The sequence below is a fragment of the Bombyx mandarina genome, chromosome 28 (assembly GCF_030267445.1).
Source record: "Bombyx mandarina strain Sakado chromosome 28, ASM3026744v2".
In the NCBI taxonomy this organism is placed as follows: Eukaryota; Metazoa; Arthropoda; class Insecta; order Lepidoptera; family Bombycidae; genus Bombyx; species Bombyx mandarina.
The window spans coordinates 8105565-8376904 of record NC_143233.1 but is presented as its reverse complement, the minus strand read 5'-3'; the positions used below and the strand labels follow the sequence as shown (position 1 = coordinate 8376904).

Genomic DNA, 271340 nt, shown 5'->3' with positions numbered 1-271340 from the left:
AGAATGAGACAGAAATATACATACTATTTAATACAGCGCCATCGGTGAGATTTTTTAATACTAACGTGTGTATGAAAGCTCTTGTAGTGAATTTTAATTTAGGATTATACGTGAAATTAAAATATCAATTCACAGAGGGCGCTACCTTACAATTATTTACTAATGACAAAATTTTACATATACTTAAGACGTTTAGGATAATTGTATTTTAATTTTGGAAGGTTTCACTACACACCACGTGTGAATTGCACACATTTTGGTTTTTTTTAAATTGTGCGTTAATAATACATTAAATCAATAAATAAAACATTACACACACTACCATGTATTCGACACACACACATATAAATATATACTCTTTATTTACTGTCAAACTTTTGTTATTGCTTAAAGTCTGTGGTCAAATTGAGAATAGGTTAATATTGTTTATCTTTAATATTATTTGTCTATAGTGTAGTGTTGGTAAAATATGTGATTATAAAATTATAATAGTCTTTGACCATAGAATCATAATAATGTCCAAATTTATAATTTCAATTAATTATAGTCGAATCTCGACTACTGCGGGACCACTAGTAATATTAGATTTATATTGAAGAATCTATTGATGTATCTTCATTATCTAAATTGTGTTGAAGTCTTTTCTGCTACAGACGTCCAAGTCGGACACAAAAGCCCGGGATTCTAGGTTTATAATTGGATGAGCTTGTGGTCTGAAGGATAAGACGACTGGGGTACAAGTATCGAGTGATTCAACTGTACTGGTGTTCGAATATTGCACGACAATACCAATAGCTTACAGGAAATAAATTACCAATTACGTGTTTGCGATTTTCTTCGATGAACTATCAAGGATCCTTTAGTAAAAACTAAAACAGATTTTTTTTAATTGCCCTTGTAGGCAGATGAGTATATGGCCTACCTAATGAGGAGTGGTTACCGTCGCCCATGGACTTCAGCAATACCAGGGGCAGAGCCAAGCCGCTTGCTACCGTTAAGTGGCGTTAAGTCTGAAGTCATCGTGGCCTAAAGGATAAGACGTCCGGTGCATTCGTATGTAGCGATGCACCGGTGTTCGAATCCCGCAGGCGGGTATAAATTTTTCTGATGAAATACGTACTTAACAAATGTTCATGATTGACTTCCACGGTGAAGGAATAACATCGTGTAATAAAAATCAAACCCGCACAATTATAATTTGCGTTATCACTGGTGGTAGGACCTCTTGGGAGTCTGCACGGGTAGGTACCACCACCCCGCCTATTTCCGCCATGAACCAGTAATGCGTTTCGGTTCGAAGGGTGGGGTAGCCGTTGTAACTATACTGAGACCTTAGAACTTATATCTCGAGGTGGTGGGCGCATTTACGTTGTAGATGTCTATGGGCTCCAGTAACCACTTAACACCAGGTGGGCTGTGAGCTCATCCATCCAACTAAACAATAAAAAAAAAACGTATTAGTTGAACTACGTTTGCCTCATGAAAAAAAACCTGTAATAATAAATGGCGGTACAGCCAGAAACAATGTCGGAAATATTCACGGATCAATAATGAGCTCTCAAGATTTTGCAAATACAAAAATGCATCGGAGTGCAACAATCAAGCTATTATTTTCTTAATCCTAACAGAATTGAACATAAAACCGTTATCTTCGTCACCATTTACACAAAATTAACCTCCATCTTTTTCATTGACATGGATATACGGCACTGAATAAATGCTTCAATGAAACTAATAGGCGTTGTCACAATATGACATGATTTGGCTCATAGTTTTACCACAGCATACCTGAGGTCTATTCGCTCTGGGAATGTTAAGTTTGGTAAATCAGAACCCGAATTATTAACAAATTTGTTCTGGATCTCTCATCAGGAGGATTATACATGACGAATTTTGCTGGCTGGTTCTATGGTGTTTTTAAAATTATGACGTCAGCGTCGCTGACGCCATTCTCTTCATAATTATCATTGCCTTCCATAGTGACAGTAATTAAGACGCACTTTTCCAATGAATTCCATTTATTATATTTCGAGTGTACAACGATAAAAATAGAAAGTTCCGCCTCAATCGGCTGCTCGAGTCGGAATGTCTTGAGGTTTTTTTTTTCTACCCATGCTGATAGCCTTGAGAGGCTATTTCAGCGCAACCTTAACTAGTGGGTGAGCTCACGGGGCACAAACCTGACGACGTTGCTAATACGAAACCTAGCAAGAGCCGTGCTTCGCAGAATCTACAACCGGATCGGAAACGCAACCCACTGAGAAGATCCGGCGAGAAACTCAGTGGGCTGTGTCTGAGGGTTAATTTACTCGTCGAGCCATTCGGCGCAAGCGACGGGTTCGACGAGAACGATGACCGATATTTGAGGTACCTAAAAGCACCGTTATTGGTTCGGGAGGATCCGAAATGACGTGTTTGGGGCGACGTCGACTGCTTTCCATTCTGTCCGCAGGATCGGGAGTCTTGAGGGACAATAGTCTAGTAAAAAACTGGGGTAGCTTAGTCATGAATTCTCTTGAATATCGTCTCAAACAGTTGTTGACATGCGTAACTTTAATTAAACAGTTAACTTTAACTATTTTTAGTTGATCAAAAAGTTACGTTGCGCCGACATGCACGTGACCTGTTTAAGGGAAGTGCTTGAAAGATGGCGGGGAATCTTCACAGAGAACCAGAAGGGGTGCGAAACGTAAACAATTTAAAAATCTCACAACTGGCACCTCACGCGTATACTCAAGTCGATCGCCTGCAATTTCATTATTCTTGCTCAATAATATCTAAACAAAGTTCGGCTCCTTTTACGGTGTGATATTTTTTATAAGTAGGCAGTTTTTATAAGTCTGAAATTGTAGTAATAAAAGGAAGTATAACTAAAGAGTGATAGAATTTTTCGGCGAAAGCCAAAACTAAGTACAAGGTTTAAAATCTTACAAAACCCGAAAACGATAACAATGAAAGCGCGATGAAACCTTAAAATACTTTCTTTACTCAATACAAAATTACGCATTGTTACACAACGATTTTCGGCAAGATCCACCAACATTGGTTCAAAACTGAAGACCTACAAAAACACTTTTACGCACGAACATTGATCAAACATGTCCAACATTCGGAAAGGTTCTGCCCTGTCAAAGCGTCAATTGTGATTCATTCTGTACCACGATAACAATCTTTGTATAAAATATGGCCAGAGAGTGGCGCGTTGCATACAAATGTATTACTGCCCGTCAACCATGCTTCATATATTCCGAGCTCATAGCTACGACGTCAATAGGTTTTGGGGTTTGCAAACGAGCGATTGTCAGTAAAAAACAAAAACTAATTATGTGGTGTCGTGGGACACCAGGTAGGAACGAAGTTCCTTCGGCTTATGTAGAATCGACACAATTTGCAAAAAAAAAAACGTGCTCAATTTTATGTTGGTTTTCTTGATTTTTCTCTTAAATTTTGCTGATTAGTTTTTATTTAAGTACAGGAAAGTATTTAGGAAACTCAGTATTTTAGGAAATAATAAATAACGTAAAATAAAAATAAAATCGTAATTCAAATTATCAATTAAAATAACAAAATATGTCTCTTTATTTTTGTTTGACAACATAAAATTACATAGAAATAGAAATAATTATAAAATAGAGAGAGAAGGGATGAGAGAACGAAAAGAAAGAGGGAGAAAGAGAAAGGTATTATACACTACTCGCTTGTGTATACGACTGTCGCGCCTGCGCACGTCTCATTTAACGGTTTTATTCCACGCACTTTTTTTAACGGTTTTATTCCACGCACTTTTTTCCACGGATTTTTTCTTACGGTTTTACTATCACATTTTTTTCAGTTCGGTCGCGCAGCAAAATTCCTATCCCCTCCAAACCTGCCGTAAGGAACTTCGTTCCAAAAATATTTGGTCGAGAAAAATAAAAATGCAATATGCCTAAATGTAAAACATCTCATTAATAGTTGTGTTAAAATAGAGAGAGAGGGAGAGAGAGAGTATTCTTTATTGTAAACCAATACACAATTGCGATACATTAAATACAAAAAAATACAATTGGCTGTTTTATCGCTAAGAGCGATCTCTTCCAGAAAACCATCAGGTGGACAAGAATCATTTGGAAACGAATTACGCGCGGTGTAGCAATCCAGTGAAATATATACATATACATACACACACACATACATATATAGGCATATACACATACATATACATACACATTGACTTACATATATCCGTAAATATACATACAAATACACAATGTAATATAATTATAATTATTAAAAATTAATAAAAAATATTAAAAATACTGCGAACTTTAAGAGTAATGTAATGAAAATAAAGAATAGCATTGTCTTCGGTTTCCACGAGTCGTAGATATAATTGAGTGCACTTTTATGGGCTTATTTCGCGTTTTTTTTGGCATTCTAATCAATATAGCATTATTTCTGTACGTTATTGCCTTTGTAGGCACACGATCGTATGGCCCACCAGATGGTGAGTGGTTATGTTACCGTCGCCCATAAACATAGCAATGCATAGGGGACAGCCAAGCCGCTGCCTATTGTTAAACCTAAGCTATGTTTCTTATATTCCGTTTTTTTCAACTAATTTATAAAATAGATACAATTTTTAGAGGGTCCTTCTACTAAGCTTACATCGTAGATGAGCTGTATCTTGGTGTGAAATGTAATATAGCACTTATGACAGACAGTTCCAACTATTAACATAATATATTGTCGCTCTATAAATTTATGTATTACTAGCCGTACTCGCCCGCTTCGCTGGGCATTTAAAATTAACATTATTATTTATTGTCATTATTATTAGGGAGTCCAACACTCATATAAATATTAACCTATCCATTAAGTACATGTTCCACCAATCCTCCCCTGCGGCCCGGATTCAACTCCCTCCCCCGAGGACACAGTCGAATCCATAAACATCATCACGGATCACATCTCTTCCGCGATCATAAGATCCTCAAAAGAAGTCGATGTGGAGGATAGCTTCCACCGCATCAGACTGTCCCCCGAACTTAGGAACCTCCTAAGAGTTAGAAACGCGGCAATCCGGGCCTACGATCAACTTCCCACGCACTCAAACCGGATTCGGATGCGTCGTCTACAGCGGGATGTAAAATCTCGCCTAAGCGACGCCCGAAATGAGAATTGGGATAGTTACTTAGAAGGACTCGCGCCCTCTCATCAAGCATACTGGCGACTAGCAAGGACTCTCAAGTCCGAAACTACCGCTACTATGCCTCCTCTCGTACGCCCTTCAGGCCAACCACCGGCTTTCGATGACGATGACAAGGCAGAGTTGCTGGCCGATGCACTGCAAGAGCAGTGCACCACCAGCACTCAATACGCGGACCCCGAACACACCGAGGCAGTCGACAGGGAGGTCGAGCGCAGAGCTTCCCTGCCACCCTCGGACGCGTTACCCCCCATTACCTCTGACGAAGTTAGAGAAGTAATAGACAACCTTCAACCTAAGAAGGCACCCGGCTCCGACGGCATCCGCAACCGCGCGTTAAAACTCCTACCAGTCCAACTGATAACAATGTTGGCTACCATCTTAAATGCTGCTATGACGCACTGCATCTTTCCGGCGGTATGGAAAGAAGCAGACGTTATCGGTATACACAAGCCGGGCAAACCGAATAATGAAACCGCTAGTTACCGACCGATTAGTCTCCTCCCAGCGATAGGCAAAATTTACGAACGGCTCCTTCGGAAACGCCTCTGGGACTTCGTTACCGCGAACAAAATTCTAATAGACGAGCAGTTTGGATTCCGCGCCAAACACTCGTGCGTACAACAAGTGCACCGCCTCACGGAGCACATCTTAATAGGGCTAAATAGGCGTAAACAAATCCCGACCGGCGCCCTCTTCTTCGATGTAGCGAAGGCGTTCGACAAAGTCTGGCACAACGGTTTGATCTACAAACTGTACAACATGGGAGTGCCAGACAGACTCGTGCTCATCATACGAGACTTCTTGTCGAACCGTTCGTTTCGATATCGAGTAGAGGGAACTCGTTCTCGTCCCCGTCATCTGACTGCCGGAGTCCCGCAAGGCTCCGCACTCTCCCCGTTACTATTTAGTTTGTATATCAACGATATACCCCGGTCTCCGGAGACCCATCTAGCGCTCTTCGCCGATGACACGGCTATCTACTACTCGTGTAGGAAGATGTCGTTGCTTCATCGGCGACTCCAAACCGCAGTAACCACCATGGGACAGTGGTTCCGGAAGTGGCGAATAGACATTAACCCCACGAAAAGCACAGCGGTGCTATTCAAAAGGGGTCGCCCTCCGAATACCACTTCGAGCACCCCACTCCCCAGTAGGCGCGTAAACACCTCCGCCGTTAGCCCCATCACTCTCTTTGACCAGCCCATACCGTGGGCCCCGAAGGTCAAATACCTAGGCGTCACCCTCGACAGAGGGATGACATTCCGTCCCCACGTAAAAACGGTACGCGATCGCGCCGCGTTTATACTAGGACGACTCTACCCAATGCTTTGTAGACGAAGCAAACTGTCCCTCCGTAACAAGGTAACCCTCTACAAAACTTGCATACGCCCCGTCATGACGTATGCAAGCGTAGTGTTCGCTCACGCGGCCCGCACCAACTTGAAACCCCTTCAGGTAATACAATCCCGATTCTGCAGGATAGCCGTCGGAGCACCATGGTTCCAGAGGAACGTGGACCTCCACGATGACCTGGAGCTCGACCCCGTCAGTAAGTATCTACAGTCGGCATCGCTGCGCCACTTTGAGAAGGCGGCACGACATGAGAACCCTCTTGTCGTGGCCGCCGGAAACTACATACCCGATCCTGTAGACCGTTTGGTAAACCGTCGACGTCGCCCAAAGCACGTCATCACGGATCCTCCTGATCCACTAACGGTGCTTTTAGGCAATACAAGCACCGGTCACCGTCCTCGCCGAACCCGTCGCTTGCGACGAAGGGCTCGACGAGCGAATTAACCCACAGACACAGCCCACTGAGTTTCTCGCCGGATCTTCTCAGTGGGTCGCGCTTCCGATCCGGTGGTAGATTCTGCGAAGCACTGCTCTTGCTAGGGCGGTGTTAGCAATTCTCCGGTTTGAGCCCCGCGAGCTCACCTACACAAGCTAGGGTAAGCTGAAATAGCCTCTCAAGGCTATCAGCATAGGTAGGAAAAAAAAAAAAAAAAAAAAAAAAAGTACATGTTCCCCCTCCCGACTAGGCGCGTCAATACCCCCGCCCCCGCCGTTCGCCCGATCACGATGTTCGACCAGCCCATACCGTGGGCCCCGAAGGTCAAATATTTAGGCGTCACCCTCGACAGTAGGATGACATTCCGCCCCCACATCAAGACGGTACGCGATCGTGCCGCCTTCATTCTAGGACGTCTCTACCCGATGATATGTAGGCGAAGTAAAATGTCCCTTAGAAATAAGGTGACACTCTACAAAACTTGCATACGCCCCGTCATGACCTATGCAAGTGTAGTGTTCGCTCACGCGGCCCGCACTCACTTAAAGTCATTCCAAATTATTCAATCCCGTTTTTGCAGGATAGCCGTCGGAGCCCCGTGGTTCGTCAGGAACGTCGACCTCCATGACGACCTGGACTTAGAGTCCACCAGTAAGTATATGCAGTCGGCGTCGATGCGCCACTTCGATAAAGCGGCACGACACGAGAACCCTCTCATCGTGGCCGCCGGTAACTACATTCCCGATCCTGCGGACAGAATGGAAAGCAGTCGACGTCGCCCAAAACACGTCATCTCGGATCCTCCCGATCCACTAACGGTGCTTCTAGGTACTTCAAGCACCGGTCACCGTTCTCGTCGAACCCGTCGCTTGCGACGAAGGGCTCGACGAGTAAATTAACTCTCAGACACAGCCCACTGAGTTTCTCGCCGGATCTTCTCAGTGGGTCGCGTTTCCGATCCGGTGGTAGATTCTGCGAAGCACGACTCTTGCTAGGGTTCGTGTTAGCAACGTCATCAGGTTTGAACCCCGTGAGCTCACCTACAAAAGTTAGGGTTACGCTGATATAGCCTCTCAAGGCTCTCAGCTTAGGTAGGAAAAAAAAAAAAAAAAAAAGTACATGTATTTTCCACATGGATACCAAGATTCAAGTGTATCGTATGCACGGTTCAGTAGTTATAACGGAACATCCGTAAAAACCGCTGTAGATTTATATTATATTAGCTTAGATACGCAGATATTTTTACTAAACTACTACATTTATATGGTTTCTATTGATTCAAATTGTATGTAGATTGTCGTTTTCAATGTACTCTTGTCGACTTACTCAATGTAGTGATTTACTAAAAAATAATAATAATTATGAAGAGTCTCTAATTTTCGAATAACCATTATAGAGCGCGAAATGAATCCGGCGTAATATTTTGGCTACTGTTGCATTTATGGTATTAGGCATTTATTATGGGGCCGGTTCTTCTCCGCGTTACCCCCTCCACGGTTTGCACTAGTGTTGGCCGCACACACGACTAGTGATGTGCCGCCACACATTAAACGCAAGTCTGTGCGCCCCGACAGGGTCTAACAAAGCAATCAGCGTCGATTACGGACGAGATCGGTTTTTCGAACGACAATAACAATATCCAGCGTAAAACCCAGTCGCATTCGTTCTGTCAGTGTCATAACATGTGTCAATGATGTGGTGGAGAATCCTAACGTTCTGCCTTCTAGTGACTCTAGTTTTGTTCGTAGTCCTAACCTGCATCCACGGCAGACCAGTCATCAACCTCTTCTTCCATCGATGCTGTGCTGAAGACATAGAAAATGATCAAGCAATAATGGAGAATTTTGGTGATAATTTCTTGAGAGAACGTTTGGTGGCCGCAAGTGCTTTTGATGGAGACGAAACATTAATCCCGGATGATGGCTCCGAAGATCTCGTTGCTGATCTGATGAAGATGACGGATGTACACGATCCGAAGTTTCGCGTGCTCGGCGACATTGACATTTTTGAGACAACAACGGAGCAAAGCTGAGATGGGGTGGCAACACTGCACGATAATTTTGGACAACTATAAAGGGCTTCTTTATTTATTGAACGTTGCTCTTGGTTCTTTGAAGATATCTTAAGTGTCAGCCCTTTTTAGTTAGAGATAATGTGTCTGGTGTTAAGTTTTACTATCAATCTAAACGCCACATAAACCCCGCCCCCCCCACCGTACCTCTAACTTGTTATGCTTAAGTAACTATGAAGGACCAAGGGTCAATCGAAGATATCGTAATTACGTAAACAATAATATTGCCTAGTTCTGCGAAGATCAACAACAAAGTTATGACTCAATAATTACGCAGTACGTAAATAGACGGCGGAACGAAGAGTGAAGATGTTTCCAGAAATCAAGTTTCGGCGTTTGAAGCAAATCCCCAAAAGCAAATAAAAAAAGATGTGTGATGTCCTGGGACACCGGATAGGAACGAAGTTCCTTATTATAAAAAATTCAGAGGTGTCAAGGGACACCCGGATGGAACGAAGTTGGAAGTGAAGGAATTGTAATTTTTTTTTTAAGTTATAATAATAAATTACGGCATTATGAAGAAGAAAAAAACAATACTATGAACTAAATTACTATTGTTGAAACGCTATCTCGAGAAACTGTACTCATTACGCGGACCAATCGGATACGAGCAATGTCACGCGATAAGCGCCTACATGTTGATTGGTCAGAATGACGGATCTAAAAAGTGTCGTGACAACTTTTCGTAAGAATTTTTTCCGTCTAGCCCCCTTTCACAACGCGCGATAAGGAACTTCGTTCCAAAAATATTAATTTAAAGTTCTATTCGAGGTATAAAGAAAATAAAATTCGACGTTTCGCAACAGCCCACGGTCATTCGGTAACGTGCGAACTTATTGTGGTACACTTCATTCACGGTTGTTTGCATAAGGGTTAGTGTATTGCGCACACGAACGCTCTGAGATCGTGGTCAATGAATGATAAAAAATATGTTATTTTTTGTACGTTATTACAAAGTTAAGTCCTACACTGTGTGCATTACTAATAAAAATCTTACGTTACGGACGTTTTTTCACGGTTAGGGCACCCCTCCCCATAGTCCCATAAGGAACATCGTTCCAAAAAAATTAATCACGTAAACGTTGAAATCCACGAAAACTTTATTAGAAAAAGAAACTTCAGACGAGATAACTCCGGAAATTAATCTTTGTACCCGGAATAATAATTTCCTCTACAAATTATAGGAAGTAATTTTCTTGGTGTATTATGAAATCGTATGGTTAAGTAGCGTCTGGTTTATTTCACTCGTGAGATAGTAACGGTTTCTGGTTTCAAGCCACACGTGTCAAGGTACCCGTATTAGTGCTGTGATATCTATGGGTTCTGCAACTGCTAAAAGTTTGATGACCCGGGGTTGCTCACTGCGAGAGGTGACGCTGGCCCACAGCCGCATCTACCTCGCTTTCAGTTTTAAATTGACTTTATAAGGCTGTAGTTACAATTAAAAAAGTAACTTAACCAATCATTAGGGCGTTACCAAAAACTCGTTTGATTGTAACATTGATCCTCCTTTTTTCGTCGATAATCCTCAAAGCTAAGGGTCGCGGTCTCCCTTGATGACTTTCACATGGACTCTGCGCCAGCCTTGCTTATCCTCGGCTGCAGGGGTTATTAAATACTAGATGATGACCGAGCTTTGCTGGGTTTTGTTTTTATAATGCCATCTTGTTGTGTCTTTAAAGCGGTTAGTCGCCCTCAATTAAGAAAAATGGTATTATTATTCGCAAATAGATGTCGGGAAGAGTTGATTATTGAAAACACGAATAAAACAACATTTTCTGAAAATAAATCGATCTCGATATATCGCCCCCGAAATCCCCTGTATACTAAATTTTATGAAAATCGTTGGAGCCGTTTCCGAGATTCAGATTATATTTATATTAATATACAAGAATTTCTCGTTTAAAGGTATAAGATAAGATTGTTAAAATTTAGTGTTTTCATTCATTAACAACATTGTCAGCCCACATATTGTATAAAATAAAACACGACACGATTTTTAATACGTAATTAAAAGTTTAAGTTTTTTTTCATTAACATTTTTTTTTGATTGAAGGATTACTGGTGGCCCTGAGGCCTTTCCAGTTTCACCAGGACAGGTGGGCGAGCAAAGGCTCAGCCAGGAGGGGTGGGATTTGCTAACAGCTGCCCGAGCGCCTCCGAAGGAGACCTAACAACTCAAGCGCAGCTGCTTCGCGAATGAATCTACTACCGGATTGGAACCGCGACTCGCTGAGAAGATCCGGCGAGAAACTCAGCGAGCTGATGCATGGGTTAGGTTGCACGTCGAACTCTTTGTCGAGTTCGACGAGTACTGTTACCAGAGTCTCTAAGCCTGCTCCTAGTGTTAGAGCTGAAGGCGTCTAATACAAAGGTTATTGGATCTGATGTATCCGTAAGGACGTGTAATTAATCTGTAGAGCGGCGAACCTAATAGATCCAAGACGCTGAAATGTTTAATACGCCACTGGGGTTCTGGTGACTATTTAATATCACGTAAGCTGTAAGTCGGTCTATCTAGAGTAATGAAGAAAAATTGTATTTTTAGACACAATTTTCAGTCGTTTCAAACTTTGTAGAATGGCGTTTCCGACGCGACAATGTGACAATGCAATCGAGGCTTTACCGTTCGGTTTTAAGGTCGGAAGTGGTATATACAATGTGATGGTTCTAAGCTCCAGTTGCCTTTTTAGTTACAGTTGGCACTTTCCATGTTAGGAAACATAAAAAAAGAGTGCGTGTGCTTATGCACGCGCGTAAGAAGCTATACTTAATTTTTTTATTTTTTTAAATATAATGATTAATAATAAATATTTAACGTTAATAATTTAATAATATTTAGTATGAATTATATTAAATAATAATTTTGTCATTTATATTACTAAATAATACATACGGATAGTTAACCTCAATTGTATTGGTGCACTTGTGGGCAACTTTATTTCTGTTAATTTAGTGTCACGGTGCGCGCGCATCGTAAAATTTCACTCTCATAAAATTTTTCATAACGCGCCTAAAGAAGTATAACTTCAAAAGTTCGTTGTTAATTGTTGCCTCACACTAAAATTGACATTTATATTTTGTTATCAGTTTGAATGAGATATTTCGCTTTCTCCCGGGACAAGAGTTGCGTATGTCTGCGTGCACTGTCATGCCGGTCCTATATCAACGCCATGCTGTAATATTTATATGCGAGGGTAGATGAAAAATTCATTCTGCTTAGGATCTACGTAAAATTCGTTTTAGTGAACGCGTTTTTAGTCGTCGCGGCCTAAAGGATAAGACGTCCGGTGCATTCGTATCTAGCGATGCAACGGTGTTCGAATCCCGCAGGCGGGTACCAATTTTTCTAATGAAATACGTACTCAACAAATGTTCACGATTGACTTCCACGGTGAAGGAATAACATCGTGTAATAAAATCAAACCCGCAAAATTATAATTTGCGTAATTACTGGTGCTAGGACCTCTTGTGAGTTCGCGCGGGTACTCGTAGGTACCACCGCCCTGCCTATTTCTGCCGTGAAGCAGTAACGCGTTTCGGTTTAAAGGGTGGGGTAGCCGTTGTAACTATACTGAGACCTGAGAACTTCTATCTCAAGGCGGGTAGCGCATTTACGTTGTAGATGTCTATGGGCTTCAGTAACCATTTAACACCAGGTGGGCTGTGAGCTCGTCCACACATCTAAACAATATTTTTTTTTAGGATAGTTGCAAATATGTCGCTTAAATACAATACCGCTTAGTATAACTTGAGCTTAGTTTAAATTGTTTATATGAAAACGGGTGTTTCTAGTCGGACGAAATATATTGTTTTTTTTGAAGGAAATATATTGTTGTGTTTTGTATTTTGTAACTGAATTTCAGTGTACATCGATGGTTCATATATCTTATACGTAAATGCAGAATTAGGATGGAATAAAATAAAAATGATTCATTTGAATGTAGTTTTTATTGTTTTTACACCCAATAATTACAATCAACAATTAATTGACAACTCTTTTTATCTTCACTTGTTCAATCAACTTCGCCATTTTTCTTTTTTAATTTGTTTCTCCCTCTCTTACTATTACCTCTCACTCCCACCTTAGTACTATTTTTTTTTATTGCTTAGATGGGTGGACGAGCTCACAGCCCATCTCGTGTTAAGTGGTTACTCGAGCCCATGGACATCTACAACGTAAATGCGCCACCCACCTTGAGATATAAGTTCTAAGGTCTCAGTATAGTTACAACGGCTGCCTCACCCTTCAAACCGAAACGCATTACTGCTTCACGGCAGAAATAGGCAGGGTGGTGGTACCTACCCGCGCGGACTCACAAGAGGTCCTACCACCAGTCTATTTTCCTCATTCATTTGATATCGAGTGTAAGGCTATTCGGTTTAAATGTCATTTCACATCGCTTAATACTTCCGCCATCGGAGCAGAGTTCGCCATATTATCTGGAACCGCTGCGTTCATCCACAGTGCGTTTCCAGAGATATTTTTTGCCACGCACCATCCGGCTATGGAATGAGCTCCCCTCCACGGTGTTTCCCGAGCGCTATGACATGTCCTTCTTCAAATGAGGCTTGCGGAGAGTACTTAATGGTAGACAGCGGCTTGGCTCTGCCCCTGGCATTGCTGACGTCCATGAGCGACGGTGACCACTTGTCATCAGGTGGTATGCTCGTCTGCCTACAAAGGTAATACGTGACAAAAAACGATCTCTGGAAACGCACTGTGGATGAACGCAGTGGCCCCAGGTTGTATGGATCATCTCAGACAATTCCTCAGGGCACTCCCCATGGAACATACGGTACAAAATGCAGAAAGAAGTGAAGTCCCTCCGCAGACCCAGAGGTTCAAAACGATCTCTACATATGAATAGTATGATTGCTCTAATGAGCATCAGTTAAAAACGATTGAACACTGATATATTGAAGGGTTCCTCAGAAGGAAAATACTTTTTCGTACTATCCGATGCGACCTCTTGAATGCTAATTAGCGTAAGATCACATATAGTAATCGTTTTTACCTTACGTAAGTAATATTATTATGTCATACTAGCTGAGTCCCGCGATGTTACCCGCGGTTATTGTCGTACCACGGGTGACGCCGCGGGCGAAGCTAAAAAAAGTAGCCTTAGTTACTCCTTATATCATCAGCTACCTATCAGTGAAAGTCCCGTCAAAATCGGTCCAGCCGTTCCAGAGATTAGCCGGAACAAACAGACAGACAGACAAAAATAGTAAAAAATGTTATTTTTTGTGTATGTACCGTATATATTATTATATATTCATTTGCATGTAGTAAAAAGCGGTTATTTCAATATTACAAACAGATACTCGATTTTTATTTATATGTATAGATGACTGGCTAATAAACGGGAATGTTGTATACAAAATCATACCAATACAAGAACTAGAATGTCGTGATACGTGTCATATAAATATCGCCTTTCAGTTTACGACGTAGAGTTGATTTTAATGTGACAACATTTTTTTTATTGCTACAGTGGGTCGAGGAGTTCACAGTCCAGCTGGTGTTTAGTGTTCACCCGAGCCCATAGACATCTACAATGTAAATGCCGGCACCCACCTTGGGAGAGAGAGAGAGAGAAAGAAAACATTTTATTGCACACCAAAACACAAATTACATTCAAAAAACAGTCAAAAAGCAGATACATTTGTACAATAGGCGGTCTTATCGCTAAAAGCGATCTCTTCCAGACAACCGTTTAATTTACAGAAATTCTGAAAAATATAAAAATATAGCAGGTATGTTGCGGTGTACTAAAGACAATACATTATTATAGAAAATAATATATACATACAAAAAACAGATATATACCGTTTACATATAATATGAAATATATAGCTAACTGATTTATATACCAATATACATACTTAAATACAATACATAGTAATATACTTACACACACATAATAAATCAACAGTATGGAAATGATAAATGATAATGATGCAAACAAACAGCACTAAGCAGATAAGTAGTGTTTCTTCACCATTCTTTTAAAGCTTGAGACATGAATTCTAAGGCTCAGTTTTTACAGTGCAACGGCGGCCTCAGGCAACAGGGTGTGTCCACACACATCTGGACATATAGAAAGATTAAGGAGGAGACCAAACTCCGATGGCTAGGTGGCGTAGAGCACGAACTCAACGTTACTTATATTACTGGTAGTAGAACCTCTTGTGAGTCCGCGCGGGTAGGTACCACCGCCCTGCCGTGAAGTAGTAATGCGTTTCGGTTTGAAGGGTAGGGCAGCAGTTGTAATTATATATATATTTTTTTTTTTTTTTCCTACCAACGCTGAGAGCCTTGAGAGGCTATATCAGCGTAACCCTAACTTTTGTAGGTGAGCTCACGGGGCTCAAACCTGATGACGTTGCTAACACGAACCCTAGCAAGAGTCGTGCTTCGCAGAATCTACCACCGGATCGGAAACGCGACCCACTGAGAAGATCCGGCGAGAAACTCAGTGGGCTGTGTCTGAGAGTTAATTTACTCGTCGAGCCCTTCGTCGCAAGCGACGGGTTCGACGAGAACGGTGACCGGTGCTTGAAGTACCTAGAAGCACCGTTAGTGGATCGGGAGGATCCGAGATGACATGTTTTGGGCGACGTCGACTGCTTTCCATTCTGTCCGCAGGATCGGGAATGTAGTTACCGGCGGCCACGATGAGAGGGTTCTCGTGTCGTGCCGCTTTATCGAAGTGGCGCATCGACGCCGACTGCATATACTTACTGGTGGACTCTAAGTCCAGGTCGTCATGGAGGTCGACGTTCCTGACGAACCACGGGGCTCCGACGGCTATCCTGCAAAAACGGGATTGAATAATTTGGAATGACTTTAAGTGAGTGCGGGCCGCGTGAGCAAACACTACACTTGCATAGGTCATGACGGGGCGTATGCAAGTTTTGTAGAGTGTCACCTTATTTCTAAGGGACATTTTACTTCGCCTACATATCATCGGGTAGAGACGTCCTAGAATGAAGGCGGCACGATCGCGTACCGTCTTGATGTGGGGGCGGAATGTCATCCTACTGTCGAGGGTGACGCCTAAGTATTTGACCTTCGGGGCCCACGGTATGGGCTGGTCGAACATCGTGATCGGGCGAACGGCGGGGGCGGGGGTATTGACGCGCCTAGTCGGGAGGGGGATGCTCAGCGTGGTGTTCGGAGGGCGACCCCTTTTGAAGAGCACCGCTGTGCTTTTCGTGGGGTTGATGTCGATGCGCCACTTCCGGAACCACTGTCCCATGGTGGTAGCTGCGGTCTGAAGTCGTCGATGAAGCAACGCCTTCTTCCTACACGAGTAGTAGATGGCGGTGTCATCGGCGAAGAGCGCCAGATGGGTCTCCGGAGACCGGGGTATATCGTTGATATACAAACTAAATAGTAACGGGGAGAGGGCGGAGCCTTGCGGGACTCCGGCTGTGACGTGACGGGGCCGGGAACGCGTTCCCTCGACTCGATATCGGAACGAACGGTTCGACAAGTAGTCTCGTATGATGAGCACGAGTCTGTCTGGCACTCCCATGTTATACAGTTTGTATATCAAACCGTTGTGCCAGACTTTGTCGAACGCCTTCGCTATATCGAAGAAGAGGGCTCCTGTCGGAATGGGTTTCCGCCTGTTCAGCCCTAGTAATATGTGCTCCGTGAGGCGGTGCACTTGATGGACGCACGAGTGTCTGGCGCGGAATCCAAACTGCTCGTCTATAAGAATTTTATTCGCGGATACGAAGTCCCAGAGGCGTTTACGAAGGAGCCGTTCGTATAGTTTGCCTATCGCCGGGAGGAGACTGATGGGGCGGTAACTCGCGGTTTCGTTCTTCGGTTTGCCCGGCTTGTGTATGCCGATAACGTCCGCTTCTTTCCACGCCGCGGGAAAGATGCAGTTCGTCATAGCAGCATTTAATATGGTGGCCAACATCGTTATCAGTTGGGCTGGTAACAATTTGAGCGCGCGGTTGCGGATGCCGTCGGAGCCGGGAGCTTTCCGTGGTTGTAGGCTATCGATCGCCTCCTTAACCTCGGAAGTGGTAATGGGGGGTAACGCGTCTGAGGGCGGCAGGGAAGCTCTGCGCTCGACCTCCCTGTCGACTGCCTCGGTGTGTTCGGGGTCCGCATGTTGAGTGCTGGTGGTGCACTGCTCTTGCAGTGCATCGGCCAGCAACTCTGCCTTGTCATCGTCATCGTAAGCCGGTGGTTGGCCTGAGGGGCGTACGAGAGGCGGCATAGTGACGATAGTTTCGGACTTGAGGGTCCTAGCTAGTCGCCAGTATGCTTGGTGAGTGGGCGCGAGTTCTTTTAAATAACTATCCCAGTTTTCGTTTCGGGCGTCGCTCAAGCGGGATTTGACCTCCCGCTGTAAGCGACGCATCCGAGTCCGGTTTGAATCCGTGGGATATCGATCGTAGGCCCAGATTGCCGCGTTCCTAACTCTTACGAGGTCCCTAAGATCGGGGGAAAGTCTGATGCGGTGGAAGCTATCCTCCACATCGACTTGCTTTGAAGATCTTGTGATCGCCGTCGAGACGTGATCAGTGAAGATGTTTATGGATTCGACGGTGTCCTCGGGGGATGGGGTTGAATCCGGGCCGCAAGGGAGGATTGGTGGAGCGGTGTCAGCTAAGCACGTGCCCAGCTTCTTCCAATCCACCATGGTCCTCGTATCTGGTTCGCGGTTGAGGGGGCGACCGAGCTGCATGACGACAGGTCGGTGGTCTGAGTCGAGTTCTGACATTGCCTCGATGGAGCGCAAGCGCAGAGTTACGTTCCTCAGCAGTGCCAGATCTATTGTGCTCGGACGACGCGCGGCGTTGTACGGATAGCACGTGGGGGTCGGGGGGTTGTATATTTCGAATGTGAGGTCGTCTATGAACGCGTCGAGACGCCTACCGTTCACATTCGTGCGATGGCAGTTCCACCTAGTGTGGTGGCAATTTAGATCGCCTGCCAGAATGACCGCGTCCCCCATACCGAGGAGCAGTGTCTCGAGGTCACTGCTCAGGAGGGGTTTGTCAGGAGGGAGATAAACGGATGCGATGACGATCGGCTGGTGTCCCGTCAGCGCGATGCGGCACACTGACGCCTCGATATGTAAGAGCGAGGGAGTATCGAGAGGGACGCAGTGCAGGGCCCTCCTATAGTAAATGACAGTCCCGCCCTTGCGGGTGGAGAGTCTGTCATTCCTAACCATGACGTAATTCGCGACTTTGGGGTCGCGACGCGAGGGCTTTAGGAAGGTCTCCTGCACCAGAAGGATGTCGATGAGATTGTCACGTAGAAACTCATAAACCTGGTCGCGCTGACGCGCGAGTCCGTTAGCATTGTAGAATGCTAACTTCAAGGAATGGGGTTTTAATCTCGCGTTGCACGCCATCGATTACCGGTGATTAAACCAGCGTGCGCTGGACGGACTCGATGACGTCCATATATTCGAAGGTCGCGTATAGGCGGTCGTCGGCCGTGACCGCTCTGCGCATGGCGTCGGCGAATGAACGCATGCGATCGATGTTTATCGCGGCGATGTAGTCGCGAATAATCGAAAAGTCGTTTGAGTGCGCGGGGCCGGGGCGAGGCGGGGGACCGGGCGCGGGGGCGGGGGTGGGGCGCGGCGCGAGTAGAGGTTGCGGCGCGTACCGCGGTTGGGGTGCCGGTGTCATTCCTGCCTTCGTGAACGGCAACGGTTTCGCCTACGCGGAGACGGTGGGCACCGGAGCCGGTACGAAAGCCGGTTTCGGCGCGCGGGGCGCCGAAGTCTTTGGGCCAGCGGTTTTGGGGGGCGCGTTTGCCGGGCGCTTCCGTGGAGCCTTGGGGCATCCACGGTAGTTGGCCGTGTGTCCCTGCTTGCGGCAGAGTACACAGCTCGGTGGCTCCGTCGCTGTCTCCTTTACGCGCGAGCAGTCGGTGGTCGCGTGATCGTCTAGACATTTCACGCAACGCGGTCGCGCGTTGCAGTTACGCGCGGAGTGGCCATAGAGCTGGCAACGATGGCACTGCCCGGGAGTGCCGCGTTTGTAGGGGGCCTCTACGGTGACCCCCGATAAGCCGCACACGGTGCGGAGACATGAGGCAATTTTCTTGCCCTCCGGTGTGGGTTCGAGTGCTACGAGCACCATGTCGTACGCGAATTTGTCGCGCCCGCTGTGCATCCGGTGCACACTTATGACGGGGTAGGACTGACCTACCAGGTCATTTTTAATTTGCTCGACGTCGAGCTCTTTTGGGACTCCGCGTACTACGACGCGGAGTTCGCGCTCCTCCTGGAGCGCATAGGTGTGATAACCTATGCGTTCCTTGCGGAGGTATGCTGTCAAAGACCTATGGTCGTCGGATGACTCTATTTTGATTTGTATTCCATGCGGGATATTCCTCGCATGGACTACATTTATCTTGTTGGCCTTAAGGGCCAGGGATACGCGATCCCAAGAAGACTTTTCCCGCAGGATGACCGGCGGCGGCGCGGGAACTTTTCGGACGGGCGCGGCGACGGGGTTGCGCGGCGAGGGGAGTCCGGGGTTATGACGGTCTTAGGCCGCGAGGCGTTCGCGGCCTTGGGTTGCTTGGGCGCCGTGGGCGGATCCACAGCGCGGGCGCGTTTTTTGCCGCGCGCGACGGTTTTGAACCCATCCGAGGGTCCGGGTTCCGGGCTGGCGGCCGACTCGAACTCCATCTCCGACTCGGAGTCGGAGCCGGAACTCGATGCCGCGCAAGACGCGATCGACGCGGGCGCGGGGGTGGGGGGCGACATCGGCGAGTCACGGAGTGCCGGCGCGGGAGGCGATAGCGGCGAGTCGCGGATGATAATCGCGGCGGCGGCGGACGAACCATCGGGGTTCGATTCTAGCGTGGCCTTGTAGGCCTCAAAGCGGGACATAATGTCCGGGCGTATTAGTTGCACGAACTGCGCGAATAGCGCGCTGTTCGTGTTCATTGTTGGTTTTTTGCCCGGGGGGGGCGTCCCCGGGACTTAAAGCAACTCGCCGAAAGGCGAGTCCCCTGAGTGGGAGTTTAAACCCCCTGCGCTGTACTTGCCAGCAGTGATTTGCAGGGGGGGGATGCCTATGCCGTGAAAACGGCAGTCAGCTGGGATTGGGGTGGAGAGTTTGGGAAGGTGGGGCCCCACTGGGTTGTGAGTGCCACAACAAGCGGTGATCGCAGTGGGGGTTAGTCTCGAAAGAGACTGTTTTTTAAAGTGAATAGATAAATAAAAATAAAAATGACAATGAATTGGATGTTTTGGTGATAATATGAAACTGTCGTTTTCGATTGCAGAACTACGAACTCGAAATACGCTTTACTGATTCAAGGTCGCGATGCCAGCGACAGAGCGTCCGGAATGCAAAACAAAGTCGCGATCAAAGCGACAACGACGATGTCGTGCAAACCAAACACACAATCGCGACAGCAGCGACAATTTCTCAGGAAAACGCGTCCGGGCTCAACTGCGTTGCGTTTTTTTTTTTTTTTTTTAAATCCTAAGCTGATAGCCTTGAGAGGTTATGTCAGCGTAACCCTAACTTTAGTAGGTGAGCTCACGGGGCTCAAACCTGACGATGTTGCTAACACGAACCCTAGCAAGAGTCGTGCTTCGCAGAATCTACCACCGGATCGGAAACGCGACCCACTGAGAAGATCCGGCGAGAAACTCAGTGGGCTGTGTCTGAGAGTTAATTTACTCGTCGAGCCCTTCGTCGCAAGCGACGGGTTCGACGAGAACGGTGACCGGTGCTTGAAGTACCTAAAAGCACCGTTAGTGGATCGGGAGGATCCGAGATGACGTGTTTTGGGCGACGTCGACTGCTTTCCATTCTGTCCGCAGGATCGGGAATGTAGTTACCGGCGGCCACGATGAGAGGGTTCTCGTGTCGTGCCGCTTTATCGAAGTGGCGCATGGACGCCGACTGTATATACTTACTGATGGACTCTAAGTCCAGGTCGTCATGGAGGTTGACGTTCCTGACGAACCACGGGGCTCCGACGGCTATCCTGCAAAAACGGGATTGAATAATTTGAAATGATTTTAGGTGTAGATTATAGGCGGGCCGCGTGAGCGAACACTACACTTGCATAGGTCATGACGGGCAGCGTTGCGATCGGAACTGAATGTAATTATACTGAGACCTTAGAACTTATATCTCAAGGTGTGTGATACATTTACTTTGTAAATGTGTATGGACTCCAGTAACCACTTAACACCAGGTGGGCTGTGAGCTTGTCCACCCACCTAAGCAATAAAAAAAATGTTATCGGTGTCAGGAACTGTGGAAGAAGAAATCCCTGAACAGAGCAGTCTGGAGAGACATACTGGACCGGGCTACGCCCACCCTGGGCTGTAAGGCCTAAGATGATGACACATATCTGTAGGATTGGTAAGAACGGAACGTATGAAAAGAGTGTGAAACAGAGCGTTAAGATGTGAGTGAGAGAAAATGGAAAGAAAGGGGGAAGAGAATGACAGAGAATTGGAAGATGGCGAAGACGGTTGAAAATTGAGCAAGACGTGTGTAAGTGTTAATTATTAATTATTATTATAATAGAAGATTTTGGAACAGTGGAAGTTTTATTTTATGCGCTGCGATCTCTATTCCACATATCTGAAAACGCAGTGCTCTAGCCGTCGCTTTGTACGATTTTATAATTATTGAAAATGAAGTAAAAGCAATCTATTGGAACGTACTGCGATTCAATGATTTTTTTTTCCCTACCTTATTATTCATCTAAGGAACTATTCCAATTACACACGGACCGGTAACTGAGCTAACGGGCTCAACTTGAAACAATTTGATAACACTAGTCCTAGCAAGAGCGGTGCTTCGCTGAATTTACCACCGGATCGGAATCATGATCCACTGAGAAGATCCGGCGAGACACGGGTTACTATCATTATATTTAAGACAGGTTTGGGATATCGAGAAAGGAAAGTTCCAACACCGAGCGGTGGTATTGCTCGGTAGACCGACGGACTGAGTGTTTTTTTTTTCCTTCCTAAGCTGATAGCCTGAAAAAGCCTGGAAACGCGACCCACTGAGAAGATCCAGCGAGAAACTCAGTGGGCTGTGTCTATGGGTTAATTCGCTCGTCGAGCCCTTCGTCACAGGCGACGGGTTCGGCGAGGACGGTGACCGGTGCTTGTGGTATCTAAAAGCACCGTTATTGAATCGGGAGGATCCGTAATGTCGTGTTTTGGGCGACGTCAAGTCCGAGTGTTGTTGTTCGGAACTTGTATATATGCAAGCTTATCTGAAAATGTCGTAAGCGAGATTCAGGCGTCTGTCAAATATTTTATGTTCTGTGATGGCTACCCGCTACAGCACAACGCACAATTCGCGATTTTGAGGCAGCCGTTAAGGTAATTCAAATTTCGACCTCATATCGCAGTTTGGGTTTGTCCGTCTACTTAACAGTCTAATCATTTGACATAAAATAACACAAAAATTTAACAATAATAAATAATAGTTTAGAAAAACTAAAAAAATACGCTTTTATAGAAAATCCGACTAAAAAATAGAAAATAAATTTTAATAAATATGAAATAAAAATAGTGTAAGAAAATAATGATTTTATTGTAAAATAAAGCGTGGGGTGCTTTTTAGGACATTATCAAAATAACCCTTCTACTCATATCTGTTCATAAAATATTTATAACTACTGATACCATTGCAGCCCGCGCTTTTTTTACATACATACCACTGAAGCTTAATAAAAAGAAAATCGCCTTTAACAGATAAAACAGTAGTCGTAGTCATTCAAATATACATTATTAAGCCTTCGTCAAACAGAACGCGTTTTTAGCGTCGCGTTCTTAACGTCGCGCTCTTTTCATGTCACACCAATTGACTAGATGAGTCTAACGCTCCTTGACGCAACGCATTCGCCAAATCATAGTGCCTTTCGATAGCAGTGTGAAAATTTAAAAGTATTAAGAAATCGAGTGATTCAGATGTGGCATTGTATAAGCATGGGTATTTTCTAACTATTTATACCATTTTTTCGAGCATTCTCTAGTATTTTAATACACATTCACTCGGACGCTAAAATAAAATTTGTAAAAAATTATAACGCCTGACGTCAAAGCGTCCTAACGCCGCGACGTAGCGCTGCGTACTTATAGCGCTACACGTCCTTACGGATCCATCAGATCCAATAACCTTTGCACTAGACGCCTTCAGCTCTAGGAGCAGGCTTAGGGACCTCGGTAACCGTACTCGTCGAACTCGAAAAAGAGTTCGCCGTGCAACCTAACCCATGAATCAGCTCGCTGAGTTTCTCGCCGGATCTTCTCAGCGGGTCGCGATTCCGATCCGGTAGTAGATTCATTCGCGAAGCAGCTACTCTTGAGTTGTTAGGTCTCCTTCGGAGGCGCTCGGGTAGTTGTTAGCAAATCCCACCCCTCCTGGCTGAGCCTTTGCTCGCCCACCTGTCCTGGTGAAACTGGAAAAGCCTCCGGGCCACCAGTAATCCTTCAATCATAAAAAAAAAAAAAACTTATAGCGCTGGGGCTCTGTTTGACGGTATGTTACTATATTAGTCCAACACATCTCGTCGTCATTGCGCGGCGTCAGTTTAGCGCTCTGACGCGCGCTAATTACGCGTTCTGTTTGACGAAGGCTTTAAGGTTAACTAAAAACTACTGCTCAGATCTTGATAAGATTTAAACGGGATATGACATGACGAGAACCACTTTTCAATTAAAAAATACTTTATTTGAGAACCTCCTCTTTTTTGAAATCGGTGAAAAAAACTAATTTTCCACTTTGAGTTACACTTTCAATTCTGTAAGATGAAAACATAAAAGGTCTTCACTAAAAGTATTACATTATATTGCACGTTTGTAACTAAGCGTGCTCGATCCCTTTAACTATTTCGTACACTTTCGAACACTAATATCGGACCATAATTTTTTTTTTTTTTTACCAATAAAATAAGTTCAGGGCTTATTCTTGGGCTGACAACCTCGCATCTTCTACTTTAAGCCAGGCGTAGTTCTAGGCTTCAGTTGTATTGGAATACAGGCTGTTACCTATCGCATGTTTCAAATAGTTAGATTAGCGGTAGAAGCAAATAGGGACATCGGGAAGTCGTCGTGACGGAAAGCATAAAGCGCCATTGTACTCGTATCGAGTGATGTGGCTAGGCCAGTATTCATAGGTAGGTACCAATTTTTCTAAGGAAATAATAATATGTTCAAGCTTCTACGCTAAACCAATGATGAAAAATAAATAAAAAATAAATATCATGATCGTCTTAGGCCTTATAGTCCAAGGTGGGCATTAGCCTGCTCCAGTATGACTCTCCAGACTGCTCTGTTTAGAGCTTTCTCTTTCTAGTTCTTGATACCGATAACTTTGATGTCGTACTCTAAGCCATCTAGCCATCGGAGTTTGGGACTACCACGATTTCTGCGGCCCTCTGGCTTGCCATGTAGCAGTTGTCTTGGCATTCTGGTCTCCTCCGTTCGAACTACATGTCCTGTCCATCGTGGGCGTCCAGTTTTTATAGTTTTATGATAAAGATCTTTGTAAATACCATACAACTCGTGAACCAATGACAACGTGTTACATAAATTAAATATGCTAGGCTTCTAAATTTGCGTAACCGCTGGTGGTACGATGTATTGACAGGCCGAACAGCTAGGTACTACCATCTAGCTTATTTCTGCCGCGAACCAGTCTGGAGTTCCCATTTGAAGGATATGTGACAATTCACACAGTATAAGCGAGCGAGAAAAAAAAAGCAAAAAAATTACGACGTGACGTTCCTCAAAGATAGGGAATCATTCGCGCGGCCATATGATTCTATCAACAAGGAAAAGCGGTTCATCTTTTCTCGGACCAGACTTCCCATTCTCCTTGGAATCCTTGCAATATGAACACATAGAGTTGGTTAAGCATATTAATGATTTCTAATAAGGTATTAATTTTTAATTCAATGAGGCAACAGAACTAAATACTTTAATTAAATTTTGTAAATTTTGTGGGTAGTTAGAATATATTTAAGCAATACACAATGAACATTAAAAAATAGTCAACAAGCTACATGATACCTATATACTAATATAACTAATATATAATACCAACCTAAAAATAAAACTAATAGTAAAAAATCTACCCCAAATAGCTAGTGGGTAGTTTGGAATAATCTTGGATATCCGCTGATTCTTTTCAGCGGTGAAACTGCATTGGTAAAGTTATGTCAGAGTCGAAATCAACGGTAAAGCTATGAGAAATTAAAAAAAAAAAATATAAATACCTTGAATTAAACTGTAATAGATTTTGATATTTTCCGTGGCTTTTGAGAGTTGTAGATAAAAATTATTGTCATGATACTAAGATACTTCTTTGTTTTCTGTCGCTATGAAGACTGTGATGTCTTCATGTTCTTCATACCCGTATAAGACAGTGTATGAGTTGGCGTAGCATGACCACTTTTTCCATTCAAGATTATCATACTTCATCTCTGCAGTGACACTCTTCTCTCCTCTCTCTCTCTCTCTCCTCTTCTCTCTCCTCTTTCACACAGTCCATCCAAGTCTGTTTTAGGACGCACCCTCCTACTCATGAAGACTGTGAAGTATGCGTTCGAAGTAATTAATCCGAAAATAATAAACACGAGATTGAACCTTAAAAGTAATTTTAATGATTACTAAGGTATCTGAGAAAGTTGTCTTTTAAGCTTTTGAAATAAACTTCATCGAGTCGTGTTACTAAATCAAATGGATTTACGTTTGCCTTTAAATATTATGAAATGCTTTCGTTAATCTGAGCTTTTATAAGTTCATAAATGTAATCAATGTAATATACAAACTTTTTCGATTAACTTGAGACGTAATAATTAATTTGGAAATGTATTAAATGTAAATTTGATTGAATGAATATAAATTGTATATTGAATCTTGAATACCGTTAACGTAATAAGCAATGTCTGATTGAGTATCGGGTTTGCGGTCTGGATTTAATTTAGTAGTTGCCGGCGACTAAAACGGTTAAAATTGAGTGTCTGTCTGTCTGTCGTGTTAGTATCAATCAACGTGCCGATTTCTAGCATGCAGCGACTATGCTAGGGTAAGAAAGATGGGGGAGGCATATAATTGTGGTCTCTTTATCGGCTCCGTGGTTAATATAAAGTGTGCAGAGACTTTATCCGCTTATTTATTTATATAGATGAAGATAAACGAACGAGGTCTCACTGAACTGGTGTTATTATTAGCTAGACAGAGAGTCCCAATGAATTCGGAACTTGTATTGATTGTTTATATTCGTGACTAGCGACCCGCCCTCGCTTCGCTTCGGAAACATTAAATTTTATTATTGATAGTTGAGGCCCGCGATGTTACCCGCGGTCATTGTCGTACCGCGGGTGAAGCTGCGGAGCGAAGCTAGTCTAAAAAAAGTAGCCTACTCCTTATATCATCAGCTACCTATCAGTGAAAGTCTCGTCGAAATCGGTCCAGCCGTTCCAGAGATTAGCCGGAACAAACAGACAGACAGACAAAAAATGTAAAAAATGCTATTTTGGCGTATGTACCGTATATATATTCATATCCATGTAGTAAAAAGAGGCTATTTCAATATTACAAACAAACACTCCAATTTTATTTATACGTATAGATTATGCTATAAATGTGATTAGGCATAATTCAGATATTTGCTGGATTTCTTCTATACTTAAGAGTATATGATATATATCTCATATATAAGCAGCTATAAGTAGCTGTCGACAAAAAAAATATATATATATAAATTGTTAACCTATTACTTTGCACTGCACTGTACGTCTACAAAATGTTTACTGTAGAAAGTTTTGCACTCGGACGACGCCAACTAACAACTGAGATGCTGCACAATTCGGTTGAAATTGTTGCTGAAAAGTGCAACTGTATACTTGAAGTCGGATTGTCTCGGAACATTGTTGAACTTGTAGCTTAATTTAGAACATACGACGTACATTCTAGAACAATATTCGATGTTACATGCATAATACGTTGTGAGCGTGACGCCTAGCAAGGATAAAAAATTAAAAAAGTAGTAAAAGAAACAGAATAGTGGTAGCTGGTGGTGTGGGCACGGAATACGTTGTACTACTAGTATGGTGTTACGCCAGTAAGAGTAAAGCCATCTATCGCCGAATAGTCGAACGAATATCGAAGAATCTAGTAGCATCTAGAACGCTCGAGAAGTACAACGCCATCTATTGTCAAATAGCGGAAACATACAATACTCGACTTTTGTGGAATATTTTCGACGATTCTAAGGATTTCGTCTCGACTATAAAAGCGTTGTAGAGATGGCACGCAATCAGTCAGGAATCGGAACTACTCGAAGCGAAACAGTAAACGTATCACCTGAAGCGAAGCGGAAGAAGCGAATTGAAAATTTTAAAATGTTTTTGAGCTGTTCTAAATGCTAGAACAGTTTTTAATTTGTACTTCGGTAGATTTTTATTTATCCCGAACCCCAGCGCGTAACAATATTTTTTAGGGCAGATGCTTCGAGAATCCTTATCTTCGGACTTATGCTTTGGGCTATGCTGCACCAGAGTAGCCAGTATGGTGGCTTATAAGGAACTAAGTTATATGTTCCGTGCTCCCAACACCAGCTGCTTCCATGTGGCTTCACGCGGAAGAGCCTCGTTTGTATTCTAAATAATTCCGTTATCACAGACCATATTTAAATACTATTGAGAGAGCTCCCAGAAATTCTTTGAGACATCCTTTCCACTTTAAAAAGCATTACGCTTAACTACAATTCGATTTCAGAGATCTCTTCTGCCACGTACCATCCTGCCAGAAGATCCTATCTATTTTCTTCTTCAAATGAACGGTTAAGGCGGTAGCGATAGCTTAGCGGTAGTTGTAACTTTTGATATCCATGAGCATCGGTAGTCTCTTACCCCCGGTAGACCATAAGCTTGTCGGCTTCCTAAGGTAATAAAAACTTCGATACTCACTGTTGATAATGAAATCATTCGCTCCTACACATTAAACATTCTGTTGTCAATCCATTAGAGGCCTGTCATTGACCGTCCCAGCCGCACGGTTTCGCATCGCTACTGACACGGCATTCGATGCTGTGGTATTTTAACCGACAGGTAGATACGACAATACTGTTCGCTACTCCCATAAGAAGAATAGGAGCATTATGAAAATTGGTTATTAGGGTCATTGTTACTTTTTAGGGTTATCCGATAGGGTTGGCTCTGAAACCTCATGTTTCAGGTGGGCCGCGTTTCGACGAATTATGAGTAGCTAGAATAATTACCTAATGTAGTGTGAGTAATCGGATATTAAAGACAGAGTATTTTCTTTGATTTTCGCGAGTATACATACTGTTACGCGCTGGGGTTCGGAATAAATAAATGTTACACCAAAGTTCAACTTAAAACTGTATTTATCACTTAGAACACACACAGAATACTTTAAAATTCTCAGTTTGCTTCTTTCGCTTCGCTTCAGGTGATCCGTTCGCTGCTTCGCTTCGAGTAGTTTCGATTACTAACTGACTGCGCGCCATCTCTGCAACGCTTTTATAGTCGATACGACATACCTAAAATTGTCAAGAACATTCCTCACAATTCGAGTACCTTCGATGTGTTTCCGCTATTTGATAATAGATGGCATTGTACTTCTCGAGCGTTCTAGATGTTACTAGATCCTTCGATATTCGTTCGGCTATTCGGCGATAGATGGCGTTACTCTTACCAGCGTAAAAATACGTACACTGTAATAGGTATGCTTTTACGATTTAATTTCCCGTTTATTACTGGAGTAAGTCGTAGTTGGCGTAATATTGTAATGTCGTCGAATAGCAACTTAGCCGTTGGTGACTACGAAAACTGTAATAGTTTCAAAACATCGGTAATAATATGACGACACTAAAAAAACACTAGATTAGAACATAAAGAGTAGTGTCATGTCAATAAAAACCAAATAATGCTTTGAAAATAATTCGAATAGTGAATGCGACGTCCTTTCCGCGAGTGAACCTCAATAAAGCTGATGGCGTGTGTGATGATCTATTCATCCCTGTAAGCAATCTCATTGGATCAATCGAACACGCGTTCCTCCCGTTTGCCTTGACAAAAACTTGTACTGTTTAATTTGAACGCGTTACATTGCTGATTCAATTTTACACTTGACTGATCGTTTTGATCTGTAATTAAATCGCGAGCGAAACGAACAGTGGCGCTGTCGAACAGAGAGAGAGTGAGAGAGAGAGAGAGTGCTCTTGTAATCCTCTAATTGACTCAAGTTACTGGATTGCGCTACTGACAGCACGCGTTGAGAAAATCTAATCATCATTTCATCATTAATCATTTACCGCATCACGCATTCAAGGGGCTCTGCCCCTGGCATTGCTGGGGTCCATGGGCGACGGTAACCACTCACCATCAGGTGGGCAGGATGCTCGTCTGCCTACAAGGTGCTAGGACCTCTTGTGGGTCCGCGCGGGTAGGTACCACCACCCTGCCTACTTCTGCCGTGAAGCAGTAATGCGTTTCGGTTTGAAGGGCGGGGCAGCCGTTGTAACTATAGTTTTATTATTTAATAATATGTGCTATAGCTGAGACTTTAGAACTCATATCTCAAGGTGGGTGGCGCATTTACGTCGTAGATGTTTATGGGCTTCAGAAACCACTTAAAACCAGGTGGGCTGTGAGCTCGTCCACCCGTCTAAGCAATAAAAATTTTTTTTTCTCCAAATGTGAGTCCGCACGAGTAGGTAACACCACCCTGCCTATTTCTGTCGTGAAGCAGTAATGCGTTTCGGTTTGAAGGGCGGGGCAGCCGTTGTACTGTTACACGTGAGACCTCGTGTCTCTCATAACTCATGTCTCAAGGTGGGTGGCGGCATTTACGTTGTAGATGTCTATGGGCTCCGGTAACCACTCAACACCAGGTGGGCCGTGAGCTCGTCCATCCGTCTAAGCAATAAAAATAAAATAAATATTTATCTTCATTATTAACAAAACATTAACGATGCGATCATTAAAAAATAATTTCAAAGGTAACCAATAATTTGGCACTCGGCAAACGAACATTGATGACGGAAGATAACTATTATTTACATTTTAACAACTATGAAACTGTTCCGTGTTTGTCTGCAAAATATACATAATATCCCTCCTCTCTGAGTCGCATACCTTATGTCTGAGGGTCGTGACCGTCTCCTCCCATTATCCTTCCCTGGATGATTCGCCATCTGCCTCTGTGTTATATGTTTAGATTTTACTGGTGGTAGGACCTCTTGTGAGTCCGCGCGGATGCGTATCACCACCCCGCGTATTTGTGCCGTGAAGCAGCAATGCGTTTCGGTTTGTAGGGCGGAGCAGCCGTTGTAACTATACTGAGACCTTAGAACTCATGTCTCAAAGTGGGTGCCGGCATTTACGTTGTAGATGTCTATGGGCTCCAGTAACCACTTAACACCAGGTGGGCTGTGAGCTCGTCCACCCATCTAAGCAATAAAAAATGTTTTCTCCAACCATTGCCATCTCCTAGCATCCGTAACTAACGCCAAATGATTTAGAAGTATCTATTGAGAACCTACATCCTTTTTTGAATTCGGTTAATAAAATAAAGCGCTTAAATAACAGACAAACAAACAAACGGACACAAGCAATCGCACCTCAAACAAGTAAATTTTAATAATGGTCGGGCTTCGATTAAATACGCAGTAAACAATAGGTACAGACCCCGCGGGATTTGAACGCCATACCTAAACGTGAAATTATATGTTCGCTTCGATTTATTACACCTGGTTCACGCTTTACAAACGTTTTCAACCCACAGACCCAGCTTTGAGTCCCGTGAGCTCACCGCACAGTCCTTGGTTCGTCTGCGTCCATTAAAGCTGAACTTTAAGTTTTCAATGTACGGTAATAACTTTTAGAACCCTTCGGAGACAAAAGCTGCTACTGATTGATTTTTTTTTTTTGACGTGACAACGTCTTATAATTCGATGGAGCCGGCTGCACGCACGAAAAAACATGACGCATGCGGCGTTACCTCGTTCTGAGGCGATGCATCCGCGTGGACAGCTGCTATACAATAATACAATTCAAAGCACATTCATACTTGTAAAAAAACTATGTACATTGTAAAAACCAAAAAATTGACATAATTGTATTTATGCGTACAAATAAATGTAACTTGATCAGTTCAATAGTGATTTCCATTTACCTCCTTCTCTATATCCATACAAAATATCTATCAAACAAATAAAATAAAAATTTTCTTTTGAAAAATAAAACCATTCCATCTGTATTTTTTCTTATGACGTTGTCATGTTCAACTATCGTTAGTAAACCGACTTTACAGACAACCGATTTTTATTTTTTATAGCTTAGATGGGTGGACGAGCTCACAGCCCACCTGATGTTAAGTGGTTACTGGAGCCCATAGACATCCACAACGTAAATGTGCCATCCACCTTGAGATACAAGTTCTAAGGTCTCAAGTATAGTAACGACGGCTGCCCCACCCTTCAAACCGAAACACATTACTGCTTCACGGTAGAAATAGGCGGGGTGGTGGTACCCACCCGCGCGGACTCACAAGAGGTCCTACCACCAGTAATTACTTAACAGAAGTTGGACCGTGAACGCGTTACCTTAAGCGATGAATATGTGACATCGTGGTCAGATTTGGTAGTTTTCTTGCCTAGAGGCATCAACGAGTATATCGTCCACCAGGTGTTAAGTTATTACCGAAGCTTAAGAATTACAAACCCACCCACCTTGAGACATGAGGTTATGGCTTTCAAGAACCATGAGTCGCCCTGCTGCTTTTGCGGTACCTACACCAGACCCTGAACTCATCGATTTGTGCTTGAAGAATAAGCATCTAGAAGAAGCCTTGACGGGTTTGAATATGGCACTTAAATGTCTGACTCTCGTCGCCATTCTAAGTGAAAAGGCTTAATTTAATCAAAATCAAGAACATCATCAGGACCCAAGGCAAAAAAAAAGTATTAAGATAAACAACTAAACTGGGTGGATATCGATTTCAGATTACATCTTCGAGAATACGATCTTATGTTCGTTCGCGGTACACGGAAATCACATTTCTATTCTTTGAACGTTAAAGCCTAAAGTTCCTTCGGCGGCATCGAAAGCATTCAACCGTTGGCAGTTTTCTTCGTCCAGAAAGGATATTTTGGAGACAGTTTATGACCGATTTAGCTATCTCTCCGCGTAGGGATAGAACGATGGTATCCATTCGCCAGAAACAAGATATTACGGTAATATTTTTCAATATAAAAGTGCGGGTGTATTGAGTCAATCTCTGTAGGCTTCTGGCCAAGCTGGTACGTCTAATGTGATATCTATATATTAATACGTGAAGCAAAAACTTTGTACTCCTTCTTACGAAAATTGCGCGGACGGAGGAGTATGAAATTTCCCACACTTATAGATAATTTAGAGAAGGAGGGCACAATGCTAATCTTTTTTTAAAATAATGCATAAAAGATACATTAAATCAATAAAGAAAACATTACACACACTGCCATGTATGTTAATATTGTTTATCTTTAATATTATTTGTCTATAATGTAGTCTTGGCGAAATCTGTGATTATAGAACTATAATAGTTTTTGACAATATAACCATAATAATGCTAAAAATTATGATTTCAATTAATTATAGTCCAATTTCGACTACTGCGGGACCTCTAGTCTATACTAATATACAAAATCTACAGTGGTTTTTACGGATGTTCCGTTATAACTACTGAGCCGTGCATCCGATTGACTTGAAACTTGGTATCCATGTAGAAAATACATGTACTTATAGATATTCATATGAGTGTTGGACTCCCTAATAATAATGAAAATAAATAATAATGTTAATTCTAAATGCCCAGCGAAGCGTGCGAGTACGGCTAGTTACTTAATAAGATTATAAAAACGAAAGTTTTTCAGGATCAATAAATGTTTGTCTGTCACGGAAAAAAACTATTGCGCGGATTTTCATAAAACAGTCTAATGTAGAAACATCAGAATACCACATAATGTATATCACATATTTTGATAAACGAAGTGGTGGTGCCGAGCGGGTAGTTTCAAGAAATCGATATTTTTTATTGCTTACATAGGTGGACGAGCTCACAGCCCACCTGGTGTTAAGTGGTTACTGGAACCCATAGACATCTACAACGTAAATGCGCCACCCACCTTGAGATATAAGTTCTAAGGTCTCAGGTATAGTTACAACGGCTGCCCCACCCTTCAAACCGAAACGCATTACTGCTTCACGGCAGAAATAGGCAGGGTGGTGGTACCTACCCGTGCTTACTCACAAGAGGTCCTACTACCAGTAATTACGCAAATTATAATTTTGCGGGTTTGATTTTTATTACACGATGTTATTCCTTCACCGTGGAAATCAATCGTGAACATTTGTTAAGTGCGTATTTCATTAGAAAAATTGGTACCCGCCTGCGGGATTCGAACACCGGTGCATCGCTACATACGAATACACCGGACGCCTTATTCTTTAGGCCACGACCACTTCGATTTACGACGATGGCTAATCTTAATTTAGATTAATAAAAAGTCAATGTATAGTATTGAAGGCGTCACGAAAGGCGCCATTCCTAGCCCGATAACACAAAAGTAGCTAGAAATTAATTAAACAACGCTTAAAGTTCTCGGTACCGCATTGATCGTCGCTAACAGCCATGGGAGCGCGGAGGGCTGCGGTATGCGCTATTCTTAGAACAAATTTTAATCATTGAATGCCATATAGTGCAACCCGCTTCTACGGAATCGCGATTTGATAGTTACAAAGGCGATTGCCGAGTGCTTGATGTACAAATAGTAATGTGGAGTTTGGAGGAATCGACATAGGGAAGATCTTTATTGAGGGAAATGGCTCGGTAGTCTACCGAATGATAACCTTCGGCGCTTTTATATTTTACTAGAGGTCCCGCATTAGGTAGTCGAAATTCGACTATAATTAATTGGAATTGTAAGTCTGTACACTATTATGATTGTATTTTATACTTCTATAATCACAAATTTCGCCAAGAATACACTATAAAAATATTAACAAAGACAAACAAAATTTATTCTGTTCTCAATTTGACAACAAACGTCAAGAACAAAAGTTTGACAATAAATAGTATGCATGCGTGTGTGCGTCAAATACATGGTATGTAGTGTGTGTAATGTCTTCTTTATTGATTTAATGTATCTTTTATGCTTTATTTTAAAAAAATATTAGCATTGTGCACTCCTTCTCTATATTCTCTATAGCTGTAGAAAATTTCATACTCCTCCATCCGCACAATTTTCGTAAAAAGGGATACAAAGTTTTTGCTTCACGTATTAATATATAGATGTAAACCTTAAAAAATGTCATTAGCGCGATTCAGTTATCTCTCAAATATATACTCTTCCATGATGAATGTTGTATTTGCTTTATAATAGCTCATCGCTACACATCTATAAATTCTATAATACAATGGGAGCACGTCCTGATTTTGCCAAGTTACCCACTAACCTAACTCAATTAGGGCAATGAAATATTAAAATACTCTACAGTAAAATGCTTTAATCTTATTTTGATCAAAATAATGATCGATATAGCGACTTTTATTGTGCGATCTTATTACGCAGTTTGAATTTAGTGGCGATAGTGTAAAAGTTAATAATACCTTGCACGATTTACACTCCGCGCCTATTTCTGCCGTGAAGCAGTAATGCGTTTCGGCTTGAAGGGTGGGGCAGCCGTTGTAACTATACTGAGACCTTAAAACTTATATCTCAAGGTGGGTGGCGCATTTACGTTTGTAAATGTCTATGGGCTCCAGTAACCACTTAACACCAGGTAGGCTGTGAGTTCGTCCACCCGTCTAAGCAATAAAAAAAAAGCGTGCGCTCGAATTGAATAGTGTGCATTGATCTTATAACGCAGTTTGAATTTAGTGGCGATAGTATTAAAGTTGATAATAACTTGCACGATTCACATTCCACTTAAAAACGAATATTAAACACACAACAGCGCCGAGACAGAATAATACGAGGACAACGAAAATACGAAAATTTCTGTGACAAAAAAAAAAAAAAACAATGGAAACAAAAGTTTTTAATGGAACAAATTGAAACGTCTCGAAAGACGTTGAAACAAATCCGGCCCTTAACAAGGAACTGAATTTTACGCAATGCAACACCGTTCAAGCTTCTACTTTTGGGTTTTTGACTGGAAATAATCACGCTTCATATACCTCGAAGAGTTTTTTACATTCCGCCTCGCTCGGCCGAGACTTTCTTAGTTCACGAAAGCGAGGTTACGAAGGTCATTTCCAAAAGGTGCGGGGAAATGAATAATTCAATTCAATAGCTGATTGTAGTTAAGGCAGTTTTCAATAATGATTACTGGACGTACTGTTTCAAAACTAAAGTGAATATGAGTCGACTATTATCAAAGCCGGCAATGTGACTTTTGGACAATTATTGGTAAATCAGAAAAAAAGAATTATTGACTTTGTATTCCATTGGCAGTCACAAAACTCTTCTAAACGACATCTTAGATAAATAACAGGTTAAGTATTAACCTTTATTTAATGCAGGTTTTGAACCGTATTCTTTGAAGGAGACGATTATATTCAAATCAATCTGTATTGACATATCAATAACATTTTTTTGTCCAAATGCACAGATTGCCACCTTTGATAATAGACGACTCATATAGCTGAATATCAAACGGACTCCCACTGCATTACTCCAAGCTACCATTGATGTCATCGTCACATACTTCGCTGGGCATTTAAAATTAACATTATTATTTCTCACCCTCACAAAAATTCTCATCATTAACGCCCCCGCAACTGATGTAGGGAGTCCAACACTCATATAAATATTAGTCTATCCATTAAGTACATGTATTTTCTACATGGATAACAAGTTTCATGTCAATCGGATGCGCGGTTCGGTAGTTATAACGGAACATCCGTAAAAATCACTGTAGATTTATTTAGTAGTATAGATGTTAGAATCGAAAAATTGCGCGTATAAAAACTAGAAAATTTAATATTTATTATTGCAGAATAGTTCAACCATTCGGTTAGTCATCGATTTCAATGACGAAAAGTGTACCTTCACAAATAAAACCAACGATGACGGTGTCTGTAGGTTTTTCAACATTTTGGAGGCGAACGGAAATAGCCGTATCTTGGAACTAGGCGTAAGGGCCTTAAGTTGCGAATCTGGTTGCCTTGTTGACCGCGAAAACCCTCTTACCCGGTTTCTGATCTGGGGTAGATCGGTCTGGGGAATTGTTTAGCGTATACGGCCCTAAATACCGTAATTGGGCCCGCGATCTACTCCCAATAACTGCAGACCGTCCAGTTCTATATATATACGCGCCCCCTGGACGCGCGGATTTCGTAGAAGGTACGGACCCCAGTTGAAAAAAATAATAATTAAAGTGTCTTACATTTTGGTTGAGCGACCCAATTTACTTTTTACCTGATCAGATCAGAGAGGTCACACCATGAATGCCCATCTATAAACATGAGGTTCGACCTCAATTGTTATTGCATGACAGCTGCTTCACCCATTACCATTGAGCTCATGACATATGGTTTGCAAATGATGCTAGATTGGTTGTAGTTTATTACCAATTAGGACTGATTTTATCTCCGGGCATGAAACGCCTCAGTCCCTCACTAAAATTAGCCACTAGCGTCATTTTGAATGAGTTAAAATAAACGATCCCTCGGGAAATCCCCTCACTATGGCCAAGATAAAGCCCCGGCAGGTGACTTAAGTGTAAAGTTTTAACGAACTCTGGGCCGTGTTCTTTAGAAGCATTTTTTAGTGTTAACAAGAGAAAGCACCGTAATTCTGAACTTTTTAAGAGCAAAAGAAAACTAGGTCAGAAGAAAAAAAAGGATTACTTATTAAAAGTATTTTTAAACTGGATTATAAGTTTAGATATGGGGTTAGGGAGAGAGGGTAGAAACGAGGTGCGCATATAGAATTTTCTTTTGTATCATTCATGAACGATACTAGAGAAATTTGTGGTTTGTGTTCAATAATTTGTTTTTTTTATTTTTTAGTGCTTAGATGGCTGGACGAGCTCACGGCCCATCTGGTGTTAAGTGGTTACTGGAGCCCATAGACATCTACAATGCGTAAATGCGCCACCCACCTTGAGATATCAGTTCTAAGGTCTCAAGTATAGTTACAACGGCTGCCCCACCCTTCAAACCGAAACGCATTACTGCTTCACGGCAGAAATAGGCAGAGTGGCGGTACCCACCCGCGCGGACACACAATAGGTCCTACCACCAGTAATACATTTATCAAGGTGCTTTCGATTACGAATGAGTGTGTATTGAATGCTTATTGTATTCATTTCTAGCACATTCGAAATTTGTCTTAATTTTTCTACGTGAAAATCGTGTAACCATAACGTGTATAGGAAATTGGAAGATTGCGTGTTCAAATCGCGTCGTGTTAAAAATTTGTAATGAACCTCAAAGGGACAATTTTGTAACGAAAGGGTGTTGTTCCCGCTGGACTAATGTTTCAAATTTTACTGTCCGCAGCCCTGTATATGTAAGAATAACTGCGCGTTGATTCAACATCGTTTTTGGATGATTGCTACTTTCTATTCTATCAGCCCACAGGCCTCCACCTGCCTGCATAAAGTAGATCTCCGTGAACCTCAATAGGTCGTCGGTCCATCTTGTGGAAGGCTTACCTTCGTTACCTCTTCCGGCACGCGGTCGTCACTCAAGCGAACTGAATTTAGGCTGTTTATTAAATTAAGAAGGCGCTGAGTGAAATGAAGTACGCATAACGTTGTCTCATTATAATATTATGTGAGGAGTGTTAATTTAGGTTTTTGATAATTAATGTCAAACAATAAGAACATATCGAGGGGTGAAAAGCTATTTAATTTAGGTGACATTTCGCTTAATACGCAACATTTATCTTTATAATTAAAGGTGCTTCTTATTTAGTACTAACAACCCGCCCTCGCTTCGCTTCGGAAACATTAAATTTTATTATTGATAGCTGAGTCCCGCGATGTTACCCGCGATTATTGTCGTACCGCGGGTGACGCCGCGGGGCAAAGCTAGTCTTTTTTTATTTTCTTTTTTTTTATTGCTTAGATGGGTGGACGAGCTCACAGCCCACCTGGTGTTAAGTGGTTACTGGAGCCCATAGACATCTACAACGTAAATGCGCCACCCACCTTGAGATATAAGTTCTAAGGTCTCAGTATAGTTACAACGGCTGCCCCACCCTTCAAACCGAAACGCATTACTGCTTCACGGCAGAAATAGGCGGGGCGGTGGTACCTACCCGTGCGGACTCACAAGAGGTCCTACCACCAGTAAAAAAAGTAGCCTAAGTTACTCCTTATATCATCAGTTACCTGTCAGTGATAGTCCCGTCAAAATCGGTTCAGCCGTTCCCGAGATTAGCCGGAACAAACAGCTAGACAGACAGACAGACAAAAATTGTAAAAGATGTTATTTTCGTGTATGTACCGTATATACTTATATATTCATATGCATGTAGTAAAAAGCGGTTATTTCAATATTACAAACAGACACTCCAATTTTATTTATATGTATAGATTGATTTCAACTGTTCGATGTTTTTAACTTGAACTTCAATTAAGTATACTCCAATCAAATAGCTGAAGAATAATTAGAATAATAATAATTAATAAGAATAATAGCGACGGTAACCACTTACCATCAGGTGGGCCGTGAGCTCGTCTGCCAACAAAGGCAATAAAAAAATAAAAAAAGTTCTTTTGTTAGGATATTTTTTCCAAATTTTAAACTTTAAATTCTGTAACATTGCAAAAATGTCGCTTAAGTCAGGTAGCTTTTCACCCCTCGATTTGTTTTATTTCATTATTACTAGATGTTGACTGAGCTTTGCTCGGTTTTTTTTTGATAACGCCATCTTGTTGTTTCTTTAAAGCGGTTAGTTGCCCTCAATTAAAAAATAGCATAATTATTCGCCAATAGATGTCGGGAAGAGTTGATTATTGAAAACATGAATAAAACAACATTTTCTGAAAAAAAATCGTAGCTAGATCGATTTATCGCCCCCGAAACCCCCTGTATACTAAATTTTATGAAAATCGTTGGAGCCGTTTCCGAGATTCAGATTATATATATATATATAAACAAGAAATGCTCGTTTAAAGGTATAAGATTTTTAATTAAACAACGATTCCTTTTAAACACAGCTTGGAAATGCACGTGGTGTTTACTTTAAATGCCGTAGTGGGAAGTCGATTAAATAATAAAGCGGTTTGTGGCAAAACGATCCCTGGTTAAATTTTAAATGGCTCCCCTGTGAAGTTGCAAAAATTACGCTTAAAATCAAATAGTTTTTCACTCCTCGACATAAGGAATAGTGAAAGTGACATTTTGGAACGAAGTTCCTTATGGGACGATGCGGAGAAGTACCCTAACCGGGAACAAACGTCCGTAACGTAAGATTTTTATTAGTAATGCACACAGTGTACGACTTAGCTTTGTAATAACGTACAAAATAGCATATTTTTTTATCATTCATTGACCACGATCTCAGAGCGTTCGTTTGCGCAATACACTAACTCTTATGGAAACAACCGTGAATGAAGTGTACCACAATAAGTTCGCACGTTACCGAATGACCGTGGGTTGTTGCGAATATTCCAGCTTTATTTTCTTTATACCTCGTTTTTTTTTCGTTTTTTTTTTTTATTGCTTAGATGGGTGGACGAGCTCACAGCCCACCTGATGTTAAGTGGTTACTGGAGCCCATAGACATCAACAACGTAAATGCGCCACCCGCCTTGAGATATAAGTTCTAAGGTCTCAGTATAGTTACAACGGCTGCCCCACCCTTCGAACCGAAACGCATTACTGCTTCACGGCAGAAATAGGCGGGGTGGTGGTACCTACCCGTGCGGACTCACATTAGGTCCTACCACCAGTAGTAAGATTAAGAGTAATTAAGAGTGCTAATCGAATTTGGACTTTTTTTATGACCCTTGTAGGCAGACGAGCGTACAGCCCACCTGATGGTGAGTGGTTACCGTCCCCCATGGACTTCAGCAATTCCAAGCCGCTACCTGCGATTGGTGTTCCTAAAATTTAAATTACCGCAAAAGTGAGACTACGAAATTGGCCAGCTTCGTTCTAGAGTCAAATAATTTTAAATCGTGTCCGAAAGTTATTTAGCAGTACTCAAACTCCAAAGAAAACATTTGGAACTTAAACATTCGCTGCTGCTGTAAGAGAAACTCGGTAACACTTTATCCCGGTCTCGCGATGGTATCTCTGTAAAGGTATGGTCCGTTATTGAGCGTGGAAATTTAAGCGGTAAAGCTATTGTATAGCATTTTTTATCAACTTATGCAATTATAATTAGATAATAAAATAAGACCACGCCATATTTATAAACATTAACAAAAGCAAAACATTGACTGTTCTGTTGACAGAGAGATGGGCAGACTTTTCATGATGCGCATGCAGTGCGACGTTACGCTGCGCGCTTATTTACAAACACTACACAAGCGCAATGTGTGAATGTGTTGAACGCTAGCTACATGCTAGGCGGAATGGGGGGGTGTTAGGTTTATTTATTTATTTATTTAATAAGTTGCACCAACAAAGTGATCATCAATACAAAACATTGACAAATTGACAAAAGTTCATGGCAGATGTCACCTCAATTATAGGTGCAATCGACAGTGCATTAACATCAAAAATAAATAAAAAATATGACGGCGTTAACGATATTTATGTTATATAGCACGTGCAATAGGAGTGACTCACACAAGCCAGGTGCGCCGGCCGTGTCGTTCCACTCGTAAACAACAGCTGCAACAGAAGTGACTCATAAGCCAGCTGCGCCGGCTAGTATAAAAAGGCGGAACGTGCCTTGAAATGAACATTCGTTCGACTGCGTTTGCCCGGTGCACTTACTATATCGTTGTTACGTTGTGTGATTCAGTGACTGTTGTACGTACTGGTTAAAGTTGGACAAGTGTTAAAGTGAATTGTTAAGATAACATATTGTTGATTAAATCAAGGAATCAAGAAGTGACTTCGTTTTACTTGGTGTTCAGCAAGATAATGTCTACCCTTAAGCTTACATCAGAAGTGAGATCAGGACTCTACTCTCACTGGCGTGACGTGTTTGAACATGTTCGAAGTACAGCAAAAAAAAAACATGATGCAGATCAGAATACTAGTAGTGGTACGCCACAAGAGCGTGAATGCAGCATACGTAAGTCGTGTAATAACGTCTCTGTTACCTCGATGGAAGATCTGAGCCACGAAGAAATCGTCACATCTTACGTTCTGGCTCATGTTGCCCAGTTTGACTGTCGACTTCATCACATGGCATTTACTAACGGAAATACAACACGTAACAAGCTATTGCAAGAAATTAAGGCAAGTGCAAATCTCAAGTGAAACTTCGATCGCAATAATGGATCTGTCATGACGAGTGGGTAGTTCCGACACGAATCGTTTTTAAGCCAATGACTACTGCTAGAGTTACATGGCACTAGTACAGTAAACCAGGACATGAGACTGTGAATTGTCGCTGAAATTTTAGAATCTACTCGATTCAATACCAATAACACTACACGTTCGATGACTTCGGGCTCCAGCAAGCAAGCAAGCAAACAAGAAAGCAAGCAAGTTTCCGTGGGGAAGAAAAATTGACACATCTGAAGTCGTCGTGACCTGTAAGATAAGACGTCCGGTGCGTTCGTGTCTGGCGATGCGGCGGTGTTCGGGTTCCGCTGGCGGATGCAGGTTTTTCCGGTGAAGTGCGTGCTTGTGCGTGCTTGACAAGTGTTCGCGGTTGGCTTCCTCAGTGTGGGAGTAACATCGTGTAAGAGAGGTGGAACCCGTAAAATTGTAGTTTGCGTGGTGGCTGGTAAGATTTGTTGCGGTAAGAAGTTTGCATGGTGGTAAAATGTCTTGTGAGTCTGCACAGGTAGCCGGAGGTGAGACTTCCGCGGTCGCGGCCCACCCAGTCCGCGAGAACCGGGCAGATCGCCTCGACGGTACGGAGGCCGGCCGACGGGTCTGCCAAACGACGAGACCACGCCTCCAGCACGGACTGCCGATATTGGAGCCCCCGCGCTCCGGCTGCACTTGCGCTAGGGCGCGCCGCCTCGTAGTAGACTGTGAGGTATCATTGAATAACTCTGACTGCGATCGCGCGCTGCCGGCGTCGCAGCGCGGCGACGTTCTCGTGGGTAAGGACGTGGCACCAGACGGGTGCTCCGTATAGTGCCATCGACCACACGGGTACCATCACCCTGCCTATTTCTACCGTGAAGCAGTGGTGTATTTCGGTTTGAAGGGTGGGGCAGCGGTTGTAACTATACTGAGACCTTAGAACTTCTATCTCAAGGTGTGTGGTGCGTTTACGCTGTGGATGTCTATGGGTTCCAGTAACCACTTAACACAAGGTGGGCTGTGAGCTCGTCCACACATTAATACGAAGATCATAATCAAACGAAATTAGATACGAAGTTTAAAGGGCCGTTTAAAGTAGTTGAAGTATTGGATGGTGTCGATTTAATTTTGACTCTCACACATTCGCTTAAGGCTCGAGCTGCTACTTGCCTCACAAAAATACAGCCTGGTAAGATATCCTGGTCTACTATTAAAGAGATGCTGACAAAATTATCTAATGATGCAAGACCACTTCGACCTGGTTATTAAATTTGAAATGGAAAGCAAAAAGGGACCAGCTGAAGCCGGTATCCGGCTATGGCAACTTATAAAGAAGATTCCCGACGCTAATGTGCCAGAACAAATAGCCACCGGATTTGTTATATCAATACTGTCGCAGTGTGATGAAAGAATCCGTCGGGAATTGAACTCTGTCGTTATTACCACAAAAAATCGTCTATTTCACACATTACGTGGCTTTACCCTCAAAAGAAAAAACGAAGATCCTGATAAAGAACCAAAACGCTCTCGAAGTTTTTTTCCGTGGAAGCTGCCATTGCTGCGGAAAACCTGGGCATCGTGCCGAAGGGTGTTGCGACAGATACTGCTCTCAAACTTTTTTCGATATTCCAGCAAAACCTGAACAACCTCCTCATCCGTGGGCGCCCGGCTCTCGCCTGCAAGTTAGCTGTTACGTGTGCGGTGATGCGAGTCATGTAGCTTCTGGGTGTTCCATGCGCTACAAGAAGAAAAACGACACTGCTCCAGGTGCTGTGGCAGGTGCAACCAGAGACGTCAACGTGTGTTCCAGAGCTTCAGTGTGTTACAGATAAGTGGTTTTGGCTTCCCCTTTATGTTCCATTGAGGGTCAGAATGTAGTCTTATAAAACAAAGCCATAGTAATTTATTCAATGGTAAGAGGTTTCATGAACAAGTCACTCTTTGATCTGAAAGTAACTCGGACCAATCATGGCAAGAGCAGTTAGGGGATATTCAACTCGCCCTTAATAGTACACGTTGTCAAGTAACAGGGTTTACTCCAATAGAATAGATGTTTACCGTTCAGGGTAGTTCACTTGAAATATCTAAAGTTTCAACAGAGTGATAATCCCTTGGTTTAGTCGAGGCAAAGCTAAAGTCAAACTTTTTTCCGCTGGGGATTTTGTTTTCGTAAGTTGACCGAAAATGTAAAGGTCCCTTCAACATTACTGCAGTTATGGAAAACGATAGGTATAAATTGAGACATGTAAATAGTTCTAATAGAGTGTACAAATTTCCCCATGAAAACTTACGTGAAATACCTCGAAGCCCGTCAGGCCTACTAGAAATTTCTGAAAATTATAGTGACGATGACGTGACGGCGTACACAGATGGGTTAATTAATCTTGTTCATGAAACTGATCTTAATGATGACGACTCTATCACTGACAATAGAAGCGACATTTTTGTCCGCAAATAGCGATACAGCAAACATAGTCTGTGGGTAGTGATACAATGTCTGTAAGCTCAGGCACCTCAGGTGCAGGTGTTGGAAATGTAGAAAACGATGGTCGGTCTCGCACTATTTCTGAAGAAATTCCGTATAAATGTTCTGGTTTAAGAAATGTTTTAACAAACGCTACCGTACACGCAGATTAAAAAAAAAAAAAAGAGAATTGTATGTGGCTAGAGAGATGTTAATCCGGACTAGCAAAAAAAAAAAAAAAGAGAAAAAAAAAAAAAAAAAAGTGCGAAGTCATTGAAGGGTCTGTCCGGTTCAATGGCTTGGCTATAGGGATTTTCATCCAGATTAGCCACAACAATTAGCTACAGGGATTGCGATTCGGTCTAGCATTATCCGGTCCAGTTCGAAAAACTGAAGGGATAACAATTCCGGTCTAAGTTAAAAGGGACATACTTACATACCTGAAGAGTTTTAAATGAACTGGCCCAGGTATGTAAGCAGTCTGAAGGTTATTTATAGCCAGTATAGGATTTTCTGAAGAATTATGCGAACCGAACCGTACTAGATTGTTAATATCATAGACCATGTTTTAAGTTGCATCCATTAATGTCAGGATGAACGAACACGTTTGTTGTTCACAGACATACCATAAGAATGCGCGCACGAGGACGAGCGCACGTCAGTATGGCCGTGACGGCGTTAACGATATTTATGTTATATAGCACGTGCAATAGGAGTGACTCACACAAGCCAGGTGCGCCGGCCGTGTCGTTCCACTCGTAAACAACAGCTGCAACAGAAGTGACTCATAAGCCAGCTGCGCCGGCTAGTATAAAAAGGCGGAACGTGCCTTGAAATGAACATTCGTTCGACTGCGTTTGCCCGGTGCACTTACTATATCGTTGTTACGTTGTGTGATTCAGTGACTGTTGTACGTACTGGTTAAAGTTGGACAAGTGTTAAAGTGAATTGTTAAGATAACATATTGTTGATTAAATCAAGGAATCAAGAAGTGACTTCGTTTTACTTGGTGTTCAGCAAGATAATGTCTACCCTTAAGCTTACAAATATATAAGGTTTTATTTTCGTTACGGAATTTCTGCCGCGTGTTGCTTATCCATGTTTTAGTTAAAACTATCTATCTAATGCGACTGTGTGTGTTCTCCCATCCAATATGCATGACGACTACCTACACAATTCATGATCGCAAAATGTAAATGACTGCAAAAGTGACACCATGGAATTGGCCAGGTTCTTTTATGGTCCAATTCTATGGTGCATCGCCAGTCGATAATATTAAAACTTATTAAGTCATAAAACGCTATCACACGTACCCGAACCGATCAGTGCAAATGTCCACAGTTTCGAAGTTAGTATTATCTTGGTTTTGCGTCTAGATTTGCACGGTTAGTTTGTTTCTTGATAGCGTTCAACCAGTCGACTAGGCTTATATTGATTTTGTAATTCCTAGTTTAGCTATAGTCCATATGAAAACATTGGAGTTCAGTCGAAGATCTTTGACTCTAATCATTACGCGTTAAGATTTATGGTTCGATTTCGCGTGGAAATTCCCAGCATAGCCCTACCAAATGCTCTTTGAGCGACTTTGAACTTACTGATAAGTATTTAACAGAACACTCAATTCGCTAACCCGCATGCCAAGCGTGGCTATTAAGCAACCACCCCGAAATTTCGCTGATAATATACTTGGCTTTTTAATTGACTTCTAATTATTATGTGATCTTCATGACGACAAAAAAGAATTGTTTCATCTGATACAAATGACTCGGTGGTGAAATAGTTAGCGCCTCTGATTATTACGCCAAGGGTCGTGGATTCGATTTCCACATCGGACACACATTGTGTGATGAACAGATTTGTTTGCACTTTATCTGGCTGCTTATTTATTATCCATATATATAACCTGTATGTATGTCAGTGTCTAGTACCGATAAAACAGAGAATCCTAATTTGGAGTCGGATTATGGTGCGTGTAATTTTAAAAATAAAGGTGCGTGTAAAAGAGCGATGGGTAAAGTGGATGGAAGAGGATTCAGAGGTCGGAGCCAAAAAAGATGGAGTGACCAAGTGTCCGAGCATCTGGATACAAGACGTCCGAACCTCGCATGAGACAGAACCCATGAAAAGGTAACGGGGGGAGAGTGAAGCGTTTAGTGCGGAGCACATCTCTCCCATCACCCTCCCCCTCGGGACGCCGGACCGGCGGTCGTCGGCGCCACGACCACCAGCCCTCTCGGTCGATCCGACGACCCTAGAACGCTTTCCTTGAACAGCTACCACATCCCTAGAATTATCGAGAATATTCCACACATATCTAGTATTTTGTTTCCGCTATCTGACAATAGATGGCGTTGTACTTCTAGAGCGTTCTAGGCGCTGCTAGATCTTTCGATATTCGTTCGACTATTCGGCGATAGAGATGGCGTCACTCTTACCGGTGTAACAATATTAAAAAATGAGATTCGAAAACTCTTTTCGTTGGCACTTAGCGATTGTGGCATAATCACGTCCAGCCCGAAATGCATTCAGCGTAGGTAGGTACATCCGAAACGAAATTCAAATTTCTGGTCACGCCTGACCCGACGTCGGTCGACGGAGCCCGGTTATGACCGGGTTTCTAAATCCGAACCAGATTTCACTTTTCGGGGATGGGCATTGCAAATTTTTTGAATTATATATAAAGCTTCCTGGTTCTAGCTATCGTCTTGCTGAGGTATCAAAGAACTGATATATAACTACTCGTAATACTCCCAAGCGAACTATCTAAACTGTTTTAATAAAACTTCTAGTGTAGATAAGCACATTTAATCTCTCCGTTTTTAGTACTAACAAATTCTGATGCTTAAATTATGCTGTGGTAATGAATTTATTGATGCCTTCACTGCAGAACAGGCTCATAGCGTCCCGCCGCGGTACTTTCAGCTGGTTTGGACGAAGAAAACTATGTCCTATCTGAAAACGTTGTTTCCAGAGGGCTATGACATGTCCTTCTTTAAACTAGGCTTGTGGAGAGTATGGTGTTAACGGTAGGCAGCGGCTTGGCTCGGCCCCGGCATTGCTGACGTCCATGAGCGACGGTAACCACTTAACACTAGGTGGGCCGTGAGCTCGTTCATCAATCTAAGCAATAAATAAAAAAATTGGACCCGCCGCCACACCAGATGACTTTGCTTGCCGCAGCCAAGGTGTTAACAAATTTATATTATCCAGTTACTATAATTAATACTTAACAAAAAAACAATTTTTTTGTGTCCACAGCATAATATACCAATCTAGATGCATTAACAAAAACTCATTAAATTAAGCACTTTAACGTCGTCCGTAATCTGGAGAACTGTGAAATATTCGAAAGGCTGAAAGTAATAAACGCGAGAGTAAGCTGTCAAATTAGTTTCATTTTTGTCTAAAACTCATAAAAACCTTAGCAAATACTATAATTTGCCGTAAGACAATTCCGTACAGTTTGACTTGTCGATTTTTCTCAGGCACTTCGCAACTTTACGCTTAAATTGGATTGATTTCCGCTTTTTTCCCCCGACCTATAAGGCCTAATACTTTCCCTTGCCTAAGTAGCTATACCAGCCACGCCTGGAAGGGTAGGTGAGCTTACGGGCGCAACCTGAGAGAATTTTTTTCATCGTGGCCTAACAGATAAGACGTCCGGTGCATTAGTGTTGAGCGATGCACCGGTGTTCGAACCTCAGACGGGTACCAATTTTTCTAATGAAATACGTACCCAACAAAGGTTTACGATTGATTTCCACGGTGAAGGAATAACATCGTGTAATAAAAAAAAAACTCGCAAAATTATAATTTGCGTAATTACTGGTGGTAGGACCTCTTGTGAGTCCGCGCGGGTGGGTACCACCACCCTGCCTATTTCTGCCGTGAAGCAGTAATGCGTTTCGTTTCGTTTTGAAGGGTGGGGCAGCCGTTGTAACTATACTTGAGACCTTAGAACTTATATCTCAAGGTGGGTGGCGCACTTACGTTGTGGATGTCTATGGGCTCCAGTAACCACTTAACACCAGGTGGGCTGTAAGCTCGTCCACCCATCTAAGAAAAAAGAAAAAAAAAATGCTAACTCTAGCCCTAGCAAGAGCCGTGCTTCGCAGAATCTACCACCGGATCGGAAACGCGACCCACTGAGAAGATCCGGCGAGAAACTCAGTGGGCTGTGTCTATGGGTTAGTTCGATTAGTTAGATTGTAAGAAAAAAAAAAAAAAAAAAAAAAAAAAAAACCGTAGCCAAGGACAGCAGCCGGCGCCGGGGTGCCACCTCCGCGGGCATCAATCCGTCGCTTACATCAAGCTCATCGTATTATGTATATGTATATATTTTTGTCGATGTGGAGTGCGCCGAACGCGCATACGAACCCTCTTCCCATTCCCCCCTGCATCAACTCACCCCTGCCCTATGTGGTAGGGAGCTTCTGCCCGGGCAGTGGGGTTCGCCCCGAGGCCCGTTCCGTGCCCCCGTAAGGGGGTACGACGACCCTTCTTCTCTCTCTCTCTCGAACTCTTCATGGTAGTCGTCGAGTTCGACGAGGACGGTGACCGGTGCTTGAGGGGCCTAAAAGCGCCGAGACTGAATCCGGGGGATCCGACAAGATATGTTTCGGGCGATGGCCACTTTGCGTTGCCCCGTCGCGGTCCGATAAGGGTTTCCGCGTTAAATTAGTATCTTTAGAATTTAATGGTCCAGTATTTAGCGCCTCTGACTATTACGCCGAGGGTCGTGGGTTCGATTCCCGCATAGGGCAAACATTCGTGTAATACACAGATTTGTTTGCTCTTTGTCTGAGTGAATATCTATACTAATATATAAATCTACAGTGGTTTTTACGGATGTTCCGTTATAACTACTGAACCATGCATCCGATTGACTTGAAACTTGGTATCCATGTAGAAAATACATGTACATAATGGATAGGCTAATATTTATATGAGTATTGGACTCCCTACACCAGTTGCGGGGGCGTTAATGATGAGAATCTTTGTGGGGGTGCGAAATAATAATGTTAATTTTACAAGCCCAGCGAAGCGGACGGCTACAGCTAATTATCTATATATCTATATCCTTCTCCTCCTATATATATATTTAAACGTATATAAGTATTATGTCAGTCTCTGGTACCCATGAAACAGGGAATCCTAACTTAGGACCGTGCGTGATTTGTTCCCAGCAATTTATTTATTTTAATAATTACTAGCTGACCCGGCAGACTTCGTAGTGCCTCAATCGATAAACAAAAGACCTAAGCTGTTATATAAAACAAACAAAAGGAATCCATCCGACGGGGGACACATCAAAGGAAAAACAAAATTGTTATTTTTATTTAATTCCGAGCATTTTCATATTTATTTACCTTTTAAACCTTTTCTGGACTTCCACAAATAATTCAAGACCAAAATCAGCCAAATCGGTCTAGCCGCTCTCGAGTTTTAGCGAGACTAACGAACAGCAACTTATTTTTATATATAAAGAAGATAAAGAAGATAATTTTCATTTCTGAGTATGATGTCAACAAAATATATACTATGCTGCTTTAAACAATATTATTTGATGTTATGCTTAAAATCTTAATTTGTAATGTTATGGTACAAAATTTACATCCGAAATGGAATCTAATCTTAAAATACATAAAGTCTAATTTACACATTCCCGTGACTTAATTAAATGCGGCTACAGTCGAATTTAGTCCGGATTTATTTGATGGATTTGGTTAGTTAAATTTTACCGAAGGGATTACCTTTGAACCCTATTAAAGAGCTATTCGCTTCGAAGTCAAGTTAAACATGTTGATGGTGATTTTGTGTCGAAGTGTGTTTGATTCTGTTTTTTATGTGTTTATTTCTGATTGTGTGTAAGTACTACGTATCACGTGTTAAGGAATCAAGTCGTGTGGTTAAAATGAAACCAGGAATATATATATACGACTAGTGGCCCGCTCCGGTTCCGCTCGGGTCTTTAAAAAGAATTTCAACGATATTTGACGTTGTTTTATTTTTTTTAATAAAAGAACCTCTGTTGCGGCATAACTATAATAGTTAGACATATGCTGTCGTGACACTTTTTGTAAATAATAATGTGTTCTACTAAGTCGTAGTACATCATTTTATTCTATCGTCAATAGTTTTCGCAGGGCATGCGACGTAAAGAATATTTTAGGTAATTTTTTTACACCTTGGGCTACATTATTTTAGTTTTTAAAATTTATTATAGCCTATGTCACTCGGGAATAGCGTAGCTTCCAAACAGTGAAATAATTTTTCAAATCGGTTCAGTAGTTTCGGATCCTATTCAATACAAACAAACAAACAAATCTTTCCTCTTTATAATATTAAGTATAGATTGTTTGTGATGGCAGTGGCAGGGTGCATTGCTCTTAGAACAGATGGTCGTTGGATCCGAATAGTTCTCCAGTGGCGACTGCGTATCGGAAGGCGTAGTGTGGGCAGGCGTCCCACAAGGTCTGTCTACAAATTGGGGTTCACGGGAAGCTGATGGATGCAAGCAGGACCGGTCGTTGTGGCTAGGCTTTAGGAAGGTCTATGATCAGCAGTGGACGTCTGTGGGCTGAAGGATGCTTCACGGATAGGTGGATAGTAGGTTTGTTTGTCCCCCTGTAAAAGTCGGCTGGTTGCAATATCACGGTATAAAACTTAGAAAACTCTAGGCCCATTTTTTTGCGAATCCCTTACTAGCCTTTGACGGGAGCCACGAGGAAATTTCATATTGCCTACCATAAGCACCGGTCACCGACCTCGTCGGACTCGTCGCTTGCGACAAAGGGCCCGACGAGCGAATTAACCCATAGACACAGCCCACTGAGTTTCTCGCCGGGTCTTCTCAGTGGGTCGCGTTTCCGATCCGGTGGTAGATTCTGCGAAGCACTGTTCTTGCTAGGGTCAGTATTAGCATCACTCCGGTTTGAGCCCCGTGAGCTCACCTACTAGTTAAGGTTACGCTGAAATAGCCTCTCAAGGCTATCAGCTTAAGTAAGGAAAAAAAATCATATTGCCAATTGTGTGTGCCAAGTGTTATGAATCGACATCCGTAACACAGCTAAAAAATATTTAAGCAATTTTAATTTATCGAAATAGTCGCTGACTCATAATAACATTTATTTATATCGAATGTAAGTATAATTCCGTCTGATCATTCAATGACGTCACAATTCGCATATGGAAATTGTATACAAGACATACCGATGATAGATCACCCTTCGCTCGATTTAAACAATGAAATGATTTATTATATGGGTCCGCGTGTGTCACCTGTATGTGAAGATCGAATAAAGTTTGTGACCGCCCTATTAACTTGCCCAATGAAGATAACATTATTACGATTATTGAGTGAAGATGAAAGGTAGATCGGCCGGTTAAGTCTCGGGCTGAATCAACTAACATTTATTATTTGTGACGGAGAGCTGATTTTTTATTGCAGCTCACCTTTTGGCTAGGCTTGTGATGATCCATAGATCGTAATCACAACGTGAGTACCACGTACCTTAGCTATGCTTAGAACATCTCAAGATGGGTGGCGCATGTACGTTGTAGATGTCTATGGGCTCCAGTAACCCCTTAACACCAGGCGGGCTGTGAGCTCGTCCACCCATCCAAAAATAAATAATAATAAAAAATAACTTTAATTTTAGACGCTTCGAATTCCACAGTTTTGAGGTCACAGCCGATAGATCGGGTGCTATAAAACAAGAACAATATTCGTAAATAAAAATATACAAAACTAGATTTTAATTATTGAATTTTATTAGTTTCAAAATTTTAAAACGTCGTCTTTTAATAATTGACATTTAAAACCATATCGTACACGAATAAGCCGAAATTAATTAATTCTTTCCAACGCGATGGAGTCTCTAAAATAATTTCGTCTTTTTTTTTATTTCGCAAGAAAACTTAAATTTGAAATGTTTAACTCGTATGAAGGCTTCGTCAAACAGAACGCGTAATTAGCGCGCGTCAGAGCGCTAAACTAACGCCGCGCTACGACGCCGAGATGTGTTGTACTACTATCCACAGATTCGGTAGAATCTGGCGCCAAGTTCCGTTCAAAAATCCCGTTGTAAACGGAGCGCCAGACTACCGACTGTGTTTACTGTGAGCAGAACAGTTTTTTGAGGTTGCGAAATTTTATTTAATTCTACGGTACTTCTGGTTCCTAAATTGTATATTATATCAATCACTCACAACTTTATTTTACTGATATTAACTAGTTATATCAATTACAACAATTAATCTACTTGAAATTATTAATTTTATCACCACAAACTATGGCTCGCTCAAAAATTTCGATCCTGACTTTTTTCGATGTTAAAAGTGACATGCCACAGACTATAAATATTCGAGAATGGTAATCTACGGCCGCCAGGGTGCGCTGGAATTATTCCTATTTGTAATGGATTTTATGACCTGGTAACTGAGACCTTTAAGTCATGTCTTATTTTAATTTATATTCATATTTTTATGAAAAATTATATTATGGAGTGAAATGAAATGTGATATTATGGAGTGAAATGAAATGAAGATGATTAATTTGAGACATTAATCAAATGGGATGAAATGAAATGAGATGAGATGATATGGAATGAAATATAATCTCAGTAAAATGGTGGTGGTCATTTACTAAGATCTCAGTGGACTTTTTGGAGGAAACCGAGAACAGCGGCTTTGTTTCATTTTCCCACATTTGTGCACTTTCACAGATATTAAACAGTTAATAAACCACTATTATTACACATTTAAACCCGAAGAAACACTAAATAGACAAATTAAAACAAATCACACAACTTCACACCTCGCGTTCCCGCCAAAAAGTCATTATTCCTACATAAACTGTAGCTTCAAGGGGATAGTTTGCAGTTCTTATTGAACGGTTTATACATTAAATAACGTTAATGTTGTTACTGTTAGTATTTTAGTTTAAGTACTGCCGAAGCAAGTACTGTTGTTACTGTTGGAGAAACAATTTTGTTTTGTAATGTAATACCGAAATACTTTACGAGATGGCGTTACAAAAAATCCCTTCCCAAAACTATAAAACCGTTGTGATTGTCTACGAATAATAAATAATATAATAACTAATATTTATTCGTAGGTGATTGTTTAAGATGCTATGAATATTTCCGTTTTGATTTCATCAAAATAACTTGAACTTTACTACTGAATTCCGAAGAAAATTCTAATTAAGGCTGAGTTAAGTTCAGCTTTTTATTTAAGCCTCTTACTGTAGTTTTTAAATTACATTTATGCGGATTGATGTTTCAAGGCTTTCAGATTTAATTTTAAATTCTGAAATAATTAAGAACAGCGTCATCTACCCTTTACATTTGAAACAAAATTTAATTCGGTTTAAATTTGTAAAAGTTGATGTTGATTATTATTACACTGTAACGCAGCGTTCCGTTTCGCGGGGCAACAGCAGCCAAAGGGAATGTGACTCAGGTCCGTGCCGCGACGACCCACCCCGCGCTACCCGCGCCCGCGCATCTGTTGCATCATTCGCATTTCGCACCCCCAATTATTAGTGCGCGCCAAACTTTGAAGCGGAATACACGCGTCCCCGGTCGATACCGGAACTGACAACCCGAGAGTCTCATGCCAGTCGGGCACCTAACATTAAAACACTAATTAATTGAGCGTTTCATTAGCTTTTAAGCTGAGTGACTATTTATAATTTATTTTTATTAAGTAATAAATGAGCAAAAAATAATACTTAACAAAAAGATATGAAATCCGAACAAAAACAGTTTCACTGTAAAAAATTGCGCCAAGTCCACGTTTATAAAACTCATCTCAATAACATTTGCACTTTACAAAAAAAAGAAGACTTCAATAGCTTTCATTCTCTACAAAAATATATGAAATACAAAAAAATACCAAGAAACCGTCATAAAGATGAAAAAATTAAAATTTTTTTGTTGAAAATTGAAAAATAAAAAAATTAAAATTTTATCGTACTTGGCGCGCGTCATTGAGTACCCCAAAATTTTTCGGAAGAATTTCAACCCGAGAAAAAAACCATTTTGCTTTAATATACAGTGAAAGCTCAAAAAGTTACCCAGGTTGTCTTTTTCGCTCTTGTTAGCGTTTTATGAGAAATTGAGACAGAACTACGGTAATTTTCAACAGCTCTCACTATATACCTATGGGCTATTATATGCCAAATCGACCACTTTTGCGTTCGACCCCTTTAGATTCAGCTGAAACTTTATTATTCTTTTCTACCCTTTGAAAAACATCTTTGAGAATTTTTTCAAATGTTTTGAAGCCAACGTATACATACGTATCGACTCGTAAGTAGCTTGTATTTGTATAAGCGAACACGAGAGGGTGTTTAGTTCAAATCATAAAAGATGAGTGGGAAATGAAAAAAATTCAAATAACATACGTATGAGATGTCGATTTTACTTAACTTTTGTAAAACTTATTATGAAATAATAATTCATTAATTACATTTATGCATTTCATAGGTTGACCTACTTATAAATTTCTAAACATTGAAAGGATGTTCATTTATCCTGAAAAATTTGGGGTACTCAATGACGCGCGCCAAGTACGATAGAATTTTTATTTTTTTATTTTTAAATTTTCAACAAAATAATTTTAATTTTTTCATCTTTATGACGGTTTCTTGGTATTTTTTTGTATTTCACATATTTTTGTAGAGAATGAAAGCTATTGAAGTCTTCTTTTTTTTGTAAAGTGCAAATGTTATTGAGATGAGTTTTATAAACGTGGACTTGGCGCAATTTTTTACAGTGATGGTAACATACCGTCACACAGAGCCTCAGCGCTATAAGTACGCTCCATAGATTATACACTTAATATATTCGAGACAGCGCTCTGTCGCGGCGTTAGGACGCTTTGATGTCAGGCGTTGTAATTTTTTACAAATTTTATTTTAGCGTCCGAGTGAATGTGTATTAAAATACTAGATAATGCCCGAAAAAATGATATAAATAGTTAGAAAATACCCATGCTTTTACAATGCCACATCTGAATCACTCGATTTCTTAATACTTTTAAATTTTCACACTGCTATCGAAAGGCACTATGATTTGGCGAATGCGTTGCGTCAAGGAGCGTTAGACTCATCTAGTCAATTGGTGTGACATGAAAAGAGCGCGACGTTAAGTACGCGGTGCTAAGTACGCGTTCTGTTTGAGGAAGCCTTTACGTTGCAAAACAAACGTAAAACGGGTCTTTAATTAAAAGAACAAGCGCTAAGGCTAGGGGACTCACTCACAAAACTACGAAATTTAGATTAGAAAACTTCTTTGACTACGATATCTTCTGAAGGGCAAAAATTGTTTTTTCAACATGTTGAAACGTTTAACAGAACATTTAAGGTTTAAAAGTTTAAAAATTAATTTTATAAAATTCCGCACATTAAATACGTATATGCACACTGATTATTTTTTATTGAGAGTAGACATAATAGCTATCGCATGGCCAGTTATAAAATGAAAAACAAAAATAAAAAAGAAAACTATTGCCGACCGCACCGCGCGCGTTGTACACGCACACGCCGCTTGTTTTTGACGTGATAACGTCTTATCACCCACGAAAAAACATGACTCATGCGGCGTTACCTCGCTCTGAGGCGTTCCATTTAAGGCTTGAAGTGCAAGCGAGAGCGCGCAACGAGCGACAAAGAGGCACAATCGGCCTCCGCGTTCGACAGCGTTCGACATCTATCTCTCTCCAACTTGAGTGAGCGATGCATCCGCGTGGACAGCTGCTATACAATAATACATTTACATGTTTTCGCCAAGTATGAAGTTCAGTGAAAAGTGAATGTGGTGTCATTGTCCATACAAAATATCTATCAAACAAATAAAATTACAATTTTCTTTTGAAAAATGAAACCATTTCACCAGTGTTTTCTTATGACGTTGTCACGTTCAACTATCGTCAGTAAGCCGACTTTATAGACAACCGATTTTTTATTTATTGAGAGTAGACATAATACCTATCGCATGGCCCGTTACAAAAAAAAAACAAAAATGAAAAAAGAAGACTATCGCCGACCGCACTGCACGCGTTGTACACGCACACGCCGCTTGTTTTTTCACTTAAATATTTTTATGGACTTTTATTACTTTTCTATTAACTTAAAAACTCGTTGTCACCGAGCATCGATGCCACAACACTCGGCAACGACAAGTCGTTTTCTATTTTTGCGACGAGGACATGGCGCCACCCCTCCCATGCGGGGCCGGCAACGAGCGCGTGCTCTGCCGTGTCCAAGTTGCAACCACAATGGTGGCACTTTGCCGTCGGCTCGGCTGTGATCCGGTGCAGGAACTCACCGAAACAACCATGCCCACTGAGCACCAATCCACAAGGACCGGGCAAATCGCCTCGACGGTGCTACCACCAGCCGAAGAATCAGCCAGCCGTTTGGACCATGACTCCAGGACGGACCGCCGAGATTGGGCCGTCCGCGCTCTGACCACACTAAGGTTGGGACGCGCCACGCCCCGGGAACGAAGGTCAGCCCGCCACTGATAGTCAGCGGCGAGCGCCTCCGCCTCCAGGACCCAAGGCGGCGTCCCAGCCAGTAAACACGCCTCAGTTTGGGCTAGCAGATGATTCTGAAAATTTGGTAGCGATAGGATTTACCCGACTTTGAAGCCAAATAAAAAGCGGCAAGCAAAGCGGGCCGATAGCCTCAATAGCCTATTAATTCGTTGTCCCACACATAGTTCTAGTTATGTTCGTAACTCTTTCGTCGTGCAATCTGTTCTGCTATGGAATGCGCTTCCTCTCGAGATCAGGACTATTACTAACCGCTGCACGTTCAAGTTAAGGGTTCGGCGAATGCTGTTGGAAAAGTTAGCGGAATCGTCATGAACTTATTAAGATTAAGTTATTTTTTTGTTAAGGAAATTTATTAACATATTCCTTTTAATACTGTATAAACTATTATATGTATGTATGTGTGTATATATGTATGTATGTATGTATGTATGTATATGTATATGTATATGTGATTTTGTATATATGTTGATATACTTTTTTTTGTATGTATTCGTAACCTAATTTAAATTTCATTGCACCTACCACTATTTACTCTGCACTACCTTTGGTTGACTGGTAGAGAATGCCTTAGGCATTAAGTCCGCCAATGTAAATTTTACATGAAGTGTAATAAATAAATAAATAAATTTCACTGTCATTGCAGTTTTCGTGGTGAATTATTCGAAAGGTTAAGGACAATTAAAACGCGAGGTTAAAGCGTTGGAACTATGGTTCTTAATTACATCAACGATTCGCGATTATCGAAGCAAATAATGAGGTCGCCTCGAAACAATTCGATAGCTTAAATAAACAAATAATTAACAGGTAACAAATCACGCACGGTTATTCGGCCCCAAATTAGGAGGATTACCTGTGTTATAGGTACCAGAGATTGACATACATACTTACATATGTTTAACTATACAAATTTATAAATAAATAATAGCTTAAAAAACTAACAAAGTACGCTTTTATAGAAAATCCAACTAAAAAATAGAAAATAAATTTGAATTAAAAAAAAGCGTGGGGTGCCTGTTATCAGTAGTGTATACTAATATTATAAAGAGGAAAGATTTGTTTGTTTGTTTGTTTCGAATAGGCTCCGAGACTACTGGACCGATTTGAAAAATTATTTTTCCATTAGAAGCCGACATTGTCCCTGATGAACATAGGCTACTTTTTTTAAATTTTTTTTTATTTTATTTTTTTGGTTTCATGTGTGTTTTAATGTTTCCGAAGCGAAGCGAGGGCGGGTGGCTAGTTATAAATATTTTATGAATGAAGATATCAGTAAAAGGGTTATTTTGATAATATCCTGAAAAGCCCCCCTCGCTTTTTTTTACAAAAAAGATGTGGTGTCGTGGGACACCAGGTAGGAACGAAGTTCCTTCGGCTAACGACACAATTTACAAAAAAAACAGCAAGAAAGATAACCTAGAAAACCTTACAAAGATTTTAGTATGTACACACAATATTAACCAATGTAAAATATTTTATATTTATAAATAAACGAATTTTCTTACGGTTTTACTATCACATTTTGTTCAGTTCGGTCGCGCAGCAAAATCCCTATCTCCTCCAAGCCTGCCGTAAGGAACTTCGTTTCAATAAAATAATTTTTTCTTACACTATTTTAATTCAAATTTATTAAAATTTATTTTATATTTTTTCGTTGGTTTTTTATAAAAGCGTATTTTGTTAGTTTTTTAAAATATCATTTATTTTTAATTTTTTGGTTGAATTTCAATTTTTTCAATTTTTTTTTTAAATATTGAATTGTCATCGGTCCTTAATAATTATACCAAATTTCGAGTTAATCCGACGTTTTGAAGGGGGTCAAAATCATGTTCAAAGATTCCGTTACAAACATGCATACGTCGAAGCTAATAAAAGCGCATTAATAAACACCCAGACTTAGACCCAGCAATCTCAGCAATCAGCAATGCGAAAGTCGTCGTGGCCTAAAGGATTAGACGTCCGGTGCATTCGTATCTAGCGATGCACCGGTGTTCGAATCCCGCAGGCGGGTACCAATTTTTCTAATGAAATACGTACTCAACAAATGTTCACGATTGACTGCCACGGTGAAGGAATAAGATCGTGTAATAAAAACCAAACCCGCAAAATTATAATTTGCGCAATCACTGGTGGTAGGACCTCTTGGGAGTCCGCACGGTTAGGTATCACCACCCCGCCTATTTCCGCCGTGAAGCAGTAATGCGTTTCGGTTCGAAGGGTGGGGTAGCCGTTGTAACTATACTGAGACCTTAGAACTTATATCTCGAGGTGGGTGGCGCATTTACGTTGTAGATGTCTATGGGCTCCAGTAACCACTTAACACCAGGTGGGCTGTGAGCTCGTCCATACAACTAAGCAATAAATAAATAAAAAACTTGTATGTAGGGAATATTTGCCCCATGTGAGAATCGAGCCCACGACCGTTGACACTACAGTCAGGGTCGCTAATTCCTGCATCACCGAATCAGTCGTTTGATAGAAATATTTTTAATCACCGTGAAAGTTTCAGCTAACAATGCCTTAATTTTGGGATTGTCAACAAAACTTCTTCGCAACTTTTGTTTTGTTGTAAGCTTAGCGAGGACATATTAATTCGAATAACTTTTATATTATAATGGTATGTATTCAAAACTTTTCGAATTTCTACGAGTAATCCTCATGTTTGCCCTTGCTGTCTATTAATTAAGACGTTTCTCAAAGTTTTTTTATTCAAATACTTTATTATAAACTAGTGGACCCGGCGAACTTTGTTCCGCCACACGGTTTATTTCAAACACATCAACCGGTTAACTTCAAAATTCTACTATAATTAACCTTAGAATATATTACGTTTAGCTGTCAGTTGTGTTTTGTTATTCCATATCAGTTGCGTTTTGTTATACCACGTTTTATGTCGCGTCCGACGGGAACGTGAAAAAAAGTATTCTATGTCCTTCTCCTGGTTTTAAGCTCCCTCCTCACCAATTTTCAGCCAAATCAGTTCAGCTGTTCCTGAGTTATAAATAGTGTAACTAACACGACTTTCTTTTATATATATAGATGTGCTAAATATATGAAAAACATTTTTGGTGATAATTTGGGGTATTGGAAATCGGAATCTTGCATATGTCTGTAGTGAAGCTGGTGTATGGTTAGAAGTGATGGATAACCTTTATGTAATCCCATTGAACATCGACTAGGTATTTCAAGGTGGGTCGCGGCGTTTATTTTGATATGTATATGATTATCTTTTATTTAATGCCAGAAGAATATTACACCGTTAGTCAATTAGAAAAAAAATCTCTTAAAAAATTAGAACTTAACCCCCTTAAGACAAAGATTCAATTCGACTGTACTATGCCAGAAAAACTAAACCCGAAAGAGAAAGGAAACTCAATCGTATAAGCGCACAAGCATTGAAGACAAACAATGATAAGGACAAACAAATATATTATTTTAAAAGAAGAATTTTTAGGTTCGTGGATGAATAACAATATTTCTATTTACCTATTAATTAGAAAATATGGTTAAGTGTATAACCTAGAACTTCTGCCTTCTTATCATTCGTCGGTTAAGAGTTTTCTGAACGTCCACGAGCAATTAACAAAAAAAATTGGTTATCTATAAAATCGGGTTACGAACGATAGTATTACACGTGATAACCTTAGTAGCAGAACTATTCGAACTGCTAGCTCTGACGTCACGCGAGAAGAGAGATAAATGTGTCACGAGCTATAGCTTGGGCCGATCTTGCCTCTCTATCTTGTGTTCCGCGCTCTCGCTTGCACGCTCAGACGGAACGTGACACTCTTTCGTTGCGTGCAGCCGCTGATCATCGATTTATAAGACGTCATCACGTCAATAAACCAAACAGTTTGGGAGCCACTGCCCAACTTTCGTATTACGAAACTCAAATGTTTGAGTTCGACCAATTGCAAAGCTTAAACGCGGCTTCCGCTGTAGCCGGGGATTTCCCTTCCCAACTTTTTATTAGTGGGAGGGAAACTTCGATCCAACGCCACGAGGAGGGCTTGTGTTTCACTTGTAAGCTAGGCAGTGGGATCGTGTACAAATTGGAGGTCATATTATGAAGCTTGTTGGATATCATGTGCTTCGGTAGAGCTTAACGTCGTAAGGAGGGTATCGACCTTTTCATCGTAATGTCCATGGATTCTCGTAACAATATAGCATTAGAATATAATAAAACATGTATGCGTTCGCATTTCAAATTGCTTAATAGACATAAACTTAATCTGCAGTTAATTTCTTTATGTCGATATTGTAATTTTTTTTTACGTAGATGCATTAAGGTCGCCGGGGTCCATGGAGACGTAAATGCCGCCACCTATCTTGGAACATGAGCTGGTTTTAATTGCATAATATTAATAACTGGTGATACGTTACAAAAGGTCACTTGGCTTCGAGCTAGGATTCCCTTAGTTGGGCCCTAAAATTCCTTGGGCCCGCGGTCTGCTTCCAACGCCATGCAGATCGTTGAGTCCGCGGGGACCTAGTATTAGGTTCAGTCCCCGGCCCAAAAAAAAAAGCGTTATTGAAACCAGAGACTGATCCACACTTACGTATTCTTTTCAGTCGTTTGCACTCTTGGCAGAGTGGTCGTTGTCATCAGTTCGGGTGGTGGTGCGCCTCACAAGACGTAGCCATTCCTCGTGTAACGCAACCTTTTTTGTGCTTTCGTTGACTGGGTCGTTTAAAACTAGCTGCCTTTATTTGGTCAGTCCATCGTGACGGTGATCTGCCGCGCAAGAACCCTCAATCATATCCCGCACCACAAGGCTTTCCTCTGAGTCGTCATTCCGTCGCAACGCATATCCGAAGAAAGTGAGAATGCGATCTCGAACCATAGAAGTTGCTTAATGCTGAGTTCTTTTTTTTATTGCTTAGATGGGTGGACGAGCTCACAGCCCATCTGGTGTTAAGTGGTTACTGGAGCCCATAGACATCTACAACGTAAATGCGCCACCCACCTTGAGATATAAGTTCTAAGATCTCAGTATAGTTACAATGGCTGCCCTACCGTTCAGACCGAAACGCATTACTGCTTCACGGCAGAAATAGGCAGGGCGATGGTACCTACCCGCGCGGACTCAAAAGAGGTCCTACCACCAGTAATTACGCAAATTATATTTTTTCGGCTTTGCTTTTTATTACACGACGTTGTTACTTCACCGTGGAAGTCTATCGTGAACATTTGTTGAGTACGTATTTCATTAGAAAAATTGGTACCCGCCTGGGATTCGAACACCGGGGCATCGCTCAACACGAATGCACCGGACGTCTTATCCTTTAAGCCACGACGACTGCATTGAGAGCTGCTGTCCTGCTTTTCCTTTTGCTGCGCTGATTCTTATTAACCTTTAGCAAATCCACGGTAAGATTGTGGTGGTGGTGGCGGTGATAATCTAAGTCACCATAAAGCCAGAGCTGTCTACATACTATCTATCTATAGTCTTATTGATTTCCCATTAAGATTTGTTTCTAGGAAATTTTAAATGAAGTTACAGTTTAAACTGGGTCAAGACAGTTTGCTGCGGATACAGTTTGGGCTCGCTAAGTGCAATGACTTTAGATTTTGCATTGCCCGTGATATATCACACCCCCAATTTATAGATGATAGCGGCCCGCTCCGGCTCCGCTCGGGTCTTTAACAAAAATTTCCACGACGTTGTTTTATTTTTTTAAATAAAATAACACTTATTGCGGCATAACTGTAATAATTAGATATATGCTGTCGTGACACTTTTTGTAAATAATAATGTGTTCTACAAAGTCGTAGTACATTATTTTATTCTATCATCAACAGTTTTCGCAGGGCACGCGATTTAAAGAATATTTTAGGTAATTTTTTTACACCTTGGATTACATTATTGGAGTTATAGAAGGATCCCTAATTTTTTTCAAAAAATGTTATAGCCTTTGTCGTTCGAAAATAGTGTAGCTTCCAAACGGTAAAAGAATTTTTCAAATCGGTTCAGTAGTTTCGGAGCCTATTCGATACAAACAAACAAACAAATCTTTCCTCTTTATAATATTCGTATACCTAGTCAGGTCATAAATTCTGTCACATGTTTAATGTAAAATAATTAAAACAAGTTTGTTCATTATGTAACCATTCATATACCAAAATGAACTTAACAAAACATAGATTCTTATGACACTAAAGTTTATTCAAAATGACCTCCGTGATTTTGAATACAGGCCTTCAATCTGCGCGGCCAGTCGTCTATCGCAGCACGAACGAGGTCCATGTCAATATCGGCGGCTGCCTTAATCAAGGATGTCTTGAGTGACTCCAAATTGGGATGAGGCTTTGAGCACGCCTTTTCCTCCAAGTGTCGCCATATCTTGTAATCTAACGGATTCAAATCTGGACTGGAGGAGGGCCAGTCTTCGTGCCGGATGAAGTCGATTTCACGCGCCGCCAGCCGGTCTTGTGTGCTCTTCGGTCTATGAGCTGGCGCCGAATCTTGCTGGAATACCCAGTGCCTGTTATTGAACATGGTATGAGAAACAGGTTCCACAAGGTTCGTCAGGACTGTATTTTGATACACAACTGCATTCGTTTTTACACCTTTCTCACAAAAATGTACCTCTGTTAAGCCCCAATAAGAAACTCCCAACCATACCATGAGCGAGGATGGAAAATGACCTCGTTGGACACGCGGAATACGGTTGCTCGCTTCTTCACTACTGTGTGCGTACACCTTATCATTTTGTTTGTTGTAGCTCTCTTCTACGGTAAAAATTTTTTCATCCGAAAAAATAATTTCCCGATATTTTTTTCCCGCGTACCTCTTCAACAAAGCGCGGCATCTCTTCAGTCTCAGGACCATTAGACGAGCATTCAAACGATGTCCTGTTTTTCTTCGATATGCCCGAACCCCTAAGTCTTCATTTAACACCCTTTTCACCGTGGTTCTGCTTAACCCCATCTGAAGGGCCAACTGTTTCTGCTTACGTTTGGGATTTCTTTGAATTCGCGCCTTCACAGCTTTTATCACTGCTGGAGTCCTAACAGACCGAGGGCATCATCTACACTAGAGTCTTCATTGTATCGTTTGATGGTACGATAAACGAATCTTTTGGTTATATTCAAATTTTTCAGTATGTTAAAAATTTGAATTGGCGCGTAACCGCAACGATGCAACGCAATAACTGCAACACGGTCTTCTTTAAGCGTCCACTCCATATTTAAAAATGAGTAAAATTCTAAAAGTATACATTTTTATTTTAATGAACAATTCGAAATTCGAATTCAATAAACTTTTTTGTGGCCAGCATTCTAGAAGAAAAGTTTTTACTGTGTGACAATACTTATGACCTGACTAGGTATAAAATGTGAGTTTGTCTTTCCAATTTTCTGATACAGTGTTACAAGTTAGCGGAAAATAACAATAGAAAGCTCAATTTAGAGTTTCAATTCAATTCATTACATTGTTTTAAGGCATAACACCGGCAGTGCCACAAGCTTCGTTTAGTCAAAGACAAAAAAAAAAGATTTACGGTCGAAATTGTCTTTGATTATTTCACGACCCGGCTGCGGGAGGACTTTTTAAAATCACACGGAACGAACTGAAGTTAAAATCAACTACAACTCATGGAATCCAAAGAAAATGTATTTTCTCTTTCATTTCGGAGCCGTTTTCTTTTGTTTTATTTTTATTCGTCCGAAAGTCAAAGGCAACGAAGCCTATACAGCCAAATCTTTTGTAGCGAAAGACCGAAGCCATGTCTGTTTAATGAAAACTGTAATGGAATATTGATTATTGAACGGAAAAAAAATTTATAAAATTGGCTGTGTGGCATTAAGAACTTTATGTCAGGCATGTTTTTTTTTTAAATTTTTATTGCTTAGGTAGGTGGACGAGCTTACAGCCCACCTGGTGTTAAGTGGTTACTAGAGCCCATAGACATCTATGACGTAAATGTGCCAAGTACCTTGAGATATAAGTTCTAAGGTCTCAGTATAGTTACAACGGCTGCCCTAACCTTCAAACTGAAACGCATTACTGCTTCATGGCAGAAATAGACGGGGTGGTGGTACCTATCCGTGCGGACTCATAAGAGGTCCTACCACCAGTAAATGTTATGAGCATGTTTACCGATCTACTTTAAAAAGGGGGCCAGAAAAAAATTAGTAGATGTCTGAGAAGTCGAAATTGAGTTTTTCCATAATTGCGAACGTTAAATCCAGCAACGTTCTCTCATTTTTTCACATGCGTGAAACAAATATGAAACTAAATTAATAGGCTGTGCCGATAACACGCGCTCAAACCCGCAGTAAGCACTTTACTTACAGAAATAGTTTCCTTAATTAGTCGTGGCCTAAAGGGTAACACGGCCGGTGCGTTTGTATCAAACGATGCGACTGTGCCGGGGTTCAAATCCCGCAGGCGGGTATAAATTTTTCTAACGAAAATCGCATTTATCAAATTTTTATGCATGACCTCTACAATGAAGAAATAACATTGTATAATAGTGTTACGCCGATAAAAGTACCACCATCTATCGTCGAATAGCCGAACGAATATCAAAGGATCTAGTAACATCTAGAACGCTTGAGAAGTTCAAAGCCATCTATTTTCAGATAGTGGAAACTTACATCGAAGATATTCGACTTGTGAGGAATGTTCTCGACGATTGGATGTCGTATCCACTATAAAAGCGTTGCAGAGATGGCACGCAGTCGGTTAGTAATCGGTACTATTCGAAGCGAAACAGCGAACGGATCACCTGAAGCGAAGCGGAAGAAGCGAATTGAGAATTTTAAAGTGTTTGTGAAGTGTTTTAAGTGCTCTAGGTGCTAATACAGCCATAACTTCTAATTCGGTAGAATTTTATATATCCCGAGCCCCAGTGCGTAACAATAGAAATCAAACCCGCAACAAATATTATTTACGTTTTTTTTTTTAACTTTGTAGCCAGACGGGCACTCGGCCCTCCTGATGCAGAGTGGTTACCGTCGCCCATGGACTTCAGCAATTCCAGAGGCAGAGCCAAGCCGCTGCCTACCGTTAAGTACTCTCAATAAGCCTCGTTTGAAGAAGGACATGTCATAGCGCTCGGGAAATACCGTGGAGGGGAGCTCATTTGAAAGCCGGATGGTGCGTGGCAAAAAGATCTCTGGAAACACAGTGTGGATGAACGCAGTGGCTCCATGTGGTATGGATGAGCTCTACTCTGGTGGCGGGCGATGCGATGGCAAAAACGAGATGATGGCATCATCTCAAACAATTCCTCAGAGCACTTCCCATGGAACATACGGTACAAAATACAGAGGGGTCCGAAATCCCTCCGCAGACCCAGAGGCTCCAAACGATCCGTGAGAATGGGATTGACGACAATCCGAACGGATCTCAAGGTGAGTGGCGGTATTTACGTCGTTGATGTCTATGGGCTCTGGCATCACTGAACATAAGGTGGATCATGAACTCGTTCATCCACCTGAGTAATAAACACTCCTCGAGTTTCTGTGGTGTGGTCTGGTCACGATGGATTAGCAGAGAGTAAATAATACGTCCATTCAGTTTGAAGGTCCGGTTTATTGTGTAAAAGATGTATTTAGTTACAAGACAGTAAGACAGTAGTGCTGCAGAAGCACTTTAAATAAGGCTGTATACATACTTGAATGTTTACACACTACATTTCCGTCTAAAGGTCACAAAACTACATAGATCGATTCGTATTGTAACCGTGTCGGTTCGTCACCACTATGATATGAACTCTAAGTTCACCAGTTTTCCTTGAGACTTTTGATGGATGACACGGCTCGTGTCAGACCGGTCAGTGACAGCACCCTTATCTTTTTAAATGACGTTTATTACCTGTCTCCTAGAAGACATTGGACAGCAGTGGGTATTTTAGCGAATTTCCACGTGTGAATTTTTCATTGGAAAATCGACTTCAAAGATATTATCGATTTCACTCTATTTTTTCATGTGTGTTATACCTCGGAAATCTTTTCTAGGTGAACTGATTGTGACCGTTTGTTTTCTTTAAAAACTGGCTGATGTCCATTTAAGCTTAAACAAGATCTGACCAATAGTTTTTGGGGTCTTCTTCTTTGTCCCTTATCCCACTGGGTGGGGTTGGCACAACAAATTTTTCTATTCCATTCTCTTCTATCAGACATCATCTCAACACTCACTCCTCTTTCTCCGATTTCACACACTCTACCCGTGTCTTCTTCGGTCGACCTCTTCCCCCTCTACCTTGCACTACCATTTCCATACATCTCCTAATCACATGCATCTTCTCGCAAATTGAATCGCATCACATGTCCATAGTACACTAACCGTCTTCTTTTTAATCAGGAAATTTATTATAAAAAAAAGAACACAATATTCCTAACTTAAAAGTACATGTTATTATCCGCAACAACGCTCTTTTTAATTAGTCAATTACATTTTTGGGTTATCTTTAATAATGCATACTTATTTGATGTTTAATACTGGTCGATGTAAAATAGTACAGCAATAGGATATATGATGGCATGGAACAGCATCTTCATATTTCGAAGCGGTTCCATTTCTATTCGGTGATCTTTGGCGATATACGGAACCATACGATACGTGGCAGCAAATCTACCGTGATTATTGCAAGCGCATATTGTTTATACAATCCAATATTGGTTTCTGGTATAAATAAATAATAATAATAAATATTTACTAACAATCACACCAAGTTAACTGGTCCCGCGATAAGTTCGTAAAGAACTTGTGTTACAGGTACCAGATAACGGAAATAAATGTAAGATTTTTATTATACACATACATATATTTAAGATACATCCATAACCCTGGAAAAGACATTTATATTTATCATACAAATACCTTCCCTTGGCGGAATTCGAACCCGCGACCCCCTTGTGTAGTGACCATGTCACTTACCACTACACCAGACGGCCGTACAAATTATAGAAAAGCCGTATAATTTATAGAAAAGTGTCTCTACCCGATGATATGTAGGCGAAGTAAAATGTCCCTTAGAAATAAGGTGACACTCTACAAAACTTGCATACGCCCCGTCATGACCTATGCAAGTGTAGTGTTCGCTCACGCGGCCCGCACTCACTTAAAGACATTCCAAATCATTCAATCCCGTTTTTGCAGGATAGCCGTCGGAGCCCCGTGGTTTGTCAGGAACGTCGACCTCCATGACGACCTGGACTTAGAGTCCACCAGTAAGTATATGCAGTCGGCGTCAATGCGCCACTTCGATAAAGCGGCACGACACGAGAACCCTCTCATCGTGGCCGCCGGTAACTACATTCCCGATCCTGCGGACAGAATGGAAAGCAGTCGACGTCGCCCAAAACACGTCATCTCGGATCCTCCCGATCCACTAACGGTGCTTCTAGGTACTTCAAGCACCGGTCACCGTTCTCGTCGAACCCGTCGCTTGCGACGAAGGGCTCGACGAGTAAATTAACTCCCAGACACAGCCCACTGAGTTTCTCGCCGGATCTTCTCAGTGGGTCGCGTTTCCGATCCGGTGGTAGATTCTGCGAAGCACGGCTCTTGCTAGGGTTCGTGTTAGCAACGTCATCAGGTTTGAGCCCCGTGAGCTCACCTACAAAAGTTAGGGTTACGCTGATATAGCCTCTCAAGGCTATCAGCTTAGGTAGGAAAAAAAAAATATATATATAGAAAAGCTATTTTAAAGTAATAGTAAGGTGATTTAGTCCGATGATTATTATATTTTTATAGTGTAAATTTATTGTTCAAAATAATATGTGCGTATTGTGTTGCTTTTGTGTTTTCTTTGTAGCTTAAATTTCAAAATTTCTCTTCTCTGTTCATTTTCTATTTTTATTGCCTTTGTAGCCAGACGAGCATACGGCCCACCTGATGGTGAGTGGTTACCGTCGCCCATGGACTTCAGCAATGCCAAGGGCAGAGCCAAACCGCTGCCTACCGCTATGATTGATGATTGTGGAAACATATTTGGTTATTGTTTTAGTTATTTCTTAAAATATTAATTATGTTTGTATAGTACTGTTTGTTTCCCAAATAAATAAATAAATAAATTTAACACTATGCGGTTCTTTGCCTGTAAAATTTAACTTGGATTTTCTTTTGTCGAAGTAGGTTTTCCTTTGTGGTAATTTTGTTTGGTTTACATTCTTATACCAACATTGCGAAGGTTTTTCGGGAAGGTATGTTAAATACATAATACCTTAGAATAATTGAAGACATGAGTGGACGAAGGGCATATGATACAATTTGTTAATTTTGAGAAAACGAGAAATTCTTTCATCACATGCAATTTCTAAAAATAGTCCCTTTAAGCCCGGAGTTTTAAGGTCTAATATGGTTTATAGGCACGTAACACCTTTTTTCAATGTAAAAACACAAAAATCTTAAATATTCCGTGTGAAGCAGTAATGCGTTTCGGCTTGAAGGGTGGGGCAGCCGTTGTAACTATACTGAGACCTTATAATTCGTATCTCAAGGTGGGTGGCGCATTTACATTGTAGATGTCTATGGGCTCCAGTAACCGCTTAACGCCAGGTGGGCTATGACCTCGTCCACACATCTCAGAAAAAAAATGTCATGTCTTTAATTGGTATTTGCTTGCGGGTCATTCCCGATCCTGCGGACAGAATGGAAAGCAGTCGACGTCGCCCCAAACACGTCATTTCGGATCCTCCCGATCCACTAACGGTGCTTTTAGCTACCTCAAGCAACGGTCGTCGTTCTCGTCGAACCCGTCGCTTGCCCGACGAAGGGCTCGACGAGTAAATTAACTCACAGACACAGCCCACTGAGTTTCACGCCGGACCTTCTCAGTGGGTCGCGTTTCCGATCCGGTGGTAGATTCTGCGAGGCACGGCTCTTGCTAGGGTTCGTGTTAGTAACGTCGTCAGGTTTGAGCCCCGTGAGTTAACTTCTAGTTAAGGTTATGCTGATATAGCCTCTAGCCTTTAAAGGCTATCAGATTAGGTAGGAAAAAAAAGCTTTTTTTTTTATTGCTTAGATGTGTGGACGAGCTCACAGCCCACCTGGTGTTAAGTGGTTACTGGAGCCCATAGACATCTAGAACGTAAATGCGCCACACACCTTGAGATATAGTTCTAAGGTCTCAGTATAGTCACAATGGCTGCCCTACCCTTCAAACCGAAACGCATTACTGCTTCACGGCAGAAATAGGCGGGGCGATGGTACCTACCCGTGCGGACTCACAAGTGGTCCTACCACCAGTAAATTCGGGTTGCGGGATTCGAAGTATAGTGGCCTCGCTCGATACACTATCGAGTACATCAAGCGATTTTTCATTCAGGGTCAGTCGATTTCACTTACATATTTATTTTTTGCGTGTCTATTAAATAAATCACAGTTATCGTTTCTGTTTGAAACTCGTTCATAATGAAACAAATCGGCCGAATAATATTGTACAAACGATAAGTTCAAACAATAAATAATTAATGTTATTTGGTATTGTGAACTGTTTTTTTTTTTTTCGTAATGATATTTTGTGAAGATTGGAAAAACTATAAAAATAGAAACAGTATATAAGTATAAGGGATGATGTCAGGCAAGTGGTCGGTCGTAAAACTAATGCCAAATCCTTATGTAGCACGATGAGAGGACTGATGAATGAGCTGCTGGGTCGACTGCGAAAAGAAGAAGGTTTTGTGAAATATTTACGAAAGATCGAAGCCCACTGAGAGATTCGGAATTTATTTCTCTCTCTCTCTCTCTATTTTCCTAGCTATTTATCCCACATGGTGGTTGGGTCAGCTTTCCTGACTTTACTCCTCCACTTTGCTCTGTCTTCGACATCCTCGTCAGCAACATTGCATTCTCTCTTATCCTCCAGCACTACGTCTCTCCACCTTGTCTTGGGTCTACCTCTAGGTCTCCGACCGGGGAGGTCGAGCAGTAGCGCCAAATTTCAGACGTAGTCAGGCGGCTTCCTTTTCTCGTGACCATACCATTATTTAATCTATATATATATATAAATGAGTTGCTGTTCGTTAGTCTCGCTAAAACTCGAGAACGGCTGGACCAATTTGGCTAATTTTAGTCTTGAATTATTTGTGGAAGTCCAGAGAAGGTTTAAAACAGATAAATATGAAAATGCTTGGAATTTAATAAAAATAACAATTTTGTTTTTCCTATGATGTGTCCCCCGTCGGACGGATTCCTTTTGTTTGTTTTAAGTTTGTTTTATACAATAGTTTAGGTCTTTTATTTATCGATTGCGGCACTACGAAGTCTGCCGGGTCAGCTAGTTAAATTATAAAATCTAATTCTAAAACACAAATGAATCCACCTACACTACAGCTGAGGAGAGTACCAACAATGTAAAAAAACAACTTCACCAATCGTTAATACAAAGTTACAAAAGAAATTTAAAAGAATTTACGATGAGACTCTCTCTCCCCCGAAAATGTCTCTTCAATATTACGTCTGTTTTACAAATCGTAAAATTGCGCTTAGAATTCGCAATGGAAACATTACGAGGCATTAATCGAATTAAACCATAATTATTCGCACTTGAAGCTACTTTGATGATTCAACGAATTGATACTTTGTATATTGCGTAGGTGTAAGATTTGCATCCACTACGAGTGCTATAATATTTAAAAAAAAAATTACTGTAACTGTAACTATACTTGAGACCTTATATCTCAAGGGGGGTGGCGCATTTACGTCGTAAATGTCTATGGGCTCCAGTAACCACTTAACACCAGGTGGGCTGTGAGCTCGTCCACTCATCTAGCAAAAAAAAAAAAACTACGCTCTTTTTTGGATTGGACAGTAAATAGCGCGCTTGGAGACGCAATACCTATTTTAGGTATTTAAATATGTGCTATTTAAGCAAACTTCTTACCGTGATATGAAGTGACTCAAGTTTGTGTTTGCAAATATAAACTGAAAATATAATCGGAAACTACATTTTTAAGTATCTCTCGCCGGATCTTCTCAATGGGTCGCGTTTCCGATCCGGTGGTAGATTCTGCGAAGCACTACTCTTGCTAGGGCCAGTGTTAGCCACACTCCCGGTTTGAGCCCCGTGAGCTCACCTACACGTTAAGGAGAAGCTGAAATAGTCACTCAAAGCTATCAAGGAAGGAAAAAAATAATTAAGTATCTCCCGTTTCTCCATTCTTGTTGCACTGTGCGCGAGCCTTCACGGTCTGAAACTTGACCCTTTTTGCGGTCCAACTAAGAGAGCTTAGGGACCTTCTTAAGTTGACCTCTAAAAGCACGACGACGATCCTGACATTACACTAACCGTTGTTCTTGTCACAGATTAAATAACTATAGTAATAGACGTGCCAAACTATTGTTTCGCTCAAAATGCGCTATTGTATCTCATAACTGCTAAATCCGTCGCTTGCGACGAAGGGCTCGGCGAGCGAATTAACCCACAGACACAACCCACTGAGTTTCTCGTCGGATCTTCTCAGTGGGTCGCGTTTCTAAGCTAAATCCTTAATCGTCATCTTAATTAGTGTTTTTTTAAGTGAATTTGTTAATATAGTCCTTTGAATTCTGTATAAACTATTATATGCATGTATGTATGTATATACTTAGTCTGGCCATAAATACTGTTACAAAGGAAAACAAAAAAAAATCTATGGCAAATAACATTTATTACTTTTACAGTGTGTTCGTTTAATTCATAAATATAAAAAAAAAATAAGTATAAAAAGCTTATTCGAAGTGATCTCCATTGGCTGCAATACAGTCCTTTAAACGTTGAGGCCAGTTATCAATAGAAGCACGTACTCTTTCCATGGGAAAAATTTTTACTGCCAATCGTACGGATTGTTTTAGGGACTCCAAATTATCATGGCGTTTAGAGCAAGCCGTACTCTCTAAAACTGACCATAAATCATAATCCAGCGGACTAGACGACGGCCAGTCTTCAGCTATGATGAAGTCCGAAACGTTCGTTTCTAACCAAGACTGCGTAGACCGAGCTTTATGACCTGGCGCCGAGTCTTGTTGGAAGGACCATTCTTGATTATTGAACATGGTGTTGTTAAGGGGCTTCACTACTTTCCCAGGAATGGTATCTTGATACACTTGTGCCGATGTTTTGATACCTTTTTCACAAAAGTATGGCTCAGTCACTCCTTCATAGCAAATACCCCACCAAACCATCACTGAAGTCAGATAGTGCCCACGTTGCACTCTGTCGACTAATTAGGAAGCTTCCTTAGAGCTTTGAGCATAAATACGGTCATTTAGTTTGTTAAAATGTTACTCAATTGTAAAAATTTTCTCATCCGTAAACAAAAATTTTCTATGACCTCCCTTTGCGTACCGCTTCAGTAGTTGTTTCGATTTTACCACCCTACTCTCTTTTAAATTATCAGTTAAGAAATGACCTGTACGTCTCTTATAGGCTGCAAGTCATAAATCATCTTTTAAAATACGCGACATGGTTCTAGGTGCTATCTTCATCTCCCGAGATAAAACCTTTTGCTTTCGGACAGGATTTCTTCGAATTCTTTCCCTTACTGCTTTGACCACCTTTTTCGAACGAACACTACGTGGACGGCCAGATCTTTTTCTGTCACAAACAGAGGAGGTCTCACTGCCACCTATTAATAGCCCGGTACTAGCTTTCTATCGTCAAAATCGATTCACACAACATACCTCCTATATTTTTATATTTTCCAGAATTTCTGTAAATTAAACGGTTGTCTGGAAGAGATCGCTTTTAGCGACAAGACCGCCTATTGTACAAATGTATCTGCTTTTTGACGGTTTTTTTTTAATTGTGTTTTGGTATGCTCTCTCTCTCTCTCTCTCTCTCACACACAAAAACACTCGAATTGTTAACCTCTTTTTCGAAGTCGGTCACAGAATAAGAGATTAATAACAAAAATAAACAACACACACACACACTCAAATCATTCTACATCTAATTGTACTTTGAGCTAATCATTAAAAGCCGCAAAAACTTCATGAATAATTGATTACATATTTCGTGAAAGGAATATCAAAAAAACATATTTTTTTCCTTAGCTGAAGAATAAATATGGTAATATAATCGTAGGAAATAGGATACTTGAATTTGTTACGTTCATTATCAGATTATTATTTATGTGCGATTCGAGAATTTTCTACTGAATGTTCCTAGTGATCATTACGCTTAGGTGCCCCTCGGTTTGATGAGTCGGCTCGGTGTGGTTAGCTGACTACAGCACCGGTCGCTCTAGAGGTAAATGTAAACCTCGCCCTGGACACGTCCTTACGGATCCATCAGATCCAATAACTCTTGCATTAGAGGCCTTCAGCTCTAACACTAGGAGCAGGCTACTTTACTGGTGGTAGAGGACCTCTTGTGAGTCCGTGCGGGTAGGTACCACCACCCTGCCTATTTCTGCCGTGAAGCAGTAATGCGTTTCGGTTTGAAGGGTGGGGCAGCCGTTGTAACTATACTTGAGACCTTAGAACTTATATCACAAGGTGGGTGGGCGCATTTACGTTGTGGATGTCTATGGGCTCCAGTAACCTCTTAACACCAGTTGGGCTCTGAGCTCGTCCACCCACCTATGCAATGAAAAAAAAAGGCTTAGGGACCCCGGTTACCGTACTCGTCGAACTCGGCAAAGAGTTCGACGTGCAACCTAATCCATGCATCAGCCCGCTGAGTTTCTCGCCGGATCTTCACAGCGGGTCGCGATCCCGATCCGGTAGTAGATGCATTCGCGAAGCAGCTGCTCTTGAAGGTTTTCTTCCGAAGCGCTCAGGTAGATTTTAGCAAATCCCACCCCTCCTAGATGAGAGCGTGCTCGCCCTGTGAAACTAGAAAGCCACCACTAACCCCCCTCTCCTAAAAAAAAGGTAAGTATCAAGAATTCTCCACAAAACGTGGGTAGTCCTGTTTCTATTGAGACATGAGGTCATTAGTCTCAATTTGGCACCCTAATGGTTACTCAAACCGAAACGCATCACTGCTTCGGGAGAGAGATGAGCAAAACCGAGATGCTTAATAGTGGGGTTTCATAAAAGTCCTAGCGCCATGATTATTCCACTACGAGTCGTTCATGAAGTGAGTACGAATGTGGTATGCGTTTACTGGAAAGATCTAGAAACTTCTCGATGCGAGCACATCGGCTTATTGTATTGGTTGAACGGACTCTTTCTTATCTATATATTAATACGTGAAGCAAAAACTTTGTATCCCTTTTTACGAAAATTGCGCGGACGGAGGAGTATGAAATTTTCCACACTTATAGAGAATATAGAGAAGAAGTGCACAATGCTAATATTTTTTTAATATAATGCATAAAAGATACATTAAATCAATAAAGAAAACATTACACACACTACATACCATGTATTTGACGCACACACGCATGCATACTATTTATTGTCAAACTTTTGTTCTTGACGTCTGTTGTCAAATTGAGAATGGATTAAATATTGTTTGTCTTTGTTAATATTTTTTATAGTGTAGTCTTGGCGAAATTTGTGATTATAGAAGTATAAAATACAATCATAATAGTGAAGAAACTTACAAATCCTATTAATTATAGTCGAATTTCGACTACTGCGGGACCTCTAGTTGTAATAAAAGTGTAAGTGAGAATAAAAAAGGTCTAACGCTGCATTTCTATTTTTTTATCTTTCTATTGTTTTTTTTTTAAACTGGAAACACAGTTTTTGGTACCACAAAGAACGTTTGCCAGCATCGTCTTTGCATACAGGGATGGAAGACAAACTAGATTTTTTGTACACGTAATTATGTTTCTTTTTAATAAGACAAGGTCATGATACTTACGACCTTTTTGAAATTGGGACCAATATTCTATTTATTTATATAATGTACTAAAATTTAGGTGCATTACTAGTATGTATTACAATCTACCTAAATAAGGCTAATAAATAAGTAATTTAAATTTAACGAATACTACTATACTAACATACGGTCTTAAGAATAAGGTCCACTGATCTTACTTAGTGTCTATTAAGGGTAAACACTTTGTTGATGGGGGACCAATGTAGTGAAGTAAGAAATATCGACGACTCAGCATTAAATAAAGGTCTTACCAAACACGAAAATATTCTACAAAGTCGTCTTCCTTAATGATAAGTATCTTTGCTCCGAAGTGGCCGTATCTAGTGATTTTCTGGTCGATTGTTCAGCCAGTCTGGTACGTGATGGAGTGAAAAATTAGCTTACGCGGCTCCGTCTTATCTCATACATACCTTTTGGTGCGTAACTTTTAAAGTGACGCGAGAACATTTTTTTATGTATGTTTTTTTTTATTGCTTAGATGGGGTGACGAGCTTACAGCCCACCTGGTGTTAAGTGGTTACTGAAGCAAATAGACATCTATGACGTAAATGCGCCACTCATCTTGAGATATAAGTTCTAAGGTCTCAAGTATAGTTAAAACGGCTGCCCCACTCTTCAAACTGAAACGAATTGCTGCTTCACGGCAAATATAGGCGGGATGGTGGTATCTACCCGCGCGGACCCACAAGAGGTCCTACCACCAGTAATTACGAAAATTATAATTTTGCGGATTGGATTTTTACACGATGTTATTCCTTCACCGTGGAAGTCAATCGTGAACATTTGTTGAGTACGTATTTCATTAGAAAAAAATGGTACCCACCTGGGATTCGAACACCGGTGCTTCGCTCAAGACGAATGCACCGGACATCTTATCCCTCAGGCCACGACGACCACAAATGTGTGTATGTGGGTAATTCGTATTTTCCCAAAGTAAAGAGTGCTATAAAATGTGGGGATTACGATTTAAAATTGCATTGTCCACTCCAGTGAATGGAATAGAAATTGCACAACTAACTCTCGGACTGAAAAGACCTACATAGATGTTCTCAAAGTTTTAGCTTCTTACGGACCGTATATTTTCTTTATAAGCAGCTCTGTGTATGACCTTATCTTTGGGTGTAGTTAGGCATAAGTGACTGCCTAATAAAAGCAAATTAACACAAAAAAAATTGAGGTTCATAATTTTTTTTTTCGAGAAAATAAAACCTGTAATTGTAATTTACAAAATTCTTTGATACATGGATAGTTCGAATGAGCGATGAGTTTTACTGTTTCTTTATGTGACTTATGTGGTGGTCGGGTCTTAGTCTACATTTTGAAAGACTTTTTGCCATCTGCCAGTAGCCTCAAGGGTAATTTGGCTTCAACCTGACTGGTTTACAAACTACGGGGCTCAGCTTAGAAGAGTTTGTTAATATCTGCCCTAGAAAGAGCAGTGCTTCGGTAAATCTATCACCGGATCGAAGTGTTGTCCCACTGAGAAGATCCGGGTTAGTTGCGGGTTTAAAGGGCCTTTTGGATTGAAACTCCGTCTATTATTATTCTATTCTATTATTAATATTCTCCATCCATAGTCTTTAGCGCCACTTGACATAAAGTAGACCGCTTCATTACTATCTTCATAGCACAGAGTTTTATGACCAAAATGTTCTCATCCGAAGAGCACTAAATTCTTGCTACAGCTCGAAGAGGAACATTTTGTTTAGTAATAAAGAACAGCTAAATTCCACTTTAGTCAATTTCCCGGTTACACGTCGGTCGTACCCACTAGACTATGATAAATATCTAGTTCAACGTCTAGCTCAAGCGGATTTCGATGTGGGCCCTTACTATTTGTTTCCTCTTAAGTTACTCGATGGTAATTCGTTTATTAATATTTTATTTCGAGTGAGAAATATTTTTATTGAGAGCCGCGGGAAGGGACGTGGGAGCTATTCACGATACAGCAGTATCTAAAGAAAGCGTCAGAATGCTAATTCGAAAAAGCGGCGCACCACGATAACCCTCATATCGTGGTTGCCGCTAATTACATATCTGACCCAGACGACGGGGCAACGCAAAGCTGCTGTCATTCTAAGCATATCTTGTTGAAGTTTCGAATTCCGATTTCGGCGCTTTTAAGCTCTACAAGCACCGGTCACCGTTCTCCGTCAAATACGATGATGAGTTCGACGTGCACACTAGTCCCTAGATAGAACACACTGAGTTTATCGTGAGACGTGGAACCTAACCCATGCATCCGCCCGCTGAGTTTCTCGCCGGATCTCCTCAGCGGGTCGCGATTCCGATCCGGTAGTAGATTCATTCGCGAAGCAGTTGCTTTTGAGTTGTTAGGTCTCCTTTGGAAGCGCTCGGGTAGCTGTTAGCAAATCCCACCCCTCCTGGCTGAGCCTTTGCTCGCCCACCTGTCCTGGTGAAACTGGAAAGTCCTCCGTCCACCAGAAATCCTTCAATCATAAAAAACATGTCATATGTGTACTGATTCCGTTCCATATTCGTTGCAATGTTGATTTTTTTGTCGTACACATCATTACGTTTATGGTATATCGGGGGGTCATAAACTTTATTCTGGAGATTGAGACACCGCGCACCGTGCTCCAAGCCACTTCCATTACTTTTTAAGCCAAGACGTTTCTCGGTCAAGTTGAACCTTGCTCTAATACCTTATTCGCTCTTCACCAAAGATTTTAAATTCGAATGTAAGACACCGAATGATGGTAGCGTGCAGAACTGACAGTGCATTCGGCACCACGAGCACTATTTGCATACGTGCAACACATACTGACTGCGAAATGTACGGAACAGAATATAAAACAGGATATAAGGTATAAGACTCCCGAAGACGAACGACATGGTTGCTTTCAGCTATTTCTGGGTGAATAACTTTAAAAAAACCTAACCACCATAAAGGTATTTACTAAAACGCGTTATGAATTATTAATTCGTTTATTAATTGCTATAACAATTAAATTGGCGTTAGATCGACGGTATTCGCCATTATCGTCCGTCAGCTGTATTTTTAATTTGAGGTTTGAAGTCGTCGTGGCCTAAAGGATAAGACGTCCAGTGCATTCGTGTTGAGCGATGCACCGGTGTTAGAATCCCGCAGGCGGGTTCAATTTTTGTAATGAAATACGTACTTAACAAATGTTCACGATTGACTTCCACGATGAAGGAATAAGATCGTGTAATAAAAATCAAACCCGCAAAATTATAATTTGCGTAATTATTGGTGGTAGGATCTCTTGTGAGTCCGCACAGGTAGGTACCACCACCCCGCCTATTTCTGCCGTGAATCAGTAATTGGTTTCGGTTTGAAGGGTGCGGTAGCTGTTGTAACTATACTAAGACCTTAGAACTTATATCTCAAGGTGGGTGGCGCATTTACGTTGTAGATGTCTATGGGCTCTAGTAACCACTTAACACCAGGTGGGCTGTGAGCTCGTCCACCCTATCTAAGCAATAAAAAATAAATGAAAAAAAGAATTGATTCTTTTATTAATCGCTACGCAATGTATAACAATGAAATTGGCGTTAGATCGACGGTATTCGCCATTAGCGTTCGTCATCTGTATTTTTAATTTGAGGTCGTTCACCCGAAATTACTCGCCTTACATTGCTGTTTCGTGAACTGTTACGAAATGGCGAATATTTTTAGGGTTATTTTAAAATTTACATACAGTTTGCCGTAATTCATCAGATAACGTAAGCACAAGCAAGCTGGACGAGTACCGGATTCCTTAATTTAAAATAAATAATAGTTTAAAGAAACTAACAAAATACGCTTTCATAGAAAATCCAACTAAAAAATAGAAAATAAATTTTAATAAATTTGAACTTAACTAAATAGTGTATGAAAATATGATATTATTGTAAAAAAAGCGTGGGGTTATTTTGATAATATCCTGAAAAGCACCCTACGCTTTTTTACAATAAAATAACTTTTTCTTGCGCTATTTTTAATTAAAATTTTTTCAATTTTTTTCAATTTTCTATAAAAGTGTATTTTGTTAGTTTTTTAAACAATTATTAAATTTATTTTTCATTTTTTAGTTGAATTTCAAATTTTTTATAATACATATTTTTTTTCAATTTTTTTTTAAATATTCTATTGTCGTCGATCCGTAATAAGTATACCAAATTTCGAGTTAATCCGACGTTTTGAAGGGGGTCAAAATCATGTTCAAAGATTCCGTTACATACTAACATACGTCTGAAGCTAATAAAAGCGTATTAAAAACACCGCGAGATTTGCGTATTTTCTTTGCTCCCGACACCCTAACTGGAAGATGTGGACGCGACTTATGTTGCAACCGTACTGTTTACGAACCTAAGCAATCTTTTAACCTTACAAATTTCGTAAGTGACGAAATATCAAACAGAACGCGTAATTAGCGCGCGTCAGAGCGCTAAACTGACGGCGCGCTATGACGCCGAGATGTGTTGTACTACTATGGTAACATACCGTCACGCAGCGCTCTGTCGCGGCGTTAGGACGCTTTGATGTCAGGCGTTGTAATTTTTTACATATTTTATTTTAGCGTCCGAGTGAATGTGTATTAAAATACTAGATAATGCCCGAAAAAATGATATAAATAGTTAGAAAATACCCATGCTTATACAATGCCACATCTGAATCACTCGATTTCTTAATACTTTTAAATTTTCACACTGCCATCGAAAGGCACTATGATTTGGCGAATGCGTTGCGTCAAGGAGCGTTAGACTCATCTAGTCAATTGGTGTGACATGAAAGAGCGCGGCGTTAAGTACGCGGCGCTAAGTACGCGTTCCGTTTGACGAAGGCTTTAAACCTCGCAATGACGTAGCCGTTTAACTGGTTTCCAAATTAAACGGCTTATGCTCCAATTTCGATTTGTAGCAAGAGGTGACTTCACAAAGTCGATTCGCACAATAAAAGGCCTGAGCCAATTAGCGCAGCCGTTCATTAGTCTAGAAGATTTCGAAGGCGGCGAGAAAATGCCGATCGGGAATCAAGCCATGATAATTTTTGGAATTAAATTTAATTGGTTCGATTTGAATACGAGGATAATTGCTATTATCACTTCGTCAATATTTAATTACAAGTATTTTAACGGTTTATTTTCGCGTTTTTTTAATGTCATTATATTATTTCGGACGTTGACAAATATTTTACAGTTTTCGTGATTACGGAAGAATAAGATGTAGGTAGATAGTTGCATACTATGCAGCAACTGCTCGGCTTTGGAATGAGCTTCTCTCTACGGTGTTTCCCGAGCGCTGAGATACGTCCTTATTCAAACAGTGCTTATGGAGAGTATTAAATGGTAAGCAGCGGCTTGGCTCGACCCCTGGCTTTGCTGACGTCCATGAGCGATGGTAGCCCCTCACCATAAAGCCGTATTCTGGTATGCCCACAGGGGCAATAAAAATGATGTGTGGTGTCGTGGGACACCGGATAGGAATGAAGCTCACGATTATAAAAATATTAATTTAAAGTTCTATTCGAGGTATGAAGAAAAAGTAAAAATCTTACGTTACGGACGTTTTTTTCCGTCTAGGGTACCCCTCCGCATCGTCCCATAAGGAACTTCGTTCCAAAAAATCTACCGTCTATTTTCTATAAAAATATATCTAGACTTATGTTTCATTTCATCCAGAACGAACTATAGTTATTATCTGTCGTCAATATTGTAACATGAGATATCAAGGAGACATTTTTTACTCCAGCTATTCTCGCGGTACTTGCTGTCATATCAAGCGATTAAAAGACTTGTTCGGAATTTTTTTTGAACACTGCGTCTGTTCTTATTCAAGACTAGCTGTACCCGTCCGCTCCGCTGGGCATTTGAAATTAGCATTATTATTTCGCACCCCCCCAAAGATTCTCATCATTAACGCCCCCACAACTGGCGTAGGATGTCCAGCACTCATATAAATACTAACCTATCCATTAAAAGTTTCAAGTCAATCGGATGCATGGTTCAGTAGTTATAACGGAACATCCGTTAAAACCACTGTAGATCTATACATTAGTATAGATGTGATCTTAACGGGGATCTCCCAGAAAAATTAGTTTTGCGTCTGCCCATCTAAGTTAGAGTAAAAACAAGATTAACTTAACAACAAAGTAACAAACTAAAACTTCTATCCAAAGCGAGTTATATCCGACAGAGGATAACAAAATCAGCTTACAATTAAAATTACTTTTAACCATTTTAATCTACTTTAGGCGTCGCCGGTTCTCCTGTTGGTAGGACCTCTTGTGAGTCCGCACGGGTAGGCACCACCACTCTGCTTATTTCTGCCGTGAAGCAGTAATGCGTCTCGGTTTGAAGGGCGGGGCAGCCGTTGTAACTATACTGAGACCTTAGAACTTATATTTCAAAGTTAGTGGCGGTATTTACGTTACAGATGTCTATGGGCTCCTGTAAACATTTAATACCAGACGGGCCGTGACCTCGTCTATCTTAGCAATAAAAATAAAATCGAATTTGACTACATTGACAATAATATCATTTTCCTTTGTCGATTTTCTTTTGTGTTAAAATATTCTAATATTTATGTTTCCGGTATTGACATATTATATTACACTAGAGGTCCCGCAGTAGTCGAAATTCGACTATAATTAATTGGAATTGTAAGTTTGTACACTATTATGGTTGTATTTTATACTTCTATAATCACAAATTTTGCCAAGACTACACTATAAAAAAATATTAATAAAGACAAACAAATTTAATCTATTCTCAATTTGACAACAGACGTCAAGAACAAAAATTTGACAATAAATAGTATGCATGCGTGTGTGCGTCAAATACATGGTATGTAGTGTGTGTAATGTTTTCTTGATTGATTTAATGTATCTTTTATGCATTATTTTAAAAAAAATATTAGCATTGTGCACTTCTTCTCTATATTCTCTATAAGTGTGGAAAGTTTCATACTCCTCCGTCCGCGCAATTTTCGTAAAAAGGGATACAAAGTTATTGCTTCACGTATATAATATAATATATAGATAATGATATTTGTAACGATTCCATTGCCTCTTCTATTAAATTACGCTCAGCTTTAATCCGAATCAGAGTCGCCATTCAATAAATGTTCATTAAGGTACGGGTCTATATTATTGTATAATCCATGGCAACGGAACCATCCTAAAACATATCCTATTACTCGAAGAAGGGATTCGGGTACAATATTAGGAACTCACAAACGTTCGAATTTCGAAAATTAAAAACAAAAAAAGTGGCTTAATGACGTAGGTACATAGGTACGCTTAGATTTTGGCGGGAAATCGAGGAGTCAAATTGCGTGAATTGTTTTTATTTTGCTAGTTTAGTGTTTCTTCGAGTTCGAACGTGTGATAATAGTGGCCTATTAATCATTTAGCATCTGTTAAAGTGTATGAGTGTGCGAAAGCGAAATAAAGTTGCCAGACGTGGATTTTCGAGTTCTTCAAATTCTTCCTAAAAGCCACTAAAATATCAGTGAATTCGTATTGTTACGCGCTGGGGTTCGGGATAAATAAAATTCCACCAAAGTACAACTAAAAACTGTATTCAACACTTAGAACACTTAAAACCTTCACAAACACTTTAAAGTTCTCAATTCGCTTCTTCCGCTTCGCTTCAGGTGATCCGTTCGCTGCTTCGCTTCGAGTAGTTCCGATTACTGACTAACTGCGTGCCATCCCTGCAACGCTTTTATAGCCGATACCATATTCCTAGAATCATCGAGAATGTTCCACACATTTTGAGTATTGTGTTTCCGCTATCTGACATTAGATAGCGCTGTACTTCTCGAGCGTTCTAGGTGCTACTAGATCCTTCGATATTCGTTCGACTATTCGGCGATAGATGGCGTTACTCTTACCAGCGTAACAGTATCATCATTATCTCATTTCATTCGATTTCGTCACAATGGATGACACTTTCAACTGGCGGTAACCATACTCGTCGAACTCGGAATAGAGTTTGACGTGCAACCTAACCTAAACATCAGCCCGTTGAGTTTCTCGAGGGATCTTCTCAGCGGGTCGCGATTCCGATCCGGTAGTAAATTCATTCGCTAAGCAGCTACGCTTGAGTTGTTAGGTCTCCTTTGTAGGCGCTCAGGTAGCTGTTAGTAAATCCCAACCCCCCAGCTGAGCCCTTGCTCGCCCACTCGTCTTGGTAACACTAGAAAGGCCTCCGGGTCACCAGTAATCTCACAAGCATAAAAAAGTTTACACATTAATCCCTGTGCGTATTACCTAAAAAAACGTTTTTTATACTCGAGACTGTCAAAAATGACATTGAAAGATACCAATTGAAATGCTGAAACAAAAATCGGTTGTATGTAAAGTCGGTTTACTAACGATATTTGAACGTGACAGCGTCATAAGAAAATAAACGCAATTATTAAACTTATTCTTAAACTTACTTAATTATTAAATTATTAACTCCAACTTAAATGGAATGCCTCAGAGCGAGGTAACGCCGCATGAGTCATGTTTTTTCGTGCGTGCAGCCGGCTCCATCGAATTATAAGACGTTGTCACGTCAAAAAACAAAAAAAAAAAAGTAAATGCTTAGAATTCCCGTGCTCTACTTGATTTTGGCGGAGAATACGGAGGTCATGACGTAATAATATCTAAGAACTAGACGAGTTATTTGTATGATTTGAGTTGTCAAAGTTACGATCGACTAGAAATGCATTTGAGAATATTAATTAGAACAGTAACTTCGACTTCTGAAGTTTGTGTGAAGTCCGAAATGAGGTTCATAGATCAATGAACTTTTATAAACAATAGCAATTCCCGATGAAGGTTCTTTTCCAGTAAAACCTCTTGGGAGGTAGGACCTCTTGTGAGTCCGCGGGAGTTGGTCTGCCGTGAAGCAGTAATGCGTTTCGGTTTGAAGGGCGCGGCAGCCGTTGTAACTATATTGAAACCTTAGAACTGATATCTCAAGGTGGGTGGCGCATTTACGTCGTAGATGTCTATGTGCTCCAGTAACCACTTAACACCAGGTGGGCTGTGAACTCGTCGAAGCAATAAAAAAAATTTACTCCTAGAGAACCGAAATTGAACACGTACATTTTCTTTCTATATACACTATTCAATTTAACATTCTCTGTTGAGTCGTATACGTGTGGCGAGCCTAAAATCTCATAAGACACTACTCAAGGCAATTATAACATAATTACCAACGATAAGGGAGCCTTAATTTAATGATGTAATTAACAAACAGGATCCTTACAGAATGGCTTCATTTTTATTTAGGAAATAAATAAAATACAAAAAATATCAAAATTATTTCAAATCTGACTTTTTCGTTACGGCCAGTCAAAGTAATAGGACTTTTAGATAGGCACTTTTTCAGTGCACTGACCGTCCAATGCTAAGTCGTCATTTGTGATCATCGCAAAGTGAGGCCCGCATTGTGGTTTGTGGCGCAAGTCTCAACTTGTCTTTTTCATCAGACAACTGTTTTGCCAGACTTAGAAGATTCCTTTATAAAAACGTAACCGCAGACAATTAGAGCTGTCAATTTGTCTGTATAAAAGAAAAAAACTGACACTTCACGAAACAAAAAAGTATTCGACACGTGGGAGATGAATATGTTAGCAACAGGGACCATCGTGGTGCTCAGAGAGGAATTCGGAGAATCCCAGTGGACTCGCGATCCTGCTACTTTTTTTATTGCTTAGGAGCCCGTAGACATCTGCAACGTATATGCTGTCACTGACCTTGAGATATAAGTTCTAAGATCTCAGTATAGTTACAACGGCTGCCCCACCGTTCAAGCCGAAACGCATTACTGCTTCACGACAGAAATAGGCAAGGTATTGGTACAGACGCGTGCGGACTCACAATACGTCCTACCACCAGTAAAAATGGTGTACATTTAAATGGCCTCTATCAATAAAAATAACGCGATTTAAGCCGTAAAAGCGGTTTGAATAGTGTCGTCTATAACATGCGGAATCTAAAATAAATATTATTTACGTTGACTCTGAATCCCAAGTCGCGGGTACACTGTCAAACTTTTAATTTCTCGCACACAAACTCACCATTGTTATTTCGAATAAACTTTGTTTGGTCTTCACAAAGTTCTCGATGTTTTAAAAAGTTTTCTCCTCACGCCACTAAGCTTTGAGTACTTTAAATTTTTTATATTCGCTGCCATAAATTAAGTGTACAATATTTTTTTGAATTTTTGTGGATTGGAGAAGTAATTAAAACTACTTTTACGGCTTAATATGGACAAGAAAGATTTAAGCATATGTCGTGTAAGGTTATTTCGTAATCGACTTAGGCGTGTTCAGAGTTGAGGTTGGCAGCACTAGGCGAGATACCAGTTGGGATTCAACGGAGGTATGTAACAGTGGAGGAGTGTAACTTGATGATTTAACCTATAACCCAACCCATCCATCAGCCCGCTGAGTTTCTCGCCGGATCTTCTCAGCGGGTCGCGATTCCGATCCGGTAGTAGATTCATTCGCGAAGCAATTGCTCTTGAGTTGTTAGGTTTCCTTTGAAGGCGCTCGGTCAGTTGTTAGCAAATCCCACCCCTCCTGGCTGAGCATTTGCTCGCCCACCTGTCCTGGTGAAACTGGAAAGGCCTTCGGGCCACCAGTAATCTTTCAATCATAAAAAAAGATTTAACCTTACGAGGAATTTAGATCTTCTAATCGGAGGTCGTCACCTCCGATAAAAATCGTCACGAAAGTATGAATTCAGCGTCAGAACGCTTCTTTGAAAATACGACGCGCCACGATAACTCTCTTATCGTGACCGCTTCTATCTACATAATAGATCCAGACGACATTACAACAGTTCTTAGGTAGCTTAACATAGCGTCCACCTACCTACTTACCTATTTCACGTGGGCATATTCCTAATAATCAATATCCGTGTCGGTTCAAAAGAATCACCTTAAGTTGCTAAAATTCTTCTTTAGATGAAAATTCAGAAGTTTCATAAGAGGTAATAATTTTTTTCGTAACAAAGTTTGGTTCAATTTTTATTTGTAATCAAATGGGTGAAAGCTGTTTTTTGTTTGGTTTGCATTAGAGTTACAGGTTAGTTCTTGGCCATCCGGTTCTAAGACAGTTACCGGAGCCGATAGATGTCACACGAGCGTCACTATCCGTGAGACATGAGGTCAAAGTCTCAATAGTAATGAACCTACCTACCCTTCAAACTGGAAAGTAGCGCTTCGGGCACATTTAGGCATGATTGATACTTCTATATTTTAGGCAGTGTAGCGAGCATTCATTTAGTTTAGTCCACTGCTTAACTGATGCCGTGAAAAGCCTAATAGGACAACCCTTCAAAACGTAAATGATTGATAGGTTTCTTTCTTTCCGTGTTTCAAATAAACACGGAGTTTTTTTTACTTCAGACTCGCAAAGACTTCTGAGTTCCAGGCGTCTGAAACTCCAACCATTAAAACCGTAATTCGATAAGGATTTATATAAAATTTTAAGTTGTTCTAAAAACAGCATTCGAAATAAACAATTAATGTAAGATTCGTTAGAATCATTTTTCTACGATTTGTCGCAAGATTTCCGGATGGCAGTTAGTAGCAGATTTTCCCTTCACATTATTATCCTTTTAAAGCTTAAATCTCGTTAAACATCCGTCATGTTCTGAGACCCGACGTAATTGTAGCGTCGACAAAAAAACAACTTATATTTTTTTTTTTCATCAATATATTTATTTTAAAAAATTTAAAAACTAAGCTAGCTAAACAAGAGTACTAACACAGTGGAGAATGGCAATAAAGTGTTGTTAAGTTGCTATGCTCAGTTTAAGAAAAAAACCCGGTCCTGAAAAAATTTAAAAGCTTAAGGTTTTTATCTATGTTCATTGCTTTGGATACCCTTGGATTCCCCTGGATAAGGCTAAATAGATCACTGCAACTTGGCTACAAAAATATTCATATAAAAGTAGAAATATTTCACATTACCGTATGGGGTATAGACTCTTTTAAAACCGTATGAGGTATAGACTCTTTTATACCGTATATACTCTTTTAAAACAAAACAAAAAAAGTTATTTCGTTTACTTGCATGATTTAAATTTAATTCGTTTTTCCAAAAATAAATTGTGTGCCGAATACCTGGAAACGCCAACAAAAAAAAAACGATTAAATTGTAACAATAGACAATAAAAAGATTATAAACGACTTAATAAGTCAAGACAAATAAATGAAGATCTTCCACCGTGTGAAATTGTAGAAGTAATATTTATATAGGTATATTTCTTATCACGTTTTAATATCTAAACATAAATAGACAAAGTAGTAGTGACTAAGAGATGTGTGGAAATGATAGTCCAAGGTAGAGGGGGAAGAGGTCGAGCGAAGAAGACATGGGTGTAGTGTGTGCTTGACGATATAAGAGAAAGAGGAGTGAGTGTTGAGATGACGGCTGATAGAAGAAAATGGAATAAAAAAATTCGCCGTGTCAACTGTATCTAGTGTGATAAGGTGGAGACAAAGAAGAAGAAATAGACAAAGCAGTTAAGTAATGTCGCCTCTTTTTGTCATGGGATTCCTGTGTTATTATATTAATGAATGACAAAAAAGATTTTATTTTATAATACATAAAATGAATCTAAATCTTCAGTTGTCAATGATAACGGTGGAAACTCGATAATTTTGCAAACACTGGTAAGGCTAAATAAATATTTTTAATTTTAATATATAATTATATAATTAATAATGATGTAATATGTGGGGAGTGCTATTTTTATTACGTTTTTTCAATTTGTTTTTTTTTTTGAAATTTATTTTGTGCCTGTTGCAATGGCAACATTCTATTAGGTTTAGAAAGAGATAGCAGTTTAAGGTTAAGTGAGGGTAGGTCAAAAAATGCAATAGTTTTAGAAAGACGTGTACGAAGTGATTGTGAAGTAAAATAAAAAAAATCGCTATATTCATCCCGCTTTTACTTAGGAACGATCCCACATAATAGGTATATAATTTTAATATATATATTTTTTTTAGAAAATTATCTTTTTTCTTCTTTTTTTTCTGTCCGTACAAGACATCCAGGCAGCAACGCGTGAAAATGACAAAGCATTTACGCTATCATAAAATATAACTTGAGAAGGTTTGATGAATCCTGGCTTTAATTGACGAAGGCGAGAAGGAAGAACTGGTCCGAAAAGGGAACAGACTCGGGGAATATTTAACATATTTTATTATTTTTACTAAAATCAAGATTCATACCTCATATCTCAAGGTGGATAATGGCGTGTACGCTAACAAGCTCAGCTAGGCGCTTAAATCAGGTAGGTTAACTAATTTGACTTTCTTCAAGCTTTGGAATGAGCTCCCCTCCACGGTGTTTCCCGAGCGCTATGACATTCTTCTTCAAACGAGGCTTGTGGAGAGTACTTAACGGCAGGCAGCAGTTTGACTCTGCCCCTGGCATTGCTGAACTCTATGGGCAACGGTAACCCCTCACCATCAGGTGGGCCGTATGCTCGTCTGTCTACACGGGCAATAAAAAAAAGCCTCTTTCAAAGGCGATTATGCCGTAGTGTTTGGCAAACACGGTGGAGGCTAGTTCATTCCAAAGCTAGTAGGTAGGTAGCAAAAAATATCCTTTGAAACGCACTGTGGATGAACGCAGTGGTATTATGGATGAACTTTGTTAGTCCAGTATCATTAGCATAGATCTGCCCAACATGGCACTGGTTTTGATATTTTGGTCCCCTCGATAGTGGATTGTTCAGTTTCTGAACGTCAAGATATCAGCGAGCGACGTCCGCCAGATGAACGTAGTGGTATTAGATAGTATGAATGAACTCGGCTAGTCCAGTATCATTAGCATCGATCTGCCCAGCATGGCACCGGTTTTGATATTTTGGTCCCCTCAATTGTGGATTTTTCAGTTTCTGAACGTCAATATGTGTTAAGTGGTTACTGGAGCCCATATACATCTATAACGTAAATGCCGTCACCCACCTTAAGATAGGAGTTCTAAGAAGTATAGTTACAACGGCTGCCCCACCCTTCTCACCGAAGTGCATTACTGTGTCACTGCTGAAATAGCCAGGATGGTGGTACGTACCCGTGCGGATTCACAAGACGTCCTACCACCAGTAGTAGTAGTACAGTTACTATACTGTACTTTACTGTACACGGTGACCCGTGTGTCGTTTAAGCTAAATAGCGAAATTCATATGCCATAGTCACAAAGAAGCCCCGTAGAGTTTTACTAGTTATAAATAAGGAAACATCCTTGGCGTAGCTCATAATTTCATTCCGGCGTGATGGGCGCCAGCAATATGCAGAACCACTCATAACACATTCTTGTTGCAGGCACGCCGCGTGTAGGGAGACACAGTATAGCAACTGCGCATTATTTTTTATATATAATTGCAGTTTTTCAGATGTAGATTCGAATACAGTTTTCCTGATCGCGGATCCTTTTATACCGTTTTTAATTATACGACTTCTACTTGAACGTACTTGAATATTTTAATCAACTTTTTTATTGTTTTGTCATTATTATGTTTGACATTAAAGTATTTCGAACGCCAGTATTTTTTTATTGGTAACATTGGTGGATTAGCTTACGGCCCTCGTGTTTTGAGGTCACTGGAGCCATGGCATGAGACATGAGGTCTAAGTCTCCGTTTTTGCAGTACATCGGCTGCCGCGCCCTTCGAACTGTAACGCATTACTGCTTCACGGCAGAAATAGGCACGGCACTTGATCAGTAGTAAATATTACTATACTACTATTGGTCTGTACTGATGATAAACATGAAAATTGAGTTTGAGAGCGTTCAATTTGATTTAGTAATGAATGCTTCTGCGTATCCATCATTACCCACTCCGAACACAATGATAAGATAGTGTGACTAAGACCGAAGGGACTTTGGTGAATTTGGTGAAGGAAAATAGTGAGTACCAGATGAAGAAATTCACTAGATGTCCAGCTTTTATTTTTTTAAACTAAAATTTTAATGATAGTAATACGCATGGATTCTTTAAATGAAATGTGTATTCAATATCAAGTAACGTAACTAAAATTTATCGTGTTCTATAATGTTTTTTCATAATTACACATTTTTGGATGAATTGAATAAAATTGACTTTTTTATTGCCTTTGTGTACAGACGAGTATACGGCCCATCTGATGGTGAGTCGTTACCGTCGCCCATGGACTTCAGCAATTCCAGGGGCAGAGCCAAGCCGATGCCTACCGTAACTCCTTACGCCGAATAAGACATCCAACATAAAACAAAAGTTAGTAAATATTCTTATAGACTAATAAATAATAACTCGGCGGGCATTACCACTTTTTAACGTTTAAGACTTTGATCTCGCAATGGTATTTCGTGTGATTTTAAAATTAATATTGAGATTGCGTTTGATTTACAACATTCGATTTATGTAGGATTTTGTGTTTCTAAGAATATTGCTATATCTAATATTGGTATTTCAGTGGAAGTAACTTATAAGATTTAGGCTTTGGTTTGTTAGTAAGAAAACTTTATTAAATCTTTATATATATACTAGCTGACCCGGCAGACTTCGTAGTGCCTCAATCGATAAATAAAAAACTTAAGCTTTTGTATAAAATAAACGTAAAACAAACGTAAAAAAAGGAATCCGTCCGACGGGGGACACATCAAAGGAAAAACAAAATTGTTATCTTTATTTAATTCCGAGCATTTTCATATTTATCTACCTTTTAAACTTTCTTTGGACTTCCACAAACAATTCAAGTTCAAAATTAGTCAAATCGGTCCAGCCGTTCTCGAGTTTTAGCGAGACAAAGAACAGCAATTCATTTTTATATATAACTAGTCAGGTCATAAGTATTGTCACACAGTAAAAACTTTTCTTTTAGAATGCTGGCCACAAAAAAGTTTATTGAATTCGAATTTCGAATTGTTCATGAAAATAAAAATGTATACTTTTAGAATTTTACTCATTTTTAAATATGGAGTGAACGCTTAAAGAAGACCGTGTTGCAGTTATTGCGTTGCATCGTTGCGGTTACGCGCCAATTCAAATTTTTAACATACTGAAAAATTTGAATATAACCAAAAGATTCGTTTATCGTACCATCAAACGATACAATGAAGACTCTAGTGTAGATGACAGGTCAAGAAGTGGTCGCCCTCTGTCTGTTAGGACTCCAGCAGTGATAAAAGCTGTGAAGGCGCGAATTCAAAGAAATCCCAAACGTAAGCAGAAACTGTTGGCCCTTCAGATGGGGTTAAGCAGAACCACGGTGAAAAGGGTGTTAAATGAAGACTTAGAGCTTCGGGCTTATCGAAGAAAAACAGGACATCGTTTGAATGCTCGTCTAATGGACCTGAGACTGAAGAGATGCCGCGCTTTGTTGAAGCGGTACGCGGGAAAAAAATATCGGGAAATTCTTTTTTCGGATGAAAAAATTTTTATTGTAGAAGAGAGCTACAACAAACAAAATGATAAGGTGTACGCACACAGTAGTGAAGAAGCGAGCAACCGTATTCCGCGTGTCCGACGAGGTCATTTTCCATCCTCGCCCATGGTATGGTTGGGAGTTTCTTATTGGGGCTTAACAGAGGTACATTTTTGTGAGAAAGGTGTAAAAACGAATGCAGTTGTGTATCAAAATATAGTCCTGACGAACCTTGTGGAACCTGTTTCTCATACCATGTTCAATAACAGGCACTGGGTATTCCAACAAGATTCGGCGCCAGCTCATAGAGCGAAGAGCACACAAGACTGGCTGGCGGCGCGTGAAATCGACTTCATCCGGCACGAAGACTGGCCCTCCTCCAGTCCAGATTTGAATCCGTTAGATTACAAGATATGCCAACACTTGGAGGAAAAGGCGTGCTCAAAGCCTCATCCCAATTTGGAGTCACTCAAGATATCCTTGATTAAGGCAGCCGCCGATATTGACATGGACCTCGTTCGTGCTGCGATAGACGACTGGCCGCGCAGATTGAAGGCCTGTATTCAAAATCACGGAGGTAATTTTGAATAAACTTTAGTGTCATAAGAATCTATGTTTTGTTAAGTTCATTTTGGTATATGAATGGTTGCATAATGAATAAACTTGTTTCAATTATTTTACATTAAACATGTGACAGAATTTATGACCTGACTAGGTATAGCTCTTCTGTGCCTGTGTTCGTCACTGAACTCCTTCTAAACGGCTGGACCGATGTCAATGAAATTTTCTCGTACCTTCAGGTGGATTCGAGAATGGTTTAGATTTACAAATGAGTTTGGCAGATGGTGCTGCAGTCGGTATATATGCTATTTATCTTTCGTAGAAATAATTTATATGGCAAAACAACGTTTGCCGAGCCAGCCAGTAATTCAATAAATTACATATATTCTGTAGTGCTTTAGATAGGTTCACTGGTGGTAGGACCTCTTGTGAGTCCGCGCGGGTAGGTATCACCACCCTGCCTATTTCTGCCGTGAAGCAGTTAATGCGTTTCGGTTTGAAGGGTGTGGCAGCCGTTGTAACTATACTTGAGACCTTAGAACTTATATCTCAAGGTGGGTGGCGCATTTACGTTGTACATGTCTATGGGCTCAAGTAAACACTTAACACTAGATGGGCTGTGAGCTCGTCCACCCATCTAAGCAATAAAACAAAAAGATACCCATCGAATTGAAAAGTTGCCTCACTGTTTCTCCGTAGCTGGTTCACATGGTCCTTGTAATATATCGCGTCTTATATTTGTGGTGGAACGGGTAGTCCGTGATGAAAGCATCGGCAAAGAAGATATTCGCTGAACTCTGATGCTGAAGTGATAAAGGAAATTTACAGTACATTTTTCGACTGATGTTGTTGTGCTTGCTTAATTAAAGGGATGGTTACTTTACCATTGGAAAGGCAACGATTCGGAAAGTATTGATGAAGGAAAAAAAATGTTAAAATCGAATGGAAGTTTGAGATAACAGCTTTTGAAGTTGTCGTTGCCTCAATATAGTGTTACGCGCTGGGGTTCGGGATGAATAAAAATTCTACCGAAGTACAAATTAAGGCTGTATTAACCGGGTCGACTGTATGCTCGTCTGCCTACATGGGCAATAAAAATAAATAATGTTTTAAAAAAAACTAACAAAATACGCTTTTATTACAAGAAAATCATTTTATCTTACAATATTTTTAATTCAAATTTATAAAAAAAATATTTTATATTTTTAATTTGGATTTTCTACAAAAACGTATTTTGTTAGTTTATTTAAATTATTATTTATTTTTCATTTTTTAGTTGAATTTAAATTTTTTCAAAATTATTTTTTTCATAATTTTTTTTAATTGTGAATTGTCATTGGTCATCAATTAGTATACCAAATTTCGAGTTAATCCGACGTTTTGTAGAGGGTCAAAATCATGTTCAAAGATTCCGTTACATACTAACATACATACGTCTGAAGCTAATAAAAGCGTATTAAAAATGCCCAGTCTCGATCTTGCCACCACTCGCACAAATATGTATACATACATACTCTAACGCCATTAATAAAGCCTTACGACCTTCTTCATAAGCATTTATAAAGCACTAGCTGACCTGGTAGACTTCGTAGTGCCTCAATCAATAAATAACAGACCTAAACTCTTATAAAATGAACTTAAAACAAACAAAAAGAATCCGTTCGACGGGGGACATATCAAAGGGAAAACAAAATTGGTATTTTCCTTCTCTGGACTTCCATAAATAATTCAAGATCAAAATTAGCCAAATCGGTCTAGCCGTTTTCGAGTTTTAGCGAGACTAACGAACAGCAAATCATTTTTATTTATAAGTTTTTTCCTAAAAATAAGCATTTTCTTTTTCCCAGTTTCATTATTCATTAGCAGTAAGCACACGTTTCATATTTCGGATATAGTATCGAATAACAAAATAGAAACAAAAAAAAAAATCAAATTAGAGAATGGAGCAGAGAGAAGGATCGAGAAATGAGGATTTCAATTATTCTTTCCTCAAAAATATAACCTGTCACGAAATATGAAACTTTTGGGTGAATTTTAAATGGTCACTAGAAAGGTTCAGCTGAGGGGTGCGATTACGTAATATCCGTGCACGCCTAAGATGCCTGCTGAGAGAACAATCTCATTTTTTTAATTAACAGCTTCTCACTTTCAGACTTCAAAGCCTCGAAGCTTTAATTATAAATATTAGGTCCATTACCTACGGAATTACCGTTTATTAGAGAAAGAAAGAGATAGAGTATTCTTTATTGGAAACAATGCCATACATTAAATACAAAAAAAAAGTACAATTGGCGGTGTTATCGCTAAGAGCGTTCTCTTTCAGACATCCATCAGGTGGAAAAGAAGCTTGGATCTTGGTTTGGAAACTAATTACACGCGGTGTACCAATCAATTGAAAATGTATTCACATAACCACACATACATCCAAATACATACACAATTCCTTACATATATACATTTATAAATATAAATACAGATACCCAATATGTAACGTAATAATAATTTTAATAAATAGGTACAGAATTTTTTTTTTTAAATATATTTTTTATTTCTATCAGTAAAAATGTGCATGCACCAAGAATATCCATTCATATCTGGTAGCGCAGTTGTAATTTTTCAATACCCTTCTTGAAAAAGAATATTAATGTAATAGTTAGGTTAGTATGCGTGAGAGAACTTGACTGGTGGTAGGACCTCTTCTGAGTCCGCACGGGTAGGTACCACCACCCTGCCTATTTCTGCCGTGAAGCAGTAATGCGTTTCGGTTTGAAGGGTGGGGCAGCCGTTCTAACTAAACTGAGACTTTAGAACTTATCTCAAGGTGGGTGGCGCATTTACGTTGTAGATGTCTATGGGCTCTAGTAACCACTTAACACCGGGTGGGCTGTGAGCTCGTCCACCCATCTAAGCAATAAAAATAAAAAAAGAGAAAGGGAAGCTAAGCACATTGGAACCGTAACGCATTATGTAACGAAGCGGTTTACCCTCCAATAAGAAGTTATAACTTCAAAATATATATTATCTCTATACCTAAATATTTAATATACAGTCTGTACAAACTATAAATACAGCGCGGATTCAGCGCTGTGAAAGTTCAACAGAATTCGACGCCTGAACTCAACGAAGTATCAACACTTACGTAATTATTCGTCACGTCAGAACTGTCAAAAGTCCTCTGTTCACTTGAAGCTTTCGAGAAAAGTCATTTTACGTCGGAGTTTTATGTGAAAGTAAGCCAGTCTGATTCAGTTGTCGTAGATCGGGTCAAGAGAGACTGTTTGGTAGTTCGAGACCACTGTACTACCGGAAAAAATCAACCAACAAATAGACATTGTGTTTTAAAGCCCTCAGACACAGCCCACAGGTTTCTCGCCGGATCTTCTGATTGGGTCGCGTTCCCGACCCGGTGGTAGATTCGTCGTGGCCTAAAGGATAAGACGTCCGGTGTCTTCCACGGTGAAGGAATGACATCGTGTAATAAAAATGAAACCCGCAAAATTATAATTCGCGTAATTACTAGTAGTAGGACCTCTTGTGAGTCGGCACGGTTAGGTATCACCACACTGCCTATTTCAGCCGTGAAGCAATAACGCGTTTCGGTTTGAAGGGTGGGACAGCCGTTGTGACTATACTGAGACCTTGGAACTCGTATCTCAAGGTGGATAGCGACATTTAAAAATGAAAAAAAAAGCCGTTGTAACTATACTTAAAACCTTAGAAATGGTGAACAATTGACCTCCAAACTTATATCTCAAGGTGGATGGCAACATTTACGTTGTAGATGTCTGTGAGGTCCGATAACCATTTAATACCAGGTGGCCTGTGAGCTCGTCCATCCATCTAGGCAATAAAATAAAAACAAAATTCTGCAAAGCACTGCTCTTGCCAAGACTAGTATTAGCAACGTCGTCAGGTTTGAGCCCCGTGAGCTCATCTAGGTACTCGGCCGGGGGGATCTAGAATAACTCCTCGACGCTTTCAACATAAGTAGGAAAGAAAAAGTAATTTAAATAATAAGAGCTCTCTCTCTTATTATTTAAATTACTTTTTCTTTCCTTTTGAGAGAATACACTTTATTGCACACCAACACGATTTACATTTAAAAAAAAACAGTCAAAAAGCAGATACATTTGTACAATAGGCGGTCTTATCGCTAAAAGCGATCTCTTCCAGACAACCGTTTAATTTACAGAAATTCTGGAAAATATAAAAATATAGCAGGTATGTTGCGGTGTACCATAGACAATACATTATTATAGAAAATATATACATATAATAAACAGATATATACCGTTTACATAATATAATATATATCAATATACATACTTACATACAATACATACTAATATACTTACACACATAATAAATCAACAGTATGGAAATGATAAATGATAATGATGCAAACAAACAGCACTAAGCAGGTAAGTAGTGTTCCTTCACCATTCTTTATAATGAGGTCGTTTCTCGTAAAACTGTGAAAGTGTACCACGCACGTCTGATATCTTAAATCGTGTATATCGCGTGCAATGCGATAAACAATAAAATGTAATTGACCAATATTTGTTTTTGAGTTAATCTGTCAGTTACTGAAGCCTTCGTCAAACAGAACGCGTACTTAGCGCGCGTCAGAGCGCTAAACTAACGCCGCGCTATGACGCCTAGATGTGTTGGACTACTACGGTATTATACCGTCAAACAGAGCGCCAGCGCTATAGCGCTCATAGCTCAACACATCTCGGCGTCATAGCGTAGCGCTCTGACGCGCGCTAATTACGCGTTCTGTTTGACGAAGCCATAACCTACTAGTTTCGTCTAGTTTCTACAGTAGATTTTAGATTGTTCTCAGGGAGGAAGGGAGTGTGTTTGAGATCGCTTTTATCATTGAATCGATAACCGCTCAGCATAATTCAACCTTACTAGCTGGGAGCAGGGATCATTTTGCCACAAACCGCTTCATTATTTAATCGACTTTCCACTACGGCATTTAAATTAAACAATATGTCCGTTTTCAAGCTGTGTTTAAAAGGAATCCTTGTTTAATCTATATCTATCTATACTTATATATATAAAAATGAATTGCTGTTCGTTAGTCTCGCTAAAACTCCAGAACGGCTGGACCGATTTGGCTAATTTTGGTCTTGAATTATTTGTGGAAGTCCAGAGAAGGTTTAAAAGGTAGATAAATATGAAAATACTCGGAATTAAATAAAAATAACAATTTTTTTTTTTTTTTTATACAAAATTTTAAGTCTTTTATTTATCGATTGAGGCACTACGAAGACTGCTGGGTCAGCAAGTTAAAAATAAGAATGAAATAAAACAAATCGAGGGGTTTGCAATTTTTACAATTTTACAGGAGATCCATTTAAAGTTTAAAATTTGGAAAAAATATCATAACAAAAAAAAAAACAGCTAGTTGATTGGAGTAAATTTAATTGAAGTTAAATAAAAAAATCAAAGATGGGAAGATGATTTCAAAAGAATAGCTGGCGGAAAGTGGCTGAGAAAGTCAAAGGACAGGACCTTGTGGAAAACATTAGAGGAGGCCTATGTCGAGAGACAAGCTGTTTCCTAGCATTAAAATATATATATAATATTTAGATATAAGTATTGTAATTTTTTTAACAGCAATAATTTAGTTATTGGCAGCAGCTTGCCTGTATTTTTTTATTGCTTAGATGGGTGGACGAGCTCACAGCCCACCTGGTGTTAAGTGGTTACTGGAGCCCATAGACATCTACAACGTAAATTCGCCACCCACCTTGAGATATAAGTTCTAAAGTCACAGTATAGTTACAACGGCTGCCCCACCCTTCAAACCGAAACGCATTACTGCTTCACGGCAGAAATAGGCGGGGTGGTGGCACCTACCTGTCCTGACGTTGCTGCTGCCCCTGAGCAGCAGTGATTGCTTAGAATCAGATAGGCTGCTCAGATAGGCAAATAAAAAAGTACCTTAACAGAAACTTAAATATATTATTCGCATGTTGGATAGTTTTTTAACGAGGAGCGGTTTGGTTGAGTTTTCACTTGTTTTTCTCTACCTATTTGCTGCTAGCCTAAGTGGCTATACCAGCTTCGCGCAGACGGGGGAATTTTCAGGTCGTGAAGACTCATAGACTTCTGTAGACTTCCACTCGGTAGACCATAAGCTCGCATACTCGTATGCACCAAGAAGGAACGTTTAATAATATGAACTAGTTGTCTAACGGTAGTCGATCATTCCCGATCCTGCGGAAAGAATGGAAAGCAGTCGACGTCGCCCCAAACACGTCATTTCGGATCCTCCCGATCCATTAACGGTGTTTTTAAGTACCTCAAGCACCGGTCATCGTTCTCGTCGAACCTGTCGCTTGCGACGAAGGCGTCGACGACTAAATTAACCCACAGACACAGCCCACTGAGTTTCTCGCCGGATCTTCTCAGTGGGTCGCGTTTCCGATGCGGTGGTAGATTCTGCGGAGCACTGTTCTTGCTAGGGTTCGTATTAGCAACGTCATCAGGTTTGAGCCCCGTGAGCTCACCTACTAGTTAAGGCGACGCTGATATAGCCTCTCAAGGCTATCAACTTTCAGGATTCAAAAAAAAGGTAGCCGAAATTCGACTATAATTAATTGAAATAAGTTTGTACACTATTACGATTCTATTATCAAAGATTGTTACTTCTATAATTACAGATTCGCCAAGACTAAACGTTAGACAACTATTAATAAAGATAAACAAAATTTAATCTATTCTCAATTTGACCACAGACTATAAGCAATAAGAAAATTTTGACAATAAACAAATAGTATGCATGCGTGTGTGTGTCAAATACACGGTAGTAGTGTGTGTAATGTATTTTTTTTATTGATTTAATGTAATTTTATGCATAATTAAAAAAAATATTAACATTCTGCACTCCTTCTCTATATTCTTTATACATGTGGGAAATTTCATACTCCGTCCGTGCAATTTTTATAAAAAGGGGTACAAAGTTTTTGCTTCACGTATTAATATATAGATAAGCTCAACTTTGTTCCGTTTTCAACTATAGACAACCAATAAATATCACTGTGTAATTATTAAAATTAATTACTGACAAATAAATTACAACGGATTTACGAAATGTGTCCACGGATTAATTTAATTCAGTCGTTTGTATGAGCCATTATTTATTTTGAAGCTGCTAACGAATGTATTTAATTTATTTAATTAAAATTTTATTTATTGCTTAGATGGGTGGACGAGCTCACAGCCGACCTGGCGTTAAGTGGTTACTGGAGCCCATAGACATCCACAATGTAAATGCGGTTCTAAAGTCTCAAGTATAGTTACAACGGCTGCCCCACCCTTCAAACCGAAACGCACTTACTGCTTCACGACAGAAATAGGCAGAGTGGTGGTACCCACCCGCGCGGACTCACAAGAGGTCCTACCACCAGTAATAAAAAGTTGGAAAATTTTACTATATTAATTAATTCTAATAAATTATCTTTGTGCAATGCAGTTAGGCAGATATAAGTTGACACTTTGGACATTTGGCAAAACGATGTTTCCATGTTTAGCTTCTGTTTGACAAAAATGATTTATCGAAAGTATTTGAAAAAAAAAAAAACAACGTTGTATCAAGCTAAGTTGTATAGACTATAGTCATGGAATTTTAAAATAGAAGATATAAGACAACTAATGCAATTAACTTGTTCAAATTGAGAATTCACAATTGATTCTAACAATTATCAGGATAAAAGTCTTCAAAAAAACGATTTTTTTTCCTAAAATTAAATAGCTACAGTTCGAAAAATATAACTCCAAAAAAACTAGACACACCCTTATGGCTCTGATAGGGATATCTATATATTAATACGGGAAGCAAAAACTTTGTATCCCTTTTTACGAAAATTGCGCGGACGTAGGAGTATGAAATTTTCCACACATAGAGAATATAGAGAAGAAGTGCACAATGCTAATATTTTTTTAAAATAATGCATAAAAGATACATAAATCAATAAAGAAAACATTACACACACTACATACCCGTGTATTTGACGCACACACGCATGCATACTATTTATTGTCAAACTTTTGTTCTTGACGTCTGTTGTCAAATTGAGAATAGATTAAATATTGTTTGACTTTGTTAATATTTTTTAAAGTGCAGTCTTGGCGAAATTTGTGATTATAGAAGTATAAAAGACAATCGTAATAGTGTACAAACTTACAATTCCAATTAATTATAGTCGAATTTCGACTACTGCGGGACCTCTAGTTTATATTATTTACTAATATCTAGAATTTTAGGTTTCTCACGCTTGCGCAGTTTAGGACTTGGAGTGAAAATGTCGGGGTGGGGGCAGATACCTGATCGCCGCGCGGAGGGATGCACGTTGCCTCTTGACCGATTCCTATCGCGGAGTGAAAAGCGGTGCAGTGAAAATTTAGTGAAGTTTACGAACGCAATTACAATACTATGTGTAAGTGAAACAGAGAGGAGTATAGTGAAAATTTGTGCGTGTTTTTTTTTAAAGAATAAAAAAAAAAAAAGTTTTATTATGGTGCTTACAAATATGCGCGTTGAAAAGTGATCCGGTAAGTTTTGTTATGAGTAAATAGATAAAAAAAATACGTTTGATTCATTCTCAATTTTATGAAGAAAAAAAAAATGTTTTTTACGACCTAAATAGTAAGTCCTAGGATCTTATCATGGCAAAAAAAAAACACACCCAGATCTCGAGAAAAAAAATCACAAAATATTTTGACAGCTACCGGGAATCGATCCTATACATAACCCATGCTATACACAGGTTCGCCAACAACTCGACCATGAGACCATCACCACAGGTCAAAAATTGTAAAGTCCCTAATTATTAAAGCACTACTTATTCGTGACTAATTACATGACTTCCGACTTATACATAACATAATGATTATGTAATTTATTCTGGATTGTATTAAAAGTATATAATTTAAATGTAGCTTATTTAAATGTAACATATTACTGGTGGTATGACGTCTTGCGAGCCCGCTCGGGTAGGTACCACCGCTCTGCCTATTTCTGGCGTGAAGTAGTAATAGTTACGATTTTTTAATTGAATATATACATTTTTTTTAAATTATGTATACAGAGGAATTAAAGCTTTAGTATATATCTAAGAAAAAATATAAAGTATTTAGTAATTATAAATCTAACATTAGTTCTAATACAAAATAAGCGGCTTCACAGCCAATATGCGTTATGTTACTTTTCAGGCCCCATTAGGCAGAGTTATAGAAACGATAGTTCTATTTCTGATGACGCATTGAGTCTAAAAGTCTTTTATAGCTTCATGAGTGAACGAATGCACAGCCTCTTTGGTGTTAAGTGGTGAAGCGTGTCGTCGCACACTATGACACATGAGGCATCATTTATGTTATGTAACAAGAGGTCCTACCACCTATATAAAGTGTAAGAACTTTATATAGGTGGTAGGACCTCTTGTGAGTCCGCACGGGTAGGTACCGCCGCCCTGCCTATATTTCTGCCGTGAAGCAGTAATGCGTTTCGGTTTGAAGGGTGGGGCAGCCGTTGTAACTATACTGTGCTTTTATAACTCATATCTCATGCTGGGTGGCGGCATTTACGTTGTAGATTTCTATGGGCTCCAGTAACCACTTAACATCAGGTAGGCCGTGACCTCGTCCACCCACCTAAGCAATAAAAAAAAGGATCGATGGTGAAGACTTACACACCGTATTATCAACAGTAAAAGTTGGCATGTTTAAAAAATTTAGTTGGATTATTTCGTGGGTGAATCATCTTCAAAGATGACGGAATAGTATTATTTAACAAAAAAATAATATTTAAATGATTTTTTTTAATGCCCTTATAGGCAGATGAGGATACGGCCCACCTGATGGTGAGTGATTACCGTCACCCATGGACGACAGCAATGCCGCTGCTTACCGCTAAGTACTCTCCACAAGCCTAGTTTGAAGAAGGACATGTCATAGCGCTCGGGAAACACCGTTTATTAATTTTCGTGATTACTTGTGGTTGGTACTATGAACGTGCACGGTTAAGTAAATCCGGTTTACGTATTTCTGCCGCAAACCGGTCATTCTATTTGGCTTGTAAGTTGGTTGATCCGGTTATAAATTGTTTGTACCCGATTTCGTGTAGTCCGTTAATGCTGTCGAATATATAGAAACTGGTTTCGTTAGAGGGGCGATTCGTTTGTCGCTATGCAACAAACAAACAAAAAGACAAAGTACCATGCCCATATTAGTATGGAGCTGAAAGTCAGCAATGCCCAAATTGCAGCTCTATACAATATGATAACTTTTTAACAGTGAGGGGGTACTTATAGAGTCCCTTCTTTATTTCGCCGTAAAGTCGTGTTGCAGTAGTCGAAATCGACTATAATTAATTGGAATTGTAAGTTTGTACACTATTATGATTGTATTTTATACTTCTATAATCACTAATTTCGCCAAGACTACACTTTATAAAATATTATCAAAGGCAAACAATATTTAATTTATTCTCAATTTGACAACAGACGTCAAGAACAAAAGTTTGACAATAAATAGTATGCATGCGTGTGTGCGTCAAATACATGGTATGTAGTGTGTGTAATGTTTTCTTTATTGATTTAATGTATCTTTTATGCATTATATTAAAAAAAAAAATTAGCATTGTGCACTTCTTCTCTATATTCTCTATAAGTGTGGAAATTTTCATACTCCTCCGTCCGCGTAATTTTCGTAAAAAGGGATACAAAGTTTTTGCTTCAGGTATTAATATATAGATTAGTTATTAAGCACATTATAAATTATTTTACGTTTTTAAAATTTCGGCGGTAAAAAGGTCCCGTTACACAGACTATATTCTTTTTCCCACCTCTCGTGCGTTCCGGCTTACGCATCATATAAAGGTGCGTTCTTAGACGCCACAACAGTATTTATATGATATCTAGATTTAATGTCACATAAAGCACAGGTTCAAAAGATATTGGACATTAAACATGATAACATCCTACTGGTTTTTATACATTTTATCGTGTACAGACAGCATTGCTATTAGTTTTTCACTAGGAACTTAATAAATAAAGCATGAATTAATGATTAAAACGATGATACGTACTGTAATGCCAACAAGAAGTCTTATTTTTTATTATTTTTTATCCAGTGCTTCGTATGATTTAAAGTTGACAACATAATTGTATTTCTTATTTATTAGAGCAATCTTGTAATATACTTTATCTGGGCATTTCTGGGGCACAAATGGGCATTGTCCTTTGAAGTCGTCGTGGCCTAAAGGATAAGACGCGCGGTGCATTCGTATCGAGCGATGCGGCTGTGTCGGTGTTCGAATCCCGCAACATCGTGTAGTAAAACTTCAAATCTGCAAAAATTATAATTAGCGTAATTACTGATGGTAGGACGTCTTGTGAGTCCGCACGGGTAGGCATCACCACCCTACCTATTTCTGCCGTGAAACAGTAATGCCTTTCGGTTCGAGTGGTGGGGTAGCTTTTCTATATCTATACTAATATTATAAAGAGGAAAGATTTGTTTGTTTGTTTGTTTCGAATAGGCTCCGAAACTACTGGACCGATTTGAAAAATTCTTTTTCCATTAGAAGCTGACATTGTCCCTGATTAACATAGGCTACTTTTTTTTTTTTTTTTAGTTTCATGTGTGTTTTAATGTTTCCGAAGCGAAGCGAGGGCGGGTCGCTAGTGTATTATAAAACTGAGATTTAGAACTCATGTCTAAATGTTGTTGATGTCTATAGACTCTGGTAAACGCTTAACACCAGGTGGGCTGTGAGCTCGTGCATCTATAAAAGTAGACCATAACAATCCGTTTGAAATGTAGCTTGTTCGGTAACCATTTAACGCCAGGTGGGCTATGAGCTCGTCCACCCATATAAGCAATGAATAACAACGCACCTTTAATTATAAAAAGATGAATGTCGTTTATATTGCGAAATGTCGCTTCAACCACCTTTCAACCCTCGATATGAATATTGCTAGGTTATCAGGTCACGTCTTGCTGAGAGGTCTTTGGTAATTGTGTGTGATTGTAAAGCTATCGATTTGTCGGGATTGCTCGTGACGCCACCTGCCGTAATCTTATCGTACCATATTTTGGTCTATTTGCTATTCTAAGAGAATGTGAAGAAGATATGTGGACGAGCTCACAGCCCACCTGGTGTTAAGTGGCCACTGGAGCCCATGGACATCTACAGCGCAAATGCGTTTATATTTTACACTACAGTTTGTTTTTAATCTCGTTACTGTTTACAATGGGATCGGTGTATTTGCTCCAGGGAAGGAAAAAGTAATATAGTAACAATAAAAAAAAATGTTAACTTTATTCTGTATATAAATTAAGCAACTGCCAAATCTTTCGATAACGTCAAACATCTGTCAACTTCATTTCGAAAACCAACTGTCAAATGAAAAAAGAATGCTCCGAATTGAATAGGCTTTTGATATTGCGATCAGTGTCAGTCAAATACAACGCGCTTTTTAATATTAACGGTGCAAGAGGATTTTGCGGCCTGCCTGGTAGAATTTCTGGTCACAGCTGCCCAAGGACATCGACAATGCTAGTAACACAATATGGTTGTGTCGCTGCCTTAAATACCTTAAATAATGAAGACTAGGCAAATGCTCATTTTCCTATTGCAGCTACCTTTTCAAAATCAAAGTTTTCATAGTGGCCATTCTTATTATCCAAGATGGCTGCCAGAGTCATACGAAACCTAAAAGCAAGTTCATGACGTTATTTTATGTCTAAATAAACGGACCTAAGCATGATGTTTCACGGTTGATATCAAGCCTTTTTGTGACGAATGCTAGAATGAATACACGTTACAAACGGATTCCAAAGTATTAAATATTACCAAGATGTTGCGCTGGGCGGGTGGGGTGACCAGGATGGACATTCCCACCACCTCCCATGGTCCCACCAACCTTGCGGTTATTAGGAACGAAGCATGAACTTCACGGCACCGAGGTACCGATCGGTTCTACAAACTAACACCGTCCCCTTCACTCCACTAGCTTCTCCCCATTCTGGGGCTGCTAACATCACCCATATTCAGACCAGGATGGACAGAGTTCGGAATGAATACATACGGACGAGCTTTAAAGTCACATCAATCACAGACAGAATAACGGAAAATCGCCTTAGGTGGTATGGCCTTATCATGAGACGGGAAGAATATCATATTATGGTGAAAGTCGCATTAAGCTTGCCAGAACAAAACAAAGGTAGAGGCCGCCCGCCATCGATTTGGTGGTCGAACATCGAAGGAGACCTTAAGAAAGCCCAATTGCCAAAACCGACAACCCGGGACAGATCAGCCTGGCGCCGTAGAGTGAGGAGACCCGATAAAGATAATAACGATAACGAGATAATAATATTGATAATAATAACAACTCCAGATAACGAGAACAGGAACGGATACAAACAAACAAAAAAAAAACAGTTTTATAAAAACACTAACTAAATTTTTGTTTGAATTTCACTAGTAATTGCTGAATAAAAGTAATTCGATGATAAAAACTGAAACATCAAGAGAACACAAATTAATAAAAAATAAAAATAAAAAATGTGGCAACACTGTAACTCCTCTGTAATATTGACTTATCATTACAAAAAAAGGACAATCTGTTGTTTCGACAACAGATTGTCCTTTTCTAAAAGTCCAGTTCTAAATGATTCGTGGTTTTCAATTTGAATGTAGATTTAAGAAAACATTGTACTTAGTTGGTAAAAATATTTATTTCAAAGGTGTTTACCTAATGCATAGATGTGAATTTATTTATTTATTTTTTATTGATTAGATGGGTGGAAAAGCTCACAGTCCACCTGGTGTTAAGTTGTAACTGAAGCCCATAAACATCTACAACGTAAATGCGCCACCCACTTGAGATATAAGTTCTAAGGTCTCAAGTATAGTCACAACGGCTGCCCCACCCTTCAAACCGAAACGCATTGCTGCTTCACGACAGACATTGGCACGGTGGTGGTACCTACCTGTGCAGACTCACAAGAGGTCCTACCACCAGTAAATACGCAAATTACCTATCATTTTGCGGGTTTGTTTTAAGAAAAGTTTGTGTACTTAGTTGGATAAAAAGATATATTTCAAAGGCGTTTGCCTAATGCATAAAATTAAATGTAATTAAATACATAGATTTTTTATGGGAGCCATGGGATTGTTATCATCCGCTTTGACACGTGACGTTGAAGCTGCAATTTGTATCAAATCCGTCCGTCCGCCTTCCACTCGTTTTTCCCAGCAAAATAAACAGGGCGAATCAGTTTAGCTTATTTTATCTTTCAAGACATTATTCTCTTCTAGAAGTGGTTCATGGTTTAGAATTTCAAAGGATTCCGTTACCGTCGAGGGCACAGTTGTAACGCACTGGATGCTTCTATTCAGTCGTAAATATACTTCTAAGAACGTGAGCCCCTCAAATAGATTATAAATGATCAAACTTTTTCGCTCACACAAAAGATGATTTTCTTTAGAACACGTATTGAAATATTTGGTTTTTGTCAGTTTTTATTTTTAAAAAATTCTCAACCAATACTTGTAAATTTTCATTTTAATTTCAATAACGTAAATCAGATATTTGAAATTCTAAACAGCTAAGGTATTATAGTTTCAAATATATATAATATATATCGTATATAAAAATGAATCCCTATTACCCTTGATCACGGCATCACGCATGACCGCCTGAAACGATTTCACTATATATTTTTTTGTTGTGTTAGTCATTGTCAGGGGAAGGTTTTTATAAAAGAAAAAAATTAGAAAATAGCGCAGAAAATTAGAAAATTTAAGAATATTTAAACACCATATTAAATTTTCTAATGATTGTCTAATTTAGCCTAATAGCGTTTGACATAACATTTACAGAATGCGAGCTGTAAATATCGTCAAAGGAGAATATAAAATAAAATTGTATATCGTTTAAAACAAATAATGATTCTGTTGGAGTTATATTGATAAAATACGAGGATGTAAATAACTGAATTTCACAGTTCACAGCAAATCGTTGTTGCTATTGGACGAACGAACGTCGTGTGCCAATATTGCAAGGCATTTATTTAGCTTTAATAATGAACTCAATTTCGAAGTCGTCGTGCCCTAACGGATAAGACGTCCGGTGCATTCGTGTTGAGCGATGCACCGGTGTTCGAATCCCGCAGGCGGGTACCAATTTTTCTAAAGAAATACGTACTCAAATGTTCACGATTGATTTCCACGATGAAGGAATAACATCGTGTAATAAAAATGAAACCCGCAAAATTATAATTTGCGTAATCACTGATAGTAAAACCTCTTGTGAGTCCGCACGGGTAGGTACCACCACCCTACCTATTTCTGCCGTGAAGCAGTAATGCGTTTCGGTTTGAAGGGTGGGGCAGCCGTTGTAACTATAATTGAGGCCTTAGAACTTATATCTCAAGGTGGGTGGCGCATTTACGTTGTAGATGTCTATGGGCTCCAATAACCACTTAGCACCAGGTGGGCTGTGAGCTCGTCCATCCACCTAAGCAATAAAAAAAAAATTCAATAATTGCTTTCAAATTATTCATTATTTAGAGTACCTAATAAAAGTTATTGTAGAAAATTTTATGCAGACTTTCAAGGTAGGTATATACGAGTATATTGAAAAACAATTAACTTTTACCAACACATGTTGCTAAATACGTTGGTAAGTTGGTAGGTCACGTGGTATTACCTCAGGATGGTACTACAAGCAATTCGCTATACAATATCCTATATTACATAATTTTCTCAGTATCAGATTTGTATAACAGAGAATTCAATAAAAGCTATAGTGAATTTTATTCCCCGAAGCGAAGCGAAAGCGGGTCGCTAGTTATTCATAAAAAAAGTATAAATTAAGTTTACATATTGTTGGCTTTATTACTTTTTTTTCCTACCTAAGCTGATAATCTATAAGCAGGGGGCTATGCCAGCGTAACTGGATGAGTAGGTGAGCATACAGGCCTCTAATCTGGGGGCGTTGCTAACACCAGCCCTAGCAAGAGCAGTGCTTCGCAGAATCTACACGTGGATCAAAAATGCGACCCACTGAGAAGATTCGACAAGAAACTCAGTGGGCTGTGTTTGTGGGTTAATTTACTCGGCGAACCCTTCGTCGCAAGCGACGGGTTCGACGAGAACGGTGATAGGTGCTTGAGGTACCTAAAAGCACCGATGGTGGATCGGAAGGATCCGAAATGACCTGTTTAAGATGACGGTAACTGCTTACCATTCGGTCCGCCGGATCAGGTATGTAGGTACTGGTGGTATGTAGGTACGACAAGAAGATTGCTTTATTACCGTGCAGTCTCTATATACATATGTACATAAAATATACATATGTACATATATATACGTTCTCATGTACAGCAGCTGTTTTTATACATAAAGCCTAAGACAATAAAAAATTCGTGTGCAAAAACAAAAATCCTCGTATAGGTTTTACGACCGGAGTGGTATTGCGTGAACCGGTTCGACCTACCTTTCTCTTTTTGCCTCACAATAAATCTGCTTTGGGTCATAAAATGACTTCGGTATTTTAATAGTTACAATTTATAAAACAATTGAAAAATTTTGTAGAAAAATACACGAAAGCGTCCAAATGAAAATTATTTTTAAATAATGTTTATGTCTTTTATAAGTACAAATATAAATATGTACATCATAGGTAAGGAATATGTTAGTGGAAGTCTGAGAGTGGCACCTGTGACAGAGAAGTTCAGAAGTGCGCGTTTGGGATGGTATGAAGATGTGATGAGACGAAATGAAAATGAGGTTGGTAAGAGAGTGTTAACTATGAATGTGGAGGGATATAAAGGAAGAGGTAGACCTAAGTAGAAATGGATGGTTTGCGTGAAGGACGATATGTTTAGGAAGGGAGTGAGCGAAGAAATGATATATGATAGAGGAGTATGGAAGGAGAAAACGTGTTTCGCCGACCCCAGGTGACTGGGAAAAGGGCAGGAGTATGATGAAAGGTAAATGAAAACATATACAAATACAAACTTTAGCTTACTTTCTCCAAGAACCAAACTCAGCGGACATGTTTTTTCTATTGTACTCAGTATAAAATACTTCTATGCGTGTGTATGTATGTGACAGACTGATTTTGATGAAATTTTTTCCGTGTATTCACGTGGATTCGAGAATGGTTTAGATACGTAAATCGGTCGATCACAGAAGGTTTTTCAAATTATTTTTAATTAAAAAAAATACCGTTTGAAATTTTCTCGGATTTAAGACGTGTGCACAGAACAACCTCTGCCGGGTCTACTAATTTAATATGGACAATTAAGAGTCACCAACCATCCTTATCTTAGCCGTGAAGATTGCATATGCTCCCGTTTTGATTATGAGCATCTATTATACAACATCGACCTCACTTTTTTATCGACGTGACGGCATTGAGGTTCTAATGTCTATTCTTGGCCGTTTTTCTTTGATTACTACAAACGGTAGGCAGCTGCTTTTAAGGGTAGAGTGCGGCTTGGCTCTGCCCCTGGCATTGCTGAAGTCCATATGCGACGGTAACCACTCACTATCAGGTGGGCCGTATGCTCTTGTGGTGGGCCTTATGAACACATTTCAAGCCATAATGTGTTTGAGGTATCTATGTCAGAATCTGAAAACAGTATTCAACAAAAATTCTCAGAGTTTATTACTTCTTTTGTATCTCGAGAATGGTACCACTTGGCGATTAATGCGTATAGAAAGTGCAATCGATTTAATTGTTTTCAGTATAAACAAAATTTGGATGTACAATCCACATTATATTTTACTGGTGGTAGGACGTCTTGTGAGACCGCACGGGTGGTACCACCACCCTGCCTATTTCTGCCGTGAAGCAGTAATGCGTTTCGGTTTGAAGGGTGGGACAGCCGTGGCACATACACATAAAATTAAGAAAGCGTGATATTTTGATGGTCCCGATTCGTGCGACGAGGCTACGAAGCTAAGAAATAATTATAATATGTAGGTAGGAGAAAAAATGTAATACAATTTATTGTTTGGAAGAATTTGGGTCATGTTAAAAATGAATTGCTAAAATGTAGTTATCCGAAAACACGGGATGTGAGAATACACGAAATTTCCAGTGATAAAAACATATTAAGCATATTAATGTAAAGTTTATAGTATACAGCGCATCGCTAAATGTGATACCCGAATTTCGCCTTTATGAGCAGACAGGTGAACGGACGTGAAAAACTCATTTTAATGCACGCCATTACCTAACACGCTCTGAACATCCAAATAGGACACCCTTTATAGTTGTGAGACTATACAGGTTGTTGTAAAACGATTTTATATAGTTATTGTCAGTTGATTATTAAAGTATTCTCTTTATTGTCTTCGCGAGCTGTGAATAAAATTTAAACAGCTTTTGAAAGGACGAAAATAATATATTGACATTATAAACGCGAAATTAATACTTAAAAAAAAGTTTAATTCTAATTTGTACCGGTGGTAGGACCTCTTATGAGTCCGCGCGCGTAGGTACCACCGCCCTGTCTATTTCTGCCGTGAAGCAGTAATGCGTTTCGATTTGAAGGGCGGGGCAGCCGTTGTAACTATACTGAGACCTTAGAGCTTATATCTCAAGGTGGGTGGCGCATTTACGTTATAGATGTCTATGGGCTCCAGTAACCACTTAACACCAGATGGGCTGTGAGCTCGTCCACCCATATAAGCAATAAAAAAATATATATTGTTCATATTTGCTGGTGGTAGGACCTCTTGTGAGTCCGCACAGGTAGGCACCACCGACCTGCCTATTTCTGCCGTGAAGCAGTAATGCGTTTCGGTTTGAAGGGCGGGGCAGCCGTTGTAACTATACTGAGACCTTAGAACTTATATCTCAAGGTGGGTGGCGCATTTACGTTGTAGATGTCTATGGGTTCCAGTAACTACTTAACACCAGATGGGCTGTGGGCTCGTTCACGCATCTAAGCAATAAAAAAAAACCGTCTTTTGCACTAAAAAGCTCTTTCCGTACAATATTACCTAGAGGAGATGTTTTCAAATGATAAGGCCGCCAATTGTTTCTTCATTGTTAAGTAAAGTAAGACATTCAGAACATGTCTTTAGTGCACGAGGCGAGTCCCTTAATTGAGATCTGATTCAATTAATTGTGCAAATTCTTTGATTCTCTGAGGCACATTTATGATGCCTAGTTGGATCAGCCAATATAAGGCCACGATTGGAACATAATAAACGGCCGTCTGGTGTAGTGGCAAGTGACATGGTCACTACACAAGGGGATCGCGGGTTCGAATCCCGCCAAAGAAAGATATTTGTATGATGGATATAAATGTCTATTCCGGGGTTATGGATGTATATTAAATATATGTATGTGTATCATAAAAATCTTTTATTTATTTCCGTTATCTGGTACCTGTAACACAAGTTCTTTACGAACTTAGCGCGGGATCAGTTAACGTGGCGTGACTGTTAGTAAATATTTGTTTAATTATTTATTATTATTGTTTTGGTAGTCACGTCTGTGGTCAGCTGAAACTTTGGTTGTATTAAGAGTTTTATAACGTATTACGCATACTAAACTTATATTAAGTAATGAACCTCAAAACACTCCCCCAACTTTGTCGTTTATGGGGCGAAATTGTCCGTCGACTTTTAGAAATTGTCTGGTATTAAAACATGTAAACGAAGCACATGTTTTTATTTAATCTTTCCGGAAACGAAAAAAACAAAAAAGAAACAGCGTTTTTAGAATTTTCATTCTACCTACATTCATTCTACGTCCGTGGTTTTCTTTTGAGTTTCACGTGAAACAAAGAATGCGCGTTGAGTGAATATATATTGGAGTCTATGGAGGTCTCAATGTGAATGAGGCACCCACCTTGAGACAAGAAGTTAAGTACTCAATTGTATAACAAAAATAGACTGCTTATTACCTCCATAACTACAGGGCTTACAAAGAGTCATAATTCTCCTGCCCTTCTCCCAGTTACCTGGGGTCGGTGCAATATGTTTTCTCCTTGCATACTCTTCTATCATATACCATTTCTTCGCTCACTCCCCTCTTACCCATATCGTCTTTCACGCAATCCATCCATTTCTTCTTAGGTCTACCTTTTCCTCTATATCCTTCCACATTCATAGTTAACACTCTCTTACCAACCTCATTTTCATTTCGTCTCATCACATGTCCATACCATCCCAAACGCGCACTTCTCAGCTTCTCTGTCACAGGTGCCACTTTCAGACTTCCTCTAACGTATTCATTCCGTATTCTATCCATTCTCGTTACTCCACACATCCATCGCAACATTCGCATCTCTGCTGCATGCCTTCAATCGCCTTTCATCCGTCACATTAGTGGTCCAACAAGCTGATCTATACAAGGGCTTACAAAAAATCATAATTCTCCTGCCCTTCTCCCAGTCACCTGGGGTCGGCGCAACATGTTTCCTCCTTCCCATACTACTCTATCGTATATCATTTCTTCGCTCACTCCTTTCTTACAGAAATCTTTTTCCACCCAATCCATCCATTTTTCTTAGCTCTACCTCTTCCTCTAAAGCCTTCCACATTCATAGTTAACACTCTCTTACCAATCTCATTGTCACTTCGTCTCTTCACATGCCCATACCATACCAAATGCGCACTTCTCAGTTACTCTGTCACAGGTGCCACTTTCAGACTTCCTCTAACATATTCGTTCCGTATTCTATCCATTCTCGTTACTCCACACATCCATTCATCCATAAATATGACACGTAAAAAGCTTTTTAAAATCGCGTAGCACCACATCGTGCTTTTAAACGAGTAGTGTAGCGTAATCTGTGATTTTAATATAAAGCTTAATAGTGTTTGACAATAGAACCATAATAATGTTTAAACTTATAATTTCAATTAATTATAATCGAATTTTGACTACTGCGGGACCACCAGTTATTTTATGATATGCACTGTTTTTCATGTAATGTTGCGTGGTGCGTGTTTTTTTGTTATTGCTTAGATGAGTGGACGAGCTCACGGCCCACCTTGTGCTAAGTGGTTACTGGAGCCCATAGACATCTACAACGTAAATGCGCCACCCACCTTGAGATATAAGTTCTAAGGTCTCAGTATAGTTACAACGGCTGCCCCATCCTTCAAACCGAAACGCATTACTGCTTCACGGTAGAAATAGGCAGGGCGGTGGTACCTACTCGTGCGGACTCACAAGTCCTACTACCAGTAAGCGTAAATGCGCCACCCGACTTCATAAAATATTCGTGCGAGATATGATCTAAAAGTGAGTTTTATGTGTTACAATTACATACAATCAAATACCAAAATTTTCTAATTTATAATATTGTAATAGTATAGATTAATAATAGAAACTTCAAACAAACATGTGGTGCAAAGATAATTTTGAATATCTTCAAAACTTAAAGCTCAATTCGAGCTTAAACTAAATAATAAAATGTATCGAAACAAAAAAGAAATAGTTTAGAATCCTCGACCCAGTATTTGCCAAGTGGCTCTTGGAATGTCGCCAAAGATAGAGAAAATTTTACGAGAACAACACATGATGATAGTACAGAGGTGGCGTCAGCTAATTCACACACTATCTTTTAGTCTGCGCAAACAAAATAACAAAATTAAGAATGCTTGTTTTTTTTTTTTTACGTTCGTAACCTAATCAGGAAAAATTCGAATCGACATCCAGATCGGACTTTAATCGCAAAGTTATTTCGCGCTATCTTACTATTTATAATTGAATTGGCTTAACTAAATAAAAAAATGAGTTTTTTTTTTTAAATATATCGGTACACAAAACTAATCCTAATCATTACAGCACATTAAATCTTACTAGACGATGACCGAGCTTTGCCCGTTTTTGATAAATTGTGTTTTTTTAGAAATTATATTTAAATACGAATTACACATTGATAAAATGATGAAATATTCCAAGATCGTTTAGGCATTTTTAAATGCCTTGGGGTGGCTTAACAACGCCATCTGCTGAAATAGCTTTAGTGTTATTGTGTCTTTAAAGCAGTTAGTTGCTCTCAATTATGAAAAATAGTATTATTATTCGCCAATAGATGTCGGGAAGAGTCATAAAGTTGATTATCGATAAAGTTGATTATTGAAAACACGAATAAAACAACATTTTCTGAAAATAAATCGTAACTAGATCGATTTATCGCCCTCGTAATCCCCTTTATACCAAATTTCATAAAATCGTTGGAGCCGTTTCCGAGATTCAGATTAGATATATATATATCTAGTCAGGTCATAAGTATTGTCACTCAGTAAAAACTTTTCTTTTAGAATGCTGGCCACAAAAAAGTTTATTGAATTCGAATTTCGAATTGTTCATGAAAATAAAATGTATACTTTTTAGAATTTTACTAATTTTTAAATATGGAGTGGACGCTTAAAGAAGACCGTGTTGCAGTTATTGCGTTGCATCGTTGCGGTTACGCGCCAATTAAAAATTTTAACATACTGAAAAATTTGAATATAACCAAAAGATTCGTTTATCGTACCATCAAACGATACAATGAAGACTCTAGTGTAGATGACAGGTCAAGAAGTGGTCGCCCTCGGTCTGTTAGAACTCTAGCAGTGATAAAAGCTGTGAAGGCGCGAATTGAAAGAAATCCCAAACGTAAGCAGAAACTGTTGGCCCTTCAGATGGGGTTAAGCAGAACCACGGTGAAAAGGGTGTTAAATGAAGACTTAGGGCTTCGGGCATATCGAAGAAAAACAGGACATCGTTTGAATGCTCGTCTAATGGACCTGAGACTGAAGAGATGCCGCGCTTTGCTGAAGCGGTACGCGTGAAAAAAATATCGGGAAATTCTTTTTTGGGATGAAAAAATTTTTACCGTAGAAGAGAGCTACAACAAACAAAATGATAAGGTGTACGCACACAGTAATGAAGAAGCGAGCAACCATATTCCGCGTGTCCAACGAGGTCATTTTCCATCCTCGCTCATGGTATGGTTGGGAGTTTCTTATTGGGGCTTAACAGAGGTACATTTTTGTGAGAAAGGTGTAAAAACGAATGCAGTTGTGTATCAAAATACAGTCCTGACGAACCTTGTGGAACCTGTTTCTCATACCATGTTCAATAACAGGCACTGGGTATTCCAACAAGATTCGGCGCCAGCTCATAGAGCGAAGAGCACACAAGACTGGCTGGCGGCGCGTGAAATCGACTTCATCCGGCACGAAGACTGGCCCTCCTCCAGTCCAGATTTGAATCCGTTAGATTACAAAATATGGCAACACTTGGAGGAAAAGGCGTGTTCAAAGCCTCATCCCAATTTGGAGTCACTCAAGACATCCTTGATTAAGGCAGCCGCCGATATTGACATGGACCTCGTTCGTGCTGCGATAGACGACTGGCCGCGCAGATTGAAGGCCTGTATTCAAAATCACGGAGGTCATTTTGAATAAACTTTAGTATCATAAGAATCTATGTTTTGTTAAGTTCATTTTGGTATATGAATGGTTACATAATGAATAAACTTGTTTCAATTATTTTACATTAAACGTGTGACAGAATTTATGACCTGACTAGGTATATATACAAGAATTGCTTGTTTAAAGGTACATTAACTAAATTAATATTGACTAAATCACACAAAATGGTACCTAAATCTGATCTGGATTGCAATCTAAATGATATATGCACTCAGCAAACCCGTATTAATATACGTAACGAGCGAGCCTCCAAATTGGTTTTTGAAAACAAAAAAGAAAGAAAGAAAACGACGGGGAAAACAATGGCGGTGTATCGCGTCCCGACCCGGCAGGCTGATTTTGGTTCAGCGGGCTATTCCGGGACACCAGCGGCACCGTCTGGGCGGCCTGACGGGCTGCCGTACCGAGACGGCCGACGTTTCAGAGCCTTCGATTCGCCTCGAAGGTTCCGTCGGCTGGGCGTCCTTGGGGTGAGCCGCGCCGTCTGGTTGTAGTTTTGACCGCGGTAGCCCCCGTACCTCATCGGGGTTCTGACCTCTGAGGGGATCGGACGTCGGGTGTAAGAGTGCAGGGGAGTCGCTTAGTGGGTGGGTCCTAAAATCCTTGGGTCCGCGGTCTGCTCACAACACCATGCAGATCGTTAAGTCTCACATACCCCGCGCGCCCCTTATGCGCGGGCCCTCGTAGGAGGTTCGGCCCCCTCCCCGAAAAAAAAAAAAGGGGGGGGGGGGGAAACAAAAAAGCGGAAAAAAACGAAGTATTAACATATTTTACGTAGTCAACTATAACACAACGTCACGACGTTTGATGTCATTTGAGGACTTCAAAAACACTGATGATAAGGTATACTGATAATAAAGCCCTAAACACGTCATTACGTATCCTCCCGATCCATTAACGGTGCTTTTAGGTATTTAGGTATCACAAGTACCGGTCACCGTCCTCGCCGAACCCGTCGCTTGCGACGAAAGGTTCGACGAGTAAATTAACCCATAGACACAGCTCTCTGAGTTTCTTGCCAGATCTTCTCAGTGAGTCGCGTTTCCGAACCGGTGGTAGATTCTGCGAAGTACTGTTCTTGCTAGGACCAGTGCTAGCAACACTCCCGGTTTGAGCCGCGTGAGCTCATCTACACGTTAAGGCGAATCTGAAATAGCCTCTCAAGGCTATCAGCTTAGGTAGGAAAAAAAAACCAGTAGTTTGTTGTTTTCTTGTCTTCTTCCAACATGAGCTGGTGGTCCAGTGTATCAGCCAAAAGAATGAGTACCATCATTTCTGTTGTTATTCTAATGCAGTATTTGTGATTAGTAATAGTATTTTTACTGGTGGTAGGACCTCTTGTGAGTCCGCACGGGTAGGTACCACCACCCTGCCTATTTCTGCCGTGAAGCAGTAATGCGTTTCGGTTTGAAGGGTGGGGCAGCCGTTGTAACTATACTGAGACCTTAGAACTTGTATCTCAAGGTGGGTGGCGCGTCTACGTTGTAGATGTCTATGGGCTCCAGTAACCACTTAACACCAGGTGGGCTGTGAGCTCGTCCACCAATCTAAGCAATAAAAAAAAAAAAAAAAATATCTTGATTAGTTCGAGTATTCGATTGTGTTTGACCATTTAAATGAATTGAAGCATACGCGCACGGTTGTGAGACAAACAGTTGAATACCCATTTGCTTGTTTGTGCACAGCGATGAGACGAGCCATTTCGCTCGAGCTCTTGTTTGCTTGCTTCCGAAATTTCCTGAACACTCAAAGTTTGAAGTCACATGAACTCTCGTCAGCGGAGCACGTGTCGCGAAAAGAGAATTTATATTCAAACGCGTTTTGTGCAAACTCAGAGACAACGGTAAAGTTTTACGAAGATATGAGTTGTATACGTGATTGCTTAAAGATAGAAAAGATAAGAAGCGAAATGAACGGGAAGGCTATCGAAGGTTCTAGTGCAATAAATTCAACCATAATTTGTATAAACAGATGTATTTCTTTTTAAATGAATATAAAATATTAATAATTTCAATGAATTATGCTACCCTTTTTATGAAACAAAATGGTACATAAATCATAGCATAGTAGACGAGATCATAAGAAAAGACAAAATGTACCTCTAAAAAAACAAAAAAAAAAAATTATCTTCGCGATTATAATTCTAACTCTCTAATAATACTCTATGAGATCTATAAGATAAACTAGCCTAGTCCAATAGTGGTGATTCTAAAGGCTTAAAAGCTAGAACAGACTCATGTGCTACGCAAGAAAATGTGACATAAAAAAAATCTAACAATGACTGCATCTCGCCATCCTAATCGTGCACTAAAGTTCTTCGATAAATGATAAACTATTTTCATGCAAGACTCTTCATATCTTGATTCCAACTTAGGTCTCTATCTAGGCGTTACGCAATCAAACATGAGTTCGTGCTAAGTTTGTATGCAAAATTCATAACTACTATCTATACAATAATCTGAACGTCATATGAGTTATGTGTGCACTAGATTGGACTACGTGCAAGTTTGTCTCAGTTCCGCATCCAGACGAGATGGTATGACGTCGTTGCGAAGTTGCTTTGACTAGTTTTCGTGTTTCTTAAATTAAATTGTGCCAGTTATGTTCGGAAATGTTTGTTTGTTAGGTGCTTGTGTACTGAATAAATATTCTATTTTATTTTATTTTAATGATTGTAAGATTGGTGGCCCGGAAGCCTTGCCAGTTTCACCAGGACATGTGGGCGAGCAAAGGCTCAGCCAGGAGGGTGGGATTTGGTAACAACTGCCCGAGCGCCTCCGAAGGAGATCTAACAACTCAAGAGCAAATGCTCCGCGAATGAATCTACTACCGGATCGGAATCGCGACCCACTGAGAAGATCCGGCGAGAAACTCAGCGGGCTGATGCGTGGGTTAGGTTGCACGCCGACCTCTTTGTCGAGTTCGACGAGTACGGTTACCGGGGCTCCCAAGCTTGCTCCTAGTGTTAGCGCTGAAGACGTCTAGTGCAAAGGTTATTGGATCTGATGGATCCGTAAGGACGTGTCTAGGGCGTCGACGGTGACTGGCTCAATATTCTATTCTATGTGCCCATCTCAAGTACTTCGTTTAATGGACGGGTGAATCGTGACCAATTTTTTTTTTCTACCTAATCCTTGGTAGCCTAAGGGGCTATTCCAACTTTACGTAGACCGGTAGGTGAGCTCACGGGCCCAACCTGAGAGAATTGCTAACATTAGCACTAGCAAGAGCAGTGCTTTATTGAATCTACTACCGGATCGGAATCGCGACTCACTTAGAAGATCGGGCGAGATACTCAGTAGTTTATGTCTATGGGATAGTTTGCACGAACTTTTCGTCGGAGTCGACCACCACTTTTAACAATTTGAGCAATCATTTTACGCGACGTATTGTTAAACTAAAATAATGGATTCCAAAGTGATTCTTGTTCAAACGTGATGCCAAAACGACCTTGATTGTACCTCCGGCATTGTTCATGTCTGGTAACGGTGATTACTTGCCATCAAGTGTGTCATACGCTCGTTAAAGACACATAAAATGATGCTTGAGAAAATCGAATCGAAAAATCACTGATCCAATCTTAAAAGCTCCGAATGCCAAACTCGCAAAAGGTGTGACGACTTTTCCCTTTTCACTTGAAGCTTAATAATGTTTCCGAAAAATAGCACCCGTAAAATATAAATTCGTTTTGTAGGAACAGAGCAAACGCGAATGACTTTGTCGGAAGTTTTTGATAAAAGATTTTAGCTTCATTCAACTAAAACGAGCCAGCAGCTTGGTAGTTAGTTACTATACGATAATTAAATCTGTAGCTTATATGCTAGCTATATTTGGTTCTATAGATATGTAGGGGAATGATACCCCGCCCCGCTTATCTTACTATGCAGTTATTGTGCATATAGTAATGAGCAGCATTAGAGTCAGTCAGTGGTCAACGTGCAGCGATCCACCGCGGTCTCTGACGCGAATAAACATGTAATTATAAGTAATGTTTTATTGACCGCTCCGATGAGGTTTATGGAGGACATAACGCAACAAGCAACCGACGCACACGCCTCCTCCTCCTTAATCTCCCTATAAACCTCACAGCTATATTTACGATCTATACGAATTTTTTTTATTTTTTTATTGCTTAGATGGATGGACGAGCTCACAGCCCACCTGGTGTTAAGTGGTTACTGGAGCCAATAAACATCTACAACGTAAATGCACCATCCACCTTGAGATATGAGTTCTAAGGTCTCAAGTATAGTTACAACGGCTGCCCCGTCCTTCAAACCGAAACGCATTACTGCTTCACGGCTGAAAATAGGCAGGGCGGTGGTACCTATCTGTGTGGACTCACAAGAGGTCCTACCACTAGTAATTACGTAAATTATAATTTTGCGGGTTTGATTTTTATTACACGATGTTATTCCTTCACCGTGGAATCGTGAACATTTGTTAAGTACGTATTTCATTAGAAAAATTGGTACCCGCCTGCGGGATTCGAACACCGGTGCATCGCTTCAACACGAATGCACCCAACGTCTTATCCTTTAGGCCACGACGACTTCAATATTTTGGCTAGATATTATTGATTAGAAATAGATCAAACACTAATTTATTTCACGATAAATGTGTAAGTTTAGTGAAATAACCTTGAATTACATAGTACAATAATAATTGTAAGTACTACAACAATTATCTGCAAAACAAAAACAATAAAGACGAATTTAAAATTTGTCATTCTCCAAATCGTTGTTCTTTTCTCTTGCTAATCTCCATAAATATCTCTCATCTTATTAAATTGGAGTGGCGTGATAAAGAGAACCGTATTCTTGTGAATGTATTACCAAAGTAATTGCGGAAATGAACAAAATTGGACGAAGCATCCTCATCCACTTTGTACAAGCCGAATGTTTTTGTTACTTTTGTTTTGTTACTTACTAGTCTTCCCTCAGGCTTCCACACCTTCAGATTTTATGGAGTAAAAATCATCTACTTTTTTATTGCTTAGATGGGTGGACGATCTCACAGCTCACCTGGTGTTAAGTGACTACTCGAGCTCATAGACATCTACAACGCAAATACGCCACCCACGTTGAGATATAAGTTCTAAGGTCTCAAGTATAGTTACAACGGCTGCCCTACTCTTCAAGCCGAAAAGCATTACTGCTTCACGGCAGAAATAGGCGGGGTGGTGGTACCTACCCGTGTGAACTCACAAGAGGTCCTACCACCAGTAAAACAGTACTTACTTGTTCAGCATGCTGCTTAGAGTCACCTATAAATTGATGTCTGGCTTTTTTTGTTTAATTCACCCTCTTACGCTATACACAATAAAGAATAGCTACTCTATTTATACATTTCTAAAGAGAAACATTCAAAAGGATATTGTTAATCCCAACACAAAAATTACTTACAACCGATAAAAAAACACACACATAAGATCCCTAATACCTTCCTCGTAGCTCTTCCCATTCAAACAAAAGCATCTTTCACGAACGAAAAAGCCAATGAACTAATTTATTTAGCTCGTGAAAGATCCTCTGATCGATCGGTCGGCCCTTTTGTCGAATCTCGCGTTCGTTACGATAATCCTTTTTATTATTGACTGGTTTCATTGTTATTTTGAATGGAGGAATTGTTTCTGTGACTGCTAATGGAGTCGCGCTGTTCTCTTCTGGAACCAATTTGTCTGCTGTAATGGCTTCAGGTGCTCGAGCTTGGTGACACATTACGTAATGTATTCTTGTTGCTAGTGACTTTTTGATGTATTTCTCTGTCGTAAGAAATAAGTTGACTATTCTGGTAGGTGATGTATAAGCATCATGGATAATATTTTACCTGCCGTAGTCATGTTTTCTGCCGGGAATACACATTAATTACGTATTTCACAAGAAAAAATGGGGTGCCTGCTTGTGGGATTCGAACACTGGCACAGTCGAATCAGTCGATACGAATAGACCGTCTTATTCTTAAAACACGTTGACATTGATTCGTATAATTTCATTATGCAAAGTACATCTATATATACAAAAATGAATTGCTGTTCGTTAGTCTCGCTAAAACTCGAGAACGGCTGAACCGATTTGGCTAATTTTGGTCTTGAATTATTTGTGGAAGTCCAGAGAAGGCTTAAAAGGTAGATAAATATGAAAATGCTCGGAATAAATAAAAATAACAATTTTGTTTTTCCTTTGATGTGTCCCCCGTCGGTCTTTATTTATCGATTGAGGCACTACGAAGTCTGCCGGGTCAGTTAGTTAATAATATATAGAAGCGAATGAATTTTATATACTTGTAATCCACTTGACTAGATTTTGCCTGCTGAGTTTTTCGCCGGATCTTCTCAGTGGGTCGCGTTTCTGATCCGGTAGTAGATTCTCTGCAGCACTGCTCTTGCTAGGGCCAGAGTTAGCAACACTTCTGGTTTGAGCTCACCTACACGTTAGGGTGAAACTGAAATAGCCTCTCAAAGCTATCAACATAGGTAGAAGGAAAAAAAAACTTTGGCTTACTGTACCTCTTTATAGTGTGGCATGATTCAATTGCCAAAATATTATTGTTTGAAGTCCCCAAAAATATTCCATAATAATAACAGTGGCAAATTTTAATTTTATTTCAAACCTTCGATCCATCAAAAAGCTTTTTTCCTACCTATTAGGTATTGTTGTATTAGGAGGTATTAGGTAGCCTAAGGGACTATTCGAAGTAGTATATAGGATTGCATTAATGCCAATCTAGAACTATTTTGATCGGGCTTCATACTTTTAAAATGCTATTATGCAGTCAGTAATATGTATAGCAGTCTTTGGTTTCCATAGTACAAAGGGAACCCTAGTCTAGACCCAGAAGACGATGAATGATTCGTTCCTGATTATTCATTTAAAATATATTTCAGGTCAGCAAAGCCTAATATTTCAAAACCGCAACGAATACATAATTATTTCAAAACATTTTTTTTTTTCGAATTGACACAGAAGCGCAAAACTTTAGCTTTGAATAAATAAGGCACAAGGAACTCGTAGCAAACTGAATTGCTGAATATTCTATTCCCGCATTCTTATCTACCAGGAAAGTTTTTAGCCATCGACAACTTCCGGTATCCCTTTAGGGAAATTCGTTGGAAATTCTAAAGTTGAGCGATAAGCCATATCTTCAATTTCATGGAGTTTGATAAGGGAATTGGTAATAGCAATTACGTATTACCCTTTTTCAGCTATTATTATGGGAAGTTGCCTTACGCAGGAATTGTTGTAAATGCCAGGGTAATTCTAAAGAGTACCATTGTGTATGTCCTGACATCTTCTTTTCACATGTTTAATCAGTCTTTTGTAATGATCCTCCTCCATGTTTCCTCATTACTATGTGCTGCTTCAAATGATATCGGAACAGATTGAAATATAACTATATATATTATCGTTATGGTCTTAGGGCGTAACCTATTATCTCAAGTGGTTAATGATAGTACAATGATCAAGATTATCCTAAATCAATGCCCAAGATAAACGACCCATTTTTTTAACGCTGGGGAATCCATTTACCCGGTCGAGGGGGGTAACGGACCGGGTTATCCGGGCTCCAGTGCCTCCGGAGAGGAAGAGGGGGAGAAGAGAGGGACCGAGGTCCTCCACCTCCCCCAATTTCTCACAAGAGGCTACGCCTTGATAAAGGCGCGCGAGGCACTTGTCCCGCAGAACCGACTACCGACTAAGCCCCATCGAGCTCCACCACAGCGACTACACGAAACTTACGGTACCGCAGTGCGCGCCGAAAGACAAACGACCCTGAGAGTTTCTTAAGCCATGTTTCCAGTCAGTTTTGCTGTCCATTAACTTTTCCTTGGATAATCGTAGAAGTAAGTATATTTGTCGTTTCTTGTGATAATGATAAAAGCAATGCTGCCGATCCAAATAATATAATTAATCCGTAACGTTACGTCAACACAGGAAATAACGAGGTCACATCGACCATAAATCATAATAATTGTTTCGATATTGTTGTTACGAACGATTGATATTTGAACTTTTCATTTCACGTACCGTACTTGATATTTTATGTAGCCCGGAGGATTTTACAGTTTCGTGAGGACAGATTGGCAATCATGTTTTCAGCCAGGATATGTGGGATTTGCAGACAACTGCCCGATCGCCTCTGAAGGATTTCTAATAGTTAAAAGGCTGCTGCTACAAGGATGTATTACTGCTGGATCGGAATCTCGATCCACTAAGAAGATCCAGCCAGAAACTCAGTGGGCTGATGCTAATTGTTTTGAAGTTTAGGGTTAGTGTGCTACCTAAAAATCTTCTACTGCTTTTTGTGTTATGGGGTGTTGCTCACAGCCTATCTGATGTTAATGGAGCTCTCTGAATGTTTCCCATCAGCTTCGTCTAATTGTAAAATGACTTAGAAAAAGTAGAACAGTTCTTGAAAAAGTACTGTAGTTGAGTTTTTGGCCTTTGGGATCTTAGGTTACAACTAGAATGGCATCGTAATAATTAACTAAAGGTGGGGCGTCTTATGAACTCATTTATAGTTAGCAACATCCTCTATTTTTGAGGGCAATTAATTAGGTGTCTTTTGAAGAATCGACAGAGGGCAGATAAGCTAGTGGACTGAGCGGCTGAAATGGCTCCGTAGATCAAGGGCCCAAATGTCATTGCTTGCTACCTGGAAACTGGTTGTTAAGGTGATTCAGGAATCTATTCAAAAGGTCACATATTTTCTGTTCTATGATAGCTACTGGGAAACATTTTTAATAGGTCGTTAGTGTAATTCTGATTACAATTCGATCTAAATTATGGTGTTGAAAATCTAGTCATCATTTTGCACTATACTTTTTGTTGGGGTTTCTGTTCTGCCACATAAAAAGCCACAGAGTTAACCCCTGCAAATTTCTGTAGGTTGAAAGTTCATTTGAACATGAACATGTTACAGAGCTGAGGAAACATCAAAGGGTGGAGCTCATTCCGAAATCTAATTGAGCGCGAACGAAACTATCTGGAACTTGTTATTTCATCTCGTTAATTACCGAGCGTTAAGTTAGATTATTTATCTTAAGTTTGAAGCGATATTGGTTTGGGATAAAAAAATTATCAAACCGAATTATCAAAAAGATGAAACGCCAATAAAAAAAAAACCCGTGTGGCACTCGGGGACTGCCGCGGTGAAGCTATTGTATAGCATTTCTTATCAACTTATGCAATTACAATTAGACAATAATAATTTAATATTAAAACAATAATAAAAATAAGACCACGCTATATTTATAAACATTAACAAAAGCAAAACATTAACTGTCCCCTTCACACTCATAAGCTAGACCGCGTGAGAGAGAGATGGGCAGACTTTTTATGATGCTCATGCAGTGCGACGTCACGCCGCGCGCTTATTCACAAACACTACACCAGCGCAACGTGTGAATGTGTTGAACGCGAGCTACATAGTAGGCGTAGTGGGGGTGTCAGGTTATTTTCGTTACGGAATTTCTTGATTCAGTCGCCGTGCTCAAGGCCCGCGATAGAAGCTATGCATAGCTTAAAAAATTAACTGACATTTATTGGTAAACGATCGAAACGTTAGATTGATTTTCTAATTTAAATGATTGATGACTTCATACATGGTTAACGTTGTTTTTAATGGTTTGTGTGTCCTTGGTCCTTATTTCTGTGCAAGTCTGGAAGCAATCGTGCTTCGTCAGGACCTGCGTTGGCCGAATGTTGTCGAATGAATGTCGTTGTAGCCCAAAGGATAAGATGGTGCATTCGTATCTTGCGATGTACCGGTGTTCGAATCCCGTAGGCGGGTACCAATTTTTCTAATGAAATACGTACTTAGCAAATGTTCACGATTGACTTCCACGAAGATAGCATAACAACAGTAGGTACCACCACCCTGCCTATTTCTGCCGAGAAGCAGTAATGTTTTTCGGTTTGAAGGGTTGGGCAGCCGTTGTAACTATATTGAGGACCTTAGAACTTATATCTCAAGGTGGGTGGCGCATTTACGTTTCAGATGTTTAAGGGCTCCAGTAACCACTTTACACCAGTTGGACTATGAGCTCGTCCACCCATCTAAGCAATAAAAAAAGTAATATACTCATCCAGAGCCCAAAGACCAAGCCAATCGTTTCAGGGGTCCGCAGGCGGCCGAAGAATTGGCTAGCAACTTGGACATAGACACACTGCTGACCATTCCAAGCACCATTAAACCTGCGCTTAAATACTGACAAGGCTATAACTTCAGGATCGTAAAACACCACGAGGGGGTTTTAGGAGAAAAATAACTTTCTCATAAGCAAATACAAGGGTTTAACCGTAATAATTTGGAATTTGAGTTAATAGTAGGGTAGGATATTACTTGCTTTTTATAAGGGAAATTCGCTTTTTACGACATGAATTAAGTTTAAAGGCTTCTTAAATGTTTTCATATGGACTTTATATTGGTGTCTAATATCAATCTATTTATTATCATCATAACGGCTTCCTATCAGATTATTGATGACATTTTGTGAAGATTAAGGGTTTTTTTTTATTGCTTAGATGGGTGGACGAACTCACAGCCCACCTGGTGTTAAGTGGTTACTGGAGCCCATAGACATCTACAACGTAAATACGACACCCACCTTGAGATATAAGAATATACAGAAATAAGCAGGGCGGTGGTACCTACCCGCGCGGACTCACAAGAGGTCCTACCACCAGTAATTACACTAATTATAATTTTGCGGGTTTGATTTTTATTACACGATGTTATTCCTTCACCGTGGAAGTCAATCAAAAGAACATTTGTTAAGCACATATTTCATTAGCAAAATTGGTACCCGCCTGCGGGATTCGAACACCGGTGCATCGCTCAACACGAATGCACCGGACGTCTTATCCTTTAGGCCACGACGACTTGGACACAAAATGCGAATCGGCGCGATGCGAATTCGCAACACACATAGCTGCAACACGAATTGCTGAAATGCGATTTCGTGCTGCAAGGAGTTTCCTTTTTACAATTGATTTTCAATCCCACAATCCTTTAACATCGCAAGAATGCACAATGCGAACCAATTCGCAAGTTCTTGCTGTGCGTCATGGGAGCTTGTAGTTAGATTTTTACGATGTCGCATCGCAGTTTTGTGTACAAGCCCTTAGTAATGCTTAGGTTAATAAATACGAGAGATTTGTATACGATATTAAACTTTTTGTCGATGTTAATCAGAGCTTTAATGTATTGTTACGCGCTGGAGTTCGGGATAAATAAAACATTCTATCGAATTACAAGCTAACACTGTATTAGTACTTAGAACACTTAAAACACTCAACAAACACTTTAAAATTCTCAATCCGCTTCTTCCGCTTCGCTTCAGGTGATCCGTTCGCTGTTTCGCTTCGAGTAGTTCCGATTACTAACTGACTGCGTGCCATCTTTGCAACGCTTTTATAGTCGATACCACATCCCTAGAATTATCGAGGATATTCCACGCATTTCGAGTATTGTGTTTCCGTTATCTGACAAATAGATGGCGTTGTACTTCTCAAGCGTTCTAGGTGCTACTAGAGCCTTCGATATTCGTTCGACTATTCGGCGATAGATAATGTTACTCTTACTGGTGTAACAGTATTTAGCTTCATAAACGCTTCATTTAACTCTTCGAAGCCCTTTTAATTTCTAATCTGACTAACAGTTATGCCCACTGAGTTTCTTGCCAATTCTTCTCAGGACGGAGGCTAATTTTTGTGAATTGGCGGTAGTTCTTTTGACGTTCAACAAGTATGTACTTTCATTTATGTTGAAAAATTTTTTTTTGATTTGATTTTATTGAGTACCACTGTCTGCCTTTTCGGTCGGTCGTCTATCTGTATTTTTTGTGAAGAAAAAGATCAGGTTATAAACTAGACTGTTGTTTAGTGAGTCTCTACTATCTTCAACCTTGTGAAATAAATAGCGGATTAAAAAGATATTTACCTCCCGAAAAAGGGAAATCTTGGCATGCTTTTGGGTTATTTTAATAAGCCAAACAAAAGCTCATTAATTCTTATAGACATTGTGTCATGCCTTATTTAAGAACGAGGAATTGCTTACGAGAAATCATTTGAGTTGTGGATATAGGTGGGAGTATGATATCAATTTTTTTTTACAATTAGCCTTAAATAAATAAGAAAACTGTTATGAGTGGCTTCATTTTAGTTCTTTAGTTCAGCAAATATTGTGAACTTAAGACCTTTTTTTGTGATATTTACTTCATTCATGATGTATATTTATTTGTGTATGGAAATTTATGGGAATATAAACCATATCTGAATGCATGATGCAATGTTTATTATGAATGCATTAATAGTTTTTTGGTCTTTTTTGATATATTTCTATCTACTTAAATCTATATATTAATACGTGAAGCAAAAACTTTGTATCCTTTTTGCGAAAATTGCGTGGACGGAGAAGTATGAAATTTTCTACACTTATAGAGAATATAGAGAAGAAGTGCACAATGCTAATTTTTTTTTTAATTAATGTATAAAAGATACATTAAATCAATAAAGAAAACATTACACACACTACATACCATGTATTTGACGCACACACGCAAGCGTACTATTTATTGTCAAACTTTTGTTCTTGACGTCTGTTGTCAAATTGAGATTAAATATTGTTTGTCTTTGTTATTATTTTTTATAGTGTGGTCTTGGCGAAATTTGTGATTATAGAAGTATAAAATACAGTCATAATAGTGTACAAACTTACAATTAATTATAGTCGAATTTCGACTACTGCGGGACCTCTAGTTTTTACAATTAGCCCTAAATAAATAAGAAAACTGTTATGAGTGGCTTCATTTTAGTTCTTTCGTTCACTAAATATTGTGAACATAGGACTTTTTTTGGTAATACTTACTTCATTCATGATGTATATTTATTTGTGTATGGAAGTTTATGGGAATATAAACCATATCTGAATGCATGATGCAATGATTATTATAAATGCATTAATAGTTTTTTGGTCTTTTTTGATATATTTCTATCTACTTAAATACACATAAAACCGTGTTTTGTTGAAAATATTAACATTTAAAGACATTTGTTTGGACGAGATCGCTTAATGTTAGCATTTGATCAGCATTAAGACTGCCCTTTATAAAAATTATACTTGCATATTGACTAACGTACAATGTGATAGTACGTCGCTTTTCTTTTCACTCTCTTCGACATAAAAGTTACAATCAAATCATCCGAAAAGATCGATGGAAGCCTCAAGATTATCCATTATACGGTTATCTATGCTTACCGTAAACGTAATGATATATTTTGGGGTAAAACAAAACATGTCCTCTTCCAAAACATTCCAGTAACCAGATCCCCTCTCGTAAATGGACCTTAAAAACCAATTTATTATTGTAAGTTCCAAAATTCGGTAGCAAAATAAGCAAGAACCGATTGTAATTTATACGCCTGAGGGAAGGTTCATAGATACTCAATGTTTCTCATGCAAAAAGCAAATTCTCTTCAATTTGAAAGGGATACAAGCACCTTTTCTTTTTTTTTGTGTATTCAGGACGCCCTGAGGCGAATGTGGGATTCGCTTAGTTGCCATTTTAGGGGTTAAGTTTGTCGATTCGGTTCGTAAAATGCTTCTTGGACCTGTACTGAAGATCGGAGGGTAACAGAAGCCACTAGATCAGATTCTATATACCTTGAGACATTAAGTTAGTCATTAATCCTTCCAGACTATTCTATCTCATTCTCTCACTAATAGTTTGGGTTAGTTAGTTACATATTTGAGTCTTTTTAGCGTAACTTTTCGAGTGCTATTTCCATTTCATTGAATATCAAGTGGGACGTAAATGATATTAATTATATACATAGCTTTTGACAGTAAACAGTTAAAGTTAGTCTTGATACAACCAATTTCCTAATTGTGATTGGAAAGATATCGATATAACCCGTATTCGCAGTCTGAAAGCTAAATATTATCTTTCGTTGCACTGGATAGAACAATAATGTCACTAAAGATACTGATAAAAGTCGAATCTAGATCCCTAGAACCTAGTTAGAACTCACGATCACTAACAACTAGTTCAAAGTACCGCCTTCAAAACTAAACGGGTTTTAACATTATAAAACACGCTATTGTGTAATTGAATTGTCGACTTCTCTGTTAGGCAATTAAGTTAATTGATTAATCTAGATCCCGCCAACAGTCTCTAGAAACTGAAGCCTAATTATAAAGTCAAGTCTGGAGTAAAGTGACATTTCTAATTCAAATAAAACCCTGTTATTTGAATAGACGCTTTTAATGACTGCGTTCAGTAATTGTCTTTGCCTCGCATTTTTGAAAATTACAATTTCGAATGATGGCACGCAAAATAAATGCCTAACCTAAAATCGGTCACTAATATCCAACCAATAGTCCAACTTCAATATGGAATCTATAATATATAATATTATAAAGAGGAAAGATTTGTTTGTTTGCTTGTATTATTTGTATTGAATAGGCTCCGAAACTACTGAACCGATTTAAAAAATATTTCACTGTTTGGAAACTACACTATTCCCGAGTGACATAGGCTATAATATTTTTTGAAAAAAATTAGGAACCCTTACTAAAACTCCAATAATGTAACCCAAGGTGTAAAAAAATTACCTAAAATATTCTTTACATCGCGTACCTTGCGAAAACTATTGATGATAGAATAAAATAATGTACTACGACCTTGTAGAACACATTATTATTTATAAAAAATGTCGCGACAGCATCTGTTTAACTATTCTAGTTATGTCGCAATAAGCGTTCTTTTATTAAAAAAAAATAAAACAACGTCAAATATCGTTGAAATTGTTGTTAAAGACCCGAGCGGAGCCGGAGCGGGCCGCTACTCAGTAAATAAAACTTAGGATATAAAAACCTTCTTTTTACATCACTTGTGTGAAACTCATTGGATTTCTCTTAAGCGTAACCATGAATTTCACGACACCGGAACGTTAGGTTGGGATCCAGAGAGAGCTTGTGACAGTAAATACGATTCAATTCGCAATGCGGTCATCGCAGTTGTGGTTCATTCTAGCGAATGGAAAAGTGCGGTATCTGGGAGACGCTTAATTTCTTTTGTTGCATAGGGCTAAAAGGACACGCTAGAGCAAAATTACTTTTTTGTGATGAGACCGGACTGATGATCATCCTAGTTATGGGTGGACAAACTCACAGCCCACCTGGTGTTGAGTGGTTACTGGAGCCCATATAATCTACAAGTTAAATACGCCACACACCTTGGGATGTAAGTTCTAAGGTCTCAAATATACTTACAATGGCTCTCACACCCTTCAAACCGAAACGCATTAGTGGTACCTTAACACAGGGAATCTTAATATGATGCCGGGTTACCGTGCGTGATTTGTTCCCAGCTATTTATTAATCTTATACCTTTAAACGAGCAATTCTTGTTTAAATATTATTATATATAATCTGAATCTCGGAAACGGCTCAAACGATTTTCATAAAATTTAGTATACAGGGGATTTCGGGGGCGATAAATCGATCTAGCTACGATTTATTTTCAAAAAATGTTGTTTTGTTCGTGTTTTAAATAATTAACTTTATTACTCTTCCCGACATCTGTTGGCGAATAATAATACTATTTTTCTTAATTGAGGGCAACTAGCCGCTTTAAAGACACAACAAGATGGCGTTATCGAAAAAAATCTATTCATCATCTAGTATTTATTTAAACAACACAAATATAGTTACATTAAGACTAATTCAATAATTTATTTTGAATCCAGCTTAATCTTGACTGAAAACACTCTCGATACAGGACTTTGTGTAAATAACCTCAACGTTCACGATGAAGTTGCAAATAAATTCACATCGAAACAAGATTCAATTAGTTGAGTGACAGAATCGAAAGGAAGCAAGCACTCTCTCCGATTGTTTCAACGCCTCCGCTTTCGCTCAGTGATTCCTCAATGTTGCATAAACCTGTACTTCTTGCACCTATCCTGGAAAGTGGGACTACATTTTTTATGGCTTAGATGGATGGACGAGCTCACAGCCCACCTGGTTACTGGAGCCCATAGACATGTACAACGTAAATGCGCCACCCACCTTGAGATATGAATTCTAAACCTTCATAACATAGCCTTCTTAATAAATCTGTTCCTATACTGAAAAGCTACATAATAGGTAATGCTAGCATTGGGTAGGTCAGGCGGTAAATAAGGTCGGAGTGACCAGTTTGGCGAGTCAACGATAAAGGGCAAATCTTGCACCGAGTGATTTGGCTCGATAGGATGGTCCGAATTTTGTTGTTTGGAACTTTTATATAAGCGAGCTTATCTTGAAAATGTCGTTAGCGCGATTTAAATTGTTTTTTTATCAAATACAAGCGGCCCGCTCAGGCACCGCTCGGGTCTTTAACAAAAATTTCAACGATATTTGACGTTATTTTATTTCAAATCGGTTCAGTAGTTTCGGAGCCACGGAATAGATAAATCTATTACGTACGCGCATTTACGTTGTAGATAAATCTATTCCGTGTTCGGAGCCTATTCAATACAAACAAACCAACAAATCTTTCCTCTTTATAATATTAGTATAGATCTTCTAGTAACTGAACCCGTAAACTTGTAATTTCGACATATAGAATATATCAATAGACATCTACAACGTAAATGCGCCACCCACCTCGAGATATAAGTTCTAAGGTCTCAGTATAGTTACAACGGCTTGCCCACCCTTCAAACCGAAACGCATTACTGCTTCACGGCAGAAATAAGCAAGGTGGTGGTACGCATCCGCGCGGACTCACAAGAGGTTCTACCACCAGTAATTACGCAAATTATAATTTTGCGGGTTTCATTGTTATTACACAATGTTAATTCCTTCATCATGGAAGTCGATCGTGAACATTTGTTGAGTACGTATTTCATTAGAAAAATTGGTACCCGCCTGAGATTCGAACACCGGGGCATCGCTCAACACGAATGCACCGGACGTCTTATCCGTTAGGCCACGACGACTTCAAAATTACGATTAATTTACACAATTAAACTGTAAGAACTGAACTGAAAAATTAATACAACGCATTCAAAATGCCTGTGCCAGGTATTGCTTTGACATTCCCGTGAGAGGACACATAACGCCCTATTTAAATGATCACAATATATTGAAAATGGCAGCTAGAAGAAGGTTGCACTTAGCAGTCTTACTATTTGGAGTGATTTCGACACATGAACCTAGGTACTTGTATGAGAAGTTAGATTGGAGAAGTACTCAGTACAGGTATGGCTCACGAGCTACTGTTAAGCCATTGTTGACACCCAAATACAGAACAGCTGCTTTTCGGGGAGCGTTTAAATACGCAGCTACGCATTGCTGGAATGATCTCCCACCACCTATTCGTCACATTGTAACAAAGCATGGCTTTATTAATCGTTTAAAATCATTTCTTTTGGACTCACAAAAACTAATCTAATTTATAGTATTTATAGTAACTAATTTAATCCTAGCTTGTGAAAACTTACTTTTATTAAATTTTTATTTATTTTTATTTTTTTTAAGCTGCCCACAGGTTGTTATTACTGTGTGCTTATTATGTTTTGTATTCGGGTTCACCATTTAATTTGATTTTTGTTTTGTTTTTTTCTTAAATTTTTGGTTTTGTTTTCGGGTTCACCATTTAATTTGATTTTTATTTTGTTTTTTTTTTAAATTTTTATAATTTACTAATTTTACTAATTTATATCATATTCTGAGTATGTACACACGTACGGAGTCTTCATTCCCGCAAAGAACCAAAGGGAAACGGGGGTGACTGAAAATCAGCGCTGTTCAATTTATCAACCTTGAACAGCAATAGCTGAGCCACCTCCTTTTGCCTTTTTCTCTTTTTTTGCTTTTTTTTTTTTTGTATTTCATTTTATGATGTGAAAGGCAATAAATGATCTTTATTATTATTATTATTAATTAATTAAGAGCGGGTATCTTATCGAATAGCGTACGACCATATTCAAATATCATCATTCTGAATTGATTCAGACACACCCTGTATTTTAAATACAACATCAGCTAAAGCTCATGAACCGGTTCGATTTTGCTTTTTTGGAATTTTCTGACTTGGTAACTAAGACCTTTAGGTCAAGTCTTATTTTAATTTTAGTGATAGGGAACTTTTTTATATGAAAATGATTTAATGAAATGAAATGAAGTTGATTATTATGAAACATGGCCATGAAATGAAATGAAATGAGATGAGATAATATGGGATGAAGTATAATTTCAGTAAAATGGTGGTCATTTACTAAGACTTTTTCAGTGGACTTTTTGGAGGATCCCGAGAAGTTACGTTCAGCGGTTTTGTATCATTTTCCCACATTTGTGCACTTTCACAGATATTAAACAGCTAATAAACCACCGTTATTACACATTTAAACCTGAAGAAATACTAATTAGACAAAATAAAACAAATCACACAACTTCAGTCCTCGCGTTCCCGCCAAAAAGTCCATTGGTTCGACTAGAAAATGACATCACATTTTTTATACACCAAAAAACATAAGATAAATCTCATAGAACTGACACATTCAGGGAAAATAACATGTAGCATATTGGTGTTGTCATCCACCGAATTATTTGGTGATGTAGAAAATAGCTTCGCTGGTTCCATGTGAGGGTGAAAGAAAAAAATAATATCAATTTTCGTGGTTTAGTTGGGTTTTTTTATCGAGTTTTCGTGTGCTAACAGATTTACTAGTATCGATATGATGCTGTTAGAATTAAAATAATCGCAGATATCGATTTGGCTAAGTACAGACGTGTCTAATACGTGAACGACATTCAGAATTAAAAAAAACGGAGTATTATCGAAATGAGCGTAATTAAACTACTGGAAAAAACATTATTGCAGCATTTAGATGCATCCCAGGTAATGCTAATCACGAATGAGAATATTGTTCTAAAAATTTCGGAAAAGCCAACGAAAAGATAAAAAGTATTTCAAAAGATAGCAAACAGAAATAGATATTCAACGCACGAGTTTTACAACTGTCTGTATCTTATTGGGGTATGCAGATATCAATACGAAATTAAGCAAAAACCTTCTAACTTGGGTAATTAAACCACAAATCTTGGGACTTTGAATTGAATGGAGTTTCATCCAGAATGGATAACTAGGGAGCTAGTAATAACAGTGTTAATAAAAAAAAACTTGTTTATATTGAAATACTCAATAACATTACAATAATACAAATAAAAAAACATCAAGAGCCAACTCATATAAAGGTAAAAAGGTAATAAGATCCCTTAAGCCATAAGGATATATGTATAACAAAGAAATACCCAAATAGGTTTTAATATAAAAAGGGTTTTCTGTGTACAACGGAAAAATCTGATCCAGAAAACATCGACATAAATCTAGTAGTTAAAATGTTCCGTGATCTCGCTTGCTACTTTCTTAATACCCAAACGTCGTTATGCAGTATATCGCCAATCAAATTTATATATTAATACGTGAAGCAAAAACTTTGTATCCCTTTTTACGAAAATTGCGCGGACGGAGGCGTATGAAATTTTTCACACTAATAGAGAATATAGAGAAGAAGTGCACAATGCTAATATTTTTTTAAAATAATGCATAAAAGATACATTAACTCAATCAAGAAAACATTACACACACTACATACCATGTATTTGACGCACACACGCATGCATACTATTTATTATCAAACTTTTATTCTTGACGTCTGTTGTCAAATTGAGATTAAATATTGTATGTCTTTGTTAATATTTTTTATAGTGTAGTTTTGGCGAAATTTGTGATTATAGAAGTATAAAATACAATCATAATAGTGTACAAATTTACAATTTCAATTAATTATAGTCGAATTTCGACTACTGCGGGACCACTAGTTAATTTAATTAGCTCAAGTTATATTGTGGTTAAAGATGAATCTATCAGGTCTTTTATAATCGCATCATTCACCATCAGTGGAAAGGTCATTATTACGTTCATCTACAATGATTTTCCGCAGATTATTTACGTACCTATCTTATACCTTTAATTCATAAGTAATAATATATCTATCTATATAACTACATTTAGACCGATAAACGCAAAACAGTTCAACACTGTTTTAGATGACTGCATGTGAGTTTTTTTATCCTCAAATGCTTTTAATGTTTTCTAAAAGAAAACATTTTATCCTTTGGCCAAAAAACTTTAGTCCGAGTCATTGGCTCACTAATAGCTGGTTTTAGTTGCAGTTTAACAAAATTAACTTTTCTCTTGTTATTATTCAACATACAAGTTAGCTGTCAGAAAATACTAATAGGGTCTCTGTATAGTACCTTCAAGATTAGCAATTTTGAAATTTCCTAAGTAAATACCTTACGATCGAATTCAATTTAGAAATTACTCATTTATCTCCAAGAGAGACTATATATCCAAGAGAGATATTTTAAAGGTTTGCAGTCTGATATTTTTCTGATATATTGATTTCAATAACCGTGTCTGAGTGATCACATAATTTAAAGTTTTGATGATTCTTTTTTTTTATAGATTATTGGTAAAATATGTCGATATAAAATTTTTTGGAGGCACTTAAGATACTTTATATATGCTTAATATGCCCATTATCCGACTATTCGATCCAGCTTGAGCAGATAATTGGAGTGGAGTTCTCTGTTGTCATTTTTAACCACTTGAAATTTAATAAAAGGAATTCTTTGGAAAAGTAAGTTTTAACTACTTCAGAATGGACGGCAATGATAATAATGAAGAGAATGACATCAAAAACGTAATCTATACTAATATATAAATCTACAGTGGTTTTTACGGATGTTCCGCTATAACTACTGAACCGTGCATCCGATTGACTTGAAACTTGGTATCCATGTAGAAAATACATGTACTTAATGGATAGGATAATATTTGTATGAGTGTTGGACTCCCTACACCAGTTACGGGGGCGTTAATGATGAGAATCTTTGTGGGGGTGAGAAACGCTAATGTTAATTTTAAATGGCCAGCAAAGCGGACGGGTACCGCTAGTCATATTTAAAATCAACATAGTGTCAGCCAATCCCTAATATAAATCCAAATAGCTTATTTGTTAATACAAACAAAATGAGAATCAATAATGATTCTCGGGGAATTAATTAAGATATGAGATGGCGTTACGAACAAATCGTCGGTATAAAACAGTTATTAAAAAGAATAATGCAATTTTGATTAAACATTTTATTTGACACAAATAACTGGAGCCTATTTCTGCCGTGAAGCAGTAATGCGTTTCGGTTTGAAGGGTGGGGCAGCCGTTTTAACTATATTTGAGACTTTAGAACTTATATCTCAAGGTGGGTGGCGCATTTACGTTGTAGATGTCTATAGGATTCAGTAACCACCTAACACCAGGTGGGTTGTGAGCTCGTCCACTCATCTAAGCAATAAAAAAAAGCCACATCCATGAGCTGCAACGAACCTTCAATGGAAGTAGTTAAACTAATTATGTAGCCTCAGGTAGATGGCAAACTGAACTCCACAAGTGCCGATAAAACTGCCGTTTCCACTGCAGATGAATGCAATGCAATTCAGTATTTATGTGAAGGTTTTTAACTACATCTCATGGCTCGTTATAAGCTGCATTCTCGTTCTGAACTAAACCGGTGTGCGTTCGAACCGGTCGATACGAAATAACGATCGTGTTTTCTAGTTTGACTCTGATTACATTTGATTGGCAGATCTGATGTTTCAGGGAGGCATTTATAGGCTCCAGTAACCTTTGAATTTCACTTTTAACCTTTCGGTTTATTTAAATTAATAAAAAGAAGAATAAATCTGATATCTTAATCCGCTGCTTTGTATATAGAAGATTCATTGTCGGTTCTTCTCGCTTATATGGTCGCCTACGCGGACGGTTTTCTTCCGTAGCAGCCGGCATGTGTTAATACTTCCTCATCCACATTCCGCAAACGTGGTGGCGATTACGGATGTAATGTTCATTGAGAAGTTCCGGCTTGGTCGCTAGGTCGTTGATGGTTACCTCTGATGGGATTTATATTCCAAGCTCACAAATCGTCTCATGGCTTTTTTTTATTGCTTAGATACATGGACGAGCTCACAGCCCACCTGGTGTTAAGTGGTTAAAGGAGCTCATAGACATTTACAACGTAAATGCGCCACCCACCTTGAGATATAAGTTCTAAGGTCTCAGTATAGTTACAACGGCTGCCCCACCCTTGAAGCTGAAACGCATTACTGCTTCACGGCAGAAATAGGCGGGGTGGTGGTACCTACCAGTGTGGACTCACATGGGGTCCTACCACCAGTAAACGGCTATTGCAACGTTTTCTTATACACGTGTGATTCTGTCAAGCCTACGAATTATACTTATACAGTAAGTCGTCGTGGCCTAAAGGATAAGACGTCCGGTGCATTCGTGTTGAAGCGATGCACCGGTGTTCGAATCCCGCAGGCGGGTACCAATTTTTCTAATGAAATATGTACTCAACAAATGTTCACGATTGACTTCCACGGTGAAGGAATAACATCGTGTAATAAAAATCAAACCCGCAAAATTATAATTTGCGTAATTACTGGTGGTAGGACCTCTTGTGAGTCCGCGCGGATAGGTACCACCGCCCTGCTTATTTCTGCCGTGAAGCAGTAATGCGTTTCGGTTTGAAGGGTGGGGTAGCCGTTGTAACTATACTGAGATTTTAGAACTTGTATCTCAAGGTGGGTGGCGCGTCTACGTTGTAGATGTCTATGGGCTCCAGTAACCACTTAACATCAGGTGGGCTGTGAGCTCGTCCACCCATCTACGCAATAAAAAAAAAAAAAAAAAACTTGCGTTTCAGATCACACTCGCTGCCGCCATGCCGCGTCAACTACCCAATATGACCAAGAACTGATCAAAACAAACTCGATATTGATTTCAGTGGCTGGTTCATTACTGGATAGCACCTTCCAAGAATACGCCCGGCCAAAATTGGTATGGTTCTTTATTGTGTTAGTCGCGACGCTTGCTACAGATCGATAAGTCTTAAGAGTGGCCATGTTTTTTGAAGAAGCCACGACTGTTAAGGGTTTTGTTAGATTAGATGTTACGAATTAAACACAGCCCTAAATTTAGAACTGTCAATAAATTGTTAATTTTTTTTTTCTTTCTTCTGTCGTCCCTGAGTTTATGTTTGAAGATACGCACGTTGTGGGTTTTGACAGCCCTAAATCGACTGATACTCGAACCATCGAGAAAAGCACGATTACGCTTTGTTTTTTTTAAGTCTATTTTAATCTGATGAATAGTAAGGAAATGAAATAAACATTAATATGGAATACGAAAGAAATCGGTAAAAATATGATACGCGGAATGAATGAATGTTAGTGCTGACGTCACCGAAACTATGTATGGAACGATTTGTGTTTACGATTGACTAACGCCGAACTTAATAGTTCACTGGTTCGCTCAAAATTGTTCGTTGGGAGAGCACGATTCTTCTTTTTTATTGTTTAATTCGATATGATTCTTGGAAATTATTTGATATTTTTACTAGTTACGAATAGGTACCACCGCTCTGCCTATTTCTGCCGTGAAGCAGTAATTCGTTTCGGTTTGAAGGGTGGAGCAGCCGTTGTAACTATACTTGAGACCTTAGAATTTATATCTCAAGGTGAGTGGCGCATTTACGATATACATGTCTATGGGCTCCACTTAACTCCATGTAGGCTGTGAGATCCTTCAGCCACCTACGCAATAAATAAATAAATGGGGTCATTCGTACTACTGTTAGTACTATTAAAGTGTGTACCATTCAAAACCAGAATTCTCGTAAAATCTGTTCTTGCGAAATTGGATTTGCCTACTTTACTTTTGTTACTACTCCTAATGGATTAGGTCAACATGTACATTTTCACACAAAACCATAGTTGTCTATGTCTTTCAACAAATCAATGAAACATTATCAGGGGTTGCACTGAAATACGGGTAACCAGCATTTTGCACGTTTCAACCGCAAGATTACCAGCTAAGCGGAAGGGAGTGCTCCAATTGAAATTTCAACCTAATATCCGAAGGCTTAAGGTAAAATTCACGTTGCGCTGTCTGTGAGACCCGTTTGCTAGCTAAAACTACGTCTGTGGTGAGTCACAAAGAGCAATAAAAAAGTAGTTGTTAAATTAACTTTCTTCGGAAAAGTAATGTCCTCGAGGACAGCGTTGAGGAGTAATATCCTTTCGCTTTGTTAACGGTTTTACGTGAAGCGTTTCCTCAACGCGTGTACCTTACGGAAAAATATATTACGCGGTTATATTACCTGGCTCGAACCAGAGTATCTCTTGAATCTTTTAAAGATTGTTCGAAATATCAGGATTTTCACCAATTCGAACGGCATCTTCCTTTGGGAATTTGGTGTTGGCATTTATTGGGAATCTGGTATCTGACATTGGGGAAGATAAACATGAGTTTGGGGAAAACGACCCAGGGACGATCTTTGATCGATGTACCGAGTGAGTGGAATTGCTCAACACTCTTTTGGTCCAGATTTTTTTCCTATCTAATCGCCGGTAGCCCAAGGGCCTATTCCAACCACGCGCGGCTTGGTATTTGAGGTCACGGAGCTCAGCCTGGAAGAACTTACAAACGCTAGCCCTAGCAAGAGCAGTGCTTCGCTGAATCTACCACTGGATTCCGAGCATTATTTTTGGAGAGTTCTATACCTGTCAAATATCTTGTGTTCTGTGATAACTACCGCCACACTAGTATTTATTAAACAAATAGTTCTGTACACTATCTCATTAGCCCTTCATTTTGTGGTTTAGTCAAAGAGGACTACGTTGCTAAAATATATCTTTAGCGTATCACAATTTTAATTATCGTATAAAAATGATAATATATTTGGTTGATTTGTTTTACGTAGAAACATAAAATTGGCTATGTTTTGTTTCCCTTACATAAACTTTATTTCCTGATTCTCAAGAATTATGCGCTATATAAGCAAGGATTAAATCGCGAGGAACATTTCGACAAAAACAAACATTTTCCGTAAACAATTTAAGGCGTTCAATTTACTAAATACTTCCCTCATTATGTGCATGAACAGTAATGTTGATTCACAACGTATAATATATTATGTATGAAACGCTTCGTAAGTGGGGTGCCACTTCGATAAAGCGGCACGACACGAGAACCCTCTCATCGTGGCCGCCGGTAACTACATTCCCGATCCTGCGGACAGAATGGAAAGCAGTCGACGTCGCCCAAAACACGTCATCTCGGATCCACCCGATCCACTAACGGTGCTTTTAGGTAATTCAAGCACCGGTCACCGTTCTCGTCGAACCCGTCGCTTGCGACGAAGGGCTCGACGAGTAAATTAACTCCCAGACACAGCCCACTGAGTTTCTCGCCGGATCTTCTCAGTGGGTCGCGTTTCCGATCCGGTGGTAGATTCTGCGAAGCACGACTCTTGCTAGGGTTCGTGTTAGCAACATCGTCAGGTTTGAGCCCCGTGAGCTCACCTACTAAAGTTAGGGTTACGCTGATATAGCCTCTCAAGGCTCTCAGCTTAGGTAGGAGAAACAAAAAAGTGGGGTGTTAAGTCGATTGACTTCTAACACAAAGGAAAATAATCATGCGTGTTCGCGACAATAATGTCGAATTGATGACCGTCTGGTGTAGTGGTAAGTGACATGGTCACTACACAAGGGGGTCGCGGGTTCGAATCCCGCTAAGGGAAGATATTTGTATGATAAATATAAATGTCTTTTCCAGGGTTATGGATTTATATTAAATATATGTATGTGTATAATAAAAATCTTACATTTATTTCCGTTATCTGGTACCTGTAACACAAGTTCTTTACGAACTTATCATGAGACCAGTTAACGTGGCGTGATTGTTAGTAAATATTTATTTATTTATTTATTTATTTATTGAATGTATTTATGTATGTATGTATTTACCCATACGTACATCGATGGGTAATTCAGTCGACAGGAACATCGCGTGTAATTTGTTTCCTAATGATTCTTGTCCATTTGATGAATGTCTGGAAGATATCGATATTGGCGCTAAAACCGCCCATTGTACCTTTCTTTGTATTTAATGTTTTGCATTTTTATTTACTTTGAGTAAACTATAGCATAATCTCTCTCTCTTGACTCCGCCTTCTTCAAGCGAGGTGAGTACTCAATACTCAGTACAGTTCACAGCGGCTACGATATGCTGATACCCATGAGCGACGGTAACTATTTCGCATTTGATGGGCGTATGCATTTGCCGAAAGTCGTAATTTAAAAAAAAACCTATGTATTTTTAAACAAGCTAAAATCTAGATGTGGTTTTAACGTCTTTGTTTGGTTTGGACCACCATTTGGCCTATTTATATCGCAAAGCTATCATTTATGGCAAATGTTGGTTCGTTCCTATTCGTTTGGATTCCCTCCCAATATTCCCTATCAGTCATTTTAATTAATTAAAAAATATGTTAATTAAGTTCTTGTTTGTAAGATACGATAAAAGCGTTATATAGCTATACACTTCGCTTTGATGGGAATCGTGAAGAAAAACTTTTGAATTCGCATTCAAAACGTTCGTCGTAAGTCAATCCGCGGCGGATTCATATAATCGACGCGTGCTTGGTCTCCCCGAAACCTTCAGTGATAAGCCTGAAATTCATGTATTATTCATTAGAATTCGTTGTACGGAATTTCCACATCCAGCCGTCGGTGGAAGCTGTCGGTTTTCGTTAAGGAATCCTCAGCCGAAATCCTTTTTAAACCGAGCAAATAATGGCGATACGGGTCTGATTATTTTTCGTTTTTGTAAGTGCCAGCGGTCCAGTGGCACTAGTATCTCTGCTTTGTTAAAATATATTGGTATTTTTTCGTACATAGAGATCCTGTGGAGCGACAGAAGGACTTGCTTCTCTACGCCTATGTGGAGCGCTCTAAGATATTGTTCAAAATGATACCATTGTCGGCTTAACGCCATCCATCACAAGAGCAGAGTTAGGACTTACTACATCCAACCTCATTCATACACTGTTTCCAGTTTTCCTTTTTATCTCCTACCTCCCATCTCAGGAATTAAATTCCCTCGACGGCGTTTTGCATCAGATATTTTTTTTATTTTTTTTTATTGCTTAGATGGGTGGACGAGCTCACAGCCCACCTGGTGTTAAGTGGTTACTGGAGCCCATAGACATCTACAACGTAAATGCGTCACCAACCTTGAGATATAAGTTCTAAGGTCTCAAATATAAATACAACGGCTGCCCCACCCTTCAAACCGAAACGCATTACTGCTTCACGGCAGAAATAGGCAGGGTGATGGTACCTACCCGCGCGGACTCACATGAGGCCCTACCATCAGTACCGAAGCGGTAAACAATTAATTAAACAATAGCGGTAAACCAATATGTCATAAATTATGTCATAAATTCATATAACCATCTAGTGTAACAAAATATACAACACGTGTTCTGTTGAGGAGGTCAGCAAATCCATTTTTTAATTCGAAACTAGATTTCAGAATTGGCACACCTTTTAACGGGCGAGCCAAATTGTGTTACTGACTTAAATTCACTGCGTACACTGGACAGAAAGAAAATTTGGCAACATGCCAAAATTAAATTAATCGTATTGCTTAATTGTTTTTTAAGTTAATTAAGGCTTATATATCTTCTTGGCAGTACGAGTTGAATTTGAAAGAAGTCGTTTCTTTATTGCAAAGGATCAGTGTGTACACAATTTTTTTATTAGTAACTAGCGGCCCGCTCCGGCTCCGCTCGGGTCAACAAAGATTTGAATGATATCTTACGTTGTTTTATTTTTATATATAAATAAGTGTATATGTAAGTTTATATAAATAAGTGTTGTTTTATTTAAAAAATAAAACAACACTTATTGCGGCATATTTGTAATAGTTAGACATACGCTGTCACCATACTTTTTGTAAATAATAATGTGTTCTACAAAGTCGTAGTACATTATTTTATTCTATCATCAAATAGTTTTCGCAGGGCACGCAATGTAAAGAAAATTTTAGGTAATTTTTTTTACACCTTGGGTGACATTATTGAAGTTTTAGTAAGGATCCCTAATGTTTTCAAAAAATATTATAGCCTATGTCACTCGGGAATAGTCTAGCTTCCAAACAGTGCAAAGAATTTTTCAAATTGGTTCCGTAGTTTCGGAGCCTATTCAATACAAACAAACAAACAAATCTTTCCTCTTTATAATATTAGTATAGATTACGTCGAATACATAATCTCTTTTCAATCTGTAATATAGTCAATATTAATATAGCAGGGCTTTAAAAATCAATGAAGCTATTAATATGAGACTTAACTTGCCTTTAACTTTCTTTTATTTATTTTTTACTTACATACATATACCTATATTTTATATTAAACTAGCTGACCCGGCAAACATTGTTTTGCCATATATAAGATTTCTAGGGAATTTCTAGTGTAGGAAAAAAAAACGAACTTATTGTAAGTGTGTAAGGATGTGGTAAATGAGTGAAAGAGGTATGTAGTGCTGTGAACGATGAGGGAATATATTATTATAATAAAAATAACAAAACCTCATTCAACCACATAATACCTCATTAAAACAAAAAAAATGTCCAAATAAAAAAATATATGTTAGGGGTGGACAACCCTAATCACTTAGGGGTATGAAAAATAGATAGTAGCCGATTCTCAGGCTTACTGAATATGCATAAAAAATTTCATGAGAATCGGTCAAGCGGTTTCGGAGGAGTATGGGAACGAACATTGTGACACGAGAATTTTATATATTAGATTTATCTTATCTAATTTACACATTAAGAGATACAAAGATTTTCACGTGTGTAAGAAACAAATGGTAGGACCTCTTGTGAGTCCGCGCGGGGAGGTACCACCGCCCTGCCTATTTCTGCCGTGAAGCAGTAATGCGTTTCGGTTTGAAGGGTGGGGTAGCCCTTGTAACTATACTGAGACCTTAGAACTTATATCTCAAGATGGGTGGCGCATTTGTAGATGTCTACGGGCTCCGGTGACCACTTAACATCAAGTGGGCTGTGATCTCGTCCAACCATCTAAGCAAATGTAGACATGATATTTATTCTGCAGAAAAGAGTTATACGTGCTATTTATAACATGCACTCAAGGGAATCCCCGAGGGAAAAATTTAAAGAAACTAAAGTTCTCACTATGTCATCCCAGTACATTTTTGAAAATTTGATGTATGTTCGTAAACATATTGAGGAGTTTCCTAAAAAGTCGGACATACATAATAGAAATACTAGGAACAAACACAAGCTTGTTGTGCCGATGAGTAGGTTACATAAGATACGAAATTCATTCGGGTGTTTGTCTGTGCGCCTGTACAACAAAATCCTACAAGATGTTCATATAGATGTGTACATATACATAGGTTTAAGAAAACTATTAAAGAACATCTGTGCAATAAAGCTTACTATAAAGTCAATGATTATTTAGAAGATTGCACAAAGTGGGAATGAGTTGCTCGCTCCGGGCATTTCAGTATTGTAATAATTGTTACGTTATAATACTCATTGTAAAAATGTATATTTTATTAAAAATCTAATATTAAAAACAAAAAAAGACATGCCCGCTGAGTTTCTTGCCAATTCTTCTGAGGACAGAGGCTAGTTCTTGTGAATTGGCGGTAGTTCTTTTGACGTTCAACAAGTATGTACTTTCATTTATGTTGAATGAAAAAAAATTTGATTTTGATTTGATTTGATTTGAATAAAAATAAAAAAACAAAAATGTGTGCAATTCACACGTGGTAGAAGTGAAACCTTCCAAAACTAAAATACAATTATCCTAAACGTCTTAAGTATATGTAAAATTTTGTCATTAGTAAATAATTGTAAGGTAGCGCCCTCTGTGAATTTATATTTTAATTTCACGTATATTCCTAAATTAAAATTCACTACAAGAGCTTTCATACACACGTTAGTATTAAAAAATCTCACAGATGGCGCTGTATTAAATAGTATATATTTCTGTCTCATTCTTTGCTGGCTTCATCCTACACATTTTTGTATTTGTGTCTCTTACCTGTCGTTTTTTCCGTTGCACCCGGTTTGAAATCACAACCTTACCCCTAACCGACCTTAAGACAAGAGTTCTGAAGTATTAGTTTTAACAGAACAACAGCTGCCCCACCTTTCAAACAGTAACGCTTTACTGCTTCACGGCAGTAATAGGCAGGGCGGTGGTACCTACCCGGGCGTCAAAAAGTGGCTGGTTGTTCATTCTAACGTAGACATCATTTACGAGCCACACCCTTTATGATTTTATTAAGCAATAAAGTTTGAAACATGAATAAATATGCCGTAAAAGATATTCAAGCATTGTTTTCGTTCTCTTGTTATTAAATTTCTTTGTTTAGATGGCAATAAAAGGTTTTTTTATCTATAACATATGTATCTGTATGTGGATTTAATATATTTTTATGTTATATGAATTGTATTGAGAATACGTGGGTTGTAATTCTATACGCCTAGATCAGCGGCTCTCAACCACCTTGCGCATATTGGGATGACGCTAGCCCCCGTCAAGAATATCGCATGATTCACAAGTATCTTATCTTATACCTTTAAACGAGCAATTCTTGTATATTAATATATATATATATATATATATATATATATATCTATCTCGGAAACGGCTCCAACGATTTTCATAAAATTTAGTATGCATGCGATTCGGGGGGCGATAAATCGATCTAGCTACGATTTATTTTCAGAAAATGTTGTCTTATTCGTGTCATCGTCTAGTGTTTGTTTATACGAAGCGACTGATGATTTTGACAATTCGTCGTAATTCAGTAGCACAACGCGTGTACCCACCAAAAGAACATGTCAAGCTTATGTATACATGTAAAGTTATCATTTTTCTCGGGAAATTTGGCGTTGTGCAATTTGTAACAGTTTGAGTGCTGTCGGATTTTGTTAGGGCGGCGTGTTTGATTTTTTTTTTGTTGCTCTTGTAGGCAGACGAGTATACGGCCTACCTGATGGTGAGGGGTTACCGTCGCCCATGGACTTCACCAATGGCAGGGGCAGAGCCAAGCCGCTGCCTACCGCTTAATACTCTCCACGAGCCTCGTTTGAAAAAGGATATGTCATAGCACTCGGGAAATACGCCACCCACCTTGAGATATAAGTTCTAAGATCTCAGTATAGTTACAGCGGCACCCTACCCTTCAAACCGAAACGCATTACTGCTTCACGGCAGAAATAGGCAGGGCAGTGGTACCTACCCGTGCGGACTCACAAAAGGTCCTACCACCGGTAATTACGCAAATTATAATTTTGCGGGTTTGATTTCTATTACACGATGTTATTCCTTCACCGTGGAAGTCAATCGTGAACATTTGCTGAGTACGTATTTCATTAGAAAAATTGGTACCCGCCTGCGGGATTCGAACACCGTTACATCGCTAGATACGAATGCACCGGACGTCTTATCCTTTAGGCCGCGACGACTTATATTGTTTTTTTTTCATGTTGATATTTTCTTTGAAGGTTTGCCGCACGAGGCATACTTATCAGAAGGTATTCGACGTCTACAAACGCCGTAGATATAGACGCGAAAACCACATAAGGTACAAACAAAACAGTATACGCAAAACAATTATTCACGCAAAACAAACAGCTCAGAGCCCTTGTACTCCTTGTATTAGAAATAAACACAGACATAAAACCAACTCGTTTCGCGCGACTCGTAAAGTTTTATGTGTTTTTGCGCACTTGTATGTAGAGCTGATGACGTCACACCACGTGTTGATTAGAGTTCTGCCACATAAAATTATCATTGGAAATTCCAGATCATCTAACGCACTCATAAGTCTAATGGCATGTGATTCTGATTAACGATCGGGGTAATTAGGCTCTATGGTAGAGACTATGCGAGTCGAAGCAGGCACCGATTTTTTATTTTAATTTTAATGCTTTAGATGGATGGACGAGCTCACAGCCCACCGCGTGTTAAGTGGATACTGGAGCCCATAGACATCTACAACCTAAATGCGCCACCCAGCTTGAGATATAAGTTCTAAGATCTCAAGTATAGTTACAACGGCTGCCCCACCCTTCGAACCGAAACGCATTACTGCTTCACGGCAGAAATAGGCGGGGCGGTGGTACCTACCCGTGCGGACTCACAAGAAGTCCTACCGCAAGTAATTACGCAAATTATAATTTTGCGGGTTTGATTTTTATTACACGATGTTATTCCTTCACCGTGGAAGTCAATCGTGAACATAATTTGTTGAGTACGTATTTCATTAGAAAAATTGGTACCCGCCTGAGATTCGAACACCGTCTTATCCTTTAGGCCACGACGACTTTAATTTTGTATTTCTTGAGCAGTCATGCCTTTGGATTTAAAAGGCACAGCTCTTAAACAATGCAATTTGAATTTTATACGTCATCTTAGTCTAATATCCATCTAGTGGTCTAGTAGTAGCTCGTTCACACATGCAAGTCATTTTTGTATTTGGGGCTTACGTGTGCTTTTCCACGTCTCGTATGTGTTCATAAGACAAGAAAGTTGGACGCACATGTCTTCCCGATTTCCTGGACGAGTAATAAAACCAATTCGGAAGCCGTTTCAGCGCTTAGAAGAAACGGCAATAAAAAGCTCAGAGCTTGCACTCTTCAAAATATACATCGCACAAAATTTACAAAAGGATATAAAACAAAAACGGTGCCCATGCAACTTGATGCACGTGAATGAAGTAAAACTTCTTTTTTGATGAGTAGTATTGTGGTTTTCTTCATTTTTCATCCTTAAATCAGATTGATCCTGTAATAGGGAATGATTTGTATAAGAAATGGCACATCTTCAACATTTATATTATATATATTTTAAATTATAGATAGAAAAATAAATATTTATATTTTTTTAAATACTTAATTAAAATATTGGACGCTAATCGTGGCTAACGCTCGCGCTGGACTGTAACAGATATATTACGCGCGTGCGTTCGAGTGCCGCGCATTCACTCTCACTCTGTCTCTTTCTATTCCATCGTAGCGTTAAACGTTTAACGCAACCTTGTTATTAACCCTCAGACACATCCCACTGAGTTTCTCGCCGGATCTTCTCAGTAGGTCGCGTTTCCGATCCGGTGGTAGATTCTGCGAAGCACTGCTCTTGCTAGGGTTCGTGTTAGCAACGTCGTCAGGTTTGAGCCCCGTAAGTTCACCTACTAGTTAAGGTTACGCTGAAATAGCCTCTCAAGGTTCTCAGCTTAGGTAGGAAAAAAAGCAACCTTGTTGGAAGTCGCATTAGAAGTTTCACTTCAAAAATATAGATATATATAAGCAACAAAAAACTATAGATCCGATTTTTTCCACTGGCGTCACAATGCCCGCCAATGAAACGAATTAAGTAAAAGAATCACGCACAAAATAAATTCCATTCGCTTTCATTCGTTTCCTTGGAAGCGTCCTTGAAGGATGTCTGGAATCCAACTGAAATGTTCATCAGTAGTTTATAAGGCCAGACTGTATCACATAAATTGAATTTAGGCTTTATATTCAGCGCAATATATCCTCTGACGCGCAGTCCACCCTTTAATCCCCGCTGCGGACTAATTCACTAAAGTTTGAGTGATTGTGATTGTTTTTTTTCTTTTCTTTCTAATACAATTTTGTTTTAATTTGGAAGACGATGGATATTACATCGCTCTCGACAACTCTTGTATTAGGATCTATATGAAATCTGTACTCATCTTGTGTGTGAGTTGTTTTTGTAAAAATTGGTAAATTTTACTTCTATGCTTTCAAAAGGACTTTTATTCGTCTGCTGTTCTAATTATGAAAGTGGTAAGGCATTTTTCTGGCATGAACTTGTTTTACTATTATCTTTATACCGTGAAGCGAACATGCGTACTATACTATGGTAGGTAAGCAGCCGTTCGTCTAAGAGTTAAGATTTGACCTTTAGTCTCACTGTGGGCGGTTTATACGGTTTGCTATTTATAGGATCAGACTCCTTGCGTGGGCAGCTAATTTCCTCTATTGAAAAAGAAAAGCTCCGTCTAGCGTTACTTTAAAACAAAATATGCCACAAGACAGCGGACTTAACAGTCTCAAATGTCGTGGTCATTGATGAGACGATTTAAGGAAAGCCAATAATTAAACAAGGTTTTTGTTTTAATCATCATCACTCTTCCAGTTAAACAATATTACCCGACAAAACAAACATCCGCCATTAAATTTAACAAACAATTTTCCAATCCACAATCTTGGAAGTTATGATTTCAAAACATTATCATATTTTAGTATTAGCATTGGCATAGATTATCGTAGCTTTTGTTAACTATCCCCCAAGCTTCGGTAATAGGTTTTGCTTGTTGATTACAATCTAGTCTACGTGTCTAATCTTTGATAAGCTTGTTTCAGCCTACGTTAAATTGGATTCTTGTTATTGTCCTCTATTTACTGATTATAAAGACGGTCTTAGTATCCCTTAAAAATCTATATATTAATACGTGAAGCAAAAACTTTGTATCCCTTTTCACGAAAATTGCGCCGACGGAGGAGTATGAAATTTTCCACACTTATAGAGAAAAGAAAACATTACATACACTACATAACATGTATTTGACGTACACACGCATGCATACTATTTATTGTCAAACTATTGTTCTTGATGTCTGTGGTCAAACTGAAAATAGATTAAATATTGTTATTTTTAATAGTATTAATGTTTTTTAATAGTGTAGCCGTGGCAAAATTTGTGATCATAGAAGTGTAAGATACAACCATAATAGTGTACAAACTTATAATTCCAATTAATTATAGTGGAATTTCGACTACTGCGGGACCTCTAGTATTATTAATTTGATAATTTAGATATACATACGTAATAGGGCTCGCTGTGAGCACATGATATTATGTATATTGGAGTTAGGTTGTACCCGGAAATCAACAAACCGCCACCCCAAAGTCTCTTGCTTTGAGACGCAATATCGTAATCAATTAGAATACGGGGCTATTTCCAAAAAAAACAGACTTCGCGGCAAAAACAATCAGAATAAACCGCGAGCGTCGAATTTTGTCCAAAGATTTATTGGATAATGGTATTTTTGTTTTTGCTTCCGAAGATGTGCTAAAACTTACATAAGTCCTTATTTTTGACAAGAAAGACACTTATGCACCTCTTTTAAACTTTATTTGGAGAGGTGCATGTCATGACGTGAAAACTCAGAGTAGGTGAGTTCGTGCCATAAGAGATTGGTCGCCAATGATTTTGGTATGCGCATTTTATAAAAGCAGAGATCCGAGGTGGTAGGTTTTAGCTCTTGTTCAAGGTATGGGGTAAAAAGTAGACTAAAATATCATAGGTCTGAAGAACAATGCCCGTTTGAATTTCCTTCCAAATTACTTTGAGCATTGGGTTATTGTAGGAACAAGCCCTGATCCATAGTGCATAAATAGTATATCTAATTATAGAGTATGTTTCTTCTCCGCACAAAGTTCGGTCGAGCGTAAAGCGATCTACCTAGCTTTAGCTAAAAACGGTAGATTTTACGTCATTTTGACAAAGTTTATATTTCATTCACGGCTAGTTTTCACTTGGACCGTGGCGAAATCTAATTGCCAAGATTAGGAGTTTCTTCTATGTTATGGATGGTAGAAACACAGAGAAGAAAAGCATAATTACACATCCATCCATGACTAATGTCAATGTAATGACTAATTTCATGGATGGAAGTGTAATTGTTTGGTAATCCAAAGAACTTGACTCCGATCCGGAAACGAACCAGAATACGCTGGTACAGTTAGTGTAGTCACTGACCAATGAAGTGATTAAATACACGATTGGGTGTTACGCGGTGGGTGATATTCAATTTCAGTGATGCCTATTTGTGCGACAACATGGCGCTGTCTCTGCCATGTTATTACTGGTGGTAGTCTTGTGAGTCCGTACGGGTAGGTACTACCGCCCTGCCTATTTCTTCCGTGAAGCAGTAATGCGTTTCGGTTTGAAGGGTGTAGCCGTTGTAACTATACTGAGACCTTAGAACTTGCATCTCAGGGTGGGTGGCGCATTTACGTTGTAGATGTCTATGGGCTCCAGTAACCACTTAACACCAGGTGGGCTGTGAGCTCGTCCACCCATTTAAGCAATAAAAAAAAGTGAGGCAAGACTACTAGAGTCCTGTCCACGTCATACCACACAGTGATAACACCCTATCGTCGGCTCAACTTCAGTCAGTGGCTGCCACTTCCACGACTGACCATTCCCGGATGTGTGGCCCATAATACATCGGCCTTTAGATAAGGTGCTTTAGGTCGAGGTTTGTTTAACTCCCGAAGACCAAGCGAAACTTTTCCACGGTCCGCATCAATAAAGTATTTAACATATTTTTTTATTGTCTTTGTAGGCTGACGAGTATACGGCCAATCTGATGGTGAGTGGCTACCGTCACCCATGGACTTCAGCAATGCCAGGGGCAGAGCCAAGCCGCTGTCTACCGATTAATACTCTCCACAAGCCTCTTTAAAAACTAACCTTTAAATACGCCTTGATATATTTGCAACTACATCAAACTATAGAATAGCCGAATGGAATTTAAGTACTAGAAGGATATCGCGCAATGAAAACGTAGAGCTTAAACTTCAAATTCACTTTCAAGCTTACTCGGAGCGAGGTTACACGAACAATGCTTTTACAAGAGAAATTTATATATATATTAATACGTGAAGCAAAAACTTTTTATCCCTTTTTACGAAAATTGCGCGGACGGAGGAGTATGAAACTTTCCACACTTATAGAGAATATAGAGAAGGAGTGCACAATGCTAATTTTTTTTTTAAATAATGCATAAAATATACATTAAATCAATAAAGAAAACATTACACACACTACATACCATGTATTTGACGCACACACGCATGCATACTATTTATTGTCAAACTTTTGTTCTTGACGTCTGTGGTCAAATTGAGAATAGATTGAATATTGTTTGTCTTTATTAATATTTTTTTATAGTGTAGTCTTGGCGAAATTTGTGATTAAAGAAGTATAAAATACAATTATAATAGTGTACAAACTTACAATTCCAATTAATTATAGTCGAATTTCGACTACTGCGGGACCTCTAGTTTATTTTTATTGGGCCATTTTTTTCGTACATAGAAATAAATCGCTAACGCGAGACAACGTCTGGATGCAATTAGAAGAAGAAAACTGTTAATTTGGTTTGGTGGTCGTTCAAATGTAGTCGACTGGAAGTTATAGTGAAAATTAAAGTGAACCAAATCGATTGCAATGCTTTATTTTAAAGTATTTTTTTGCTGAAATGGCTATATCATTCTCTTTAGAAATTGTGTGTTATTAGAAATATTTATTAGTGCTATTATAATTGAAACAGATTTTTCAGCTTAATCCCGCATTTAACCTTTTAATTTCGTTTTCTTGTCGTTAGATGACGTTAGAAGACGTTGATGACTGGTGGTAAGAACTCTTGTGAGTCCGCACGGGTAGGTACCACCACCCTGCCTATTTCTGTCGTGAAGCAGTAATGCGTTTCGATTGAAGGGTGGGGCAGCCGTTGTAACTATACTGAGACCTTAGAAATCATATCTCAAGGTGTGTGGCCGCATTTACGTTGTAGATGCGACCTCGTCCACCCATCTAAGCAATAAAAAAAAACGTAGCGTGGGTAGGCCTCCCACAAGATGGACCAATGAACTATTGAGGTTCGCGGGGATCCGCTGGATGCAAGCAGAGCAGCAGTGGCCATCTATAGGCTGAATAGAATAGAACAGAAGAAAATACTACAAAAGTTAGATTAAAATATATTAGATTATATTATATTTAGACTAGTTGTACTCGTCCGCTTCGCTGGGCATTTAAAATTACAATTATTATTTCTCACCCCCACAAAGATTCTCATCATTAACGCCTCCGCAACTGGTAGAGGGTCCAACACTCATATAAATATTAGCCTATCCACATGTAATTTCTACATGGATACCAAGTTTCAAGTCAATCGGAGGCACGGTTCAGTAGTCAGTAGTTATAACGGAACATCCGTAAAAACCACTGTACATATTAGTATAGATTCTTCTTCTTCTTCTTCTTCTTTGTCGTTTCCTCATTACTGAGGGTCGTGACCACCTTGGACCAGTTTTTGCACCAGCTTCCTCCAATGTTGCCTGCATTCATTATTAAATATATATAAAAATTAGGTAAAAATTAGAACTGTTTTGGAAATTTAAGGTTTTTGTTCGAAGCATGGGCGGTTAATAGTGAACTGTATCTCGTATGATCGCTTCACCGTCAATCGCTTTCTTTAATTAAGTTTAGGATGGTAATGCTTCTATTGTAAGTACATATTTAGTCCACGAATAAAAAAATACGACGGGTTATTTTCATTCTTTTGTTATTTGAATATCTAAATTTTGTAGTGTAGTGTAGTTTGGTTAGAATAATCTTTAGCAGCTTTTGTCTTTGCAACCGTAAAACCAATAATATTATAATATATTATCTGTAACCGCTGCGTTAATCGACAGTGTATTTCCAGTGGTCTTTTTTGCCACGTACCATCCGGCTATGGAATGAGCTCCCCTCCACGGTGTTTCCCGAGCGCTATGACATGTCCTTCTTCAAACGAGGCTTGTGGAGAGTATTAAGCGGTAGGCAGCGGCTTGGCTCTGCTCCTGCCATTGCTGAAGTCCATGTGCGACGATAGCCACTCACCATCAGGTGGGCCGTATGCTCGTCTGCCTACAAGGGCAATAAAAAATACTTTCGTACTTTTTTTTATTGCTTAGATGGGTGGACGAGATCACAACCCACCTGGTGTTGAGTGGTTACTGGAGCCCATAGACATCTACAACGTAAATGCGCCATCCACCTTGAGGTATAAGTTCTAAGGTCTCAAGTACAGTTACAACGGCTGCCCCACCCTTCAAACCGAAACGCATTCCTGCTTCACGGCAGAAATAGGCAGGGTGTTGGTACCCACCCGCGCGGACTCACAAGAGGTCTTACCACTAGTGATTATGCAAATTATAATTTTGCGGGTTTCATTTTTATTACACGATGTTATTCCTTCACCGTGGAAGTCAATCGTGAACATTTTTCGAGTACGTATTTCATTAGAAAAAATCGTATCACGAATAACCGTCAGTAACCATATTATAACCGAGATTTAACTATGCAACCGTAAAACCAATAGTCTGCCTTAGATTTGTCTTCTCAAATCTTATCATTCTATGAATCGTGGAATAAGTTTCTCTTACGTAAATATTTGATTTGAATTTCACGAAATCGACAATCCATTTCGCGACGAGACTCCGGCACCGCTTCTTCGATCGTCGGCGCGCGACTTGAAGCGTATTTTCTTTGCTTGTTTAATGCTGTATCATTTGATAGACCGACATATTGGCTTGTATTTTTCTTATTAAACCACCACACATAATTGAAAACACTTTTATTTATTTATTGTTTGGAACGAACATATCAAAGGAAAAACAAAATTGTTATTTTTATTTCATTCCGAGCATTTTCATATTTATCTACCTTTTAAACCTTCTCTGGATTTCCACAAATAATTCAAGACCAAAATTCAAGCCAAATCGGTCCAGCCGTTCTCGAGTTTTAGCGAGACTAACGAACAGCAATTCATTTTTATATATATAGAAGATAGAAGATAAACACAGCGGAGAGATCCCTACTTCGTTTACATCAGTTAAAATTATACAAAAATTAAGCAGTAGAAAAAAAATAGGTACGTAGCACAAAGAACGTTTTCACGAAATTAATTGCCATTTTCAGAGTCTAAGAGACATCTTCAACTGTTGTATTCTAAGCATTAGGAGGCTCCGATATTTCGGTGTGGTTTCGATCGTGAATTGTTTTGCTGTCTAAAAGGCTGAGCAAATACTGGGACGGAACAATGGAAGGCGAGAAGCGGAACAAAAGAAGAATGCTTGTGTTTCGTCTCATTGAAAATATAATTTAGATTCAATGTTTCTTATCAACATCTCAATTTTTTTTGGAACGAAGTTTCTTATGGTACGATGCGGAGTGATACCCTAACCGGGAAAAACGTCCAAAACGTAAGATTTTTATTAGTAATGCACACAGTGTATTATTTATTTTTATTTTTATTGCTAGATGGGTGAACGAGCTCACAGCCCACCTGGTGTTAAGTGGTTACTGGAGCCCATAGACATTTACGACGTAAATGTGCCACTCACCTTGAGATATAAGTTCTAAGGTCTCAAGTATAGTTACAACGGCTGCCTCACCTTTCCGAAACCGAAACGTATTACTGCTTCACGGCAGAAGTAGGCGGGGCGGTGGTACCTACCCGCGCGGACTCACAAGAGGGCCTATCACCAGTAATTACACAAATTATAATTTTGCGGGTTTCATTTTTATTACACGATGTTATTCCTTCACCGTGGAAGTCAATCGTGAACATTTGTTGAGTACGTATTTCATTAGAAAAATTGCTACCCGCCTGAGATTCGAACACCTGGACTTAACTTTGTAATAACGTACAAAAAATAACATATTTTTTTATCATTCATTGACCACGATCTCAGAGCGTTCGTTTGCGCAATACACTAACTCTTATGCAAACAACCGCGAATGAAGTGTAGCACAATAAGTTCGCACGTTACCGAATGACCGTGGGTTGTTGCGAAACCTCCAGTTTTATTTTCTTTATACCTCGAACAGAACTTAATATTTTTATAATAAGGAACTTCGTTCCTATCCGGTATCCCACGACACCACACTTCTTTTTTTATTCCAGTGACATGTCAAAAGAAAAGTAAATATTTGGACTATAGAAGTACCATTAAAGTATACTATATAGGTCTATGAGAAGCACTCATACTAATCAGCAGGGTAGTTAAAGATAAAAATTAAAACCCTAGTATGTGGCGGGTAGCCATCATACAACGCAAGATATTTGACAGATGCCTGAATCTCACTTACGACATTTTCAAGATAAGCTTGCATATATACAAGTTCCGAACAACAACTTCGATAAAGCGGCACGACACGAGAACCCTCTCATCGTGGCCGCCGGTAACTACATTCCCGATCCTGCGGACAGAATGGAAAGCAGTCGACGTCGCCTAAAACACGTCATCTCGGATCCTCCCGATCCACTAACGGTGCTTTTAGGTACTTCAAGCACCGGTCACCGTTCTCGTCGAACCCGTCGCTTGCGACGAAGGGCTCGACGAGTAAATTAACTCTCAGACACAGCCCACTGAGTTTCTCGCCGGATCTTCTCAGTGGGTCGCGTTTCCGATCCGGTGGTAGATTCTGCGAAGCACGGCTCTTGCTAGGGTTCGTGTTAGCAACATCGTCAGGTTGAGCCCCGTGAGCTCACCTACTAAAGTTAGGGTTACGCTGACATAGCCTCTCAAGGCTATCAGCTTACGGCCTGGCCACGGGGATCGGCGGTGCGAACAGCGAAGCGGTGGACGAGGCGACCATTCGCGCAGCACCGTTTGCAGGCCACGGGTACTCACGTTCGCCGCCGCGACTAGTAAGGAAGTCCGACAGCGAAATGTCTATATCGAAATTATCTCGATATTGCTTACAAATTAATAGTTTTTTGGTTCAGGACCTATTATTTGGAAAAGATTGTGAAGTACATGATTTGAATAAGAATCGGAGTGTACCTATAGATGGAGAATTCCACAAGAAGTACGAGAAATACTTTGGGTGGCTAGACTTCCAAATAGCTGGTCTAGCTAGTATTTCAGCTATATTTTTTTTTATTGCTTAGATGGGTGGACGAGCTCACAGCCCACCTTGTGTTAAGTGGTTACTGGCCCATAGACATCCACAACGTAAATGCGCCACCCACCTTGAGATATAAGTTCTAAGGTCTCAAGTATAGTTATAATGGCTGCCTCACCCTTCAAACCGAAACGCATTACTACTTCACGGCAGAAATAGGCAGGGTGGTAGTACCCACCCGTGTGGACTCACAAGAGGTCCTACCACCAGTAATTACGCAAAATATAATTTTGAGGATTTCATTTTTATTACACGATGTTATTCCTTTACCGTGGAAATCAATCGTGAACATTTGTTGAGTACGTATTTCATTACAAAAATTGGTACCCGCCTGATATTCGAACACCGGTGCATCGCTCAACACGATTGCACCGGACGTCCGTTAGGCCACGACGACTTTAAAAATATAAAATAAAAAATAAATAAAAAATATAAAAATTTCGGTTTTAATTTTTCGCGGCGAAAACAACTAAACTCATTTAATCACTGTACTATTCGCCGCGACTACCGCTCGACTCCGTGGCTCGCGCCGTCCGTATTCATGCATTTGTTTTGCTCGCCCGCCGCATCGCGCGATTCGCTCGGTACATTTCGCCGGTCGCTTCGCCGGTCGCCCGTGCGCGTGGCTTGCTAGGTACATTTCTATGCTCTTATTTTAGTCGCTAGACGCTTCGCCGTTCGCACCGCGCGAATATTCGTATCGGCGAATGTCCCGTGGCCAGGCTGTTAGGTAGGAAAAATAAAAAACAACATTCGGACCGTCGGTCTACCGAGCAAATATCACCAGCTCGGTGGAAGATCTTCCCTTTGTCGTTAAGCCTCTCCAAACTGGTGAGCTGCGTTAGAAACTTGTATATATGCACTTTATCTTGAAAATGTCGTAAGCGAGAATCAGGCATCTGTCAATTATCTTGCGTTGTATGATGGCTACCCGTCACGTAATATGTCGGTTTTCGCCAGTCATATAGACACAATTTAAACTAATTTTATGACGATGAGTTCACGACCCATGTCACGAGTCCGTGAGCACGATAACTGTAAGCCATTTAAAACACACGATAGTAAAAAAACGCTAGATTAAACCGTAAAAGTTGTTTTAATTATCTATACCTATAGTTATATTAATACGTGAAGCAAAAACTTTGTATCCCTTTTTACGAAAATTGTGCGGACGGAGGAGTATGAAATCCACACTCATAGAGAATATAGAGAAGAAGTGCACAATGCTAATATTTTTTTTAAATAATGCATAAAAGATACTTTAAATCAATAAAGAAAACATTACCCACACTACATACCGTGTATTTGACGCACACACGCATGTATGCATACTATTTATTGTCAAACTTTTGTTCTTGACGTATACTTGTGGTTGGTTGTCGTAATGAGCATAGCGCAGATTTTTTTATTTTTTTTATTTATTTGCCTTTTAGGCAGACGGGCGTACGGCCCACCTGATGGTGAGTGGATATCTTTACCTATCTTACTTTTTTACTGGTGGTGGTACCTCTTGTGAGACCGCACTTCCTCGTTCCAAAAAATTGTAGCTTAATAAACTCCAAACATTTTGTGTAATAATAGATAGATCCACGTAGATTTAGTCCAGTTTTGAACTTTCTGGCCATTGATTGTTACATCAAAATTTTGTTTTTTTATTGCTTAGCTGGGTAGATGAGCTCACAGCCCACCTGGTTACTGGATCCTTTATACACCTACAATGTAAATGCCGCCACCCACCTTGAGATATGAGTTCTAATGTCTCAGACACTCAATGTCTCTTCAGTTGTACAGTTATTTACAGCCCACATTGCCCGGATTTCGTGAAAGCAGAATTTGCACATCAACAATTATGAACGCTATTTTTCATGGCTTTAATTAAATCAGACATTTCCACCTCACGGTGTGGCCCTAGCCATTTACGAGAAAAAAAAAGGAGCAAAGATAACCACACAAAAAACAATTGTTACGTTACTAATTAATCTTTTACGGTTTGTTAGACAAATGAAAATGGTGAGGCGGAGTAAGAATGAATGGTGGATGCTGAATTAAGCCATTCCGTGGAACGTTTAATTTTCAGATGAAAATTAATTGGCATTGAGATATTTTCGAGAGATACTCGGCTTTTATATGTATTTTGTTTTGTATCTATATTTAATTCGGTTTGGCTTTGATGGTGTTAACTCGAAACTTATTATTTACTATATACCATTTGCAGAAATAGATAACAAAGAATTTTGATCGTGAACTAGAAGTCGTCGTGGCCTAAAGGATAAGACGTCCGGTGCATTCGTATGTAGCGATGCACCGATGTTCGAATCCCGCAGGCGGGTACCAATTTTTCTAATGAAATACGTACTTAATAAATGTTCACTATTGATTTCCACGGTGAAGGAATAACATCGTGTAATAAAAATCAAACCCGCAAAATTGGGACCTCTTGTGAGTCCGCACGGGTAGGTACCACCACCCCGCCTATTCTGCCGTGAAGCAGTAATGCGTTTCGGTTTGAAGGGTGGGGTAGCCGTTGTAACTATACTTGAGACCTTAGAACTTATATCTCAAGGTGGGTGGCGCATTTACGTTGTAGATGTCTATGGGCTCCAGTTACCACATAACACCAGGTGGGCTGTGAGCTCGTCCACTCAACCAAGCAATAAAAATAAAAAATTGCCAATTTAGTGCACTAGTGAATCTTAAATTAACTACGGCAAGTAAGTCGTCTCACCGACAACTCTAGCTATTGGCAAAATGTTGTTCAGTTTTGAGCTCGTCCATCCACCTAAGCAATAAAAAAAAAAGAAACTTTCTCAGAAGTGCCATCAATAACTGGATACAGTTTCAATTCGAATGATAGATATGTAGACTGAGAAGAAGACAATGGAAAAACACAATCAAATAATTATTTCAGGAACTTTTACCAATAATAGTACATTGATCGAATTTCATGAGCATTAGTTTCATTGCTTAGCAAGTAAGTGTACGACACATCCTTTGTATTGTCACTTTTGTACTTCATGTAAGCAGAGGACCATTATATTGAAGGATCGGGCAATTTATCGTCCCAGCTAATATGATCTGGCGTACGTCTTTATCTATAGTTATTTTGCTATTCCTAGTCTCACATGTAACTAAATACTTATATACTAGTGGTCCCGCAGTAGTCGAAATTCGACTATAATTAATTGAAATTTTAAGTTTGAACATTATTATGAATCTATTGTCAAAGAATATTATTATACTTCTATTATCACAGATTCCGCCAAGACTACACTGTAGACAAATAATAGTAATGGAAAAAAAAATTAACCTATTCTCAATTTTACCACAAACTTTAGGCAATAATAAAAGTTGGACAATAAACAAAGAGTATATAATGTTGTGTCAAATACATGGTATTGTACACTATTATGATTGTATTTTATACTTCTATAATCACAAATTTCGCCAAGACTACACTATAAAAAATATTAACTAAGACAAACCATATTCTATTCTCAATTTGACAACAGACGTCAAGAACAAAAGTTTGACAATAAATAGTATGCATGCGTGTGTGCGTCAAATACATGGTATGTAGTGTGTGTAATGTTTTTTATTGATTTGATGTGTTATTAATGCATAATTTAAAAAATATATTAGCATCCCGCACTCCTTCTCCATATTCTCAATATGTGTGGAAAATTTTATCTCCTCCGTCCGCGCAATTTTCGTAAAAAGTGATACAAAGATTTTAGCTTCACGTATTAATATATAGATTTTAATGATGTCTTAAAAAAGACGTTGTTCTATGACTATGCCTAAGCTTTATTAAATTGTAATTACTCTTTATTTGAGGGGCTATCCAAATAATTGCCCCGACACTTCGAACTCCCATCCCTTTGTGTCCAATACACTTGCTCTTGTTTTAATATTCTTTGGGCTTTGTTCTCATTGCGGTCTTAAGTTTCATTTAATCGTCTATTGATCTTATTTTTGAAGGTCATTTGCTTTTCGTTTAGAATTGAAATGGAATTTATTTCGCTTTTTACATTCCCTTCAGTCCGTTCAGTATTATTTTAAAATTATTGTTATCAACGCTGTGCTTTTTTACAATTTCTTGTAATCAATATCCACTATCTTGCTAATCAATATATTCACATAATAAGATTTACTTTAGTCAATTCAATTACAAATTCCCCATTTTAATGTGTTTGTACGATCAGAACTTATGGGAAAAATTTTTTTTTTTAAACAAGTGGCTCTCACCTCGATCTTCTCCCACGATCTGGTGTCATTTTGGTACTCCGCAGGATATGTTTGTTTAGCACGTCATCACACCTTTCTTGCTTAAAATAGAGGTAACAAATTTTCTTGTTCTAGACGATTGATTGTCCTTTTTTTTTTATAGGATTTGAGGGTGCCCTCTCCTTGCGGGCTGTCATTGCCCGCATTACGAGGACGAGAGTTCGTGGGAGGCCATGGCCAGATTTTGCGACCTGGTCATGGCGTTCCGCGAGGCTGAGGAGCGCGAAAGGGAGTGGAATCCCTCTTCGGCTCCTCAGCGAAGAAGGCGGGGTGGGCGACGCGGGCACGATGCTCCCGTTACTCTCCCGTAGGGACTGTTGGGTACTGGGTACGGGGGTGCCCGGTGCTCTGCTGTCGGTTTCGTGGTGAGGCAGCGCAAGGTGGCTCCTATGCGCCACTCACGGTGTCTCCCGAGACGACGTCCTTCGGGATCTTCCCGGGGATTGGATCCCGTCCGATTTTCAGGATGGGTACTGGCGACGGCGAGCCTGCGGCGCACATTGTGCGGTACCGTAGGTTTCGTGGAGTCGGAGTGGTGGAGCTCGATGGGGTTTAGTCGGTAGTCGGTTTTGCGGGGCGGATCCTGCGTGGTAGACGCCGCGCAGCGCCTCGCGCGCCTTTCTCAAGGCGTAGTCTCCCGGTAGGAATTGGAAGAAGAGGAGGACTTTGGTCTTCCCCTTCTCCCTCTTCTTCTCTGGAGGCGCCGGAGTCCGACATAACTCGGTCTATTACCCCTCTCGACCGGGTATCCGTAAATGGATTCCACAGCGTTAAAAAAAAAAAAAAAAAAGGGTGCCACTTGACATATTCCAAGTCGTCCGCATCTGGCGCGAATTTATAAATATGCAAATAAAGCTAGAAACATTAATTCATTTGCCTATAATAATTGAATACAGATTAAAACCGATCTAACGAACATACCTAATCCATATACGTGAATATATTATCACTTTATTCATACTTGCTAGACAAAACTTAACCTAAATGACATGTTAAACTTATCATCCGAAGTAAATACAGCGCCCAACAATCCGCCAATTTATCTCTCGTCACATATCACGATAGTTCGCTTTTCACGACGACAATGCCTTTTAACATCTACATTGTTAAAACTATATATAGACCAAACTTCGAAGTATTCCAAACAAGAAGAGGCATTTGCTAAATAAAATGTCACATTACCGTACAAAAATGTATCTACGCTTATTGATTGAATTTTAGCAATTCATAAAAATGCACAAATATACAAATTTTAATACGCTGTTATTAGCTTCAGACGTATGTATGTTAGTATGTAACGGAATCTTTGAACATGATTTTGACCCCCTTCAAAACGTCGGATTAACTCGAAATTTGGCATACTTATATGGCATTTGGTATCAATAGTTATAAATATATTATGAACAGATATAAGTAGAAGGGTTATTTTGATAATATCCTGAAAAGCACCCCACGATTTTTTTACAATAAAATTGGATTTTCTATAAAAGCGTATTTTTTTAAGTTTATTTTTTTAACTATTATTTATTTACATCACAATTTGAGCACAATTCATATAAGCGTAGAGCACAATTTAATGCGATCATCAAATGGATTGAATGCTCATAAACTCACTTAGCTAATGAACTGATAAGAGGGGCCCACTATTTTAGTACTATGAAGTGGACATAAACGCAACGACAGACCGTAAAACCCATGGCCTTGATCTTCGTAAAAGTTTAGGAGACTCCTCTGGGCATTAACTTATTAATTGACCACGTCTGGAGTGAAAGATCTTCGGGGGAGAAATTACCATCAAAACATGGGGGGTGAAATTGACGGGGAACTTCTGGAAAGCTAGCACTCATGCGTTGCTGCTTACTTGACTCTCGAAGGAGTCACGACTAGCCTTATCAGGTCAAGGCTGAACCGGAAGGGTATTTATGGGATTAGCACAGCCCCATCAACCCCATCACAACTGCTTCCCTGTGTAGAAACGGACTTCTCATCAAAACATGTGTACTTAAACAAAAGTATACCACTTATTAGGGATGGGGACCAAGATAATTGTGGTTTCGTAGGAATACAATGACATATTTTACTAGCTTACAAAAAGTTTATACGTTAGATATTAATACTTTCAGTTTCCTAATATCTGTTCGCAAAGTGAAAATAAATCTGTATCGCTACTCTACTTTTACTTTTTCTGTGTCTTAATATTGACAGGCTTATTGACATGGTAATTTGTGTGACATGCATCATTGGAATGTGTCCTAGTTAGGCAGAACCGACCTGCTGGCAATTTACAATTGAAGACCTCATGTAACCGTTAAAATACACGAAAAAAGATCTTTTTTGCCACGTACCATCCGGCTTTGGAATGAACTCCCCTTCACGGTGCTTTCCGAGCGCTATGACATGTCCTTCTTCAAATGAGGCTTGCGGAGAGTACTTAATGGTGGGCAGCGGCTTGGCTCTGCCCCTGACATTGCTGACGTCCATGAGCGACGGTGACTACTTACCATCAGGTGGGCTGTATGTTCGTCCGCCTACAAAGGCTTTAAAAAAAGGAATTTTCTAAGGACTATACTAGTTCTTTTGTTGACAGGTCTTGATTCCTCGACAGCGATGTCTGTGGAGAGCCAACAGTGCCTGTGCTTCGTGGTTCTGCTTATCCACACAGTCATAGGTGCTGGGGAAGGTGAGTCGTCGGCTTAAAGTTACGAACAAGATTATTTATAGGAATATCTTAGGTATAGTATAGTATATTATATAGTATAGTTTACTGGTGGTAGGACCTCTTGTGAGTCCGCATGGGTAGATACCACCGCCCCGCCTATTTCTGCCATGAAGCAGTAATGCGTTTCGGTTTGAAGGGTGGGGTAGCCGTTGTAACTATACTGAGACCTTAGAACTTATGTCTCGGGGTGGGTGGCGCATTTGCGTTGTAGATGTCTATGGGCTACAGTAACCAATTAACACCGGGTCGGCTATGAGCTCGTCCACCCATCTAAACAATAAAGAGAAAGTATAGGTATTAGGCAGCGGCTTGGCTCTGCCCCATTGCTGAAGTACATGGGCAACGGTAACCACTCACGATCAGTTAAGCCATATGCTCGTCTGCCTACAGAGGCAATAAAAAAAAAGAGTATAAACCACAGGTTCTTTCTTGAGTTGAAATCATGCACTGGCAGAGGTACTGTTTGGCACCCCCCCTGGCGTAATGAAGCGATGATTTGCCTAGTATGCCCGGCAAGGATTTCACAAGAAAATAATGAATTGTACATATATAAATAATGTATAAAATCTCAAGCACTTGTGACGAACGCTGCCAAACATAAGTATGATGTAGCCTATTACCGTGTATTGTCATGGTATCATGTAAGATTAAAAAAAATGACCTTTTATTTATTTTATTCCTCTTAGAAAGCCAGATTGTCTTATTTGGTCAATGTGTAGATATAGTTTATCCTCCTCGTTCTTGCCTCGTGTTCCTCAGTGCTGAGGGTCGTGACCTTTACGGATCACTTTTGTTTGGACTATGTTCCTCCGTTCCTTCCACTCATCTATATTTATATTTATATCTATATCTATATCTATATTTATATCTATATCTATATCTATATCTATATCTATATCTATATCTATATCTATATCTATATCTATATCTATATCTATATCTATATCTATATCTATATCTATATCTATATCTACATCTACATCTACATCTATATCTATCTATATAATTATATTATAGTTCATAGAGAAATCTTCATCAAGAAATTTCTCCAGCCACCTTGAGTTGTGTGGCCACACGCCAAAGTTTCATATTGTGTCGTATAAAAGTGGTCCCACTGTTAAAACCGTAACATATACGAACAAATGATTGCTTCACGATAAAAATATGCAGGATGTACACTCGCACCTCTTCGTGTGGGGCGGACACACACATTTTCAGTTAATACTAGTCATAAAACTGAGTGAAACAAACCGGGTAAAACGCAAAATGAAAAGTCCGTATTTAAAACTCCAGTATATTTAGTTCAAAAAGCAAAGTTTTTGCTAACAGACTACATATATAAAATTAAAAAAGTGCACAAAACCACATGGAACCGACCACGGAAAAGTTTGTTTATAACGGTCAGCGGAATGAGGGTGTATGGCATACGACTTTTTATTCATTTTAGCAACATGGTACCTAGCAGAGGACCCGAAGGTTTTATTTAACTCTCCGTTGTTTTAATCTTCAGGCAAGATTTCTCGTTCATTAGTATCAAGTTTCCATCGAAGAGTTTTAATTAGAATTACTTACGTCTTTGGTAGTGTTCATGTTGATATGTCTTGCATTTAGATGAAATTATGATATATTATCATGCTTGAATATGATGTGAATTTCAATTAAGCTTACTCCGTTCACAAAGGTGAAGGAACGTTTTTGCTTTGATATGTTTTCAAATTTTAAATGGCTCTCTTGTAAAGTTTCAAAAAGGTCGTTTAAACCAAATGACCTTTTTTATAAATTTTTTTTGCCCTTGTAGGCAGACAAGCATACGGCCTACCTGATGGTGAATGGTTACCGTCGCTACTGGACTTCACCAATGCCAGGGGCAGAGCCAAGCCGCTGCCTACCTTTCACACCTTGATATTAACTGTGTGGTTTTTGTCTGAAATAGCAACACCCGATCTCTTTTTAATAATTTCTTTCTCGCGTTGACGTACCAACGTCAACCACAGATACAGTAACTGTATTTTTCACTGCCTTAAATTCAGTTAAATTGTAGCGAGTTGATAAAATTAAATACTCGGACACGACTAAAGGTAATTCAACATCGTATGACCCCTACGTCATATAACCTAACATTTTGTACCGTCCAGTATTGTTGTGAATTAGTTTTTGACGTGACAACGTCTTATAATTCGATGGAGCCGGCTGCACGCACGAAAAAACATGACACATGCGGCGTTACCTCGCTTTGAGGCGTTCCATTTAAGACTTGAAGTGCAAGCGAGAGCGCACAACGAGCGACAAAGAGGCACAATCGACCTCCGCGTTCGGCAGCGTTCGACATCTGTCTCTCTCCTTTCTTTTTTTTTTTTTACTTGAGTGAGCGATGCATCCGCGAGGATAGCTGCTATACAATAATACATTTGTATGTTTTCGTCAAGTATGAAGTTCAGTGAAAAGTGAATGTGGTGTCAATTGTTTATAGCAACGATAATTGCGATCATTGAAAAATGAAAGCGTTGCATCAGTATTTTTTATGACGTTGTCACGTTCAACTATCGTCAGTAAACCGACTTTACAGACAACCGATTTTTTGTTTAAAAGTGCGTGTTGTCATTTTTTCATTCAGTGTGTTTTGTAAAATTGACCTCACCAATACAAGTAATGAAACTCGCTTATTTAATCTTCAGTGCATTGCTTCACGTCAGATCTGTATTGAACGTTATACACAAAACTGTAAGTTGCTGAAGGCTTAGTACAGCCAGTCACTTCAACATTAATCACATCGAGAAAATATATAATGTCGATCTGCCCTACAGACACAGCCTACTGAGTGCATAAGATTCAGAAAAGAGAATATATAGAGTGGCTGAGATTAGGTCATAGAGGTGCCGGTCGATCCAATAACGGTGCTTTTAGGTACCTCAAGCACCGGTCACCGTCCTCGTCGAACCCTTCGCTTGTGACGAAGGGCTCGACGAATAAATTAACTCATAGACACGGCCTACTGAGTTTCTCACCGGATCTTCTCAGTGGGTCGCGTTTCCGATCCGGTGGTAGATTCTGCGAAGCACGGCTCTTGCTAGGGCTCGTGTTAGCAACATCGTCAGGTTTGAGCCCCGTGAGCTCACCTACTAGTTAAGGTTACGCTGATATGGTCTCTCGAGACCATCAGCTTAGGTAGGAAAAAAAGTCGATCCATTTAAAACCCAGAATGCTGTTTAAGATCAAAACAGATTACCAGAACAATAAACCGAGCGTCTCCAGAGCCAAAAAGCGCAAACGGTACCTAAAATGTTTTATGACAGATGATTAATACGAGGGGCGGTCTAGCGTTGAGCACTGCATGATAAATCTGCACTTGAACCGGCTATAAAATAAAGTCTAGCCATAAATTTCCCGAGCACTCTTGAACATTGCCAGCTATTGTTGAACGTTTATTTAGTAGCTATCGTTTGTTAAGACTCTTCGATGTGAGAAATGATAAGATTGACATTTGGATTAACTTTTGGATTTGCTGATTCTATCGTAGCTTATTTTCAAGGACATATAGTGTTTTTATACAGTTTGGTGTATTTTGACTTTGATAATGGCAACACGGATAACACGGATAGTCCGATTTGATGCTAACCCAAAGCAGTCATGCTTTTCGGTTTGAAGGGACAGCCGGTATACAAAAAAATCGGATTTTTGACCCCACGTCTCAAGATGGCATCCTGGCGAATTTCCTGGTGGAATCAAGGCGATATTCAAATGTGGGTGGTGGTGACGGAATCTCGAACCTGCGGCCTGTTAGTACAATAGATACGCGTGGTACTATTAGCCCAGAAGAATACTGCACAGATCTTCTTGGAAATTCTTCTTTTTCTTCTGAGTCGGTCTCCTCATTACTAAAGGTCGTGTCTAGTTTGAAATGTTGACTACTCGATGGACTATGCTTCCCCACGTCTTCTTGGAACAATAACTCTATTATTTTGTGCATTTGCTTACCGAGACAACGTGAACGTTGCATGAAAGCAAACAATTTATCAGAAATTAATAAAGGATATCCTAAGCTCTTCATTACAGCTTTTAAAAGCTTTTATTACTTGAATAATTAACTGAAGTTTTCTCAATTATGCCAGGGAAATTTTCGTTTCGTCTCGCGAAAAAGCATCCGAGCTTTCGAAATTTTAAACAATTATTAGAATATTTTTTCATGTGAAAAGGTAAACTCCTTTGTATTTGCGGCGAGGACAACTTTTTAAATTACTTTTCAAAGGGGGTTATTATCATTTGTCGTAATACTTTTGAGAGCTTTAAAATCTGAAATTGTAATCTATCTATCTATATAAAAAAGAATTGCTGTTCGTTAGTCTCGCTAAAACTCGAGAACGGCTGGACCGATTTGGCTAATTTGGATCTCGAATTATTTGTGGAAGTCCAGGGAAAGTTTAAAGGGTATAAAATAAAAATAACAATTTTGTTTTTCCTTTAAAGTGTCCCCCGTCTCACTTTGTTTGTTTTAAGTTTATTTTACACAAAAGTTTAGGTCTTTTATTTATCGATTGAGGTACTACGAAGTCTGCCAGGTCAGCTAGTTATTGAATATATTTTTTTACGTTTTCAAGTTACTTGATTATGATCAATCGTTATCTACATAGATAGTGAATAAATAATTATATTTAAAAAAGAAAAGCAAGTACTATCTATCTGTTGATAGTTATCGAAGATCATGGATCATTCACTTGAGCATCCCCACTCAATTTGAGACATTAAGTTGAAGTTTGAACTATATCTCGGGTTCCCGACCCTTCAAAGCGAAACGAAAGATTATTTTACGACAGCAATAAGCTAAAGTTTTCTCATGCGTGCTTACAGTGTGACGTAGCATCAATAAACTTAACCGTGCCTTCTGAATCACAATAGGATTGTATATTATCAGTTACAATCTCCCACCTTTTGTTTTGTATAGTAAAAATCAAAGCTGCAAAATTATGATTTGGGTAGGACGTCTTGTCAGTTCGGTAGGCACCACCTACCTGCCTATTTCTGCCGTGAAGCAGTAATGCGTTCAAGGGTTAGGCTGACGTTGTGTTACGAAAACTGAGACTTAAATTCACGTCTCAAGGAGGGTGACGGTATTTGCGTTATGGATGTCTATTTAAAACCCAGGGACGTAAGCAATAAAAAATCTTATATACCACAAACTTCATTACTGTGTATTTGTCGACGTCGCCCAAAACACGTCATTACGGATCCTCCCGATCCATTAACGGTGCTTTTAGGTACCACAAGTACCGGTCACCGTCCTCGTCGAACCCATCGCTTGCGATGAAGGGCTCGACGAGCGAATTAACCCACAGACACAGCCCACTGAGTTTCTCGCCGGATATTCTCAGTGGATCGTGTTTCCGATCCGGTGGTAGATTCTGCGAAGCACTGCTCTTGCTAGGGCCAGTGTTAGCAATACTCCGGCTTGAGCCCCGTGAGCTCACTACACGTTAGGGTGAAGCTGATATAGCCTCTCAAGGCTATCAGCATAAGTAGGAAAAAAAAACTGTGTACATCTTGTACCTTTAAACGAGCAATTCTTGTATATATATATATATATATATATATAATCTGAATATCGGAAACGGCTCCAACGATTTCCATAAAACTTAGTATACAGCGGATTTCGGGGGCGATAAATCGATCTAGCTACGATTTATTTTCAGAAAATGTTATTTTATTCGTGTTTTCAATAATCAACTTTATGACTCTTCCCGACATCTATTGGCGAATAGTAATACTATTTTTACTGCTTTAAAGACACAACAAGATGGCGTTATAAGAAAAAAAGGCGGGCAGAGCTCGGTAATCACCTAGTTACTCTGAAGAACCAATTCTGTTGCAGGTCCAACATCGACCACAGCAACAACCACCAGGATCGAGCAGAACGAACTAACAGTCTCCTTCCCGCCGCTAGAAGACTTATATAACAGCACGCCTGAGAAGCACTTCGCGACAGAGAACAATACGGTTGTGACGTCACAAACCGGTTCCACTGCACTGCTGCCCTGTGTTATCAGAAACATTGGTGATGGAATTGTAAGTAGTACATTTTTTTTTTATAATTAATTTTAAGCCTTTAAGGACCGGTCACACTCTGCTATGGTCGAACATATTTGGTGTGGTTAAATGTACGAAATATATTTGTTAGGACCACTTCTCGCTGGGTTTGTATTGGTTTTTTTGAATAGAAACTGCTATAAAGTAATTGTATCTCAGTTTATATATTATTTAAAAATCATTGCTGTTCATTAGTCTCGCTAAAACTCGAGAACGGCTGAACTGATTTGCCTAATTTTGGTCTTGAATTATTTGTGGAAGTCCAGACCTTCTCTTAAGACCTTTAAAATACCTTTAAAAGGTAGATAAATATTATAAAAATGCTCGGAAATTAAATAAAAATAACAATTTTGTTTTTCCTTGAATGTGTCCCCCTTCAGACGGATTTCTTTTGTTTGTTTTAAGTTTATTTGAAACAAAAGTTTAGGTCTTTTATTTATCGACTGAGGCACTACGAAGTCTCCCGGGTCAGCTAGTTAATAAATAAAAAGTGTAAAGTCAAAAAATTATAGGCGGAGTACAGAAAAATATAATTAATTAATGTCATAGACTAACCTGTCGGATGCTTGATAGTACCAATATAGAAGTATGTACCAACAAAAGTTGTCACACCTGCTATGGTCAGAATCGTTTGAATTGCTGAAGAACACAAAGAGGGCGAAGACAAACAATCTCTGTACTGATTATAAGATTATAATCTTTATGTATTTTTTTTCAATTATTGCCGTAATAAAAATAGCTATGCCATAAAAAACCTCTAAAACTATAATTAAGAAAATGGTTGGAACTTATCTAACACCTATTACGGAATGGAACGTTATAGACTAAAAACTACCGTCCGCTGCTGTGCAAACTACCGTCTATTTTTCTATTCACATAGTTACGACAGACAACCCCTTAGTCGGACTTTTTGGCGGGAACGCGAGGAGTGAAGTTGTGTGATTTGTTTTATTTTGTCTATTTAGTGTTTCTTCAGGTTTAAATGTGTAATAACAATGGTTTATTAACTATATTAACTACTATCTGTGAAAGTACACGAATGTGGGAAAATAAAACTAAGCCGCTGGATGTAAATTCTCGGGATCCTACAATAAGTCCACTGAAAAAGTCTCAGTAAATGACCAACATTTTACCGAGATTATAGTTCATCCGATATCATCTCATCTCATTTAATTTCACTCCATAATAATAATATCATTTTTCATAAAAATAAGAATATAAATTAAAACCAAACTTGACCTAAAGGTCTTAGTTACCAGATCATAAAATCCCTTAAAATACCCTTAGTTGTCCTTGACCATAAAAGCTTGAAGCTGTAACTGTATTTTTATAAGAATATTATTTATATAATGATAATAAAAAACGCAAGATTCTGTCTGCGTCTCGCAAAAAACCGGAAAGAATACTATATCAAAATCTATTGTTATTCTCCAGAAAAGAATAATCTAGAAGATTCATCGAGCTGCTACTTCTTAATAGGCCTATTTCTCTAGAGAATCAATCACCCGCTCTGTTTTGTGTTTCCGTATATAACTCCAATGGTATAGGAAATTCGATCTTAAGGTTTATTAGCTGAAGTTGTTTTCATTTAAATGGCAAGTAACAAGTATACGATATTATCGAAGAATATAGATATTATTAAGTGAATGGCACACCCCAACCTTGAGGCCCAAGCTCTAATAACGTTGCAATACCCGTTATCATACTTTTGAGACAGGAACGCGCGGATGGAATGATTTTTTTTATTTTTTTTGTAATTGCCCTTGTAGGCAGACGAGCAGACGACCCACCTGATTGTGAGTGGTTACCGTCGCCCTTGGACTTCAGCAATGCCAGGGACAGAGCCAAGCCGCTGCCTACTAATTAATACTCTCCACAAGTTCGTTTGAAGAAGGACATGTCATAGCGCTCGGGAAACAACGTGGAGGGGAGCTCATTCCATAGCTGGATGGTACGTGGCAAAAAATACCTCTGGAATCGCACTGTGGATGACCGCAGTGGCTCTAGGTAGTATGGATGAACTCTACTCCGGTGGCGGGCGGTGCGATGGTAAAAACGAGATGACGGTATCATCTCGAACAATTCCTCAGACTGTTCTGAAACACACTGAAATAGGTAAATAGTGGTAAAATAAGACGGTTTTTTTTTATTGCTTAGAAGAGTGGACGAGCTCACAGCCCACCTGGTGTCAAGTGGTTACTGGAGCCCATGGACATCTACAGCGTAAATGCGCCACCCACCTTGAGATATAAGTTCTAAGATCTCAGTATAGTTACAACGGCTGCCCCGCCCTTCAAACCGAAACGCATTACTGCTTCACGGCAGAAATAGGCAGGGCGGTGGTACCTACCCGCGCGGACTCACAAGAGGTCCTACCACCAGTAATTACGCAAATTATAATTTTGAGGATTTCATTTTTATTACACGATGTTATTCCTTTACCGTGGAAATCAATCGTGAACATTTGTTGAGTACGTATTTCATTACAAAAATTGGTACCCGCCTGATATTCGAACACCGGTGCATCGCTCAACACGATTGCACCGGACGATTAAAAATTAGGAGGTAGGCTCCCCAAAAACTATTAACGATTAGATATTTTAGTGACTTTTTCCACTTAGGTAATGAAAGGACGAAGAAAAAAAAAATTCCCGTGTTCCATTAAAAAATCCTAATTTGTATCAAAGTACCTGCATCAAAAATCATCAGACTGTAAAATGTTTCTGAAACAAAAAAAAACAAAAAAAAAACTCCACGCAAAAATGTTCAGACTGAAAATTGTCATCCGTGAAAATTGTAGTGCGCCGGGAAAAGTGAACTATTAATTTCCCGGAGCTATTTACGAATAACATTTCTTTGTTATTCATCATTATATTTGTTATGTGTATATAGGTATATTATATTATATGTTATAAATTAAACTAGAGGTCCCGCAGTAGTCGAAATTCGACTATAATTAATTGGAATCGTAAGTTTGTACACTATTGTGATTGTATTTTATACTTCTATAATCACAAATTTCGCCAAGACTACACAATAAAAAATATTAATAAAGACAAATAATATTTAATCTATTCTCCATTTGACAACAGACGTCAAGAACAAAAGTTTGACAATAAATAGTATGCATGCGTGTGTGCGTCAAATACATGGTATGTAGTGTGTGTAATGTTTTCTTTATTGATTTAATGTATCTTTTATGCATTATTTTAAAAAAAAATTAGCATTGTGCACTTCTTCTCTATATTCTGTATAAGTGTGGAAAATTTCATACTCCTCCGTCCGCGCAATTTTCGTAAAAAAAGATACAAAGTTTTTGCTTCACGTATTAATATATAGATTAATATGCATATATCTATACTAATATATAAATCTATAGTGGTTTTTACGGATGTTCCGTTATAACTACTGGACCATGCATCCGATTGACTTGAAACTTGGTACCCATGTAGAAAATATATGTACTTAATGGATAGGCTAATATTTATATGAGTGTTGGACTCCCTAATAATAATGACAATAAATAATAATGTTAATTTTAAATGCGCAGCGAAGCGGGCGAGTGCGGCTAGTAGATATATAATTTTATTGCCCTTGTAGGCAGACGAGCATACAGCTCACCTGATGGTGAGTGGCTACCGTCGCCTATGGACTTCAACAATGCCAGGGGCAGAGCCAAGCCGCTGCCTACTATATATGTTACTGCTACATATGTATGTATGTAGTACAGATTACATATTGTATAGGCGTAACTAGAGTTACTTATGCGGCATGATATACCGCTTCGAATGCGTATGTGTCGAAATTTACGTCTCTCACGCAATCTCCATTTCTGTCGTACGTGAAATGTTTATTCACATGTAACATTATAATAAATTTAGTTATGCTTTGGTTGTGTATGCTTTTCCAAAAAGCTACATTGTAGCAAAATAGAGACAGTACACTTTATTGCACACCAAAAAATATTAACATTGAACATCGAACAAAAGCGATCAGATATAATATAATCTTATCTTATCTTATATCTTTAGACGAGTAATTCTTGTATATTATATATAATCTGAATCTCGGAAACGGCTCCAACGATTTTCATAAAATTTAGTATACAGGGGATTTCGGGGGCGATAAATCGATCTAGCTACGATTTATTTTCAGAAAATGTTGTTTTATTCGTGTTTTCAATAATCAACTCTTCCCGACATCTATTGGCGAATAATTGTACTATTTTTCTTAATTGAGGGCATCATCTAGTTTGTTAATTAGACGTTCTTCTCGCTAAAAGAGATCCCTTCCAAACAATTGTTTTCTAAAGAGATAATTCTGAGAAGAATACGCGTAGTATTTTGTGCTGTACCAACAATATTCAGAGAGAGTTATTGAAATAGATCAAACCATTTCTTTATTGCTTAGATGTCTGGAAAGCTTACAACAGCCCACCTGTCATGGCCCACAACGGTAGGGCCTCTTGTGAGTCCGCACCGGTAGGTACCAAAACCCTACTGATTTCCGCTGTGAACCAGTAATACGTTTCTATTTGAAAGTTGGGGCAGCCGTTGTACTGTAAAAACTGAGACTTAGAGCTCACATCTCTAAATGTATGGCATTTACGTTGTTGATGTCTATGGGCTCCGGTGACTACTTAAAAATAGATGGTCCGTGAAGTAGTCCACCGATTTGAGAAAAAAAAGTAATGCTAACGCAATTTTAATTTTAAGATCTGAGGGTGTAGCGATATGCGCGTTGTTTATTTGCTGCTATTACCGTTAAATCTGGTGGCTTATCTCCATGATGACCTGGAGCTTGACTCAGTCAGTAAGTATCTACAGTTGGCCTCATTGCGCCACTTTGAGAAGGTGGCACGACATGAGAACCCTCTTGTTGTGGCCGCTGGAAATTTTATACCCGATCCTGTAGACCGAATGGTAAACAGTCGACCCCTTTTTTTTTTATTGCTTAAATGGGTGGACGAGCTCACAGCCCACCTGGTGTTAAGTGGTTACTGGAGCCCATAGACATCTACAACGTAAATGCGCCGCCCACCATGAGATATAAGTTCTAAGGTCTCAGTATAGTTACAACGGCTACCACATCCTTCGAACCGAAACGCATTACTGCTTCACGGCGGAAATAGGCAGGGTGGTGGTACCTACCCGTGCGGACTCCCAAGAGGTCCTACCACCAGTGATTACGCAAATTATAATTTTGCGGGTTTGATTTTTATTACACGATGTTATTCCTTCACCGTGGAAGTCAATCGTGAACATTTGTTGAGTACGTATTTCATTAGAAAAATTGGTACCCGCCTGCGGGATTCGAACACCGGTGCATCGCTACACACGAATGCACCGGACGTCTTATCCTTTAGGCCACGACGACTTCGTCGTCGACGACGTCGCCCAAAACACGTCATTACGGATCCTCCCGATCCATTAACGGTGCTTTTAGGTACCACAAGCACTGGTCACTGTCCTCGCCGAGCCCGTCGCTTGCGACGAAGGGCTTGACGAACGAATTAACCCACAGACACAGCCCACTGAATTTTTCGCCGGATCTTCTCAGTGGGTCGCGTTTCCAATCCGGTGGTAGATTCTGTGAAGCACTACTCTAGCTAGAGCCAGTGTTAGCAACACTCCGGTTCGAGCCCCGTGAGCTCACCTACGCATTAGGGTGAAGCTGAAATAGCCTCTCAAGGCAATCAGCATAGGTAGGAAAAAAAATAAACTGGTGGGCCTTAAGCTCCTCTCTCTGTTCTTGTAGCTTAGAAGCCGTACAGCATTTTTTTTTTATTGCCTCTGTAGGCAGACGAGCATACGGACCACCTGATAGTGAGTGGTTACCGTCGCCCATGGACTTCAGCAATGCCAGGGGCAGAGCCAAGCCGCTGCCTACCGCTTAATACTCTCCACAAGCCTCGTTTGAAGAAGGACATGTCATAGCGCTCGGGAAACACCGTGGAGGGAAGCTCATTCCATAGCCGGATGGTACGTGGCAAAAAAGATCTCTGGAAACGCACTGTGGATGACCGCAGTGGCTCCAGGTAGTATGGATGAACTCTACTCCGGTGGCGGGCGGTGCGATGGTAAAAACGAGACGTTGGTATCATCTCGAACAATTCCTCAGAGCACTCCCCATGGAACATGCGGTACAAAATACAGAGGGAACCGAAGTCCCTCCGCAGACCCAGAGGCTCCAAACGATCCGTGAGAATGGGATTATCGACAATCCGAACGGCTCTCTTCTGTATGGAGTCAAATGGAAGAAGCTGGTATTTGGGAGCCCCGGCCCAGAGATGGGAGCAGTACTCCACGCGAGGCCGGACTTGTGCTTTATAGAGCAAAAGTCTTTGTCCAGGCGTGAAGCTTAGGTGATGTGGCAGTGTTAGATGTAAAGCCAAGCTGTTTTCTATCTCTAAAGAATTTTTATAAAGCCTTGATCGATAATGGCTCGCCCAGAAAAGGAATTCTGAAATTCACTTCTAAAGTCACATAGCGCGCCCAATTATAGATAATCTGGGAAAGTGCATAATTACGGGCAAACGTAGACGGTAAAATACCTCGCGCAAGAAGCTAGACGTTGGTCAGACCAAATGGCCCGCCTATTTCTGCCGTGAAGCAGTAATGCGTTTCGGTTTGAAGGGTGGGGTAGCCGTTGTAACTATACTGAGACTTTAGAACTCATACCTCAAGGTGGGTGGTGGCATTTACGTTCTAGATGTCCACGGTCTCCGGTGACATGTTAACACCAGGTGGGTTGTGAGAGCTCGCCCACACATTAATGCAATAAAAAATGCCAACGCCTCAGGCGGGGAGCATCAGGTCGAAGATCGTAACAAGTGGAGGAGTTTGATCTTGATCATGATCCTCATTAGTAACGATAACTACTTGACGACGAGAAGGAAGCGAAAATGCACTATTATCTATACTAATATTATAAAGCTGAAGAGTTTGTTTGTTTGAATGCGCTAATCTCAGGAACTGGTCCGATTTGAAAAAAATCTTTGTGTTCGGTAGCTCATTTATTGAGGAAGGCTATAGGCTATAAATAACATCACGGTAATGCCAATACAAGTGGAGCACCAATAAAGAATGTTTCAGAATAGGGGTTTTTGTGCTCCTTAACATTCTTTAATTCAAAAATATTTTCACTTTCTACGTAAATGAAGTGGGGGTAAAATTTAGGGTTATGTTAAAGTAACTATTCCACGCGGACGGAGTCGCGGGAAAAAGCTAGTCTTTGATACAGTTCAGGTTTATTTTCTTTTTATCCTCATGATATGAATATGTGTGGATGTTGAATAAAACGTCTGCCGACCCTACAGAATTCACAGACGAGCTTCGCAACGTTCCATAAATTTAATTTAAAATCTGATTTACATTTTGTAATATCGTTTTGTACAATCCGATTTTCAATAGACGGGTTCCAGTTACAAATCTTAATTAATCCATTAGGTATTAATTAATCCATTAGGTTTTGCGTACCGCGAGTTTTGTTTCAAAATATTATGGTATCTGTGTAGAGTTCTTTAGTTGAGATTTGAAGAGAAATTATTTTTTGGGGAATGCTTAACAATAACATTGGCATAGTTATGTCTACAAGGAGCATTTTACTTCTGTTTCGCCTTTAAATATATAAAATACTCGACTCAACTTTTTTAATAATTTTTTTTTCTAGATGGGTGGACGAGCTCACGACCTATCTGGTGTTAAGTGGTTACTGGAATCCATAGACATTTACAACGTAAAAGCGCCACCCACCTTGAGATATAAGTTCTAAGGTCTCAAGTACAGTTACAACGACTGCCTCACCCTTCAAACCGAAACGCATTGCTTCACGGCAGAAATAGGGAGGGTGGTGGTACCTACCCGCACGGGCTCACAAGAGGTCCTACCACCGATAAAAGTAATTGTTGCCGAAGATGAAAAATTTGAAACGCGCGACCTAAGCTTTTGGTGAATTAAATGTGAAAAATTCCCTTCAACACACAGAAGCGTTACGGCCGCAACGTGTTTATTTATTCAAGGCGTTAATGAAGTACATACTTGCAATTACAAACCGGCAAATGTCAGGAGTTCCACCGTGTAATGGAACGACTTCGCTTATTTAAGCCGTAGGGTGTTTTGCTTGCGTTCACCAAGGGTTTTTCCGGGATGAATATTTTAGTGACGCGTAGTTGGAATTCTTCGAATATTTTTTTTAGAAATAAAACGTTGTAGCGGTAAATTTGTGTAGATTTGTCAAACAGAATTACGTATTAGAAATCTTTAATGTTTTTATGTCGAATAATAAATAAATAATAATAAATAAATATTTACTAACAATCACGCCACGTTGACTGGTCCCGTGATAAGTTCGTAAAGAGCTTGTGTTATAGGTACCAGATAACGGAAATAAATGTAAGATTTTTATTATACACATACATATATTTAATATACATCCATAACCCTGGAAAAGACATTTATATTTATCATACAAATATCTTCCCTTGGCGGGATTCGAACCCGCGACCCCCTTGTGTAGTGACCATGTCACTTACCACTACACCAGACGGCCGTAATAAAGCCATTGTGAATTTTAGTGACGTTTGCGAGCGAGTATCATATTGTAAGCAGGGTTGCTTTATCCCAAGCATATCCCATAAACACCACACTGGGAATGCCTCCGTCTAGGTATGGGGATTCGAAGTTTTAATTGCATTCCGGCTATCTATTGGAGTCGGGACGTAAGGCTGGTCCTCGGACTCATAACACGCAAGCACAGTAATTACGGAAACTCATTAATTTTGCGGGTTTGATATTTAGGTCGTAGTGGTCGTTTGTGATTCTCCAAGGCATTCACGTGGACTTTTCAGATCCTGTTTGGTAGGTTTTTTTATTGCTCTTGTAAGTAGGCGTTGTAAGTTTTCTTTATTTTTTATTGTACACACACAGTACAATATAATAATTGCGAAAAGTTATAAAAATGACGAGCTTAACTCAACAATTGAGTTATCTACCAGCTAACCGTTCTTAAAGAGGGTGAGGCTTACATAGGTTATATCTCAAGATGGGTGGCGCATTTACGTTGTAGATGTCTATAGACTCTAGTACCCACTTAGCACCAGGTGGGCTGTGAGCTCGTTCACCCATCTAAGCAATAAAAAAAAGGCATCCCTATTGGCTTCATTATGCCGGGGTTCGCTACGATCTCCAACTGCAAGCTCAGAAGAAGGAATGAACAGTTCCTTCCCCTGACGAGCTTAAGTCGAAGCTACCACCCTACTACGTATTACTAAAGCAAATAGCTAAGTTTGGTATGTTTAATTTTAGTCACTCAATCAGGTATAAAGGAATTCGGACCAAATTTCGCACGTAAATAGTTCAAGACCTGGATTTACATTTTGGATACTTTTTTTTGTCTAGATGGGTGGGTGGACGACGTACCAATAAATAAATAGCTGGGAGCAAATCACGCACGGTCATCCGACTCAAAATTAGAATTACCCTGTTTGTGGCTACCAGAGAGTGACATACATATTTATGTACTTGGAAATATATACATATATAGAGATTAAACATCCAGATAAAGAGCAAACAAGCTCGTTTATCCCACGAATGTTTGCCCGATGTAGGAATCCAACTCACGACCCTCGGCGCAAAAGTCAGGGGTGCTAATCACTGTACCACCAAGTCGGTCTAGTCAATAATAGGCACGAATTAAATCATTGTACTGCCAAAATCGTGACAGCCCTGAACAATTAAAAAAACAAATGCAACACGAGCCTGAACTCAAACAAAACGGTTAGTAATAAATATTGAATGGAGTGTTAAACATAAATTGCGCGGAGCATTGAGCCGGGCTTAACCTTAGCAAATTAATTATGGGCTTTTGCAACGGGAAAAGCTCGTTTATACGATAAACTAATGTGCTCGGTACAGTTTATTCCGCGTGGCTGTGTGGTACGTGGAGAGCAACGTGGCAACCCTAAACTTAAAAAAAAAAACACGTGTGGTATTCGGGGACTGCCGCGGTAAAGCTGTTCCATAGCATTTTTTATCAACTTATGCAATTATAATTAGACAATAATAATTTAATATTAAAACAATAATAATATAAGACTACGCTATATTTATAAACATTAACAAAAGCAAAACATTAACTGTTCCCTTCACACTCTTAAGCTAGAACGCGCGAGAGAGAGATGGGCAGACTTTTCATGATGCGCATGCAGTGCGACGTCACGCCGCGTGCTTATTCACAAACACTTCACAAGCGTAAGGTGTGAATGTGTTGAACGCGAGCTACAAGGTAGGCGGAGTGGGGAGGTTAGGTTTTATTTTCGTTACGGAATTTCTTGATTAGGTCGCCGCGCTCAAAGCCCGCGATAAAAGCTATGCAATAGCTTAAAAACAAAACAAATTTATTGAAACCTTACTGAATGTATTACAAAACGTTGAAAAAAAAAAACATTTTTATGACACAAAAGTTATTATGTTTGTTTTATTTGCATCCTGTCTTTTTATAGGGAAGGATTTTAGTGTATTTGTTATCTTCGAAAAGTGATAACTATCGTTGTTGGATTGTTGTTTGTTTGTTTAATTATTTAATTGTTTAATTTGATTTTTAGCGGTCTAAATACGCACGTCTCATCACTACTTTTCGACTCGTTTTTGCGACCTGAAAAGTAGGTACTATTATTTTTTTGATTGCTAATTGGGTGGCGGTGTTCACAGCCCACCTGGTGTTAAGTGGTTACTGGAGTCCATAGACATCTACAACGTAAATGCGCCACCCACTTTGAGATATAAGTTCTAAGGTCTCAAGTATAGTTATTATTATTATTCACCGCATTAGTGAAATAAAACTCGGACAATAAACAAAGAATACACAATTCAAACCGTATAATTTAATATACTCGTGTCTCACACCATCTTTGCAAAGCAAACGCTCATTTGCCGAATGAAGAATTACAGTCTTCGCCCGGTTTATTTACACACTCGGCAATTTAACGTAAGCTATTGTACAACACAAGAAATTCTTTCTAGTTGAGACGTTACAAGAAAATAAAATATCGTTGACTACCGGAATCAGTGTGCATTATAACGACAGTCGAAGGTTCAACTGTATAATGACTAATTAATACGTGAAGCAAAAATTTTGTATCCCTTTTTACGAAAATTGTGCGGACGGAGGAGTATGAAATTTTCCACACTTATAGAGAATATAGAGAAGAAGTGCACAATGCTAATATTTTTTTTTTTTATTATGCATAAAAGATACATTAAATCAATAAAGAAAATATCACACACACTACATACTATGTATTAGACGCACACACGCATGCATACTATTTATTGTAAAACTTTTGTTCTTGACGTCTGTTGTCAAATTGAGAATATGTATAAATATTGTTTGTCTTTGTTAAATATTTTTTATAGTGTAGTCTTGGCGAAATTTGTGATTATAGAAGTATAAAATACAATCATAATAGTGTACAAACTTACAATCCCAATTAATTATAGTCGAATTTCGACTACTGCGGGACCTCTGGTTATTATTATTCACCGCATTAGTAAAATAAAACTCGGACAATAAACAAAGAATACACAATTCAAACCGTATAATTTAATATACTCGTGTCTCACACCATCTTTGCAAAGCAAACGCTCATTTGCCGAATGAAGAATTACAGTCTTCGCCCGGTTTATTTACACACTCGGCAATTTAACGTAAGCTATTGTACAACACAAGAAATTCTTTCTAGTCGAGATGTTGCAAAAAAATTAAATATCGTTGACTACTGGAATCCGTGTGCATTATAACGACGATCGAAGGTTCTGGAAGGATTTTCACTGGTGGTAGGACCTCTTGTGAGTCCGCACGGGTAGGTACCACCGCCCCGCCTATTTCTGCCGTGAAGCAGTAATGCGTTTCGGTTTGAAGGGTGGGGTAGCCGTTGTAACTATACTGAGACCTTAGAACTTATATCTCAAGGTGGGTGGCGCATTTACGTTGTAGATGTCTATGGGCTCCAGTAGCCACTTAACACCAGGTGGGCTGTGAGCTCGTTCACCAATCTAAGCAATAAAAAAAAAGGTTCAACTGTATAATGGCTAATCCGCTTATTTACTTATTACACTTCATGTAAAATTTACATTGGCGGACTTAATGCCTAAAGCATTTTCTACCAGTCAACCAAAGGTAGTGCAGAGTAAATAGTGATAGGTGCAATGAAATTTATATTAAATTACAAATACATACATAAAAGGATGTGCGGTGTCGTGGCACACCGGATAGGAACGAAGTTCCTTATTATAAAAATATTAACTTTAAGTTCTATTCGAGGTATAAAGAAAATAAAACTGGAGGTTTCGCAACAACCCACGGTCATTCGGTAACGTGCGAACTTAATGTGGTACACTTCATTCACGGTTGCTTGCATAAGAGTTAGTGTATTGCGCAAACGAACACCCTGAGATCGTGGTCAATGAATGATAAATTTTTATTTTATTTTTTGTACGTTATTACAAAGTTAAGTCGTAACTGTGTGCATTACTAATAAAAATCTTACGTTACGGACGTTTTTTCCCGGTTAGGGTACTCCTCCGCATCGTCCTGTAAGGAGCTTCGTTCCAAAAAAGAATATATATATATGTACATTTCGTTTATGTTACCCGAAGAAGTCATTCGTGAACGTGTATTTAGTACGTATTTTAATTGAAAAAAAAAAAGGTACATTCCTGCGGGATTCGAACATGGGTACAGTAGCGTCGCTCGATACGAATAGACCGAGCATCTTATCCTTTAGGCTATGTCGACTTCAAAATGTATTTGTACCGACTGTAACGAATTCTCCGCGGCCGTAACAATGATGAACGATTAACCCTCTTTGTCCCAGGTGTCGTGGATCAGAAGAAAAGACTACCATCTACTGACCGTCGGCTTGACAACATACAGCTCAGACCAGAGATTCCAAGCGATACACCTACAGCACTCTGAGGTAAATAAAAAAACATTCATCATCGTATTTTATTGACAGAAAGGCTTAACAATTCACGTTGCAGTCGCTTACTTTAAGTGGAGACTTTCACGAGACGCCTAGTGGTTAAAATAGGAAGGCAGAAAATAGCATAATCCTGTAGGGACAGCTGTATTGTAAGGGAGGAGGTAATAGTCGTTCAAGGATACTAACGGTACCTAAAGTATTGTTTTATCAATAAAGTTAACATCATTAACCTGATTTATCGCGGTGGATGGGACGATGCGAGTCGACCCAGGATTCATTGGGACGAGCGATGTCTCTATCGTCCAGTCCCAGTGAGGGTAAGGTGAGGGAAGGGTAGGTTAATTTTTCGCTTCAACCTGGCCCGCGAGGTCTTTGCTAACATCGTATGTTGCATTGTGATAAATGAGAGTGGACTGTATTTATTGCTTTTGAGATATTTTTTGGTCTTTATGTGACAAATTGAAGATTGAATATAACAGAAATGTGAAATCGATGCGTTGCTCTTGGCGGCTGGAATTGAAAGGGGGCAAAAGTATCATAGCGGACGTCACTAGTTGATACTTTTGACGTTCCGAAATCAAACATACTCATAAATATATAAATCTATCTTTATAAAAATGAATTGCTGTTCGTTAGTCTCGCTAAAACTAGAGAACGGCTGGACCGAGTTGACTAATTTTGGTCTTGAATTATTTGCAGAAGTCCAGAGAAGGTTTAAAAGGTAGATAAATATGAAAATGGTCGGAACTAAATAAAAATAATTTTTTTTTTCCTTTGATGCATCCTCCTAAAATTTAACGTTGTTGAATCAATTGAAAATGTGTTGTTTTATTACCAAAGCTAACATATTCCCATTTGGTTACATCACACGCATTAGCCTTGTTTCTTTTTCGCCGTCGGTTCACGCACAGACTCCAGGATACAAATCTTGAATCAAAACTCCCCGTAGACTCCGAAGAGGCCGTATATTTCCAATCACCGAGAATCAATGATTTATTAAATAGCTTGTAACCGTGTGCCGCAAAACAACGCGTCACGGTTTCAAAGAAATAGAGCATTCATTCACTACGAAATTGAAACATAGTGTTTATCATTATTTTATTTTGACTCGCTAACAATTTTCGTACACAATGATAAATAGTCAAACAAATTATATGTTTAATTGTTTTATTTATTTCTTTTATTTATTGCTTATATGGGTGGACGAGCTCATGGCCCACCCGATTTTAAGTGGTTACCGGAGCCCATAGACATCTACAAAGCAAATGCCGCCGCCCACCTTGAGACATGAGTTGTAAAGTATCACTTTTACAATACAACTGCCCACCCCTTCAAACTGAAACATATAACTGCTTCACGGCAGAAATAGGTAGGGTGGTGGTACCTACATTAACATTACAAAATAATCATTAGGATATATGAACACGTTGTATCGGAAGAAATCACCGAATGTCAGGCTAAAAATAATCAGATACAAAAATATATATTTTAAGTACATACTGTCTTTAGAATCGAAATAAATGGGTTATTATACATGATTACTGAACATAATAACATATGTAGTTGCGTGGGAACAGCGGGGCGTCTAAAAACTACATTCTTATTATTCCTTTATTACCTTTATTACCTTCTTATTAGTCTACTAGCGACCCGCCCTCGCTTCGCTTCGGAAAGATTAAAACACACATGAAAAAAAAAAAATTTAAAAAAAAATTTAAAAAGAAGTAGCCTATGTTCATCAGGGACAATGTCGGCTTCTAATGGAAAAAGAATTTTTCAAATCGGTCCAGTAGTTTCGGAGCCTATTCGAAACAAACAAACAAACAAATCTTTCCTCTTTATAATATTAGTATAGATGCTTAGTCTTGCCATAAATTTAGAAATATATCGGAGAAGCCACAATTATTAACACCATCGTCAGACATCATAGGGGCGAAATAGGGCGATCGAGCTGAGAGAAATATTAAGTACACCAATCACGTTTGTTTTCTTGACGTTAGCAAACAAAAACGAATGACAGTTCTTAGGACAGAGGCAACGCTCTTCAACAAGGCTGGATGGTAAGTGTGATGGCGTCTACACGCCTCCATCAGCTAGGCCCTGTCGTAGCACGAAGTTAGCCGAGTAAAAACATTTCTGTTATGAAAACTTAACTGACAGACAGTGTAGCTGTTGGAACAATGAAAAAGGAGAACTTAAAGCATCTTTGAATCACGATATCTTTTATGCAACACTTTAATGAAACAAAGCTCCAAATTAGTTTTTGTCTATTCGTGAAAGCTTCATGAAAATCTTTTCAGTAACTCCGGAGATATGTGCGAATCAAGTCGACGTACAGAAAATGATTCGTAAAAATGCTGGTTTTTATGTTCTATTAATCTTCTATTACCCTTTCTATTTTTATTACTTTTGTTCAGTCTACAAATATATCGGATTTCTACTCTTTCATTATATATTTCATTTTATTGACTTTATTTTGTTATTCACTTGTAACTACTCTGCATTAATTTCATTATCATCATCTTAGGCCTTACAGCCCAGGATGGGCCTTAGCCGAGTTCAGTATTTCTCTCCCGACTGCTCTGTTCAAGGCTTTCTCCTTCCAGTCCCTGACACCGATCACTTTGAGGTCGCGCTCCACGCCATCCAACCATCTGAGTTTGGGTCTGCCACGACTTCTGCGGCCCTTTGGTTTGCTATAGAGCAGTTGTCTCGGCATTCTGGTATTCTCCATTCGAACCACGTGTCCTGCCCATCGTAGGCGTCCAATTTTTATAGTTGTTATGATATTAGGATCTTTGTAAACATCATACAACTCGTGGTTATAGCGCGTCCTCCATATCTCGTTTTCCTGCACAGCACCGAATATCCGTCTAAGGATCTTACGCTCGAACACAAGTAAATGGTTCTCATTCTTTTTGCTGAGTACCCATGTCTCTGAGCCATAAATAAGAATGGGTCTCAGTAGGGTCTGCATTCATTTGTACGTGTAAAATATGGTGCTCATTTCTTAAATATTGTGACCACTCATAGATTGAAAAAGGTTATTTCTTGCCAAATTACCATGGCGTCACAGCATTAGCATACCGAATTTTCTAAAATGGACCAAAAAGCTTATTTAAGTGGATTAGGGTCTGGATTCTAGTCTAGTCTAGTCTCAAACACACAAGCGGATCAAGCTTTATAACCAGATATTCAATTTTGCTGAAAGTATAATTCTTTTGAACATCGTTTTTTTTTTTTATTGTGCGCTGGTAATTTTGCATTATAGAAGTCATTTGTGAGAATTTGTCGCGATATTTTTTTTAAGTAGGTATAGGTTTTAAGGCTTCGGACGCACATTTCTTATCAAAAATCAAGACTGTATTTACAGTAATACCGTATTTAAAATGAATGTTGTCCGATTTTCATTTAATTTTGTTCGTAATTAATGGATTCGTATAACCGTTTTTTTTATTGAGTTCATCAGGTAATTGTTCACACTTCAGGACTTTTATTATAGTATTAATACGTACGCGGGTAGTTCCAACGAATTAACGTTTTTCATCCATTTTGTGAATACCACGAATAAATAGGTTAACATAAATAATAAATGTAAGTATTCAACTAGCTGGTATAATAGGAATAATTGATATAGCGCTAGTTTAATTAATGATCATTATTAAAAACGTTATATATTATAAATAGTAACGTTACATATTATAAATTGATATAGCGCCAGATAATTAATAATAAACATGGCGCGTAACGGAAGAAATTAAGATGGCGCGTAACCGAAAAACGTTACATACGCTTTTTCCTCCCTACGTCGATAAAGAAGTTTCACTTCAATAATTACTACAAACGTTGAAATTATAATTCTAATCGAATTTCCTCATCTCTGACAAGGGTTATGCTTCCAGGACTGGACGCTGAAGGTTCGCTTCGTACAAAAAAGGGATGCAGGGGTTTACGAGTGTCAAGTGTCATCTCATCCGCCAACAAGTATCTTCTTGCGTCTCGACGTTGTTGGTAAGAATTTCAATAATAATTTAAATAATACATTTTTTAAATTCGATTGACTCTGTAGTGCAGTTAGCGCCTCTGACTGTTGGGCCAAGGGTTGTGGGTTCGATTCCCACATCGGGCAAACATTCCTGTGATGAACAGATTTGTTTTCTCTTTGTCTGAGAGTTTATTATTTATATTATATGTATTTATTTTAAACAAAAGTACATAGATTAGTATCTATGTCAGTTTCTGGTACCTATAACACAGGGAATCTTGTATTGGGGTCCAATGATCTTGCGTGATTTGTTCCGAGTTATTTTTATTAATTTTTTGTCAATTCACCATATTTGTAGAATTATTTAAAAAAAAAGTGGTTTAAAAGACGTGCAACACGGGAGATTGGCGAGATAATAGTAGAATGTTTCAATGGGAAATAGCGTTCCCCCCAAATAGGTCTGTATATCTTCACCTAGGTATCCACAACAAAATCTCTACTAGTCCTAGAATGAAGAGAAGAACTGATAGTTGATAAACATAAACAAAAAAGAAACGCCTAATGAATTATTGTAATTCCAATTATTCATAGATTTCGGAACTGACTGATTAATATTTGGACAATAGTGCGTTTGGCGAATGTGCAACATCTTTCTTTAACCCAGCCTATATCGGTCGGGGTGATACCATATACTTTGAGTCCGCGCGGCGAGGTTCCACATCCTGCCCATTTCAACCGAGAAACAATGATACGTAGTGCTTTGAAATACGGGACATCAATTGTTCAATCTATATATTTGTTGGCTTGAGGGTAGATATTATTTTGTTAAACACCAAGTAAAAGGAGGTCACTTTTTGATTCCTGATTTAATCAACAATATGATAACTTAATTCACTTTCACTTATCCAATCTTTAACCAGTACGTACAACAGTCACTGAATCACACAACGTAACAACGTAGTAAGTGCACCGGGCAAACGCAGTCGAACGAATGTTCATTTCAAGGCACGTTCCGCCTTTTTATACTAGCCGGCGCAGCTGGCTTATGAGTCACTTCTGTTGCAGCTGTTGTTTACGAGTAGAACGACACGGCCGGCGCGCCTCGCTTGTGTGAGTCACTCCTATTGCACGTGCTGTATAACATAAATATCGTTAACGCCGTCATATTAATACGTAAAGCAAAAACTTTGTGCCCCTTTTTACGAAAATTCCGCGAACGGAGGAAGGAGTATGAAATTTCCCAAATTTATAGAGAATATAGAGAAAGAATGCAGAATGTTAATATTTATTTAAACTATGTATAAAAATACATTAAACCAATAAAATAAAAAAATACATGTGTGCAATTCACACGTGGTAGAAGTGAAACCTCCCAAAATTAAAATACAATTATCCTAAACGTCTTAAGTATATGTAAAATTTTGTCATTAGTAAATAATTGTAAGGAAGCGCCCTCTGTGAATTGATATTTTAATTTCACGTATAATCCTAAATTAAAATTCACTACAAGAGCTTTCATACACACGTTAGTATAAAAAAATCTCACAGATGGCGCTGTATTAAATAGTATTTTTTTTTTTTTTTTTTTATTGCTTAGATGGGTGGACGAGCTCACAGCCCACCTGATGTTAAGTGGTTACTGGAGCCCATAGACATCCACAACGTAAATGCGCCACCCACCTTGAGATACAAGTTCTAAGGTCTCAAGTATAGTAACGACGGCTGCCCCACCCTTCAAACCGAAACGCATTACTGCTTCACGGCAGAAATAGGCAGGGTGGTGGTACCCACCCGCGCGGACTCACAAGAGGTCCTACCACCAGTAATTACGCAAATTATAATTTTGCGGGTTTCATTTTTATTACACGATGTTATTCCTTCACCGTGGAAGTCAATCGTGAACATTTGTTGAGTACGTATTTCATTTGAAAAATTGGTACCCGCCTGCGGGATTCGAACACCGGTGCATCGCTCAACACGAATGCACCGGACGTCTTATCCGTTAGGCCACGACGACTACAGAGTAGTATGTATATTTCTGTCTCATTCTTTGCTGGCTTCATCCTACACATTTTTGTATTTGTGTCTCTTACCTGTCGTTTTTTCCGTTGCATCCGGTTTGAAATCACAACGACTCTAAAGAAGTTTTCACTTCAAAAAGACATTACACACATTACCATGTACTTGACACATACACGCATGCATACTATTAATGTTGAAGATTAATAATGTTGAAACTTATAATGTTAATGGATTATAGTCGAATTTCGACTACTGCGGGACCTCTAGTACAATTAAAAATACGTCATAGCCTAAATGACAAGACGCCCGGTGCATTCGTGTCGAGCGACCTGACTATGCCGGTATTCAAACCTCGCAGACAGCTACCAATTTTTCTAATTAAATACGTACTTAATAAATGTTCACGAAGGGTTATCATGGTAAAGAAATAACGTCGTGTAATATACGAAACCCGTAAAAATGGTAATTTGCGTAATTACTGGTAGGTAGGACGTGTTGTGAGCCCACATGGGTAGGTTAACCAAAACCATCTCTATTTTTTGCCTTGAAGCAGTTACGCGTTTTGGTATGAAGAGTGGGACAGTAATTGAACTATAAAGCTGAGATTTATAACTCACGTCTCAAGTCGTGCGGTGGTATTTAAGTTGTTAATATCTATGCACTCTGTTAACTAATTAACATCAAGTAAGACATGAGCTCATCCGCGCATCAAAGCAATAAAAACAATTGAGATTTTGACCTGTTGTTTCAAAGTGAGTGGCGGCATTAACCTTGATGTCTCGATCCACTCTACACCACTTTAACCGTGATCCGCCCTTCAACTGTAATAAAACTCACAACTCGAGATAAGATAGAACGTGGAAACACAATGCCGAGAACACACGAAAACTCAAGAAGGAAAAAGCACACAATTAAGGGTCGCGCTCACAGAACTTTTTACTTTGTAATATTTTTACGGGGTCCCTAACAATTATGCTGCCTCGGCTTCGCGCTCTACGCGGGAAATACTTAATTAGGTTAAAATAATATTAATTTTCACGAAAGCGTAATTCCGGTGTGTGTGTTTTTTTTTTCCTTAGCAACCTTTTTGGGTTTGATCAAATGGATGTAATTGATAGGATCTGAATATGCAAATAAGATTATCGGAAAGAAAAATCGAGCGGAAAATTTTGGAGGCGTTGCGTAATAAAGAGTTCCTAATTTGAAATCGGGTTAAAGCAAACGCTGAGGACATAAACTTTATGCCTGCGCAGTAAATGTCGTCATCTTTAATGTTATTACCACGAAGCAGTAATGTAATGATTTGATGGACGAAATAGACGTGCAATACATCTGAGACTTCAATTTCTTTGATTTGTGTGATAAACATGCCTATTTGTCATTGTCTGGAAACTTAATAACTATATAATATATCATCATAGTCGGCTACTCTTGGCAGAGCAGTCGTGGTCATGTGGGATTCTTGCTTATTAAAGCCTTGAGAGATGTTCTCCATAGTTCGCGAACTAAGGCTTGGCGCACGTTCCGTAAGGTCTTTCACCTGATCAGTCCAGCGCATAGGGATTCGTCCACGAGATCTCTTACCGTTGACCCTACCCTGAACAACAAGTTTCTCGATAGACTCTGCTGGCCGTCACGATACGTGTCCAAAATATCGAAGAATGCTGGATTGCACTGTTGACGACAACCTTTGAGTGATATTTAGTTCTTTTAGGATCGAGGCGTTGGTGTGATGCTCAGTCCAAGATATACGGAGCGTCCTTAATAATATATAGATTGAAATTATGTATTTATGGTAGCCATAGTACAGGTAATCCTAGATTGTCTTATTCCCAATCCATTCATCGAACGCTGGTGGAACTAAAAGAGGGCATTGAAATTTTTCTTTAATTGATAATCCATTACAAAGAAAAGGCCATCTGATTACAGATTTTTTTTAATGCAAGTAATATTTAATTAGCAATACTGTTAACAAATATGTTTGACCTTTTTTACCCTCTAATGTTATCATTGGCTTCATTCGAACAGAAAATTTGGCCTAAATTTTTATTTACTCTGTGAAAGACTCAAATGTCAGTTGTCTTATGATATTTATTGATAACATAAGCATGAAATTAGACATGACTTGAATAATTAAAATATAGTTATTTATCGATGTGATGTATGACAATTCGAACATGCTTTCCTAATTAACTTATTTGGGTTGTAGAAAAAAATAGAAATTATTTATTAAAAGAGTAACATTAACAAAAACGTGACATTGATGAAAGCAGTATCATGACACCTCCGCTTTAAGCAAATCTTCTTTTTCTCCACCTTATCCCACTATGTGGGGTCGGCACAGCTAATTTTTCTCTTCCATTCTCTTCTATCAGCCGTCATCTCAACACTCACTCCTCTCTCTCTCATATCGTCATTCACACACTCCATCCATGTCTTCTTCGGTCGAACTCTTCCCCCTCTACCTTGCACTACCATTTCCATACATCTCCTAGTCACATGCATCTTCTCTCTACGCATCACATGTCCATACCACGCTAACCGTCCGCTCCTTAATTTGTTGTTTATCGGGGCCACTTTCACACTTCCTCTGATATACTCATTCTTTATCTTATCCATTCTTGTCACTCCACACATCCATCTCAACATTCGCATCTCTGCCGCATGCACTCCTCTTTCATGCTTAACTTTCGTCGCCCAACACTCAGATCCATACAGCACGACAGGTCTAATGATCGTTTTGTAAATTTTGCCCTTGAGCTGAAGGGGCATTCTACGATCGCATGCTGTTGCAGAGACCTGTCGCCATTTCATCCAACCAGCGTTTATTCGATTTGTGACGTCCCGGTCTATGTTGCCGTCGTTCTGGAGTATAGAGCCGAGGTACTTGAAGTCGGAGCGGACTGGCAGGGATACACCATCTAAGGCGATTGGCGTGAAGTCTGAAGAACCACCAAAATCACAAAACATGTGCTTGGTTTTTGTTCGACTGATCTTCAAACCCACGTTTTCCAACCTTTCTTTCCATTTTGCCAATCTCCTCTGTATCTCAGGCCCTTCCTCTCCAACGAGAACAATGTCGTCGGCGAACAGCATACACCAAGGCGCCTCTTCCTGTATGTCCGATGTTAGGGCATCCATTATTAGGATGAACAGGTAAGGGCTTAAAGCTGATCCCTGGTGTAAGCCTACCGCCACACTGAACTCGTCGCTATCGCCAGCTGCGGAGCGTACGTACGTACTAGCTCTACCGTACATAGCTCGAACAAGCCGTTGGTATTTCCCTGGCACTCCTTTCACTTTCATGCTCCACCACAAAACCTCACGGGGAACCCTATCATACGCTTTTTCTAAATCAACAAATCCGCTTTAAGCAAATATTAAACATAAAAGTTTCGTTAAAAGTTATAATAATTGGTATTATACTTTGATGGTTGGAATTTTTTAGAGCTGTCATGTCATGTTTGTCGCAAGCATAAACTCGATTACTTTGATATTAGATAGTTTACCAAAACTTTGTAAGCAATTTGGAGAGGAACATTTTAAAATATCTCCCCAAAACTGAACAACATTTTGCTAATAGCTAGAGTCGTCCGTAAGAAGACTTACTTGCCGAAGTTAATTTAAGATCCACTAGTGCACTAAATTGGCTATTAAAAAATATGAAATAAACACAACCAAACTGTTTCTTAATATTCGAGAGGAACAATTTAGAATAATTCCCCAAAACTGAACAACATTTTGCTAGTAGCTAGAGTCGTCCATAAGAAGACTTACTTGCCGAGGTTAATTTAAGATCCACTAGTGCACTAAATTGGCTATTAAAAAATATGAAATAAACACAACCAAACTGTTTCTTAATATCCGAGAGGAACAATTTAGAATAATTCCCTAAAACTGAACAACATTTTGCTAATAGCTAGAGTCGTCCGTAAGAAGACTTACTTGCCGAAGTTAATTTAAGATCCACTAGTGCACTAAATTGGCTATTAAAAAATATGAAATAAACACAACCAAACTGTTTCTTAATATTCGAGAGGAACAATTTAGAATAATTCCCCAAAACTGAACAACATTTTGCTAATAGCTAGAGTCCTCCGTAAGAAGACTTACTTGCCGAAGTTAATTTAAGATTCACTAGTGCACTAAATTGGCAGTTTTTTTTATTGCTTGGATGAGTGGACGAGCTCACAGCCCACCTGGTGTTAAGAGGTTACTGGAGCCCATGAACATCTACAACGTAAATGCGCTACCCACCTTGAGATATAAGTTCTAAGGTCTCAGTATAGTTACAACGGCTGTCCCACCCTTCATTCCGAAACGCATTACTGCTTCACGGCAGAAATAGGCGGGGCGGTGGGGTACCTACCCGTGCGGACTCACAAGAGGTCCTACCACCAGTAATTACGCAAATTATAATTTTGCGGGTTTGGTTTTTATTACACGATGTTATTCCTTCACCGTGGAAGTCAATCGTGAACATTTTTATCAATCTATCAAAAAAATACGAAAAATAGACACAAAAAACCTGTTTCTTAATATTTTTCACGCTTGTTCTAACGGGTGAGCAGGGCTACCACTGCTATTTCTGTTACATTTCACGGTACATTGAAGTACTGTTATGTTACACAATCCGACTCTTATAGCATTCAGTTGAGAATCGATTTGTTAACATAACTAACCAATTTCACGGTTTGTGTTCGCATTTTTATTAAGTTGCTTTCACATTGGACATGTGGGACCTCGGCTCGTTGGCAGCAAGTTTTAGCAAGCAGTTTTATTATTTATAATTGATTAAAATAAAAAAAATTCGTGAGGGCTTTGTTAAGGGATTTGTGACAAAAAAAAATCATTTGGCCCAGATAAAAATCCTTTGAATTTTTGTAAAAAATCTGTAATATTTTCCTATCTGATTGCTGGTAGCCTAAGGTGCTGTTCGAGCTACTCAATGAATTTCTAAAACTGGCCCTAGCAAAAGCAATGCTTCAATAAATCTACCACCGAATCGCAATCATCACCCACTGAGGGTAGTGTATTGGCTAGGTTGCACGTCGAACTCTTTGCCGTTGAAAAATATCTTAATTCTTCATATGTTAACAATAAAAATCACTATTACAATTAGCTTAGTTAAAAGCTTAATATGATTACAAGTTCATCAGGAACAAAGAATTGAGTTTCAGTGGGATTCGCTTTTTGCTATACCTAATTTATAGAAGTCTCAAACAATATAGAAGCTACAAATACAACTTTTAAAATACACTGGATATTGTTTTGAATAATGCTACGTCATAGAAACGCTTTGGCTATGAAGTACTGATTTATCTAAGGAATTACTCGTACCTAACAAGTTATTAAGAATGACTTCTACGATGATATCATCAAAATCAAATTCATTATCAAATATAAACTATGGGCAATGCATAATTACTTGTACAGCATATTGTACAGCGTTTCCAAAGATTTTTTCTGCCACGTACCATCCGGCTTTGGAATGAACTCCCCTCTACAGTGTTTTCCGAGCGCTATGACATGTCCTTCTTCAAACGAGGCTTGTGGAGAGTATTAATCAGTAGGCAGCGGCTTGACTCTGTCCCTGGCATTGCTGACGTCCATGAGTAACGGTGACCACTTACCATCAAGTGGGCCGTGTGCTCATCTGCCTATACGGCAATTAAAAAAAATTGAGAGCTCATAATGCTATCTCATGCATATTTGAGCCGCGAAATTATGATTTATGCCTCTAAGGTCCATACTCTAAAACCAGACCACACCGAATAAAAAAACATTCAATAAAAAGCTATATTTTTAATCAACTCAAATCGGAATTTTATATTGAAATATCAAAAGGCTTCGCGTCCTTTAACTTTTCACATAATAACGCTACAGTGTTCGTGAAAAATTAAAAAAAATAACCGTTTCGCGTTGATAATAAAGCCATTCCAGCGTAGTCGGGGTTTGGAAGGGGATTTTAATTATTTTTGGGTTATACCACTTTATCCGGGACTCTGGGTGCAGAGCCGAATTCAGCCGTCACATATATGGATAAAAATTTAACATTACGATATTTTTTGGGGGCTTTTCGTCAGAAACCTCTGAAATTATACGTTAGATGTACCATTTTGCGCAGAAAATAACCACAAAAACAAACACGATAGAAAGGATAAGACGTCTATATTCGTATGTAGCGATGCACCGGTGTTCGAATCCCGCAGGCGGGTATCAATTTTTCTAATGAAGTACGTACTCAACAAATGTTCACGATTGACTTCCACGGTGAAGGAATAACATCGTGTTATAAAAATCAAACCCGCAAAATTATAATTTGCGTCATCACTGGTGGTAGGACCTCTTGGGAGTCCGCACGGGTAGGTACCACCACCCCGCCTATTTCCGCCGTGAAGCAGTAATGCGTTTCGGTTCGAAGGGTGGGGTAGCCGTTGTAACTATACTGAGACCTTAGAACTTATATCTCAAGGTGGGTGGCGCATTTACGTTGTAGATGTCTATGGGCTCCAGTAACCACTTAACACCAGGTGGGCTGTGAGCTCGTCCACCCACCTAAGCAATAAAAAAATTAAATAAAAAATTTTTGATATCACTATCGTCACACTCGTCACCGAGATGAAACCTTCTTTGTGGTATGGAAAGCATTAAAAAAACTGACGAATCGCGGCTTATGCTAGTGCAATAAGAACTGATGTACTTTTCAAACCATTAAACAATATCATAGAAGCTCTTCAATGTTTATAATAGTTTGCCAACTGCCATAACCACAATAATCCTCTGCTCGACCACATTGCTATGACCCCCGTGTGATCAATCTGAATACGACCCTGTTCTCAGTGAACGGTTATGATACCGTTAGAGCTCTGGGTCAAAGATCATTTGCATATAAATATGTTGTTTAAGAAAACTGTGGGATTGAAATAGAGATTTAAAAGTGTAACAACGAAATGTATACGGCAAGGGATTACAATGAGTTTCTCTCTTTATTATTCTTCGTTCGAACGGATTAAGCATTTGCATATTCTCGGGAAGGATATTGTTTTTAATATTTCCTAGAGAGTATTGAATAAGGAAATTTTCGGACTGAACATTTTGCTTTCGGCGTTGAATAAGATATTTTTAATCAAAAAAATCGTGTTTGTATAAATGTCTACGTAGGATTCATAATAGTGTATTTCATGTTATTAAATTTAAAGACTAAAAACTGGTACTTGTTTTGATAATCTAGTCTCTGTGAATACAAAAGGCTTTGTACAGTAATATTGTGTCTCGCCTTTAGAGGCGTGAAGTTAACAATTTCGTTAATGGACTAATCTGGATTTCAATTGTTTCTTGCGTCATAAACCCAACCTAATATTATAATTAGGCTAAGTGTGACTAATATTCATTTACTCAACTTTTTTTATAAAAGGCTTTATAAATCATAGTTTATACATGATCTCCTCCTCCTTTTTCTCCACCTTATCCCACTAGGTTGGGTCGGCACAGCTAATTTTTTTCTTCCATTCTCTTCTGTCAGCCGTCATCTCAACACTCACTCCTCTCTCTCTCTCTCTCTCTCATATCGTCATTCACACACTCCATCCATGTCTTCTTTGGTCGACCTCTTCTCCTTCTACCTTGCACTACCATTTCCATACATCTAGTCACAACCGTCCGCTGTTTAATTTGTTGATTACTGGGGCTTTTTGGATTACTTTCTTATTTATTTAAAGGAATTTTATCCTAATACGATCACGTATAAATTAGATACTGATCGTTTTTGAATAAAATTCCTTTATATAATTAACTTCATTTAATCACGAGGTCGCAAACCCACTGATTACAAAAAGGTAGACTTCAATGAGCTTGCTGACGGGATGCACAAAAAAATGCTAGCTCTTGGTGATTGTGTTACCGTCGCTCATGGCTGTCAGTAATGCCAGGGGAACTTTTCTTTACTGCTTAGATCTGTGGACGAGCTCACACACCTGGTGTTAAATGGTTACTGGAGCCCATAGACATTTACAACGTAAATGCGCCGCTAAACTCGAGATATAAGTTCTAAGGTCTCAAGTATAGTTACAACGGCTGTCCCACCCTTCAAACCGAAACGCATTACTGCTTCACGGCAGAAATAGGCGGGGTGGTAGTACTTACCCATGCGGACTCACAAGATTTCCTACCACCAGTGCCACTGCTTACACCCGAGTACTCTCCGCCGATATTAGACTTTCTAGAAACAAAAAGCCAATTTCGCTTCGATTGATGTAGTGAAACAGAATATAAAATAAACACTGCTTTATAATTTATTTCTCAGTCTGCAAAGCTCTGAGAAGCGTCTCGGCAATAACAAACGACTTCTCCCAGCGTCCAATCGTAATGTTATTATAAGTATTTCCTGTGTTGCCGTCGTCAAATGCAATTGAATCACTCCGTTCAGTCCGTTCACTCAACGGAACTGTTTTGTGTGTTAGGTAGCTTTTGTTATTCAATACTTCCTAGGGACAGGGCGTATAATTGTGAACCCGGACAATTATATGTCATTGTTCTGTTAATTTTTGCCCGAAACCAGTCGCGTGTTCCGGATTTAAAGGTGAAACCGCGACCTCAGGCCTCAAGATATTCGCGTTGATGTCTATAGGCTCCAGTAACCACTTAATACCCGGTGATTTGGGAGCTTATTGAGCTAACTAGTGCAAACAATTGATAACAGGAGAGATGGTGCGGGAGACGTAAAAGATAGACGTCATATGACATGACATAAGCCCCGTACAGTGAAACTCCTAATAAACGATTTTTACTGGTGGTAGGACCTCTTGTGAGTCCGCACGGGTAGGTACCACTACCCCGCCTATTTCTGGCGTGAAGCAGTAATGCGTTTCGGTTTGAAGGGTGGGACAGCCGTTGTAACTATACTGAAACCTTGGAACTAATATTTCAAGATGGGTGGTGCATTTACGTTGTAGATGTCTATGGGCTCCAGTAACCACTTAACATCAGGTGGGCTGTAGGTTCTTCCACTCATCTAAGAAATAAAAAAATGTTTTTTTTAGCGCATACACTTTGTCTTCTTAAAGGCTTTTTTGACGAAATTTTTTGACGTGACAACGTCTTATAATTTGATGGAGCCAGCTGCACGCACGAAAAAACATTACTCATGCGGCGCTACCTCGCTCTGAGGCGTTCCATTTAAGGCTTGAAGTGCAAGCGAGAGCGCGCAACGAGCGTCAAGGAGGCACAATCGGCCTCCGCATTCGGCAGCGTTCGACATCTGTCTATCTCCTACTTGAGTGAGCGATGCATCCGCGTGGACAGCTGCTATAATATAATACATTTACATGTTTTCGTCAAGTATGAAGTTCAGTGAAAAGCGAATATGGTGCCAATTGTTTATAGCAACGATAATTGCGATAATTGAAAATTGAAACCATTCCATCAGTATTTTCTTATGACGTTGTCACGTTCAACTATGGTCAGTAAGCCGACTTTACAGAAAACAGTTTTTTATTATATTATTTGTTTTATCAACAGAGGCAAGAGCGCAAATCTCGGGACCAACTGAAAAGTATCTGAAGCCCGGATCGACTCTGCGGCTCCAATGTTCCGTTGTTCAAACCACAGAGGCGCCCGCTTTCGTCTTTTGGTATGTACCTTACTAACCATCAACGTGCTTTATCAACAAAAAGTCGATTATAACATGACATGACATTTACGAAAATATACATATCGACGCTTGAAAGGCAAACGTGACTAAGCGACAATAACTGCTTTGTACATAAATGATAGGCAATAACCATATTCGATGCGCAAATAAATATATATATTTCTAGGTCTATTAAAATCATTTCAATCCTACAGCTACTAGCTAGATTCTACTACAGCTAGATTCGTTAAAATAAATTTTGTTTTCAGGTATTTCAACTTTAAATTAATCTACTGTAAAGTTCATGCATTGTCGCTTAGTCACTTTTGCCTTTCAAGCGTCGATATATTATGTATATCTATACCTCTATACTAATATATAAATCTACAGTGGTTTTTAGGGATGTTCCGTTATAACTACTGAATCATGCATTCGATTGACTTGAAACTTGGTATCCATCTAGAAAATACATGTACTTAATGGATAGACAAATATTTATATCAGTCTTGGATTCCCCTTGGATAATAATAACAATAAATAATAATGCTAATTTTAAATGCTCAGCGAAGCGGGCGAGTACGGCTAGTAATATCTATTTTTTTTTTTTTTTAAATTTTAATGTTCTTGCCTATATTTGTTGGAGCTTAAACAAGCTTTAGTATCATTTTGTATTTTAGAAGTTTGCGTCATTTATGAGTAAGCACTATTGCGTTTTATTCTGTAATATCTGTGGTTAGTATCAACGTTAGTTAGAAGCTCTTTGACTGGTATCAGTTGCCCTAAGTGATTGTGCTGCACGTGTTCACTAAGCACTTCCACAATCTCCCCGAATCCTGATCATGCAGGAGCCAGTCACCGTCGACGCCCTAGACACGTCCTTACGGATCCCTCAGATCCAATAACGTTTGCACTAGACGCCTTCAGCTCTAGGAGCAGGCTTAGGGACCTCGGTAACCGTACTCGTCGAACTCGACAAAGAGTTCGCCGTGCAACCTAACCCATGAATCAGCTCGCTGAGTTTCTCGCCGGATCTTCTCAGCGGGTCGCGATTCCGATCCGGTAGTAGATTCATTCGCGAAGCAGCTACTCTTGAGTTGTTAGGTCTCCTTCGGAGGCGCTCGGGTAGCTGTTAGCAAATCCCACCCCTCCTGGCTGAGCCTTTGCTCGCCCACCTGTCCTGGTGAAACTGGAAAGGCCTCCGGGCCACCAGTAATCCTTCAATCATAAAAAAAAAAAAAAAAAAAAAAAGTGTGTGTGTCCGCTCCGACGCACGACTGGAGTTTACTGGATATAAAAAATTAAACGAAACAATACGAGAAATAGTTCTATATTACGACAACACGATACACAACAGATTATTAACAAATTAACGAGACACAAAACAAACGACTAACAAATATATGAAAATACAATAATGAGAGAAACGCGCGATCAGTACGAGGCTTTGTGGCGGACTGCCGGCGCAGCAGCCCGGCGTCACCTGCGATAACGCGGCCGCGCGTTGGCTCCTGATTGGCGCGCGCACGCATCACGCAATCAGGAGCCAATCAGGCGCATAAAGCATTTCGTGTGACATGCTAGGCGCATAACGCATTTCGTGTGACATGCTAGTACGATTTTGGTCCCCATAATTTTCATACCCCGGGCCTATATATGTAAATCGATTCTAAAGGAGTAAACTCCAAAAACTTCCACAATTGAGAAATATTACAAAACAAATATCACTACGGTCATTTTTAAAAGAAGTGGTTTATGCCCATTCTCGAACCTGTAAATTTTTGTGAATATTAGTCACGTGCCACTTTGTCACAAGCAAAATACGTAACACCGCTAGCTCAGAGAAAACATATTCTAATAAAATGCAAGTATTACGGAGCTGACCTATTTAGGTCTACAAGAAAATGAATTACACTAAAGGAGCTTTATGGAACAAAAGCGTGGCTTAAAAGCGCAAAGTAAGCTTTGGTTGGTAAAAGCACAGTGAATTGAACAGGCAAATTTGTGTTGAGTTTTTAAAGAGGGAAATTTTAAGTTGGATATTTTTAACTCAGACGGGTTGCTGGCAGTATTCATGGTCCTATGTGATTACCCAAGTCCAAAGGTTAGACCAAAGTATAGAAATGATACCTTAAGACAGGGGTTCCCAAACTTATTTTGCCTACAACCCACTTTGAGAATAAATTATGTTTTAGCGCCCCCCTTTTTAACCCACTTAAAAACTACTATAGCGAGAACTCAGTCGGTATCTAAGAGTCCTCCTAGATGAAATTACAAATCGCCTACCAAGCCTCTACACAACGCCCCCATTTTTTTCTGGGTCTCTTACCGCTCCCCTTTAGGCCTGCAGGGCCCACAAGGCGGCGTTATCGCTCACTTTGAGAAAGGCTGCCTTAAGACATAAGACGGAAGTTATATTTAATGTATCTATTTCACCACTGCGACCAGTATGTTGCGCTTCTCAAATAGGCAAATCATAACTACCCAGTTATGATTTAAATGTGACTTTTCAGAGCGAAAGATAATTGAGGGTAGGGGAGGATAGATATTATTAGTACAGACAGGCTTAGGAAAGTCTGCTTCTGCAATGGCTAGAGGTGACCAGAATCATTTAGATCGATTCTGATACCGGAAATTATGATTGTTTGGAGTCATAAGGCAGAAAATGTAACTGAACCCAATACTTGCGTGATCACCACATCGTAATTTTAGTAGTCGAGACAGGTATTAAGAGATCGGTCATTTAGGAATAATGAGATAAGGGTAAGTGAAGGAACGGTAGGTACCACCACTCTGCGAAATTCTGCCGAAAAACAGTAATGCGTTTTGGTTTGAAAGGAGAGACAGCCGGTATACTATAAACTCATGTCTCAAGGTGGGTGGCGGCATTTAAGTTGTTCATTTCTATAGGTTACGGTAACCACTTAACACCAGGGTGGTTGTGAGCTGATCCATCGATCTAAGCAATAATAAAAAACAAAAACTAATCAAATGACATGATGTAGACCAGGTAACATAAATTTATTCACAATACAGACTTACTAGAATGATGTAACATAATCTAATTCTCTGATTTCTGGATCCTTCCGTTCTGAATACGTCAGCAAAAATATAATCCTACCCAAATAAGGGCGCAATAAATTGATTTAATCAAACATACCAGTCTTGTCTTTAGACATATATTTTGGTTTGGTTTTGGCACGCATCCGATTTGGCAGCGTTTCCACGTCAAAACGCAAATTGGACTATAAACGGACAGGGGTTGGGAATCGGTGGGCGAGCTTTCAGTATCGACAGCTTTTATTTTCGGAAGCTTCATGACAAGCTCCGGTTTTAGTATTCGGACATTGGATGACACTTATTTTAGGGTGCGGTCAAATAGAAAAAGCTCTGCCGTGTTCCTTAAAATTTACTTAAATTAAGCAAATACAAGTTTCGTTTTTGTACATAATGTCAAAGTTTTGTCTTATTAATCTTCAACTTAAGCATCATCTGTCCTGAGGCAGAAGATCGAAATACCAACTTTTAACATGGCATTGACAATAGTCTGATTAACTGTTGTTCAGGGCACACAAGTACATAATATAGACGCAAACGCCACTATTGGCAATAATTAACATAATAATATATAGTTCACATTCACGATCTTAGCTCCTTCTAGCTACTGTTACTACACACTTTTAACTCATCTCTAGTCCTTAACGCCTTTGCATTTCATAAAACTTTACTGAAAGCATTACCATCCTGCCTGTTTTGCTGCTCAGCTTTAGTCTGTTGCAGCTTGAATAGTAAGATATTGGTTGAATTATATCAGTCTATTGGATAACAGAAATCACGTGGCCCATGGACTCCGGTGACCAATTCTAATACTAAGGAGACCATAGACTCGTCTGTCAACCAAACCACCAATGTCCACTTCGAACCGACGTTAATACCATATTGAACTCTTCATCAGGTACCACAACAGCAGAATGATAAACTATGACGCGGAGAGGGGCATCAACGTGACCACGGATCCTGCTCAGCGCCTCTCAGATCTGCTGATTCCGGCTGCCAGTGCCTCTCACGCTGGCAACTACACCTGCGTACCGAACAACGCGGTACCAGCGAGCATATACGTCCATATCTTTAACGGTGAGCATCTATGATAAGTCGACGTCGCCCAAAACATGTCCTTACGGATCCTCCCGATCCATTAACGGTGCTTTTAGGTACCACAAGCACCGGTCACCGTCCTCACCGAATCCGTCGCTTGCGATGAAGGGCTCGACGAGCGAATTAACCCACAGAAACAGCCCATTGAGTTTCTCGCCGGATCTTCTCAGTGGGTCGCGTTTCCAATCCGGTGGTAGATTCTGCGAAGCACTGCTCTTGCTAGGGCCAGTGTTAGCACCACTCCGATTTGAGCCCCGTGAGCCTACCTAGACGTTAGGGTGAAGCTGAAATGGCCTCTCAAGGCTATCAGCATAGGTATGCATTTTTTTTACGATAAAACCATTTAATCATTTTTAGGATTGAAGACGCTTAAATTTATTTGACGCGGGATCGCGTACGTTTTGCCTAGCGCCTCCAGACTCAACTTCATATTAAATGAGAACTTACTCAAAAGGGTAACCTGAAAAATGGTCTCTGTCGTTTGTGTCAAGACATCAAGCATTGTAAATTTCCACTTATTACATTTCTATATTAGATAAGCCCTGTTTCACTTTAAGCAGTCCCAATGCTCTACATTCAATGGCTGACTGTTTCGCTTTGAGCCCACCTATTATACTAATCGATACTTTAATGACATGCTTCGATTTACTTCACTTTTGAAGTCGTAGGCTAAAGGATAAGATTTATGTATTTACCTTGTAATGGATACAAATACCTAGAGATTAAAGTTAAGTTAACATTTACTCGCTAATTTGTATTCGTTCCACTCGATGCTACTTACTGGTAGGACGTCTTGTGGGCCCGCACGGGTAGGTACCACCGCGCTGCCTATTGCTGCCGTAAAACAGTAATGCGTTTCGGTTTGAAGGGTGGGGCAGCCGTTGTTAAAACTGAGGCTTAGAACTCATTGTCTCATGGCGGCATTTAAATTGTAGATGTCTATAGATTCCAAGGAAAAGTTAACACCAGCTGGGCCGTATCTCAGTCTATAGGTACTATTGGAATCCTAGTTTGGGATTTGGTCGTGAGTGATATTCCCAAAAACTACCTAGTCAGGTCATAAATTCTGTTACATGTTTAATGTAAAATAATTGAAACAAGTTTATTCATTATGTAACCATTCATATACCAAAATGAACTTAACAAAACATAGATTCTTATGACACTAAAGTTTATTCAAAATGACCTCCGTGATTTTGAATACAGGCCTTCAATCTGCGCGGCCAGTCGTCTATCGCAGCACGAACGAGGTCCATGTCAATATCGGCGGCTGCCTTAATCAAGGATGTCTTGAGTGACTCCAAATTGGGATGAGGCTTTGAGCACGCCTTTTCCTCCAAGTGATGCCATATCTTGTAATCTAACGGATTCAAATCTGGACTGGAGGAGGGCCAGTCTTCGTGCCGGATGAAGTCGATTTCGCGCGCCGCCAGCCAGTCTTGTGTGCTCTTCGCTCTATGAGCTGGCGCCGAATCTTGTTGGAATACCCAGTGCCTGTTATTGAACATGGTATGAGAAACAGGTTCCACAAGGTTCGTCAGGACTGTATTTTGATACACAACTGCATTCGTTTTTACACCTTTCTCACAAAAATGTACCTCTGTTAAGCCCCAATAAGAAAGTCCCAACCAAAGCATGAGCGAGGATGGAAAATGACCTCGTTGGACACGCGGAATACGGTTGCTCGCTTCTTCACTACTGTGTGCGTACTCCTTATCATTTTGTTTGTTGTAGCTCTCTTCTACGGTAAAAATTTTTTCATCCGAAAAAATAATTTCCCGATATTTTTTTCCCGCGTACCGCTTCAACAAAGCGCGGCATCTCTTCAGTCTCAGGTCCATTAGACGAGCATTCACACGATGTCCTGTTTTTCTTCGATATGCCCGAAGCCCTAAGTCTTCATTTAACACCCTTTTCACCGTGGTTCTGCTTAACCCCATCTGAAGGGCCGACAGTTTCTGCTTACGTTTGGGATTTCTTTGAATTCGCGCCTTCACAGCTGTTATCACTGCTGGAGTCCTAACAGACCGAGGGCGACCACTTCTTGACCTGTCATCTACACTAGAGTCTTCATTGTATCGTTTGATGGTACGACAAACGAATCTTTTGGTTATATTCAAATTTTTCAGTATGTTAAAAATTTGAATTGGCGCGTAACCGCAACGATGCAACGCAATAACTGCAACACGGTCTTCTTTAAGCGTCCACTCCATATTTAAAAATGAGTAAAATTCTAAAAGTATACATTTTTATTTTCATGACCAATTCGAAATTCGAATTCAATAAACTTTTTTGTGGTCAGCATTCTAAAAGAAAAGTTTTTACTGTGTGACAATACTTATGACCTGACTAGTTATATTATTAACTAATGAAAGATAAATCATTTATATCACAAAATAAAAATCTATTAATCGTAATATTTTTACGTCAAGATAACCAAGTGGCTAATCGTTATGGCCTGTTCGGCAGAGTTTTGTAAAATTTAAGAGTTAGATTTCGATTAATATCAAGGCCATTGACACCAGTGGTACATAATTAGTCTAAAACTTAATATTGTTTACTGAGACGCTTGTAATCTGAGTCACAGAAATATCAAATAATACTGAAAGAAAAATAATTTCATTTTATTGGGCGAAACAGCTAAGCCCAGCACTTTAGTACTCTAAGCCTTTTGTGGAAAGGGATTTTCGTATGAAAATATTTTTACTTAGACGTTGACCTCGACCTTTGACATTGGCAACAACTGGATATACTTAAATAAAGAAGTTAATATACAAAATGAAATTTCAGCTTGAATAAATCCCTGAATTGTCTGTACACTGTATAAGAAAAGTTCACTATACAATGATTTTCAATTGAAAATTAATAACTAGACAACATCAAGGCTTTCTTTGAAATATTACTCAAATAATAAATTTAAAATTTAATGTAACAAAATTAAAACTACAATTGGAATTCATACGACGTTGGTTTGTTTGCTATGTTTTCAAATCTTAACTATTCAACTCACCATGCTTAGGTTTTGCATGCACGTTGTTAAGGCTACAAGTTGGACATTGGATAGACCTTTTATCCAAACAAATAATAGTATTCCAGAGGGATATATTCTTTTTACATTAACTCGGGTAAAGTCGCGCATAAGAACTAGTGGCGAATAAACTATCACAAAATATTATAATAACACTTATTTGGTCGGTTCGAAGAAAAATTTTCAGATCTTTTTTTTGTCATTATTTTGATGTGTGGACGAGCTCACAGCCCACCTGGTGTTAAGTGGTTACTGGAGTCCATAGACATCTAGAACATAAATGCGCCACCCACCTTGAGATATAAGTTATAAGGTCTCAAGAATAGTTATAAAATAAAATAAATAAAAAAAGCCTGTATTTCCTTATCCTTAACTTTCGTTTCAAATTTGGTATTTATTTGTGTTTATTAATGTTTAGTTAGTTATTAATGTGTTGCTTATTGTCTAAATGTTAGTAAGAGCTAGTTTTTGTTATTGGATATCCTCGGGTGAAAGCTCCTCCAGTCCTTTCCATCAATCTCTGTCCTTGCCGATAGTTTACCAGTCCTTTCCTGTTATTTCGGTTATGTCGTCAGCCCATTGTCTTTTCGGTCTCCCTACCCTTCTTTAGCCAATTGGCCCTTCAAGTATAGTTAGTTACAAGTAAGCAATTGATCGAAGAATGCTACAATTTGATGTAAAATTATATATCACATACTACTGCATTCTAACATTTACAATTTCACAGCAGCTACAAAATGAACCTTGTTAAAATAGGGATTATTTTAACAAGGTTCGTTTCCAAAGTCGGTGTTCAAATACTTTCCAAACGCCCGTACGTTTTGTGCCCGTCTTCGAAACACTAACACCTCATGGCTGGACCCTTATCTGATCGAGGGCGCTCCAACTTCCGGGTCCCCTTTAATTGAACGTCAAACATCTCAAAGTATTTGTTGTAATCCATATTTTGGGAGAGGGCCCTCGAGGTACAATGAAGAAGGTAATTGAGCCAAAGGATCTTCAGTGAAAACTTCACTTGTTGATTAGTTCAAACAAAACGATAGCTCGGATGTGTTTTGCTACAATTTTGTTTGAAAATAAAGTTAAATAAATATTTATATATTGTTTTCTTATATATTTAAACTTATATAATCTGAATCTCGGAAACGGCTCCAACGAATTTCATAAATTTATTATACAGGGGATGTCGGGGGCGACAAATCGATCTACGATTTATTTTCAGAAAATGTTGTTTTATTCGTGTTTTCAATAATCAACTCTATCGATAATCAACTTAAACGTTAACTTTTTTTTTTTGAAAGAAAATAACAAATAATACAATATAATATCAATATGTAATTCGTATTTAAATATAATTTCTTAAAAACACAATATCCCAAAAAAATAAATATAATATATAGCTCGGTCATCCTCTACTTAATATAAATAAATAAATAATAAACAAATAAATAAATATTATATTTGCTAACATGTGAAAAGAAAGCCGCCTGACTACGTCGGAAATTTGGCTCTACTGCTCGAACTCCCCGGGCGGAGACCTAGAGGTAGACCCTTTTTTTTTTTTTTTTTCTCGGGCCGGGGGCCTAACCTCCTACGAGGTCCCCGCGCCTAGGGGGCGCGCGGGGTATGTGAGACTCAACGATCTGCAGGTGTTGAGAGCAGATCGCGGGCCCAAGGATTTTAGGGCCCACCCACTAAACGACTCCCCTGCACTCTTACACCCGACGTCCGATCTCCGTCCGGGGTCAGAACCCGTTCAGAGTAGGGGGGTTCCCGCGGTCAACACTACAACCAGACACGCGGCGCCACCCCGAGGACGCCCGACCGACGGGTCGTCGAGGCGATAGTCGACGACCAACGACGTCAGTCTCCGCGGTACGGCGGCCCTACCAGGCCGCCCGGGCGGTACCGCTGGTGTTCCGGGATACCCCGCTGGGCCAGAACCAGCCTGCCGGGTCGGAACGCGATACACCGCCGACCGGGTTGCTCTTCAACAGTATGTTCGGCGACGACAGCGACGACGAAAATGCGGACCGCATCGCAGTCCGCAGCCGCCGACGCGCCGTCCCGTCCTCCTGGTGCCAGCGCGCTAGAGTGACGGTAGCGTGCGGCGCAGCCTCAACCCCCTTAGGTCGCCCCGTGACCATCACCGGGAGGAGACTGCCTCCTCATAGGGGCTGGAGCTGGACAAACGCCCTCCTCCGAACCCCGGCTCGACGGCGGCGGCACGGCGCCGAGAGGGAAGAAGAGCTCTCCCTCTCCCGTTCCGCCACCTCCTTCTGCGAGATGGTGGACTCGCAGAAGTCGAGCATCGCCTGCCAGGACTCGTCGCTGCCGAGCATCGTAGCCACGACGGTCGGAAGCGACAAGTCCGGTCCTATTTTTGCAACGAGGACGCGGCGCTGCTCCGCGAAAGCGGGGCAGTACGCGAGCGTGTGCTCCGCCGTGTCCTCGTTGCAGCCACTGCAGTGGTGGCACTTCGGCGTCGGCTCCCTCCGGGCGACGAGGTGCAGGTAGCGACCGAAACAGCCGTGTCCCGTGAGCACCTGCGTCGCCCGGAAGGTGAGACGTCCTCGGTCGCGATTCACCCAGTCCGAGAGGACCGGGCGGATCGCCTCGACGGTCCGTCGCCCGTAGGTGGGGTCCGCCAGGCGGCGAGACCACGCCTCGAGCACGGCACGCCGAGATTGAAGCTTCCGCGCTCGAACTTCCGCCGCGCCAGGACGCGGCTCCCCCCTGGAGCGGAGATCGCATCGCCACGCGTAATCCGCAGCGAGCGCCTCCGCTTCCAGGTCCCAGGGAGGCGTCCCAGCTAGCACGCACGCCGCCTCGAACGAGACGGTGCGGTATCCACGAACCGCCCTGACCGCAATCGCGCGCTGCGGACGTCGCAACGCCGCAACGTTGTCGCGGGTCAGGGCGTGGCACCACACGGGAGCCCCGTACAGTGCCATCGACCGCACCACCCCCGTGTAGAGGCGGCGCACCACCACGCCAGGCCCCCCGACGTTCGGCAACAGCCGACTCAGAGAGCCGGCAGCCGCCATCAATCGGGGACCTAATCTCTCAAAGTGAGTGCGGAAGCTCCAACGACCGTCCAGTACGAGACCGAGGTACCGTAACCCGGTCGCCTCGATCTCGACGCGAACGCCTCCGATCACAAGGTGGGCCCCCTGAGGCGGCGCTCTCCGGGCCCCGTGAAACAACAGGGCCTGGGATTTATCGAGCGCCACCTCCAGACCCAGCCTTCGGATCCTGCCAATGACGAAGGCCACCCCCGCGCAAGAAAGACGAGCAGACTCGCGCAAATCCTTCCCCCGGGCCACGACTAAAGTGTCGTCCGCGTAGCAAACTATACTCAGACCCGGGAGAGGAGCGCTAAGGGCGCCCCGCAGAACCCAGTCATAGCCGATGTTCCACAAGAGAGGGCCAAGGACCGACCCCTGTGGAACACCGCGCTCGACGGGGAAGCGGAGCACCGTCCCATCGTGCCCGGTGCACACGACCGATCTATCCTCGAGGTAGGACCCGATCAGCTGACGGAGATACGCAGGGACGCCGTGATACTCCAGCGCCCCTGCGATTACCGACCAGGGCAAGGTGTTGAACGCGTTGGCGATGTCAAGGGACACCGCCAGTGCAACCCCGCCCCGGCCGACAGCCTCATCAGAGAGGGCACGCACGCGCATCACCGCATCGATGGTCGAGCGGCCCTCCCTGAATCCGAACTGCTCCGCTGACAGATCGGGACCCACCCCCGTCAGATGTTGGACGATGCGGGCGGCCACCACCCGCTCGAGCAGTTTTCCCGCCTCGTCCAGCAACACGATGGGACGGTACCCCGCAGGTGAGTCCGCAGGGCGTCCCTCCTTCCTCAGCAGAACAAGTCTGCCCGTCTTCCACTGCTTCGGAAACCGTCCCGACTCGAGGCAGGCTTCAAAGAGCCGCACGAGCCGGTCCCCAAGGGCACCGAAGGCCAAATCCCAGACCCGGCCGTGAACACCGTCAGGGCCGGGGGCCGCGTCCTTCCTCCGCATCCTCGACACGGCCGCAGGAATCTCTTCCTCCGAGATGCTCGGAGGTACTACCTCAGCAGGGGCATCACCGCTCACGCTACCGCGTGGTGGCGCGCCCATGGAAGGGGGCTCAAAGCTCCTCTCCATCCGCGGGAACAGCCCGGAGACAATCTCCCGCAGCTGCTGAGGCTGGAGACGCTCCGTCACCGGGAGCGCCCACGGCCGCAATTTCTTGCGGACTGTTTGGTACGGGCGCCCCCAAGGATCTTGGTCAAGCGTCTCCAGAAGCGTCTTCATGCTCTGAGACTTGGCCTCGCCGATGGCCCGCCGCAGTGCCTCCTGCTTCTGACGGCAGTCGGCATGCAGGCGGGTCGCCACCTCCGCGAAGTCCGCATCGCGAAGGCGGCGACGGCGGTGGCGAGCGCTTCGGCGGCGCGCCCGGACGCACTCCTCTCGAAGGAGCGCGATCTCGGACGTCCACCAATACGCACCGCCACGCGGAGCGCGACCGCTGACCCGGGGCATCGCAGCATCGCAGACGCGACGCATCGTGCCCCGGAACCATTCGGCCTCCGACTCCACGTCAACTAGACGCGCGGGCATCGGCGCCCACGCGGCCACCGTGGCCGCCTCCACCGCAAGCACCTTGTTCAGGCGCTTCAGTGCCCATCGCGGGAATGACCGGGGAGCACTACGCGGGAGCTCCTCCTCGCCGCGGGCGTCTTCGGCCGGCGCGTTCAACGAGATGGAAACGGAGAGCTCAAATCGGACGAACCGATGATCCGAGAGCCTAGAGGTAGACCCAAGACAAGGTGGAGGGACGTAGTGCTGAAGGACAAGAGAGAATGCAATGTTCCTGACGAGGATGTCGAAGACAGTGCGAAGTGGAGGAGTAAAGTCAGGAAAGCTGACCCCACCACCATGTGGGATAAATAGCTGGGAAGAGAGAGATTATAAAAATATTTGCTAACAATCACGCCACGTTAACTGGTCCCGTGCTAAGTTCGTAAAGAACTTGTGTTACAGGTACCAGATAACGGAAATAAATCTAAGATTTTTATTATACACATACATAAATATATTTAATATTTAATATACATTCATAACCTTTTTTTTTTCCTACCTAAGCTGAGAGCCTTGAGAGGCTATATCAGCGTAACCCTAACTTTTGTAGGTGAGCTCACGGGGCTCAAACCTGATGACGTTGCTAACACGAACCCTAGCAAGAGTCGTGCTTCGCAGAATCTACCACCGGATCGGAAACGCGACCCACTGAGAAGATCCGGCGAGAAACTCAGTGGGCTGTGTCTGAGAGTTAATTTACTCGTCGAGCCCTTCGTCGCAAGCGACGGGTTCGACGAGAACGGTGACCGGTGCTTCAAGTACCTAGAAGCACCGTTAGTGGATCGGGAGGATCCGAGATGACGTGTTTTGGGCGACGTCGACTGCTTTCCATTCTGTCCGCAGGATCGGGAATGATCCATAACCCTGGAAAATACATTTATATTAATCATACAAATATCTTCCCTTGGCAGGATTCGAACCTGCGACCTCCTTGTGTAGTGACCATGTCACTTACCACTACACCAGAAGGCCGTTTAATGTGACCGCGGCAGTAAAATTAGAAACTTATAAATTTCCTCATATTATTATGTAGACCATATTATACACGTGGGGAGGCTATGATTATTTAGTATTTAATTTAGTTATTTAGTATATTTAGTACAAAGTAATCATATGTACCATGTAACTGAGAGTACAGCCTCATACCTTACAAACGTACCGTTTTCGATCGGTAATGTTATGAGGACTCAGTGGTATTTTAGCTAAGGTCATTGCTTCCTAGATCAAGTCTGCTCAATCAGATTCCCGAACTATAAAAAACTCATGCAAGGGATTTAATAATAGACCTGACCTTACTGTCCTCGTGTAGTTTTGGGTGTTGGCTGAGAGAGTACTTGCCCTGGTGAAGCCAAAAAGACTTTACTTACTTACACCAGCTATTATTCCTTTATCTAAAATAAAAGATGTCCTGGTGGTAGGACGTCTTGTAAATCTGCATGGGTAGGTACCACCTACTGCCCCACCCTTCAAACCGAAACGCATTATTGCTTCACTGCAGAAATAGGTAGGGTGGTGGTACCTACCCGTGCGGACTCACAAGAGGTCCTACCACCAGTACGTATTTCATTAGAAAAATTGGTACTCACCTGCGGGATTCGAACACCGGTACCGGTGCATTGCTAGATACGAAAGCATCCGACGTCTTATCCTTTAAGCCACGACGACTTCTCACTTTTCTTACAAGCATCTGGTGACAATTAGCGACTGCAACTGGTCATGTTTATTACATCATCGACAATATTATCATTAGCCCACAGTCATCCACTGCTGGTAATTTCTTCTTCTTCTTCTCAGTCGTGTCACTCTTGACAGAGTGGTCGTGATCGTCATGTAGTGTTGGAAGGGGCAGACTTGATGCGTCTCACGATGTCGCGTTGCTGGTAATAGGCCTCTTCTAATCCACATCAGTCTTCGGCTCTCCCTATCCATTTCTTGCCGGCTACCCTTCGAAGGTCATCGCACTACCTAGACAGGAGCGTTATTAGTTACGTCAGCCGATGTGCAGTCTTCACAAAAAAAGCCATCTGCTTCAGCGACCGTGAAAATATATGTCCAGCTCCGATCGTTTGGAACCTCTGGGTCTGTGGAGCGCTTCGGTTCCCTCTGTATTCTGTACCGTATGTTCCATGAAGAGTGGTCTAAGGAATTGTTCGAGATGATTCCATCGTCTCGTTTTTGTCATCGCACCGCCCGCCACCAGAGTAGAGTTCACCCATATTACTTGGAGCCACTACTTTCATCCACAGTCCGTTTCCAGAGATCTTTTTTGCCACGTACCATCGGCTTTGGAATGAGCTCTCCCCTCCACGGTGTTTCCCGAGCGTTATGACATGTCCTTCTTCAAACGAGGCTTGTGGAGACATTAAAGGGTAGGCAGCGGCTTGGCTCTGCCCCTGGCATTGCTGAAGTCCATGGGCGACGATAACCACTCACCACCAGGTGGGCCGTATGGTCGTCTGCCTATACGGCAATAAAAAAGCCCACTGTCACTACAGCTTGTCGACTGGTGACTGATCATTGAAAAACACCAATAAAAGCTTTTTTTAGGATTAAGATGTGACCTACCTACATGACTTTCTTTTGTATAAGTTTATACTAAAATCCCATTGCCCTTTTGGATAGATTCATTAATTGCGAGTCAACAATAAAGCTCTTTGAATAAAGAAACTTGTAAAAGTAATGACCAGCTTTCTACTGAACATTCACAATAAAGCTCATTTAACTTTTTTCAACCGTTTTTTATGTAACCTTTAAATTAACAAAAAAAGAATACTATCTTCTTTTTTTTTGTTTGATAAATTTGCGTATTTTGTAAGGCTTATTTCGTTCGCACAAAGAACAGGCCAAAGAAGTTTGTTGTGATAGAAATTATTTGTAATCTTATTGTGAACTATTTGAACACGAAAGCGTCTGTGCCTAAATACGTAAGACGCCCACTGTACTTATAAAGTTCAGTAACAACGAAGGCTTGCTAAACAGTAACTATGGTAATATAAATACAGCGTGGGTTTGAAATCCACACAGCAACAGATATTTTTCTCAATCGCGTAAGTCTTGACAGAGTGGGTGTGATCGTAATGCGGTATTGGAGAGGGCAGACTTGAAAGGTCTTTTTTATTTTGTATTGCTTTGATGGGTGGATGAGCTCACAGCCCACTTGGTGTTAAGTGGTTACTGGCGCCCATAGACATCCGCGACGTAAATGCGCCACCCACCTTGAGATATAAGTTCTAAGGTCTCAAGTATAGCTACAACGGCTGCCTCACCCTTCAAACCGAAACGCATTACTGCTTCACGGCAGAAATAGGCAAGGTGGTGGTACCCACCCGCGCGGACTCACAAGAGGTCCTACCACCAGTAACACCAGGTCTCATGTTGTCCCATCATTTCTCCCTGCTCAAGGGCATCCTACTGCACTCATTTAAAGGACCTCCCACTGTAGTTTTAATTTGATAGGCCCACCGTATTGGCGACCTCCCGCGCGGTCTTGTACCGTCCCCACAACAACATTACTAGGTACATTTTTGATCAGTGCCTAGTGATGTATATTATTATTTGATTCTAGGCATGCTTTATCTTATATACTATATTTTTGCTCAGACGAGAGAACGGACTCATGACCTGCTGTTAATCGGGTATCAGAGTCCATAGACATCAGCAACTGCCACCCAACTTGAGACAGTTCTAAGGTCTCAGCTCTATACTGCTGCCCCTCCGCATCGTCCCATAAGGAACTTCGTTCCAAAAGATTGTACATTTTTATATAAAAATAAACATTTTATTATTTTATTTAAAGCCGCTTTTATTTAAGCGTCCTAAAAGCTAATATGTAATTTTTATTGGAAATCAGCCAGCTATGAGTCTATGAGTCTTTTCAGCTCGATTATTTACAGCGGTCGAATTTTATAATCATTGTGCTGTAAAGTTTTATAACGACATACATGAATAGAAAATATTTTTGATGTTATTCGATTTTCAATTAGTAATACGTAAGCTTAATTTTATTTTAGTTCGAAAAGTGAGCAGACGCTTATCTATATATTATTATTAATACGTGAAGCAAAAACTTTGTATCCCTTTTTATGAAAACTGCGCGAACGGAGGAGTATGAAATTTTCTACACCTATAGAGAATATAGAGAAGAAGTGCACAATGTTAATATTTTTTTTAAATAATGTATAAAATATACATTAAATCAATAAAGAAAACATTACTCACACTACATACCATGTATTTGACGCACACACGCATGCATACTATTTATTGTCAAACTTTTGTTCTTGACGTCTGTTGTCAAATTGAGAATAGATTAAGTATTGTTTCTCTTTGTTAATATTTTTATAGTGTAGTCTTGGCGAAATTTGTGATTACAGAAGTACAAAATACAATCATAATAGTGTACAAATTTACAATTCCAATTAATTATAGTCGAATTTCGACTACTGCGGGACCTCTAGTGGTAAATAATATTGCGTTTATAAACATTCTCTATCAGATAAAAGCATTTGAGTACATTTGCCTAACTGAATAACGTGTGGTAATAAAATAGAGTAATCTCTACTGAGTGATCTCCATATTTTGCACAAAAACGTGCTCTTGAATTCAGCTCTGAAATTTAAGTTAGGTAAATGTAGAGCGATTTGGCTGTCGCCATAACATTGTTCATGTTTATGAGCTGAATATGACGGACTGACTCAATAATGCAGTAGTTGGCGATTTTTAGCGTTTTGGCATTACCGGAGCCCATAGACATATTATTATAATATAACGTAAATGCACCACCCACCTTGAGCTATAAGTTCTAAGGTCTCAGTATAGTTACAACGGCTGCCCCACCCTTCAAACCGAAACGCATTACTGTTTCACGGCAGAAATAGGCAGGGCGGTGGTACCTACCCGTGCGGACTCACAAGTGGTCCTACCACCAGTAATAACGCAAATTATAATTTTGCGGGTTTGATTTTTATTAGACGATGTTATTCCTTCATCGTGGAAGTCAATCGTGAACATTTGTTAAGTAAATAATTCATTAGAAAAATTGATACCCGCCTGAGATTCGAACACCGGTGCATCGCTCAACACGAATGCACCGGACGTCTCATGCTTTAGGCCACGATGACTTGGCGTCTCAGACTGTTGCACCGAGGGTCGTGGATTCGATTCCCACATCGGGCTAGCATTCGTGCGATGAACAGATTTATTTACTCCTTCTTTTGATTTATTGAAAGTCTTTATTAGCACAAAAACATTTTGTACAAAAGCGAACTTAACCTCATGAAGACATTCTCTTCCAGTTATCCCTCGTTGATGACGTGAAAGATTCAAGAAATGCTTAGCTGTGATAAAGTTAATATATGGCGATTAAATGACATAGATCAGCGGGAATTAAATAATACGTTACTTTACATTAACTTGTATTCATTTCCACTTACGGAGTAGTTTATAGTGATCGTGTTTAAAGTTTCAACTCTCTGCCGAGAATGAATGCTATTTTCCTACCTAGCTGAACCTTGAGAGGCTATTTCAGCGTAACCTTTAACTAGTACGTGAGCTCACGGGGCTCAAACCTGACGACGTTGCTAACACGAACCCTAGCAAGAGCCGTGCTTCGCAGAATCTACCACCGGATCGGAAACGCGACCCACTGAGAAGATCCGGCGAGAAACTCAGTGGGCTGTGTCTGAGGGTTAATTCGCTCAAGTTTTTTAACGTTCTCGACAGCGTAAAAGCTAACTCTTCATCGAACGTTTGCCTAGGTGTGCCGCTAGGGGCGCTGTTTCAAGTGCATTTTTTTCCTACCTATGCTGATAGCCTTGAGAGGCTATTTCAGCTTCACCCTAACGTTTGTAGGTGAGCTCACGGGGCTCAAACTGGAGAGTTGCTAACACTGACCCTAGCAAGAGCAGTGCTTCGCAGAATCTACCACCGGATCGGAAACGCGACCCACTGAGAAGATCCGGCGAGACTCAGTGGGCTGTATCTGAGGGTTCATTTACTCGTCGAGCTCTTCGTCGCAAGCGACGGGTTCGACGAGAACGAAGACCGGTGTCTGAATGCTACCCCGATGCGCTCGAATATATTGCCTGATCGCCCCACCACAACGGAATGGTGGTGCGATCGGCAACGTCACTACATGGGTGGAGCCAACCGAGTCAATTGAATAGTTATTTAAAATTATTATTAAAATAAATTCAGTTAATTATATCTGAGGTACTATTATCTATTTCCAGGAATAATTAAATTAGTTTTACACATATGCGCAATTTAATTAGATACTTTAAATATTTTATTTTTATTTTTTTATTGCCTAGATGTGTGGACGAGCTCACAGCCCACCTGGTGTTAAGTGGTTACTGGAACCCATAGACATCTACAAAGTAAATGTGCCACACACCTTGAGATATAAGTTCTAAGGTCTCAGTGTAGTTACAACGGCTGCCCCACCCTTCAAACCGAAACTCATTACGGCAGAAATAGGCGGGGCGGTGGTACCTACCCGTGCGGACTCACAAGAGGTCCTACCACCAGTAAAATTAAAAAATTATTAACATTTAATATAATACAATCGACAACGTCATGGGATATGCGTAGCAACTAAGTTTACATGACTTAGTTGGTACGCAAGAATTACAGTAGACATGTGTGAAAATAAACACTAGGTTATAATTACAATGCCAAAAAAATAATATTAATAAATAAATAGGTAACAAATGCATATCAAATAAAATTAATTATATAAACCACAACATACTGTTTGGAAAAAGAGATCATGTACTTTCGCTTTCAAAATATCAACAGTAACTGGATAGGTAGCATAGGTAGATTGGTAGGCAGCGGCTTGGCTCTGCCCCTGGCATTGCTGACGTCCATGGGCGACGGTAACCACTCCCTATCCGGTGGGCCGTATGCTTCTCTACCAATAAATAAATAAAAACACATGGGCAGTATGCTCGCCTGTCTGCAAAGGGTGCTGAAAACCTTTGACATTACGTTTAAAGTTAGAAAATTGAATAAACCATAAAATTCCTTTTAATACGAGGGCTGCACTAAAAGTATCGGGAATGGAATATTTCCACTGTTCCTGTCATATTAAAATCTTTTTAATTGAAAACTCCTTGGTTTTAAAAATCGAATACCATTTATTTATTTAAAAAAAGATTCTCGGTCTTGTCACGAGGTTTTGTCAAACTTGTTTAGTCGTTGAGAAAATGGAATTGACTCGAGAAAATTCAAGAGCGATGATTTTTTATGACTTTCGAGGTGGTTTAACACAAAAACAGTGTGTTGACCGGATGATTTCTGCATTTGGTGATGAAGCCCCATCCAAAGCCACAAATTATCGCTGGTTTGCTGAGTTTCAACGTGGACGTGTCAAGCTCAGTGATGATCCCCGTCAAGGTCGTCCAAAAACTACAGTCACCCAAGAAAACGTTGATGCTGTGCGTAAGCTGATTGAGGAAGATCGACATGTGACATACCGCGAAATTCAGGCAACTTTAGACATTGGCATGAGTCAAATACAAATAATCTTGCATGAACAATTAGGTGTAAAAAAGTTGTTTTCCCGATGGATACCGCATTCGCTCTGTGAAGAGCAAAAAGCGGCTCGCGTTACTTGGTGCGTCAGAACTCTCGAAAGATTCCATGCAGGATCCTCAAATGCTGTATACAATATTGTATCAGGTGACGAATTCTGGATATACGCGTACGAACCCGAAACAAAAAACCAGTCACGAGTTTGGGTGTTCGAAAATGAGTTAAAGCCAACAAAAATTGTTCGTTCACGGAGTGTTGCAAAAAAAATGGTGGCCACGTTTGTCTCCAAAACCGGCCATGTTACGACTATTCCTCTTGAGGGACAAAGAAAGGTTAATGCAGAATGGTATGCTAGCATTTGTTTGCCACAGGTCGTTTCTGAACTCCGTAAAGAGAACTGCAACCGCCGCATCATCCTCCACCACGACAATGCGAGTTCTCACACCGCGCACAGAAGAGAAGAGTTTTTAGAGCAAGAAAACATAGAATTATTAGACCATCCGCCGTACAGCCCCGACCTAAGCCCTAATTATTTCTATACTTTCCCTAAAATAAAGAATAAATTGCGTGGACAGAGATTTTCATCACCTGAAGAAGCTGTGGACGCCTACAAAACGGCCATTTTGGAGACCCCAAGTTCCGAATGGAATGGTTGCATCAATGATTGGTTGCATCGTATGGAAAAATGTGTAAAATTTCGCGGAGAATACTTCGAAAAGCAATAAATACATTTTTAAATAGTAATGTTGTGTCACTTCGTTAATTCCCGAAATTTTCAGTGCCGCCTAGGTAACTCTCATCTCCCATAAATTTCTAGAAGACTGTGTCACCATTTGTATTAAGGTCAGACAGGTCGTTAACCTAATTACTTCGAAAGCTAATTATACTTTGTATAAGGAGACGAATATCACTTAGTGTCTTAATGAAATTAATATCTAATTACCTTAATTGTCATTGTCGAAGCCTTCGACTGCGGTCTTCGTGAACTCAAAATTGAAAGCAAATTTTCTTTTATCAATATGAATTATTATAATAATCTACTAATGAATTATCCGTGATACACTTATGTGTTGCCGTTTGAGTCTGGACAGCCGTCATAAAGATTAGATATATAGATAAGTTAGGTTATTGAGTATAGTTATTATTACTATAAGTTTTCGGTAGCTTAAGATTCGGTTTTTTCTCTACTTATACGCTGATAGCCTAATGGACGATTTAAGCTACGCGCGGACGGGTAAGTGAGCTCACGGGCTCAACCTTTTATTTGTGGAACGAATTTCCTTATGGGACGATGCAGAGGGGTACCCTAACCGGGAAAAAACGTCCGTAACGTAAGATTTTTATTAGTAATGCACACAGTGTACGAATTAACTTTGTAATAACGTACAAAAAAATAACATATTTTTTTATCATTCATTGACCACGATCTCAGAGCGTTCGTTTGCGCAATACACTAACTCTTATGCAAACAACCGTGAATGAAGTGTACCACAATAAGTTCGCACGTTACCGAATGACCGTGGGTTGTTGCGAAACCTCTAGTTTTATTGTCTTTATACCTCTAATAGAACTTAAAATCAATATTTTAATAATAAGGAACTTCGTTCCTATCCGGTGTCCCACGACACCACACATCTTTTTTAATTTTTTTTATTGCTTATATGGGTGGCCGAGCTCACAGCCCACATAGTTGTTAAATGGTTACTGGAGCCCATAGACATCTACAACGTAAATGCGCCACCCACCTTGAGATATCAGTTCTTAGCTCTCAAGTATAGTTACAACAGCTGCCCCGCCTTTCAAACCGAAACGCATTACTGCTTCACGGCAGAAATAAGCAGGGTGGTGTTACCCACCCGTGCGGACTCACAAGAGGACCTACCACCAGGTTACTAATACTAGCCTCAACAAGAGCAGCGTTTCGCAGGAAAATTAGGTAGGCCGTAACCTCATTGACTAATCAAAACATTAAATAGTATTCAGTATTTTATCGATGCCAGTTACAAAAACAGTAAAAGAAAAAGTTTCTCGAATTCTTGTACGCTTTGCGCTTCTAGCCGTCTCGAAGCCAATCTTCGACTTTTAACGAACCGTGAAAGATTATTTTTTAAGTGACCGACCCGTTTCGTCGGAGCTTAAAATAAGCTTCGATTTCTTTCGAACGATAAAGAAGAAAAAGAAAACTTCGTATTTCGTCTTTACGTTTTTCGATAATCGTGTTATTATTATCGTCGTTTTATTTTTGAATTTAGCTTTTTTAGCGGGTTTAAATAACTTTTTTCATTAAGTCGAATTGACGAAGCAAACGCTTCAAATGCCAAAACATCCAAATTCGAGTTTCTGCTCGGAGCTAGCTCTCGTTACAGTGATTATTGACGCGGTCTGCGTCAATGGTCGCCCGGAGCGGTCTGATTCCACGGATTTAATTGTAAGCCATGAAATAGATGTTTTTTTTTGGTATTTCCTTAGAGGAAACATAGGTACACGAAAAATCTGCCGTCAATTACTTTCCGTTTAAATAAAACCTAATCAAAATTAATCTGATTGAATGAAATCTTTTACTGGTGGTAGGACCTCTTGTGAATCCGCACGGGTAGGTACCACCACACTGCATATTTCTGCCGTGAAGTAGTAATGCGTTTCGGTTTGAAAGGTTGGGGCAGCCGTTGTAACTATATTGAGACCTTAGAACTCATATCTCAAGGTGGGTGGCGGCATTTACGTTGTAGATGTCTATGGGCTCCGATAACCACTTAACACCGGGTGGGCCGTGAGCTCGTCCACCCATCTAAGCAACCAATACGACTATTATTTTTCGAATGTATTACCATATATAATTAGGTAATACAATTTACCACTAATTGAAGTTAAATTTGTGGCGAATAAGATACAGCTGAAGCTACTTCGTAAAGCATTGTTCCATGCCAAATGATTTACATAAGCAGTTATGTATTTTTAATAATTTCATGGACGTACATTGCTGCGGACGCTATTTTTTTAAACTTATATTATACGCCATATATCCAGGAGCGAGTTTCGCAATGAACGAATAACATTGTGTAAAATAAACTGACACCTGTTTTTCTTTTTTGAAGGTCGCGAACCAAAGCAGTTTTAAATAGCTCACACGAATGAAACATATCTCTGACACGCATGTCACCTGTATTAATAAATCTATTGTAACACACAACTCGACGAGTTAGGAGGAAATCGGAGATGCATTGGTTTTTTGTATATACAAATGTAATTCCGTGTTTCTATCTCTTAGTGGCATTAGAGATAAAAAAAAATCCTACCTAAGCTGGTAGCCTTGAGAGGCTTTCTTTTATTGCTTAGATGGGTGGACGAGCTCACAGCCCAGCTGGTTTTTAAATGGTTACCGGAGCCCATAGACATCTATAACGTAAATGCCGCCACATACCTTGAGATATAAGTTCTAAGGTCTCAGTATAGTTACAACGGCTACCCCACCCTTCAAACCGAAACGCATTACTATTTCACGGCAGAAATAGGCAGAGTGGTGGTACTTACCCGTGCGAAACCACAAGAGGCAAGTTATAATTTTGCGGGTTTGATTTTTACAACACGGTGTTATTCTTTCAACGCGGATGTCAATAGTGAACATTTTTTGAGTACGTATTTCATTAGAAAAATTGGTACCCCACAACGACCCGCGTAACCGAATGAGTAGGTAATCTCTCAGGGCTCTAACCTGGGGGCGTTGCTAACACTAGCCCTAGCAAGAGCAGTGCTTCGCAGAATCTACCACCGGATCGGAAACGCGACCCACTGAGAAGATCCGGCGAGAAACTCAGTGGGCTGTCTATGGGTTAATTCGCTCGTCGAGCCCTTCATCGCAAGCGACGGGTTCGACGAGGACGGTGACCGGTACTTGTGGTGCCTAAAAGCACCGTTAATGGATCGGGAGGATCCGTAATGATGTGCTTTAGGCGACGTGGACTGTTTACCATTCGGCCTACAGGATCGGGTATGTAGTAAAGTATATGCGGGCTATGAACGCCTCTATTAAACATATAAAGAGTCAATAGATCGAGTGTCTAGCATGAGTAAACAAACACGTGACGGGGTCTAGAGTGGACATGGATAATGGCATGGTGATGGGATGATGACAGTATCATGCCGTTTGTCGTCACGGTATTGGGTTCGATATCACGGCTTCAGATGTTTCAGATCAATAAATAATAAAACCCTGTTTTATTGTTCCCAGGTGAAAATCCGGCGGCAATGCAGTCATCATCACCGAGCCCCTTCGGATTCGAAATCCAAAGTTGCGTATTTCTAACAGTAACCCGCTTTATTATACAGCGGTGACAATCATTACCGTAACAGCCTAGATTATCGTTAAACTAAAATATATTTTATATGTTAGCCGAGAGGGACTGTTTTAGCGTGGATCGAAGTCATTCTGGCTGTGATTGTCAAAGTTCAGAACGTTTGTATATTAATCGGGTATTTGTACTCTCGACATTAGACGCATAAGGTCGTATTTTACTTTTCTATTATAAAAAAACAGGCTTAAATGATTTCGTGTTTTTGTCATATTTAAACTGACACTATAATCGTTTTTATTTTTATTGCTTAGATGGGTGGACGAGCTCACAGCCCACCTGGTGTTAAGTGGCTACTGGAGCTCATAGACATCTACAACGTAAATGCGCTACCCACCTTGGGCGGGGTGATGTTACTAGTAAATGTCAGATAAATTGTTAAAATAACCAAAATTTGATATTATAAATGAACGACCTAATGTCTCTGAGATCGAGAGAACAAATTAGTGTTAACCTATGATAAAATAGTAGATTTGTATATATTTAGTAGCAGAATGAAATATGGCAAGCTATGATCTATGTCCCGTTGTTTATATGATTGGCGATAGAATTTTAAGCTCACCCAGTCGGTACGACCGTCCTGTTCATTCCAACCAAGAAGCATCATAGACTAGCCGGCTTGAAGAACCGAGAAGTAGCTTCTTCAAAGCAGACCATCAGCTCATCAGTTCAGTAAAAGTAATAAAAAAATGTGTGCTGTCGTAGGACACCGGATAGGAACGAAGTTCCTTATTATAAAAATATTAAGTTCTATTCGAGGTATAAAGAAAATAAAACTGGAGGTTTCGCAACAACCCACGGTCATTCGGTAACGTGCGAACTTATTGTGGTACACTTTATTCACGGTTGTTTGCATAAGAGTTAGTGTATTGCGCAAAGGAACGCTCTGAGATCGTGGTCAATGAACGATAAAAAAATATGTAATTTTTTGTACGTTATTACAAAGTTAGGTCGTACACTGTGTGGTTTAAAAAAAAAAAACTTGCGTTACGGACGTTTTTTCCCGGTTAGGTACCCCTCCGCATCGTCCCATAAGGAACTTCGTTCCAAAAATGTATAGTTCAGAAACGAATAAAAATGCTTTTAGCAGCCCGAACTATTATACATATAATAAGCTGATCCATAGTATAAAATAATATTCTGTTCGACTCTTAGAAGTAATTAAAACTACTTTTGCGATTCAATATCGCGTTCAATATTTTCATTTTATAAAACCTTACTCGTTGGTCGCGGACTATGAAAGTTTTGCTAACTACCGTCAAATTTTCTATAAACAATAAAATAATAAAAAAAAAGTGTGTGTGTCCGCTCCGACGCACGACTGGAGTTTACTGGATATAAAAAATTAAACGAAACAATACGAGAAATAGTTCTATATTACGACAACACGATACACTACAGATTATTAACAAATTAACGAGACACAAAACAAACGACTAACAAATATATGAAAATACAATAATGAGAGAAACGCGCGATCAGTACGAGGCTTTGTGGCGGACTGCCGGCGCAGCAGCCCGGCGTCACCTGCGATAACGCGGCCGCGCGTTGGCTCCTGATTGGCGCGCGCACGCATCACGCAATCAGGAGCCAATCAGGCGCATAACGCATTTCGTGTGACATGCTAGTACGATTTTGATTGGCGCGCGCACGCATCACGCAATCAGGAGCCAATCAGGCGCATAACGCATTTCGTGTGACATGCTAGTACGATTTTGATTGGCGCGCGCACGCATCACGCAATCAGGAGCCAATCAGGCGCATAACGCATTTCGTGTGACATGCTAGTACGATTTTGGTCCCCATAATTTTCATACCCCGGGCCTATATATGTAAATCGATTCTAAAGGAGTAAACTCCAATAATAAACGCGTATTTAAACCGTAAAAGTACTTTTTATTATATGTGACAATGATTTTATAAATTTGTCGGAGACGGTCTTTAGTTTGGTAGCTAAATAAAGTCGGAGACGGTCATTAGTTTGGTGGCTAAACGAAACTCAGCACGATTCCCGAGAGATGGCAGCACGATTGCGGTATCATCGGGTGGGGATTTAGTTCTGTATAAGCCGTTGTGCGGAGTGCTCGTATTGACGGATGCGTCTTGTTATACGGACCACTGTCTCTCGACAGTCAGTACTCCACAGTATTGGATGTGGAACGTTGTCTTTGACAATTAGTACTGTCCCTATTGCGGTGGGCATACGGAACTCTGTCCGTGACAGATAGTACCGCCCTATGTGACCGATATCATTCACGATTGTCATTTAATTAGTTCAGTCTCTATTTTTATAAATAATAATAATAATAAATAAATATTTACTAACAATCACGCCACGTTAACTGGTCCCGTGATAAGTTCGTAAAGAACTTGTGTTACAGGTACCAGATAACGGAAATAAATGTAAGATTTTTATTATACACATACATATATTTAATATACATCCATAACCCTGGAAAAGACATTTATATTTATCATACAAATATCTTTCCTTGGCGGGATTCGAACCCGCGACCCCCTTGTGTAGTGACCATGTCACCTACCACTACACCAGACGGTCGTTCAAAGTTTTATAGTTCACTAGTTGACCCGGCAGACTTCGTAGTGCCTCAATCGAGAAATAAAAGATCTAAGCTTTTGTATAAAAGAAACTTAAAACAAACAAAAGGAATCCATCCCACGGGGAGGACATCAAAGGGAAAACAAATTGTTATTTTTATTTAATTCCGAGCATTTTCATATTTATCTACCTTTTAAACCTTCTCTGGACTTCCACAAATAATTCAAGACCAAAATTAGCCAAATCGGTCCAGCCGTTCTCGAGTTTTATCGAGACTAACGAACAGCAATTCATTTTTATATATAGTTATATAGATAAATTGCTGGGTTGCGATCAGTGTTTATTTAATAGTAATAAATTCCTATGTGCTATAACTCTGTTACATTCCTGATGTCTGAGTCTTAATCCGACAAATTTATTATTTTAAAAAGCTTGAGCGTTAAGTCACATTTGAGAAGCACTGTCCAATGTTGTCAACAACGGCCTCATTAGGGGTCCGTAATAGGGTGCGCTGCTTCTTACAACAAAATTATTATTTTAATTAAGCTTTGTATTATACACATTATACACAATCACTGAAGCGATTGTTTCGAAGTGACGTTAACATCAGCTGCGTATTTTAAATAGTTTAATTATTCTAAAAATTGTTTTATTATTACATAACGTCTTCATTGCATTTAGCTACCATGCGTAAGAGGTGTGCATCTCTGGTAAGCAGAGTGAGGGCCAGCTCCAACAGTATCCTGAGCATGATCGCAAGCAGGCTGGACTGTGTATACATGGGTCGCTGTGGTGTCATCTCCCATGGGATGTTACGACAGTAATTCATTGTGATGTAAATATAACTACTAACATAGGTCTAAGTCTTATTAACAATTTATATGAGTCATGGTTACTTGCAATAAAAACATTATTATTATTATTTATGCAATTATTTTTTTTCCTACCTAAGCTGGTAGCCTAGAGAGGCTATTCCAGCGGAACCTTAACTAGTAGGTGAGCTCACGGGGCTCAAACCTGACGACGATGCTAACACGAACCCTAGCAAGAGCCGTGCTTCGCAGAATCTACCACCGGATCGGAAACGCGACCCACTGAGAAGATCCGGCGAGAAACTCAGTGGGCTGTGTCTGAGAGTTAATTTACTTGTCGAGCCCTTCGTCGCAAGCGACGGGTTCGAAGAGAACGGTGACCGGTGCTTGAAGTACCTAGAAGCACCGTTAGTGGATCGGGAGGATCCGAGATGACGTGTTTTGGGCGACGTCGACTGCTTTCCATTCTGTCCGCAGGATCGGGAATGTATGCAATGATCGTACTGACAGTCTAAATAGAAAAAGAACAAAGCCTAGCTTCATAATTACGTTTTACGGGTGTGGTACAATTATTTATAGGTTTTATTTTTTATTGCTTATATTGGTGGACGAGCTCACAGCCCACCTGGTGTTAAATGCTTACTGGAGTCCACAGACATCTACAACGTAAAATGCCGCCATCCATCTTGAGATATGAGTTCTAAGGTCTCAGTATAGTTACAACGGCTACTCCACCCTTCAAACCGAAACGCATTACTGCTTCACGGCAGAAATAGGCAGAGTTGTGGTACTTACCCGTGCTGACTCACAAGTGGTCTAACCAGTAACATTCACTGGAAGGAACATAAATTCGCTTGATAAAATCGTATTGTGTCTATTTTTGTAGCGAAGGAGTAGTGAATTATAATATTTCAAAATTATGTTAGTGGCTTCATTCATTTTGAAGTCGTCGTGGCCTAAAGGATAAGACGTCCGGTGCATTCGTTTTGAGCGATGCACCGGTGTTCGAATCTCAGGCGGGTATCAATTTTTCTAATGCAATACGTATTCAACGAATGTTCACGATGTACTTCCACGGTGAAGGAACAACATCGTGTAATAAAAATGAAACCTTTTGTGAGTCCGCACGGGTAGGTACCACCACCCTGCCTATTTCTACCGTGAAGCAGTAATGCGTTTCGGCTTGAAGGTTGGGGCAGCCGTTGTAACTATACTTGAGACCTTAGAACTTATATCTCAAGGTGGGTGGCGCATTTACGTTGTGGATGTCTATGGGCTCCAGTAACCACTTAACACCAGGTGGCCTGTGAGCTCGGCCACCCATCTAAGCAATAAATAAATAAAAAGAAAACATTTCAATGTTTATTGTCTACGGTTAGCCTCTTAGTACAAGGCGGAACGTTCGTCAAGAAATAGGTCACAAAAGTTTTACAGTACCCGGCGTTAAATGTTGCACATCGTCAATCTTTGGATAGAGACAATCGGCTGATTTCGGCTTCTTGAAACATTATACCGGTATGTTCAAGGCGGTACGCTAGTCAAGAAATAAGCCACAACAGGCTTACAGATTGGCTACAGCGGCCTTTTAGTACTAGGGCGGAAGTTTCTTCAAGAAATAAGTCAAAACAGTTTTACAGTACCCGGCATTAAATGTTGCACATCGTCAATCTTTGGATAGAGACAATCGGCTGATTTCGGCTTCTTGAAACATTATACCGGTATGTTCAAGGCGGTACGCTAGTCAAGAAATAAGCCACAACAGGCTTACAGATTGGCTACAGCGGCCTTTTAGTACTAGGGCGGAAGTTTCTTCAAGAAATAAGTCAAAACAGTTTTACAGTACCCGGCATTAAATGTTGCACATCGTCAATCTTTGGATAGAGACAATCGGCTGATTTCGGCTTCTTGAAACATTATACCGGTATGTTCAAGGCGGTACGCTAGTCAAGAAATAAGCCACAACAGGCTTACAGATTGGCTACAGCGGCCTTTTAGTACTAGGGCGGAAGTTTCTTCAAGAAATAAGTCAAAACAGTTTTACAGTACCCGGCATTAAATGTTGCACATCGTCAATCTTTGGATAGAGACAATCGGCTGATTTCGGCTTCTTGAAACATTATACCGGTATGTTCAAGGCGGTACGCTAGTCAAGAAATAAGCCACAACAGGCTTACAGATTGGCTACAGCGGCCTCTTAGTACTAGGGCGGAAGTTTCTTCAAGAAATAAGTCAAAACAGTTTTACAGTACCCGGCGTTAAATGCTGCACGTCGAAATCTTTGAATGGAGACAATCGGCTGATTTCACTGATGTCGACTAGCGTGGACCGAGAGTCTGACTATGTAAACAATGAAAAGTATAGGTATGTAAGCTTGAGGGTAGATATTATCTTGTTGAACACCAAGTAAAACGAAGTCACCTTTGGTTTCTGATTTAATCAACAATATGTTAACTTGACAATTCACTTTAACACTTGTCCAACTTTAACCAGTACGTACAACAGTCACTGAATCACACAACGTAACAACGATATAGTAAGTGCACCGGGCAAACGCAGTCGAACGAATGTTCATTTCAAGGCACGTTCCGCCTTTTTATACTAGCCGGCGCAGCTGGCTTATGAGTCACTTCTGTTGCAGCTGTTGTTTACGAGTGGAACGACACGGCCGGCGCGCCTCGCTTGTGTGAGTCACTCCTATTGCACGTGCTGTATAACATAAATATCGTTAACGCCGTCACGGCCATACTGACGTGCGCTCGTCCTCGTGCGCGCATTCTTATGGTATGTCTGTGAACAACAAACGTGTTCGTTCATCCTGACATTAACGGATGCAACTTAAAACGTGGTCTATGATATTAACAATCTAGTACGGTTCGGTTCGCATAATTCTTCAGAAAATCCTATACTGGCTATAAATAACCTTCAGACTGCTTACATACCTGGGCCAGTTCATTTAAAACTCTTCAGGTATGTAAGTATGTCCCTTTTAACTTAGACCGGAATTGTTATCCCTTCAGTTTTTCGAACTGGACCGGATAATGCTAGACCGAATCGCAATCCCTGTAGCTAATTGTTGTGGCTAATCTGGATGAAAATCCCTATAGCCAAGCCATTGGACCGGACAGACCCTTCAATGACTTCACACCTTTTTTTTTTTTTTTTTTTTTCCTCTTTTTTTTTTGCTAGTCCGGATTAACATCTCTCTAGCCACATACAATTCTCTTTTTTTTTTTTTTTTAATCTGCGTGTACGGTAGCGTTTGTTAAAACATTTCTTAAACCAGAACATTTATACGGAATTTCTTCAGAAATAGTGCGAGACCGACCATCGTTTTCTACATTTCCAACACCTGCACCTGAGGTGCCTGAGCTTACAGACATTGTATCACTACCCACAGACTATGTTTGCTGTATCGCTATTTGCGGACAAAAATGTCGCTTCTATTGTCAGTGATAGAGTCGTCATCATTAAGATCAGTTTCACGAACAAGATTAATTAACCCATCTGTGTACGCCGTCACGTCATCGTCACTATAATTTTCAGAAATTTCTAGTAGGCCTGACGGGCCTCGAGGTACTTCGCGTAAGTTTTCATGGGGAACTTTGTACACTAGAACCATTTACATATCTCAACTTATACCTATCGTTTTCCAAAACTGCAGATGATTGAAAGATTACTGGTGGCCCGGAGGCCTTTCCTGCTTCACCAGGACGGGTGGGCGAGCAAAGGCTCAGCCAAGAGGGGTGGGATTTGCTAACAACTGCCCGAGCGCCTCCGCAGGAGACCTAACAACTCAAGAGCAATTGCTTCGCGAATGAATCTACTACCGGATCGGAATCGCGACCCACTGAGAAGATCCGGCGAGAAACTCAGTGGGCTGATGCATGGGTTAGGTTGCACGTCGACCTCTTTGTCGAGTTCGACGAGTACGATTACTGGGGTTCCTCAGCCTGCTCCTAGTGTTAGAGCTGAAGGTATCTAATGCAAGAGTTATTGGATCTGATGGATCCGTAAGGACGTGTCTAGGGTGACTACGGTGATTTGTTCATGAAACCGCTTACCATTGAATAAATTACTATGGCTTTGTTTTATAAGACTACAGTCTGACCCTGAATGGAACATAAAGGGGGAGCCAAAACCACTTATCTGTAACACACTGAAGCTCTGGAACACACGTTGACGTCTCTGGTTGGACCTGCCACAGCACCTGGAGCAGTGTCGTTTTTCTTCTTGTAGCGCATGGAACACCCAGAAGCTACATGGCTCGCATCACCGCACACGTAACAGCCGACTTGCAGGCGAGAGCCGGGCGCCCACGGATGAGGAGGTTGTTCAGGTTTTGCAGGCTGTATTTTTGTGAGGCAAGTAGCAGCTCGAGCCTTAAGCGAATGTGTGAGAGTCAAAATTAAATCGACACCATCCAATACTTCAACTACTTTAAACGGCCCTTTAAACTTCGTATCTAATTTAGTTTGATTATGCTCTTCGTATTAATGTGTGGACGAGCTCACAGCCCACCTTGTGTTAAGTGGTTACTGGAACCCATAGACATCCACAGCGTAAACGCACCACACACCTTGAGATAGAAGTTCTAAGGTCTCAGTATAGTTACAACCGCTGCCCCACCCTTCAAACCGAAAAACACCACTGCTTCACGGCAGAAATAGGCAGGGTGATGGTACCCGTGCGGTCGATGGCACTATACGGAGCACCCGTCTGGTGCCACGTCCTTACCCACGAGAACGTCGCCGCGCTGCGACGCCGGCAGCGCGCGATCGCAGTTATTCAATGATACCTCACAGTCTCCTACGAGGCGGCGCGCCCTAGCGCAAGTGCAGCCGTAGCGCGGGGGCTCCAATATCGGCAGTCCGTGCTGGAGGCGTGGTCTCGTCGTTTGGCGGACCCGTCAGCCGGCCTCCGTACCGTCGAGGCGATCTGCCCGGTTCTCGCGGACTGGGTGGGCCGCGACCGCGGAAGTCTCACCTCCGGCTACCTGTGCAGACTCACAAGACATTTTACCACCATGCAAACTTCTTACCGCAACAAATCTTACCAGCCACCACGCAAACTATAATTTTACGGGTTCCACCTCTCTTACACGATGTTACTCCCACACTGAGGAAGCCAACCGCGAACACATGTCAAGCACGCACAAGCACGCACTTCACCGGAAAAACCTGCATCCGCCAGCGGAACCCGAACACCGCCGCATCGCCAGACACGAACGCACCGGACGTCTTATCTTACAGGTCACGACGACTTCAGATGTGTCAATTTTTCTTCCCCACGGAAACTTGCTTGCTTTCTTGTTTGCTTGCTTGCTGGAGCCCGAAGTCATCGAACGTGTAGTGTTATTGGTATTGAATCGAGTAGATTCTAAAATTTCAGCGACAATTCACAGTCTCATGTCCTGGTTTACTGTACTAGTGCCATGTAACTCTAGCAGTAGTCATTGGCTTAAAAACGATTCGTGTCGGAACTACCCACTCGTCATGACATATCCATTATTGCGATCGAAGTTTCACTTGAGATTTGCACTTGCCTTAATTTCTTGCAATAGCTTGTTACGTGTTGTATTTCCGTTAGTAAATGCCATGTGATGAAGTCGACAGTCAAACTGGGCAACATGAGCCAGAACGTAAGATGTGACGATTTCTTCGTGGCTCAGATCTTCCATCGAGGTAACAGAGACGTTATTACACGACTTACGTATGCTGCATTCACGCTCTTGTGGCGTACCACTACTAGTATTCTGATCTGCATCATGTTTTTTTTGCTGTACTTCGAACATGTTCAAACACGTCACGCCAGTGAGAGTAGAGTCCTGATCTCACTTCTGATGTAAGCTTGAGGGTAGATATTATCTTGTTGAACACCAAGTAAAACGAAGTCACCTTTGGTTTCTGATTTAATCAACAATATGTTAACTTGACAATTCACTTTAACACTTGTCCAACTTTAACCAGTACGTACAACAGTCACTGAATCACACAACGTAACAACGATATAGTAAGTGCACCGGGCAAACGCAGTCGAACGAATGTTCATTTCAAGGCACGTTCCGCCTTTTTATACTAGCCGGCGCAGCTGGCTTATGAGTCACTTCTGTTGCAGCTGTTGTTTACGAGTGGAACGACACGGCCGGCGCGCCTCGCTTGTGTGAGTCACTCCTATTGCACGTGCTGTATAACATAAATATCGTTAACGCCGTCAGGTACATACGCACGCACACACATCTAGTAAAAGTTCTATATTCGCGGTTCCTTCATTCGCGTTTTCACAATTCCCAGACAAAAAAAAATGGCGCCCCAATTCCTATATTCGCGAATATAATCGGTACATACATATTGATAAAAAGGATTCCATTGTGTAGCTATTCTACCGAATATGCTTTGTAAACGCGATTTTCCATATTCATAGTTTATGTATTCGCGGCATATTTACAGAACATATACCTCGCGTATAAAGAACTTTTACTTTATTAAAATTAGAACTAATAATAATATTGATCATTCCGTTGTATTATTCCCTCTCCTACGAACAAATGATATCTTGTAAGTAATTGTGATTGTATAAGCAAATGTATACATTTAGACGGTAGAATGTATGTATATTTTGTATTAATTTGAAAATACTAGATACATCAAATTCGTCATCCTTCTCTAACTTCTGCGTCAGAGTGAGAGGAATATATCCGCTCTATCGGACGTGTGACTTGAATTCATTTCTTTGTTTCCCAGTCCAATCCAAAAACTACACGTAAAATTTGTTGTAAGTATAACCATTGATGTTCGGAGAATGAAAATTTGCTGTGTAAATAAATACAGAGCGTGATTAAATAGCTTGCAAAGCCAGAAAACTATTGTTCATTTTATAAGTTACCAGCTGACCCGGCAGACTTCGTAGTGCCCCAATCGAAAAATAAAAGACACATCAAGGGGACACATCAAAGGAAAAACAAAATTGTTTGTTTTTATATAATTCCGAGCTTTTTTTATATTTTTTTTACCCTTTAAACCTTCTCTGGACTTCCACGAATAATCCAAGACCAAAATTAGCCAAATCGGTCAAGCCGTTCTCGAGTTTTAGCGAGACTAACGAACAGCAATTCATTTTTATATATATAGATTTCGTTGGTATTCTGAAGTTACCAGTTCACCCGAGAACGGAAATCTCAATTCAATTATATGCAATTTTATATTCGGTATTACCGTCTGTCTGCTCTAGAGGGTTTTCGTTTTTGGATCCAGTTCGAAACATCCTGTATGAGCGGTTAATAAATAAATATAAATAAATAAATATTTACTAACAATCACGCTACGTTAACTGGTCCCGTGATAAGTTCGTAAATAACTTGTGTTACAGGTACCAGATAACGTAAGTATAACGATATAAATGTAAGATTTTTTATTATACACATACACATATTTAATATACATCCATAACCCTGGAAAAGACATTTATATTTATCATACAAGTATCTTCCCTTGGCGGGATTCGAACCCGCGACCCCCTTGTGTAGTGACCATGTCACTTACCACTACACCAGACGGCCGTTATATGTCATACAATATGTCATACAAAAAAAAACCTTGTTACTAGTGAATAAGTTTTCACTTTAAACAGCATGTTTATGTACTTAAAAATATATAATGTTTGTATTATTTACTAATCATATTGTAAATAATTCAGTGTTTGTGATATAAATAAGCTCACTTATTGTAACGTTGTTATATATGTAAATATATCGATAAATTATGTGAATGTTATATGTAAGTCGCATTATGAAATATTATAATTGTTCATTTTAATTGGTTCTTTTATTTAACCACGTCCCTTTTTTTCGTTTTTTTTTCACAGTCACATTTTATTTCAATTTACAAGTTAATCTTTTGATATTCAGATCCAAAGGTTATGCGTGCCCACGAAAATATAAAGTAACCGAATAAAGCCAATGAAATCCGTCAAAACGCTTTTACCAATTAGGTACGTACGTACTTAGAAATATTGAAATAAAATATGAAAATTATTTTAAAACGAATCTTAATAAATAGAAAGGTAGTGTACATGAATTAGAACAGAACAACTCAACTTCTAAAACTAAAAAATCCAAAGCGATCGCGATGTCAGAACGTCCGTCTCTCTGTGACGTCCAAAAATAAGTGAATCTCAATCCTCTGCCTGACTATTTTCCGGTCACGTGGTATGACGTCATAAATCCCTACCCACTCAAAGCCCTTTTAGATCTAAGCATAGTTTATCTGGTATTTTCTTCGGTTTTCTCAAGTTGTAAACACAACTAAAACTATTTTAGGGTTTGATCTAATTTGAAAGTAGTTCGAGACCACGAAAACTATGAACTATTCCGAACGTCTAAGGAAGCAATATAATGAAGATTAAAAAAATGCGGGATTATATCGTAAAAATTCTTTAATTCATATGTAGTTTATTTGATCAATTAGAAAAATTAACGGTAAATGATTTTCTAGCAATCAATCACTAGCAAACATCATACAAGAAGTACTTCGACCCGGAATATGAAGAATATTTTTAACAAAGATACTATTCTAATTAGCTCTCGAACTGCGATACTAACTTGGTTAATGTAGACAAGTTTACTAATAATCATACAAATGGGACGATCGAAAAAAACCATTGACTAAAACTTTACTTTGTTATTTCGTAGACGAGTGAACTCACAGCCTTATAATTATGGTTAGTGGTGCTCTTAGACTTCAGTAAATGGATATCGGCACCCACGTTGAGATATATTGTCCAAGTCTTCGTTGTTTAATAAAATGGCTGACTCACCCTTCAAACCGAAAAGCAGGAATTATTTACGGCAGAAATGGGCAAGTTTAGAAGGTTGAGCATTCTGATTTAGCCCAAAGTCACTGGACACCCAAAGACCAATGCTCGAAGTTCCTTAAACTTAAAGCATACTTTCTATCCCTGCGAGATTAAATCACAATTGGGAGAATTGAAGGAGAGCGATGATAACACGCTGCAAGACTTAGTATTAGTAGTCTATTTATTGCCCTTGTAGGCAAAGGTGCATACGGCCTACCTGATGGTGAGTGGTTACAGTCGTCCATAGACTTCAGCAATGCCAGGGGCAGAACCGAGCCGCTGCCTACCATTAGATACTCCCCATTAGTCTCGTTTGAAGAAGGACACAAAATCCCCCCTACTCTATTTGGGTTCTGACCCCGGTTAGAGATCGGACGTTGAGTTAGAGAGTGCAAGGGGAGTTTTTTGATAGGTAGGGCCCTAAAATATTCTTAGGCCCGTAGTCTGTTCCCAAAATCTGCAGACCGTTAAGTCCCATATACTCTACGGGACGTCTAGGCGCGGAAACCTCGTATGAGGTTCGGCTTCCTGTCCGAAAAAGTTTTCCGGAATCCGGCAGATGAAGGCTGCGCGGAACTAATCGTTGTGGCTAGCCTTAGTGGCTATATCCAGCAATGGACATGCTTGGACAGATAGATAGATAGATAAATAGCTTTTTGCAACTTCTATGAATCGCTGCAGACCATAATGGAATATATTCGTATCTGGACCATAGGCTAGTGAGCCATTAAGTAGCAAGACAGAATGAGGCATTGGAGATTTGGTACTAATAGTTTTGTCCAGACCTTCTTTTTCTAAAAATTGGCAATTGAATTCTTGCCATGCCATTGTTGCCAGAAGAGCCAAGTCTCTGCATATTATCTTTTTTTTTTTTTAAATTTACCGTTGACTTCTTGTGATGCCATTGTTGTCAGAGTCAAGCTTATAAAAACCTTCGATTATAGAATACCTACATTTTCTGTTATACGAAAAATTAGGAGGAAATAATTTGAATTGGAAATTAATCTGAAATCGAATGAATTTTAATGAAACAAGATGAGATGGAAGATAACATAAAGTCTCTTTAAAATGGTGGTTGTTTACTGAGAGTACAATGGGCTTTTTGGAAAAACCCTAGCGGCTTTGTTTTGATTTTCCCACATGCAAAACGATTACTAAGCCACAATTATTACATTTTTATACATGAAAAACCCATAAATTAACAAAATATAAAAATTCGCAGACCTACGTCCTCACTTTGTATGTTCAGGTCATTGATCATTGTTTCCTCTGTCTGCTTCTTTCAAGACTACCACTTAGATTCATCATGGTACCCGTCAAATTCTCCTGTAAATCTGTTTATATTTATGACAACGATAGAGTTTAGTACCGCGAGGAGCCACAATACGATGTAAAATTGAACTTCAAAGAAATATCTTCATTTAATATTCATAAGACATAATGTTGGTAGCATATTGATCGCGGATCTTGGAGTCACGTCACGTTATGTGGTCATGTTCGAGTTGCATTATCAACAGTCAGTTAGGTTATAGCGGGATGTTCCAGCAGCGATATCTCGATTTCTTTTGTCCTACCTAAGTTGATAGCCATGAGAGGCTACACCACCGTAATTGAACAAGTAGGTGAGCTCACGGGGTTCAAACCGGACGACATTGCTAACATTAGCCCTAGCAAGAGGAGTACTTCGCAGAATCTGCAGACGGATCCGAAACGCGACCCATTGTGTGTGTGGGGATATCTGGATAGCAAAACGTATTGGGACCACGAATATCTACCAAATACCAGTATTTCTGTGACGTATCAGTCATTTATTTCGCATTGTAATATGGAACCGGTGTTCCGAAATATAATTGAACTTCATTTCACTTTTTTATCACTTATATAGGCAGACGAGATACGTCCCAACTGATGATGAGGAGTTACCATCGCTTTAAACCTCCGCAATCCCAGGGCATATTCAAGTCGCTGCCTACCGTTTTAAGCTGGATCCTGGTACTCTGACGTATACAGCTTGGATAATCTCAAAAAACCAGATGAGCCGTGGTCTTGTGCACTTAGAATTAAAAATACTTGGAGTATGGAGTAAAGAGCTTATATAGCCTGCTCTAAGAGTGGTGACTCGGATAAAACCTAAGGGTTGACGTCAGGCAGGCGTCCTTATGCAGGATGATAAGAGGATGTGCTGCATAGACCCAACATCATGTAGGATAAGACGAAAAAGAAGCAGTGGTGATTCAAGATCAGGAGCCGTAAGTTTCACTGCGAAGAGTGTATGGAAAAACCCAGTTGACTAGTAGAAGCACACAGTGAAGGCCCAAAAAGTAATATAAATCGTGTAATTATTTACATCTGAAGCGTTTGTTAATTTATTAATTAATTTATAAGAAAAAATTAACCTAAATCAAAATAAACTTGATTCGCTGTTTCGTATAAACTGTGGCGAAATTCGGAAGTCTCTCGAAACAATTCTCATTATATTAAATGGTAATTTCTATGGGGTATACGAGCAAAAGACGTAACTGTTTTGTCTCGAATTACGTACACCCCTATCTTAACGGCCTCAAAGCTGATAAAGAGGTTAGGTCACGTGGGTTTAAATCGACAATTTGTAGGATCTGGGAGAGTTAGATATTAATAGGACGACGGAATCACGAGGCAGATCCAATATCGGGGATGTGGCAATTTGCATTATTACACGATTCTTATTTCGGCCTATCAACCGTGGTTAAATTTATACTTCATGTCTCAACGTTAGAATACAGGATGTGGTCCGCCACGACATGGTCGTGTGGTAAGTAGCGACTTGGCTGTACCCTGGGCATTGCAGACGTCTATGAGTGGTGATTGCCATTCGTTTGCGAGTGGGTCGTCAGGCTATAAAGGCCACAAAAAATGGTCGTGAAAGGTCAAAGAAATGTGGACGTCTCCAAGTGCTAAATGGCCGATGATGAGATTTCGGACCCACGTCTCCTGAACGCCGCAAATTCCTTAGTTCGAGTACGCATACTGGTGGTGGGCCCTCTTGGAAATCCGCACGGGTAGGTACCACCGCCCAGCCTATTTCTGCCGTGAAGCAGTAATGCGTTTCGGTTTCAAGGGGGGCAACCGTTGTAACTATACCGAGACCTTAGAACTTATATCTCAAGGTGGGTGGCGCATTTACGTTGTAGATGTCTATGGGCTCCAGTAACCGCTTAACACCAGGTGGGCTGTGAGCTCGTCCACCCACTAAGCAATAAAAAAAACGCAGTATTATTAATAGGACAGGTAACACGAAACTGCACCACAACGCGAGATTGCCATAAATTTCCATTATCATTTAATTGTCGTTCTTAATATAATAATATCGATTCTGAAGACAATTAAGTTATCCCTCGTGGCTTATAATTAGTTTCGTCACAAAATAATTTTACATTAAAAATGGCCTATATAAATTCGTTTTTTTCTACCGCTACAAAATAATGAAACAATTTCAATAGTATTCATGAAGGATCAGAGGAGCAGGACAGAATTAAATTAACGCGATAACTGAAATTTCTGTTTTGTGAATTGTTTAACTTTTTTGATGTGAAACATCTATAGCCGCACGTAAAACCGATTTCTGGCGTGGCGACGCATGCCGTGGCGACGCGTCGCCATGCGCAATCGACTGTGCGATTCTCTCCCACTCGATCCGGCGTTAAGCCATCTCTCTCGCTACACTGAGCTCGGATACCTATAGTGTATACTCCGTAGTGTATACAGTGTTGTTTACTACAGTACACATAACCTGTGTTTTACTTGAAAACAAATTATTTTTTCGTAATATTTTATTTTATCATTATGACATATTTAGTTCCTATCGCAATCTGTTCTGTTCTGCATATTACTTTTACAAAATAATGTCGATGTTTCACATCTGCCAGGCGTCCCGTGACGGCTCACATTTCTTTTATTATAAATTTATTTAAGTGTAATTCTAAAATCATAGATTAACGTGAACTCTTTGGTCCCGGATAACGTCTCAGTTTGAAAAAATTTGATTGGCCATTTTGGAAAAATTAGTGTTATTCGAAACCTTTCAAGACACTGACAATATCTAGTCAACAAATAATTATACTTTTCTACGATAGGGCTAAAAGCGTAAGTAAGGATCACGGACACATGTTTTTGTGTGATGAGGAAACAAGCCGATAAACGCAATATTTGAATCCTTTTGCGGATAAATAAAAAAAAGATTACATCACTTTCCGCCTTTTTTGAAATTTAATAAAAATGTTTTGTTTGCAATGATTGCTGACACAACATAATTTATCAACGTAATTGAAGATAACAAATTCGTCTACTAATATAATTTCAAGATTATTCTAGATAATTTCCACAAAATTTTCGGGGAATTCATTGGACAAGTTTAGTGAGTTTAAAATTAACATAATTATTTCTTATCCCCACAAAGATTCTCATCATTAATGCCCGCGCAACTGGTGTAGGGAGTCCAACGCTCATATAAATATTAGCCTATCCATTAAGTACATGAATTTTCTACATGGAGTTTCAAGTCAATCGGATGCGTGGTTCAGTAGTTATAACGGAACATCCGTAAAAACCGCTGTAGATTTATGTATTAGTAGTAGTAAGTAAAATAAGATTCAGATACATTAATGTAACTCAAGTAAAATACGATTATATTATAATTAATCAGGAATCTATTATCAAGCTGTCGGCATTTATGATCGCACTTTGATCTTTCATTCAGGTTGCTATTTACGATTCTTTAGATATTTTGGGCAAAATTTGAGATCATATCGCTGTTCCGAATGTCAGAGGCCATAATGGTTATTATTAATACTAAGCTTTAGTTTCTTTTTGAAATGAAAAGGAATGAAACGAGATAAAATGATATTACATTGTAATATTTACTGGTGGTAGGACCTCTTATGAGTCCGCACGGGTAGGTACCACCGCCCCGCCTATTTCTGCCGTGAAGCAGTAATGCGTTTCGGTTTGAAGGGTGGGGTAGCCGTTGCAACTATACTGAGACCTTAGAACTTATATCTCAAGGTGTGTGGCGCATTTACGTTGTAGACGTCTATGGGCTCCAGTAACCACTTAACACCAGGTGGGCTGTGAGCTCGTCCACACATATAAGCAATAAAAAAAAAAAAAGGAGCGTCCCAGAAAGCTAGGATCGATACTTTAATGCTGGACATTTAATAAGACTTCAGTGATATCCTTATAAGTAACCGAGAAGCTATTTTATGTTATATTATTTAAATTTTCCTACACTTGTGAACTTTGCACGGAAACTGAACAATAGATCATCACTATCGCACGCAATCTTGAAGAAATTATTAAGAAAATAAGACAATGCATTAAACTTCGCTTTTCACATTCTCGCCAAATAGTTTGACATTTTATTTAATTTTTTTTATATATTCGAATGCGCCGTCTAATATGATGATAATTAATGACTGTGGTTTAATAACGTGTCTCTGAATGGTAAGGTTAATTAATCAAAGTCTGTAGCGCTTTAAGAAATACATTTTAGGATTTTAATGACGGCGAGTTCTTAGTCGGTTAAAGATGTGATCACACATGGGGGCTCATGCGAGTTGGTTCGCGAGCCACTGCGTTCATCCACAGTGCGTTTCCAGAGATCTTTTTTGCCACGTACCCTCCGGCTTCGGAATGAGCTCCTCTCTACGGTATTTCCCGATATTACATGTGCTCCTTCAAACGAGGCTTGTGGAGAGTACTTAATATTAGGCAGCGGTTTGGTTCTGCCCCTGGCATTGCTGAAGTCCATGGACGACGGTAACCACTCACCGTTAGGTTAAAATTGCGACACTCTGCCGTGAAGTTGTCATGTGTTCCAGTTGGAACGAAGAGACAGCTACTGTGGAATATATTTGAGACTTTGAACTTATGTCCCAAGATGTGATGCCATTAGAGCAGCAATGTGAGTGGGGTTAAACATTAAAAAGAAATAGGGGGCGAGCGATAAAAACAATTCTCTTTCATTTCCAAATCTGGCTCAGATACTACAGGGTTTTTTTTATTTTCTATTGTAGGAGGTTAACGACAAAGGGAAGATCTTCCCAAAGGTAAGCTGGTAAAATTGCTCAGTAGACCGACGGTCCGAACGTTGTTGTTCGAAACTTTGTTTATATGCAAGATTATCTCGAAATTATCGTTGGGGAGATTAGAGCTTCTGTCAAATACGTTCTTCTTTTTCTCCACCTCGGATGGGGTCGGTACAGCGAATTCTTCCATTCCATTCTCTTCTATCAGCCGTCATCTCAATACTCACTCCTCTTTCTCTCATATCGTCATTCACAAACTCAATCCATGTCTTGTTCGGTCGACTTCTTTCCCCTCTAGCTTGCACTACCATTTTCATAAATCTCGTAGTCGCATGCATCTTCTGCCGAATACGTTGTATCCTGTAATAGCTGCCGCCGCACTATCTTACCATTTTTCTTATTTTCTTTACCCGTTTACCAAATGAAGATTTGCCTGTGTGGAACACACCTTAGAACAACGACACAATGCATTCCCAGGATAAAAGGGAAGCCGCGTACTTTCGTTTTTGCCATTTTTTTATATCTCCTCCCCAGTAATTTATTATGTTTGACTTTGATGTTTTGTTACTCAAAAAATTTCCCTTTACGACGACAGCGTCATCGAAAATAAAAAGGACGCTGAATGTGACCCGCGAGTGGTGAATACAGCGTAACAGTTTTTTCAATTCTTAGAGTACTCTAAGTTTCAATTACTAATACAATGCTAGAGCCGTAATCGCCCGCTTCGCTGGCCATTTAAAATTAACATTATTATTTATTGTCATTATTATTAGGTTATTAGGGAGTTCAACTGATATAAATATTAACCAAAATAGGCAGAATTCTGTTATCCATCCGTGCGGGCTGATCATATGCCATATTACATAATTATGCAAATCATAACTTTTGCTGATTTAATTTTATTATACGACTAGCCGCACGCACCCACTTCGCTGGGTATTTAAAATTAACATTATTATTTATTGTCATTATTATTATTAGGGAGTCCAACGCTCATATAAATATTAGCCTATCCATTAAGTATTTTCTACATGGATACCAAGTTTCAAGTCAATCGGATGCATGGTTCAGTAGTTATAACGGAACACCCGTAAAAACCACTGCAGATTTATATACAATTAGTATAGATTAGTACAATTATGGCGGGTTTTTTGGTTGTTTTTTTTTTTCTATGACCGCTCAAGTGAATATCTTTTATTTTCTCACACGATTTTACTGCGAACTTTTCGAATGAAAGAAAATTTTAACATAAAAGATTCATGCGTAGCACGACAGTTCCACATCAAATCTGTACAATAGGAACTACATATTTGGTGTTAATTGTCATTCGCTGATATTGTTCCAATATAAAGTCTCCCATAATCTCCCAAAGTAAAAAGTTGGTTTGAATTAAATTTAAATTAGTCTTTATTTGGAATGTACTCCTTTTGTTTTGTTTTTTATTATATTCTTGTTCTTTGATTTATTTTTATTTTCCCTTATGTTTCGTTGAGCGATCGAGAATGCATTTTTTATTTATTTAATTTGTATATCGCAGGGGGGTCGGCATTAAAATTGAATGGTCCATGGGCCTCAGCAAACTATTACCCGTTGGGCCATCAGCTCGTCCGCCAATCTAGGCTACCCGTCCGGTGCGATTTCAATACGAAGTCATTGTTTACGGGTATTGAAATGGAAAAGAAAAATCCTCAATTCCAGAAGAGGGTAAAGCTGCTTTTCTTCCGTAATGACGTTACCTTCCCAACAGCCTATCACCTTTTACTGCTAGCTGAATACAAAAAAATCTGTCTGAGGAAAGGAATCTTAAATAATTTTCCCTAGACTCGAACATCTGTTGTTTAGCTGTGGTCTAAGTTTAAAAAAAAAGTTTTTTTTTTCTTTTTCTTTTCACGCACAGAAATAAGGCTGTGGATTTTGACGATTAGTTCTTTAATAACAGTGGCAGGAAGCTAAATATATATAATAGTGCCGATCGTAATTTGTATGAAAAAGTGTCAAATTAAAAAAAAAAAGGTCGTATTCAGATGAAAAATATATGAATTTTAAAGTAAGAAAGGGGATGTAATATTTTATTAGCAATTTTTTTTTATTTATTTCCTTTAATATCATCAACTCCTTTTATTTTGTAAATGTATTATTATGTATTAAAATGCTAGATGATCCGGGATAATGACCTTTAAATTTCAAAGTAAGTAAATGGATTTAATAGTTTGTTTGCATTTTTTTTATTTTTTTTTGTACTTGCAATGACATAATTGTATAGTTTCCAATGTAGTAAATAGAGCTTGGTGATCTGGGAAATTCGTACGTAATTTTTTTTTTTAAGTTTTTGAATTATAAATTTAACATGGGCGAAAAGTAAAGTTGCAGAGAGCGCAATTTAACAAAAAAAATTTTTTTTTATCTAGCTATTCTGAACTAGGGATGCTATTGGAAGCTTCTCGCTGCCAGTTCGAGTCTTGCACCTGAATCTTTACGACAGAATGATGCCTGGGCACGTCCCTTGGGTGCGATGTCGCTTACCTGGGCTAAATCCCCGGCCATTCCGACCCCTACTTGTAACGTTTGCCCTCACTGAAGCAGGGTTAACCATTTCCCCTTTGACACACAAATGTACTAGAGTTTTTACTTTAGTCTCGATTGAGGGGCATTATCGTAATTACGTTCTTTCTTTGGGCATTTCAATTTGATATTTAAATGGTTGATTTTGATAATGACATTAAAATTGGGTTACTTATTACGACTTTTACTGGTGGTAGGACCTCTTGTGAGTCCGTGCAGGTAGGTACCACCAACCTGCCTATTTCTGCCGTGAAGCAGTAATGCGTTTTGGTTTGAAGGGTGGGGCAGCCGTTGTAACTATACGTGAGACCTTAGAACTTATATCTCAAGGTGGGTGGCGCATTTACGTTGTAGATGTCTATGGGCTCCAGTAACCACTTAACACCAGGTGGGCTGTGAGCTCGTCCACACATCTAAGCAATAAATAAATAAAAACTCTATTACTTCAAGTCAATTCATTTATTTATCAGATAACGTTAAGCCATCAATTCACATACAAAGTGAAATCAAGATTAATTTACAATAGGTACATATAAATACCAGCTACTTCTATTTGACTCCATACAGAAGAAAGCTGTTCGGATTGTCGATAATCCCATTCTCACGGATCGTTTGGAACCTCTGGGTCTGTGGTTCCCTCTGTATTTTATACCGCATGTTCCATGGGGAGTGCTCTGAATAATTGTTTGAGATAATACCACCATCTCGTTTTTACCATCGCACCGCCCACCACCGGAGTAGAGTTCATCCATTCTACCTGCAGCCACTGCGGTCATCCACAGTACGTTTCCAGATATCTTTTTGCCACGTACCATCCGGCTATGGAATGAGCTTCCCTCCACGGTGTTTCCCGAGCGCTATGACATGTCCTTCTTCAAACGAGGCTTGTGGAGAGTATTAAGCGGTAGCCCCTGGCGTTGCTGAAGTTTATGGGCGACGGTAACCACTCACCATCAGGTGTGCCGTATGCTCGTCTGCCTACAAGGGCAATAAAAAATTATAATATTATTTGTAAATGTTAAAAAAAGAGAAATATCAGAACCTTTGATACAGTCAAAATGTTAATTTTAAAGCATTAAATACGAATTCTACCGTTATATTTATTTATCGAAAAGGTTATTATTACCTTTGTTAGTCCGCAAGTGAACCTTTTTTTTTCGTTTCCTGCCTAATCGTTGTCAGCCTAAAGGGCTATTCCAAAAGTGAACCATGATACAATACTAAGCTTAGAAACTTCAACAAAAAGTATACGTTCGCTTCCAAAAGAAACAAAATATGGCTTATTATTGCTTATTAATATTATTAAAAAAATTTATTGCTTCCATGGGTGGACGAGCTCACGGCCCACCTGGTGTTAAGCGGTTACTGGAGCCCATACACATCCACAACGCAAATGCGCCACACACCTTGAGATATAAGTTCTAAGGTCTCAGTATAGTTACAACGGCTGCCCTGCCCTTCAAACTGAAACGCATCACTGCTTCAAGGCAGAAATAGGCAGGAAGTTGGTACCCACCCTTCCCTTCGACTTTCTACGTCTCAAGCCCACGTTTTTATTGAAATTATAATATCCAGGGGTGAAAGTGTATTTGGTATAAGCGACATTTTAGTTAATACCCGACATTATTTTTGTAATGAAAGGTCCGTTTTATTTGGTATTAGCATCAACATTTCGATGTTTTTAATTGAACTTCAATTAAGTTTACTCCATTCAAACAACTGAAGAAGTTTTCTTGTGATAATATTTTTTCCAAATTTTGAACTATAGTATAATATTATTATGGCTCTCCAGTTAAGTTGAAAAAAAGTTTCAAATTTATTTTTATTTCTATAGTTTAGACTTTAAATATTTATCTGCGCTATAAAGTAATTAAAAACGACAAACTTTCATGTTTTAACAAATTTGAAACTTTAGTTTAAGTATCAAAATCAGACTCTGTTCAAGATATTATAATAAATTGAATAACTTGAAAAATTTGTGAATCGATAAAATACTTTCTTAATCCTTCTCACGCCAAACACTGATTTTATATATAAAAAAAAAAATATTACGGCCCTTGCGAGACACTAAAACGATTTAGATGGGCGGTAATGGCCACAAGCACGTTCTCGTGGGCGCAGCGAAAAAATAAAAGGGACTCCCAAATTGTTTTTTCGTCTGAATAATAAAAGGTGATAATTTTTGGGCTCGACTTCTTCGTTCGCTCTCATAAAATATGTACACCTTTGCGCTTCGTACCTATGACCCGTCATTTTTAAATGATGTATATTAAAAAAAAAAGGATTGTGTGGTTTTATGAAACCACGGTAAAAGTGAAACTTTTTTTCACATTATAGACATTTAACTCTGACAAACAACATTTACATTAAACACTGACAAAAACAAACAAAATAGCGTGGAGCACTGGCACAAATGAGTAAGTCACCCCGATGGAAGTTAAAGACTTGATCAAAGACCTACGTCCTCGCAAGGCTCCCGGTTCCGACGGTATATCTAACGGCGTTATTAAACTTCTACCCGTCCAACTCATCGTGATGTTGGCATCTGTTTTCAATGCCGCTATGGCGAACTGTATCTTTCCCGCGGTGTGGAAAGAAGCGGAGGTTATCGGCATACATAAATCCGGTAAACCAAAAAATCATCCGACGAGCTACCGCCAAATTAGCCTGCTCATGTCTCTAGGCAAACTGTATGAGCGTCTGCTCTACAAACGCCTCAGATACTTCGTCTCATCCAAGGGCATTCTCATCGATGAACAATTCGGATTCCGTACAAATCACTCATGCGTTCAATAGGTGCACCGCCTCACGGAGCACATTCTTGTGGGGCTTAATCGACCAAAACCGTTATACACGGGAGCTCTCTTCTTCGACGTCGCAAAAGCGTTCGACAAAGTCTGGCACAACGGTTTGATTTTCAAACTATTCAACATGAGCGTGCCGGATAGTCTCGTGCTCATCATACGGGACTTCTTGTCGAACCGCTCTTTTCGATATCGAGTTGATGGAACCCGCTCCTCCCCGCGACCTCTTACGGCTGGAGTCCCGGAAAGAACGGATTCTTTCTCCGCTCCTATTTAGTTCATTTATCAATGATATTCCCCGGTCGCCACCGACCCAGCTAGCCTTATTCGCTGACGACACAACCGTTTACTACTCAAGTTCCCTAATCGCGAGTAAGCTCCAGAGTGCAGCGTTAACCCTCGGACAGTGGTTCCGAAAATGACGCATAGACATCAAACCAGCGAAAAGCACAGCAGTGTTATTTCAAAGGGGAAACTGACCGCTTATTTCCTCCTGCATTAAGAGGAGAAATATCACACCCCCGATCACCCTCTTTGGCCAACCTATACCCTGGGCCAAGAAGGTCAAGTACCTGGGAGTCACCCTGGATGCATCCATGACATTTCGCCCGCATATAAAAACAGTCCGTGACCGTGCCGCATTTATTCTCGGCAGACTCTATCCCATGATCTGTAAGCGGAGTAAAATGTCCCTTCGGAACAAGGTGACACTTTACAAAACTTGCATAAGGCCCGTCATGAGTTACGCGAGTGTGGTGTTCGCTCACGCAGCCCGCACACACATAGACACCCTCCAATCCCTACAATCCCGCTTTTGCAGGTTAGCCGTCGGGGCTCCGTGGTTCGTGAGGAACGTCGACCTACACGACGACCTGGGCCTTGAATCGATCCGCAAACACATGAAGTCAGTGTCGGAACGTTACTTCGATAAGGCTATGTGTCATGATAATCACCTTATCGTTGCCGCCGCTGATTACTCCTCGAATCCTGATCACGCAGGAGCAAGTCACCGTCGTCGCCCTAGACACGTCCTTACGGATCCATCAGATCCTATAACTCTTGCATTAGATACCTTCAGCTCTAGCACTAGGAGCAGGCTGAGGAGCCCCGGTAACCGTACTCATCGAACTCGACAAAGAGGTCGACGTACAACCTAACCCATGCATCAGCCCGCTGAGTTTCTCGCCGGATCTTCTCAGTGGGTCGCGATTCCGATTCGGTAGTAGATTCATTCGCGAAGCAATTGCTCTTGAGTTGTTAGGTCTCCTTCGGAGGCGCTCGGGCAGTTGTTAGCCAATCCCACCCCTCCTGGCTAAGCCTTTGCTCGCCCACCTGTCCTGGTGAAGCCGGAAAGGCCTCCGGACCACCAGTAATCTTTCAATCATAAAAATAAAAAAATAAAAAAAATCTACCACTGAATCGGAAACGCGAATCACTAAGAAGATCCCACGAGAAACAAAGTGGGCTGTGACTATGGGTTAATTTGCTCGGCGAGCCCTTCGTCGCAAGCGACGAGTTCCATGAGAACGATGACCGGAGGGCAGCACTATTCTTTAAGTATTATACTGCAGTTTCTAACCGGAATTTACTAATGTTTTAAACAGTAACAGTAAGGTGTAAAGGTACAATAAATGACATTTAAATAAATGCAGAAATTCCAATTAAATATTATGATCTTGAAATTTTAGTGCAAGTATTAATAACATTATTAAGCAAACCATAAAACTAGAAACGGATAGATTAAAATAAACACCAAAATAAGGAAGGGAAAAGTCACTCCATATTCCACGTTGAAATGAATATACATAATACATACTGGAGATATATTAATATCTCAAGGAGGATCGACATCAAGCAGACGGCCGGTCGTAAAATTCGTGATGAATCCTTATGCAGCAAGATAGGAGGACATACTACATCGATCTTACATAATGTCGGATAAGAACAAGAAGAAGTTAAACAGTGACATCGTCCACATGTCTCATGCATAGACTTATTGGTCTCATGGCATTCAAGTGACATTCAAGTTATGACATTTAGCTGAGTCGTAAGTGCATTTACAGAGGCTTAAAAAAATACCCCAATTAACAATTAAATGAGATTATCAATTCAATCTCCTTTTTACTTTTATTTAATTAAAAATAATAAGATAAATGTAAAAAAATAATGTAAAATGTGTCATACCGTAAGAAAAACATGCGAGATTTAGCTTAGTCGATGCGACTTTGAAATTTTTTTTCTAATACAATACACATTCCATCACGTAGAATTACAGGTTGGGCTATTTTATTTATCAAATCGTTTCAAGTTCAGCTTCTTAATCGACAATAATTAGTGTAAAAAAATATCATTAATAAATCTAGTACTATTACTATCACTATATTATCTTTCAATTTCAATATACCTATGATCTGATTAATAGAAAATATCTACTGTTTTTCGAAAATACATCGGCATCTTCCTATTTCAATGCATTACTTCAATGTTCCAATGGCGTAAAACGAAACGTTTCTTCTTTCAACTGAAATGGCAACTGTCATCTGTTGGGCTGTCAGTGTCAACTCGGGAAATTGTGTATTTATTTGTTTTGATTCGACCTAAAAATCCAAATTCAATGGATAATTACGATGAAATGTATAAATGTATATGTCGTTTATGTTTATCTCATTCGAAACCTGAAAATATGCTAAGTTTATTTGATGAGAAGAACACAGACGGCTTGAGTTGCTACGGGAAGTCTGTAATAAGTTTTGCCAATATTATCCTTAAAACAAATGATAATTTACCTACCGCAATGTGCAAAAGTTGTTTATTGTTGCTCAAACAAGCAATACGCTTTAAGTTTCTATGCGAATATAGTGCTATACGCTTGAAAAACTTGTTTGAAGTAAGCAATACCGCTAATGGAGATCTAAAAGAAAATGTATGCCAATACGCGTTGTTTAACAATCATTTTCCTGATATAAATAGTAGAAAGACCAATAATAATACTACGAAGATCAACCCTAAGCAAGTCTCAGTTAATCCAAAATTAGCAGAACGAAAGTTTAGATGTTCAACTAAAAAAGAAAATTATAAAATTCACCAATCACGAATAAATAATAAGAGGCAGAACAATAATGACGCCATATACGATATATTTAACAGCGTCGATAGTGATTCGGAAACAAACGTACTAAAACCGACACTAAACTCAAAAGAGTCAACGAAAAAATCACAAAAACAACCAAAAGAACGAAAATTGACTAATTTAACTTGTCCAATATGCCAGAAAATTCTAGCCAACAAGTTGACCTATAATTGCCATATGCAGAGGCACAACGGATGCCGATACATCTGCGAGAGCTGTGGCAAAGGATTTCCTGTATTCAATGAGTTAAACATACACAAAGTTACTCGACACGGTACGGGGCAATATGTCGAATGTAACCACTGCCAATACAAAGCACCGTGCAAATTTAAGTTAATCGAACACTTGAGATTGCATACCGGCGAGCGGCCTTTCACGTGTGAAAAGTGCGGACTGACCTTTCGTCGTCGAGCCATTTGGAAGAAGCATTTGGTTCATCACTCTGAGAAAACTTTTCAATGTCAGCAGTGTCCGAAGAAGTTCTTCCGGTTGTCAAGTCTCAAAGAGCACATGAATAACGTACATGATCGCTTATATATGTTCTCGTGTACTAAATGTGGATGCCTGTACGCCAAAACCAGAACAGTTCGGAGACATTTATTAGAAAAACATGGTATTCCTCGAGAATTGCAGGGCAAGATCTTAAGGGTCATGAAAGGGGGTAACAATGATTTTGGTGCTAAATAAATGATGTAGTTTTATTAATTAAAATTTATTTTAAAATCCTTTTAACACTGATTAAATGATTAAATAATATATAGCATTGATATAGAAATTAATTTTGTTTATCTTACCATGTTCATAGTTTGCATAGTTAGGTAGGCAGCGGCTTGGCTCTGCCCCTAGCATTGCTGAAGTCCATGGGTGACGGTAACCACTCACGATCAGGTGGACCGTATGCTCGTCTGCCTACAAGGGCAATAAAAAAAAAGTTGTTTATTTTAAGATTATAATTTCAAGCATACAAAACATGCTTGTCTGTTTGTCCTTCTTTTACGCGGAAAGGAAGCGGCATATTGACATGTTTTTTTTTTAAATCATAGGATTAGGTCAGTATTGTGACGAGCTACTTTTTATCTCTAAAAAACATTCCCAATGGAAACTACACTCTTCCTTGACGACGCGGACGAAGCCGCAGGCAACAACTACTATACTATATTCAGTTCATAGGCTTAAATTATTTATCTATATTTTATCGTTTACGTAATAGTTTTGATTGGTTCTTTAGAGAGAGATAGAGAATATACTTTATTGCACATCAAAAACACAATCAACATTAAAAAAACAGTCAACAAGCAGATATATTTGCACAATAGGCGGTCTTATCGCTAAAAGCGATCTCTTCTACTGATTTATTTGCAGAAATCCTGAATAGATAAATATACATACAGGTACATTACGGTGTACTATTAACAAAATATTAAGAAAATACATACATGCAATAAATAGATATAGGTATACCGTTTACATCTACATATATCTATACTAATATATAAATCTACAGTGGTTTTTATAATTGCGTTATAACTACTGACCAATGCATCCGTTTGATTTGAAACTTGGGATCCATGCAGAAAATACATGTACTTAATGGATAGGCTAATATTTATATGAGTGTTGGACTCCTTACACCGGTTGCGGAGGCGTTAATGATGAGAATCTTTGTGGGCGTGAGAAATAATAATGTTAATTTGAAATGCCCAGCGAAGAGGACGGGTACGGCTACTATAATATAAAATCACTATATTACTTCTTTATAAGCTTTATACTTATTTTTAATAGTAAAACGAGTTCACGCTAATGGCGGATCCAGGGAGGTGGGTCATGGGGGTCATGACCACCCCCTGAGCTGGTTCCAGGACTTAGGTGGACCACTAATTGAATATAATGATTTTATTTATATATTTTGTCACCATACAGATCTTATGTAACTACATACCTTCAATATTTAATTAATTTAATATAATAACTTTGTATAATGGCAAACGTTTGGGAATGAACGCATCTAAATTTGACTATGTGACCCCCTCCTGGCGCCAAAGCTGGATCCGCCCTTGGTTCACGCCAGACCTCATTGCCGCCGTTCACCTTGAGACGTTTTCATGGTATTGTAAGTATACAGTTAGTCTCATAATTTAAAACGGAAAACATGTTTGCTTCACGACAGAACTGACAGAAGAAGACATAGTACCGACACATACAGGCTTACTTTACGCTATATATGTTGGAGTATTTCCACTTTCGGGTAGCGACATGGTAAGCGGCGGTCTTCGTAAGTCAATAAAACCAGAAATGAACTCAGAGCGTATATTACGCAGGAGCGCTCCGTCCGAGACGGCGACTCGCTCGCTTCTGAACTCGAGTTTTTTTTTTTTTTTTTTTTTCCTACCTAAGCTGATAGCCTTGAGAGGCTATGTCAGCGTAACTCTAACTTTTGTAGGTGAGCTCACGGGGCTCAAACCTGATGACGTTGCTAACACGAACCCTAGCAAGAGTCGTGCTTCGCAGAATCTACCACCGGATCGGAAACGCGACCCACTGAGAAGATCCGGCGAGAAACTCAGTGGGCTGTGTCTGAGAGTTAATTTACTCGTCGAGCCCTTCGTCGCAAGCGACGGGTTCGACGAGAACGGTGACCGGTGCTTGAAGTACCTAGAAGCACCGTTAGTGGATCGGGAGGATCGGAGATGACGTGTTTTGGGCGACGTCGACTGCTTTCCATTCTGTCCGCAGGATCGGGAATGTAGTTACCGGCGGCCACGATGAGAGGGTTCTCGTGTCGTGCCGCTTTATCGAAGTGGCGCATCGACGCCGACTGCATATACTTACTGGTGGACTCTAAGTCCAGGTCGTCATGGAGGTCGACGTTCCTGACGAACCACGGGGCTCCGACGGCTATCCTGCAAAAACGGGATTGAATGATTTGGAATGATTTTAAGTGTATGCGGGCCGCGTGAGCGAACACTACACTTGCATAGATCATGACGGGGCGTATGCAAGTTTTGTAGAGTGTCACCTTATTTCTAAGGGACATTTTACTTCGCCTACATATCATCGGGTAGAGACGTCCTAGAATGAAGGCGGCACGGTCGCGTACCGTCTTGATGTGAGGGCGGAATGTCATCCTACTGTCGAGGGTGACGCCTAAATATTTGACCTTCGGGGCCCACGGTATGGGCTGGTCGAACATCGTGATTGGGCGAATGGCGGGGGCGGGGGTGTTGACGCGCCTAGTCGGGAGGGGGATGCTCAGCGTGGAGTTCGGAGGGCGACCCCTTTTGAAGAGCACCGCTGTGCTTTTCGTGGGGTTGATGTCGATGCGCCACTTCCGGAACCACTGTCCCATGGTGGTGGCTGCGGTCTGAAGTCGTCGATGAAGCAACGCCTTCTTCCTACACGAGTAGTAGATGGCGGTGTCATCGGCGAAGAGCGCCAGATGGGTCTCCGGAGACCGGGGTATATCATTGATATACAAGAACTCGAGAGACAACAACGGAGCGTTTTTATAGCAAGGTATCGTGGTGGGACGATGTTGTTTACGATTCTTATCTTGCACGTGTTATTTTCGATGAATGCTTGCACGTGTTGTTTGTCGTCCCATCTTTATTAGTCATGAACTAATGGTTTATAAAAACACGCACCGACTTATCTACCACGGAGTGCCGACAATTGCACTAAGCTTAGCACAACAGTAACTTGTTGGTGGAACTTAAATTAGACATAGATTCCTCGTTGCAATTTACCTACTGTCTTCCTGTTCTTGGTGATCATGTTCAGAGGATCTTAAATGATAAACAGTCTGGAAGGCCATATACGAGAATATTCGACTTTGCGAAACTACCGTCTTTTTGTGTGTCGAAGACCTATTGATCCATCCACCTGATGTTAAGTGGTTACCGGAACCCATAGACATCTAAAACATAGATGCCTACCTTGAGATATAAGTTCTAAGGTCAATGCAGTTTGGACTCACAAGACGTTTTCTTTTTTTTTTTTTGCTTAGGTAGGTGGAAGAGCTCAGAGCCCACCTGATGTTAAGTGGTTACTGGAGCCCATAGACATCTATAACGTAAATGCGCCACCCACCTTGAGATATAAGTTCTAAGGTCTCAGTATAGCTACAACGGCTGCCCCACCCTTCAAACCAAGCCAAGGTGGTGGTACCTACCCGTCCGGACTCACAAGAGGTCCTACCACCAGTAATTCTTATACTATATGATCTCAATTGTAATAATGAGTGGCGTATCCTTCGAACGCATGCGTGATGGTGGTAACTACCCTTACACGCACAATATGCTTGACTATCAGGACTTTTTTTTCGGGCCGTGGGCCGAATCTCCTACGGGATCCGCGCGCCTAGGGGCCGCGCGGGGTATGTGGGACTGGTCCGCGACTGCCAGACCGCGGGCCCAAGGATGTTTTCAGGGCCCTACCCACTAAACGACTCCCCTGCACACTTTACCCAAGTGTCCGATCCCCTCCGACGTCAGAGCCCGGATAGGGTAAGGGGACTACCGCGGTCAACACTATAACCAGACGGCGCAGCTCACCCTAAGGACGCCCGGCCGATGAAGCCTTCGAGGCGAATCGAAGGCTCTGAAATGTCGGCCGTCTCGGTACGGCAGCCCGTCAGGCCGCCCAGACGCTGTCGCTGGTGTCCCGGAATACCCTACTGGACCAGAACCAGCCTGCCGGGCGGAGACGCGATACACCGCCAACCGGTTGCTCTATTATTAATGCTCCTTGCCAGCGCGCTAGAATGCTGGTAGCGCGCCGCGCGGCCTCGACCCCCTCAGGTCGCCCCCCTTGATCTTCACCGGGGGGAAGTCGCCACCTACAGCTACTATAAGGACTTATCTAACAATTTTTTTTTTGCGAAATCTTTCGATAATAGTGCGAAGAATGTCAGTACAAGAGGAATTAATTGTGCCCTTATCAATCAGTTTGGAGCCAACAGACGTCATCACGTAAATGCCTTACTACTACGAATATCCTAGTTGAGAGGTACTCCGTTCAAAATCGATTCCTATTTCGGTTTAAGAGGAGTTTTTTTTTTATGTTTTGTGCAAAAACACAATCGCTGGCAGTGTAAATTTGCTTTAGGCCTTGCAAAAATATTTGTAAACGTTCCCCAGGAGAAGTAAATCACGCGTTTCGGACGCTAAAACCGAAAACCCTGTAGAGGTAAACAGACGCTTAATCACAGACGGTTGATGTCGGATAACCAAAAGCCAGGCTATAAGCCTATTTTTAAGGATTACCCCCGGACGATAGCATTTATCTTGTGACGTTTCAGGCGGATTTCGTTTTAGAGCATTGGATTGTTTAATATGATTCGATAGATATGATCAGACAAGTGTTTGTTTATGTTGGACATTTATTGTTTAGATGGGTGGACGAGCTCACAGCCCACCTGGTGTTAAGTGGGTACTGGAGCCCATAGACATCTACGACGTAAATGCGCCATCCACCTTGAGATATAAGTTCTAAGTTCACAAGTATAGTTAGTTACAACGGCTGCCCCGTCATTCACGCACTCCATCCATGTCTTCTTCAGCTGACCTCTTCCCCCTCTACCATTTCCACACATCTCCTAGTCTCATTCTTTTCATTTGTTTCTTTTCAAATCACCTGTCAATTCTCTGTCTTAGTCTATGTCTACTTGTAGGCCATTTGTCCTGTTTATGAGGTTACACGCCATGACAATTATGTAATAAAAAAATGTAATATGCGCAACTACTAAAACAATAAGGCACGGACCTCAAGTCTCAAGGTGAGTGGCGGTATTGGAGTGATATTGTACATTTCGACAATTAACATGAGATTTTACGTAAGACCCTTTACACGTCATGTGACCCAATAAAAACCTTCTTTTTGTTGGCGCCATCCCGATTAGTTTATCAGAGGGCCGTCCTTTCAAACTTAATATGGTAAAACTTACAAAAAAACTCAAACTACCTGGATAGTCCCAAAAGTTTCTGCCCACGTGATTGTTCGGGGTCCCCGATAATTGGAATGACATGCAGAGGTAGCTAGATTTCCGAATGATTTATTTTTATCTATATAACTAGTCAGGTCATAAGTATTGTCACGCAGTAAAAACTTTTCTTTTAGAATGCTGGCCACAAAAAAGTTTATTGAATTCGAATTTCGAATTGTTCATGAAAATAAAAATGTATATACTTTTAGAATTTTACTAATTTTTAAATATGGAAGAAGATTAGCTTAAAGAAGACCGTGTTGCAGTTATTGCGTTGCATCGTTGCGGTTACGCGCCAATTCAAATTTTTAACATACTGAAAAATTTGAATATAACCAAAAGATTCGTTTATCGTACCATCAAACGATACAATGAAGACTCTAGTGTAGATTACAGGTCAAGAAGTGGTCGCCCTCGGTCTGTTAGAGCTCCAGCAGTGATAAAAGCTGTGAAGGCGCGAATTCAAAGAAATCCCAAACGTAAGCAGAAACTGTTGGCCCTTCAGATGGGGTTAAGCAGAACCACGGTGAAAAGGGTGTTAAATGAAGACTTAGGGTTTTGGGCATATCGAAGAAAAACAGGACATCGTTTGAATGCTCGTCTAATGGACCTGAGACTGAAGTGATGCCGCGCTTTGTTGAAGCGGTACGCGGGAAAAAAATATCGGGAAGTTCTTTTTTCGGATGAAAAAATTTTTACCGTAGAAGAGAGCTACGACAAACAAAATGATAAGGTGTACGCACACAGTAGTGAAGAAGCGAGCAACCGTATTCCGCGTGTCCAACGAGGTCATTTTCCATCCTCGCTCATGGTATGGTTGGGAGTTTCTTATTGGGGCTTAACAGAGGTACATTTTTGTGAGAAAGGTGTAAAAACGAATGCAGTTGTGTATCAAAATACAGTCCTGACGAACCTTGTGGAACCTGTTTCTCATACCATGTTAAATAACAGGCACTGGATATTCCAACAAGATTTGGCGCCAGCTCATAGAGCGAAGAGCACACAAGACTGGCTGGCGGCGCGTGAAATCGACTTCATCCGGCACGAAGACTGGCCCTCCTCCAGTCCAGATTTGAATCCGTTAGATTACAAGATATGGCAACACTTGGAGGAAAAGGCGTGCTCAAAGCCTCATCCCAATTTGGAGTCACTCAAGACATCCTTGATTAAAGCAGCCGCCGATATTGACATGGACCTCGTTCGTGCTGCGATAGACGACTGGCCGCGCAGATTGAAGGCCTGTATTCAAAATCACGGAGGTCATTTTGAATAAACTTTAGTGTCATAAGAATCTATGTTTTGTTAAGTTCATTTTGGTATATGAATGGTTACATAATGAATAAACTTGTTTCAATTATTTTACATTAAACATGTGACAGAATTTATGACCTGACTAGGTATATTAATACATGAAGCAAAAACTTTGTATCCCTTTTTACGAAAATTACGCGGACGGAGGAGTATGAAATTTTCCACACTTATAGAGAATATAGAGAGGAAGTGCACAATGCCAATATTTTTTTAAAATAATTCATAAAAGATACATTAAATCAATAAAGAAAACATTACACACACTACATACCATGTATTTGACGCACACACGCATGCATACTATTTATTGTCAAACTTTTGTTCTTGACGTCTGTTGTCAAATTGAGAATAGATTAAATATTGTTTGACTTTGTTAATATTTTTTATAGTGTAGTCTTGGCGAAATTTGTGATTATAGAAGTATAAAATACAATCATAATAGTGTACAAACTTACAATTCCAATTAATTATAGTCGAATTTCGACTACTGCGGGACCTCTATTATTTTTTATTACGCCTAAAAATACATTAAATCAATAAAAGAAACATGACACACACTACCATGTATTTGACGCACACAAACACGCATGTATACATCTCGTTTATTGTCAAGCTTTTGTTATTGTTTAAAGTCTGTGGTCAACTTGAGAATAGATTAATATTGTTTGTCTTTTATTATTTTTGTCCATAATGTACTCTTGGCGAAATCTGTGATTATAAGAAGTAAAACAATTTTGTATTATTATAATTTTGTATTACTGGTGGTAGGACCTCTTGTGAGTCCGCGCGGGTGGGTACCACCACCCTGCCTATTTCTGCCGTGAAGCAGTAATGCGTTTCGGTTTGAAGGGTGGGGCAGCCGTTGTAACTATACTTGAGACCTTAGAACTTGTATCTCAAGGTGGGTGGCGCATTTACGTTGTGAATGTCTATGGGCTCCAGTAACCACTTAACACCAGGTGGGCTGTGAGCTCGTCCACCCATCTAAGCAATAAAAAAAAATATATTTGACAATATGTAGTAATAATGTTCAGACTTATAATATCAATTAATTGTAGTCGAATTTCGACTACCGGGGACCAATAGTATTAATAAAAAGTTTACTATAATATTATATTATGACTGATTCGGCGGTGTAGTGGTTAGCGGGCCGACTGTTGCGCCAAGGGTTGTGCGTTCGATTCCCACATTGGGCAATTTTTTTTTCCTTTTTTTCCCCTACCTTTTCGCTGATAGCCTAAGCTATTAATGCTATGTTTGCGCTTTGTCTGGATGTTGATTATCTATATATTATGCATATATTTAAACGTATGTATGTATGTCAGTCTCTGGTACCAATAATATAGGAAATCTTAAATTGGGACCGGATGATCCTGCGTGATTTTTTCTCAGTTATTAGATATATAATTGAGTAGTTAGTGTAACTAAGGTATATAATTGAGTAGATAGTGCAACTATTACGGTTCATGCCAATATTGTTTATTAACTGTGAATGCTTAAAAATAACTCGAATACTGTTGCCGCGTGCAGAGTTCAACGTATAATTAATCTTAAAGTGAGCTTACTTTTTGCATGTGAAGACAGGAAAACAGAATTGTTTCGTTAAGAGGCATTCCAGACAATATTTACAAGAATATACACAAGAATCATTCAAGAAGTTTGAAGAATAATGAAGTGGAAATTCTAACACCCTGATTGATAGCTGCTAGGGTTGCCCTAACTCTGTATTTTATAACATGGTCTTTGTGTGACAAACCTTCGTTTAGGGAAAAGTAAGCGTCCGGGATTTATTTCGACATAGACATAGTATTCCTGAAGAAAAAAGAAAATCTGGTGTTACGAAATCGAAAAGAACGAGAAATGGTCTACGCCTTTTTAATACGCTTTTATTAGCTTCAGACGTATGTATGTTAGTATGTAACGGAATTTTTGAACATGATTTTGAGCCCCTTCAAAATGTCGGATTAAGTCGAAATTTGGTATACTTATTAGGACCGATGACAATGCAATATTAAAAAAAATAATTGAAAAGACAGAAAAAATTGAAATTCAACTAAATAAATAATAGTTTAAAAAAACAAAAAAATACGCTTTTATAGAAAATCCCACTAAAAAATTGAAAATAAATTTGAATTAAAAATAGTGTAAGAAAAAAATATTTTATTGTAAAAAAAGCAGTCATAAATATTTTATGAACAGATATGAGTAGATGGGTTTTTTTGATAATATCCTAAAAATCACGGACAATTATGGTAACCGATTAACACCAAATGGCCTGTGAGCTCGTTCACTCACCTAGATAGGATAGATACCACCATCTTGCCAATTTCTGCTTCGAATCAATTCGGATGGGACAGCTGCTATGAAATGCAACTCAGACTTCGGTCTTCTGTCAACTCACGGATCGTTTGGAACCTCTGGGTCTGCGGAGGGACTTCGGTTCCCTCTGTATTTTGTACCGTATGTTCCATGGGGAGTGCTCTGAGGAATTGTTCGAGATGATACGGCATCTCGTTTTTACCATCGCACCGCCCGCCACCGGAGTAGAGTTCATCCATACTACCTGGAGCCACTGCGGTCATCCACAGTGCGTTTCCAGAGGTCTTTTTTGCAACGTACCATCCGGCTATGGAATGAGCTCCCCTCCACGGTGTTTCCCGAGCGCTATGACATGTCCATCTTCAAACGAGGCTTGTGGAGAGTATTAAGCGGTAGGCAGCGGCTTGGCTCTACCCCTGGCATTGCTGAAGTCCATGGGCGACGGTAACCACTCACCATCAGGTGGACGGGTATGCTCGTCTGCCTATAAGGGCAATAAAAAAAAAATAAAAAAGCTGGCTAACAGCTTCTTTCACATCAACAAAATTATATTCTATCATAATATGTCGACAGTAAGATAAGAAACTTATGATATCATTTAACTTACGACGATACCAATATATTCGCTTTTGTATTATTTTAGACGAAAACTATTCAGAAACCAAGAAAACCGGTTATTGAAAAGCAATAAAACATTTTAAATCACTCACAAACCGGACGTTATCCGGGTGAAACAGATTTTTATCCGGTGCGCGAGACACCCTTACGTGTTTGTTTGTTTATATCGCCGCTCGTTATAGTGATTTACACTTTAGGAAAGCTTGCGAGTTTTTTGTGTGTGTGTATTTATATAATATAATATATATATTTATCATGTATATTTTTTCTAGTGTTTCCCTTACTTTCTTTTCTTCTTCTCCATCGCTCCCTCATTGCTGAGGATCGTGACTCCGTTTCAGTTTGTCGACCGCCAGCCTCCATCGGTTCCGGCCAGTTGTCTGGTGTAGTGCAGCGCTAAATGGTCCGCTGGTTTGCTCGGAGATCTGGTCGGACCAACGTTTGGGGCTCCGGCCTCTAAGACGTTTTTCTTTTGCGTTTCCAGTGACCATTAGACGTTCCAAGTTGTCTACACCTATGCGGGCAACGTGTTTCCCTTACATGCCTCGAATAGTGACGAATTTGTATCAGTTAGTTTAGCAATAAGTTTTTTTTTCGCAAACTTGCCTTTCTTATTCGATCCGAAAACTGGTTCGCACAAGAATAGCTAGAGCTCTGGCTTTGTAGCTTGTATTTTGGATTTTTTTTTATTTTTTTTTTCTTAGATGTCTTTTTTACCTTTAAGTGTTTCCGCCGTTACCAACATAATTTTTATGTACCCCCAATGGGATCTGCGTATCTCTAAAACTAAGCGTACAATAGGTTAGTAATCACTGGTCTAAAGTAATGGAAGAGGACAGGGCGACATCTGTGCAGTCGTATTTAAAGTCGCATCCTCATTTATATACTCATATACTTAGTCTGGCCATAAATACTGTTACAATTAAAAATAAACAAAATATTACATTTGAATTTGGAATCTGCCATTTTTATATGATTGCTCATTGAGTTCTCTCATTTTGGCGCCAATACATTGTACAATATTTTGCGATATAAAAATGGAGTGGGGTGATAAAGAGAACCGAATCGCTGTGATTGCATTACACAAAGTAGGTATGGAGCCAAATGCAATTTTTAAAACTCTCCATACGCTTGGTATTAGTAAAATGTTTGTGTACCGGGCTATTAATAAGTGCAATGAGACCTCCTCTGTTTGTGACAGAAAAAGGTCTGGCCGTCCACGTAGTGTTCGTATGAAAAAGGTGGTCAAAGTAGTAAGGGTAATAATTCGAAGAAATCCTGTCCGAAAGCAAAATATTTTATCTCGGGAGATGAAGATAGCACCTAGAACCATGTCGCGTATTTTAAAAGATGACTTAGGACTTGCAGTCTTTAAGAGACGTACTGGTCATTTCTTAACTGATAATTTAAAAGAGAATAGGGTGGTAAAATTGAAACAACTACTGAAGCGGTACGCAAAGGGAGGTCATAGAAAATTTTTGTTTACGGATGAGAATTTCTTTATGATTGAGCAACATTTTAACAAACAAAATGACCGTATTTATGTTCAAAGCTCTAAGAAAGCTTCCTAATTAGTCCACAGAGTGCAACGTGGGCACTATCCGACTTCAGTGATGGTTTGGTGGGGTATTAGCTATGAAGGAGTGACTGAGCCATACTTTTGTGAAAAATGTATCAAAACATCGGCACAAGTGTATCAAGATACCATTCTTGAGAACGTAGTGAATCCCCTTAACAACACCATGTTCAATAATCAAGAATGGTCCTTCCAGCAAGACTCGGCGCCAGGTCATAAAGCTCGGTCTACGCAGTCTTGGTTGGAAACGAACGTTTCGGACTTCATCAGAGCTGAAAACTGGCCGTCATCTAGTCCCGATATTAATCCGCTGGATTATGATTTATGGTCAGTTTTAGAGAGTACGGGTTGCTCTAAACGCCATGATAACTTGGAGTCCCTAAAACAATCCGTACGATTGGCAGTGAAAAATTTTCCCATGGAAAGAGTGCGTGTTTTGATAACTGGCCTCTTAAAGGACTGTATTGCAGTCAACGGAGATCACTTCGAATAAGCTTTTTATACTTTAAATTGTTTTATATTTATGTATTAAACCAACACACCGTAAAAGTAATAAATGTTATTTGCAATAGAATTTTTTTTTCCTTTGTCTCAGTATTTATGGCAAGACTAGGTATATTGAATGTGTCGTGCATAGTGAAGTACACATTCATTTCGTCTCTATCTCGCAAAGTATTGGGAAAAATCAAATGCATCTTGGTCGCATGAATTGTTCTTGAAACAGGGTAACCGTTATACGAATCACGCCAGCCGTTTGTTTCTATCGACCACAAAAGTTTCCCGAATACAAACACAAAACCCGTACCGAAGTTGCCCTAACGTTTGGACATCGAGGAATTAATATTCACATACAAATTTGCATGAAGTCCTTCGCAATCAGGTCCAGTTTAGGTTTAGTTAGTATAAACTAATCAACACGGTTGTTCCGAGTTGGCTGTATTAATATTTGAGCGGATTTTTTTTCGAGTTGATTGAGGGCGATTTTGGTTGATGCAGTAAGTTTTGTGTTCAGAAGGGTAAGTTATTTTTTTGTGTTGTGCCGCATCTGCTTTTATTGGGAGAGGTGCGTATCGGGAAGTTCCTGCGTATAAATAAAGTTTGATGTTACATATGATGATGATTGTCTTTAATAGCTGAACAACAAGTGTTCTACTAGATATTGTGCTGTGAGACCGCACGGCTAGGTGCTATGCGACCTTGCTTATTTCTGGCGTCATAAGCTTTCCGGCTTAAAGAGCGGAGCCGCCTTTGTACTTTAAAGCTTATATTTAGAGCTCATGTCTCAAGGTGGGTGGCGCTTTTACGTTGTTAATATCTATGGGTTCCGAAGACGACTTACACTAGGTGAGTAGGTGAGCCGTGAGCACGTACATCTATCTAAGCATTAAAAAACAAAGCTCAGGTTTTTTTTTTTTTTTCGGGATTCCGTCGATGAGGACGCGCTGTATGAAGTATGAGGCGTACCGCGCGTCCAAGGAGACTCTGTGGCTGGCCATCGGCGACTCTAACTCGCGTGCCAGGGAGGAGCTGCTGGGGTCCCTAGATCGGGATCCGTGGGGGCGCCCTTACCGTTGGGTACGGGGCAAGTTGCGTGCCTGGGCGCCTCCACTGGCGCAAAGCATGCAATCCCATGTGCTAGCAGCGGTTGTATCGGCCCTCTTCCCTGAGCGAGCGGAATACGTTTCCCCGGCGATGGCTTCACCCTCAGCCACATACTCTCGAGAAGAGGAAAGCACCGATGTCCCCGAGGTGACGCAAGCAGAGATGAGAGCGGCCGTGTCGCGACTCCGGTCTAAGAACACGGCCCCGGGACCCGACGGAGTTCCTGGTCGAGCTCTCGTCCTGGCTCTGAAGGAGCTAGAGCCCCAGCTGAGGGGGTTCTTCACGGCGTGTCTCGAGCAGGGTCAGTTTCCTAGTGTATGGAAGGAGGGTAAGCTAGTCCTGCTCAGGAAGGAGGGGCGCCCCGCGGACTCGCCGTCCGCGTATCGGCCCATAGTGCTGCTCGATGAGGCGGGCAAACTTTTTGAGCGCATTATCGCAGATCGCCTCGTCAGCCACTTGTGCAGGGAGGGGCCGGACCTGGATGACAACCAATTTGGTTTTCGTCGGGGGCGCTCCACCATAGACGCCATCATGCGCGTGAGGGCCCTGGCGGAGGAGACGGTGTCCCGGGGTGGGGTGGTACTGGCGGTGTCTTTAGACATCTCCAACGCTTTCAACACCCTACCCTGGAGTTGTATTCGGGAGGCTCTGAAATACTATCGTGTGCCTCCCTACCTCCGCCGCACGGTAGGGGCTTATCTGGAGGGTAGATGCGTCCCTTATCGGGGACGTGACGGTGCCGGTCGGCACCTCATGTCGTGCGGTGTTCCACAGGGATCGGTCTTGGGACCGCTCCTGTGGAACATCGGCTACGACTGGGTGCTGAGAGGTGAGCTCTCGTCGGGCGCCAACTTGACTTGTTATGCGGACGACCCGCTTGTCACTGCCCGGGGGAGCTCGCACAGGGAAGCGACGTTGATAGCCACGGCTGTGGTGTCACTGGTAGTGAACCGCATCCGGCACCTGGGCCTGGAGGTGGCCCTAAACAAGTCGGAGGCTATAGTGTTTCATGGCCCCCGACGTGCGCCGGCGCCGGGATCACACATCGTGGTAAGTGGGACCCGGATAGCTGTCGAGTCCACCATGAAGTATCTGGGATTGGTGCTCAACAGCCGATGGGAATTCGGGCCCCACTTCCGGCGGCTGGTGCCCAAGCTGATGGGTGCAGCGGGCGCGCTTTCAACGTTGCTTCCCAATTTGGGGAGCCTGAGCGCCGCCTGTAGGCGGTTGTACGTGGGAATCGTGCGGTCCATGGCCCTGTATGGGGCCCCTGTGTGGGCGATGGACATGACGGCCAGCACTCTCGCCATTCTGCGTAAGCCGCAGAGGGTGATGGCCGTCAGAGCCATCCGCGGGTACCGCACGATTTCCTACGAGGCGGCTTGCGTCCTGGCCGGATCCCCGCCCTGGGACCTAGAGGCGAAAGTACTCGCGTCATTATATCGATGGCGCGAGGAAGAGTGGGCACGGGGCTCGAGGCTGGTGCAGCGGCAGATCGCGCTGCGCCGAGAGGAGCTCCGTCTGGCCTTGGTGGCGGAATGGCGGCAAAGGCTTCTGCGCCCTACCGCCGGCCTCGCAACCGTCGAGGCGATCCGGCCAGTACTCGACGACTGGCTCGGGAGAAGGCACGGATCCCTGTCGTTTAGGGTGACACAGGTGCTGTCGGGGCATGGTTGCTTCGGCAAGTACCTGTGCCGCATAGACAGGGAGCCGGACGCTCGGTGCCATCACTGCGTCCACTGCGGGGAGGACACGGCGCAACACACGCTCGCCGAGTGTGTAGCTTGGGAGGAGCAGCGCCGTGTCCTCACAAATGAAGTAGGAAGCGATCTGTCGCTGCCGGCCGTAGTGCGGAGAATGGTCGGCAGCGCAGAGTCGTGGGACGCGGTGGTGTCCTTCTGCGAGGACGTGATGTCGCAGAAGGAAACTGCAGAACGGGAGAGGGAGATCTCGACTCCCTTCCCCGGCCGCAGAAGGCGCACCGGGCGCAGGACAAGGGCGGACAACGCCCTTTTCCGCACCCCATGAATGGGTCCAGGGGCGAGGTACTTGGGAAAGCCCTCGCCCCCTATTCGATGGACCTGAGACGGAGGCGCGTGCGGGTGTCGGCGCGTGCCTCTGAGGCGATGCACGGAGTAGCTGAACGCCTCACTACCCCGTGCAGGAGACGAGGCCTGGACAGACCGGGCCAGCACTGGTGTGGGGCTGCGGAAGAATTTGGATTCCCGCGGCCCTGCGCGCACGTGTGGGTGGACACCGGGGTGGTTTTAGCCGGTAGGAGTCCGGCACGCCCCTCCGCTTTTCCCCAGGCGGAGGTAGTCCATGAGGATTTCCCCCCGAAAAAAAAAAAAAAAAAGGTTTGTTTTGTTTGCAACTAAGAACTAAGCTGGCCATTGTAGAATACGATTAAGATTTGACTAGCTACAACGCGAGCTTCACACATCATCATCATTATCCTGCCCTTCTCCCAGTTACCTGGGGTCGGCGCAACATTTTTTCTCCTTTCATACTCTTCTCTCATATACCGTTTCTTCGCTCACTCCCCTCTTACCCATATCGTCTTTCTCGCAATCCATCCATTTCTTCTTAGGTCTACCTCTTCCTCTATATCCTTCCACATTCATAGTAAACATTTTCTTACCAACCTCATTTTCATTTCGTCTCATCACATGTCCATACCATCCCAAACGCGCACTTCTCAGCTTCTCTGTCACAGGTGCCACTTTCAGACTTCCTCTAACATATTCATTCTATCTATGCAATCAAAAAAATAAATTCGTTTTGAACATTCTGCACAGAGCCTTTCTTGTGGCGAAGCTTAATTGGACGTTTTCAAATAAATCATCGGAGGCTTCGCCCGTGGCCGTCGGGGTAATAATGAATTCACGGTTGTCCATTGCCTCGGAGTCTTAGGGAAAGTCTACCCAATTTCCGCCTCGAGGGAAAACGAGCCGCCAAATATTGTTTTAGTTTATTGCAGTTATCAATATAGCTGAATTTACTGGTTTACAGAATATAATTGATTACGTTTCTTTAGAGAATGGATAAAATGTCTTAATATTTTGTAGCTTTTGAAGAAAATTTATGAATCTACGATATAAAATTTATATGGGAACTAGAGACTTATGTACATACTTAAAGACTTTTAAATTTATGGCTACATTTATAACGTGCACATACTTATTTTTTACTCTTTATGGGTCTTTGAGGGGCATGCGTATGGGCGAAGTGGCAAGTCGTCGTGGCCTAAAGGATAATACGTCCGGTGCATTCGTATCTAGCGATGCAACGGTGTTCGAATTTTTCTAATGAAATACGTACTTAATGAATGTTCACGATTGACTTCCACGGTGAAGGAATAACATCGTGTAATAAAAATCAAAAAAGCAAAATTAAAATTTGCGTAATTACTGATGGTAGGACCTCTTGTGAGTCCGCACCGGTAGGTACCACCGCCTTGCTTATTTCTGCCGTGAAGCAGTAATGCTTTTCGGTTTGAAGGGTGGGGCAGCCGTTGTAACTATACTGAGACCTTAGAACTTATATCTCAAGGTGGGTGACGCATTTACGTTGTAGATGTCTATGGGCTCCAGAAACCACTTAACACCCGGTGGGCTGTGAGCTCGTCTATCCATCTAAGCAATAAAAAATAAAATAAAAAAATCTACCAACGCGGACTCACAAGACGTCCTACCACCACTAATGTAACGTTTTTTTGCAACAGAAATAGGATAATTTAAAAAATATACACGTTGGTTTACACACGGATACACACATACGTTCACACACACACACCCACAGATAAATGAACGAGTTGGCTTGGCTATTATAGTCGTCGATATTCAAATTTAATCTCATCCGTACACGGTAACTCCGTTTCCATTACCAGAGGTGCATAGCACACACTATATGCAAATACACCGGTTGCTTCTTATTTGAAAATTGGCTATGAATATGATGAAACTTGTCTGGGGATTGTAGGTATAGTGGTTTATCAGTTAACTAATATGTCATGGGGACCAGTTTAGTATTGAATTATTAGAAAATTGGCCATGAATATGATGAAACTTGTCTGGGGATCATATATATAGCAGTTTATCAGTTAACTAATATTGTCATGGGGACCAGTTTAGTATTGAATTATTAGAAAATTGGCCATGAATATGATGAAACTTGTCTGGGGATCATATATATAGCAGTTTATCAGTTAACTAATGTGTCGTGGGGACCAGTTTAGTATTGAATTATTAGAAAATTGGCCATGAATATGATGAAACTTGTCTGGGGATCATATATATAGCAGTTTATCAGTTAACTAATGTGTCGTGGGGACCAGTTTAGTATTGAGTTATAAGAAAATTGACCATGAATATGATGAAACTTGTCTGGGGATCATAGGTATAGTGGTCTATCAGCTGACTAATTGGTGATGGGGACCAGTTTAGTATTGAATTATTAGAAAATTGACCATGAATATATTGAAACTTGTCTGGGGATCATATATATAGTAGTTTATCAGTTAACTAATGTGTCGTGGGGACCAGTTTAGTATTGAATTATTAGAAAATTGGCCATGAATATGATGAAACTTGTGTGGGGATCATATATATAGTAGTTTATCAGTTAACTAATGTGTCGTGGCGACCAGTTTAGTATTGAATTATTAGAAAATTGGCCATGAATATGATGAAACTTGTCTGGGGATCATAGGTATAGTGGTCTATCAGCTGATTAATTGGTAATGGGTACCAGTTTAGTATTGAATTATTAGAAAATTGGCCATGAATATGATGAAACTTGTCTGGGGATCATAGGTATAGTAGTTTATCAGTTAACTAATGTGTCGTGGGGACCAGTTTAGTATTGAATTATTAGAAAATTGGCCATGAATATGATGAAACTTGTGTGGGGATCATATATATAGTAGTTTATCAGTTAACTAATGTGTCGTGGCGACCAGTTTAGTATTGAATTATTAGAAAATTGGCCATGAATATGATGAAACTTGTCTGGGGATCATAGGTATAGTAGTTTATCAGTTAACTAATGTGTCGTGGGGACCAGTTTAGTATTGAATTATTAGAAAATTGGCCATGAATATGATGAAACTTGTGTGGGGATCATATATATAGTAGTTTATCAGTTAACTAATGTGTCGTGGCGACCAGTTTAGTATTGAATTATTAGAAAATTGGCCATGAATATGATGAAACTTGTCTGGGGATCATAGGTATAGTGGTCTATCAGCTGATTAATTGGTAATGGGTACCAGTTTAGTATTGAATTATTAGAAAATTGGCCATGAATATGATGAAACTTGTCTGGGGATCATAGGTATAGTAGTTTATCAGTTAACTAATGTGTCGTGGGGACCAGTTTAGTATTGAATTATTAGAAAATTGGCCATGAATATGATGAAACTTGTGTGGGGATCATATATATAGTAGTTTATCAGTTAACTAATGTGTCGTGGCGACCAGTTTAGTATTGAATTATTAGAAAATTGGCCATGAATATGATGAAACTTGTCTGGGGATCATAGGTATAGTGGTCTATCAGCTGATTAATTGGTAATGGGTACCAGTTTAGTATTGAATTATTAGAAAATTGGCCATGAATATGATGAAACTTGTCTGGGGATCATAGGTATAGTGGTCTATCAGCTGATTAATTGGTAATGGGTACCAGTTTAGTATTGAATTATTAGAAAATTGGCCATGAATATGATGAAACTTGTCTGGGGATCATAGGTATAGTGGTCTATCAGCTGATTAATTGGTGATGGGGACCAGTTTAGTATTGAATTATTAGAAAATTGGCCATGAATATGATGAAACTTGTCTGGGGATCATAGGTATAGTGGTCTATCAGCTGATTAATTGGTAATGGGTACCAGTTTAGTATTGAATTATTAGAAAATTGGCCATGAATATGATGAAACTTGTCTGGGGATCATAGGTATAGTGGTCTATCAGCTGATTAATTGGTAATGGGTACCAGTTTAGTATTGAATTATTAGAAAATTGGCCATGAATATGATGAAACTTGTCTGGGGATCATAGGTATAGTGGTCTATCAGCTGATTAATTGGTGATGGGGACCAGTTTAGTATTGAATTATTAGAAAATTGGCCATGAATATGATGAAACTTGTCTGGGGATCATAGGTATAGTGGTCTATCAGCTGATTAATTGGTAATGGGTACCAGTTTAGTATTGAATTATTAGAAAATTGGCCATGAATATGATGAAACTTGTGTGGGGATCATATAACTAGTCAGGTCATAAGTATTGTCACACAGTAAAAACTTTTCTTTTAGAATGCTGGCCACAAAAAAGTTTATTGAATTCGAATTTTGAATTGTTCATGAAAATAAAAATGTATACTTTTAGAATTTTACTCATTTTTAAATATGGAGTGGACGCTTAAAGAAGACCGTGTTGCAGTTATTGCGTTGCATCGTTGCGGTTACGCACCAATTCAAATTTTGAACATACTGAAAATTTTGAATATAACCAAAAGATTCGTTTATCGTACCATCAAACGATACAATGAAGACTCTAGTGTAGATGACAGGTCAAGAAGTGGTCGCCCTCGGTCTGTTAGGACTCCAGCAGTGATAAAAGCTGTGACGGCGCGAATTCAAAGAAATCCCAAACGTAAGCAGAAACTGTTGGCCCTTCAGGTGGGGTTAAGCAGAACCACGGTGAAAAGGGTGTTAAATGGAGACTTAGGGCTTCGGGCATATCGAAGAAAAACAGGACATCGTTTGAATGCTCGTCTAATGGACCTGAGACTTAAGAGATGCCGCGCTTTGTTGAAGCGGTACGCGGGAAAAAAATATCGGGAAATTCTTTTTTCGGATGAAAAAATTTTTACCGTAGAAGAGAGCTACAACAAACAAAATGATAAGGTGTACGCACACAGTAGTGAAGAAGCGAGCAACCGTATTCCGCGTGTCCAACGAGGTCATTTTCCATCCTCGCTCATGGTATGGTTGGGAGTTTCTTATTGGGGCTTAACAGAGGTACATTTTTGTGAGAAAGATCTAAAAACGAATGCAGTTGTGTATCAAAATACAGTCCTGACGAACCTTGTGGAACCTGTTTCTCATACCATGTTCAATAACAGGCACTGGGTATTCCAACAAGATTCGGCGCCAGCTCATAGAGCGAAGAGCACACAAGACTTGCTGGCGGCGCGTGAAATTGACTTCATCCGGCACAAAGACTGGCCCTCCTCCAGTCCAGATTTGAATCCGTTACATTACAAGATATGGCAACACTTGGAGGAAAAGGCGTGCTCAAAGCCTCATCCCAATTTGGAGTCACTCAAGACATCCTTGATTAAGGCAGCCGCCGATATTGACATGGACCTCGTTCGTGCTGCGATAGACGACTGGCCGCGCAGATTGAAGGCCTGTATTCAAATCACGGAGGTCATTTTGAATAAACTTTAGTGTCATAAGAATCTATGTTTTGTTAAGTTCATTTTGGTATATGAATGGTTACATAATGAATAAACTTGTTTCAATTATTTTACATTAAACATGTGACAGAATTTATGACCTGACTAGGTATATAGTAGTTTATCAGTTAACTAATGTGTCGTGGGGACCAGTTTAGTATTGAATTATTAGAAAATTGGCCATGAATATGATGAAACTTGTCTGGGGATCATAGGTATAGTGGTCTATCAGCTGACTAATTGGTGATGGGGACCAGTTTAGTATTGAATTATTAGAAAATTGGCCATGAATATGATGAAACTTGTCTGGGGATCATAGGTATAGTGGTCTATCAGCTGACTAATTGGTGATGGGGACCAGTTTAGTATTGAATTATTAGAAAATTGACCATGAATATGATGAAACTTGTCTGGGGATCATAGGTATAGTGGTCTATCAGCGGACTAATTGGTAATGGGGACCAGTTTAGTATTGAAGCTATTTGGTTTAGTAATAGATTTTGGGGTGTAGCTGTTCTAATCTTGGTATGTGTTTTTAGTACCAACAGAGAAACGCACAGGAGAAGATTAGATAGAGAGTGGAGACGCGCAAAACAATACCGGATTGAGGGCGCGAAATTAAAGAGTTAACATTTAGTGTATTCACTGATTGAACTGACTGACTCAGAAGATCCTAAGCGTTGATGTGTCGTTAAATTGCTTTCTCAGACCTTTAGAACCCAAATGACCAAATCCCAAATAAAGCTATTAAGTAAACCTCAACAGG

General features: G+C 40.0%; 2 protein-coding genes and 1 long non-coding RNA gene across 4 annotated transcripts; 2 read left to right on the top strand and 1 right to left on the bottom strand.

Moving 5' to 3' along the window:
• The first annotated feature begins 100608 nt into the window (after positions 1 to 100608).
• Positions 100609 to 223832, top strand: LOC114250563 (limbic system-associated membrane protein). The gene is made up of 8 exons (XM_089738998.1): positions 100609 to 100820; positions 164387 to 164479; positions 170382 to 170575; positions 183471 to 183572; positions 187481 to 187589; positions 199105 to 199216; positions 203169 to 203347; positions 222801 to 223832. The coding sequence occupies exons 2-8, from the start codon at positions 164407 to 164409 to the stop codon at positions 222902 to 222904; spliced, it is 873 nt and encodes a 290-aa protein (XP_089595124.1). The 5' UTR covers positions 100609 to 100820; positions 164387 to 164406; the 3' UTR covers positions 222905 to 223832.
• Positions 223833 to 228712: 4880 nt separating this feature from the next.
• LOC149499725 (uncharacterized) lies at positions 228713 to 232499 on the bottom strand. 2 transcript variants are annotated; one of them, XR_016325538.1, is made up of 2 exons: positions 231392 to 232499; positions 228713 to 231286 (listed from the first exon to the last, which is right to left on the bottom strand). It is a non-coding gene; the product is annotated as an uncharacterized LOC149499725 (long non-coding RNA). The 2 variants fall into 2 exon arrangements; XR_016325537.1 differs by having other exon boundaries at positions 231457 to 232499.
• A 16632-nt stretch (positions 232500 to 249131) lies between these two features.
• LOC114250560 (uncharacterized) lies at positions 249132 to 250445 on the top strand. The gene has a single exon (XM_028184478.2). It carries the CDS (start codon positions 249186 to 249188, stop codon positions 250386 to 250388), a length of 1203 nt encoding a protein of 400 aa, XP_028040279.2. The 5' UTR covers positions 249132 to 249185; the 3' UTR covers positions 250389 to 250445.
• The last annotated feature ends 20895 nt before the right edge of the window (positions 250446 to 271340 follow it).

Bases quoted from the DNA above. Each gene is read 5' to 3' on its own strand.
- LOC114250563 (XM_089738998.1), top strand. From the start codon at position 164,407: ATGTCTGTGGAGAGCCAACAGTGCCTGTGCTTCGTGGTTCTGCTTATC. The intron at 164,480-170,381 runs GTGAGTCGTCGG...ATTCTGTTGCAG, and splicing joins AGTCATAGGTGCTGGGGAAG to GTCCAACATCGACCACAGCA. The intron at 187,590-199,104 runs GTAAGAATTTCA...TTTTATCAACAG, and splicing joins CTTGCGTCTCGACGTTGTTG to AGGCAAGAGCGCAAATCTCG.
- LOC114250560 (XM_028184478.2), top strand. From the start codon at position 249,186: ATGGATAATTACGATGAAATGTATAAATGTATATGTCGTTTATGTTTA.